Here is a 288,358-nt window from a genome sequence, read left to right on the forward strand (position 1 = left end):
TTTGGTGCTGCCACTTTCAAGTTCAAATATGGTATATAATGACTAGTTCATGTTCAAGTCCAATATGAGGGAAAAAGCAAATAATGTTTCAGACTTGAGGACAGATGTCTTATTCAACTGGAGGCAAAAGGATAGTTCACAAAACAAACACAGAGGTATTTCCATGAGAACATTTCTATTTTTTCCTCTAGGATGTTAAATTCAACTGTTAAGAAATTTTTGCTAACTTTAGGATATTTTTTTAAGGTGACAGCCAAGTAATTTCTCTTAATTCCCTCTTCTTACTCAGTTAAGGATAAGAGCTTTGTTCTACAAAAACCGAGTGTTATTCATGATATTTTAATGTAGGGATTCTTTTACTTATTTGTTTTTTGGAGTGGGGAAGGCTGGGCAATTGGGGTTGACTTTCCCAAGGTCACACAGCTAGTAAGTGTATCAAGTGTGTGAGGTCAAATTTGAACTCTGGTTTTCCTGACTCTAGGTCTAGTGCTTTACTCACTGTGCCACCTAGCTGCCCCTAGTGCAGGGATTCTTAACCTTCTTTTTGTGTGTGTCATGGATCCCTCTGGGAGTCTGGTGAAGCCTGTGGATTCCTCAGAACTTTAAAAAAAATCATAATTGAATGAAAAGCTAAATTTCAGTCAAAAGCTAGTGAAAATGAAGATATCATTCCCCCCTCCACCCCAAGTTCATGGACCTCCTGAAATTTATCTACAAACCTGTGGATGGACCCCAGGTTTAGAACTCCTATTTTAGTTCATCAACCAATCAGTGGGGGGTTATTGTTATTCAGTCATGTCAGACTCTTTGTGATTCCATTTGAGGTCTTCTTGGCAAAGATACTGGCTTGGTTTGCCATCTCCTTCTCTAGCTCATTTTACAGATGAGGAAACTGAGGCAAGCAGGATAAAGTGACTTGTCCAGGGTCCCACAGCTAGTAAGTGTCTGAGGCTCAACTCAGGTCTTCCTTACTTCAGGTCCTGGGGCTCTATCCACTGAGTCACCTAGCAGCCCACTATCTGTTTTGCCAGTGGTGATAAATGACCGTGCTCCAAATACCACAGTGAGGCAGTTCCTACCAATAAGGAATTTACTCAGAGCTCCAGACTGTCGTCAAGGGAAACAAAGTACATTAAAAAAATAAAGAAAAGGTAACCTTGGCAGGGAGAGAGGCACTGGTAGTTGTGGGGAATCAAGGAAGACCTCTTATGGAACATAGCATTGGCACTGAATTTTGAAAGAAATTAGGGATTCTAGATTATGTCCTTTTGCACTATTTTTGCTAGAAAAATGTGGTATCATATGTTACTGAGTATAAGAAGCCTCATTACACTGTTTACTGTTTTCCGATTTAGAATAACAATATAATTCAGATTTGTAGAATAGTTTAAGGTTTAATAATAACAGTGACTGCCCCTCTGCTGTACAAAATGGGAAGGCATTAAGATTTCCATTTTGCAAATAGCCTAAGGGACACTCAGAAAGATTAAAGAATTTACCCTCAGGCAGCAAGGTACGAAGTGTAAGAGCCAAGAGTAGAACCTAGATGGTGTCTACTGTGTTTCCCACTCTCCCTTCTCCCAACCAAGCTGCTCTCCTTCAGTCCTCTCTCTGACTCCAAATCCAGTGTTCTTTGTTGCCCAGCCAGGCAAACTGGCTACATATGTAGCGCTATTTGTGGGGTGTATGTAGTAGAATATTGCTCCCTCTGCCAGTCCTAGGATTGAAGGGTGCATCATAAACAAAGCCTTCTTTGCTTCTTGAGAGCGTCTGAATATCTCCTGTAGGTCCAATGACTTAATACTCTTTCTTAATGTCTGAGGGTACAATGCTGCTTGTAGGCTAAATGCTGCCCACCAGGCCCAAGGGTATAGGCCACCTGAGGTTTTAATTGAGAACCTGTTATGTCTAATTAGCTAACTCTCATGAACAAGCCAATGTTGTGTACCAGATGTCATAGCTTGCATCAATCACTAATTATAACTGTAAAAATTCAGGCAATTACACATACATAGATTTCTGATACAATAATCCACCACTGAAAAAACTTTGATGTGTTAAGCCATTATTAATATTTTATAAGAGATTAAGTTTCTTCAAGCTCAGAGAAAGCAAAGGCCTGAAAGATATACCTGGAGTAAGGTATTGGAACAGAAAGCCAGGCAATGGAATGGAAGGATGGGGACAAGAGAAGATGGCAAAGCTCTTTCTTGACAATTTTGCCTAGGTCTGGTCTTGTTGTTCTAGTCTATTTTTCTATTTTTAAACTGTCTCCCTCCTAACAAAATAAATCTCTCTCTCTCTGAAAGTAATGGTGTTGTCAGTTACAATTGAAGTTTAAAATTTATGGTCTAATTGAAGTGCATTGTGCATCGTGGAAGTCATATGTCCATCAGTGAGGTGGATTACTTTCATAAGCTGTGTAAGGACATTACAGAACCAGGCTGAGAGTTGCCACAACTATTTTTGTACCAGGTCTTTTGGATAAAAAAGTACATGTGTGTAGAATTTTATCATTTCACTGTATTCTCCTGTTACAGTTATTTTGTTTCACAATTATTTAATGCATGCTAATCCTATCTCAATTAGATTGGAAACTCCTTGGGAAAAGAGATTGTACTGTACAGTTGCCTTAAAATTATTAGGTACATCCAGGTGCTCATTAGATATATTTGTTGATTGATCTATATTTCTGAGGACTTAGAGTTGGAACACCTTAGAGATCATCTAGCTAGACCTTCTCATTTTATGAATGAAGAAATTTAGCCCCACAGAGGAAAGGGGACTTACCTAAAGTTCATACAGCTACTTAATGTCAGAACTGGGATTTCAAGCCAGTTCTTTTGATTCCAGAGTCCTTTCTACTCTATTTCTTGATTCTTTATCAGACTAAAATATCTCCCTAGTGCCAGAAAGTTACTTTATTCATTGACACTACATTTTGCTCTGATATTTGACCTGATTTGGATTTTTACCTTTACTATTTTTCACTGATATTTCTGCTTTTTAAAAACTGGATTTCTACATTGCTTGCTATCTAGTGCTGCCACTTTCCCCGTTTTCCTGTTCTTTCCCAATGAACCGACATTCATTCTTCCTTTGTGCTTCAGCTGCCTTGAAATGTCTACTTGAGAGCCATTTTTTGATTTCCTCCCTCATTCAAACTTTTCTCTTCCCTGACATTAGGTCAGCAGGTGATGTCTCTTGAAAAGCTTTTTCTGCCTTGCTTTTGACTCTGGTATGTCTCACAGAGAGCAAATCATTCGGTTGTAATCATGACTGGTTGATCTCAGCTGAGTGGAGTATCCCATGTAGGGGTGGAGAGAGAGGGAAAAAAATTGAGGAAAGGAACTACAGAGAAGATTTTCAAAAGTATATGTGCTAGGAGAAATGGAAGGCGAAGAGGGAAAGAGAGGGGCTCTGTAGGTTTAGCTAGGAAGAGAGAAGCAGAGCTGGGGGATGGGGTTGGTGGAAAGTTGGATTAATCCTGTGTAGCCAGGAAGGAAGAAGAGGGGAGGGGAAGAAGATAGAGAAGCACCTCTCTGCTAAAAAACAAACTGCTTACTGCTGCCAGCTTCCTCCAGCCCTGGCCTTTCGTCTGAGAGTAAGGCATTCAACCTAGGGGACTCGGGGGAGGGTGAGAGGGTGGACATTAAAGAGAAGCTTAGGGGCCATTGTCCAGTGGAGAGAACACTCAGTGAAGAGAAATATAAGGGACTTGGCTTTTAGCCTGGCTTAGTCACTAATTTGGGTGAGTCTGAACCAGTCACCTATTCTCTCTGTACTTCGCTTCTAAAAAACCAGAAGGCTGGTCTGGATGATTTCCAAGGCCCCTTCTGACACTATATGTACTTTCCCTGCCCTCAAACCTATCTCTACAAGGCACTAAAAAAGCTTATGTTCCCCTTTCCTAGAGATGGGGTGAAAGAGATAGGGGATTGGTGAAAGGCAGCCCCAAAAGGAGGGGTGGTGTTGTTGGATTGAGTATAAGGATATAGGGCAAGAGGATGAGGGTCTGCTGAGGAATACTGATAGGGAAAATGTCACCACCACCAGACCAGTCCAGACTTGATATACAGACAGGCTTTCATGGTGAGGTAGCACAAAATTTGGAAATAGGACTAGAAAAGATTTGATTGGAAGCTCAAATACCAAACCTGAGCTTGAAGTGGGCCGACAGTCCCAGTTCTGTTCACTTGTAGGGAGGGATAAAACTGTGGACATTGGGTACACAGGTATTGGCTTTTACAGATTGCCAAACCGGGCTCCTCTTCCCATCTCTTTGGAGGATACTGTTACTAAAATTTCCTAGGAACCAATAGCGTTGGTCATTCACTCATTTCCCAGTGGCTGCTGAATGAGCAGGAGAAAAGGCCAGAACTGAGTAACCTTAGAACAGATCATTGGATTTAGAGATCATTTCATCCAGCCCCAAACCCCCTCATTTTATGAAGAAAACAGTCACAGAATCGTTAAGCTGCTTGCTGAAGATCACACAGGTAGTTAGCTGGGATTTGAATCTACTTCCTCTGATTTCAAATCCAGGGTTCTTTACACTCACCATCCCACCTCCTTTGATTCCCCAAACCCTCATACTTTCTCCCCAAACCCTCATGCTGCCTTGAATATCCATCATCCCTGATCCTACTCATCTTGATCCAAATTTCTGAGCTTCTTCATTTTTCCTTGACTCTAACTAGTTTCAGTTGCTTTCTACAAAAAGTGGCCCCAGGATGGGAGCCACACCACAATATTCACCCACTCGGACCAGGGATTGGCCCACTCCATCCTCAATGCACTAGTTTGGGGATGCGGGATAAAACGTTTCCGTGTGGGTCCTACTTTCCCTGTGGCCTCCCCACCTTTTCCCTTCATCACCTACTGCCTCCCCTGCACTCCCCAGACCCCTTTTCACGGTCAAACCCTGGTTTGAACCTGATGATTTGCCCATCTCTCAGGGACCTCCTTCCTCCCTGCTCAGCAACGATTAAGACCCGGAGAAGTGGACTCTTGCAGGGCGGGAGGATGTAAGGGGTACCACTCCTCCAACTTGGCTTTAGGAACTCCGGGCTTTCGAGGATTCCCCCCACCCCCTCAACTCAGGCTCTAACCCGAAGAATTATTGGTTTAACCCACAGCCGGGAGATTATTCTTGAAAACCCGACTGCAGGTCAAGCCCTGAGAGGTGGTAACCCCAGGGAGAGGACAAAGAGGGTCTTTGAGGTAAGATTTTTTTCCCCTTCTAGCCAACTTGTCTACAGCATGAGGTCCTTCTTCAAGACTAAGAACAGTGTTGTCAGTAAATGGGGATCCTTATGTCAGCATCTCCCAAGCTGTGTGGGGATGCAGCTGGGGCTATTTAGAAGGCTGGGTGCTGGGCTGGGGAGCAATGGGAGGAGGCAGCCAGAGAGTGGAACACATTTATGCTTGAAAAGTCAGGACTAAATGGGAGCAGAGCCCCAGCTTCAAAGTGGGTCTGGTCTGCAAGGAAGTAGCAGGGCTAGGGTGTCTGAGGATGCTAGGGAGCCTGGGAACGGCTGAGTGTGGACTGGAACCTAATTGAGGGAGTCCTGGAAAGCAGTAATGATGATATTGTAGTCTCGCAGCAAGTTTATGGAAGGGCTTCCGACTGTCTTAAAATGCTCTTCAGAGTAGAGTCTCTCTGAAATTCTGGAGCCCCAAGACCTTAACCCTAAAATAAACTAGGCTTATGGGAAATAGTTCTTTCTTCCCTCCACCCCAGCTTTGAAATGCAGAGATGGCAAATACTTTTTTAAAAGGGGGAAATTGGGGAGAACCTTCTCCATTTCCATGTTAACCTCCATGTGCATACATATTGTTGATTTAAGATACCGCTGCCCCCATTGGTTTTGTCTTTTCTTTTCAAAAAGAATGCATAGGAGAGCAGGCAGGAAGGAGGTTTGTGGTCCCCCTGAGCAGGGAATTAGGACACTGGGGGAAACAGGCTGTCTGCAATTTTAACTAAATTCTTACTTGATTTTTGTGGTTTGTGGCTTCAGGAGCGAATTGTAGGGTGGTATTTTCAGTAGGAATCAGTGTCCAGGGAGCTAGCTAAAGGACAGAAGTTCCAAGAGGGAAGTTTCCCATTAAAAGTTTTAGAGGAAACTTTGCACAACCCTGGGGGTGAGACTGGGCTGAGTGGGGGCGGTGCAATTGTGCAGGTTAGCGAGTTTAGGCTGGGAGAGCCATTCTTTCCCTGAGTTGTGGAAGGATGTTGGGCCATTTTGCTGTCAAACCCTTTTATCGTGGGTTAACAGGACCCTAAGCGAAGAGGAACTACTTAATTTGTACAATGAAGCCTTTCTTTAATCAACTTTTATTGTGCAGGTACTTGTTATTTCTGGGCTGGAAGGTTTTATTGTCCCTTTAAAACAATAAATGTGTGAATTTAACTTGGGAAAAACCCCCCACTACTTTCTTTTATTCTCAGATCTTTAATTTTCTGATCCTAAAGGTAGGTTTTAGAAGTTGGCCTCAGAAATTGGTGGTAGTTCTGAGCTCATGCTTATTATTTTAAAAACTTCCATGACAATGATGACACTGTATAGGAAAATATGAGGCTTTCACAGCTATGTGCCTCTTTAATAAACTTCAAAAAATTCAGTCCCTGTTAAGTTTATAGATTTTGAAGACCACTTGTTTAGCAAACTGAGAGAGAGAGAGAGAGAGAGATAGCATGCTTGCCATTCTGCCTGGGAAATCACTACATAAAAAGAACTAAATGGGAGAAAAGCTAAAGCCAAACTTAATTTTCTGAAGTAAACAATCGATATAAGATTGATGTAAGACAATTGACCTTTCATCAGAATTTGGTTGCATTGAGGTTTTCAGAGAAATCTTTTGACTCAACAGAACTCTAAATAGATGGTGGTTAATTTCATGAATGCATGAACAGTAAGATGAATTCTTTTAAAATATATTTTTAGTTGGCTATTTAAAGTTTTATTGATGACTTGTTCATTGCACTTCTGATATGCCTCTCCCTTTTAACCTTCCCTTTTAACAACAACAAATAAACCAGTTAAGCGAAATCAACAAAGTGGCTTCTGACTGCACATACAACATTCTGCCACCAAAGTTCCCCACCTAAGTGTTTCATTATCTGTTTTCTGGGAGCAGGATTTAGTTCTTGCAATTAATTTGAATTCATCTGAAGAGAGAGTTAAAAAAAAACCAACCCTAAGTAACTCTCAAGTCAGAGATTCAGACCTCACTCTTACCTTTCAGAACATTGTCTGATGGCAACCTATTTATGAGTTACATTAAAAATTTTTAATTTTTATCAGGAAAAGTGACCATTGTACTTTTTTTTTTTTAGCAGTTCTTGAGACTATTTGTAGTGGTACATTTTTTTTATGCAAGCTACTTTAAAACAGTAGGTAGGTTATATCTACTTCTGAAGTCATTTTCCCATCTTAGCATTAAATGCTGCTTTCTGCATAGGTTTGAATGGAGAACTAAATGCTTGCTTTGTGAGAGCTTACTATAACACAGCATGTTGAAGCAAGATTTTAATTTTTTCATAGTGTTGTAGGAGGAGGAACTTGCATTGTAACCTTTTGATTTTGTCTTGAATTGATCAGACTCTCTAGCCAGTTTGGAGCTCCAGAGTTTAAAAGGTGACCTCAGTGACACTAGCTAAGTTATTTTATGATATCAGACAGTGAGAACTGAGTGGACCTTTAGAAACAGAGGAGGAAACAATACCGAAGAGACTTAGTCGGTCAAGGTCATAGACAAGATATTAGAGCCTGGGTCTGGGTCACCTAACTTCCAACCTAGTGCTGGTCTTATTCTACCTCAAGTCTCTGAATCTATTTCCTCATCTGCAAAATCAGAAGGCTGGATCATTGGCTTTTTAAAGTCACTGCTATATCTCAAAATTTCTCTTAATTATTTGAAGGTTATGGAATCAGGACTATTGTGAAACAAACTGGGTGGCTACTATAATTGAAAATAATATACATTAAATACAAGGAAGGTTTTGGGTCCTTTTTGTTTGTTTTTTCTTTTTATGATGTAGATCATTTTCCCCCAAGAGAGTGAGGTTGTACAGTTTCCTTTATACAAGCCTTTCAGAATAGTATGTGCAATACCTCTCAAACATGCAAAAAAATGTCTCCGTGGTGAGATGTAAGTAACCTGCTTTGGAGAAGGGATATGGGCTATAGAGAACTCTACACTAATAAAACCTTTAAAACTGGAAGGAATATTAGAGATCATTTCAGCATGTCCTTATTTAAGGGTAGGGAGGTCTTGACATTCTTCAATAATCTCCTACATCCTCATTCAAAATCTGATTTTGGAGGGACTTCCTGTTTCTACCTCTCTTGACTCCCTTTTCTCATTTCCCATCTCTCCTCTTCGTCCCTTTTCTTTCCTCTTCTCTCTATCCTCTCTCTTCTCCCTCCCTTCTACCTCTTCCCTGACTTCTCAGTCTCTCTTTCAACATAGGTATAGATATATATATATATAGATATGGTAACTATGTAGCACAGTACTGGGCTTGGAGTCAGGAAGACCTAAGTTCAAATCTAGCCTCACACAATTACTAGCTGTGTGACCCTTTGCAGGTCATTTAACCTGGTTTGCCTCAGTTCCCTTATTTGTAAAACAAACTGGAGAAGGAAATGGCAAACCACTGCAGTATCTGCCGAGGAGACCCCAAATGGAGTCATTGGACTCAATTGAAACAACTCAACAGTAACAGATATCTCATTGCATTAGCGTGTAGAAACTCAGATCTGAAGTGATACAGCTTTTAAATCTTTGTAATTCACGCACAAAGTACCAATTCACTGTGTCCATGGTAAAAAGGGATGTATAAACACATCCTTGTGTAAATTTGTAAGTGACACTTTGTCTTTACAAGAAAGAATTGCCCCAATACAAAAGGCAACTAAAAAACGAACGTGTATTTTTTTTCCCCACTCAGAGAAAGGTGTCAAGAAAGATAGATGAGCTCTATGTGAGAGGGGAGATTTCATGGAGCTGACTTAGATACCCTGAAAAGGGGGTTTGCTGCAGTGGGCATGATGGAAAAGTCCCCTCTCTGTGTGTTGAAGAGGCTGGCATTTCTAGAAGAGAAAGGGTGACAATTTACTAGGGGCACAAAGGAACATTTGTGACCTCTAAAAATCATCTCCTCATGTTCTTTGGAGACTGAAATAATAATTGTAGGAGCTTTATTCCTTTATTTTAAAGCTTTAATCCTTGTTCAAATGCAGATCCCTTTGGGAGAGACATCAGTCATTTGTTCCTTAGTGTAAATTAACATTCCATTTGGTCCAATATTTATAAACTGAGAGGATAAGTTGTGAGTTGAGCTAGGCAAAAAGTATAATAGCAGGGGTAGGGTGGAAGGAAGAAGGGCATAGAATTTTGAGAGAGACACTAGAAGACATATTTCCAAGCCAATTTCTTGTATTTTTCAGTGTTGGCTAGAAATTAAAGGCTGATCATACAGATATAGTCCTATTACAAATAGTAACAACTGAGTAAAAAAAAATCTGAATGAATAAAAATCTATTAAGCTAGAACACTTATACTGAGTGGTGTTTTGTGGCAAACCAAGAATTAAAATACTCTTAGAGTTTACTGTTGGGAAATTATAGCAGCATGTCATATAGAAGATTCTTTTAATTTTTTTATATTTGAAAATACCTTTTTTCTTATATCTCTCTTGCAAACTTTAAGTTCCATAAAGTTAGTAATCTTATTTTATAGAAACTTTGTGTTTTCTTCAGAATAGGCTCTAAACACAGCAGTTATTTAAATATTTATTGAATTCAAGACACACAAAGTTAAATAGAAAGGATAAAATTTATAAGGAATAAATGCCCCTTTAGTTGGTAATTTGTTTCATAAAATTTAGGATTTGAGGTACCTTAAAGATCTAGTTCAACCCCATTTTTTTTAGATTTGGAAACTGAGACCCAAAGAGAGTCTGAGAAGTGAATTGCAGCATTTTTCATCAAATTCTGACCCACTATTTTCACAAAATACCATTCAGTGGCAGGAGTGTGGATTTTTTTAACTTGAATTATATTAAGAAGTGACATATTTATGTTTATGAAGACAGAAAAATCTGAGACTTGGTTTATCTTAATTCTTGGTAATATTTGATAGTTTTAAAAATGCTGAATCTTAGGAGTGATCTATTAAACAAAACGTTGTTTTCTTTAATTTTTCAAGTGATAAGTATTTTAGATTTCCAGCTAATTTGTGGTCATCTTCACTGAGAAATATTGAAGGGGGAAAATCCACAATTGAGAGTTAGAGGGATTAAATTTTGGTCAAAATAATTCCAGATGTTGTTGATGATATGGGTGGTTAAGAATTTGATGAGGAGGACATTTCAATGACTAACTAGTGTATTCAACTCATCAGAAGATTGTGTAAGGGGAGTAGTACCACATGTGCTGTAGAGTGGCCAGTTTGTCATACAAAAGATTCTTGTTAGCTTTGACATTGTGGAGTGAGTTCAAGGACAAGGAACTGAACTTGGTAGACCAAGTGTCTAGAAGAAAAAGAATGAACTGGCAAGCCTCTCTTCCACATAATGCTTTCCCAATGAACTTTTTGGAAAAGTAGGATTGAAGACTTCTCCATTGGAGGAGTGGCAGGAATCAGTTGTGGAAAAATAAGAAACCCAAGATCTACCTTCAAAAGGAAAAAAAATAGTTTTTTTCCTCTTCCTAAGTTCATAATTATAAAAGAAGTCTTCCCGATTTCTCTGAATTCCTTATTTAGAGATCCTCACAGCACAGTAGTATTCTATTACATGCATATAATGCAATTCATTAAGCCACTCCCCAGTCAGTGACCACTGATTTTGTTTCCTTTTTTTGTACTACAAAAGTTTTTCTCTGAAGATTTTGGTGTACCTGGGATCTTTTCTTGTGTTTTTAACCTTCTTGGAAGTATAGAGGTATTGCTTTTCAATCAGTTCTTGAAGAGTTGTATGAAGCATGGAAGTGGAAAAAATGAACTTGTATGCTAATATAAGGTAAAAAAAAATTCAGTCAGGCCTGTATCCTTTACTTTATGGAACTTAGTAGGAAGTTCTCTGGAGGAAAGAATTTAGTATTCATCTGAAGACCTAGATTTTAGTCCTCACTGACTGACTCTTCAGGGCTTCCTAACTTTTTATATGTTTCGGACTCCTTTGGCAGTCTGGTAAAGTCTATTGGACTCCTCAGCATAATGTTTTTAAATGCAGAAAAAATACATAGTACCAGAAAGGAAGGCAATTATAATAATTATGTATTTTTTGCCATCCAAATTCATAGACCCCCTGGAATAACCCCAGATCCAAGATGTGTGGCTCAAGAAAAATCATTTGCTCTTTTAAAATGGCTGAAAAAATATTTTGTAGCACATCAAAATATTGACAAATTGTTTTCAAAGCCTGATAATTTGGTGGGTGAATTGAATTGTTGAACAGATGACAGCTAAGTGTTGGATTTATTTAAGGGCAAAGGACTGATATTAGTTCATCCTTTCATCTTTCTATTCATTCAGTTCATAGGCTCATAAATCTATTTAATTTGATATCCTTTTTTGAATGAAAAGAAATCGATTTTCTCTCCTTTTCTCGCATTGGAAAAAACAAACCCCAAACCCTTAAAACAAATATGTATTCAAGCAATACAAATTCTTCATTGGCATGGGTTCATAAATTCATGACCTTGGGCAAATCACTCTGTTTTCTGGGCCTCAGTTTACCCTACTGTAAAATTAGGTGGGACTCTGTCTCTTAGGTCCTTTTCAGCTCTCCTGAGAGGTGATCATAAAGTCAAACTGCCTCATTTTGTGATGAGGAAATTGAGGCTAACAGAGAGCAGGAGGTCATCCAGTTTTTACTTGGTTGTATCCAGAACTCATAAGTCTCACACCATTTCATTGTTGGACACGTCTAAATATTAGAAAGACCTTCCCTACATCTAGCCAAAACTTGCTGTCTCTCAACTTCCACTCATTGTTCTGACATCTGGAGCCACTATTACAACCCTTGAAATATTGGAAGCCACCTCTTACGTTCTACATTAAGTCTTTTCCGTGCTGAATACTCCAGGGTCCTTTGGCTATACTCAGTTGGTTTTTGAGACCCTTTGCTGCCATTTTCTGCTGGTTGTACTCAAGCTTTACAGTGTCTTTCAAAAAATGTGAATATTCTGTGGAGGCTGGGACTGCACAGAGCCACAGATGGGTCCTGGTCCTTATAGAAGACAGAGGCACAGTCACCGTACTTGTTGCTTTAGCTTTGGGGCAGCTACTCCTGGCACCCTTTCATGCTAATCTTTATAATAAAGAAAGATTAGGAGTCTAGAAGAGACTTAGAGGGGAGGGACGCACTGATGTATCATCAAACCAAATTCAGGAAGTTAATGCTGCTGTCAATGTGTTCAAGACAACAGTGATGTTCTGAAATAAGTTTGGAGAGATGTTGCTAATACTTTGTTTTTCTGTCATTGTAGCTTAAAAACCTTATATGATCATTGCTTTAGAAGTGAAAGGGATTCCAGAGACCAGTTAATTCACCATCCCTACCTCATTTTACAGCTAAGGAAATTGAAGACTGGGCTGATTAGATGATTTGCCCAACATCTTGCACCAAGTTATAAATTGTCAGAGGCGGCATGTGAACCCTGGTCCCATTACCTGAGAACCAGTGCTCTTTCTACTTGCCACACTGCAGCAAATGCTGGATAAGAATTTAAGATTATAGACCATTGGGGGTGGAAAGGCTTCTCAGACATCTTCAGTTTTCATACCTTCATTTTATAAAAGAGAGAACAGGTCCATAGATAGAGAAATGGTTTACTTTAGGTCGCATAAGTAATAAGCAGCATCTTTAATTGTCTATTAGGAACTGTAATTAGTTGTATTCTCTTTCTGAAGGTCTTATATGCTATGTAAAGGTAGATAAATCTTATTTTCCTTTATCATCCTCCAAATATCTATCCCTACTCCCCAAAAAGTATCATATTGTCCACATCTCATTTTTGAGACTCCTGAGGCTACATTCATGCGTTCTATTTGTAGATGAGAACCTCTGATTTCTTTCAAAGATGGTCTTTAAGAAGATCAGGTTCCAGATGCTTAACACCAGACTTGTATTAAGAGAGGAATGAGGCTAATAGCTCATCAACATTCCTATGTCTTTCTGCTGGAAGGACATGGTTCAGTTCTGTATAATATCAAAGAATAATAAATCAGAGAACCAAAAGTATCAGAGACAAAAGGTAACTTAGAGATTGTTCTTCATGAACATTTTTTTAAAGTTAGGGATGGCCAGGGAAGAATTGGGCATTTAGGATTGCTGCTGGCTGCAGCTTCCATTTAGGTGATTGATGTCGTCAAATCAACAGTGAGTTAGTAAGCACTTAACTACGTGCCAGGCACAGTAAGAAACATAAGATACAAACACAAACAGAAAGACAGACAAGCCGTGCCCTCCATGGACTTTCTTTCTTTTTTTTTTTTTGGAGGGGGGAAGGTAGGGCAATTGGGGTTAAGCGACTTGCCCAAGGTCACACAGCTAGTAAGTGTGTCAAGTATCTAAGGCTGGATTTGAACACAGGTTCTCCTGCCTCTAGGGCCGGTGCTCTACTCACTGCGCCATCTATTTGCCCCCAATGGACTTACTTTCTAATAGGACAAGACTACATAAAAGAAAGCTGAAAGGGATGGGGGAAGAGGTGACCATATTCTGAATGGGGGCTAATGTAGGAAAAATTCAGAGTGCAGCCCAGATTGGCTGACCTGGGCATCCATCTTAAATGGAGGTTCTGGGAGTGGCTGCAGGAGCACCTCCAAGGTGTGACTTCCGGGGCTAGTGTGAACTTTCAGGGGAAGAAGTTTCTGGGAGTGTGGTAGAGAAAGTCTGGAGCCTATGAGATTTACAACCACGTAATTTAAGACCAGTTCTTAACCACCCTTCAAGACCCAGTCCAAATGCCAACTAGTTGTTAAAGCGTTCCTGAGTGGATATTAGATATGATTTTATAGAAGGGAGTCAGTACAGAAAAGCCATGTTTTAGTACACTGTCTTACACCAAGCTGTGTCTGTCACCTTGAGGTCACTTGACTACTGTACCAGACTGCAGTTTCCTCATCTGCAGAATTCACTAGTAGGATTAGATAATCATCGCTGTCTCCTTCCAGTTCTAACATTCTGGGTCTAAATTTTAAAAATCTTAACCATTTAGTTATAAAGGTTCAGGTGTTGCTCAGAGAATTTCCATTTGCCATCAGTCTTACAGTGCCTTGAAGATAATCTTTTTTTTTTTTTGAGATTGGTAGACAATAGGGAAAATAAAACTTTTTCTCCCTTGCATCTGGCCTCAGACACTTACTAGCTGTGTGTCCTTAGGTGATTACTTAACCTCTCTACCCTAGTTGCTGGGGCAGCTAGGTGGTGCAATGATAGATAAAGTTGTGGAGCCTGAAGACTTGAGTTCAAATTTGGCCTCAGACACTTACTAGCTGCGTGACCCTGGGCAGATCACTTAACCTTATTTGCCTCAGTTTCCTCATCTGCCAAATGAGCTGGAGAAGAAAATGGCAAACTACTGCAGTATTTTTGCCAAGCAAACCCCAAATGGGATCTGACTCATGAAGAGTCAGACATAACTGAACAACATGTGAAATGAGGGTAATACTCAGAGTTGTTGCAAGGATCAAGTGAGATAATATTTATAAAGTGCTAAGCACAGTGTCTAGCACATACTAAGGGTTTTATAAAAATGGTAGCTATTGCAATCATTGCTTTTCTTTTTCACTGTCTATTGGTCCTTTCTGTGCATGCTGATGGTTTACCTCATTTATAAGTCTTGGTTATTTTACTCATATCTGCACAATTGGTGTACACATATCTTATGTCAATGGAAATGGTCAGGTTAACATATCCCATAGAAAACTTTTCAGCCTTTCTATTGCCTGTCCCTGTCCAGTAGATATACTTTTTCAAGATTATTTGGGAGACTTGAGTAAAAAAAAAAAATTCTCTTTAGGGCCTTCCCTCTGGTAACATGTGCTCACTGGCCTTGCTTTGGGGATTTGATGTTCTGGGTTTTTTGTGTGTGTATTTTTTTTCTCATTGTTATGGCAGAATCAGCAAATTCTTTTCTATGCAGTTATTTATTCTTGACAAATTAACTTTATTTAACCCTTTTGCCTCTAATTGAATCAGCATTTTCCTGTGTAATAGTCACATTGGGCATCTTGCATGTGCAAGGCACTGCTAGGTACTGAAACGGAATAAGGAGATGAATTATGTGACTTATGTTGTAAAATCACTTAAGTTTTTGTGAAACCTTCTCCTCCCCAAACTTTGAGGTAACTAGTACAAGTATTATTGTTCAAATTTCACAGTGGAGAAAATCGAAGCTTTTGTGAGTTTAAGTGACTTGCTCAGAGTCACACAGCTATTCATTTTCTGAACTGGGACTTAAGAGCATTCCCCCTGACCACTACATGCCATGCTGACTGTCTAGACCGGGGGTGGAGATCCTGGGGCCTTGAAGGCCACATGTGACCCTCTAGGTCCTCAAGTGTGGCCCTTTGACTGAATTCAGACTTCACAGAACAAATCCAAAGGGATTTGTTATGTGAAACTTGGACTTAGTCACAAGGTGGTACCCAAGGACCTAGAAGGTCACATGTGGCCTTGAGGTTGTGTGAGATAACTCAAGTAATATTCAGAGACTTCTCATAGAAGCAAAAAGGAGAAAAAGGAGGCTTTATTTATGATCTCTGGAAAAAGGGGGGTCTCCCAACCAATAGACAATCAGAGGCGGTGCCCAGAGGGTAGAACCCAGCTATATACTGCTAACATAAACAACCCCCACCCACCACTCACCTTTACTGTCATTGGGGGAGTTCAGGCTCACAATCTAAATGCAGAAATCTACTCTAGGTACAAGGGACAAGGAAACACTAATTTAGCCAAAGCCAACTCTTAAGAACACTGTTATCCTTATTTGGCGAGGCTTGTGCTGAGGGGGGTCAGGCTGCTCTAAGTTTTGGATTCCTACCGGTCAGGCGATTTGAAACTTAGGCCTAGCTGTCAATCAGAAGCCCTGAGCCATGTTGAAAAGTCATCCTCTCCATTTATCCCACTCAATTCACAGAAAGGCTGAGACCCAGATTCCATGAGAGGGTTTCACTATCCCACTCAAGGCTATAGGTTCCCTACCACTAGTCTAGACCCTGCCCACAAGGAGATTACCATTTAGTACAAAGAAATAAAACATGCCAAGTCCAGTACCTTAGTTAGAACTATTTGAGTAAGTTAAAAAATAATAGAAGAGAGATGCAAACAAAGTGTCATCAGAGTTGAAAGCGTGGAGAGATTAGTTCTGGATAATGGGTAGGAAATTAAGGAAGACTTGAAGGATAGGTAGGATTTACTCATACAAGAATTTGGTGGAGGGAGAATGGTAAGAGATAGACATGGCTTCCCCATTAGAATATAAAGCTCCCTGAGGGCAGGGACTGTTTCTTGGCCTTTCTTTAAAGCTCTAATGCTTAAATAGAGGTTCTGGGAATGCCTGGAACTCGTATTAGGAATTTAAAGTGTGCTTGTCCACTGACATCCCAGGTGGAGGGAACGACATGAACAAAAAACTTGGATTATGCCGTAGTTGATATAAGATTGTTCTATTGTACAGAAGGGAGTTAGATGACTTAGGCTCAAATCCAAATTACAGCATTTACTTACTCCTTTTGTAACCTTAGGCAATTCTTCTTTGTGGGTGGGCCTTAGTTTCCTCATATGTAAAAAGGGGTAGATTATCGATCAATAAGCATTTATTAACCACTTTCTTAAGTGTGTTAGGCACTGTGCTGGGACTGCAAAGACAAAAAGGTAAACAGTTCTTGCTTTCAAGAAGGTTCTCCTAGCACAGAAGCGTACAACATTTGCATGTGTGAGTACATACAAAAAAGATAACCAGGTATTTTGGGGAGGAATTTAGTGTATGGGGCAGGGGTGGGGAAGTAGCTCAGGACTAATCCCCACTAGATCATAAAGTTTTAGTGATTTCCTTAATAATATAATTTATTTCTGGACATTGATCTATTTTTGTATTCTGTATACTGTTAAATATGTAAGTTTCCCTATAATTCAATTTCATCACTTTGTTTGGGGAATTCCTCTGTAGGAGCTCTACTCTGAAATTGCCAGCATTTTTTCTTTCTTAACCTGATTGCCTTTTTTCTTGTTTTCTATGAAATTCCCTTGAGCTTGCTGTTTACTACATTTTAATTATTTCTTAAATTCTTGTTTCTCTTTTTTCAAACCCAAACTCTTTGAAAACTTTCACTTTTTATGCTATTTTTACATCATTTGTAATGACTTAACTGGTTTTAAGTACTCATTATTCTATTTAAGTATTAACTAATCAATGCTATGGGAAAGCTCTGTAGCTGGAATTGAGGATTCTTTTCAATTGTGGATTTTTAAAAGAAATGTTTATAGGGTCATACATTTGGAGGTAGGAGGGCCATCTAATCCCACTCTTTATTTTTACAGAGGAGGAAATTGAGGCCTTGGCAGGTTCAGTAATTTGCCCAAAATCACATAGTGATAGAGAGGATTTTTTTCCTTCAGAGTGCTTAGGTTTTCTAGGAAACTATAACTGATAAACCTCCTCCCTTTACATTTTTCATTATTTCCTTTGATATTCTTGACTTTTTGTTATTCCAAATGAATTTTGTTATTATTTTTCTAATTCAATAAAATATATTTTTTGGTAACTTAATTGGGATGGTGTTTAATATATAAATTAGTTTGGGCAAGATTGTTATTTTTATATTGGCCCTGCCCACCCATGAACAATTACCATTTTTCCAATTATTTAAATCTGACTTTATTTGTATAACATTTTTAAAAATAATTTTTAATATAGTTTCTGGGTTTGTTTTGGCAAGTGTACTCCCAGGTAATTTATATTGTTGAGAGTTATTTTAAATGGGGTATTTTTTACTGTCTCTTCTTGCAGAATTTTGTTTGTTATGTATGTATAGGAATGCTGATGATTTATGTGGATTTACTTTATATCCTGCCACTTTGCTAAAATTTTTAAATGTTTTAACTAACTTTTTGGTAAAGAAATTTACATGATAATTTTGTTATATATTTGAAAGGAATAGCAAGTTGTGCATAGTAGATTTGCAGTTTCATGTGTAATCATCTTTTTTATTGTACTATGTTATGGAAATGCTTCTAAAAGAAACTAGTGAAAATGAAGCCCATTTTAAAATCAAATCAAATTTTTATTGATACCTGTATTTATATCATCTACGTTTCCTAATTTATCTCTTTTCCTTTATCCATCGCCCTCTCCTCACAGGGAGCTATTCTTTATAGCAAGGAACAAAAAAGAGGAAATTCAGCAAAACTAAACAACATCTTAAAGTCTGATGTTACTTTTAATATTCTATACTCATGTCCCCTGCACTCTGTAAAGAAGGTGGGAGGAAAGAGATACATTCTCATATCTCTTTCTTGAGATCAGGCTTGGCTATTATCATTTTGAAGTTTTAATTATTTTGATACAAAAATATTCAAGGATTTATTGATCATACTGCTGCCAATCATACTTACCAATACAATATAATATAGTAATACAACACAGTAAACATTTATTAAATACCTTCTATGTGCCAGGCACTGTGCAAAGCCATGGGGACACAAACAAGAGAGAAAGATGGTCCCTGCCCTCAAGGAGCTTACAATGGAATGGGGGAAGAATGCCTGCAAAAAGGTACCCATCACAGGGGCATCATATTCCATGTGGTTCAAACCAAACAGAGCTGCAGTTGGAAAGTGCAGGGTTAGCTGGAAAGTCTAGAACATGAAGAGATATTTCAGTAGCTGATTTATCATACTGTGCAGCTTAGCCTCATGGTATGCAAAAACCAATGGGTCCTGAATACATTTTCAAAAATTTTCCATAGGACAAGACAGGATGAATATATTTGCAATTTTTACAGAGTGCAAAAAGGGGAAGGTAAAGATTTACAAATCAAAGAACCCATAGCAGAAGGGAAAAATCTTTATCAGGTAATGTAATAAATAAACTAATCAGTAAACCCTGGAGTTAATTGTGACATCTCAAATTGGACTTTTGTAAACATAGAACAGGAATTAACCAGTTTATGCCAGAGCTATGGTTGATGACTCAGCTTAAGCAAATACGGGCAATAAAGCGGAGCCAAAAATTCTTCTATCACTAGCCATTTGGTTATCTGAGCCGCAAGTTCCAAACCCCATCTTTGGAAGCTTGTCCCCACCTCCCTCAATTCTAGTGCCTTTCCTTTTGTATTCAGCTTGTTTGTATACAGTTGCTTGGATGTTGTCTTCCCTGGATGGTGAGATCCTGGAGAGTACAGACTGTCTTTTGCTTCTTTTTCGCATCCCTTGGTTAGCGCTTAGCACAGTGCCTAGCATATAGTAGGTACTTAATAAATATTTGTTGCTTGATTAATTGATTGTTGTACTTCTTTTCCCATTATGATTTCGTTAGCTGCTTCATCAGAGTGGGAATCCTGTGTTGGGGGAGGAGGGAAAGGAGGTGCTTCTGAAAATTTTGCCAAGGTTGTAGCCAGAACGATGGTGACTGAAAGTAAAGCTAAAATCAAGAACTTGACGCATGGATTTCATATTATTGAGAGGATGAGAAGCATTTCTGAAATAGAAATGAAGATTGATAAGGTGTAGGAGGGGCCTAGCAAGAAATGAGATATATAGGATTCAGGCTGCAGAGAACTGTGCAGTTAATTGAGTACCAAGCTAGAGAAGTAATCTTGATTGAGAGCATTTTGTTTATCTTGGTGTATGCACTTAAAAAAAAAACCGCATCTATCTCACCGCACCTGGAAATGTACATGGCCAGATCACACCGATTTGCCCAAATGCTACATTTCTGACTTAGGCCAGTTCAGTCCTTCTTAGGCAGTCTGGTGGCTCCCACTCTTCAGGGATTACCATGTTAACGCTGAATTTTAGTTTTGGGACCCAATAGGCTTAGCCTGTTGCAGCTCAGAATTCCCAAGAGATCTTCTAGCCTTAGCTTCCCTGATTGCAGGTCTGGCTACCTGTGCATTTTATAAAGTTTAGTTGTCCTTCAGGCCTTACCTTTGAGTTTCTTCTTCATCTGGAGAATTGCTACTACTGCCTTCTTTGTTCACTATTGAAACACGCGGGTCCACATGGTGTTAGGTAATTCATTCTGTTGCATTTTTTTTCTTCTCTGTTGCTTCTAGTGACTATGGTATCATAGATAGAACAAGAAGGTACTTTGGAGATCACTATTCCCTTTTTCTTTTTTTGGGGGGGCAGGGCAGTTGGGGTTAAGTGACTTGCCCAAGGTCACACAGCTAGTACAAGTGTCAAGTGTCTGAGGCCAGATTTGAACTCAGGTCCTCGTGACTCCAGGTCCTGTGCTCTACTCACTGCTCCATCTAGCTGCCTCTCGATTCCCTTTTCTAATGAAACAATGGGCAATGACATACACTACCTCCTTATTTTATAGATAGATGCTGAAGTCCAGGGAAATTAAATGACTTGCCTGTGGTCACATGAGTTGTAAGCAGGGAATTGGGATTTGAACCTAGCTTCTCCGGTTCTAAATTCATTATTTTTTTCATTATGAAGTGCTGGATGTTTTTACCTTGTTTGCCATTTTTCATTTCAATAATGCCTCCCTTCCTTATTTCCTAACTGCACTTAGACTTTTACTTTAGTTGTTCCTGAGATTTTATTTTTGGGCAGTTAGGATTTTTTAAAATTTCTTGAGGGTATTTATTATCCAACTGAGTACATTTCTTACATGGTTTCTGGTGCTGCTCCATTGTATGATAATAGCTAGTATTTATAGAGAGCTTTGGGCCATCCAGGTGGTACAGTGGATAGAGTACCAGGCTTGGAGATAGAAGATTTGTTTTTAAATCCATACTGAGACACTTATTAGCTGTGTGACCCTGGACAAATCACTTAACCCTTATTTGCCTCAGTTCCTCATCTTTAAAATGGGGGCCCACTGGAGAAGGAAATGACCACTCCAGTATCTTTGCCAAGAAAACCCTAAATGGGGTCATGCAAATTCAAACATGACTGAACCATAATAACAACAATAGAGAGCTTTAAGGTTCTTACAGTTTTACATATGTTATCTCATTTCATTCTCACAATTCTGTGAGGTAGGTATTATTTTCTCATATAACCAGTGAGGAAACAGGCTGATAATGATTAAGTGACTCCAACCTTTCTGATTCTTCCAGCATTTTACTCACTGTACCACCTAGTGGCCCCATATTTAATTGCATGTTTCTTCCAGTTAATTTCTTTTGTTTCCAGTAAAACACCTTAAAAAACAAAACAAAATAAACAAACAAAAAACCCCAGAGCTTTACTTCAGGTTGCTCGTTGTCATTCTGATGAATTTTGTTTTTCTTTATTTCTAGAAATTTAATTTCCTTTGGTTATTTCACTGTGTTAGTGGGCAACTTCGAGAGGTCTGTCTAGATAGTTCATTCCTGATTAAATGAACTGACTTCTTTCTTGGACAACATATTATGACTACCTATTATGTATGCCAATATGAAGATGCTATGGGGAGATATGGAGGAAATGATAATTAAGAAACTTTACTAAGTGGCAAAAAGGCAAAAGAAATTCATTGACCTTAGGGAGTTCACAATCTAATGGGAGAGACAACATACAAACAAATATATGCAAACACTGTATTAAATAGGAAACAACTAAAAGAGGAAAAGTATTAGAATTAAGAGGTATTGGGAAAGGCTTCCTGTAGAAGATTAGTTGGGACTTAAAGAAGCCAGGAAATATATATAAATGGTTTCAGCTTTTAGGAAGCTTATGATCAAATGGAGGTAGAATAACTAAAGCATTTCTGTAGTGCTTGGAGTTCTATAAATTGTTTTCCTCACAACAAATCCATGCAGTAAAAGTTATATAGGTATTATCTCCATTTTATAGATGGAGAAGACGGAGGCTGAGAAACGACTAACCCAGACTCAAAGATGGGATTCAAAGACAAGTCTCTTCTGTCTAGTATTCTTTCCTTTACTTAGGCAGCTTCATAAATATACGGGAAACAGATGTAAATATAAAATATAAACATAAATTAGTTTTAGTTGTACAGAGAACTGAACAATTTTAGGAAAATAGTTTACCCTTGGGTGATTGACCAAACCTGTGTGTGCTTCCACTGGATTTTAGTACCAGTAATAATGGCATAAATAAAGATGATAGTACTGTTCTAGTGTATTTAGAATCATCACTTTAGGTTATTTTTATGATGATATTGACAAGTTTGTACCAAACTGTCATACCTTTTTGTCTGGTCCCTTTGGTAATCACCCTGTGACTGGTTGGAGTTATGGAGACAGCCCGTGATCTTTTTTTTTCCCCCCTGTGGGAGGTTAATTGGCCTGCATCAGGGTTGAAACTATGACCTTGTCCTCATTAGTTCTATTCTCTAACCAACCAAGCTAATTTATTAATACTAATCCCTTTATTCATTAAGAGATGTTGATATGTCACATAATTCTTCAAGGGCTAAGACAGAGCCTGTTACTATGGTGGCTTAAAGCTCATTTATCTTTGAAATGGTTCTTTTTTAATAGACCAAAGAACAAATTCATATCTAAGTGCAGAGTTACTTGGAAGGATGCTTATTTTTAGTTACTTAAGATAATATGACTACTGGACAATTCCCAATTGGATTGGCTGAGATGCTTTTTCCTTAATTATGAATTGTATGATCATCTATTTTTCCCCCCACAGTTGAAGTATACATTAAAAGAGAGATATTTGTCCCTTCTTTATCAGAACAATGGTAGAGTCACTCCCAGGCTTGCTCTCAGGGACCAGTTCTTAATCTCTATGACACCATGACCCAATAGACCCTGTCAACCTCTCCTTTATCTCTCCCATAACCTCTCAACCCCTTACCTTCTGCTCTGCTGATGAGGAGGCACCACTAGAATTAATAGAGCCCCATCCCCCATACTTATTTACACAAAAGTGCAAATGCTTTCAAATTTGGGCTGGGTTCCTGGTCAATGAATTTTTCTTGACTTCATTTCTATCAATGTGAACATTTCTCAGCTTAGTTTTTAGCCTTGTTGGCATTTATCAGAAGTCATGCATGTGGCCTACAGAGTACTAGTGGGTATTCAGTCTCTGTGTGGCCATTGGTAATCCCCATTAATGCATAAGCCCATTGTCTATGCTTTCTATAACATAGACAATGACTATGGGTTGACTTTTTTCAGAAGACGCTATCTCTGTGGTATCTTTTTGGGTCACATAAGAAATAATGGCTTCTAATTTGTCCTGCAAATAGGGCTGTTTTTTTTTTAATACCAAGATTACAGATAACCTCTTAAATAAATGAGTTTATCTGTATCAGTGGTTCCCAACCTGTAGGCTTCATGATTACAAAGGATCCATTTTATTTAATAGTCTATAAAAAGACATGCTTTTTGTAGACTGAATAAATGTCATGCACATACATGTATTATTATTGCACGTGCACATCACTAACATTTTCCAATGTATATAGATGTTGTTTTGATAAATTAATGCATGCTCATTTAAAAGCATTACTTAACTCAGGGTAGCGTTTTGTCATCGTGTGTTTTTTCTCTTAGTGTTGAAATGAATAATGCAACTACTTCATGGTAATACTCCAATAAGGTTTTTGTTTGGTTTTGTTTTTTTAACTTCGAGGGGCCATCATACTCAAAAAAGTTGGGAGTAACTGCTCCCTACTAAAGGATTCCTTGCTGTCTAGGATGGAGTTTGGTGGAGTGTCACTAATAAGGCAGTACTTTATTTTACAAGGTTGTTTTTAAAAGAATATTTTTAAAGAATTGGTAAATCTTTTTTTAAATTAAAAACTGCCAAATATACTGGGAGATTTGTATTTCTGAAATTTCATAGGTAAAAATTGGGACGTATTCTAAAAATAGCTACCATTTATATAAGTTTCAGGTTTGCAAAGTGCTTTGTAAACATTATCTCACTTTATCTTCACAACAACCCTGGGAGGTAGATGCTATTACCATTCTCATTTTACAGATGAGGAAATCAAGGCTGAGGGGTCGTGACTTGCTCAGGGTCACAGAGCGAATACGTGTCTGAGACAGAATTTGAGCATGAGTCTTCCACATTCTAGGCCTCTATCTGTTGTGCCAACCAGATGGATTAATGGTTTCAGGAAGACATAAAACAATCTGATTTCATATCCAGATGTGAGAGGTAGGGGTCTATGGAAGGTGGGAATGGTTTGGGGGGCTTCTGAGCCATTAGAATGTTATTTTCTTGAAAATAGGGATTGTTTTTTGCCTTTTTATCCTCAGTGCTTATACAGCGTCTAGCATGGTAAGTACTTAATAAAAGCTTCTTGATTGACAGAGCCAATAGTGGGAACTCTTTGTTGATCATTTCCAATTTATCCTGTATATAGCTTGCTTGTACATAGTTGTTTACATGTTGTCTCCCCCATTAGACGGTGAGCTCCATGAGAGCAGGGACCTTTTGCCTTTTTTGTCTCCCCAGTGCTTGGCACAATGCGTAGTATGTAGTAGATGTTTAACGTTTATTGCCTCACAATTGGTGTGGTCGTTCAATAGGATACTCGGTAGCATGAGGGTAATTAATAGCCCTGAAGATAGCCTTAGAGTTAGGATGGAGTAACCTAAGGTTCCAGGAATATTTGGACAGCTAGGGTAAAGCTAGAGGGAAATACCGGGTGAGTAGAAGTATCATTGTACTTATACTGGGCACAGATATAACTGGCATATGACCTTCCTCTATTCTTTGCCATGACATAGAGGTGACCCTGGGATCTCCAAGGGTATATGCCAGTGGAGGGTAAACTTTGTCTGATCCTACCAAGTTGGAAAGACTTTGCATGTGGGCCCATGGTAAATTATACTTTCGTGGTTTGAGAAGTGCATAGTTAACTTGGTCAGGCTCATAACTGGGTTGGCCTACAGTAAGGCAGTATGACAGAGGAGTCAGTGAACCTGGATTCAAATTCCATCTCTGCTCCCTGTATGATCTTGGACAAGTCACCCAACATTTCTGGGCTTCAGTTTTTTCATTTGTAAAACAGAATGAGCTGAGTTTTCTTTTACTGCTAAATATCTTTTTGTTCAGCGTAGATGTAATTAAGCCGTGCTTTTGGAAATATATTTCCCCCCACCCCCTCTTTTTTGGAAGGCCATTCATTGAAATCCAGCTTTTTTTTTTTTAAATCTTCTTCTTTCAGAACAATTCCATTCTCACTCCAGTTGGTACATGAGACACAAAGCCAGCCTGGAGAAAGAAAGAACCCCCTTGCTCACTGGCTACATTTAGAGAGAATTTTTGACACCACTGACCATCCTTCAAATGAGATCTTTGTTTGCATGGTGCAGAGGTCAGGGCATAGAGACCTTGGGATATAAAAAGATGTAAAGAATAATAGCTCCCAGTTCCCCCAGCCCAAGAGTAGTCTTTTGTTTCTAGCAGTCCCTTGTCTAGGATGATGGCTGTGGACATCAAAGTAATGTCTAAAGAGTGTTATCTGGCTCTCTCCTTTGCTCCCTGCTGGGTAATGGGCCTTTATATAGGGAAATACTGGGAGAGCTTGGGGAAGAATTGCAATAGCACTATTAATTCTGGGAAAGGGCTGATCAATGACATTTGCATTTGATGGTTAAATAGACCTCTCCTGTTGTTGGAGGGATTTTATTTACTGGTGTAGAAAATTAAAAATGGTAAATTTACCTGATGCCTTCTTCAGAGGTGTAGCCAAACTGCTCTATTGGTGGAAGGAGACCTCATATTGAAGAAATTGCTGATGTTTTGAAATATTGAAGAATCAGTTTACCTGCTAGGCATGCAGCAGATGTTCAGCCACACCCATCTTTGAAGACATGACTGTTTTATTAAATGAGAGCTGCTTCCAGTTTCTTGATCCAGCGAAACAGAGGCCTTGGGTACTAGAAAATTAGTAGTAATTCACAGCTTTATGCTGATGTTAATATCAGAAGATGGCTCTTTGCAGTATCTTGTTACTGCAGTAGAGTAGGGACTTTTGCATGGTGTGTGTGTATCAAGAGCATGGATAATACTTCTGCTGTGTTCTTTTTGGAGGCCTGAAGTTGCTTTGGTTACTGAGAACATGAAGATGTTTCTGTAAAACTATGGCTTGATTAAATTAAAAGGCTGATTAAATTAAAAGTTAACACTCTGTATGTGGAAAAACTGGTTCTTCTGAAAACAGCATACCAATATTATGGAAAAAGAACAAGTTGTCTTCCCTTCCCCATGTTTTCAAGGGACCATTTTCATATTTTGAAAGTACTCAGAACATATTGCTGATGAGTATACGTGCTGTGCAGATAGATCTATGATGAGATAGCTATGTCTATTAGAATTGAGTTCTTACTTGGCAAATGACATATACCTTGTCATTTATCCTTTAGGTAAAGTTGGCTCATTCTAGTAATTCTGGTAATTGTGTTTGAAGCTCAGTTTTAAGCTAGTGTAAGTGATCTAAAAGTAGCTCTTAGATAACTTAGTGTTCTTTCATGTTTGTTTTTTTACCATTGAGTTACGATATTATATGCAAGGAGAGTGGAAAATATGACACATGACATTAAAGATAGGAAGCATTTTCTATTCCATTTTGTACAATGCTTAATTTTAGAAATGTGGCAAAGCAGATAGAGCTCTGGGCCTGGAGTCAGGAAGACCTGAGTTCAAATGCAGCCTCACATACTTACCAGCTGTGTGACCCTGTTTGCCTCAGTTTCCTCATCTGTAAAATGAGCTGGATAAGGAAATGGTAAATCACTCCAATATCCTGGCCAAGAAAACCCTAAATGTGGTCATGAAGAGTTGAACAAGACTGAAACAAACCAATAACAATTTATAATAGGATCATGAAGTCATAGATCGAGAGATGGGAGGCACCGTATATATCCTGTTGTCCACTTTTTATATGTCTTTTTATAGATGAGGAAATTGAGGCTCAGAGAGGCCAAATGCTTTGCCCAGGGACACAGTAAAAGGTGGAGTCAATATTTGAATCCAGGTCCTGTCGACTCCAAATCTAGTGCTTTCCACTGTGCTTCAGCTGCTTCCTTTTTTGATGTTCTATGTCAAATTAAATCAAGTCTTAATTAAGTGCTTGTTGTATGCTAAGTACTACATTAAGCACCAAGAATACAAATACAGACAAAAAGAGAATCCCAGCCCTCAAGGAGTTCATATTTTAATGGAGAGAAGCAGTGCATACAAGGGAGCTGAAAAGGTTATGTGGTTGAGGTTGCAGTGGTAAAGTCCAGAGAATGAATAATAGCTTCTGGGCTCTTCCTCAAAATGGAGGTTTCTTGAGGAAATCAGTGATGGGAGAAGGTTTGCAGAGCACTTTATTGATCTCATTTGACCATACTACATGCGTGACCGTAAGCAAATAACTTATCGTCTCAGTGGATTGCAGAGGAATCATCCTTCTCCATTAGAAGAGAGAGTTTCCATAGCAGGAATTCCCCGAAGTCTACATTTTAATTCAACTTCTTGGGTTACTTTTTTGTTATTGTTCTATTAGGACTTTTTAGGGAGTTGAATAATATTGATAAATTTGATGACACAGCTTAAGTCTGATATATGGTTTAGGCATAGGGGTGGGGTGTTGGATTAGATCAAGAATTCTAAACCTTTTGTTAAACTCTTGTTGCCTGGTGAAACTCATGGACCCATATGTGTAATCTATTTGTTCATTGCCAGGTATCAAATTCAAAGCAGTGGGCTTTAATTTGTTCTTGGGGATTGTTGGCTTCAATTGATCAGAGAGATAATTTTCTTTTTACGACCCTCTAGGATCATGGTTTACTGTAGAGCGCTAAGGGACCCTTGTAGTCATACCAAGCACCCTGATTTTGTAGATAATCATAATAATTGATAAGAAGTTACGTGTTTTACCCCAGGGTCAGAGCTACGCATTTGAGGTAGATTCAAAACCAGATGTTCTGACTCAAATCCGTATCGGATTATATTGGACTAAATGATTGCTAAGGTTCCTTACAGCAATATATTCTGTGAATGCAATAACAGTTTACTACCGTTTAAAAGTTTATTTGTAATAGTCCACATAGCACAATTTACCTTTCTTAATTGATTTATAATTGGATGGGTGTTCTTTCTAGCTAGATTCTATACTCTGAGGGAAAGGATTGTATTTTAATATTTGGTATCCCACAACACAGTGCTATTCATGGTGTTTTGTACATTATCGTTGGCTCGAATGGAACATATTCAATAAATATTCATTGAGGGAGATGAGTTCGATGGTCTTTAAATTGCTTCACTAAAAACAGGATTGAGATTTTTGTGACTTAAAATCCAACATGAAATCAGTTTCTTCCGGTCCTCAGCTCCATTAACCTCTTTAAAATGAGGAGGCCGAACTAGATTATCTCTGATGTTCTTCTTAGCTCAAAATCCTATGATCCTTAGTTTCCAAGTTACATAATGCTCCATTTTCCCCTTCATTTTTCTCCAATCTAGCGTTGCTTACCAAAAGAAACCTGCAGGGCAATTAAAAAGAGGAAATACATTGTTTCCTTCCATTAGATTGAATGAATGGAGCTGTAGGTGGAGCTATGCCCCAGTCAGGTATTGAAAGCCTGTGTTTCCTGGTGAGTTACAGAAGCTTGATCTTAGAACACAAGCATGTTCTCAAGCCTGTCAAGTAGATGCATAATTAAGAAGATAGATGTATGTACCCATGGGGTCAGTTCATAGGTTGAATTCATTTCAAAATGAAAAGGTCAAGTAGGAGAGGAATATATTTGCATGTATGTTTCATTTTTTGCTATACAGCTAGGTTCTAATTAGTGCAAATAATGAATCCCCTGAAGGGGATTGGAATTTGTACTATTTGAATTATATAATTATATAGAATAGAGTAATTAGTTCCAGTCCAATGGTGATATGCCTTGTGAATATGAATTATAGAACTGCTTCAGGGGCTTCATTATTTGCACTAATTGGAACCTAGCTGTAACTGTTTGGAGATATGTGTATAAAAATTATGTTTTACATATATCCTTATTATTCTTAGTAGGTGGCATTAGTATTACTACATCGATGTTTTATAGATGAAGAAACTGAGGCTCAGAAATATTAAGTAAGAGGAAAAGTAGAGTAGTTGAAAGAGTATTGGATTAGCAGTCAGAGGTCCCAGGTTCTAATCCTGGGTCTGCTAACTATTATTAATATGTGTACATATTTATTTATAGGTTACACACCTATATTTGTAAATAGAGGAATGGAATCTTAGATTTGGACCATAGTGGTCAGTCAGTATAACCACCTCCCTAATGCATGAATATCCAGTCACTATGAAAAGTGATCATGTGGTCATTACTGGGATATCCGTTGTGATTTAAAACTTGGTGCAAACTGGTGGAGCCCAAAATGAGTTCTGGGGGATGTTTTATATCACAAGCACCTAGATTTTCTCATGGAAACCATATTCCCTCCTCATGGAATTTAGTTAATTCAATTCACTGACCATTCAGTAAGGAGGTATCATGCTGAAAGTACTGAAAGTAAGCACTGTTCTAGGTGCTGGGGATATAAGTACAGAGGATGAAGCATTTACTATTCACCTCAAGTCTTGAAAAAGTTTCATGTTTATTTTGAATTTGTTTTTCTTATTTCTTTTTAAAAAAGGAGCAAGATATTTATTTTACAAATTCCTTTTGTTGGTGGTGATGGTTTGACCTGTGATATTGGGGAGGAGGCTCCCTTTACTAATTCAGGCCAACAACTCTTCTTTTGCAACTTAGCCTTAGGAACTTCCAGGGTCACTGAGAAGTTTAATGACTTGCCCAGAGTTCCACTGCCGGTACGTGTCCAGAGACTAGACTTGAACCTCTGTCCTCTTGACTCTGAGGCTGGTTCTTTAATCACACACTGCCTCTCCAAGTCCAGCGTTCTTTCTAAATGGACACCTTGATCTTCTCTTGAGGGCCACACTTTACCTTGTAGTATAGATATCCTCTGAGAGAAACACATCTAATTATGGTGGGCCAATCTTGACTCCATTAATTTCAGATGATGGGGAGAAAAGAGGAATTAACACTTTCAACTATGGAAAGTCACTACCATTGTTTTGGGCTTAAAAGGGAGAATTTAGCAGATGTATATGTAATCAATTGTGTAACTGGGGTCCTGAGGAAAATGAGGCATATTTTTACCAGCTTATCCAGGATCAGGGCCACAACAATTTGGAGATATATACATTGTTCTCTAAATCTTCCTTGCCTCTTATTCCTCTCCCATTTTTGCTTAGGTCACCCATCTGCCACCTCCTATTCCGATCTTTCTTTTCGGGTCCTCATGGTATAGATAAATAGATAATTCTGCATGCCACAAAAGCAAAAGCCTAGCTATGGACAAAAATCTCCATGAAAACTTAAGCCAAATGGAAAAAGTACCAGCTTTATTTGAATGAGGAAAGTTAGCTAATGTTTGTGTGGCATTTTAGGAATGAAAAGGCAAGGCAAAAGGATGAAAAGGAGGAAATGGGCATGGTTGTATAGTGGTTAGGTTATGGATTTAATTGAAAGAGAGACAGGATTCAGGGAACTAACTCCAATTTATTGGCAACAAAACAATGCTAATTTGCAGTGGCAGAGAGTTTTCTCACCAGGGGGCTCCCTACACCAATGAAACCCTAGGTCCACACCTGCCCCCCCCCCCCCCCCGCAAAAAACAACAAAAAAAGAAAAATGGCTTTGTAACTATACAAATCTCAGCTATTACTCTTGTAATTATATCAAGGGTATATATATATATATATATATATATATATATATATAGATATATAGATATATAGATATATGTGTGTGTGTGTGTGTGTGTGTGTATGTATATACACACACACATATATACATACTTTTACGATTTCTGTATTGTAGACACATTGGTCTTTTCCTCTTCAGTTAACAAATATTTATTAAATGTATCCCTTATTTTAGGTAACTTCAACATACATTTAAAATTTTTCTTTTTTTTCTACCAAACTTTTATTTATATTTCTTTCCCTTTTAAAAATTATTTATTTTGAGCATTAAATTTTTTTTGAGTTCCAAATTCTCTTCCTTCCAGACCCTCCCCAACCCATTGAGAAGACAAGCAATATATCAATTCTGCATGTGAAATCATGCAAAACATTTTCATGTTAGCCATGTTGCATTAAAAAGGCATTTCAGTTTGCATCCCAATTTCATCAGTTCTTTCTCTCTGGGGATGGATAGCTTTTTTCATCATGAGCCTTTCTTCAATGTACATTTTAACATTCCCTTGTACACTCTAACTTACCAGTTTCCTAATTGACTCAGTCCCCTCATCGTGTTCCTTAATTCCATGTCAACCACACGTTGAAAGGTCATAATCTTGGTCTTGTTATCACCCACAGGTGTTCTGCTTCCATGTTCAAAAACACTGAATTCTCTTTATCTGATCATAGTTTTTATCTTTCCATTTATCCCTATGCTTCATTACTCCTAAACTTAGGAGTCCTAAACGTTCCTTCTTGGGACTTCCAGTTTCTCTATCCCTCATATGTCATTGGCCCTTACTCCTGCACTGTCTTCTCTCCTCCTTTCCCAATCTTGACTCCTTTGTGAATGAGTAAACTCCACACCATTCTCTACTCTTGAATTTCTGGATCTCTTGTCCTATTACTGATTATACTTTTAGAACTCCCAATTCCAGATTACTCCTTTGTATCTACTCTAATCTTGCTGAATGGAGCTGGAGGAAATCATGAACTCTACTGACTTGTTGTATTATAAATGTATGTTGGGAAATCTCGAGTTGACCCTTATTAGAGGAAGGCAATCCTACTACATCTTCCTAATTGATTTCCTTCAAACTATAGCAGCTCTTTAGGTCTTTTCTTCTCTCCTAAAGCTTCTTATGCCACTCCCTCCCTTCATCTTCTTTTAAGAAGACAGAACCTCAACTTCACTGAAAAAATTGAAGTTATTTCGTGAGAACTCCTTCCCCCCTCCCTTTATCTTATATCCCTCTGATGTTATTTTCCACTGTCTTCTCGACTGTACTCTGATGATGAGATGACCCTTGTGCTTGCCAAAGCAAACTACAACCCCGCTCCCTTCCATTCCATCCCCTCCCATCTTCTTCAGGAGGCCTTTCCCAGTCTCCCCTAGCTGCTAATGCTTCTCCTTTCAGATGAGCATCCATAAATTTATATATATGTATATATTGTATATTGTAATTACCTAATTATTTTTATATTTTCTTTCTCATTAGGATGTATACTCCTTGAGGGCAGGGATTGATTTGTGCCATTCTTTGCATCTTCAGCACTTAGCACAGTGCCTAGCAGACAGTAAGTGCTTAATAAATGCTTGTTGACTAATAGTAGTGAGGGGAGGGAGAGAAAAGGTGGAGAAATGATTTATATATAAACAGTTTTGATATAAGGGAGAGTGAGAATTTTAAGAAAATGTGTAAGGAAATGTTTTAAGGAAAATTCTCAAATGCTTTGAGAAATTTAAGGAAAAGATCCCTTTCAAATATGAGGAAGAGGGGAATGGGCATTTGATATAGGCCTTCAAGGAAGTGGGGTAACTTCAAAGATGGAGATTTGTGGAAATCCAATCTAAGCATGGGACAGGGTGAAGAAAGGCTCTCTCTCTCCCCCTCTCTCCCTCTATCTCTCCTTCACACACAGACAGAGAAAGAAAGAGGGTAGGACAAGAACAGGTAATAGGGAATAATTCAGTTTGTCTATGCCAGTGAGAACAAAAAAGGAGTAGTATGAGGTAAAGCTGGAAAGATATATTGGAGCCATATTTTGGATGGAAATTTGTATGCTAGAGTCAGGAGAGGGGTATTTGCTTCAAAGAAATACTTTAGAAGGATTCTCAGTCAAGTGTGAATAATGAACTGGAGAGAGGAGAGAACGGAGGCAGGCAGACAACTCAGGAAATCATCACAAACATACAAGATATCTCAAAACTCAGTGCAGTTTTAAGCTTTAGTACCTTAAAACTGCACTAAGAATTTCGGGACACTCTGTATAGTCTTTGTAGGGAGTGATGAGGTAGTTTCATCAGGAGTGGCAAGGAGAGGAACCTAATGAGCAAGAGATTGTCAAGGTAGAATCAACAGGACTTGGGAGTTAATTGAAGAGAGGGAAGAGTCAGCAGTGACTTTGAAAATGTCATCTTTTGCGATTGAGGGGGTAATAGTGGCCTTAAGAGATACAGTGAAGTTGGGAGGTGAGGATATATTTTAGGGAAAAGGTGACTTCAGTTTTAGACACATATAGTTTGAAGTACCATCCAAAGAATGTGCATATGGAGTTGACCAGTGGACCGTTGGACATATCATGGGAAAAAAATCATGGCGGGACTACATATTCCTGGTATTATCTTTGTAGAGGTAAGAGTTGAAGCCACAGGAGTGTTTGAGATCACCAAGGGAGTAAATGGAAAAAAAAAGACTCCCAAGATTTTTGGCAGCTAGGCGGTACAGTGGGTAAAATGCTGGGCCTGGAATAAGGAAGACTCATCTCTGAATTCAAATCTGCCCTCAGACACTTACTAGCTTTGTGACCCTGGGCAAGTCACTTATCCTTGTTTGCCTCAGTTTCCTCATCTGTTAAACGAGCTGGAGAAGAAAATGGCAAAGCACTCCAGGGTCTTTCTCAAGAAAACCCCAAATGGGGTCATGAAGAGTCAGACACGATTGAAAAATGACTGAATCTCTCTTTAGGGACGCAGGCTTTTGTCAATATTTCCTTTTTGATGAGGTCACAATCCTTTTGTTTTCTCTTTGTTCTGTCTTCTCTTCAATGAAGTAAAAATGACAAAGTGAACAGATTGTGTCTAGGAACTTTGCTCTCAGTCCAAAGGATTTTTGGAAGCAGAAACTGAGTCTATTAATGTGAGTTTGAACAGATGGGATGCAAACTGAGGGAGTTAGATTAGACAGCTTCTGAGGTCCCTTCTGCCTCCAGAACTGTGATCCTATCATCCTAAGAACAGCTTCCTTCCAATTAGCAATAGTTCTCTAGCACTTTTCATCATTACTTTCCCATCTTTTCAGAATACCCTGGTTTAATCAACACTCTTCTAACCTACTACTAGAAGGGGTAATCTTGATGGCCATTTACTGGTTTTTTTTTTCTTTTCTTTCTGTCTGGTTGAATCTGAAGTGTTGGAGGAAGCTGGGTGGCTCAGTGGATAAAGTTCTGGGCCCAGGAATGAGAGAACTGAATTCACATCTGGACTGAGATACTTATTAGCTGTGTGACCCTCGTCAAGTCATTTAACCTTTGTTTGCTTCAGTTTCCTTGACTGTAAGAATTATAATACCATCTATCTCTTGGGTTGTTGTGAGGATAGAATGAGATCATATTTGTAAAAAGTATGTAGTAAGTACTGTATAAATCCTTATTCCCTTCACCTTTCTTTCCTTTTTCCTCTTCCCTGTTGGGAGATTAAATAGGGAAGCCAAGGAAACATTTTTATTTATTCAAATATTTGAAAGAAGCTGCCTCAAAAGAACTCTGGATTTGGAATCAGGAAGAAACTTGGGCTTCAACCCTTATTAACTGTCTCACTTTGGGCAAGTCACTTGTCCTATCTGAACCTCAGTTTTCCTCATCTGTAAAATATGGTTAATATTACTTGCACAACATACCTTATACCGTTGTTTCAAGTAAAGTATTCTGTTAATCCTAAAGCACTATAGAAATCTGATGTTAACACTTAGATTGAGTCTCTGCTGTGTATAATTACGCTCCTGCCTGCCTTCTGTGGTCCCGCCAAACTGACTCTCTTGCTCTGCTCCTTACACACAATATTCCATCTCTTTTTACTGGGCCTCATGCCCAGTACCTATGCCTCATGCCTAAAGTACCATTTCTCCTCACTTCCTCTTTTTAGCATCCCTGACTTTCTTCAAATGCTACCTCCAGGGAATGTCTTTTTCTGATTCTCATTCCCACTCACTCCCCACCCTCCATTCCTCATACTTGTTATTAAGCGTACATGTTGTTTCCTCTAACAGAATGTAAGCTTTTGGTGGGCAGGGACTGGTACACTTTTGTCTTTTTATTTCTAGCACCTAGCACAAAGCCTTGGTACCTGGTAGGTGATTAATAAATAATTAATAAATAACCATTGACCTTAAATGTAGGGGGAGAATACAAAGGAATGAACTATTAAAGCCATGTTTTCCTTTGTGTGTACATTAGGAGGAAAACATGCCCCTAAAATTGGTTGGGAATTTTTGAATTCTACAGCGATTTCCCATTTGTACTTTGGGAATATGGCAGAGTGGTTTTAGATAAATGAAGCTTTTCTCCCTTCTTGTACACATGGGTGAAAGTTGATTTGCTTGAAGGCATAACTGTAGTGTTTTGTATTGTTGGGTAGTATCTACACTAGCCAACTAAAATTTTCTTTTTGTCAGTAGGAAGGATTGTTTGACTCCTTTCCAGGTGGCCATTTATTCTTTTAGGAAATGAACAATAAATATGTGGCAGGTTTTTCTTGGCCCCTGTGGGTCCAAGGGTGGATTTTCATGGGTTTGGGAGTTCTGACAAAGGTGTTAGGCTTTAAAAGTCAAGTCCTAAGGATATGCAGGGGATTCTCTTGGTGTGGAAGAATGAAGGAAGGAAGCACCCCCCTCAGATTCAGGGAATAGCCTTCTCAGCTAAGTTGTTTTCATGTTTTACTAAGTTACTTTGATTTAAAATTCATAGGCAGAGATAATCAGGTCAAAATGACCGTCCTTCAGCTGCTGTAGGCAACAAAGGGGCTTAATAAAAGATAGTCGTGAATTATTTTGTCAGGCTCCGAAAGGGAATGGGGGAAGAGTCTGCCAAAGATACAGCCTAGCCTCTCTGGAGCTAAATAGAAATGTTTATCAACAAGAAGTGGATTTGCTCCTGATGGTTCGATTTGTTATTCATAAATTAGTCTGAGCAAAAGCTTTCTGGAATTGGCTCGAGAGAGCTTTGTGGATAATTTGGTCTACTTTGTTTTCTTTTGAAAAGAAACATTTTAATATGATGATGGAAAGGCCTGCAGAAGTACAGTTTTATGTTCTGACAGGTCTGATGGAGAAAAGAGTTGCTAGTCTCTACCTTCTAGTGTATTGACTGTTTGGGTGAAGAGAGGGCTATGTCAGGTTTTGAGTTCCAATCCCCTTTGGTCTATTAGAAATTTGAAAGATAGGGCACTTTGTGAATGAAGCCCCAGAGCAGAGCCTTGACATGCATGGTGATGAAGAAAAAAACTCAAGTTCTTAAGCTTCAAATGGGATATTTTTGGTTCATGGCATGATGCTGAACACCCAATAGGAGCCTAGGATGTGGAGGAATGAATGTGCACTGGTTTTGGATGCAGGGCATCTGAATTTGAATCCCCTCTTTGACATTTATCTAGCTGTGTGAGCTAGTCAGGGCAAACTACTTAACCTCTGTGAGACACAGTTTCCTGTTTTGCAAACAGGGCAATAAATTTGTGCAGGACCTGTCTTACGTAGTTGTGAGGAGACTGTTCACAAATCTTAAAGATGTCAATAAATAGGAATTATTATGAGTCCCTAAGATACAGAGATGAGAGGAGCTGGTCAATCAAAACACATTTACTAAGCTTCTACTATATACCAGGCAACTAAAGAGGTGTTGGGGGTACAATGACAGATTGGGAAGGATGATGTGTATACATACATATATAAAAATACACATACATATACAAAAATAAATACAAGAGGTGTGCGTGTGTGTGTGTGTGTGTGTGTGTGTGTGTGTGTGTAAAGTGATAGCAGTTGGTTGGGGGTGAAGGAGGTCAGGAAGTGTTTTAAGTAGAAGATAGTGTCTGAGTTGAAATATGAAGGATACTAAGGTTTTTAAGAGGTTGACGCAAGTTGGGGGTGCATTCCAGATAAAGGTATCGAGATGTAAGGTCATCGTATGTGAAAAGCATCAAGACCAATTTGGCTGGATAATAGAGTGCATTAAGGAAGTAATTCAATGTGTGTGTGTTGTATGTAACATATATAAACACATACATATTAGAGAGAGAGAGAGAGAGAGAGAGAGAGAGAGAGCGCTAGAGTTAGCTGGAAAATTAGGTGCCAGGTTGCGAAGGGCTTTATGTGCCAGAGTAGTATATATTTGATTTTAGAGGTAATAGGGAGACATGTAGTTTATTGAATTAAGAAGGGAGTGTGATGTAGTTAGACCTGTGTTTTAGGAAAATCACCTTGACAGTTGTGTGAAGGAAGGATGTGAGAGAGGAGGAACTTGGGATAGGGAGATTAAGTAGAAGGCTATTCTATGGTCCAGGAGAAAGGTGATAAAGACCTGAACTAGAGTGGTAGCTGTGTGAGTAGAAAGAAGGAAGCAGCTGTGAGAGATGCTGCGGAGGTGGCATTGACAAGACTTAGCAATCGACTGGCTGTCTGGGGTGAGGGAGAGTTTGGAGTCAAAGAGGACCCTGAGGTTGTCAGCCTGAGGGACTGGAAGGAAACAAGGACATTCTGAGAAGGGATGGGTTTTGGGGAGAAGGCTCTGAGTTCTGTTGCCTTAGGCAACTCTCTGGAGCTTATTTTTTTATAAGTCATAGACCATTTGAAATCTGTGTGGGTGGGGGGAGAGAATTACAGATGCCAGTTGATTGGCATCTGGTCAGGTCACTGTGTAAGGCCACTGGGGGAGATTTAAAAAAAAAGGCAGTGTCTTTCTTTAGGGAGTTTACAGTCTAATAACTATAATACAAAGTAGGATAGAAGTGCAGAGGATAGGTACAGAGTGCTGTGTGATGTCTGATGAATGACGGGTCATTTCTGGTAGGAATGGGAAAGGTTCACAGAGGATTGGCATCTGAGCTGCATCTGGGGTGGATGGGTACAATTCCAAAAAGGGGAAGCCATGAGAGGGGGTAGAACAAAAGCATGAGCTGAAAGGTGGAAGACTAGTAGAAGGGATGACGATTAGGAGGCAATTACAGATGTTTAAGTGGGAGATAATGAAGACTTTGCTGTGGAAGAGCGGCCATGGAATGGAGAAAATGAGATAGGAGAAATATTATGGAGAAAGAATTGACATAACTTGGCACTTGATTAGATATGGGGGTAAGGGCAGAGTAGTGTCAGAGAATACTGAAAAGGCAGATTGTGGTAGGCCTTAAAGGCTAGGATCAGGAGTTTATTATTCTATAGGCAAAGGGGAAAGGTCCTTAAAGATTTTCTAGTAGAGGAGTGTTGGAAACTTTTCTGGGCCTCATTTGTATAATTGTGGGGGTGGAGGTGAGGGAGTGGGAGGGGACAGATTAGACTAATGATCTCTAAGGTGCCGTCTAGTTCTAACATCGAATGGTTTTAATCTCCATTCATATAAAGAATTGATATTAAAAATAGCTTGACATCTAAGGGTTTGCATAGGTTCACATGCATTCTCATTTGATCAAGACAAACCTGTAAGGGGGTGGTGGTGGTACAGGCTGTATTCTTGTTTTGAGGAAATTGAGCTTGAAAGAGGTAAAATAATAATAATAATAATAATAATAATAATAACAAATAGCAATTATAATAGCTAACATTTATATAGTGCTTACTGTGTGCCAGGCACTGTGCTAAACACTTTGTAATTGTTATCTCATTTGATCATCACAACAACTCCGAGAGGTAAGTGCTATCATTATCCCCATTTTACAGACAAAGAAACTGAGGCAAACAGTGACTTGCCTAGGGTCACCCACCTAGTAAGTGTCTGAGGCTGAATTTTTAAAGTCTGGTCTTCCTGACTCCTGGACCAATCCTCTATCCATCGTGCCACCTAGCTGACTTACCTAGCGTCACACAATGTGTGACAGAACCAGCACTCAAACTCAAGTCTTTTGACTCCAAATCCAGGGACTTTCCACTTTTTTTGTGCTTATTGTCAGAGGTGTAACTAGGGTGGGGACAATAGAGCTTTGTTCCAGGGTGCTAAAACATAGAGGCTGTTGACAGCACTCATAGTCCTGCAGTAGGTAGAAACAACTGATTGTTCATAGGGGTAACTGACACCCTAGGTGTGTGCTTTTTTCTCTGGGTGATCCTCCTGCCGGCTTGTTGTTGCAACCACTCTCAGTCTTCAGCCAGCCCTGCCCGTATATCGCCAGTTTGGCAAGCCTTACCCACTCCCTTGGCTGAACTGCTGCAACCCAATTCTGGCATATTCTCACCTGATTCCAGGATTGAGGAATAGCTGCCACCCCTTCCCGCCTTCCCATCTGTTACCTCCTCCTCCCTGCCTCTATCTCCTCCTGGGAGTCGGGGGTATCCGAAAGCTATCGGCTGTGCTATGGGAGTGAAGGTCATACTTTATAGGGAATGTGGGAGTCAGGAGTAAGGAACAATGTTATCCTCAAACAGCGACCAAGAAGTGTGACATGTGCCTGAGAGCCACCCATGGAGCATTGAAGGATGCTGAAACCTTCCTGCCCCCCAAGTGAGTTTGTCCTTGGTTAGGCCTACCTTGCTCCGTTTTCCCAGTGGTGCCTTCACTAGTAGTAGCCTTGGGGTCTCTGGGGGGGGTCTTTTTTTTTCCTCTTCCCCTATGATCCTGGCCTTGGGGGCCAGAATTGCTAATAGAGATCTGCTTATGTTAAACTTATTGTTCTTATCATCATTATTATTATTCTGACATCATATTAGGAGCAATGACTTGGAAGCAATGAAACATCCTCAGTTAACTAAGAAAGAATCATATTCATTAAAGCATATTAAATAAGGTAGCAAAAGAAGACATTTGAGGGGAAACCATTTCTATAAGGAAAGAAAGGATTGACGAGCCCTCAGTTAATCAGAAAACTAAGTTAACTAGAATATACCATTTCCTGAGCATTTTAGGCTTCTCCTGAGGTTTTTCAGTCACTGGTGAAGTAACAACCGTGCCTACCCAGACAACCCAGATGATGTACAATGCACCTAGTGTGAGAGGCAGTGGCAGTGTGTGTGTGTGTGTGTGTGTGTGTGTGTGTGTGTGTGTGTGTGTATGTGTAGAATCATTTTCATTATCAGAATTGTCATCACTTGGCACATAAAGCACATTAGTATTTTCAGTCTCCTTCACTGAGCTCTAGTTTTGTTAGCCATATAACCCTTCACAGTTTAGGAAACATTTCCCTTCAGTTATCTCACTTGGTCCTTACAAAGGCCCTGGGAGATAGGCAGGACAGAAGTTCTTAGCCTCATTTTACTCACCTCAGTTTAAGGATGGATTTCAAAGTTAGCTAAGTGGTAAAGTGAGAGTTGGGACTTGAAGCTGTATTCTACTTCAGCACCCTCTTCTTGGGTTTGTGCGTCAAGAAGACCTGAATTCAAATGCAGCCTCAGACACTTACTAGCTGTGTGACCCTAAGCAAGTCACTTAACTTCTGTTTGCCTCAGTTTCCTTATCTGTAAAGTGGAGATAATAATAGCACCTGTTTCACAGATTATTGTGAGGATCAAGTGAAATAGCGTTTGCATAGTGTCTGGCACATAGTAGTTGCTTAATAAATGCTTGTTTCCTTCTTTTTGGCTACATCATGATGAATCATTAATAATAGAAGGCATTAGGAGATAAATAACCTCCAAACTTGAAATGATAACATCCCTACCCTCAGAAGTAATTTTTCATATGCAGGTGTTCAGTTGTACTGGTTAGGAAGAAAAAGTGTGGTTTTTGAGGACTGAACAAGAAGAAATGACTTAGAATTAAATAAAGCAGGATAGATATCAGTTGGGTGAAAGGAAAACCTTGATGATGGAGGAGTTCAAATCTTGAATCTGGGAAGATACGGAGTCCCCATCCCTGGTGTTCTCCAAGGCATGATAAGACAGGTCTTTTCTCCTGGAGAATGTTGATATTTTATCATAGTCCTTTGCGACTTTCCCTAGCACCATCTGGCTTGATTCTTCTTTGAGAAATCAGGGTTTCATCTCAGAAGGGCGTTAAGGGTCAAGAATGCTGATCTGACAACTTCTAGATGGTCATATTTCTGCGTCTTTCCATCCCTGAGTGACTTCCTTAGCATTCTCTTGCCTGAAAGGGCTAGAACAGATGTTTTCGGGCTGAAAGTGATTATCCATAATCCTTTTCCTATAAGGAACAGAAGATGAGAGGAAAACCATTTGAGATCTGGAACCAAATCCTTTAACAAGATCCTTTACTCAGTTGTTTGTGTTTACTGACACATTACAGACCTTAAGGGGCAAAATAAATCCACATGGCCTCTTGGAACTTTGTGAAGGAAAGGTCACTATGGAAATTCTTAATTAGGGAAGTAGACTACACAGACTGTAGTAACCACTGGGAGTCTCAAAAAATGACCAAAGAAAAAGAAAGCATTTTTGGAGTTCTGTTTTATTTTCAAATAGGATGTTAAAATGCTTTGTGTATTTTTGAGTAATATGTCAAGATGACCGATTTTTTTTTTTAACACCAAGGGATATTGTATGAGGGACAGAGAGCAGCTGGTTTTTTTTGTCATCGTTGCTGTTCCCAGTGAGGATTGACCAAGAGTGAAGAGGCTTGAACTGAAGAGGATAATTTTTTGTGTGCTTGAGTTATTCAACATGAACATTTATCAAAAAAGACTGTAGTGGCATCCTTCAGGATTGTTTGAATGGATACCACTTTGGGGGAAGGAGATGGAGGAAGTGAGCTTTTAAGGGCTTTTAGTCTTGTGCTTATATGATCTCTGTATTTAGGGGAGGATAGAAAAGGCGGAATTAAATGCAAAGAGAAATCTTGTTGTGTAGTAGAAGGAACCTTGGATTTGAAGTTGGAAGACCTGGGTTTAAAACTAACCAGTCACATAGCTAGGCTGGGTTTGAAATTGTTGGAGCTATAATTCAAACCCCAGTCAAGTAAGTGATTTTTTTGATCACAACATTTCTATTATCCTGAGAATGGATGCTTCTTACATAGGCATATTAGGATATATCTATATCTATATGATAGTTCTTGATTTATGTAAATTTGACTCCACACAGTCTGGAGCTCTAGCTCCTGGCTCTCTTCAGGTGATGTAGGGGGGGAACAGGGCAGGGGCAGAAAGGGTAGCTATGGTGGTAGTGACAGCAGCGCCTGTGCAGCCTTGTGTACCAAGGGTCCTCTGCTCCAAGCTTTGAGATCCCCTGGCTGTGTTAAGTGAGAACTGTGCGTCTGTGCATGTGTGAGTAGACAAGCACACATACATACATATCTATACATACATACATAATTTATGCATATATATTTTTATATCACGGTAATTTGGGGAATCATCTCTCCCCTATCCCTCTTCTTTTCGCTCTCACCTGAATCCAGGGGTCATAGCATCAACAAGAACAAAAGACCTCAAAAGCTCACTTATTCTATCCCTTCCAGATTGGCCCCTCAAACTGAATGAGCAATAACCTCTAATCCAGTGAATGTCTCTAACAATGTATACAGTATTCAGCCCAGGTAGTTCCTGACCTTTCTGCTATGAGTAGGGAGGTACATTTCATTATCTGTTCTCTTCTCATTTACTTAGACATTGATTTCCTTTTTAAAATCTTTCCTTGTACATTATCGTACTTACACTGTATGTTCTTTGGCTTGTATTTATTCTGCATCAGTTCATACGAATCTTTCCTATTCTTCCTGTTTATCATTTCTTAGTGTTTATTGCATTGAATTAATATACAGTAGTTTTTTCAGTCATTCTCTGGTTAATGGATACCCATTTAGTTTCTAGTTCTTTACTAACACAGAAAAGGCTGCTATGAATATTTTGGGATATAATGGACCTTTGTTTTTGACTTTGATTTCCTTGGAGTCATATGTGTCCAGTAGCAGAATTGTGAGATCAAAGGATATGGACAACTTAGTTTTTTTCTTGCATAGTTTCAAATTACCAGCTATTTTACAATTCCAACAATAGTATGTTAGGGTGCCTGTCTTTGCATAGCACCTCCAACAAAGGTCCTAGTTTTTGTCATCTTTGCCAATGTACATGTTGTAAGAAGAAATCCCAGAGCTGCTTTAATTTGCATTTCTTTTTTTTTATTAGTGATTTGGAGCATATTCTCATGCTTTATAAATGTAGCTATTTATAATTTTTATTTCTTTCTAAAATTGTTCATATGCATTGACGACTGTAGCTAGGTAACACACTGGGTAGAACATTAGGCCTGGAGTCAGGAAGACCTGAGATCCGATTTGGCTTCAGACACTTTCTAGTTGTGTGACCTTAGGCAAATCACTTAACCTCTTTTGACCTCAGTTTCCTTATCTATAAAATGGGGATTAATAATAGCATTTACCTCCCCAGGCATTTTTTGAGGATGAAATGAGAGCACATTTGTAAAGCACTTAGTACAGTGCCTGGCAGTGCCTATTGGCTGTAGTATTGAATGCTTGTCCTCTTCCCTTTTATCAAATTGAAAATGACTCTGGGTGTCATATTGTTTTTATTTAATCAGTTCCCTATATAAATTTGGCAAATATGGAGGATAGATTGGAGAAGGGAGAGCAAGGGGGACCAGAATCAGCCAATCAGTAAACATTTATTAAGCATCTGCTATGTGCCAGCACTGTGCTAAGGGTTTTACAAATGTGATTGGCTCCTACCAGATAAAGTCTAAGCACTTGCCTTTACAATCGGGTATCACCTTGCTTTCCTGTCTCGGTTCTGACTCTTTGCCCTTGCTATGTGGACTTCAAGTCAGTAGGATCGCTCATTGTCTCCTGTACACATTCTATACTTTCTTGTCTCTGTACCATTGTTTATTTGATTCCATATGCCTGCGGTACCATTTTGTTGTTGTCAGTCGTGTCCAGCTCATTGTGACCCCTTTTGGGGTTTTCTTGGCAAAGGTACTGGAATGGTTTGCCATTTCCTTCTCCATAATAACATAAAATTTATTAAAGATAGGGAAACTGAGACTCATAGCAGTAAAGAAACTTGCCCCAAGTCGTGCCAGTAGTAAAAATACAGATCCTTCGACATCAAATCTAGTGTTGTTTTGGCTATACTACCCTTCTCCCTACTTTGTCTCTCCCTTTTGAAAACCTACTCATTCTGAGACCCAGCTCAGATGCCACCTCTTCTGCTTGGAAATATCTGCCGTCGTAATGGAAGCTCATTTAGCTTCAGCTTTTCAGACCTTGAAAAGAATTTTGTCTATATCTCATTTTTGTACCTATTGAATTCTGTTTTGGATTACACAGTTATTTATGAATATCTATTCTTGTCTTCTCCTCCCTGCTAGAATATGTGCTCTGTGAGGACAAGAGACAGGCTTTATTTACCTGTGCATCTCCTTCAGTGCCCTGCCCCAGGCAATTAATACAATTTGATATAAAAGAAGGCTCTGCTGAATACCCAAGTGCTTTGATCTTCAGAGTTATGGTGCTTCTAAAAAATGCTCTTCGTGTCCCTGTGGCAAGGTTACAGAACTGCTTGAATCCAGTGTTGGGTAGGGAGGCATAATTTGAACGCTGCTCTTAGTGTGATTTCACTCAGCTCACCTTGTACTCAGAATGGCCCAACCTTGTTTCCGTCATTCTATGTTCGTTGCAGCATTGAAGGGTACTAAATGCAAAGTGATTATTAAATTAGGCTTCAAGTACCTTGAAATGCCCTAGCAGTTCAGATGGGATTGTGCCCGGTTGAATAATTTTATTAGGAGGCTTGCCACCGGTAGATGAACTTTTTTGGCCATCGCCACTCATGGAGACAAATCTACTCAGATATGGAAAGATTGCCGGCTGTGCTGGTCGCAGGATTGCCCATACCTCCCATACCTAGGAAATCACATCTCTCAAAGTGTCAAAATAAGGTCATTTATTGAATTTCAATATTATATGCAGTTTTGTTTTTTAAAGCTGATGTTTGCCAGTGGGATAGATAGCTAGAGTGATGTATTAACATGAACTTATAGCTGATAGAGAAAGGGCAGTGAGAGAATTAGGTGTCATTTGGAACTTTGGGGTATTTAGAGGTGACAGAGGAAACTGGTTTTTATTAATCTTAGTATGTTGTTATTCCCTTTTTCCTCTTCTAGGAGGAGAGGAGAATGGATTGGTGACATAAATCTTGGTGAGATTCTGATAACCTTGATGGAGTAAACTCAGGGCAGGAGGAATCAGGGAAGGTTGGAGGAAGAGAAGCCAGGTTGTATTTCATGGGTTGGGGATTGGGCCTAGGTTTAGATCAGAAGAGAACTAATAAATTAATAAGTTTGGCAGCTACCTGATTAAGTGAAGTCAACAAGCATTTATTATATGCCAGACTTGGAATATAAATCCAAGCAGAAAGTTAATTTACACAATTTGACTAAAAAGATTTGTATATATTAATTTTGAATGTATTCTTTCTCCGTGTAATTTAACCCTGTAAATTGCATCTTTGGTTTTGAGGATGTACGACAAGATAGAAAAGTGATAAAGTAGGCTGTTTTTTATGGGAGTATCTGCTGCTGACCTGATGGTGTCCTGGCCTTGGGACAAGGGCAGGTACAAATAAAACCTAGAGCTCAAGGCTTTGATGGTCTACAATAGTGTCAAACTCAAATAGAAACAGGGGTCACTAACCTGTACCTCCGGGTATGCATATTGACTTAGAAAACCACAAGTTGACATTATCTGTGTTTTATTGTGTTTTTATTTATTTTGTTAAATATTTCCCAATTACATCTAGTGAGTGGTACTCAGGAGGGATGCAAGGGATGATGCAGGTGGATACAGTGGGATGTATGTTTGACCCTGCTGGTCTAGAGAATGGTTGCAAGAGCCTGCAAATTTTCTGAATGGATTGTAGGGTCATAGGATTTAGAAAGCGATTCTCAAGTCCAACCCTGTAAATCCAAAGTCAATAGGTGGTAAGTAGCACATCTGGCATTTGAACTAAAATCTTAAATCTAAATCCAAGGCTCTTTCTACTTAATACCAAATCTGTTTTATGTGCATCACATCCATGTTCAAAAGCCCTTCAGTGACTTTCTATTGAATGCATTGTCCAGTGGTGAAAACAAACAAAACCCCAAATCCAAACCTGTGGCTTTGGAGTTAGAAGCCCTGATTCAAACTTCAGCTTTGCCCTTTGGTACTTTTGTTGAGTCTCAGGTACCTCCTCTGTAAAATGATGGAGTTGGACGACATGACCGCTAAGATACTTTACAGCTCTAAATCTCTGAGCCTAGGAGAATAAAGTCCAAATTCCTTAGCTGTCATTCATGTGTCTAACAGCAAGTCAGTGCTTGGCATGTAATGGGTGATAAGTTCGTGTCAAGTGAATATCATTAATTTTAGGCCCACCACAATCCGACCTTGGGGCAGGTAGGTGGTGCAGTGGATAGAGTGCTGGGCCTGGAGTCAAATCCAGCCTCAGACGCTTATTAGCTGTGTGACCTTGGGCAAGTCACTTAACTCTTTTCTTCCCAGTTTCTTCATCTATAAAATGAGCTGGAGACAGAAATCAAAAACCACTCCAGTATTTTTGCCACGAAGACCCTAAATGGAGTCATAAATAGTCGGACAGGACTGAAACAATATAACAGTAAGAGTAAACCAATCTGACCTTTGTCTACCTCTCTGACCTTAGCTTCTACTGCTTCCTAACAGGAACTATTATTCTGTCTAGACTTAGGCTTTTCTAGTTTGCCTCACACTTTCCTGCTTCTGACCCTTTTTCATGATAGACCCTCTCCTCCCAAGAACTATAGGTCAAGTCCTACCTCCTCCAAGAAGCCCTCCCTGATTTAGCCCATTTAAACTTTATATACTTCATTTTACATTATATAATAGATCTCATGGCTATTCAGTAGGGGATAGTAAATTATTTTGGCCCTGGAGTCAGGAGACCTGGGTTCTAATCCTTCCTCAGACACTAATAGAAGTATCTGTGTGATCCTTGGTAGATTGTTTAATATCTCCGAATCTAGGATTCTCATCAGTAAGGTGGGGCATGGGTATTTACACTATCTACCTCACATATGGGCAATATGGAAAGTAATTGGCTAATGTTAGAACTCTAAATGTGCGTTATTACTGTCCTTTGGGAGTTTATATTACCTAACTAGACAGTAAGTTCCTTGTGCACTGCCAGGACCCTTCTAAATATCTGGTTCCTTTTTGGACCTGGTGGTTAAAATCTGAGGGATGAAGTCAACGTTCTTAGCAGGAATTTGAAAAATCCCAGTTACGAATTACTTGTAACCTCAATATTATGACAGAGGCAACACAGGATCCCACAGCGGGGGAGGAAAGCAACACAGGATCTGTTTACATCTCAAAAGAAATGGGGAGAAGGAAAAACAAAATATTTTCTTTGGAAGAGGAAAGGGTTAAATGGAGATTGCCACCTAGCATAGTTTTTATTTACAAACATAAACTAAAGCTTTGGTCAGAGACGAGTACTAAACATTTTGTTCAGTTTTTGACACATAAGATGTTACGAAAATTAGAAACATTTGTCAAGGACACACCTTTAGTCCCACCGGACCAAGCATATTGGAGTCTCCAGTTAATAGTTTGGGTAAGTGTGTGCCACCTTTCTTGACAGTGTCTTCATTCCTTGAGCTGATCTGGGCATGGGACGAACAGGCCAAGAGGTCCTGGCTGTTGTTAGATCAGACCTAGGGCCACCATAAGTGATCAGGTGAGCCTTAGGGGATTCCACATTTATAGGAACTGGCTCCCTTAATGATTTTCAGCTTGATGGCAGAACTGAAGACTGGATCTGGTCTTCCCCAGAATGAGTAGACAAGGGGGAAGAGATGTGAATTAGTGAGTTAGTGAAGAAAGAAAACAAGCATTTACTATGTGCCTATTCCAGACACTCTGCTACATTTATGTAACACTATGTTCCAAACACTTTACAAATATGATCTTATTTGATCCTCATAACAACCCTGGGAGATAGGTGCCATTACTGTCTACATTTTACAGTTGAGGAAACTGAGGCAGACAGGTTAAGTGACTTGCCTAGGGTCACAAAGCTAGTAAGTGTCTGAGGCTGGGTTTGACCTCAGGTATTCCTGACTCCAGGTCCAGCATTCCATCCACTATATCACCTAGCTGCCTGAAGAGGTAGGAGGTATTCAGATAGGTTTTGGATGAATACCTTTTTTTTTTTTGTTGCAACTGAATATTCTTGATCACTTCCTACCAGGGTATTGGATTGCTGAGGAGTTTTTTCCTCTCTAAATTGCATGGGGATGACCCCCAACTTCTGAGTTCTAAGACGGGGAGAATGGGCTGTGCTTCCTGAGTGCTAAGAAGGGCTGCACATCTCTAGGTTCCAGTTTTAACATTGTCACTTACCCTTAGGCAAGTTGCTCAGGCTTTGTGGACTGAAACACTGAAGGTGTTTATAGGATTTTAAAGCTGAAAGAGGATTTAGAGATAATACAATCTCGTCCTCTCATTTGGATTTGGAATAAAAAAAAACTCAAGTTCAACACTATACTATGCAATGAATTAAATGGTCTGGAAAACTATTCTCCTCTTTCTAATGTTCTATGATTATATAATCATTTACAAGAAGGTTTAAAAAAAGGCAAAGAGTAGGAAACTTGACACTTAATGGTCCACTTTCTGGTGAATTAGTTATATTATTTTCCTTACTTTTCTGCTTCCCTACCTCCCCTCCCATGCCTCTCTTAGATTCGTTATGAATATGTAGATTATTTTCCATAGTGGTGCTGCACAAGAGTATGTCAAAAATTGTGAGTTTCTGCACCTTCTCCACTCTTATAGAATTTAACACATTTGAACAAACATTTTTTTATTTTGCTTTAAAACAATAATTCTGATTAATAATGCACACTACTGGAAAGGAATGGGAGGTTTGCTTGGGTATGATTCATCATTGTCTCTGCTACAGTAATTATAAGTCTTTTGGCTGGTTCTAGGTCAGAATGACCCAGTTTGTTGCATTTTTCCCCTTTTTCAATGTTGGTTAACATTTGAAAAAAAAAAAAAGAGGTGGAGGGGATGCTTAGCAAAAGATAGATAGCTTATTGCTGTCAACCAGGACAGCTGGGTGGTGCAGTGGATAGAGTGCTGGGCCTGGAGTCTCCCTGAGTTCAAATCTGGCCTCAGCTACTTACTAGCCGTGTGACCCTGGGCAAGTCACTTAACCCTGTTTGCCTCAGTTTCCTCATCTGCAAAATGAACTGGAGGAAATGGCAAACCACTCCAGTATCTTTGCCAAGAAAACCCCCGGGTGGAGTCATGAAGAGTTGAAGATGACTGAACAACAACAAATTACTGCTTTCAATCAGATCAAGGAATAAAACAGTTTTGCTTTTAGGAAACATAATCAGTGAGCATTTATTTATTGTTTTCTGTATGCTAAGCACTGGGAATACAAATGTAGTGAAGTGAATGAAATAATTCCTACTTTCAAAAACCTTATATTCTAACAAGAGAGATAAGGGATTCCATAAATCTATGAAGTATATATATAAAAAGAATAAATAAAATAATTACAAAGTAGTTCAACACAAGGTAGTTTGAGAGGGAGAATATTAGCATTTTTTTGGGGGGGAGGGAATCAGTAACGGATTCATCTAGAAGGGAGTTCTTGAGTTGCATTCTACAAGAAAAAAGGAAATCTTTGTGGTAGAAGTGATGAGGGTGTGCATTCCAGGCATGAAAGACTTTCAGAGCCATGACATTAAGTGGGAAGATGGAGTGTCCAGGTGTGAGGAATAGAAAGAAGGCTAGTTTGGTGGGAAGAGGAGGAATAACGTGCAATGAGGCTGGAAGGATCGATTGGGGCAAGGTTGGAAAGCTAAGCTGGAGTTTATATTTGATCCAAGTGGCCTCTGGAGTTGATTGAATAGGAGGGTGACATGATTAGATCTGTGCTTGAGGAAAGTCATTTTGGTAGCTGAGTGGAGGATGGATTGGAGTAGGGAGAGACTTGAGGCACAGAGACCGTTTAGGAAGCCTTTGCAATAATTTAGGTGAGAGATGATAAACTAGTTCCTCATAGGCTGCGTATTGTCTTCTTTCCTGATGGCTCTGTTTCCCACTATAACTTCTGACATGTCAATCAATAAGAACTTATTGCAACTTTACCTTTTTATTTTATTAGGAGCAAGTGAAATCTATAGACGACCTAAAAGGCAGGTGTTTCATTTTGTTTTGTTTTTTTTTTCCCCAGTAGCAAGAGAAATAGTGATTTAACTGCTGAGTCTGGCCTTTTTCTGGATGGACAGCAGGCATGATTTTAAAGTAACGTCTTCCTCATTGTTCTTGTAGCTGAATCACCATTATCACTGAGCTGAATCACTATGTTACTAACTAGGCTACTTATTTAAAAGCTTACACATTTATATGACAGCGTGAAATCTCATTATAAAGGAATTTTCATAGAATTAAAAAAAATCTCAGATCTGGAAGTGAGCTTAAAGCTGATCCATAACTGAACGAGAATCTCCTTTTCAATCATGGAGCAGTTAATTATTATTTTTTTTGGAGGGGGGAAGGCAGGGCAATTGGGGTTTAAGTGTCTTGCTCAAGGTCATACAGCTAGTAAGTGTGTCAAGTGTCTGATGCCGTATTTGAACTCAGGTTCTCCTGACTCCAGGGCTGGTGCTCTACTCACTGCACCACCTAGCTGCACCAAGGAGCAGTTACTAAGCTGTAATAAAGTACTGGAATTATCTAGCCATGTCTTAAAGCCCTGCTGTGACGGGCAAACCCACTAATTCTTGAAGCACGTCTCTTCAGTTTTGAACTATCATAGTCCTTAGAAGGTCTTCCCTCTACAGTTGTCAAAATCTGCTTCTCTGTTATCTCCTCCTCTAATTGCTCTAGTTTTATCCTCTGGGGTCCAGCATGACTAAGTCTGACCCTGTTCTATGGGATAGCCCTTTAGATACTAGAAGAGACCAATTACATTTCCACTTTGTCTCAAGTGTTCTCTACCCTTACAGCACACATCACTAGCTCCTTCAGCACATTTGAGGCTCTCATGGTTTGGGCTTCTCTCAGTATTCTAGATCCTCTTCTCTGGATAAACCAATGGAGAGGCACGTGAGCTAGGTGACGGGAGTACAAAGACAAAAAACTACGATCTCTGTGCTCAAGAAGCTTATGTTCTACTGGGGGAATGGGAACTATTTACTGATAAGTATAGATACAAGGCATATACAAAATAGGGACAGTGATTTTTTTGGGGGGGTGCAGCTAACAACTAGGGAAATAAATGACTCTTGAAAGAGATGGAACTGTACCTGATCCTTGAATGGAAGTGTAGGAGTTGCAAGGGGCAGAGAGTTAGAAGCCTTTCTCACTCCCTCTTTTGAAAACTTAAACAATTTTTTTAATTTAATTTTTAATTTCCCCCCCCTTAATAGTATTTTATTTTTTTCTAGTTCTGTGTAAAGATAGTTTTCAACATTCACTTTTATAAGATTTTGAGTTCAAATTTTTTTCCCTCTCCGTCTCCCCCTCAGAAGGCAAACAATCTGATATAGGTTATACATGTACAATCATATTAAAAATATTTCCACATTAGTCATGTTGCGAAAGAAGAAGCAGAACAAAAGGAAAAACCACAAGAAAGAAAAAACAACAAAGAAAGTGAAAATAGAATGCTTCGATCTTCATTCAGACTCCATAGTTCTTTCTCTCTATGTGGATAGCATTTTCCATCATGAGTCTTTTGGAATTGTCTTAGATGACGCAATCCCTCTTAATGCTAGTGCCTTCCCTCTGTTGATTATATCCCATTTCCTCTGAATATAGCTTGTTTGTACATTGCCGTTTGCATGTTCTCTGCTCCATTAGACTTTGAGCTCCTTGAGAACTGGGACAGTCTTACCTTTTTTTGTATCCCTAGGGCTTAGTACAGTGCTTGACAGGTGATTAATAAATGCTCGGTGACTGATTGATAGAGGTGAGAAATGGGAGCCTTCCAGGCATTGGAGACACATTCAAAGGCAAAGAATGTCATGATCAAGGAACAGGAAGCAGGCCAGCTTGGCTTGGCTTGTAGAGTCTTAAGGGGAGAAGTATGTAATCAGCCTAGAAAAATAGGCTCCTAGCCTCTAGGTCCTTTGGCTTTGAATCCAGCATACTTTTCACTGTCCATGTTGTATGCTGCTTGTTTCACTCAGTAGAATGCAAACTCCATGAAGGCCAGGTTCTATTTTTGTCTTTTTATCTTTGGTGTGTATAAAAGGGCCCATCTCAGAATAAATACCTAGTGAGTTGTATCTCCAGATTTTAGCACACAGGTCCTGGCACATAGTAAGCACCTAGTAAATGCTTGTTAACTGACTGACTGATTGACTGATAGCAGTCAAGTTGACAAGTAGCTGCTTCAATATTCCTTAGCCAAGGAATCAATGGCCATCAGTATTGGTTATTTTTCCCTCTTGCCCTTTCTGGATGATCTCTCGTCCAACTGAAACCGTGGATCTTCGTTGTCGTTTCTCTAGGACTAATAGCTGCTCCCTCTTTAAAGCATACAGATCCTTTTTCTTCAGGAACTTTTGATTTCTGTTGTCCTCTTTTCCCCCTACCCCTAACAACATGCACACCTTGCACAGAGAGGTTTGGGGCTCAGAGACCCTCATGACTCAGGGTGCTTAGGACTATGATTCCTACCATTTTGGCTAAAGAATTTTCTATATTGATGTTTGGGCGTGGCATAAGATCTAACTAGAATTATAGATAAGCACTTTTCTTGGGGACAAAACTGAGGAAGGCAAAAAAAAAGTATCATATAAATCTACTGTCCCAATATACCTTGCTGTTGGGATGAAGGGGGGCACAATTTTATATTCTTGTGTCATAAAAATTAGTTATAGAGTTGACCCTAGGTATCATTCATCACGTCTCTGTGAAGAAATGAGTTTTAAGATCAGACATGAGAACAATTTTTTGAACACAGCTCATTTATTGGTTGGGATCTTCCTTCGTTTGGAAATGCTAGTGTACACCTTAAGTTTTAAGTAACTAGAGGTAAAAGGTAGGATTTAGTTTAGGTTAAGAGTCTCTTCAGTGGGTTGGGATGACGAGGGCCAAGTGGAGCTCATCCAAATAGGATCAGAGGAGGAGATTAAGATGATCACACTATGGAAGGAGAGGAATAGGATGTTCCAGGATCCAGGACAGAGAAAACACAAAAAGAATAATAAATATGATTGATTTAGAGCTAAAATCATGTAAAGTTCCGACTGCCTCATTGTAAAAATGAAGAAACTCACGCATCCCATTTCTTCGCAAAGAAGTGATGGATTCAAGATGCAAAATGATTTATGCTTTTTTTGGACATAGCCACTATGGGAATTTGTTTCGTTTGATTATGAATATTTGCCACAAGGGCTTTGTTTTTCTTTTTTTCTTTTTCCTTCAGGGGTGTGGGAAGGCAAAGTGGAGATAGGGATAGGGTTCCGAGGGGAAAAAGAGGAAGAAAAGTAAAAGAAAGAAAAAAAAAAGAGACATTGCGACATGTTTAAAAAATAATACAGAGAAGGGAATTGAAGGAAGGCCAGGAAAAAAATACAGATGAGGAGGGTAACTTTGAAAACTATGATCTGTTACTATATATACTTAAAGAAAATCAAACTGTATATAATAGGGATTTGAAGTGTCTTGTATAATCCTCTTTTTCTGTCTTTGTATGTGGAAATGAATATTTTATAAATACTTCAGAATAAAAACACTTTTAAAAATGAGGAAAATGTGAGGATAAGGAGCTTTGCTTGTCATTGGGGCACATAGGGAGTAGAGTTGGGATTCATTTGTAGCTCTTCTAACTCCAGATTCAGTCAGAACTCTTTCCATTACACTAAGCTGCTTCTCGGCATATGGGCCATGTGGGGAATGAAGGCAGGCCAGGGAGAAAGTTGTTTATCGTGTTCTCCTGAGATGCCTGTCTGCAGAAAATGAGTTAGAGGAGAGTGGGAACTAGGTGTTCTTGTCAACTCTGTAAGAGTGCACTAGCAGGTTCTGTTCTAAAGGAAGGAGAGATAAATTGTAAATAGGCTGTGTGTGTGTGTGTGTGTGTGTGTGTCTGTGTGTGTCTATTAGGGGTTCTTAATGTGGGGTCCAAATGGAACATGGTGTCCATGGATAGATTTTTAAGGGTTCTGGGATGGGACCTTTGGGATGAGTCTTAGATGGGGAAAATTACCTCTTTATTTTATCACTAACATTTGGTTTCCTTTGTAATCCTAGGTATTTTATTTTATATATTTAAAAAAATTATTTTGAAAAGGGCTTTCTGGGCTTTACCAGCCTGTTGGGAGGGGTCCATGACATTAAGAAAAGGTTAAGAACGCCTGCATGTGCTTGATAAGGTACCTTCCATTTCCATTTCTAACAATTTGTCACTCTATTTTTAGTTATTTAAATCACTTCACTGCACAAGGATATTAGCTCACTTGCAGGCCTATTTTTATTTAAGTAATTTCAAGCTGTTTAGGAAAAAATGTTTCCTAAAAGTGGTGACTGATAAGTACCTGAGTTATCAAGTCTTCCATTTTGAAATGCCACATGATCAGAGCAGACCACTGGGCACAGTTTGTCCTTTGGTTTTTCAGACTTCCTTTTCAATATTCCTCTTTATCCTAATTTTCAAGTATTTTGGTCCCACTTTAGGTTTTAAAAAAACACCTTTGTAAAGTTCAGCCTAGCTTTTTCTTCTTTGCCAAGTCGTACTGAATTGTGTTCCAGAAGGATTTCAACCTTTGCACCTCTTCTCAGGGCTGACCCTGCCTAAGATTGTTAAGCAGGGAAAATTTATCTTCAGTACCCCCTAACTCACATGCAGTGACATGTCCCTTACCTCCCTAGTGCCTGAAAAAATGCCTTCCTGCCCAATTTCCCACTATTGAACCCTGCTTTGTGGAAAGGCTCTGAAAACTTATGAAAATCAATAACATCCTTTTTCTTTCCCCTACAAGACACAGAGTTGACTCAAAGGAATGAATGTCTGATTATGCAGTTTCAGTCTTTTGATGGAGGGTAGAAACAGTTCTGCTCGTGGTTGTGCCTGTGGGTTGTGGTTGTAGTTTAGATTTTGGTGGCTGCGTTTTCTCTTTGTTCCTCAGATCACATGGGCAGCCTTCCTTATAAGGTCAGTCCTGTCCTTTTAAGCTCCAGAGACACCATCAACATTCAGAGTTCTATTGGAGTTTTATGGACAAGAGAATGTAGTGAGAAACTGAATTATTGGGGAATGAAATGGGGAAGACTTTTAAGAGGAAAGAGCATTCGAGTCACCATGTCAGAAGGTTTGTTTTTAAATCCTAGTTTTGCCATCTTAACTGTGAGATCTTGGGCAAGTCTCTTAGCCATTCTGGGCCCTCAGGTTTCTCATTGGTAAAATGAAAGTGGTGATTGAGATGACTTCCAAGGGTCCTTTCCAGGAATTCTTGTGAGCCTATGATATGACTCTTTCCCCCCTTTTGGAATGAGCCTACTTTTCTTAGTGGTGGCTTTCCCTATCCCCACTCTCTTCCCTTGTTTCCAATGGATCTGAATTTCCATCAAAGTCAATCACAATCTGTTTGATTTAGTAGATAAGATGAAGGGAATCAACTGAGGCACTGGTTTTTAATGTGAATCTTTGTGTTTCTAAGCCCAGCAGTCTTTCCATTTCTCTACACTACTGCTGTGCCTGTGCTGTTTCAGTGGTAAGGAAAGGTAATTAATTGAAAGAGCTGTTTTTGCTTTCTAGGGATTACTTGATCCCTAGAGGCCTAGAAAATATCACGTTTCTAGAGGGGAGGCTGTAAAAATCAAGCTTCTTAGTGCTTATTAGCATTAACATAAATAACAGCAATATTGTCTTATTTGCACAGGCCCATAGTGCTAACTATATAATAGATGTGTAATGAGAAATACTAATGGAAAGTCATTTCATCTCTCTAGATCTCATGCCATGGCCCTTAATTTTTCTTCAGGCATGTTTTAGAAACCCTACCAAAATTTCATCTGTTTTATTGCTAACTTGTCAACTGACTCACTGAGTGACTTAAACTCCTTAACTTTTCCATTCATAAAATGGGAGTCAGCCTTGCCAGGAAGATGGGAGAATTCCTATTTTTGAAAGTTTTATGCTTGTTTCTATATTACATTCATTTCATCACACTAGTCCATTGGACCATAGACAAAAACTATTTGTATTATCCATTGATCTTTTTATTTGATAGGTAGCAGATCTGTCTGTCTGTCTGTCTGTCTCTCTCCCCCTGTATACCTACCAACCAAATTAGATGCTATTATAGCAAGGTTTCTTAACTTGGGGTCAATAAAACTTTAAAAAATATTTTGATAACTATATTTCAATATAGTTGGTTCCCTTTGTAATCTTATGTATTATAGTTCATGCATTTAACAACATTATTCTGAGAAGGAGCTCATAGGTCACTGGACTGCTGCAGGGAGGGTCCTATGACACGAGAAAGGTTAAGAACCCCATGGTGTAGAGCAAGGCTGTCCAAAATATGGATGTGGCCCGCAGTGCAATTTTATGCAGCCCACCTGTGGGTTTTAATTTTCACGAGTGAAAAAATAAAATAATAATTTGCATGGAATGCATATTAGATTTTTTAATTCCATCACTAATAAATAATCTTGATGTTAATTTTCTTTGGTGTTTTTAAGCAGTATTACGGATGGAACATATAGCATGGAATTTTTAATTGATCTGTGGGATGTGTTCTGTCTGTACAATGAAGACCAGTCAGTATGCACTTACCTTTATACTGTTGTGTTGTCACTTTGTTGTTTTGTGTTTGCTTTTGCTCTTCGCGCCTTCACCTGTTGTATTGATGACTCGTGTTCCCCCACTTTCTATTAGTGTACGGTACTTTTTTATTCTGGATGCAGGCCTTGAATAATTATTTTATTTTAATGCAGCCCTAAGATAACCTAAGGTTGGACAGCCCTGGTGTAGAGAGTAGCTACAGTGGAGGAAGAATAATAGTCGACATACAGAGATAAAGGATCTCATTCTCTTCTTAGAGAAAATATAGATAAGTGAGGAGTAGATGATAGTAAAATTAGATAGATTCAGAACTGGTTGAGTAGCCTGACTCAAGAAGTTTTTCTTAGGATAATAGATTTATAGCTATAGGGTACATCAGAAGCCATCTAGTGCAGCCCCTTTATTTTATGAATGAGGAAGCTGAGGCCCAGAGAAGTTAAATGACTTGACCAAGGTTAGTAAGTTTTAGAGTCAGGAGATGGTCTTTACATGGTTGGTAGAGGCCTCCAGTAGAGCACCCTAGGTATCTGTGGAACCTTGGTCAGACAATATCTGTACTGTTGTATTTTTTTCTAGGTACTATTTTATAAGGGTAGCTAAATGGTTCAGTGGATAGAGTGCTGGACTTGGAATCAGGAAGACTCATCTTTGTGAGTTCAAATCTGGCCCCAGACACTTCCTAGCTGTGTGACTCTGGGCAAGTCACTTAACCTTGTTTGTCTCAGTGTCCTCATCTGTAAAATGAGCTGGAGAAGGAAATGGCAAAGCACGCCGGTATCTTTGCCAGGGAAACCTCAAATGGGGTCATGAAGAGTTGGAAAGACCTGAAAAAATGACTGAATACTATAAGTAGGGAGAAGGGGGAACAAGTGTTTATTAATTGTCCACTATATACCAGGCCCTGTCCTTGGTGCTTTGCAAATATAATCTCATTTGATCCTCACAGCAGTCTTGTGAGTAGGTGCTGGTATGATCCCATAGATGGGAAAACCGAGGCAGACAGAGGTTAAGTGACTTACCACAAAGCTAGTAAATATCTGAAGCTGGATTTGAACTCGCTGAGTGTTCTAGCTTAATATTCTGGAGAACATCTAGAGGAGGGAAACCAGGGTGGCAAAGGGCCTTCAGTCCATGTCATAAGAGGATCAGTTGAAAGAACCAGGGACATTTAACCTGAATAAGGGAAGAGAGGGAGGAGTGGACTGTGAAAGCTCTCTTCAAGTACTTGAAGACTTTTCAAGAGATATCATGTGAAAAAGGGATTGGATTAGAGATTAGAGCAGAACCTGGAGCATTGGGTGAAACTTGGCCAGGAAGTTAATTAAGGCTTGGTGTGAGCAAAAATTTTCTCCAAATTAGAGCTATCCCAAAGCAGAATTGCTTGCTTCAAGTGGGCACTTTCAGTTTGGTCAAGTGTATTATTCTTTTTCAGGTTTCTTTTTCAAGTATGAGTTGGACTAAAACGTTCTCTAAAGTCTCTTACAATTCTGTGATTCTTGAATATACCCTTTTAAACAAAGAAAACAAGTTAAGGAAAACCAACCATCAAATTAACCACACCTCACAACGTGGACTGCATTCCGTGTCCATATTTCCATATCTCTTCAGTGAAAGGAAGAAAAAGGTTTTTTTCCCTCTCCTCTCCAGGGCCAAGATTGGGCATTATAATTACATTGTTGATTTATATTTTTAATTGTTGATATATTTTTGCTTTTACATCACCTTTATTTTAGAATATATCGTTCCCCCTCCACTAACTGTAGTCCCTTGCAACAGATGATAAAAAATAGAACAAGCAGTTCAGCTCTAACCAACACATCAGCTGTGTCTGAAATATTCCCAATACGCATAGTGGGTCCCCCACCCCACCACCAGCAATGAAGAGAGTGAGGCAATTTTCTCCTTTCTTATTTGGCCAGTATAATTATACAGCATTGTGGGATGTTGGGTTTTTTGGTCCATTTCCATTGTTGTAGTTATTGTGTATATTTTTACCTGATTCTTCGTTTTACACTAGTTCATACAAGTCTGACCATATTTCTCTAAATTCATTGTTTCTTCTAAATGTTTTAAAACTAAGTTTTATCTTATTTTCAAATGAAAATCTGCTGTCTCTCCCTTTTACTTCTCTTTCCCACCTGAAGAAAGCATGTATCTAGTATTGATTAGAATTCCCTAATGTTCCATTACATTTGTGCACCACAGTGAATTTATTCATACCCCAGTTGATGAACATCTACTTTGTTTCCAGCTTTTTGCTACGACAAAAGGTACTACTAATAAATACTTTTATTTCATATACCATCTCTCTTTGACTTTCTGGCTGTATATGCCCAATGGTCAGATCTCTGGGTCAAAGGGTATGAATAATTTAACCAAGCGGTCTTAATTTTTCTTAAATTATCTGAATACCTTATAAGAAAGATATCTTAATAAAAAGCAAAGTCATTAATTTAGTGATGATGCTCAGTAGAATCACCAAAGTACTGTGGCACCATGGTTTCGTAAATCAACATTTATTAAGCACCTATCAATGTACTACGGAGCAGGAACACAGAGACAAAAATTAATCAGTCCCTGACCTTGGAGTCAGGTTGTAATCACAACCCAGGGCTACAAAATATTCTGTTAACAGAGCCTGTTACAGCCCCATTAAAAAAAATTTGTTAGGTTAGATGCAGAAATACGGCATTTTGAATACAGTAAAGTTTGAATGTGTCCACAGTCATCCTCCCTAATGTGGAGTGGACTTATTAGGGGTTAGTAGGAAAGGACTTTTTGAAGCAGATTGGAATAGTGACTTATGGTAAGTGTAACATCTATAAATAGCTAGACTGGCACTGGACCAGAAATGGATAAATTAATCTTACAGTCAGGGGATTCACACAAAAACATGTGCAGTCAAGTGAAAATTGCCATGATTTGGTTTTGAATAGAACCCATATCTCCTCACGTAGTAGGATCAGGGTATAGGATCTCTGACTCCAAATGTGGTGCTTTTATAGAAATGTATTTAGTGCTTTGAACTTTTATTATCTTTAAATCCTAGGAGATCAGAGCTGGGAGGGGTCTTAGAACATTAAATATGGAATGTTATAATGTGAAGACACCTCAGAACAGGGGATGTTAGAGTCAGAAGGCGTTTGGAGATCTATCTGGCTCAGCTCCCTCATTTTATAGAAGAGGAATTGAGGTCCAGAGAATGGAAGTAACTGATCAAAGATCACTGAGATAGTGAAAGTACTAAGACTCAGTCCCCAGGTCTCTTGGACTGCCCCCCCCCTTCCTGGATTCTCATTCCTTTTTTATAAACAAATTATTTATTTTTAGTTTTTAACATTCACTTCCATAAGTTTTAAATTTTCTCTGCCTCCCTCCCTTCCCTCTTCCCCAAGACAGTGTGCAGTCCAATATAGGCTGCATTCTCATTCTTGAAAAGTAAGAGACAACTTCCATAACTTCTAGGCTGACTTGGTCAGTGATCAAATCCACCTGTCCCTGTTAGTTCAGGTTGCTGCTCCCTCCATACCCCAAGTGCTCTAGAATTGGGTGGTTAAATATCCGATTTTGCCCTAGGATTGTGCCTAAATACACTGTTATGTCTTCTGTGAGATTTCCTACAGCCAATGCAAATGTCAGGGGTCTCCCCAGAAAGATCCCTTGGTGGATTCGTACAACTATAATAAGCCTTAGTCTTTCTATTCTGTCTTTTCAGTGGTAGAAGCAGGTGCAGAGTTTCTTGGCAGGTTCCACAGGAGTAAGAACAGCAAGATCAGTGAGACTACTAGGTTGTCATTCCGGACATTACCCTGGTTGCTTGATTTAGCTGGTGAGGAGAGGAGGATTAAGTCATTTCTGGAAAACACATTCTCATTAGCTGGATCAGTAGAAACTTTCAGATATATGTCTATAAATTGACACTGCATTATTAACTGCAGCTATAATATTCTTAATGTATTTTATATTTCTAATAAAGCTCTAGTTTTGGGTCCAGAATTTAAAAGCCTGTCTTTAGTTCTGTATTATTGTTTGGTTTGAACAAACTATTCTTTGAATACTTAAATATGTTAACTAGTCAAGGAGGCAAAGAGCCAAAAAGTCAGGACCTGTTTGTTGCCAGTACTCCTAAGAAGGCCAGTAACCTCTCACTCCTCTGAGGCTGCCCAGTAATAGATAAAAGCGGGGAGAGCCCAGGCCTCTTGGGTTGGTATTAGCTAATAACCTTTATTCTGTGGTAGTTGACTTGTGTGTTTTTGGAAGGAAATAGAGCAAAGGAGCCAGGTGAGACCTCTTTGTGGCAGAGCAGTGCAGTTTTGATGAATCCGATTGGGAGTGGGGCTGAGGAGGGTTGGGTTTTCTCTCTGCATCAGTGTTCCTTGGCCAGGTGCATTGGGTTGTGCTGTAGATTGCCTGAGGTCTTAGACACAGAGTACATGTGAAAAAGGATTAGGCAGTGGTGACTATGTTACCAGGTCAGTAAGAGATGCAATCATGAGAGCCCCTTGGTGTGACATAGTAGAAGGAGTTTTGGATTTAGGGTTAGGCGATATGGATCTGAATCCTCTCAGAGGTGGCTGTTTATTACCTGTGCAGTTTTAGGCAGGACACGTCACCTCTCAAGGTTTCAGTTTCCTGATCCTGATGTTCGGATTTAGATGATCCTTGAGGTTTCTACTAGTCCTAAATCCAATAATCTTCCTGAGCCTGCTTTTATTTTCTTTGGCATCCCTGTGTTGGAATTTAGAGGACTCTGACAATAAGGAAGTAGCTAAAAATTACATTCATATTAAATCTATTCTACATTGCTGTTCTTAGCTTCAGACATAAACATATATACTCCGACTCCCTCTTATGACACTATATTTTGATGAAAATTCCTGAAGTAACTAAAATTTTTTAGATTAAATTTCAACATGTGTGTCAAGAAAACTTAAAAACACAATTGACTCCAAGTAGGCTGCCTTATTAGCATAAATAATCTTAAAGTAACATAGTTGAAATCAGTTAACATTTTGCATTGTATATTAACTAGTTTTTTTTGATGGAGAGCATATTTTGGTAATGTACAAAAAATTTTTGTCAGTCATTTTACCCTTTTAAGGAAATGAATGATTTAGAAGACAAGGATGGGGAGGAGGGGTTCATTGTTTTAATTTCATCTTCTCCTTGGCAGTTACTTGTCCTTAGGAATGGAACCACTTTGCTCAGCTCACCTTTCTTTATGATTACATCTCCTCCTTTTTCTATAACACTGAGTTCTGCAGAGTTGTATTTCTGTCTACTTGAAGAAAAAAAAAACCCCACAAAACTTTCATGTTCCTTTAAAAAAAACTAAGTTGAAGTTGATGGTGGTTTAGACTGACAGATTGGTATGTACCTGATTAAGAGCAACCTGACCCAGAAAAACACTTCAGTGTTAATAAGACATAAAACTGGGCCATTTATCATTCCACACAGCAGGGACCTAAGACTGAAAGAACAGCTTGCTAGGCTATATTGTGAAATTATTATTATTATTAGTATTACTATTTTGTTTTTGTTGTAGCTCCAGAATAGATAGCTTTGAAACCTTCCTCTTTTCCTCCTATGACAGAAGGCTCTGTGTCACGCCGACCTGGTGCTGAGTTGTGTGTTGGGCTGAGTGAGGGGCATTAAGTGCTCCTTCCCAATCCTCGAAACAAGACTCCACTAAATCAAATCAAAGGGGAAACCCCGCAGAGAGACAGTCCCTACTGCTTAACACGGGTTTAGCTCTCCAGTGCCAAATTTGAAACCTTTGAGGACATTCTCAGTCTTAACCTGGTCTCGCAGATGGTCTGCGAGTGTTCTTGAAGGGCTCAGCTGTCTTTAAGGTATGATGGATTTTACTTTAAGTAGATACTGTCATCTTGCAATATATAAACTATGTATGAGTTGAGCATGTTCCTCCCATGTTTCAGAGGCTCTCAGCCTTTATATATAAGGTCTGTATTTTGATGTATTTTAAATAGTCTTAGTGCATGTTATGAAGCTTTTAGCACAGTTCAGGTGATAAATGACCAGGGTGAGGTCTACTGAATTGAATTTATTTCTCTTGCTTTTATTGTTTTAATGAAACAAGTGACTTAATTATACCATTAGTTAAATTAATAACTGTAATCCTTAGCCTGTCTTAAAAAATCAGAAATCCTTCTGTTTCATCGAGTCTAGTTGGTGAAGTTTTGAAATCCCTTTCCCCCCAAAGTAATAACTTTCTCCACTAACCTTACCATTCAGCTGTTCTTTTGTCATTCAGCTGTGCAGCTCAAAAAAGTCTTATTAAGTGGTAGTTATGTGCTAAGCTTTTGTTGAAAAGGGAATGAACTTAGTCCATTGTTGGCAATTTAGTTTTAAGAGTGTCTAAAGGTGTTTATTTTCTAAAATAATTTTTTACATACTCTGAACCAGACTTCTGAACAGTATTCAAGGTTCAACAGTGGTCAGCTGGGGGCTTTAGCATGTAGAGGGAATTGAGTGCCTGTGGAAATCTCAGTTGGGAAGAGAAGTAGCTCGGATACATGTTGAATCTCAATACAGCCTGTGGAAAATGGCCTTCTTTTCTCCCTTGAGTACCACCTGTGAAGTTTATGAGATCCTGGAGGAAAATCCAAAAAATCTACATTAGAATGTGTGGTTTCCTGCAGAGGATGCTGCCAAAGAATTTACAGGATGCAGTTATAGGGGCTTAATCCATTTATTGCCATATCATATATTTGTTTAGGGCATTATTACCTTACTAAGTTGATCCAGTGCCACATCTTCTCAAGGTGTGGTCTACAGTGTGGTTCAGGGAAACTTAAAAAAGTGAAACCTTAAGACATAGTTCTTGATGTGAGAGAGGACTGAGTTTTCCTATTTTAGTGTTAATCAGTGCTAAACAGTCACAAGTACTGATTTTGGATCTTATTCCTTTGTTGTCTGATTCTCTGGCTTTGACTTTTGCTTGGAGAGTGAAGAAAACAAAGGTACAGGGGCCACTGTAAGGCTAACTGAGACTCAGTGTGGAAAATGAGGGATATTTTGGTAAGGCAGACTGTGTGTGTGTGTGTGGTGTGTTTCTTTAAAAATTCCTGGTTTAGAATAGATATTGAGTTTGGTTCTTTCCCCTATAAAATATCCTGACAGGCCCAGGCCCCAGGGGTGCATGGGAGGGACACAAAAGATTATCATTTGTTCCAGCATAAGGAACAGGAAGAACAGAGATTACATTATGTCCAGAATTGAGAGTTAAAGCAAAGTAAACTTAGAAATTGGGGTCAGGGGAAAGTGGGTTCCAAATATAGAGAAGTTGTGAAAGCTTTGGTATGAAATAGAGCAATATAGAGAGGAAAGAAATATTTATTTAACAAATATTTCTTGAGCTTCTATTTGGCACAAGAAAGGCTCTGTGCTTGTTAATATTAAGATGGGAGAAAGACACAGAGTTAGACAGGAGGTTGAGGAGGGAAAGGATAAGGGAAAAAAAGAAAGAAAAGGCAGTGATGAAGAAATCCATGGAGAAATAAAGTGTACCTGGGAAACTTAGAGAGACCAACCACATATTAGTTTGGCATCCTTCATGCTAAGAGTAGAGACATCTCATCTGAATATCTTAACAGGTCTTGATTCTCCATGTCTACGAATGAAAATGGAAGAACAGAATAGACAGACCAGTAGTTTATATTTTCAGTTCAATTCAATAAACATTTATTAAATGCCTACTATGTACCAGGCACTGTGCTAAGCTGTTTGACTTTGGAATATAGTCAGAGGCACATAGAAATAGAGAGATTCCAACTTAGATCCTCCTGTGTTTATTCAGAGGGGGAAAAAGTCTTGGGTAGGGAGAGGGATATGCTAGTTATCTTCAGGTATTTGGAAGTTTGGCATATCAAAGAGGGATTAGCCTCGATCTGCTTAGTTCCAAAAGCAGAACTAGGTTGAATTGGTAGGAATTGCAGGGAGGCAGATCTTGGATCAATATAAAATCAGAACTTTTCAACAAGAGTTTTGTTGCAGCAGAATAAGCTTCTTTGGTAGGTAGCGGGTTCCTTGTCACCGTTGTTCTTCAAGTTTATGATCATGGTCAGGAATATTATGGAGAAGGTTCATATTTAAGATAGGAGTTGGAATAAATGATATTTGAGATTCTATCAGTCACATATACCTCAGTGTGAATTTGAAACTCTTGGGGAGAGGTGGTTATTTGCTTTTTAAACTTTCCAAGTGTGAGGTTCTGTGGTTCTGAGGTGTTACCTTAATATTTTATTTCGTACTAGGTGTCGTTGTGTGCACTGGTGCATGAAATCTCTTTGGTTAGGGAAGGAACCCTAGGCTAACCAATTCTTGAATAATCATTTATCCACTACTTGTCTCACATTTGCACTTTCATATTCATTATATTGATCATTATCTGTTATATCCTATAGCATCCATTATTTGATCACCACAATTACCCTTGAACCTAAGCCAGTCAGATAATTTAAGCAAGCATTTGTTTCTTTCCCACAACGTCACTATTTTGCAGGTGATAAAACTAAGCCTTAAAGAGCTATGGTAGCTTGCCCATGATCACCCAGCTAGTGAATGGTAGAATCCAGGTCTTCTAGTTGATAACCTAGTTCTCATCTCAAAGGATGACTTTATAAGAGGAGAAGTATAAAATTATGTCTTCTTGCTCCCTCTTCCTCACCACCAAATATTTTTTCTTTAGTGCTTATAGAAGGTGATAAATTGATAGCTCTCAAAGGTCATATGAAGAGTTATTTGTATTCACATGATACTATTATATTCTGGGGTATATGCTTACATGAACTTTGTCCTTTGCAGTTCTTTTGATATGGAGTTTGAAAACAGGAATGTAAGGGACTAGGTTTGACTATTTGGAAACCTCTGCCATTCAGCCTGTTCCTAACCTCTCCTCTCCTTTATTTGCCTTCTCCTTTTAGCTTCCTCACACTCCCTGCAAGGCCGTTGAATGTATGTATCTTAAATATTTCTGGTATCTGATGTTAGTCATTTGGCCATCAGTGTGAATTCAAACCCAGAGGGTGGGGTATTTGCCATTTAAACCTGATCTCTAATTGTGGAATGAAATGTTTTATCCCTTGTTTGTGAAATTTCAGTGTTTAGCAGTATGGGAGAAGTTATGGGGAGGGGAGGGCAGTCCTTAAAATTAATTTATTCTACAAACATTTATGAGCAGGCTTACAATGTGAAAAGCCCTGGGCTTGAGTCTGGGGGATATGCAAGGATGAATAAGAAACATGCCGGGTTGTCGAGGCATTTACATGATATAAAGATAGGGACAGGAATTGGATCTATAATTTCATTGGTATAGGGAGCTTCCAGGTGAAAAAACTGTCTCTAACAATGCAACTTGTCACCCTTGCTGCAACTTCTAGTCTTAGAGATTTGCTTAGAGCAGAGGTGGGGTACCTGCAGCCTCGAGGCCACATGTGGCTCTCTAGGTCCTCAAGTGCAACCCTTTGACAAAATCCAAAATTCACAGAACCCTTAGGATTTGTTCTGTGAAGTTTGGATTCAGTCAAAGGGTCGCATTTGAGGATCTAGAGGGCCACATGTGGCCTCAAGCCCACCCCTGGCTTAGAGTTTATGTGGCTTTCCTAGTTTTCTACAGCCAATGCATATGTCAGAAGTGGGATCTAAACCTGAAGCTCAAGGTTTCAGGGCTCATGTTGCCTCTCATAATAAAGATAAAAGAGTATAAGATGCTTCCTTTGAAACAAAACAAAACACCAAATGCCAAACAACCAGAAAGTCTAGTTTAATTTGCTTTCAAAATAATAGATCAAATGTTGAGAGAAGACTGTAGCAGCAGCTAGAATACAACAGAACTATGAGTTCAACTGTGATGTTACTTCTAAGTATTTTGTAAGAAATAAAGGTTGATGAGAATAATTATTTTGATTATACTCAGAAGTCTCGCTTATTACCATCTCCATCTACATAATCAAGTCATAAGACTGGGAGGGAACTGGGGGGTCATCTCCATGGCTTGTGCTTGTCCTAATCTTTTAAATATCTTCACGGAGAAATAAGGAGGTTTGGTGCTTGGTGCACAGCAGGCATCAATAAATGGGTTCATTGGGCCAGGGTGGTGTTTCATTTAGATAAAGTTTGCAGGAAAAAAAATGCACTACAGTTTTGCAAGAGACAAATGACTGTCATGAACTCTTGGTTTGGGATGGGAATGAATGGATAAGATTTATCCTGTAATGTACACTCAGGTAAAGGGATTAGCAAAGTATATTTAAATAGAGCATTTATTAAGCACTTACTGTGTGCTGGGGGTTGAGGCTATAAGCAAAAGGAAAGAGAAGCTTTGCCCTGACAGAAGTATATAAGTTAGAAAAGCAAAAATCATCAGCAGCTCCTTTTACAGGTCTCCTTCAGCCCCAGACCAGGCTGGGAATTTACTACAAGCTTTGACTGATGGAACTCCTGTCTTTGCTTTGCTCTGCCCAGTTGCAAGAGTGATGAAAAGCAAAGTGAAAGGAAGTGAAAAAAGATACAACAAAGATGCCATACTGAATTTGGGTTGGAAAGACAGTCTTTAAGCTTCTGGCAAAATGTCTGTGAGCCTGTGCATTTTCTGCCCATTGAATCAGTCGTCAGATATTTTTCTCTTCTTTTTTAAAGGGTAACTTAATGAGAAGCAGAGGTCAGGGAGCCAGTAGGATTAGCTAGGGTACAGTTCTCTTCTGATTTATTCTTAAAGCGAATTATACATTTATTCCACTAGAGAATGACATTGTTACAATTCCTGAATTTTAGAAGTGTTATTAAGAAAGCCAATCTGGAAATGATTGGCTTTCGGTTTGATTGCTTTGCCTGTCTCATTCACCAGTAAATGCCCTGTTGATTTCAGAATGCTTTGGAGGGAGTTGTTCTGCCTCTCAATAAATGGAAGGTTATTTTCAGAGTGCTATGATTACCCTTGGATATTTAGAGATGTTAAAGTAGTTAGCAATAAAACCGATGTAGTGTTTCTTATTCTTTTTTATTTCTTCTAGTTGAAGACACTTTCTTTTTTCTTTTAAATACGTTTTTATTGATGCCTTTTGTTTTTTTTTTACATCACCACAATTTCCTCTTCTTTTTCCTTCCTCCTTTCAAGAGAGCCATTCTATATAATATTTTTAAAGACCAAAAGAAAAGAGAAAGTCAGCACAACTGATCAATATATTGAAAAAGTCTGAAAGTATATGCAATGTATAACACTTGTGTACTTTCCATCTCTATAAAGAGGTGGGGGATGTGCCTTATCTTCAACACCATTGGACAAGTTACTTATGGCTTCCTCCTTTTAAATCAGATAGTTTTAAACTAATAAGGATAATAGCTGACATTTATATAGTATTTTAAAGTTTAGAGATTTTATTGTATTCCTTTACAATTAAGTTAAATATTTTTTAAGTCCTAACTATGTGCATGACACTTTGCTAGGTAGTAGGGCTACCATATGTGTGTATGTATGTGTATGTGTATGTGTGTGTGTATATATATATATGTGTATATATATAAATGTATGTTGTATATATACATGTGCTTATGTATATATACATATACACATACACACATACATATGTATACATACACCCTGTAGTCATAGAATCATAGGTTTAAAGCTGGAAGGAGTCTTAGAGGCCAGCCTTCTCATTTTTAAAAAATTAGCAATTCCAAATTTATCCAAGTTTACTGTCTCACAAGACTATTGGAAGGAACAAATGCCTTTGAGACTCTTTGTGACCGTGAAGCACCATATAAGATTGAACTGTTTTCATTTTTTCATTATCTGGCCATCTATATCTATCTGTCTGTCTGTCCATATGTCTGTTTATCCATCTCTCTCTCTCTCTCTCTCTCTGGGCCTCAGTTCCTCTGTAAAGTCAAGGGAGTTAGACTGGGTGAACTCTAAAACCCCTTTCAATATTAATATTCTTAGTTCATTGATATATAGATTTTAAGCCTTCTAGACTAATTCAGAAAATATATAATTTAGAATATAAAACTAATATAGAAATCTATTTTGAAAGAAAAGAACGTTTGGTACCAAGTGTTACTTCCTTTGTATAAGAGTTTAAGACTTTCTTTTTGTCTAGCTTATTGTCTTTCTTTTTTTTTTGAAGGGGGGGAAGGCAGGGCAATTGGGGTTAAGTGACTTGCCCAAGGTCACACAGCTAGTAAATGTGTCAAGTGTCTGAGGCTGGATTTGAACTCAGGTCCTCCTGACTCTACCGCCTGTGCTCTACTTACTGTGCCACCTAGCTGCTCCTAGCTTATTGTCTACAGCTGCTTTTGCCTACCTCATTTTTTTCACTGATACGGAATATTAGAACTGAAGGGGAACTTAGAAATAAATCGATCAAACCCCCAGCTCTCGCCGCTATCCCTTTCTCTCTATTTTACAGATGAAGATACTAAAGCCCAGAGAGGGGAAGTGACTTACCCAGGTTTACATAGCTAGTTATCTTGTGTGATAGGCGATCTGAAGCCTAGTTAGTGTGCACATGGGTATTTTGGCTAAGCCTTAGGTCATCATCTATAGTTAAGGACATGCTAAGTTATTGTAGGTGCTAATTCTGGGGCTTGTGTCTGTGGTTTTTGATTTCGCATGATTCTATATTCAAGAGTCAGGGGAATTGTCTTAAACCATTCAGTCGAACAGGCAGCTGCCATTGAACCTGGCCCAGACAATCATCAGATGCATTGCTTGAATGCCATGAATATGGTGAGACTGGAGTAGGGAGCAATCTGAACCCTAGGCAAATGTGACACTTGGAGAGACACATGTACCACTTGTTCTCTTAGTTGCCTTCGTAGGAGGATCGATTGACCAACAGAGCACACGAACATTGATAGTTAAGAAACATTCAGTGGCCCTAGATTACTGTAGCTGAAGTGCTCTGTGGGACCACTGGAGTCCTACATGACTACCTCTCATTATCTCTTTGTAGTTTCAGTACTGCTTGGGGGGTATAGTAATCTACAGCCTTGTGGCCGTTTGACTCATGCCAACCAGCTCTGAATTTCTGATTGAAGTTTTAATTCTGGGCTGATGGTCTGCAATCTGGACATGATTCCCTCCTCCAGCTTTGTTGTTTATTATTTTGTCCTCTGCTTTGTTACATCTTCATCTTGTTGTTCTTCTTTCCATGTTGTGCCAAAAGGTACGTATGTCACTTGTGGGAGTAAAAGTATGAACAAGCCCCAGGGCCCTTTCTAATGCAGATTTGTTATTCATACTAGTGGTGTGATTTATTGTTGTTGCTTCATGGAATCACAGAATATAAGAATTGATTGGCTCTGGTCCAGCCATTTCTTGAACAGGAATAAAGGCTCTACGATGCCTTCAACCAGTAAACAAGCATTTATTAAGTGCTTACTGTGTGCCAGGCCCTGTGTTTAAGCGTTGGTTATACAGAGAAAGGCAAAAAAGTCTCTACTCCAAAGGTGTCCTCTGTTTGTTGCTTTGAACACGTTAGTTCTGGGCAGCTAGGTGGCACGGTAGATAGGGTGCTGGGCCTGGAGTCAGGAATACTCACTTATCTTCCTGAGTTCAAATCTGTGTGACCCTGGGAAAGTCACTTAACCCTGTTTACCTCAGTTCTTCATCTGTAAAATGAGCTGGAGAAGGAGATGGGTCACTCTATGATCATTGCCAAGAATACCTCAAATGGGGTCATGGAGAGTCAGATACAACTGAACAACAACAGCCACAGAACAAGTTTTGGATTACTCATTGATCTCATGAGGCAGACCTATCTGATTTTTGAACAGCTGTAGTTGTTAGGAAGTTTTTCTTTATATCAATATGCAGTCATCCTCTCTGCTTCTAATATAGTTTTGCCCTCTGAGGCTGAGAAAATTAATATCTATCATAATCCATTCTTCCCCCCTTCTTCTTAGCCTTCTCTTGGTTAAACACTCCTAATTCCCAGAAATGACACTCGTATAGCATGGTTTGGAGTCCACAATTCTGGTAACCCTCCCCTGTGTGCTGTTTGTCTTACCAATATTCTTCCCGTAATGGGATGTCTTCTGATCATGATATTCCAGCTGTGGAATATATCTCAGAGCACAGTGGGAAGATTACCTCCTGTGTTCAGGACACTGTGCTTCTAAATACAGCCTGACATCATCTTAAACTTTTTCACTGCTATGTCATATTCTCTTTTATATTGAACATGCTGTGCTATTGCCTAAACCTTACAAATCTTCTTTACATCAATTGTTGTCTAGCTGCGCTTTGCTTGTCCTCCCTCTCTCACTCTTTTTCCCTTTCTTTTTTCTCTCTCTCTTGTATATATAGTTGATTATTTGAGCACAACTGTAAGACTTCACATTATTATTTAATGTGAATAAGTAATTATTAAATTAGAATGACAAATTATTAAATTATTACATGTCATTTTATTAGATGTGGCCCAGTGTTTGTAGCCTATTGAAATCTCTTAGCTTCTGAGTCCGTCATTCAATTAAACAGTTATTGACTTTTAAAGTGATTGTGTGTAGATGATGAAGGTGAGGGAAAAAGCTCTAGGCTGACTGTGAGGTTCTGAACTGTAGTGACTGAGGATATGGAGTGGGGGGCAGAGTTCGTTCAATAGAAGGAGGTTTGGAGGAAGGTTAGGTTTAGGGGGAAAATGAGTTCTAATTTTGAATATGCCGAATTCGAAGTGCATATCCAGCATCTAGACAGCTGGAAATCCAAACTAGAATTGAAGGAGAGAGATTAGGGCTGGGTGTATAAATCTAGATTAGAAGTTAGCTATGTAGAGAAGATATCCGTGGGAGAAAGTAGGATTACCAAATGAGAAAGAAACACATATAGAGAAGAGGGCACAGTATAGTGCATGGAGGTGACGGAAGAATGTTGAAATGGGCACTTTAATTTGTTTGATGAAGTTAGAAACTAGAATGGTGATGTTTCGGAAGAAAGTGAGGGGAGAAATGTGAAGACAATGAGTGTCAAGGGAAGTTAAGGTTGAGACCTAGGTAAAGACCATGTGGAAATTAAGAGACCTTTTGAGAGCAGTTTGGTAGAGTAGAGGGGTCAGAAAGCCAGAAAGCATGGGTAGAGAAGTAGGCAGTGAGGCCGGAAGTGTAGGGAATAGGCAAGAGTGCTGAATTTGGGAGTCAGGAGAGACCTGTGTTAAAATCCTTCCCCTGACATTTGTATGCTATGGGCAGTTCTGAGCCTTCATTTCCTTGTCTGTAAAATGGGAATAATGATACTTATATTTCTTCACGGTTTTGTTGTGATGAGGAAAACTTAAAAAAAAAAACCTCAACCTTAACGTGGATATAGATATTGTCAGCTATTATTCTTATTAATGGTCTTGGCCTTTCCAATATTATTGTCTATATCTTCTCTTTTTTTTGATGACAGATTGAAATAGTACTAGGACAAGTCAGTATCCTATTATTACTGTTTTTACTATTCTATAGATTCTTTGCATGGGTGGATTATATAAATGCTGTATGTAGTTGAATAGAAGCATAGGATACAAACTTATTTTCTGTAGGCCCTACTCAAAACATCCTCAGTATAATTCCGGTAGTAGATGGGAAAACAGGAATGATAGATGCCTCATTCTTTGCAAGCTACATGATTTTGGAGTTTCCTTATATTGGAATCCATTCATTCTATGTAGTTTGGAGACTGAGTGGTTGGCAGGGTGACATCTATTTAAATGTTGTTCTAAAGTTTTAATGAATCAATTTTTTTGTCCAGGTAATTGCGGGCAAAAGTTTGGTCTGTGAATAATGGTTTGATTCATTGAGTTCTGTAGGATGTTTTGAAGTCTATATTTGTAATTCAGGGATTTGTTGTCCATCAGTCCATGAAAGGTAGGAAGCTTCTGATGAATAACTTTGGTCATCAGGTCATGTCTTGCAGGGCATCGAGTAGATGCTAAATTTTTATTTACGCATTGATGTGTATTGCAGTTTTTACTGTTTCCTAGTTATCATCTACAATGATCATTAAGCTTGAGCTCCTGAAGGATAACCCTTCTGTAATTTCTGGTGGTGAAGTTTGATTTACACATCGGATTCAAGTAGGGAAATAACTGGGGAGCTGATGTGTTATGAAGGATGATTGTTGCTGCTGTTGTTTGTCCTTCGTTCTCAAAGAGGACCATGACATTAGGACTGGGGATGGAATGGTCACAAGTAAAACAAACTTCTCCTCTTGCAGAGGAGGTTTGAAGGGAGGATAAAATAGGGGGAAAACCCATTCTACAATCTAAGGAGATACCTTAGGTTGCCTCTTAGATAATTGGAGGGTTATCTGAACTCCAAAACCTCTTTTTAAGGAGGGAGATCAGGACAGATATTTCCTCATTTCTCACCTGACTACACTATTTTGGGACCTGACTTTTCAGCTTTTCTTGGTACTTCTATTCCCCTTCCACATCCCATCAACTACCTCTCCTTGCTCACCCCTTTTCAGCTTCCTTTTGTGTTATCTTCCTTCATTAGATTGTAAACTCCTTGAAGACAAGAGGGCGTGGGGGTAGTTATACCCTCAGCACAGTGCCTGGCACATAGTTGATGCTTAATAAATGTTTATCAACTATTGAATAAAGAAAAACAGCTTTTTTTTTTTTTTTGCAGGGGAGAAGGCAGGCAATTGGGGTTAAGTGACTTGCCCAAGGTCACACAGCTAGTAAATGTGTTGAGTGTCTGAGGCCGAATGTGAACCCAGGTACTCCTGACTCCAGGGTCGGTGTTCTACTCACAGTGCCACCTAGCTGCCCCTGAAAAACACCTTTGAAAGATTTAGGAACTCTGACCAAAGCAAAGCCAACCTTTTCTCCAGAGAACCTATGGTGAAGTGCTTTACCTACCTTCTCAGAGAGAAGATTGAAGTAAAAGTCAGAAATACACATTTTTTTTTGGACATGACCACCATGTTGATTTGTTTTGCTTCTCTATGTTCATCTATTATAAAGGGCTTGTTTGCTGCACCGTCATCCCCTCCACATTGTGACTTTCCTCATAGTAGTTTTAACATATCGCAGGTCAGCATACAAAATTAAATGGGAATTTTTTGGGACTTTTGCAGAAGCAACAGACAACACGTGAAGGCCAGCAGATGATATAGAAAAAGTTTAGAAACTCAGAAATGAATAAATAGTCTTATATAATATTGTATAGTATTGTATAATAGTATTGTATCATATCAACATATTTTATCTTTTAACACCATAATAATTCACACTTCTAATCTGGTATGAAGGGAGGGCCAAAAAAATTTTTACGCAGGTTTTCTAGATTTTGAGGGTGCCACACCCCTGGGAAGGGATAACTATTTTTTTTTCTTTTGGTTTTGTTTCAGGAGGTTGGTGGGCAGTGATGTCAAAAAAGAGGGCCATAAAAATGCTTTTTGTTTCCCCTCCAGTTCACTGAAGAGAACAGAAAGAAGTTCAGAGGTTATCTGTTTATTCCCCAAAGATTTTTTGTAGGTTAAAAAAAAAATCTGTCATGTGGTCCAAGTATGCCTATCAATTCTTTTCAGTGAGGAAATGGTAATTTTTTTAAATGGCTGCTTTTTGGAAATGCACCCTATTTTTAATTTTTATAAGCTATATTTTAAAGCTATTATTATATATGAAAGTGTCATATTAAATATACCATGTATTTGTATATATAATATGTAATGTTATATACATATATTATGGTTACTGTAATTGTTATCACTATTTTATCAGTGAAAGGACAGAGTGATAGGACAATAGCCTGAGAAAATGGTAGAGTCAAATAAGGGTTAAGAAGGTGGTAGGATGTCGGTAGTAGGGGAAGGAGTCCCTAGATAAGGAGAAACAGAGAATGAGAGAAGGAAGGTATGATCAGTGGGGCAAACTTCCAGAGGAGGTGGGAATGGGATAACGTAGATAACAAGAGGAGAGCTTAGAGGAGAAGTGAGCAAGTGGTGAGAAAATTGAGACAAGGATTGGGAATTGGCAACTTGACCTTGAGTAAGGAAAGACCTTCATTGTCATGCTTCCTCTGACATTTACTATGGTATTGGCAAGTCACTTCAAACTATCTGAGCCACAGTTCCTTTAACTATAAAATGGGAATGATAATACCTTTATTGCTTAACTTATAAGATTATCATTTAAAATTTTTTAAAATTTATTTTAATTTTTAAATTAAAGGATCTATTTTCTTTCCCTCCTACATTCTTTTTCCACCTCCAGAAGACAAGGAAAAACAAAATCCTATTAACAGATATGCATAGTTGAGCAAAACAAATTCATTGCCTGTGTTCAAAAATGCTGGAGGTTCGATCAGCTGGTCAGTAAGCATTTTTAGCACCTACCATATGCCAGGCACTGGGCTAAGCCCTGGGGAGGCAAAAGAGGCAAAAGACAGTTCCTGCCCTCGTAGAATTCACATTCTAATAGAATTAGGAGAGATTGAATTACAGAAGAATAATAGGATTGCTATAGATAAGAAGCATGGGATAATTATGGGATAATTAGAATTTGTAGTAGACCTCATCAGCAGGAATGATGAAGGGCATTTGTAATGGTGGTTGACAAGATCATGGGCAAAAGAGGTCAAGAGTTCTGGACAATATATGACTGCCGCTTGACTGTTTTCTTGTCCATCACAGTCCTGTAGAGGGACTTGTGCTGAGGTAAGGAGGGTCAGTGGTAGTAGTGCAAGGAGAGTCATGTGGAACATCAGATGGCAGAAGAGAAAAGTCAAGGGTGTCTAGATATGATGGCCACTAAGTAAGCAAAGAAAAAAAAAACAGGTAAAAGAGTGGAAGAAACAGGAGCTGAAGTAAGGTAAGGAACAGCAGAAGGGATCAATGACAGACCTGTGTTTAGAAGAGGAAAAGTGAAGAGCCTGGGAGAAGCAGAGGGAGAGACATGCCAAAAGAGGTGATAGAATCTTTTCTGTTTACTTATATGTGTTCAACTTCTTAAAGCTCTAGATGGACCAGAACAATAGAAACCTGAAATATCAGGATTGGAAGTGGCCTTAGAGGTCATATGCACATTCATCACTTTGCAGTTGAGAAATTATAGTCCAGAGTGATTTTTCTTTAGTGTTACGAAGAACAGAGCTACAAGGAGAAAACCCAGTTTTCCTGATTCTTAGTGATGTGCCATTTCTACTACCACATCACCTAGGCTCGTAAGTTCTAAATTCATTTTGCCGAGAACCTCTATGATAATGGCACATTTTTTTAAATTTCTTTTTTTTTTTGCAGGGGGGAAGGCAGTGCAGTTGGGGTTAAGTGACTTGCCCAAGGTCAAACAGCTGGTAAATGGGTTAAATGTCTGAGGTCATGAGTCAGGTACTCCTGACTCCAGGGCTGGTGCTCTACTCACTGCACCACCTAGCTGCCCCGATACTGGCACATTTTTGCAGTAGGTCTTTTGGTGTTTACATTTCATGTCATGGCTTTGTTTTCGTTCTGTCCTCATTGTGATGCTTCCTTGATTGCTAAAGATCGTAATGATCTCTACTGTCCTTGAACTCTTGTGATACTGGCATATTTTTCTCTCATCCCTCATACGCTGACTTATATTATTGTTTATTTTTTATACAGATCTGACCAACTAGACTGTAAGGTAGCATGTTATGTTATGGAGGAAAGGGTTCAATTTGAAATCTGGCTCTGCTGTCTTAATAATTGTGTGAACTTGGGCAGATGGCCGCCTCTCTGAGCTTCAGTTTCTCCAGCTGTAAAAATGAGGATTGGGCTAGATGGTCTTGAAGGTCCCTTCTCCTTCTAAATTCTATGAATTACCTAGCTTATTGAGGGTAAAGGACTTGTTTTCCAAATTTTGTTTCTAGCACAGAACACTATATGATAGCAGGCACTCAGTCCATGTTAGCATCTATTGACAGAGCTGATGATGATAGCTTGAATTTGTATATAATTTTAAAGTTTGTAAGGTAATTTCCTTAAAACAACAAATTATATATGAGACAGGTTACATAGGTATAGATTTTACATTTAAAGAAACTCTTGTTGGTTGTGGTAAAGTGACTAACTCAGTCACTTAGCAAAGTGTATATTGGAGTCAGGTTTCCAGGTCTTTCTAGTTCATTTTTTTCCCCACTGTACTATACAACTTCATAAGGATGATGGGTCTTTACAATCAATGTATTTCTTTCCAAAATTCACTGTAGTTTTGTGGAGCTTTTTGAAAGTAGATTGAGTTTTTAGGCATTTTTGTGAAATTCTTGTTGTTCCCCTCCCCCCCATATTTTAATTTTGGTAGGACAAATAGAAGAAAAATGGAAAAGATCTGGAAAGATTTTTTAAAATAATAAATTATGTTTACTTTCAAGGATAGTAGAACTACCACACCCAAGTGTTTACTTCCCTATCCATAGAAAAATTCTCACTAAATGTCCATCTATTGAGGGCATCCTCAGTGAGAGTGTGAGTGGAGACAGGCAGGTTTTTGCAAATGATATTCTGGAATAGACCACATTTTTACCATCTTATATCTGATCAAAGGATATAGAGAGAACAAGATCCTCCTATGTTTTTTGTATATTGATAATGGAGAAAGCATTTGAATCTGTAGAGTAAAATGCTGCCTTAAAGATTCTGTTCCAACAAGGTAGCTCCCATCCATATGTCAAAATATAGTTTCCTTGAAAGATATAACAACAGAAATAATCTTTTTAAACAACTTTTGATCATAAACATCAGGTCAGGCATAAAACAGGGAGATGTATGTATGTCAGAGGTGTTTGTCATTTGTGATGGAGGACACCCGATTCTGAGTCTTCAGAAGAAGAGGGATTCCTTATGGAAAGTGAAGTCTTCTAAATGCTCCTATTGGAAGATAGTGCTGGTTGCATCAAACCCTAGAGCTCTTCAGGGCCTCCAGGAAGAGAGTGATAAATACTCAAGAGTTTGGTCTTACTGTCCACATAGGAAAGGCCATGAAGATGAAGAACAGCTGTTGCCTAGATTGTGGCATTCAGTTGGATGAATAGCCTATAAAACTTGTCCATCAGTAGGTTTTTTAGGGACAGTGAAAGTGGTTAGCAAATTGGGTCCAGAATTAAAGAGAAGAGTGGGTTGGACTGCCTTCAGGAAATTGCAAGGCTCCATTAATGAACCCAAGCCTCTTTTGGAAACAAAGACTCACATTTTTAATACCAGTATCCTACTGGTGGTGGTGTTTGGCTGTGAGACGTAGGGTCCAACAATCTCAATAGAATTGAAAATAATTATTAGACAGAGGGCAGTGGAAAGGGACATGGTAGATGTGAGGGAGAGAACTTCAAAGAAGAATAAGAGTAAAGGGTATAAACGGAGAAATGTATGAGAGAAAAGATGATTTGTTCACATGGTGAGGGAATGATAGGTTGACAGCCTGGTTACTCCACTGGTGCCCCTGTAATGCCAGGGCATAAGAAGAAAGGCCTCCAGAATGTTGGTTAGGGCCTTTGTGGGGAACTTTAGGGAGGGTATGGATGAAAGTCTCTCACAGGTTAGGTAGGCAAGGTTGTATCACAGTCGGTTTCATTGGAGGGAACATCTAGTTGGATGAAATCACAGATCTGCTTGAGTAAGTCTAAAGGTATCCTTTTTAAAAAAAATCTATGCCTCTTCTTTTGTCTCCCAGTTATCACAAGGCCTACCAGAGAATGGATGTCTTAGGCATAAAAATAAACAAAACCAAATAAAAACCATGCAGGCACATCCTGCATGTTTCCTTATGCAGATATCATTTTAGAGTGATGATATTAATACATTATAGTCACACTTACTCTTCCCTCCTCCTGCCCCATTTCCCACATGGTAAATGAGGGACTTAGATGCCCTTTTTGTTTTTTCCCAGGTTATTCCCTTTAAAGTCAGGCCACTTAAGAGTGCTGAAAAATTCATGGAATTCTAAAACATAAAAGGTACTCTAGAGTCAGAGGTATCAAACTCAACTCACAAAACTTTCAGGTAGGGCAGAACCAGATTAAAATGTAATTAGGGAAGATTTAACAAAATAAAAATACAATAAAACATAGATAATATTAATTTATGGTTTTCCAAGTCAATATGCAACCAACAAGTTTGCGTTTGACACTATTACTTTAAACATTGTCAGGTATTGTTGTTAATTAAAGGCAGTTTTAGAGATCATCCTGTACTGAGAGTGGAAACAGTGCCCACAAATGGTGGATCAATCCTAGTAGATATTAAAATGTGCAACAAGTGAAGAAAAAGGCTCCGAAGTGGACTCTGGGGTTCTATGGCTAACAGGTTGCTTGCTTAAGCTGACCTCATTCATTCAAGAGAAATCTCCTTTTGTTTGGGGCTAATTTCTGAAGTTCTTCCCAGATAGCTCATTTCCCCAGGCTGTAACCAGGAGTTGAAAAGGGGGGCCCTGTGGTCAGGAGTTATTACAGCAAGCAGGAAGTGTTTAATGGGGTCCATTTACTTTTAGTTAGAAGAGGAAAGGGCAAAACTTTCTTTATGAGGCGGGGAGAAAGTTAATGTGATTTTACACCAGTTCATTTTACCACTTAAGAGAAACCAGATCTAAACGGGGCATGACCATGATTGCCTTCTTAAGGGTTCACTTGGGCAAAGAACTCCTTAATGACAAATATTTATTATAAACAATGCTGTAGAGAACTAAGATTTTTTTTTCACTTGTAGAATCAGTTTAATTGCTGTATAGTTTATGTCGTAAGGCTTTTGATTCCAGGTTAGGAGATTGCGTATTTCCATCCATTCATGGTGGTTTTGATGCATGACTGAACAACATGCTGATATGGTAGTTAGACTGCAGGGTTTGGAGTGAGAAGTCCTCTGTTAGAGTCCTTCCTCTGCTACTTTCTACATGCATCTTGTGGATGTTACTTCGTGAACAAGTCCGTTTAACTTCAGTTGTCCTATTTATAAAATAAGGTGGTTGAACTAGATCATCTCTAAGATACTGTACTGCCCTTAAATCTGCAATTTATCCTTATTCATTCATTCAGAGCATTCTGGGCCTCAGTTTCCATATCTATAAAAATGAAGATGCAGGGATAATTGCTAAGGGTCTTTAGAGTATCAGATCCTATGATCTTCTGTAGAGTGTTAACCTCTGCAAAACACTTTGTTTGCAACAGCCTAGCAGTGCAGGTATTGGGTAGTAATATTATTTCCATTTTGCAGACAAGGAATATAAAGCTTGATGAGGTTAAATGACTTGCCCAGGTCACACAGGGGAAGAGAAGGGCATAAGCAATTTATTAAGCCCCTACAATATGCCAGGCATTGTGCTAAATAAGAGCTTTACAAATATTATCTAATTTGATCCTTACAACAATCCTGAGAGGTATGTGGTATTATCATCTTCATTTTATAGTTGAAAAAACAGAGGCAATCAGAAGTTAAGTGATTGCTTCAGGGTCACACTAAGTATCTGAGGCTGAATTGGAACTTGGGTGTTTCTGATTCCAGGCCAAGCAGTTTATCCTCTTCACAGACAGCTGGCTCCAAGCCAGGAGTAGTTGGAGGTAGGACACGAACCCAGAGCTTTGGAGTACAGATCCTGTGTTCTTCCCATCATAAAACACTGCCTTTGTACATCAGACATGCCATGAGTATACAAACTGTATTTTAATTTCAAAATTCTGAACTTACAAAAAAAGCATTTAAGATTGTCAGTCTCCATTTCATACTGTTTGCTTTTTTAAAAAAGCATGTTAAAAATTCTGCTTGTCTGCACTTTCTTCCGTATGTCTTTCTGTTCTCTTTTGTGAATTAAAAAAAATGTTTTGATGACTTCTTTTTTTTGGCAGCATAATTGTTTCCTCCACCCTTCCTCTTCCCTCAACCAAACCTTGTAACAAATAAGACTAGTTATGCAAAAGGACCTATGTAGTGGCCTCGATCAAAAAGTTTTGAGTTTCTATTAAACCATTCTATAGAACCATTTGAAACTATGCCCAAAGGGCTATAAAGCATGCATACCCTTTGACCTAACAATACTACTACTAGGTCCGTATCCCAAAGAGATAAAAAACAAAAAGGAAAGGGACCTGTATGTACAAAGAATAGCAGCTCTTTTCTGTGGGTAAAGAATTAGAGGTTGAGGGGATGCCCATCAATTGGGGAATGGCTAAACAAATTGTGGTATATGATTATGATGGAATACTATTGTACTATAAGAAACGAGCAGGATGCTCTCAGAAAAACCTAGAAAGACTTACATGGGTTGATGCAAAGTGAAATGTGCTGTGTACAAAGTAACAGCAATACTGTAGGATGATGAGTTGTGAATGGCTTAGCTATTCCCAGCAATACGACGACCCATGACAACTCTGAAGGACTTAGGATGAAAAATGCTCTCCATCCCCTGGTGGTGTCTGAATACAGATTGATGCATACTTTTTAAACTTTATTTTTCTTGAGTTTTTTCCTATGTTTTCTTTTACAACGTGACTATTATGAATATGTTTTGAATTACTACACATATATAAACTATATGGCATTGCTTGCCTTCTCAATGAACAGGGGTGGAGAGGGAGGAAGGGAGAGAATTTGGAACTCAAAATTAAAAAAAAATGTTAAAAATTGTTTTCACATGTAACTGGGGAAAAATAAAACAAAAACTTTAAAAATGTACATCTCTGCGTCTTGTGTTCATTGCGGTTGTCTGGGAACATTTGGGAGTTTCTTTAGAATGCCATTCTCCTGGTTCTTCTTACTTCCCTTTGCAGTAGTTCACATCTATCAGGATTCTCTGAAATCATCTCATTTCTTATGGTACAATGTATTCCACCACATTCATATGCCACAATTAAACACAGACATTTCTACATTTATTTCTTCACATGAGAGGCAAAGAAGAGATAGTGCGGCTTTATTAGTAGGAAGATAGCTGGCCGTAGAGATAGAAGACCTGGGTTCAAATTCCACCTCCCGTAGGTACTGTGAGATCCTGGGCAAGTCTCTAGGTAATTCTTGGAAGGTAGTAGCTGTCTTGGTAGAACTCTTAATATCCAAGGGCTCCCTATAGCAGTGAAATCACAGGCTCAGTCCCTATCCCTATGTATTCAACATCTTGTTTTTCCCCATATGATATTAAAAGTTAACAGTCTGTTTTGTTTTGTTTTATTTTTTGGCAGAAGATGTGTTCGTAGATTATCTGTTCCCTAGTTGGAGACTCCTTTTAAAGCAATATGGGAGAGCAGATGGTTCTCTGAATTGCTAATTGCCTGCTACTCCCATGCAAAAAGTATCTTTCCTTCAGAATGCTTAAAGAGTGTCTTGTTTTAGGTTATGGAAATTTTTTTTTAAAAAAAGGTTATTGGGTAGTGATGTTCTTCTGTACAGGAATGCATCTTTGGGAAACGTCATGAAGCATGTTAAACTCGGGAATTACAAGAACCCAGTTTCTAGTAAAATATTTTTAAAAGTGTCAGACTCCTCTTTGCCTCCATTGAATAATGGAAAGCTGTTACTTATATAACTTCCTGTAATTTACCAAGCTGAGGGTTTGGGGGCGGAGGGGAGTCTGCTGGGTGAAGACTGTCAGTTTTCCTTTTCTTACCATTGGAGACAATGTAGCTCTTGCCCCTTCTTCAGGAGCAGGATTGCTTTCTATATTTTTAGCTCAATAGATATCATCCCTTCTGGAAACTGAAATTGAATGTAAATTTTCTTTCATTCATCCTCTTTTCAGAAGATGGGAAATTCTTATGCTGGCCAGCTGAAGACCACCCGTTTTGAAGAAGTCTTACATAATTCCATTGAGGCCTCACTGCGGTCCAACAACTTGGTTCCCAGGCCAATTTTTTCTCAGTTATACTTGGAAGCTGAACAACAGCTTTCATCCCTAGAAGGTAGGAGAATATGATATATGTTTTATATGCATATGCATGTATTTTAAATTTGAATAATTAGTAAAAAATGGAAAGGCACCAGTGATATAGTCTCAACTTTTCCTTTTCTACTTTGCATAGAACATGTCCAAAAATTGGTAAAAACAAAACAAAACAAAACCAAACAACCCACTTCTATATTAGGAATGTTTTGAAGCTATTGAAATATTAGAAGGAAAAGTGATATAAGCATTATCATACCATTTTTCCTAGATGAGAAAAATTGGAAGACCAGATGATTACTATAAATTTAAAAGAGGAAACATACCTTTTTGACTAGTATAGTTTATAGAGGCAGAATATGTTAGTTATATTGTTTTAAAGCTGTATTCTATATCTTTTTTTGGGGGAGCTTTGAACATTTTCATCTGGATGTGTCAGAAATGTTAACACTTCTTCTGTCTCAAAGTGACTTCTGTTTATTTTTTTCTCAGTGATTGACAGCAAAACTTTGCCAAATACCTGAAGTGGTTTCTGTTTGTGATAAGTAGTGCTGAGGTCATCTAGAAATTACCTAGAAAAAACAAGAAGCCTCTAGCTACTGAAAAACTATCCAAATTAGAATTAAATTGCTCTTAATGCCTGTGGAAAGCTTCAGGATTTACATAATTACTGAAGGAATTAAGCTTAATCGCATGAAGAAATACTGTTTTTATTGTTCTTGTCTTGTAGCTGTGCCTAGAATTTATGATGTTGGGTTTTTATGTCAAACATAATTCCATAGACTGCCATTGGAAGAGACAGTTAATGTTTAATCAAGGCTTTCCTTTTGGCTTATGTTTTTGATTGGTGTGGTCTAAGAATGTTCTTGGATGTGAATATTACAGAGATATATTGCTACCAAAATATGTGGGTCCAATGGAGTAGAACTCCAAAAAATTTTTTAAAAAGTGTAGTTTGTTAAAATGCCTTATTTGACAATTTTAGGATTTTTTGAACAGTTTTGTTATGATAATAAATGAAACCTGATATTCATTAGTTTGGGGAGCTTAGTGGGTAGCATATAGTTGGATTTGAGCAATGTAGCAGTGAGCACTCCTCCCCTCCGCAAAACATAGACCTGAATTTACATCAACATTGAACCTTTCTGGACCTTGGATTTCACCTATCAGCTTTTTCTTACACCAACAAAAGAGCTTTCATTGTGTAATAACTGAGAATATCCCTAATTAAATTACCCTTGCAAATTTATAAAAATGCAGTCTTTGAAAGGAAACTGAACTCAGAAATACTGATTTTGTGCTTATATGAATAACTAATAATACTTATAGTTACTATTGCCCTAAGAATCAGAAGATCTGTACTTAAGTCTTGGCTTGTCTATATGGTAAGCTAAGTGACCTTGGGTACCCTCTGTGGGCCTCTCTCTGTAGGGACCTACTGTAGTTATATATCCTCTCTGGGTCTTAGTAGCTCTTTACCTGTAAAATGAGAAGGTTGACCTTTGAGGTCTCTGTGATCCTATCATTCCCTGATGTCCATTCCTAAATTTTTTGTTTTAAGGTAACTTCCCGCTTTTACATTTTATGATTTTGTCATGCCTGGCCTTGACAGGATCTGGATGCAATTGGTGGATCTCTCTACAATGCTTAAGACTTGGCTACAAAGTAATGAGATACAGTACTGGTTAATGTTGGCAACTAAACCTTGGAACCATTTTCAGCTAGCTAAAAATCTTTCAGAAATCATTTGACAAGATTTCACTAATAAAAGTGTATGACCATTATTTTTTCTAGTAGTGGGAATACATCCCAAATACTAGCCAGCTTTTGGATAGGCTAGATCAGAAGCTTAGATGAAGTTCTTGCTCAATAAGAAAATAGTACTATTGGTGCTTCAGTACTCCAGTGGTCTGTAGTTTTTGTTAGTGTGGGTATTCCCTTTGTTGATGCTATCAGAACCTGTCTACAAATTAGTAGGTAGTCTTTAGAAGTTGCCATGACTGAAAAATTTATCAACATGGGGCCAGGCTGTTGAAGAGAGACTCTTTGAGCTTGCCAGAGTGGTCCTCATATAACAAACATTCTGCCATCAAGACCAAGCTTGAAATTTTTTCATTTGGTAAGACCTTCATTGGTAGAACCTTTATGAACTTAGAGCCTTTTACACCATGATGAGGCATTAAAGAAGGATTTTATTTTTAATTTTATTTTTTTCTATTTAAAAATTTTAGTCTTCCTGTACCCTCATTGCTGTGATTCCCAGTGATTCTCCCCATCCTCCCTTTTAACAAACAAGTGCAAGTAAACATGTCATATCTGACAATATATGCCTTATTTCATACCTATATTCTATCACTTGTCTATTGAGAGGTAGGAGTTATACTCATCTTTAGTTCAATGAAGTCTTAGTCGGCTCTGCACTGATCAGAGTTCTCATGTCTTTCAGTGTTTTTTTTTTCCTCTTTACATTATTTTGGGCCTTCTGTAAGTTCTCTTGGTTCTTCTTACTTTGTTCAGTATCATTTTATAAGAGTCTTCCTAAGTTTCTCTAAATTATTCATTTTTTTCTTTTTGGCTTTATAATATTCTATTAATTTATACACCACAATTTATTTGACCATTCCCTAATCAATAGGAATCTACTTTTTCTTCTAATTCTGTCACTACAAAAAATATCTATAATTTTTTTGATCTCCATTAGATATTTCCATTTGTCTTTGACCTCCTCAAAGTATACATAAAAGAAGACTTAAGTGAAAGAAACTATTATTATTTTTAGTTATAGCATTAGTATGGTATTTTGTAGTATTTTAATTATAGTAACACATTTAAATGGCATTTTGTAGTTTACACAATGACAACTCAGTGATGTAGGCCATGCGAGTAATAATAATTACTATTTACTGGTGATAAAACGGAAGATCTGAGAACATAAAGCAAATTGACTTTGGTTACATGACCAGTAAGTGGGAGAGCTCAGACTCAAACCCAGGCCTTCTGAATCCAAGCCCAGTTCTCTATCTACTATGCCACATTGCATGATTATTTTCTTAGCTTTGAGAAGTAGTGGAACAGATTGGTATCTGAGAAGTAGATTTTATTATAATCACAACTCACAGTGGGGGGGGGGAGAGTAGGAAGGAGAGCTTTTTAGGATCTCTGATCTGTATGTTATTTTTACAATGTAGGAGGAGACTAACTTTCCCCCATCACTAGGAGGGTGTCTGCATTCTTGACAGTTCTAACCCCACAGGATGCCCATATCTGGTTTGAGTACTTTGGGACTGAGTAGCTTTTCAAGGTCAGCTTTTGGGGCTTACAATTTACATTCCTCTGGGTTGAGTGTCAACAGTTTGCTTCCAGATGTCAGGAGATTGTTCAGTGGTTCACTTTGGTTTTAAAGCCAGAGGCAGGCTCTCTCTTATTTCTCATCTTCCCATTTGTTCGTGGCACCGAACTGGCTTCTTTGTTTTTTCAGTGTCTTCAAGGGGGGGGAGGAAGAAACAAAAAAGAATTAGAAGAGGCAATCCTTATGTTTTGTTAAATGTCACAGTAAGCCAAAGCACTCAACTCCGAGCCACTGTTTGCCACATCATAAAACCTTGTGGAGACTGGTTTGTTTAAGCTACATCTTGTTTTGTCTGTCTCTGTCTGTGCCTCTTATCTCCCCACTCTCCCTCCTTCAAGATTATTTTTATTGCTGGGGATACTTGTGTTCTAAATACCCCTTTGCCCTATTAACACTCTCTTTATTTTTTAGGATAATTTCAGTCTGGTCTTATTGCCCAGTTCAAAAAAACCATTTTCTCCCTTTTTGTCCTGGGCTCTTAATTCACCCTTCAGTTCCCATTCCTTTTTCTCTTCTCAGGGAAAAAACCAAACAAACCTAAACTGCTCACATTTTATTTATTTCTAAACCCATCCCTCAAACTCACAAAATCACTCTCACAATTTTGAAGTATATATTTTGTAGGCAAAGATGAGGAAAAGTGTCATTTGGTAATGGAAATGGGTTCACTATTACATCAACTGGTTCAGTTTGTGTTTCTCAGCCCTATATACAGCAAGTGATTAATCAGTGTTTGCCAAATTGAATTTGAATGATGGAATCAAAACAGCATATAATTGGAAGGACATTGTGGCATATATAGTTAATCAGAAGGATGCTAGATTTGCAGACAAGAGACCTGGGTTTGAATCCTCCTTCTGACACACTTGAGAGAATATCTGCTAATCATTTTGTTTCTGAGGCTCAGTTTCCTCGTCTGTAAAGTGGGAATGATGGTCCTTACACTACCTTTTTGAAATACATACCCCTTTCATCTATAGAATAGGACACTGTGGCTCTGGAAAGGGAAGTGATTTTGCGTAAGTTCACGTTGTTGATGAGTGGCATGGAATTGTTTCAAGCCAAGTGTTTTATAGAGCTCAAGACAATATTGTATATGTAGGTGAGAGATAGTGGCTGGACTGGGAATTATATAGCTATAGGGAACTCCTGGGTAAAAGATCCCTTTTTACTAGTGAGTGCAGGGAAACCCCTTCTGTGCAATTTGTAGTCTCAGACAGTTGTCCAGAACTTTGTGAGGTTAAATGTCTTCTTGTTCAAGGTCCTACAGCCAATATGTCAGAGGCCAGTCTTAAGCCAGCCTTCCTGGCTCTACGGCCAGCGCTCTGTCCACCTCACCAGATTGCTTCACATAGAAATGTAAGTTATTGTTACTATCTACACGGAAAACAAAATTGTCCATTCACAGTTAGCAGTAATATGCAGCTGCTAATCTCTTGGAATCCTGGGTTTGTGAGATGAGGGGAACAAGATAAGGATAATCTGGTTTATAACATTAATGTTTTAAAGCTTCAGTCTTGCCACTGGAACTTTAGTAAGTAATTCTACTCTTAGTTGGCTCCTGGTTTTTGAAAAAGAAGAAGGGGGAGAAAAGAAGCTGAGCCACTTAACTACTCTCTTAACTGCTTCAACCAAAGGTCCTGGAATGTCTTATGTGGACCTTTGACCTTTAATCTTGCTTTCTTGCTGATGGGCTTTCAAGTTCTTTCTCTGTCTTTAGGGGCCTTAAGTAAGGTCAGTCTTTCATTTACTTGTGAGCCTGAATTCCTGTTATTTTCAGCTTTGCAGAACAATGTGTTTCCATTGGGTGCTACAAGAGACTACAACTGTGTAAGGCTGTGTGGGGTTTCATTCTCTGAGGATTTCTCCTCCTTGTGTTGCCTTCTCTCAAATTTGTAGCCAGCTTCTCTATCTTAGAACCATTCTCTGCTGACCCCTGTATTGTCTTTATAGTGCCAACTTAAAAAAAAGGCTGTGATTTTATTGAGGATGCCTTCTCTGACACCAACCTAATACCAGGCAAATAGGGAGACAATATGTAGATGCATTTTTAAATACTTATGTAGATATGCATGTAGAAAAGTATTAAATACTTACTATGTAGTCACTGTGCTAATTGTTGGGGATAGAAATACAAAGAGAGGGAGTCTGCCCTCAAGGAATTTATATTCAAGTAGAAGAAGCCAACATGTGCAGTGGTGGCCTGGGAGAGGCTTTTTGAACTGAGAACTCTTAGAGGTGGTCTGTAATGGTGAGTGGAGCTGGAGGGCAATTGGTTTGCATATCTTTTTCAGGAATGGTTGTACGGATTTGATTAATATTTCCAAAGCTAGAGGCAGAAAGTAGGGAGGGTATATACATATAGCAGCATGGCACGGAGATCTCCAGATAGGATGGTGGGTCTCTGTTTAGTTGTAGAAAGCTCTTACTAATCAGGATTTCATTCCCCCATCACCCTTAGCCTAGACTATTGCAATAGCATTTTTCTACTTTTCTTGCCTCACTTCTCTTCCCCTCCCTCTTCTATCCTCCTCATAGCTGCCAAATTGATTTTCTTAGAGCAGAGATCTGATGAGTAAACTCCATAAAACCCTGTGGCTCCCTATTACTTGAAGGTTCAAATAAACTCCATTCATATATTTATTTTTCACAACCTCATCCCAACCTACTTTTTAAAGCTGTATCATGCATTACTCCTCTTCATGCATTCTTTGGTCCAGCCAAACTGGTCTCCATTTGCTGTATATGTGCCTGTGCACTGGCTCTCTTCTATACCTGGAATGCACTGTTTTCTCACTTCTTCCTTTAGTGATCCCTTGAATCCTTTAAAACAACTTAAGTGTTACCCTTGCGTGAAGCCCTTCTTGCCCCTCCTTTCACCTTAGTTGTTAAGTGCTGTCACCACCAAAATTATAATATATTTATTTTGTATAGATTTATGTATTCACATGTTGTCTCATCCTGATAGAATTTAAGTTCCTTGAGGGCAGGAACCGTTTTGGTTTCTGTCTTTGTATCTCTAGTGTCCAGACAATATCTAACAAATTATAGTACTTAATAAATACTTATTGATTATCCGAATTTTTCTAGCACTTAGGAACCCAGTCTCTAATCATGAAGGAAGCAACTTCCATATAATTGTAAGAAAGCCACTGAGCTAAAGCTGTGCATATTATTTCTTATAGGCCCTCCCTTGTAGCTTTATTTATTCTCTGAAGGATGGTATAGTAGAAAGAACATTGGTGCAGAACTGAGGCAATTTGCCACTAATTCACTTTCTGATCATGCACAAGTCACCAACCTCTGTGCCTCAGTTTCCTCCTGTTTAAGTGAGGATTAGATGAAATGATCTCTAAAGCCACCCTCGGCTCTAAAAGTTTCTGATTCATTTTATCAGACAATTACAAATAAACTTATTTATCTGGCAGAAAACTAGAAAGGGAAATAGCGTTGTGTGGTGTTAGAGGTAGGTGTGATGGCGAAAAATGATAACTCACAGCTTGGCACCATGGGAAAGAAAGAAAAACCATGGAGTAGTTGTAGAATTATATTGTCATGTAATATGGGGGAGGATGTTCATAAGAGATAACATTTGAGATGAGAGGGGAAAGGCTACTGAAGTTATTGAGAAAAAATTAAATGTTTTAAATTCTGGTCATTATCAAATAATATGTTTTGTGGTTTGAAGAATCAAAAGTACAGGTTATGCAAAGGGCGGGAGAGACACATCCCAGATATAAGCAGGCTGTGTCAAACTACCGTGGATGAACTGTATAAGAATCAGTCAACAAGCATTTATTAATCACAAAAACGAAAACTGAAAACAATTCCCTACTCTTAATGAACTTACATTTTAATAAGGAGTATAAGGGATATTATCTAGGAAATGTTGTACCTGGCATTTTAAGATAGTTTTAAGGTTTGCAAAGTGTTTTACCTACATTATTTCTAGCTATCTCACACAGTAAGAATGAATGATAATAGCAGATAGGCAGCTCAAGTGTTCTGTTAGCACCAACCTTTGCATCAGGTGGCTTCCACTGAGACTCTTGGAACCCAGACATGGATCGCATAGAATGGGAAGGCATGGAAGGGTTTTCCTATATACTATTTAAAAGAGGAGATACATTGATTGATATTTGAAGTATATCCAGTGGGGACAAATAACAATTTTTTGAAAGATTTCTATCTAAAATAATGTCCATCTTTCAGTATATAGTTGAATCTGCATGTATGTATACAATGTATATATCTGTATATGTATATGTGTACATGTATACGTATATACCACATTATGCATATATGTAAGCATGCCTGTCCACACATGTATACACACAGGTAAATGTATAACTATGTATATGTATAAATACGTATATATATGTATGTACACATAGATAGTATATGTATGTGTGTATAATTATAGGAATTTTTTATTCTTTTTCAAATGTTGACAGTTACAGCAAAAACAAAATTCTATATACACCTGGAAAAATACTGAATACTTTCCTTAAGTCTATCATGCTAAGGGAAGAAAACAAAGTTAAAGTCTGTAAACTACAAAGGCCAAAACGCATAGCTGGTACTAATCTATTATGCTGCATTTTTTGCTGTAATTTTTTTTTAAGTTTCCTGGCCATCTTATTTTTTTAATCTAAATTTTTTTTTACCTCTGTTAGGTAATATTGAGTAATTATAAGACCTTCTAAAAGGCATTCCAACCTTAAACACAAAATCCAGAAAGCTTCGTGTACAAGTGCAATATGGAGGTTTTTTTTTAAATAGCTAATATTAAAAAAAGTTTTGGCTCATGAGGAGATAAACTTCATTTAGCTGTGAAACTCCCTGATGTCATACTGTATTCATTTCCTGATGGTGCCAGATAAATGAGGCGTGACCCATCTAGGCCCAGATGCTAGAGATAATTTGTTTTATCTGGACATTGTTTGGCATACAAATTTGTCATAGCTTTTCTAATCAAGCAGAAGTAGTTATATCATTAATGTTCCACTGTTTTAGTCATTTATAAAATAGCCAGCTATTGATTGTCTCATATAATGTTTGTATCCTAGTACAACTTGAAGTGCTTGCTTTTAAATTAATTTTTTGGTTTGTATTTAAAAGTTCTGTGTCTGCTCTTTAGTTAAGACCTCATTAGAGGTATGATGCTGGTCATATTTTTATGCATTATGTAGTTGTTTTTCAGTCATTTCAGTCATGTCCAATTATTCATGACTCCATTCGGGGTTTTCTTGGCAAAGATACTACAGTGGTTTGCCATTTACTTTTCCAGCTCATTTTACAACTGAGGTGAGGAAGGCCAGATTTGAACTCAGGAATTCCTGACTCCAGGCTCTGTGCACTATCCTCTGTGCACTATCCACTGTGCCACCTAGCTGCCCTTTTATGCATGTAGACAGATGATAATAATAGTGAACACTTCTAGTACTTTGAAGTTTATTAAATTCTTTGCCCACAGCCCTGTAAGCTTGACAGCACAGGTATTGCTATCTTCATTTTAGAGAAAGGAAAGCTGAGACTGAGGGAGGTGAGGTGACGTGAGGTGATGAGGCCAAGGTCATGTGACAAGTAAGGAGTAAATACAGAATTTGAACCCAGGTCTTGTGATGCCAAACTCTTCACTATATTGGTGCTGCCTCTTATTTGAGGTTGTATATCCTCTCCATTTTAAAATATTATTAGGTACCTTATAACATAAGCAGAGTAGATAGAATTCTGGAATTTGGGAGTCAGGATAACTTGAACCTGAGAGGCTTACTAAGCAGTATGACCCTGGGCAAGTCCCTTCCCTTGGTTCAGCTTCTGTTTGCTCGTTTGTATAAGTAGGATAATAGAACCTACCTCTCAGGGTTATGGTAAGAATCAAATGAGATAATGTAATTAAAGTGCTTTGTAAACATTAAAGTGCTATATAATGGTAGCAATTAGTATTACAATAATTTTCTTAATATTGTGTTTTTATAATTTAGTGGCAAGCATGTCATAATAGTATTTTTCCCATTAATTAAATATTTAATAAGTACCTAACTTTAAGACCTAATAACCATCTTGCCATAGTTGGCAGCTTATAGGACCTCAGACTCTCAAATAATAGTACCTTTCTTTGTGTCTACAATACTTAGCACAGCTAAGTATGTAATAGGTATTTAATAAATGTTTGCTGACTACTATTTGAAGTGCTGTTACACAGAAAAGGCATTCAGTGTGTTCTGCTTGTCACTAGAGGCTGTAAATTACCAAGAGGTAAATCACAGCTTACATAAGACTTGACTTTGCATCTGGAAGTAATGTGTTCCCCTTCATTAGAGATACCTTCTAGCAAAGCCTGGCTGACCACTTGTTGGGTGTGTTGTACAGTAGGCAGAGGTGTGCTGATAAATGTTTTTAACAACTGGCCCTCTGGAGGGAAAAGTATGCAGGACCACTTCTAAGTTTGATCTGAATCGTTAACCATTTCCCACTATTTTCTCAAGTCTAGACAGCCAAGAAAACCACAAATCAAGCCCTGGTTTGTAGAACTTACCAATTTCTGAGGTGTAAATACTCACGTTGAAAACTTGACAGTCAGAGAGAGCCAGTTTGAGTTGGCTCCTGCATAACCCTATGTAGAGGGGGATTCTTGGTCAGGTATTGGATGAATTGGATGGATTCTGATGACTCTCCCAACTCTGAGATTCTGTGTTATTATGTGCAGAGGCTAGGTGCTGGGGGAGATAGAAAATTTGGATAAGATATTATCCTTGAACTCGTGAACCTTGGCTCTATTGGCCAAGTATGTCATAATCATCTATTGTTGGGGTAGATATATATATATATATATGTAAACATATATATTTATACATATCTATATAATCCAAACATATAATATACAATATATATAAATATTTAATATTGGATATATTAATGTATAGTATAATTATATATAAATATAATTTTTGGTATAACTCTGTTCCTGTGTTGACCACTGTTAAATAATGGTTGAATTCAATTGACTCTTATAAGTAGATGGGGAGAGAATATAGAGATCATTTGGCAATACAAGGATATATGGATATGCATATATATATAATATGTATTATATATACACACATATATAATCCATATGAATAAAAATTTCTGGTATGAATTTATCCCCATGTTCGTTCCTGTAAAAATAATGGTTGAATTCAGTTGACTCTTGGAAGCAGTTGAGAAGAGAATGTGATGGTGGCCACCATACCACGTGGTTTTTTTAGTATTCAAGTTTCTCATTGTCAGTGTAACATTGTATAAGGGAGGGAGAACTGGGCTAAAAGTTTCAGGATTTGGATTTAAGAGAAGCTTTGTGACCCTTGCAAAATTATTTAACCTCTTGGAATTTTGCTTTCCTCAGATGTAAAATGGGAATCGTACTATGCACATTGCACGCTCACAGGGTTGTTGGGATAAAACCACTTGGTAAATCTTTTAAGTGCTATACAAATTTGAGTCATTCTGAGAAAACAAAATGAGCTAAAAATGGTAGAGGTGAAAACCAACACCTAATACAGCTCTGAATCATTTTCCAAATTAGGTTAATTCCTCATTGTCATTTGTAAAATGAAGAGGTTTCAATAAATGATCTCCAAGGTCCTTTCCGGCTCTAAACCAGTGACCACATAATAGTGATTTTGCAGTATTTAGGATGAGTGTCCAAAAAACCAATCTGCTTGTTGAAACAATACATGGCTTTACTTTTTTTTGATGGTCTTCAGATCATAGGATTGTAGCATGCTAGAGCTGGAAGGGGCCTTAGGTCATCTAGTAAAGGAGTCCTTAATCTTTCTTCTATCATGGACTCCTTTGGCAGTCTGGTAAAGACTATCAACTCTTTTTTTAGAATAATGTTTTTAAATGCATAATATAAAATATATGGGATTACCAAGGAAACCAATTATACAGTTATCAAAATATTTAAAAAAATAAATTCATGGACTCCAGGTTAAGAACCCATGATCTAGTTCAACCTTCTCTTTAACAGAGGAGAAAATTGAGTCTCCAAGAGCTCAGGTGATTGCCCAGGTTCATGTAGCTAGGAAGTATCAGAGCCAGGATTCTGAGACAGACTGTCTGCCTCCAAGTGCAGTGGAAGCTTCCACCCTAGCATCAGTTTCTCTGATAAGAGTACCATCATTATTTTTCTACTTGGTCAGTGTAGGTTTTTGTAATGTTACTTCCAAGTGGGATAGAGAGGTTAGTAAATTCATCTCCTTGGAGTTTGAATCTCCCTCAAATAGAGACTAAAACAAGGCTTTGCCTCTTGCTTCAGGGCCTGGTGAATTTCTACTCACAATTCGGCAGAGGACAATTGGTTTTTATGATTTGCTTCTGTGAATTTAGAGGAGAGCATTCATCTGTTCACATTCCAATGGGAACTCATCCTCCATCTTCCCTGGGTATTTATGGAGATTGTTAGAGTCCCCTTGGCAGTCGTAACTCAGATATTTTTATTTAACAGCAAGAGATGTGTAGGCTAAATTAAAGAACATTTCTTTTTCATTAAATGAAGCCCTCAAGGAGCTTACTATTTAGTGGGGGAGGACAATACACAAAAGAAAGCTGAGAAGGGGTGAGGGACACAGATGTACCCAGTTCAAAGTAGTTGAACTGGACGGGAAATGAAGAGATGGCTGGCCTGGGGCTTTCCTTAAACAGAGCTTCTCACCTCTCTTCAGAGGGGTAGAAGTTATTGATGAGGTATGAGTATCAAGCCTGATTTGATGATTCATAATGGTGAGGCATGATGAGGTCCAAAAGTGTGCAACCAGGTGAGAAATGAAGACATGGCTGGCCTGGAGGCCCTCTTTAAATGAAGTTCTTCACTCTCCATTCATATGAGTCCAACAGGCACAGGCAGCTGATGAGGTGTGTGTACCAAGGCTGATTTGATCAAAGTGGGGCCACTGTGAAAATTTTTCTTTATCTCTCAGGAAGCCCTGATACCAGTTTTTCAAGACTACAAAGATAGTCTTCAGGTCCAGGTAATATGACATCAGAACTGAAGGGAAATCTGAGAGATCAGTTAAGCCAACTTCCTCAGTGTAAGCAAATTAGTGGCAAGGTCTCCTGATAACTAGTTCCGAGATTTTTTTCCCCCACCATCCCAACTGGCAAATACTGCAGTAGGTGCTTAACAAATGCTTGTTGATTGATTTCTCATATTTGGCGACCAGGCCTTCCCTTTCTGTAGATAACTGGGAGATGAATTAGGATCTGGGAAACTGAGAAATATGGTGCTACTTCTTCCCAAGGAAGAATTGATTCAGTCTTTTTTTTTAAGCTTAGAGGCTAAACTTTAGTTCTTTTAATAAGAAAAGCAAATCTCAGAGGGCAGTAAGGTTGTGGTCTTTTCTTCGTAAAGACCTGGATCTGTCAGCTCCCTGAAGCTTAGCTTTTAGGGGCCAGTCCTTTTCCTTTCCTTTCCCTTTCCCTTTCCCTTTCCCTTTCCCTTTCCCTGCTTTTCTTTTCTCCTTCCTTGCTTCTTCCCTCCCTCTCTTCTTTCTTTCTCTTTCTCTCTCTCTTTCTCTCTTTCTTTCCCTTTCTTTCTCTTTCTCTCTCTATCTCTTTCTCTCTTTCTTTCTCTCTCTCTCTCTCTCTCTCTTTCTCCCTTCCTTCCTTTCTTTCTTCACATGATTACAACCTGCAGGCATTTGATCTGACTTTGAACCCACTTCTTTCCAACAGGATCAGTGTGTCTGCCTCAATCATATGACTTAGGGCTAGGAAGGCCTTTTAGCCCCTCTTTATACACTTAAGCGAATCTTGTGCTCCTGACGCCCATTTTTCATACCAAATCTGCTTTTGCTTACACATAGGAACTGTGTGAGTCTGAAATACCCTGCAGTTACCATTTGCCCATCAGCCCTTCCTGTTAACAGGTAGAGAAAAGTCAAGAACAAAAGATGTCCAGCAGGGCCACTATGAGGCTACCACTATACCTCATTTCTTTTATTTGGAAAGGCAGGAATTCCTTTCCTGTGAAGGTGTGGTTGGTCACAGACCTCCTAGTCCTATGTTTGCCAGATGACTGGCCAGTGTAGTAAAGTTTAATCAACACCCTTGATCAACACAGAACTAATGAACTCATGAGGCTCAAACTGTGACCTTGGCCTAGTGTTCTTTTTAGTGGTTTAGTAGAAAGAGCATTGGATTTAGAGTCTTAAAATAATGATTAGGACATATGCTTATTTCGAAGATCTGTGAGTTTTGTATGCATGTGAGTTTTTTACTCATGAAAACAGAAAGCAGCCCCTTTGTGCCTTAGTATATGGTCATCTTGTGTGGCTGTGGCTTAATAAATTTTGTGTCATGGCTAACTTTTTGGTGATGAACCTCTCTGCACCTAACTAGGCTAGTCATTGAATGGCGTACATAGTGTCTTGCCTCAACATGATTCTTCCAGATCTTGTGCTCTTCTGGCCCAACCTGGGAGAAACCAGGGTCAACTCCAGGCCATGATGGGGGACCAGGGTGTTTTTTTTTGGTGGAGGCAGAGAATATATGCCACTTGTAAATGACAATCTGCATGTAGAAATTGGTCTATTTGGTGACACAGAGTTAAGGTAAATTCTAGGAAAACAAAACAAAACCTTCTATCATAGGTTTTGAACCAATTTTAGTTAAAACGTTTAAAAAAGGTACATTGATGCATGAAGCTGTAATACATAATTTAAAGTGCAAGTAAAAAAATCAGTCAGAAGTGCTTCTTGAGCGTCTACAATGTAATAGAACTGTGTACAAACATATGTAAGAATGGATTTCTGAGTGTGAAATAAAGTAAGAAGGGAGATGGAATTTTCAGTGGCTACCTGTCGCCTGTGGGATAAAATGTAAACTCCTTAGCCTGGCATTTATGGCCCTCCACAATCCTTTGTCAGCTTTTTTCTTTTTCTTGCCTCCGTCTGATTCCATAGACTTCCATACAGATCCTCTTCCTTTCCAGCTGTTGAAATACTCCAGTTTCTTCAGAGGCCCATCCCAGATACCATCACCTCCATGACACCTTCCCTGATTACTCCAGCCGAAAGTATCTGCAGCTTGCCTCACATTTTCCTGGAGTATTGTCTGGATATCTCCTTGTCCTATCACATTCCACCTTTGTATTATACTTATTATTTGTATTATACTTAATTATGTATCATATCTCTTACCCTTACTAGAGTGTAAGGTTCTTGAGGACAGAGAAAATGTCAGTTTTCATCTTCATATCCCCAGAACCTCATGTAGGGCTTCTCACATAGTTCATATTGAATAAATATTTGTTCAGTTAATTCTACTACTTTTTTGAGCCTGTGATTTCTCAGTAATGGACTGGAAGCTCATGAGGCCAGGGCCTATTCTGTCTAAATTTTGTAAATCACCCAGCACCTACCATACTCCTATACGTCTATCAGGCACTTCATAAATAATCATTAAGTAGATTTATTTTCAAGTGTAGCTCTGATTTTACCATTGGGTCTGTTGAAAACAAAGGAAAGGCCAAGGGAAAAAGCCTATTTTCACAACATTGCAAAATGTCAACTATCTCCTACCATGCTCATTTCTTTCCTTTTAGCAGGCAGCAGAGGAGACAATGAAGATGAAGACGAAGAGGAAGAGGAAGGACTGGAGTCAAGCAGCCCCCTTAACCTTTATCAGATGCACCCTCCTCCTGAAGGATGCTGTACCACAGATGGTAAGAATTTTGCTAGACCACAAGGAGAAGGGCTATTTTTGCTATTAAGTTAATAGAGCTTAGATCTGGAAATGATTTTTAGAGAACACTGGGTTCAAATCCCCCGATTTTTTAATAATAGTAAAAATAATAGGAGACATTTATGTAGTGCTTTAAAGTTTGTGGAAGTGTATAATGCACATGAGCTTATTTGAGTCTAAAAAACCCTCTGAGGTTGTAGGTCTTAATAGGTGTTATTTCCTCTCATTTTACAGATGAAGAAACTGAGACTCAAGAAGATTTGCCCAAGGTTATACACTTAAGACAGGCAAAGACAGGATGCATATCCAGGTCCTCTGACTCAAAGTTGAGGGTTGTTGTTGTTCTTGCTAAACCAAACTGTGAAAAAAAAGTGGCCGAACCCTTTTGTCTTGGGCTTTCATATGATTTTGAGAGCAGTGCCATTGCCATTGGGGCCTGTGGAAAAATACCCTGTGACAAAGATGTGGCATATGATAGAAACACGGAGAGGTGGGATAGTATATAGTGGAAAGAAAGTCATACTTAGGAGCCAAAAGTTTGGGGGTTTGAGTCCGGGGTCTGCCATTTGCTGGCTTTGTGACTTTGGCTGAGTCTCTTCATGAGCCTCAGTTTTTTTCACCTGTGTATTGGGGGATGGGATGAATAGTTTCTGCCCTGGCTACCTCACAGCCCTATTCTGAAGATTAAATAAGATCATTTATGTGAAAATCGAGAAATGATAAATAAATTTAAGAGATTTCTATGATTTTCCTCCTCTTTTGTGTTCTTTGCTATCCTTTATATCTCACTTCCCATAATGAAGGCATGCCTTTGAACTCAACCTAACAGGAGATAGGCGGCCTCTTGGCCTGTGTGATAGAAGGACCACAGATGGGTCACAGCTTTACAGATAGAAAGACCCTTAGAGATCAGGTAGTCCAGTGTCTCCATTGGATAGATAAGGAAACTGAGGACAGGACTAGCACGTAGCATAGGTATCATCTGAGCCCAGGAACCCAGAAGAAGCAACGAGTGCTCTTTCTACTGAAGTTCAGTGAAGAGGGGGGAGGGGCGAAGGTGTGAGGTGTGAGGACCATGTCTCATGAAATCAGCTGTGTTGGGTGTCTAGATTGCTTCCTGTGGCAAACAGAATCATATCTTCCTTAGCAGATCCACAAATAGTTAAACTTCAGAATGGGTAGTATGCCAGAAGTTTGTGCTTTGGAACTTTTCTGAATTCCGGTGTCTTCCGTCTGTTACGTATCTCCTATTTAACCGGTACATAGCTTGCTCTGTGTGTGTGTGTGTGTGTGTGTGTGTATGTGTATACGTGTGTATATATATATATATATGTATGTGTATATATATGTATGTGTGTATATGTGTGTGTGTGTGTGTGTGTGTGTGTGTGTATATGTATGTATGTATGTATATATTTGTTTGTATGTTGTCTCCCCCACTGGACTGCAAGCTCCTCTAGGGCAAGGACTGTCTTTTGCCTCTTTTTGTATCCCTACTACTTAGCATAGGGACTGCTACACGGTACTCACTTCACAAATGTTTATTGATTGATCGATTAATAACAACCAATTCCCAGGGTTGTTGTGAGGCTCGAATGAGATATTTGTAAAGCATATAGCACAATGCCTGGCATACAACTGGTACACTGTAAATGCTAGCTATTACTGCTATCATTTGTCGTCATCGTCGTTATCTTGCCATCTCAAGTTTTGCATGTCTTGGCCATCTGGAAGGGCTCTGAAATTGGGCTCCGTGACAGATTGTGTGTGTCCTCTGAAGAGCACACTAGCAAGATGCAGAGAGCTCTATTACCAGAAGTTTGGCTACCAGGTGATCAACTCACGAATCTCTCTGCTAAGCCTGGAGGAGCTCTGGTCTGCAACAGTGGAACTCATACCCATAGCAATGAAATTGTGAATCCCTGATAGAAATATCGGTAGTGTCAATAGGTGATATGTGCAGATTGTAAGCAGGGCTTTTGTTTGTTTACTATAAAACAAGTTTGGTCTGATATCTTTGCGAATGCTTGGTTTATGAAAGTCGCTTAGAGATGCATATTAATCATGTTCCTTTTTTTTCCCCTAAGGCTTTTGTCAGGCTGGAAAAGACTTGCGGCTTGTATCTATTTCTAATGAACCCATTGAAGTACCATCGGGTTTTCTCCTCGTTGGGGCAAAGTCTCCCAATCTGCCAGACCACCTTCTAGTTTGTGCTGTTGATAAGAGATTCTTACCAGATGATAATGGGCACAATGCTCTCCTGGGTAAGTAAAATGTATGCAGAGGCAGATTTAGAGCAGCTCTTTTGTGTAGATGTATGTATGGGGCGGGGAGTGGTATAAATATCCACAAAACAAAACTTTTTTTTTGGCAAGGGATCCATTACCTATATCAGTGGTTCTTGACCTTTTTTTGTGCGTCTTGCACCCCTTTGGCAGTCTGATGGCAACTATGGATCACTTAGAATAGTTTTTAAAAATAATCGAAGGAAATGCTAAATTTCAGTTAGAGTTGAGAAAAATAAAGATGTATTTTCTTTTTCATCTAAGTTCATAGATCACTTGAAAACCACATGGATCCCTTGGGGAGTCTATGAAATCTATGATTGTTTTTCAGATCCATCAGTAGTAAGTCATTCCTAAATGTTTACTTTCTATATAAGAGACAACTAGGATTTAAATACTGTGGGTGTGATGGAAAGGCTGCTGAACTTAGGGGATGTGAGTATGCTGATAGCTGTGTGTCCATTGGCTAATCATTTTACCCCTCTGAATCTCCGTTTCCTTCCCTGTTAAATAGGTATAAATACATATTTACCTCACAAGGGTATGCACTTTCTAAATCTGAAATTGTTACTCAAATTAGTTATTATTATAGACTTTTAGGACTTAAAGCTAAAAGGGAGCTTAGTTTATGTCTAACTCCTTTATTTTATGGATGAGGAAATGAGACCTAGGCAGATGAATTGCCCAAGGTCATATAGCAGCTTTAAAAAAAATTAAACTTCTATTAAAGTTCTGCTGATACCTCCTTTTGGCACAAAGGTGAACTTGTGTCCTTGAAGAGCTGTGCCAATAGACAACAAACCCTGGCAAGGCTTGCCTGGGTGCGAAGGGTTTGAGTATGAACCTAGAGATGGGTTAAATGGCCAGCCTGAGTAAGTTTAAAAAGGCTTATCACCAGATGAGCTGCGGAATAACTCATTTTTCAGCCACAGCGACTCTCAGAATCTCTAGTAAGGCTAGTGAGAGGCATTCAGGTGGCACAGTAGATAAGTGCTGAACTTGAAACCAGGAAGACCTCAATCCTGCCTCAGATAGTAGCTGTGTGAATCTTAGAAAGTCACTTAACCTCTTTCAACCTCAATTTCCTCATATATAAAATGGGGATAATAATAGCACCTACTTCACTGGGCTGTTGTGAAGATAAGATGAGATAATTTGTAAACCACTTTGTAAACTTTAAAGTGTTACATAAATTCTTATATATATATATATATATATATATATATATATACATATATATATATGTGTGTGTGTGTGTGTGTGTGTGTGTATACACACACACACACACACACACACATAAATGTTGTCATGAAGTAGTGGTGACTTTGTCAAAGAAGTGTGTTCCCACACTGGCAAAGTCACCTACCCTTGAAGTACTAAAGATACGTGTAGTAGGCTTCTTTCAGGAGATGGCTAAAATTACATTATTGCGTTTGTGAAATAGTTACCAGCAAGAAGAATGAGCCAAATGGAATAAAATTGTTTAATAATGATACTATAGAGTACATGTGGATTTTAAAAACTCAGTTTCACCATTAACAAGTGGGGAAGACGTGGCTAGGTGGTAGTTTCTGTGGGAAAAAATATTTGTCTAGTGAACTGACAGCTCGAGATGAGGCAATAAGAAAGCATACCATCCAGAATGAGGGAGAAGAGAATTCTAATGTATTCTGCCTTGGCTGGGCTACCTCTGGGATACTGAATTCAGGGCACCTTTTATGAAAGCTCTAGCTGGAGCACATCCAGAAGCAAGTGACTATGATAGTTAGAGTCAAGTCAACAAACCTTAAACACCTACTATCTGATGTACACTGTGCTAAGCACTGGGGATACAGAGAAAGGCAAAAGTCAGTCAATAAATATTTGTGAAGCACCTACTGTGTGCTAGGTACTGTGAAAGTCTTTGTTCTCAAGAACTCACAGTCTAATAGGGGAGACAGTATGAAAATAACTTATGTACAAACAAGCTATATACAGGAAAAGTTGGGGAAAGAAGCAACAGTGGAAAGACAATAGAATTAAGGGAGATCAGGAAAGATTTTCTTTACAAGATGAGGTTTTAGTTGGAACTTCAGGGAAGCTAGGAAATGAAGATGAGGAAGGAGAGAACCACAGGTATGGAATTCTCTCCATATCCACTGAAAATGGGAGTCAGGAGCAGTGTCTCATTTGAGGAATGGCAAGGCCAGTCTTACTAGATCAAACAGTATGTGGATGAGAGTAAGGTGTTAGAAGTCTGGAAAGGTAGGAGGGGGCCATATTATGAAGGACTTTATATTTGATACTGGACATAGTTGAGAGCCACTAAAGAGGGCTGGAAAACCTGCCATTTGTAGATTAGCTGAAGGATGGAGATAATTAAGCCTGTAGAATGGAAAATGCAGGCACATGACAAATTTCTTCAAGTGTCTGAAGAACTGTTACCTGGAAGAGGAATTAATTGCTTATTCTATTTGGCACCAGAGAATGAATGTGGCAGCAGTGTGTGGATGCTGTAGAGAGCCAGATTTTGGCTCACCATAAAGAAGATTTTTCTTAAGAATTACAGCTATTGCTGGGTGTGACAATGAATGCCTATTACGATCCCTGCTACTGGGGAGACTAAGGCTGGTGGATCCTTTGAGCTTGGGAGTTCTGAGTTGAAGTAGGGCTGAGCCAATTGGATGTCTGCACGAAGTTTGGCGCCAATATTTTTCTAGTCTCCTGAGAGATGGGGGCATCCAGCCTGCCTAAGGAGGGATCCAGGTTAGAAATGGAGCAGGTCAAAGTTTTTTGTGCGTATCAGAGATCAGTACAGGGAATAGGCCAGAGAGTGGCAGTCTCTGTACTTCCAGTCTGGGTGAGACAGGGAGAGCCAATTTCAAAAAAAAACAAAACCAATCCCTCCCCTTCTCCCCCACAAATAAGAGCTATCCCAAAGTAGAAAAAGATGCTTTGGGAGGTAGTGAGTACCTTCTCTTTGGAAGTAATCAAGCATCGACTCCCCGAGACCAGTTTTGGGGATGTTACGGAAGGATTTCTTAATCAGTCTCAGGTCAGACTAGCTAGGTTCTGAGATTTCTAGTAGCTCTTAGCTTCTTGGTGATTTTTTGAGACTCACCCTCACTCTCACCTCCCTTTAATTCACCAGTGGGTTTCTCTTGCTGATCCTTGCTTTAAGAGGGATTTTCCAGCTGTTAGCATTATTCCTCTCTGCTTTTCAGGATATCCAACCTTATGAAACCGTTAGAGAAGGTCCAAAACCAAACCCAAGATTGGGTGGTGGGCTCCTTTGTGCCAGTGAGAGGAGACCTGTTGTTCTGGGCTTGGAAGCCAGGTGGCCCAGGTCCTAGTCAAAATTCTGTCATGAATTCGCTCTGACTTTCAGAAAGTGACAAACCTCCCTCTGCCTTGATTTCTTCACCTATAAAACTGAGGGACTGGATTAAGTCTCTTTCAGCTCTCATTCCTGTCATCATTGAGCATAGTTTGTGAGTTTATGGATAAAATGTCTTTAAGTTTGGCTGTTTTAGCAGAGTAACATAATGTAATAAGGGAGAGGGGGAAAGCATAGAACTGGAGGATACCAGAGGTGGAATTGGACTTAGACATCAGGGCTACTCTAACCTTTTCTTTTGATTGATGAAGTAACTAGACCCAGCCATGAAAAGTGACTTGTTCAAGGTCGCTCAGCTGCTCTCCCACACATCTTTGTGCACAAAAATTTCAGCCTCCTGCTGTTTTGAGGCAATCTGTGGACTCCGGTGGCAAGCATGGAAATGAGAACAGAGAAGGGTTTTTAGCTAGCCTTGAGATAAAATTCTCCTTTTGTAAACAACTTGGTAAATTAGGAAGGACCCCAGAAATATCCCTTTTAACTGCACAAAGATTAGAAGAGGAATAAGGATTTTGGTATTAACTTGAGTATGATACCAGCGACTGGTGGGTAGATATGCTTTGGAGGAGCCAGGTATGGTAGCTTGATCTCGTGGCAGTAGATGGGTCAGAATGCCATTGAGCGTGACTATAAAGGAATTGAGAGGGTAGTAAATCAAGCCAGGGTTGTGGCCTTTGAGACAGGAATCTTTCAATTCACTCAGTACCCAGCCCTGTTAACAACTCCTTAGGCAGTTGCACAGAGGAAGTAGTATCTTTCTTAATTGCCTGCTAAACAGGCTCCTGCAACAGGCAATAAGGGACAGTTGGTAATAACTGATGCTTTTTTCTTTTAGAATAATGCTTTATGTTCCAGGCTTGCCCATTTGACAACTGTTTGGGCTTCCTGCCATTAACCCTCCTCAGGCTCCTCAGGGGGAAGGTTATCTCCCTACAACATACCAGTGACCAAAGCTGAGTGCCTTTTAGTGGCCTATAAAACCGAGGCTGGGATATATCTTAGGGAAATAGTGATTTTTTTTACTTCTCATTTTGAACTGAGTTTTGTTGCAGTGACTTCACAGAGGGTCCTGCAAGGAGCTTTGTAAAGAGAAAAGGTCAAAGAATTAAAAGTCAGGTGTGTGCCCAAGCTTTGTTCTACCTAGAACTGAAAGCAAGGCATAGAGGGAGAAATGAAAATCTTGTAAAAATCCTTCCTACCTGGATCTGGAGTCAGAGGATGTGGCTTTGGATCCCAGATCTGCTGTTTACTGCTTGGGTGACTGAGAGTGGTCCTTTTGCCTCTTTAGGCCCTCGGTTCCTCATCTGTAAAATAAATAAGAGGATCTGAATGACCTCTAGCGTCCTTTCTAGCTCTAAATCCCATTCACTGATAATTTTTAGATTAGAGAGAAGTCTCCATTCATCCTTCTTGGTGGTGGTGGTGGGAGAGCAGGGCTTTTTACTCTGGAGGTGAAAAAAAGAGACTGGCGAGGGGGTTTTGAAATTTTCTGGTTCTTTGGCAAGTAGATTCTGGGGCTCTGCTCTTCAGATGGTGAGAGTTCACTTGGAGGGAATTTTTTGTCACTCTGGAAGTGATAATGAAATGTGCTATAAATTCTTAGAAAATAGAGACTGTTTTATTCTTTGTATCTGTATCTCCAGAGTCTGGTACATAGTAGGCACTTTAAAAAAGTGCTTGAACCTGGTTGATTGATTTTTAACTTCTTAATCAGCTTTTGTGATTCTTAGGTCATCATGAGGATTATTATTCTAGCCTACAGTCTCTCATATTTCTTATGCCTACTTTTTGAAAAATTTTAGCAGTTTGCATAAGGCATCAGTCTTACTTGCTTCCATTTTGCATTTTAATCTCATTGTCATTAGAATTCTTTGCTGATATTCTTGGAATGAGGTCCCAGTGTTCCAATAATACCACTAGTTTGTAATGCGTAATCATGTGTCTTCCTATTGTTTAATGCCCGCTTTTGTTGTTGAGTTATTTCAGTTGTGTCCTACTCTTTGTGACCCCATTTGGGGTTTGCTTGGCAAAGATATTGGAATGGTTTACCATTTCCTTCTCTAGTTCATTTTTTTACAGATGAAGAAACTGAGGCAAACAGGGTTAAGTGACTTGTCTAGGATTATACAACTAGTAAGTGTCTGAGGCCAGATTTTTTTCTTTTCTTTCTTTTTTTTGAGGCCAGATTTGAACTTGGGAAGATGAGTCTTTCTGACTTGAGACACGACACTCTGTCTATTGTGCCATCTTAACGCCTACTAGTATAACCCAAAATGTTATCTAGACCAGAGTTGTCAAACTCATGCCCAGCAAACTCAGGAGTGGGGAGGGAACCATATTAAAATGTAATTGGGAAGTGTTTAACAAAATAAAAATACAGTACAACATTAATCATGTTAATTTATGATTTTCTAAGTCAAAATGCAGCTTTATAGGGAATGGTTTCTCTTTGAGTTTGACACTACTGCTCAGACTCTAATCTGCCTGAAAGAAAATTCTGTCTTCCTATAAATACATCACCAAGTTCATCCGTTTACCTACTATGGTAAGAATGGCATAGGAACTGTTTTGCACTGTGATATGGGGGTGCCTTCCTTTTTCATCTGTCCAATGAAAACCCTAAAATCTTTTGTCAAGACTTTTATAATTCAGTTCAATTGAACAAATATTTAGTGTTTGTGTGAAAAGCTCTGTGATAGGTGCTCAGTATTTAGAGATGAAAATGAAACAATTACTGCTCTTGGTCAGTTAACAAATATTCATTAAATGCCTGTTATGTGCCAGACATATTGAACTTATATTCTAATAGGGGCAAGGTGGGGTTCAGTATGTGCATAGATGAGCCTATTCCAGTTAATTTGAGAGCATTATCAGGAAAGCTTTGTATACGATGAGTCAATTTACCTGAGATGTGAAGAAAACTAGTAAAGTGAAAACATCATCACAGAAGAATGAAAACAAGGTATCATCACTTCCTTTAGAAACAAATAGCCACCCAGCTGTCTTGTTACGTTTCCTCTCGTGAATCATATACATTTGGCTGTCTTTTATATAAATACAAGCATCAGGTGGCATGGGAGAAAGGGCACAGGATTTGGAGTCAAAAAACCTGCATTTAAATCCTGGTTTTGCCACTCGCTAGCTATGTGACTAAGCAAAGATCTTCAGGTCCTTGGGCTTCATTCAGTTTTTTAATCTGTAAAGTATGGATAATGCTGTCTTCCTTATTTCAGTACATTATTGAGAGTAACATGCTTTGTAGAATGTATATTTCTTGAACACAAGGACTGTCTAATTTTTGTCCTCGTGTTCCTGGTTCCTAGTAGAAAGCTTTACACATAAAGGCTCATTGGGGGGAAAATCACTTGAGCTGAATCAAATTAGAAAACTATAAAATACTGTAATATATGATAAGGAGGACTTTGAAGATGAAGGGACTTAATTATACTGAGTTGGTGGAGTGGTCTTGGTCAAGAAAGAAACAACTTGATTCAGGGCTTAAAAATGAAATAAATAATGACAATAAAGATATTTTGAGTTTAAAATTGCTGCTATAAGGAGATTGAAATTTTTGCTTATAGCAACTCTCAAAGAGAATTTGGGAAGACACAGAGTGAATCTGATCTCTATCCTCAAAGGGATTCGTTCATTCATTCATACTGATGAGTTATAGATAATATGTGTATTGATATCAGAAACAAGTTAATATGTATCTGGTTTTAAAGTGACAAAAAATTGGACTGTCGCTGGAGATTTAGTATTGCCTAAAGTGCTGAACATGGATTCAGGAATCTTTGCATTCAGATCATGCCTCTAACATATAATAAATAGCTGTGTGATTGGGGGCAAGTCATTCAATCTCTCTGAGGCTTGGGCACCAAAGACTGTCTTTTATAGGTGGGTTGCAGTCTGTGTTGGTGGAGGGATTTTCCAACTGATTCTTTCCACACATTCAATATACTGATATTATTTTTTGCTAATGACAACACATTTTTAAGGTTTTCAAAAACAGCTAGTTGGTGCAGTGGATAGAGCACTGGAGATTGGAGTTCAAACTGTGCCTCAGATACTTCCTACTTCTGTGACCCTGGGCAAATTACTTAACCTTTTTTTGCCTCAGTTTCTTAAATTGGAAAATGGGGTTAATCATAACATGTAGTATAATAGCATCTAGTTTTGAGGATCAAATGAGGTATTTTTAAAGTACTTAGCGCTGTTCCTGGCACATAGTAGGCACTTATGAAATGATTGTTTTTTTCCACCTTTCCTTTTTTGCAAACATAAGATCATAAGTTTAGAGCTGGATAAGGATATAGAGAGCAGATAGTCCAATGCCCACATTTTCAGATGAGGAAATTAGTGTCTAGAGAAATGAAGTAATTTGCCCAGTGGTCTCACAGGGGGTAAATAGGTGGGTCTTGAACCCATGTTTCTTGACTCTTGATCCAGTGGGGTTTTTTCCCTGTGTCATGTTAACTCCACAGTTCAGCATGCTAACTTTGTATTTTAAAGTTAGTTTCCCTGGTTTTTAAACTCTTGGGATTTTTTTTTTTGCATAGTTCATCAAAAACGACAAACAAAAAACCTCACTTAATTGCTTTTGATCCCTAAAACAAGTCTTTGTGTATCTGGGCAGGCTCTACCTGATAATTTGTTCACCTGGTCTATATACATACACTAGTTTTCTGCACATAAATTTTAGATAATATACATATTCAAACATGTAGTTGTTTCATTGGCTGCTTTGTTCACAACCACTCTAGATTTGGAGTCTGAAAGATATGAGTTAGACCCTTACCTCTGAAACTTTCTAGCTATGTCACCATGGGCATCTTAGAAGCACAGTCCCTCATTTGTTAAGTGAGAATAATAATATTTGTACTTGAGAGGCAGCATGGCAAAGTAGATATAGACAATCTCTAGAGCCAGAAAGGCTTGGGTTCGAGTCTTGCCTCTGACATATACTAGCTGTGTGACCCTGAGAGAATCACATTCCCTGGCTGTGCCCCAGGCAACTCTATAAGCTTATAAATTGCAGTCAGATTTGTGTTAGTAGTGAACATTTCCTCACCTGATGCTTGCTTCCTTGATGAAATCATACCCCATAAAGTACCTGTTTAATAGGGTTGTTACTGTCTTAATATCTATTCTTCAAGGATCTCTGATTTCCTTGGTATGAACTCTTTCTTTGCTGAGATAGATTGTAACTCTAATATGATTTTATGTGCAACCTTCAAGAGTTTCTGTGGCTGAAAAATTCATCACTCTGTGTCCAACCAGATAAGAGTGGTTCTGGGCAATGGGCATATAGGTGGTCATTAGTTTGTACCCCAAATCTTTCTAGCTTGCTAAAACCTATCAACACATGCCCAATTGACATTGTCTCTGAGAATCGCATATTACCTCCATGCCACAATGTGATATCAGAAGGACTCATAATCTCTCAACTACACAAATAGATCTATGCTGTCATCTATATGAATATTCCCTTCACTGATGCACCTTACAGCCCACCTATGTCTGTACACCCTGTAACACTCCAATCCATGTTCTTCCAGAAGACTCGACGACTCTTCCTCTTCCTCCTCCTCCTCCTCCTCCTCTTCCTCCGACTCCTTCTCCTCCTCCTCCACCTCCTCTTCCCCCCCACCCTTTTCCTTTTTCTCCTCCTCCTCTCCCTCCCTCCCTTCCTTATCTCATCCAGGCTGGAAGTGCTGCCACCACTCATGGACCTCATCTCGCTGCTGATTGGCATGAGAGCATGTCTAACCAGCACTAATTTGTCCTTCTTTATGCAGCCTGGGATTCCTCCCTCTTGCCTTGACAGCTGTTCCTTGGGGTGCACCATGTTGGTCCTGGGCTTAGTGTAAACCCACATTTGGCTTTAGCCCTGCCACAGCTCAGAACTCCTGAGTATGAAGCAATGCACCAGCTTCAGCCTCCCCAGTTGCAGGGATTTTAGGCATGCACCATTCCCTCCCCCAGCTTCTTTTTCTTGTGTACATTCTCTGATAGTGTCTTTTACACAGCTTTCTTTTTGTAATTCCTTGCCTATAATATAGTCCGTTCTGTTCACAACTACCGTGTACCTTCCCATTGCCTTTCAGGTAGTACTCAGCCTCAGCTCTTCAAAGAATGTAATTATTTAATAACTCTCAGTCATTTAGCAACACCAGAAGAATGTTGTTAAGAAGTAGGTGAACCTTTCCTTCAGGGACAAACTTGGGAACATTCAATAATTTTTCAGTTTCCTAAAGGCAATTCTACTTCTTTTGCTTCAATTCTGTATTCAATTCATTGTTCATTTGCAGTGTTGATGAGCTCTATGTTCCCCTCCCCCAACCAACTGCACATTTTACTGTGGATAGTAGGCATTCCTTTATCCAGTTTTTTTGGATATAGTAAGATAGCTCCAACTCTAAAGAGACATGAATTTTATTTAGGTTCTGTAGTATCCTAGGGCTTTATTTGATCAGCACAGTGTCACCTACAGCTGGCTGGCACACATCTACAATTAAGGCTACCAGGCATGCCAGTGCTAGGGAGAGTTCTGAGCTGTAGTAAGCTAAGCTGACTGGGTGGCCACACTAAATTAGGCATGAATATGATGAGCCCTAGGGAGCGAAGGACACCTGGATGTCTAAGGAGGGATGAATCAGCGAAGTCATTGGATTCTTGTATTCTCTACATCTTTAACTCAGTTGTCTAATAGTAAAGATATGTTTTGTTGTTTGCAAAAGCCTGCCTTTTCTACTTCCCATACACTCATCAAGGATGCCATGTGTATATGTGTGTGTGTATAGATTATGCTTATAAAATTTTTTATAGATGGAAAGTAGGTATATAGTTTGGTAGCTCCCTTTCTGTTGCTTTAAAAAAATGTCTGAAGATTTTCCCATGCCTTTTGGTATCTTTTTCTTTTCTTCCAGTGCCTTGAGAATAAATCTCTGAAAATCCTTAAATTTATGTCTTTTCCAGGACAAAACCTCCTCGGTTTATGTTTGGCCTTGTTTTATCTTCTTTTCTACATTTTAGTTTTCTTCATTGCTATTTTTACTTTCTCTGGTACATTGGGTACTGTGGGTAAGAGTTCACACGTAGCACTGTCTTTGAACTTGATGGGGGGAAAACAAATTTGTTAAAAAAAATCTTGGTAGATGTTTTCCACATTTCTTCTGTTTTTTCTCTTATTTCACTCTTTAATACCTTTTGGATGACTTTGCTTAGTTGGGTCTGTCAGTAGTCTTTGTTTAAATTAGTTTTCCCTTTCATTTCTTCTTGATGTTTTATGAAGCAATTATTAGAATACTGCTCACAATCTTCCACTGCCCTTCTTTGAGATTTTATAAATTTGTGTTTTAAAACACAGTTGCCTTTGGTTGACATGTTTCTCTTCTTGGTAAGTCAGTGAAGTGAGTGCTAAGTGAGGTAGTTTTTAGGCTTTAAAAAATCTCATTTTGATAATTGATTCATGTCAGCTTAATTACCATATAAAATTATTATAATCAGTATTGACATCCTTTCTTTCCTCCATCCACTTCTCATTGTTGGTGTCAATTTTATTTTTTAAAAATAGGTCAAGTTGGAATTGTCTTAATTGGATGCCATTCTTTTTCTCATTTTTATTCTAGCTTTGTATTTATTTTGATTTTCATTCTAATATAACAGTGGTTCGACTGTACATGGGCAGCTGATTCTGGAATGACTCCCAGTCAATAATGAGTCTTTTCCTGTCTCCTAAAATATAATCAGCAGCGTTTGTGGTGATGTTTTTCATTTGCTCACCATGTCCATAGCTTCCTGGTTGTTTTATTGAAGAGAAAATATCACAATGTACAGGTGTCAAGCTTCAGTATATTCTATGAGGCTTTAGCCTTCCTCATTCCTTTATGCTGAATCATATTTTCCTACACATTTTTGCCCATCTCCATATCCTCACCCTTGCATTAAAGTTTAAAAAAAATAAAAGTATATATTGACTTCATTTGAAGGGCCCATTTCTTTATAGACGTTCTCTTTCATCTGCTGCAATGGATATGGGCATACTTCCTGCAATTACTTTCATGGTGGCCTTTTTGCTGATAACTTGTCATGAGCATTACAACATGAGATGAAGAAATGATGTATCTTCTTGCTTTGCGATGCATAACAATGCCTACTCTACCAATTTCCTCTCCAAGGAGAGTTTGTGAGTCATCAGTCCATTTAGCTGCAATTTTCTTCTATCTTCTGGGTTTAGTTATATGGAAAATATCAAAATTGATACAATTTATTTCCTCCAGGAGTATTTCTATTTGTTGGTCATCAGCCCAGGATTTTACACTTAGAGTACCAATAACTGAACCTACAATCTACAAACCATGTTATTCTTTGTACTCTCACTCCCATTTCTAATATTTTAAAAAATTTGTCACCATTACTGCAGAAGTAGAAGGGTACTCCGTGTGTTCAAGAATCATTTTGTATTCTTCTTTGTTTAATAGGTTTCAGTAGCCAAAATGATCAGTCAGCAAATGAACATTTTACTTAATCATTCAGTTGTCAGATGTTTATTAAGCACCTACTATGTGTTGTTAGGTTCTGGGGATACAAGTACAAAGATGAAACAAACCTTGCTCACAATGAGATGATAATCTAATGGCTCCTGAGCCTCTCCATGTTAAACAAAGCTAGTCAAAAGGAGACAGTCTGCTTTAGGAACCTGCTGTCACCTTTACACCACAATGAGGCATTGGAATAGGATTTAGAGTAGTAGTGGTATGCAAGTTAATTTGTATATTTATTTGATTCAGTCTTTAAATTTACCCTTGGGATTTACTAACCACAGAAGTTAGAACTTGGATTTCATTTTCATCTGAATCAGATCCATGATTCTTGCCTTCATGAAGCTTCGAATAATGAAAACTAACCTTTCTGACTGGTAGTCAGTGAGACAATGCTGCTAGGGCCGGGAGTTCAGTGTCTGTATTTATGTAGATCTTCAAAGGTTCCTGGCATGTAGAACTATTAGGAAGCTCTTTGATGTTATCTATCTCAGTCTCACATTTTACCGAGGAGAAAGCTAAGGCTTAAAGTGCTGGAATGAGTTTCCTAAAGTGACACATGTACTAAATACAGGCTGGATTAGAATCCAGGTCCTTTGACTTTAACTTTTCTTCTATTATACCATGTTGCCAGTTAACTTCCATGGAATAATACTGTTAGATTGCCACAAGGGTACTGGTAGCTCCTCTCACTAACAAGTTACTTATTCCAGAAGGAGAGAATGGGATGGTATAGGACAGGTGTGGGCAACCTGTGGCATTTGGATTCAGTTAGAGGGCCACACTTGAGGACCTAGAGGGCCACACGGGGACTTAAGGCTCTGCATGTATAGGACAACTGATCTCCACTGCTGAAATGGCAACTCAGAGTTCCTGCTTACTTGACAATGAGACACGAAGATGGAGGATCCCATACTATTCTTAGCTAGCCATTCAGTCTTTCACAGAGTCCTGAACGGGGAGCAAGAGAGTGATGCCAGCATGCTGGTTTATAGTCACTTGCAGCTAACAAGAGGAGCTGTTAGGTCAGATATTAGCTAAATGGAGTGAAGGAGGAAGAAAGCCAAAAGGGCCAGCTACTGAGTTGAGAGAAGTCGTGCTTTATATTTTTATGCCTCCCTGAGATGCAAGGTTGGGAGAAAACTGGCTTCCTGCTCACATGAAAGAACCTTAGTAATAAACCGAAGCTATTCTTTCCAAACAAGGAGGGCAGCCAGACTGCTACAAACGGCTGCTTCCACAGCGATGGAAGCATATAGACCACCCAGGAAGCCTGAAAGAAGCTACTTGAGAAGGCAGCCATTTAAAATACGATTATGAAGATGAAAAAGACTTTAAGACATAGAATACTGAAGCTCAAGGGGACTTGAGATACCATCAAGTACAACCCTTTCATTTTCCAGGTGAGGAAATTGTATCTAAGAGAGATTAAATGACTTGTGGAAGGTCGAGCAGCTAGAGTCAGAACCAGGTCTAGACTCCCAGGCCAGGATATTTTCCACTCTGCCATGTTATGGCTAAGGAGAATGGATAATTGACAATGTAGAAGTGGACAAATGCTACTCCCCAACCAAAACTGAAGCTAGGATTAAATAAAATGAGGTAGTAAATTTTGCCTTGTAAGAATGACCAAAATACAGGGTAACTACTAGGTGTAGATCAGGCACATGTTAAGGTGTAAGAGTATATGAGAAATTTTCTTTAATGGAGGAGGGTCTGAACAGAATTCTCTTTTGAGGAAATATTTGTGTTGCTATTGTGGTGGTGGCACCATTTGGAATAGTCACCCAAGAGCCTCATAGGAAATTGTTGCTACTGAAAGCTTTGTTCCTTTCACAATTTTAGGATGTGATGGGAAGTGCAGAGTAACGTGTCTTAAAAATAACAACATGATATTAATGTTTTATAACATAACATAGTTATAACAATATTTATGATGATAAATACTTCATAATTTTAAGCTGTGATTTTCTTCTGGTGAGATGAAAATAACTCACCTGTGCTATTTCCATCTTCCAATCTCTAAGTTACTGCTCTGTGTGTAAAGTTGGCACTGTGGCTGCTTTTAAGAGGCATCATGACAATGAATAGAATCTTATGCTTGAAGTCAGGAAGATTAGCTACCAAATCCCACCCCGTGGCACCAGTTAATGAAATACTCAGTTTTCTCATCTGCATAATACAGATAATCCCTATAGTACCCAGTTCTTAGAATTGTTGTGATACTCAAACGAAATAATATGTGGGAAGCTTTAAGGTTTAAGGCAAACCCTAAAGCATTACATGAATGTCATCATCATTATTAGCTTCATGATTCAGAGATTTTGTCTTAGCTAAACTTATCTTCTCTAGTGTCCAGAATGGTGCTTTGCATATAGTAAGTATCTAATGCATGTTTGTAAAATTGAATTAAATTTAATCTTTTCAGGTCATTTATAGAACTAGAATATGCAGGGACCTTAGATGCCATCTAGTTTAACTCCCTCATTTTACAGATGAGGAAACTGAGGCCCAAGGAGATTGAATTACTCAGGATCCTACAGGTGGTAAATGTCAGAGCTGGGGTTTGAACCCACATCCTCCACCTTTCTGAGCCAGTGCTCTTTCTTGTCTATCTGGAGACATCTTGAGCAGTAAGCATTGTGCTTATTACTTCTAAACACCAGAAATTTTGCTTGCCTTGCAAAGAATTTATTTGAGAAGTTAGAGCGAATCCATTTTTAAACTTGGTATTTAAGATTGGATGGTTATGATCATTTGGCAGATTTTTAATCAAACCCCATGGCAGATTTATAAACAAACTGGCAGGGTTAGCAGTTTTACCTCCTGTTTCCAATCTATTCAGTGTTGCTTTCTCCAAAAGAACAGCTTTTCCTGGAGAAAAAGCCCTTATTGGAGAAGATTGATTGTTCAATGGCCTCTTCCTAATCCCTCCCTAAATATTTACAGTGCAGAGGAGACAAGTAGTTTCCCTCCTGTGGTGGTTTTCCACTATCAGCTTCTGATCTACAAAGAGAGCTCCTTAATGGTCGGCATTTCCCCTCCCCCATTGTTGTTTTATGGCTCCGTGTTGCGTGGTGAACTCTTTTGAGACAGAATCTTACTCTGACGGCCCCATCTTCTCCAAGGACAGGGCTAGCATGGGCTGCCTGTTAGCAGATGTGGTTTTCAGCTGCAGCCCATGCAAATGATTGGTAACACCCTTGGCCTTGTTCTTCTGGGTCATATTCTTGAATCTTTTAAACATTCAGGGTCACATTCAAATTCAGCCAGCTCTGGGGGAGGCTTCCTACATATTGTCATGGATGACACTGTACTGTTCTTGTGAATATTCAGTTTGGAGAGTATTGAATAAATAGATATTTCACTCCAGCATAGTGCAGTGGAATGATACAGCAGAAACCAAAATTAGACTTCGAGTCTGAAGACCTGGTTAGCATCCTATACCTGATGCTTGATGGGCAAGCATCCCAAAGATTCCCTAAAATGCAAGTTCTTCATTTGTAAAATGGGGATCTTAATACTTGTACTGATGTCTAGTAAGTCCTTTGTAAACCTAAAACTGTTGCTATCACAAGACTGGAACTGTTTTCCTCCTAGGGTGATTTTGTGGTAACTATTTTCTAAACATTAAAGTACTATTTAAATGTTGAGCTTCTATTATTACTATTGAAAATAATACCAAATCTCTATGTCTGATAACAATAATAGATAATATTCACAGAGTTCTTTAAGATTTGCAAAGGGACTAACATCATCTTACTTGCTATGATTTTCATTAACAACCCTGTGAGGCTGGTGCTGTTATGATCTCCAATTTACAGATGAGGAAACTGAGGCTGAGAGGGGTTAAATGATTTGTCCAGGGTCACATAGCTAGTAAGTGTCTAAAGCAGGATTTGAACTTGTAACTTTCAGACTCTAAGCCAAGTGCTTTGGTTTTCAGCTGTAGCCTATGCAAATGATTGGTAGCATCCTTGGCTTGTTTTCTGTCATGTTCTTGAATCTTTTGCCAACTTAGGGTCAGATTCAAATACAGCCAGCTCTGGAGGAGGCTTCCCAGATACTGTCATCTGAATTCTTGAAATAATACAATAGTTGGAATAAAAATGAAATCCTGCACTTAGCATTCCAGTGAGATTTCCTATAAACAGATCGATTTGATTTTTTTCTGATAGCTGAATATTAGTGCAGAGGAACTTGGGTCCTGGAAGTTCCACTCATCCTATACATAATTATTCCATGAATATGTCAATATTTTTTCACTAATGATTAGGATCTTTGATAAATTTTAAAGAGGTGGCATCAGGAGAATTTAAGAATTACTTAAGGGAAAATGCATCTAAGCTTTCAGTAAGTTTTTAATAATGGTGACTTTCTTTTTATTTCTTCATCTTTCTCTTGAAGAAATGAAATTGAAATTTCTTTTTTGTGTACAACTGGTTATTTTTTATAGACATCAGCTAGACCTCTGAGATACTCAGTTTAAAAGCAGAGCTTGTGGAGATAGCTATGTTGTCCTTCTCTCCCAAGTCATAATGACCTTTACAAACTTTCCCTGCAAAGAATGTGATAAAAACAGTTTACTTTCTGTGTCCTTTAGCTCCAGTGTCTCTTTGGCTCAAAGGACTTTGTGCTCATAAAAACTAGACAGACCACAGGATGAAGCAAGCTTTTGAGGAAGGTCTTGTGTAGGCACAGTGAATTTAAACAAGGAGGCTAAGCAGACCAAAAAGCCAAATGATAAAACTGGACTTGGAATGTTTTGTATGAATAGATCAAAGGATACAAAGACTGCAATATAAATTAGACAGTGGAATATCAGAGCTGGTATTGAGCTGAGTACATGGGTCCTAGGCTGGGATCTTGGCCATCGTCTAGTCTAGGGGTTCTTAACTGTGTGTGTGTATGTGTGTGTGTGTGAGATGGACTCCATTGGCAATCTAGTGAACCTATGGCCCCCTTCTCAGAAAAATATTATTTAATCTATAAAATAAAATGTGTAGCATTATCAAGGGCACAGAGTATATCAAAATATAGTTAAGAAAATGTATTTTAAAAACCTAGGTTTACTGATGCCATATTAAGAACCCCTGATATAGATTATTCTTAGGGGACCATGCCATCAACTTATTTCATTTTAGCATATTTTTGTTTGTCTCTCTCGAGAAGACATAGTGAGATCCCCCCTTTTTTGTGTCGTGTCCTGTTGTTTTGTTTTTTATTTTCTGAAATTCCATAAGGTTCATTTGGAACTTGGAGACTGTATCTGTCCAACACAATTTGGAAATGGAAATGTGGCTGTGACAGATTACTTTACTAATTTAAGTAGTGTAGTGATTTGAATGGGATAAAAGCCCCTAACTTGGATTTTTCCTTTCTTCAACTTGAACTTACAAATTATCTTTGAAAATTAGAATTGTAAAAATTACCTTTTTATTCTGCCAAATTTGCCTCATTCCTGCCCTCTTTACTAAAACCAAACATCCTTTTTACTTACAGCAGATGTGCTTCCTCCCAGTTCTCTTACCAAAACTAATTAATGGCATTTAGAGCTAAAAAGATCTTAGGAATCATTTAGTTTAATGGTTACATTTTATAAAAGAGTTAGCTGAGGCCCTTGAAGGTGAAAGGACTTATCCAAGGTCACCTAGGTTGTAAGTAGCAAATTTAGGATTCGGATGTGGGTCTATTTCTTTTATTCCTTGTATTCACATTTCTTTTGTTGTCTCCTTTTTTAAACTTTTATTTGTTTCAATTATCCGGCATTTATTTTCTCTCCCTCAGACCTCCCACCAAACTGGGGGAAAAAAAAAAAGAAAAAGAAAAGCTTTCTAAAAAATTTGCATAGTCAAGCAAAACAAATTCCCATGTTGACCATGTCTTTTGAATTCATCGCCTCTCTCCCAGGAAGTGGCTAGCATGTTTCATCCTCAGTCTTCTGATATCATAGCTGTCCATTGCATTGATCAGAATTGTTAAATCTTTCAAAGTTTTGTCATCATACTGTGGATGATACTATATAAATTGTTCTGTTCTGTTACTGTAGAAATTGTTCTATAAATACAACTCTTCACAGGTTTCCTTGAAAACATATCTTCATCTCTTCTTATGGTACAATAATATTTAATTTGTAGCTTGGTCCTGATTAGTGTGAATAATTAATCCTGTGAATTGGTTATATTATTCAAATTTGCATTGCATATTTCTACTGGGTCCGACAAAATGATTGTATTTTACATAATTATAACTTCCAATAGTGTGAATTATGTGGGACCTCTTCATGGGCTTCATATGTCATAATTTGTTCACCCATTCACAACTCATGGGCACCACATTAGTTTCCAGGTCTTTGCCACTACAAAAAGTGATAATATAAATTTTTTTTTGTACATATGGATCCCTGCTTTGCTCCTTTTAAAAACATTCTTTGTTGTTTCCCTTTGACTGCTACTTTGATAGCTATGGCATACATATAACTTATAAACGTATGTGGGGGGAATAATATTTTTCCCACCTTTATCTCGGGGTTATTTTGAGAACCAACGAGCTGAAAATATGTAGTACAGAGTAGACATTTAATAAATGTTTGAATTGATCATAGATCTGAAAGCATTTTGGGAAAAAGCACTAAAAATGAACGTCTACAGTGAATTTTCATGACTTCCAATCAATGATGTGATGGGCTAAAGGGGTTTGGGAACTTCAGTAAATTATTTCACGTATGTAAAGTGCTTTGAGGGGAAAAAAATCTTTGCAGTTGGACAACCAAATGCACGGCCTTTCATGTTGTGTTTCTCTTCCTAGGTTTCTCTGGGAATTGCGTTGGCTGTGGAAAGAAAGGATTCTGTTACTTCACTGAATTTTCCAATCACATCAATCTTAAATTGACCACCCAGCCGAAGAAACAGAAACACTTAAAGTATTATCTGGTTCGGAATGCTCACGGGACTCTCATGAAAGGCCCTTTAATCTGCTGGAGGGGCTCCGGTTAGTTAGCCCAGTTGGCTTGGCAGGATTTTGCCTTTCACTAACTTTGAGGGGGGTCTGAGTTAATGGCAAAAGGGTCTACTTAAGTAAACAAAGAGCCCCCAGGCCCTGAGGACAGCCTTTATAGTAGGTTTAAATTTTGAGATACTAGGACAATTTGATGTTAATTGCTTCTTCTTGTTAGAGATAACTACTTTGCAATAGAAGAATTTAACCAGCTTTAAAATGAGAGTGGAAGTGATGTTGGAGACCATCCCACCCATTCCTTTCATTTTATTTATGAGGACTTACTTAAAAATCAGCCAGGTAGTAGAAAGGATCAGGATTTTAACCCAAAGCTTCTGATTTCAAATCCAGATCTGTTTTCACTTTGGGAGGGGAAACAAGGGTTTATTAAGTGTCTATTATTCTCCAGGCACTGTTCTAAGTACTTTAAAAATATTATTTCATTTGATCCTGACAACAATATTTTGCCTTTTTAAAAAAAAAACAAAAACAAAAACAAAAAACCCAGTGCTTAGAACACTTAATAAATGCTTATTGACTGACTTAAGTCAGGAATTGAGGGTAGTTTCCTATGATCCCCTTTTCCTTTCTTCCAAGTGTCTAGTTCTCTTATCATTTACCATCTTTCACAGTGACAGTGTGGTTTTTACTTTCATTAGGGAAGTTAAAAACAAACTCTTTGGGATCCAAGGGTGAAGTTTGTTATTGGTTGTGGCTGACAGACAGAGCTTTGTGCAAGAGGTGGCAGTGGAATTGGTCTGTAAAGAATGGGTAGGAATGTAGTAGATGAAGAGCTGGGGAAGGAAGATATTCCACGAATGGTGAATTATGTGAGCAAAGACAGGAAGGTGAGAAAGGTTGCATTCTCCCTCCTCTGTTCCCCATTTTTCTACCTTTACCACACATATCATTTACCAGTGGGACCAATACTACACTGGCATTTTCTCTAGTAAATAACTTTAATAGCTTGGCCTGATGTGACTGACACCAGACCAGGCAAACTTTCACCTCCACTAGAGGATAATGTAATCATTGCCTTCTTACTAACTTTCTTTCAGTAGAGCTCCGGAGCAGGCAGATGTCCTCAAGCACTTGTTCCAATTCACTGTTCCAAGCTCCAGAGAGTTCAGCCCCCCCAGCTGCCTTCACAAGTGAGCCAGTTCTAGTAGCAAACCCAAATGTTCTGATGGGAGCTCAACTGACAGGTAAATGGTTGTAGAGAATCATTTAGAGATGTTAAATCATTTCTACACACTTATTATTGCTTACAGGATGAACTGACATGTACTTCTCTTCTGTGACAGAATTTTAGTTGAAAAGAAATGATATCTGATTTATATAGTATAAGATTTTGATGTCTAGATCCATAGCCAGTCTTCATTTTCATAACAGCCAGGTAGAAAAAAATTAGAATGTTTTCTTCCTAGGAAGTGGAGGAGGACAGGATGATCTAGGGGGAAAGGATGCTAGATTTGCATTCAGACCATCTGGGTTCAAATTCAAACTCTTGCTGTATTTAATTCAGGTCTTGCTAAGTGAATTGAGGATATCACTTATCCTTTTTGGGGCCTCAGTTTCCTTATCTGTAAAATGAAAAGACTGGACTGGGTGGCTTTTGAGGTCTCTTCCAGCTTTCAAGCTGTGATCCTGCAACTTTTATTTAAATTTTCCCCCAGAATTTACAAAGTCCTTCAAATAAAAGTTACTTACTCTATCAATTTTGTATGTCTTCATGAACTTTAGGAAGAGGGTAGACTGACTGCTGGACAAGAACCCAGGGAGTACAGTGGACTCAGCATCAGGCGGAGAGCTAGCTTGATACTTAGAATCGGAACAACCAATCTTTTCTGTTGGGGGTGGGGTAGGGGGAAAGCTGTACAACAGAGTTGTCCAGAATTCCCTCCCATTTGTAGCCATGAGCCTGTGGGATAGAGGTTCTTAACCTTTTTTTGTCATGGAGGAAGACATTTAGTCAGCTACATGACTTTAGGCAAGTCATTTAACTTTTGTTTGCCTCAATTTTCTCATCCATAAAATGGAAAAAAAATAGCATCTACCTCTCAGGGTTGTTGTGAGGTTAAAATGAGGTAATAATTTGTAAAGCACTTTGCAAACTTTAAAGTCTATGTGAACACTAGCTATTATCATTACTACTGCTGTTGTCATCCTCTTTGGTAATTTGGTAAAAGCCTATGGACCTCTTCTTAGCATAAAGATTTTAAATGTGTGTGGAAAAATACATAGGATCATAGAGGAAACAATTATCGTGAAATATAGTTATCAAAATATATCAGAAAACAAGTTCACAGACACCAGGTTAATATTTTCTGCTAACTTCTTTGCATTGGGGGTTATGGTAATCCGAATTATTTCTGACTTACTTGTTTTTTCCTGCCATGGGTTGCTATAAGAAAAATAACAAAAGGTTGACTGTCTCCCTCCTTCCTCATCAGAAGGGCTCAGCCAACCCTTTTCCCCTTGTGACTGAGTTGGGGAAAGGGCAAAGGTAACCACAAACACCCCAACAAACAAATAAAAAGTTACCTTCATTAGAGATGTTAAGAAGTGTGCTGAGAGGGGCAGCTAGGTGGTGCAGTGAGTAGGGCGCCAGCCCTCGAGTCAGGAGGACCTGAGTTCAAATGTGACCTCAGACACTTGACACACTTACTAGCTGTGTGACCTTGGGCAAGTCACTTAACCCCAATTGCCCTGCCCTGCTTTCCCCCCTCCAAAAAACAAACAAATAAAAAAGAAAGAAGTGTGCTGAGAGTATCTATGATTTCTAACCTGTAGGAGGAGTGTTATCATGAGTAATACAACTGGCATGAGAGCTTTCAGGGTTATATTCTTAAATGATTTTTAGATCATTCCTTTCTTGTCTGTTTCTAGAGTTTGTGATGGGTGTATTCCCAGTAAAAGAGCAATATTAATAAGCGGCTGTCAAATACTGGAGTATGGTACTGGTGTGTGATACCTTTTTCAGTTGACTGATGAACCAAATCATTAACAAATATGCCTAGGCTAATTTTGAAAAGGGCCTTTGGCGGACACTATATTACCTACCATTTTCTCAGTGGAAAAATTGCTGTATTTGAAAGCATCTTGGGGTACTTTGTGAGGCCCTAAATTTTGGTATGAACATCAGCTGGTACCATGTGGCCTTAGAGCTGAGTGAGCACTATTCCCTTGACCACAAGGTGACTCAGTAGTCTCCAGAGTAAGTCCCTTGGAAACTTCTAGTCTCTTAGGTAGTTCAGTGAGTCTGGGTAAACTCAAACCCCACAGGCGGCTTCTTGATCCTGTCTGTGTGTCGGGTTGTCCTCAGATCCTGTGGCCAGTTCAGGGATAGAGAAAATCAGATAGCTGAAATCATTAGCAGTTTTTTGCAAGTCTTATCCTGGTTCCAGTCTGTGCTCTTCATAGGCAGGTCTAGGGAATCACCGTGGAGTTGTGGGTCACAAGCTCTGGGGCATCCCACAGTGGCTTTGTGTGACCTTCAGACTTGTAGGTCGACTCAATTTGTAGCCCTTGAAGCACATAGGGGAATTTGTACATGTCCTTTCAGAGGAGATGAAATATTAGACTGTGTGCACTCTAACCTCAAGGGTGGGTTTAATCGATGAACAACCTATGGTAAAACGGGAAAAATAGTCTTGGATCCGATAATATCATAGTGACCTTCTCTTTTTTTTTTTGGTTTCAGGCACTGTATCTGATCATCCTCTTCAAATGTCAGCAATGAGTCCAGCTGTTTTCAATGGGAAAGATTCACCCAAGCATCAACAGTTAGTGAAAACCAATTTGTCAGTCCCAACAAGACCCTCGGTATTAGGTAGCTTTGCGTTTCTGTGTTTACCCACAAAGCAGGTCATATTCAGATCCCAGCCTGTGGGGTTAGATGTATTTATTGCCTCCTGTTCCCGTGGAGCAGAATTCAACCTTGGGAGCTGATATTGGTGGGACTGATAAATGTTCCTTTGTTAAAGCATTTTATGTTTGGGGTTGCATCAAGGTAAGTACGGAGGCAGAAAGGTATGGTGGTCAGAGCACTAGATTGTGAGGTATTGGATCATAGAGTTGGAGAAGTCCTCAGAGGGCGCTGAGCCCAAACACTTCATTTTGCATTTGGGGAAACAGAGGTCCAGGGTAGATGAAGTGACTTGCCCCAGACCATTCAGGTAGTAAGCATCAAAGCTGGGATTTGAGTCGGGGTCCTCTGGCTCCAGTGCTCTTTTCACTGTGCCACACTTTACTGGCCATGCAAATTTGGTGATGCTGCTCCCTCAATCTCTGCCTCAGTTTCCCCAGAGGCCGCATGGTATGCTGGTTAGAGGACCCTTCTTGGAGTCAGGAAAAAAGGGGCTCATGTCTTTCCTCTAACACATAGTAACTATGTGGCCAGGGTCAAATCACTTAACCTTTTACTGACCAGACAACTCTGGGAGATCGTAAGTTACAGCTGAGCTGAGTTTCCAGTCCCCCTCGTTGATGAAATTACAGGGGTGTATGTGTGTGTGCGCGCTCATGTTTACATGTCCCTGCCTTATGTAGCATTGTAATGAGGATTAAATGAGAAAATGTATCTGTTGTTGATATTATTATCATTGTGTTTCTGATAAGATGCAGCCCCTAAGGAACTTGTCTCATCAGAGAATACAGCCACATGCCCACAAAACCACTGCTGAATAATACAAGACAATGTAAATGATGATAAAACCATATATTAAATTGGATGAAACACACTTTAGGTGGTATAATAAGGGTTAGGAGGAGCCTAGATGAATGTGAGCTGGAGGAGGTGGGACTGAAGCTTAGTCCTGAAGAATGGGTTAGCTGTGGAGAGGAGTCAGCTGAGCATCTTATTCAGGGGATCACCATGGGCAAGGTATGACTGAGGGGACCAGTGTGCCTAGACTAGAAGAAGGTATCTGTTGTGGGACAAGTGGGAGATAAAATTGGATACTGCTATTAGGCGCTATTCATGAGCAAAGTACTTTAAATTTTGTAAATTCTTAGGCCTTTTGTGATTTTTAATGCAACAGTGCCAAAGGGAACTAGTTGGCAAATTTAATTGCTGAATCGCAAGGGTAGCTAGGTAGCAGAGTGCATAGAGGACTGGGGTTGGAATCAGGAAGACTCATCTTCATGAGTTCAAATCTGGCTTCAGACACTTACTAGGTGTGTGAACCTGGGCACATTAATCAACCCTTTTTGCCTCAGTTCCTCTTCAATAAAATTAGCTGGAGAAGGAAATGGGAAACCACTCCAGTACCCTTGACAAGAAAACCCCAAATGGGGTAACAGAGTCAGACACAACAGAAATGAATCACTGTAACTCATTCTCAAATCCCAGATTTTTTTCTTTAGAACCTGAAATAAATTTTCTGTTCCTCTGACATAGGATGAATATTGTATTAGTCTAGATATACGCTGTATTTCCTCACTCCCCCAATATATGCTGCCCCCTCCAATGTGATCTTTTTGAAAGGAAAAAAAGAATATAGCTATGTATGGATTGATGTAGTTCCTTAACATCCATGCATCTTCTTCCAGCTTCACCTCACCCTCTTCATCTTGGATTTTGCAATCAACTCAATTGAGGGGATGAATACAGACCTCACCTCCTGGCTGGGGCCTAGCTTGGATTGAGAACAAGGTTATCAGGGCACTCTAATATAATGTAATCTTTCTTCTGCATCTTGACTAATGAAAAGTTCCATAACTTTCCTTTTCTAGAGACCGAGAAGCCGTCAAGTTCTCGACAAGCTTGAATGCCAGAGTGAATCTAATAAAATGAGATTTAAAAGGGATGGGTATAAAGTCTTATGCTTGAGTTAAAAAAACCCTTCATATATGCAAAATGGAGGAGTAGCTACTCTGCTATAACACTTCATGACTGTAAACTCCGTGTGAATGTATGACATGGCATCTAGAAAAGCATTAATGAGAACCTAGGCTACATCAGCAGAGTCATAGTGTCCATGTTTAAGGAAGTAGTGATCTCACTGTCCTTTGTCTTGATCAGTGAGAGCTATCTAAAATGAAATGGGCTGTTTGAAGAAATAGTGGGTTCCCTATGGCTAGTAGTCATTGAAGAAAGGCTGGATGATCTCTTCTTGGGTATGTTTATAGAATTTATAGCTGGGTTGGACTGGATGGTGTCTGAGATGCCTTCCAACTTTGAGATTTTGGGATCTCTACTCAAGCTCTAGGACATCAATGAGCTTTTTTGGGGGGAGGGTGTGATGAGCAGGTTGACACATTTCATCATATTTTTTTCTTTGTCCTCCTGGTGCAGCCTCTTACTTCGCTATAATGCTATGCCACAAGCCATACTGATGATGGGCTACTGAGCTTAATAGCTAGGCTCGTCCTTCACAGTTGATACGTAGTCTGTCCTTGACACTGTATTTGAAGCTTATGGAGTTTGTGTGAGACCTACCAGAACTTGTGCTCTGCTGGCATATGTTGTTGTAGTAGTAGTAGTAGTAGTAGTAGTAGTAGTAGTAGTAGTAGTAGTAGTAGTAGTAGTAGTAGTGGTAGTGGTAGTAGAAGGAACAGTAACAACAGCTAGCATTTACATAGCGCCTTAAAGTTTACAGAGGTCTTTGCATGAACACTATGAGGTAGGTGCTATTTTTAATCTCCTATTTGACAGACAAAAGAAATGAGAAGTGAGAGGTTTTATTTTTTAACTTGTCCTTGACCATAGTCACACATCTAGTAAGTGTCCTGGGAAAGATTTGAGCTCAAGTCTTCCTGATTTCAAGTTCAGCATTCTATCCATTGTTAGATCTAGTTGCCCAGGCTCACTTTCTCACCAGGATAAGGCATCAACGCAGGACTTTGGTGGAAGATATGAGATGTATAGTCCCATGCATCTAGATAGCAAATAGGTAGAGGGCTAGGTTTGGAGTTAGGAAGAACGAAGTTCAAATCCTGCCTCAAATGCTTCATAGCTGTATGAGCCCAGGCTGGTCATGAAACTTCTCTTAGCTTCATTTTCCTTAATTGTAAAATGGAGATAATGCTAGAACCTGTGCCATAGGGTTATTTGCGAGGAACAAACTGAGATAACATGTAAAGCTCTTCGCAAACCGTAACACACTACGTAAAAACTACCTGTTCTGTTTACAAGTACATATTGGCTCACCTGCTCCTTGATGCTTTGAATAATTCACTCGTTTCCCTCCTTTACAAATATCCTGCAAATCTCTCGTTGAGGCATGGAGGTGATCCTAGGCTGGTAAAGGCTGCACCAGTGGAGTAAAAACTCTGGCAGATTATATGAAGTTGGTAAGACTTGGCTACTGATTATTTCTCCGAGGACCAGCCTAGTTAAATATGGAGAAAGTAATCACCAGCAGAGTGACTGCTTTATGATGAATTCTGTGGCAGCAGTAACCCACAGCTTGAGAAATGAACATTAAGTAACTTAAGAGATGACATTATTTACAAATGACTCAGTCACAAGGGTACTGATATTGCCATCCCTCATGGATTTCCTCCTTGAAACATTATTTGATGGGAAGCACACATGGAAAAGTACTGCCACCTTATGGTGAAAACTGGTTGAGTATAAACTTATGAGCCAGATCTATTTATGTCGAGGAACAGTTTGAAGCACCAAAAGCTCTAGACACAAATCTATAAAATGGATAGAATAGTTTAAAAAAAATGTGGGAAGAAGGGGATTTTAAAAAAAATGGCATTTTTGTGATTTGAAAATGTACCAGATGCTTAAAATTCAAATCAAAGTCATTTGTGCGAAGCCAAACATCTCTAGAGCCTTCAATCAGATCAGACTTGTAATGCTAGCAGTCCCAAATGTTTGATTGCTTATTTAAGGCCTGCTAACAGGAAAACAAAACAAAGCAAAATAAAACAAACAACCCCCCCCCCCCAAAAAAAAAAACCCTGTAGAAATGCTGAAAAGGTTTGATTGAAGCTTGTTTCAAGTACTAATGTTGTTAACTCCGTATGTCTTTTAGGCACTTTAACAAACTCAGGCCCTCCCAAGAAACGCCACAAAGGGTGGTCCCCAGAGTCTCCATCAGTTATAGACCCCTGCTATACACAAACAAGTACACACAGGATGAAAAATGGTAAGTGATAACAGGGTGATTTTACAACAGTGGCTTTGGTCTGGATGAGGGGAGGGAAGGAAGAGGAGGACTCTTATGTACTATTTTACTAGATTACCAGTGAATGTTGGGGGCTGGTGCATTCCCCAAATGGAATTCTCATCAGAACTCATATTGTTCATAAGCTTGCTCATGGAAAACAAACCACTTAATATTAAAAATAATTTATATAAAATTGTTTACTTTATAAATTGCTGAATAATAATTCATGAATTACAATTGCTATAGAATAATAGTTACATTATAATTTATGTATTATGGATTTATGAATTTGAATTGTTAAATAATTTATGAATGATTTAGAAATTGTTAAATAATTTATGTCAAAGTGTTTGAGCTCCCTGCAAGAAAAAAGGACTACAGAATCATGTTTTATATAATTACATATTGATTCATTAATTATTATATTAATCTCTCTCTCTCTCTCTCTCTCTCTCTCTCTCTCTATATATATATATATATATATATATATATATATATATATATGAAAATGAGACACTAGGACAGTGGAAGCTGTGGTGTGGTAGAATTGGCCTTGAGGTTAGAAAGATCTGGGTTCAAATTTTCCTCTGTCATGTATTTACTTTGTAACCTTGGCAGTCCACTTATCAGTGCCCCAGCAACTCTCTAAGACCAAGTTACATTGTAATTATAAGTTACACAAGTTTCCATTTTGCATTTATGAAGGGAATTTACACACTGGGAGTTTTTTACATTCATGAAATTGGGTCAGTGGATCTAGCACTAGCCCTGGAGTCAGGAAGACCTGAGTTCAAATGTGACCATAGACACTTATTAGCAAGTAACTAACCCTGATTGCTTCCCCCCTACCCAAAAATACATGCATAAAATTGCAGGTTTTGACCCCCTTCTCCCCAAATGATGATAATTAAGACAGAACAGCAGTGTGAGAGTCAAGAGATGAAGGTTTGAGTTCTGACTGTAACACTGTGCAGCCTGGGGAAAATCACTCCAGCTATCTCAGCCTCAGTTTTAAAAATCTTTGTTTATGATCCTGTGATCTAGAAGATGAGGATGAAAATGATTGCTCTTTTAACCTCACAGGATCTTGTGGAGGAAAACCCTTTTTAAACACTGAAATGTTTTTTTAAAAATGTGATTCTTATGAGCCCTCATGCTAAGAGAATAAACAAAGCTGGCTTTAAAAAATTAGTGCTAGATTATGCTATCTATGTCTGACTCACTATATGAATAAGAGGCCTATTTTAGATGGCAGAAAGGGTCAAGTTGTTGATATGTGGGTTGTTGTTCTTTATCTCTTGCAAATGCCCTTTTGAGTGTGTTTGACCCTTTCATTTTGGTGACTGCATTCTTAGACAGTGCAGGAGCATCCTGTCTGCCCCAGCCGGGTTTGGTGGGACCAGCTACAATCTCGTCTCCTGTGGTAGCAGCTGGAGAACCCGTTTCTGTTCCTGATAACTTACTGAAAATATGCAAGGCCAAGCCTGTTATATTTAAAGGTAAATACACCAGCAGACTCACTTGGGAGCTGCTTTGAAGAGACATGAATGTGTTCTTACAGCTGTTACAGAACAATACAGTGTCAGAGTGGAAAGGAACTTTAGCACATAGGTGACTACAAGCTAAGTATTAATAGACAGTAGTGATAAGCAGTATGATATGATTCTGAAAAAAACCAATAGCATCTCAGGATACATTAATAGCATTAGTAAGTATAAAGTCCAAAACAGGGGAGGTGATAGGCCCACCGTACTCTATACTGGTTAAAACACATGTGAAGCATTGGATGTTAAGATGTTAGGATGTTGGGAATCAAATTATCTCTAGTCGTCCCTTCCAGTGTCAGCAGGCAAGGTAGATGATTACCTAGGGAAGAGGGGAGAATTTGGGGGAGTAGGGAAACATCTTTGCTAATAAATTCTAAACATAGTGCCTGGAACATATTATGTATTTAATAAATGCTTGTTAATCAATTGGGGATCTAAGGCAATCTAATCAATTAAGGATCTAAGGCAAATCTTAGCATCACTTATTCCTATCCGGAAAGGATAGTGATTCCCAGGTGTTCCTTTCTTGCCAATAGGCATGTGGTTCCTTTAGTGCTAAATTCTTTTTAGCCAGAATTGGCTTGGGTGTTATCAGTTATCCCTCCACTAAGCACTCTTTAGAGGAGCTTGCCCACTTTGAGGGTCCATGATGGAGGGAGAAAACTTGTGTGAGCATGGTGTTACTGATTTTGCTTTGTTAGCAGGGTAATTCCTTCCCAGGAAACAACTCTCTTTTTTCCCAAACCCAGAAAGAATTAATGGAAACTGCTTAATTTCATACCCTATGGAGTCTTCTGATCCTGCTTAGCAGTATTCTAAGATCCCTCTAAGGTTATACTCTTTCTAAGAAGAAGGTAGAAAATAATTGAAATGCAAAAATTATACTATTCTTGTCCTAAAGTAGCATTTCTTTTCTCTGATAATCTATCAGAATTTCTTCCTTAGAAGTAAAAGGCTAAGGTTCAGAATTAGTTTAGCTCAGGATGAAAAACCAGGATGGAATTCATCAGAGTAGAAGGATGAAATGGAATTCAGGAACAAGAGTGGCAACCTGGATCATGAAGAGTCAACCTAGGTGTTGGTAATCTCTGGACTTTCAGCTTCTTTATTCGGTAGTCCCTCTATTCCATCCCCAGATCTCAAGACATGATCCGGGAGAGAGTCCTCTTTGTCTGGATCAGGTGTGCACAATTAGTCAAGGGTGAAGAACCTGAATCTCAGGGCAGGTAATACATTTCTTTCTGATCTGATGAAGGATGAGTAAGAGCCAAGGAGACACTGTTCGATTAATTCCTTTTCTGGGAAAGCTAGGCAATCAGTTTAGAGTAGAGAAGTCTATACTCTTCAGGTGATCTTTGGGCTTGTAAACTGAGTAAAGGCTCCTGTTTTATTAACTCATCAAAGATTGTTGTGGCTAAGTGCCTATTATATGCAAGTTGCTTTTCTGGGTGCTGTGCAAGATACAAACAAGAGTGGGGTAGGCTTTATGTAAACTTGCATCAGCCCCTATGTTAAATGCAGTAGATGCTGAATAAATGTTGAGTGAGTGGAGAAACATTGCCTGCCCTTAGGGGATTTTTAATCTAGCTTTCAGCAATAAGACTCATTCACGTATCTTAAAAGTTAGATACTAAATACACTAGATATTATAGGATAGTATATGGTTATGTTACAAACGACCGATCCAGACAATTGCTATGTGACCTCGAGCAGGTTGCTTTACCTCTCTGAGTCTGTTTCCTATAAAATGGGGGCAGATTGGGGTTAGATAATATTATTTGTGGGGTCAAGGTCTCATAGAAGGCATTTATTAACAGCCTACTGTGTGCTAAGCACTAGGGATACAAAGAAGGACAAAAGTCCCTGCGCTCAAGAAGCTCACAGTCTAATGGGAGGAGACAACATGCAAATGATTATGTCCAAGAAAAAATATATATAGGATAAATTGGACATAATTACAGTAGAGAAAACACTAGTCAATAAACAGTGCCTACTAATGTGCCAGGCATTGTTCCAAGTGCTGCCACGAAAAGGCTTCTTGTAGATGATGGGATTTTAGGTCCCTTCTACCTTGGATATCCCATGACCCCAAGTCCTGTAGAGGTCTGGAGAACAGAGAATTAGTTCCCTATGGACTGTTGTGACTTCATGAAGAAAGTGGGATTTGATATGGACTTCCTATAACTGCTCTCTAGACTCTCAACTCCTGGAAGTCAGGGATGGTTTGTACAGGGTGTATGTGAAACAAGATTTTGTACAAATTATAGTAAATGATCTTGCTTCTTTTCTAGGTCATGGGAACTTCCCTTACCTCTGTGGCAACCTTAGCGATGTCGTAGTAAGCTCCCTTTTGTATACCTGCTACCAGAATTCTCAGTCCATATCTCGAGCTTATGAACAATATGGTGCCTCAACAATACAACCCATATCAGAGGAAATGCAGCTTTTGCTGACAGTCTATTATCTCGTTCAGCTTGGTGGGTATCATTTTTGGGGGGCTTGTGGGATTGTGGAATATGATAAATATCATGTAATGTAATTAGGCTGATGTAAATTAATAATGGCAATTTGAGAAATATATATACATATATATTTTTAAAAATATTTTTAAAGTGTTTGTAAAAGCTTTTAGGACATTATGAAGTCATGACACCTATCATCTTTTTGTTATAGAATGTGGAAAAAATGTTTATAGTGATGAATGAAATCAAATGATACAGAGTTGAGTAAAACTGAGTTTACTTTGCAGTTATTTCAAGTATTTAAATATTCCTTTTTTTCTTCCTTTAAAGATGATATTATTTGAATTTATTTTCAGTTTGATTAAGGATTCTTCTGTATGTTTGTACTATGTATTGAAAGCACATTATTAACAGAGTTGTAGTACATGGCTTTCTCCTAGGCTTTCTGCCCATGTAGTTCCAAGGCCTTGCCCTCTACATTTGGTCAAGTTGTCTAAGACACACAGCTAGTGCTAAGACTGAAAAAAGACTAGTCTGAAAGCGATGGGGGAGAAATGGGGGCATCTCTGGTGGCCTAGAAGATAGATGATATCTAAGCAGGTTATGCTCTGTGGGAAGAAATTTTGAAATCGTTGGGTTGCAAATCTAATCAACTTTTCTATGGGTGGTTTGAGCGGACTCATTTAACTTGTATACCTAATTTCAATTATCTATTCAATTATCTATTTCACACTGGACAAGCGTGTCAGAGAGGCATCATCTTTACTCACATAGCCTGTCTTCCTGGGCTGTTTGGGTGGATCCCAGCTAGCACCTGAGTGCTTACATGGTGATTTTTTTTTTTTACTTATTTCTATGTGGCACAGATATTTGCTAAGCCCAGTATTTCGATTTCTTCTGTAGCTGCAACCTGCTTTAAGTCAACCTGATATAGTAATAACAGCTAGCCTTTGTATGGCACTCTAAGGTTTTGCATTTTATCCTCACAACAACCCTGGGAGTTTGGTGCTGTTATTATTCCTATTTTTACAGATAAGGAAACTGAGTCAGATAGAAGGTAAGGGACTTGCCCAGATTCACAAAGCTAGTGGGTATGTGAGGAAGGATTTGAACTTGGAGAAGGAGGTGGTAAACCACTTAAGTATTTTTTTTCCAAGAAAACCCCAAATTGGGATCATGAAGAGTTGGATTACTACTGAAAAATGACTGAACTTCCTGACTCCAGGTACAGGACTCTATCCACTGTGCCACCCAGCCGATCTTTCTCTAAGAAAACCTTTATTCATAAAACAGTGTGGCAACATGAAAAGAGCACTGGATTTGGATTCAGAAGGCCTGGGTTTGACAACTGGCTCTGCTGCTGACTACCAGGGTGGTTTGCCCCCTAATCTCTCTGGGACTCAGGTTCCTTGTCTGTAAAATGAGGAGGTTGGGCTAGATGACTTCTTAGATCATTTTCTGCTCCAAGTTTATTATCCTTTGATGCTAAAACAAATAAGTCAAAGACTTAATATTTGCTTTATAAAAGGAGTTTTTGGTTCTCAGAAGGATCGTCCACAAGGTGCCTGGAAATATTTGTGCATTTTGTAAACTTTACATATACAAACTCCAAAGGTGAATTGTTGTGTTTATAAATCTACCTGTTCTATAAAAAATCATTTTGTGGATATTTTCCCCCCAAAACAAAAACTCATTGTTTAAAACAATTTTGGTAGTTTTAGTCTCAAGTGGATTTTGGTTTGTTTGGTAGTTTTGGTCTTTATTTTGGTACTTTTTGTCTTCAATGGATCAATCATGTCAGGAAAGCAGATATTCTATTTTTTTTCCTTCAAAATAAACAAACTTTAAATTGAAAGTCAAACTTTAAAAAATCAAACTTTGTCTTTGTTAGCTTCAGACCAAGTTCCTCTGATTGAAGATCTGGAGCAGATATTTATGCGTTCCTGGAGAGAGTCCCATTTGACCGAGATCCGCCAGTATCAACAAGCTACGCAACAGCCCTTCCCTCAAGTTCCTAGTCACATTGCCCCTGTAACATCAGCCCAGCTCCCCTGGCTGGCTGGCTTGGCAGCCAGTTCTTGCAATGACAGTGTTCATATCATTGAATGTAGTTACTCCCTGGCTGAGGGACTTTCAGAGATGTTCAAGTTACTCATTGAAGGGAAACTTGTGAAAACTAACTATGTTGTTATCATATGTGCGTGTAGGAATACACCAATTGACTCTTGCATTGCAGTTACAGGTGAGTCTCATTTTTTCCCTTCCTTTTTTTTTCTCTGCAGACTGTTCTCTAGAATGCTTTCCCTTCTCCTTTTTGCCTGCTGAAGTCTATTTTAAAGCCCAACATAAACACCACATCCACCAGGAAGGCTTTTCTAGTCATTCAGTATTGAGCGTTTTTGTTTGATTACCTTAATAGAATGTAGACATCATAAAGTCAGGGATGGCTATAAACGTTTTAGAACACCTAGATTTAGAGCAGCCCCTGACTTTATGATGTTTATATTCTGTTGCAGCAGGTCTGCACAACATATGACCCATGGGCCAAAGGATTTTGGGAGGCCCGAGAAAAATGTAGGGTTGCCACTGCGCACTCTCCTGCTTGTCACATGTCCTGCGGCAGCTAACTATTGCCAGTCTGTCTCTAGTCTAACCTATCTGTGGTGCTAAGAAGCCTATTTTAATTTTGGCCCCTACCTACTGCCTAGTTGTGCGGGTAATAAGGTAATAAGAATACACATACACCTATTTGTTTCTAGTCATAGCCCTCTCTAGGGCAGCAGTGGGGAAGGAAGAAAAAAAAAGGGGAAAAAAGGAATTTGCATGATAACTTCATCATATATTTAAAAGGAATAGCAAGTTATACATAATAGATTTATAGTTTCCTGTGTAATTATCTTTTTAAATTATACTATGTTGTGGAATTCCTTGTTTTATCCCATAAATTAAAATAAATTAAAAAAATAAAGTCAGGGACTATATATTATCCACATTCTGTATTTCCCTAGAACATCATGTTATTAATTTATGTAGAGCTTAATGTTGCTGCTTCTATTTATCAATGTAAATAATGCTCTGTTTTTGCCTATATTTACTCTCTTTTATATTCTGCCTCTGGCATATGCACAGGAGTTGATCAGGTCAGAGTTGTAGGAAGGTAGAATTCTCTAAACACCTTTTTAAGGGTAAAACACATGTAAGATGAAGAGAGATATCATTAGTAAGATGCTTCTAAAATATTTTGAGTTGAAAGGTTCACAAGGGTAAAAATAAGTCATAGGCTTTAGAGATGCAAGGGAAATTGGAGCTCCCTTTTATTGAGGATAAAGTGATATGATAGAACTGATATAATTAAGTGAAGTGTCTTCTCTCTTGTCTGCCCGTTGAATCTCTACCTAAACTTTAACGACCAACTCCAATTCTAGCTGGTCTCCATTAGTTGGTAACGAGGAGTTAAGTGACTTGCCCAAATAAAGAACAGAACCGGGATGTCCTTAAACTCCAAATCTGGGACTTTTCCCATTAAGTCATGCTGTCTGCCACTTACCATGCTACCAGTTCATAGGATGGGCAATAGTTTAGCACTTTAAAAATACTTTATAGTTTTGCATAGTATGAAAATGAGCATTATTATCATTCAACTTTGATATGGAAGACTCAAAGAAACAGATCACTACAATAGAAGATTGACTCCATGGGACATCATATATGCGCATATGTGTGTGCCTAAGTATATATACACATAGATGCAGATATACATGCATATGCACGCATGTGATTAGTGCTTGACAAACACTGAGAACATAAAAATTGGGGAAAGGATTGAGTAATACTTAACAAATATACTTGATAAGATTGTCTATTGGCAAAAAAGAAATTTGGATTCACATCTTTTACCATGTACCCTGTGAATTGTAGCTGGATGAGAGAATTTAATTTAATTAGAATTAATTCAAGTAAAATTGAGGCTTGACTGGAGCTAAGAATCCCAAGAAGTGGAAGTGAGAGCAGCTTCCAGGCATGGTGAAGAACCTCTGCAAAGGTGTGAAAGTGGGAGATGAAAAGTCTCATGTGGAAACAGCAAGTTGGATGATTTGTACTCTAGAGTACACGAGGATAAAGTAATTTGGAATCAATCTAGAAAAACTGGGTGGAGCAATATGGTGAAAGACTTGAAATGGTAAATACTGGGCTTTTACTGGGGTGTCCTAAAGTCTTAGTGAAGTTTTAAGCCATTAAAGTTTAAAGCTTAAAACTGAACTAAGACTTTTTGGGACACTCAGAATTGTTCTAGAGGCAATAGGGAGCCACTGAAGTTTTTGGAATAGGGAAGGACATGGTCAGACCTGTGTTGTAGGAATATCGATTTGGCAGCACTGTGGATAAAGGAGAGAATGGAGGAAGGGAAACCACGTAGGAGGCTATTCTAGGAGATGGGAGATGATGATGGCCTCCAGTAGGGCTCTGTGTGTGACTGGAGAGGAGAGGATGGATGGGAGGGATGTTCCAGAGGTAGATTCATCAAGACTAGGTGACTGATTAAATATACTGGGTGAGGGAAAGTGAGGAGTTGAGGCTTACTCTGAGCTTGTGAACATACAAGGAAGTTAGGAAGAGGATTCTCCATATCAAGAGCCCCCTTGAGCTCACAAGTCTGGATCTCATTTTCCCCATAAAAAATTAGAATCAATTCACAACTCCCCCAAGGGAAGAGGAAGGGGAGGGAGGGAGCGAGGAATAGAATTTGGAACTCAAAACTTTTTTTTAAATTTTATTTAGTTTTTAATTCTCTCCCAGTTACATGTAAGCAACAATTTTTAACATTTGTTTTTTAAAACTTTGAGTTCCAAATTCTCTACCTTCCTCTCTCCCCACCCTGCCCCATTGAGAAAGCATGCAATTCCATATAGGTTATATATGTGTAATCATGCAGAACATATCCATAATAGTGAAAAAGATTCAAGAAAAATAAAGAAAGTGAAAAAAAGTTGCTTCAATCTGTATTCAAACACCATCAGTTCTTTCTCTGGGGATGGATAGTATTTTTCATCCTAAGTCCTTCAGAGTTGTCTTGGATTGCTGAGAATAGCTAAGTCATTCACAGCTGATCATCCTATAATATTGCTGTTACTTTGTACCTATTACATTTCACTTTACGTCAACCCACGTAAGTCTTTCTGGATTTTTCTGAGAGCATCCTGCTCATCATTTCCTATAGTATAATAGTATTACATCACAATTACATACCTCAACTTATTCAGCCTCCCTAAATGATGTGCATCCCATCCATTTCTAATTTCTTATCCCCAGAAAAGAGCTGCTATAAATAATTTTGTACATTTAGGTCCTTTTCCTTTCTTTTTTTTATTTCTTTTGGGATACAGACCTAGTAGTGATACTGCTATGTCAAAGGGTATGCATGGTTTTATAGTCCTTTGGGCATAGTTCTAAATTGTTCTATAAAATGGTTTAATCGGAACTCAAAATGTTTAAAAATGTTAAAAATTGTTTTAACATGTAATTGGGGGAAAATAAAACAAAATATTAGAAGGATCGATAAACATCCTTTTTGTGGGATTTTGTATGTGTATTGGGGGTGGGTTAGGTGTTTTCTAGTAATTGCTTTAAAACCCTGGATTTCCAAGCAAGACAGAAGAGAAATTATTGGTTCCTTTTGAAAAATTCTTTACTAGATTTTACTGGGCCAATGTGGTTTAAACATTTTGAGGATGGAGGGGATATAAGAGAGTGAGAGTTAGTTATGTGTCCAGGGATCTGGGGAAGTATAAAGAGCCATAGAATACTGGAGTTTGAAGAAACCTCTGAAAAGAAAATATTAAAGCTGGAAGAAACACAGAACACAAAATTGTCAGAGCTATAACTGGGCTTCTTAATCTTTCCTATATCATGGACCCATTTGGCATTTTGGTAAAGCCTATGAACCCCTTCTCAGGATAGTTTTTAAATGCATAAAATAAAATATGTAGGACTGTGATGGAAACCAATTATTATATTGAAATACAGTTATCAGCATATTTAAAAAGCAAGTTCCTGTACTCCAGATTAAGGATTGCTATTTTAGGTTACCTAATCTAAACTTAAAAAAAGTTTTTTTAAACAGATCAGTAATTCAAAATTCTTCACTAGACAGGTGAAAAAACTTACCTAGGGTCATATGAGTTTTACCACCTTGAGCATATTCATTTTAGGCTTATGCAAATTGTATTCAAAATAATAATAATGATAGCTAACATTTATGTAGAGCTTATTATTACTGGTACTATGGAAATATGCAATGACTTTCTCTATTTTCTAGGAAAATACCAGGCCCGAATTCTCTCTGAAAGCCTCCTCAGCCCAGCAGATTACCAGAAAGAAGTAAATTATGAGCTTGTGACTGGAAAAGTGGAATCTTTAGGTGCCTTTTTTAGCACTCTTTGTCCAGGTAAGAAGTCCAGTGAATTATCTTCATCTTCTCAAATCTATGTGATAGGAAGAAACCAAAAAAGATTAGCCAGAAACACGTATTTGTCTCTTTCTAGATGTTTTATGGAGAAAGACATTGTGGAATAGAAATATGTGACCTACTAAAGCTTTGTCTAATGTCAGGGGCATTGTATAATGGCCCAGGCATTTCATCTTGTATTGACCCACGTTCCTTCCTTTGCATGATAAAAGTAGGTCTGGGTGGTAGGCTGTTTTGACTCTGGGTGTAGGTCTCTTGGAGCTTTATTGTGTCTACTCACAAAAGATTTTAAACGTGCTTCTATTTCTCTTCTCCGCATCTGATAGAGGGCGACATTGATATTTTGCTGGACAAGTTTTATCAAGAAAACCAAAGCCACATTTCTTCTTCACTTAATATATCAGCAAATAAACCAGCAGCCCTGGATGCCGGTGGGACACCTTTGTGTACAAGTAAGTAAAGGGAGGATAGGCAGATGGGATGATCTGGAATTCGAAGGTAGCTTTAGATTTGTCCACTGTCGGTTAAGACTTCAGCTTCTCATTATTTTCACTATCTGAAGTCCCTGTCCTCTGGCCTCCTGAATAAGGAATTACAAAGAAGTCTGTTTATTTCAGTGGGCTACGTTTTTCTTACCAGTCTTTCTTTGGGTTGCCTTCTGGCTTCTAACAGAAACTCCTGGATTATTTACTGCCTTTACTCTCTGGGCCTGGGGGTTCTGTTTAGAAAGAGGGAAGGATGAGACGTTATACCTTTGGGTGGTCTCAGCTTTTCATCCTTTTTTTTTCCTCACTGTGACTATGTCCTTAGCTTTCTTAAGTTCTCAAAAGAGGCAGCAACCTTGAGTTTTGTTTGAGTCCACACAGAGGAAGGTGATCAGAATGGGAGGCAGTACCATGTAGGGTAAGGAGCATTGAATGTGGCAGGAAACCAGGTTTTGAATCTGGGCTTTTTTTACTTGCTACTGATACATCCTTTGGTCAAGTCACTTCAGCTTTGTGGGCTTTAATTGCTTCATCAAGAAAGAAAGGGGTTGGCTCTATGTGACCTGGTTGTTAAGGCCCTTTCTTTGCCTTAGGAAACCCTATCCTGTGAAGATCTTTTGAAAGACGTAGTTATTTAATTTGGAGAAAAACAGATTTCGGTAATGGTGGGGGAAGTATTATCTCAGAGTTCAAACATCTGAAAGACTATTATCTATAGGAGAGAATATTTTCTCAATCAAATAATTTCTTTTTCTTTGTTTTAAATACATTTCTAACTTTTATTATTCTGAACGTGACAAATTCCAGAACATAGGAGCATTTCCAGCTACAGAGATCAGAAAAAGAAAATTTTACATGAAACTACTAATTTCCATTGTGTCCTGCTTATCTGTTTCCCTCTGAATTACCTTCTGTTCTATTTAGCTAGATGGTGCAGCGGATAAATCTCTGGGCCTGGTATTAGAAAGACCTCAGTTCAAATCTGCCCTCTGATACTAGCTGTGTGACCCTAGACAAGTCACTTAACCTTTGTTTGCTTCAATTTCCTCAGTTTTAAGTGAGGATAATAATAGCATCTACTTTCCAAGGTTGTTATAAGGATCAAATAAGAAGACAGTTGAAAAGTGCTTAACCCAGTGCCTGGCACACTTAAATTCCTTCCTTCCTTCTTCCTTGCTCTATACACTTTAAAAATACTGCGTTGATGCTCTTAATTTTTATATCATTGTAATTACTCCTATCCCCACTGCCTTCTAATAAGCTCTTCCATCAAAAATAATCCCACATTTCTCTTATAGTCAATGAGTATAGTTAAAACAGATCTACACACAAGCCATATATAAATAAGCATGTCTCATTCCTTCACTCTAGTCTGTCGCCTCTCTGTCAAGGCAGGAACAGGGAACACATTTCCTCCTTGGTCCTCTGGATTAGCGGCTGGATTAGTGATCATTGCATTGATCAGAGAGCATCCTTAAGACTTTCAAAGTTTCAGTAAATCAAATTCTGTTTAACTCTAGGCAGAAGCAAGGTTAATAGTTAGATCTTAGGGGGAGGTAGATTTTGGCTCATAAAGAATTTCCCAAACAGAGCTGCCCAGAAACAGAATGGATTACCTCATAGGGTATTAAGTTTCTTGTCACTGGATTTCAGGTGGAGACTGGGTGGCCCATTTGTTGGGCATGCCATAAAGCCAATTCTTTTGTTGGGTAGGGAGTTTGAATAGGGGAACCCTAGTGTTCCTTTCCACCTTAAAGATTCTGAGACTATAGTCTAGAGAAAGCAGTCCCTTGTTTCACTCTCATTCTCATGGCAGAAGATAGTAGAATGATAGTAACTCAAGCCATTTAGCCATATAGGGCTTTAAGAAGCCCAAGACATAGACAGCCCAATCTGGAATATAACAAGTTCTAGTCTGGGACCTCATTGAAATTCCTAAGGGGAGTGCTAACAGTAAGAGTTATGGGTAGTAAAAGGCTTGGCGATTTACATTTCAGTGTTTGCTAGAATAAAAAAAGATAAATATAAATTATAGGTATATATTATGTATATAGCATAAGTATATATAAATGTATATATACTGTCTATGTACATACATACTTCTTATATACACATACCTACATGTACATGTATATATGTATGTGTAAAATGCATGTGTGTATTTATAAGATGTATGCATATGTGTGTGTATATAGGTGTGCATATATATACACACGTATATACATAGTGTGTGTATGTGTATATGTATGTATGCATGTATGCATGTATGTATGTATGTATATAAAAATCTCCTGGTGAAAGGGCTATCTGGCAATATCTATCTTACTAGGATGAGGCTTTGTAAAGGAGAGAGAAAGCCTGGGGAGGTGCTGTAGAAAAGGCATCATTTAAATCTCGATTCAGTAAGCAAGCAGAATAGCAGTCAGTTGGTGGTCAAGCTTAAGAGTTCACTGGTGTCAGTAAATCCAAGGGGCTCAGCAGGAGCCATGAAACTGAGGCCAGAACAGTGGTCAAGCTTGGGGGGAGGGCAGGAGGTGGAAGAGTATCAGCATGACATTAGTTACACTATTGGAGAAAAGACGATGACATGTTGGTGAAGACTCTCTCATCCGGTGCCTCTGTTGCAGAGAGATTCTTTCATGGTGCTGGCATGCTAACTGTGCCCCATTCTTCCTCAGCTCTGCTGGTGCCACCGTGGATCTAAACATTATACCATTAAAGGAATCATACTGAGTTTTTTATTGGAACCATCCCACAGAATAATAAAGGCCGAGTCAGGCTTGAAGGAATGCTTGCGTCAGAAGTAAAGCTCCTGTTTCACATGTTTTAATGACTGGAATTATTTCTCTCAGTATCAAACCCTTCACACCCCATTCATTCCTACAATTTCACCTGTCCAGAGAGCCCATACAATAATTGGATATAGAGGAAAGACTCCAGGTCTGGGACCCGGACTTAGTTTTGCCATTTACTAATTCTATGTTATTGGACAAGTCGCAATCTTCTTGTATGTCAGTTTCCTCATTTGCAACATGGGAATGATGTTACTTGTACCACCTGCCTCGCAAGTTTATTGTAAGGAAAGCACCTTGTAAACAAACCACAGAGAGCTAAATAAATGTGACCTATTATCATCACTGATCAGGGATATTGTAGCAGGGATTCCTGTTTAGGTATGGAAGTCCCTCCAGCCCTGAGGTTTTATGATTCCTGAAAATTAAAAAGAGATTGTTCTGACTCAGTGGAATGCTATTGGTAGAATACTTTCTAAGTATCTTCTTCTGGGTCAGGGTCTTTTTATGTTTTTTTGGTGCCATGGACGCCTTTGTCAGTCTAGTGAAGCCTGTGGACCCCTTCTTAGTGTTTTTAAATGCATAAAATAAAATAGAGTATTGTAAAGGAACCAAATTCTATCAAAATTCAGTTATCAAAATATTAACAAAATGAATTCACAGGTCCCAGGTTAAGAATCCTTGACCTAGGTGCTAGAGAAAATTGTTTTATTGATAATTTTTTTTATTTTGGGACCAAACCTGTCATTCATTGGCACAGACAGGTGGAATTTCCTCTACCAATGAATATTGACACCAGCTCTGAAATTTGTATTTTTTTAAAAATAATGCTTGATATTTATATCTTCTACTGATGCTCCATCAAGGGATGGAGATGTCCTTGAGTCTGCAAAGGCTGAGTCATTGGAGCATAGGCTGTGGTAGGCCTCACCAAACTGGAGAGGCTTTACACATGGGCCCTGTGGAATGTAATCTGAGTCCTCATCACCAATTTGACCTTAGAGTGATGTGTTTTTCTGCATCATCACTTCTCAAAGACCTACTACTGTCTTATAGATAGGTTTCAGTCTACACTGGTGACATTGATGAAATTCTAGCTTTACCATTCGTGTGTTGCATATTTTTATGCTACTTTTATATACATTAGCATGTGTATAGAACCTCATAGTTGGCAGAGGTGTGAGCACATTGACTTCAACATGGGCTGAATAGAAATTTCCTTTACAACATTTCCTGACATAACGATCATTCAGTCTTTGCTTTGAAAAGTGCCGTTGATAGGGAAATCTCTCTCTTGAGGCAGTTTTAACTGTTATGAAGTTCTTCCATATATGAAACTGAAATCAGGTTTTCTATAAATTCCAATCTTCTCAATAGTCTGGTGAGGTTACGGGTCTAGAACGCAGGTTCAGGCTGGGAAGCAGTGGGACTGGGATTGTCCGTAATTCTTTTCCATTACACCCCATTTCCTCTCAGTAGGGAATGGTTCTCCTTTCAACATCGTGACTTGAAAGTCTCTTTGAAATAATTTGATGTAGTTCAGGCCCCAGGCTTGCCAGGAAATACAGGTGTGCCTTTGAAGTATGTCTTTCATCTATTCTCCATGCACCACTGAAGTGCATGCTCTTAATACCTTGGCTTGAACTTCTGACTCTCCTTCCTGCTTCCAGTCTTTTCCCTCTTTAATTTGCCCTATACCTACGCCTGAGCTACCTCTCTGCTCATGTTATGGATGTCTTTACTCAAAAACTGTCAGTTGGCTGCCCATTGTAAGCTGAATTAAGTACAAACTCTCTAGCTTGCCGTTCAAGCCCCTCTGCAGCCTGGCCTTGTGGAGGCCAGATTTGTAGTTCTATTTCTCATCTATGTTCTCCTTCCTTCCCTTTACGTTCTAAGCAAGCTTAACTATTAATAATTCCCTAATCCTGTTCTGCCTCTTTTTGCCCCTGCATTAATTCAGTCTATTCTCCATTCCATTCTCTTCTCTTCCTGATGAAGGCTTTTCCTTGCATCTAGGCCCTCTTCTTCATGAATCTTCCCTGCTAGAAATAATCCCTCCTTTCCTGATTTTATTTTACCTCTCTGCTCAGCCCATTCCTCATTTTAACTTCTTTAACCATTCTTGTCACCGTCTCATTTCCTCAACTAGATTGTAAGCTTCTTGAGGGCGGGTCCATCCTTATATTCGTTGCACCACATATAGCAGTTGGTATTTAATAAATGTTCATCAGATTGAACTGAGTTGGAGTGACTTAAACAGAATTGCCTCTATTCCCAGGCTATGGTCTTGAACGGCATCAGATTCGTCCCTTGCAGTTAGCCGTGGCCCAGAAGCTCCTCTCCCATGTGTGTTCCATTGCTGACTCCAGCACTCAGAATCTGGATTTAGGCTCCTTTGAAAAAGTGGATTTTCTCATCTGTGTACCACCATCGGAAGTGACTTATCAACAGACTTTGTTTCATCTCTGGCATTCAGGTATGTGGGGCCTTCAAGGTTGAGACTTGTTGGACGTGTTGAATTTTTTTACTCTGTTTTATCTTTCAGACTACATAAGAATCCACTCTCAAGCTAACTTTATTATAAGCTTGAGATTTTTGTTTTTTTGAATATGAGAGACTTTAGGAATGCTTGTATTGGCTATCTGACCCAGGCAGAGCAACTACAATTCACTGAATGTCATCATTTCTCTCCATTTTATTTTGTCCTCTCTTAGAACTGGAAATGGTTTTTTAAAAAAAAATTATTCTGCCATTAGAAAACACTTTGTAGCTTACAGTTTCTTTTGGCTATTCTCAGGATAAGTAGACATGATCATTGGATTTAGAGCTAGAGGGAATTTTAGAGGTCTCCTTGTCTAGCAGTCCTCAAACTATTTCGTTTCAGGACCCTTTTAGACTAATTCTTGAGGACTGTACTCCCACTCCCAAGAACTTTTGTTTATGTGGGTTATATCTATAGACATTTATTATCTTAGTGTGAACCATAAAAATAATTTTGACCTCATGGACCCCTGAAAGGGTTTTGGGGACCGTAATATCTTCTGAGAACCACTGATCTAGTCCAGCCCCGACATTTTGCTTTTGAGCAACCTGAGGCCTAGAATGATGATTGGATTTAACCATGATCATAGAGGTGTAGTACTAAGTGGCAGAGCCAGAATTCAAAGGAGACCTTCAGACTGCGGATTTCCTTTTGAACTCCCTAATGCAGTTTTATTTTCTTCTAGGAGTTTTGCTAGAACTTGGCTTGGAAAAGGAGCATGTGACTAAGCAGAGAGTAGAGCAGTACGTAGTGAAGCTGGATGCAGAGGCCCAGACCAAATTTAAGGTTTTTCTGCAAAACTCTCTTCAAAACCCTCACACGCTGTTTGTCCTAATCCATGACCATGCACATTGGGATCTTGTGAGGTAAGACGGGTTACTTTTCTTGTGGGGTTAAAATTTTCTTTCTTTGGGACTTGCATTTGAAGCAGTGGATATAGTTGCTAAAATAGATGATCATGGTTTTAATGATTATTATTAATTTATGTTTATATAGAGCTTTGCAATTTGCAAGGTTCTTTTCTTCCAGAAACCCTGTGAAGTAATGTAGGTAGGATCATTCCCATTTTTAAGAGGGGACAACTGAGGCTCATAGAGGTCGCTTTTCAAAGATGAGAGCTTGGATTTGAACCCAGGTGCCTTTGAATAAGTCCTTTGCTCTTTACTATACCATGCTTATGTTTGCAAGTAAATTCATGAGAGAGAGAGATAGTAAGGTGTGGTCATATCAATATGGGCTGAGGCAGCAGCAGAAGTTTTGTTACTTCCTAGCTGTGTGACTTGAGCATGTAACTTAACCTCTCTGTGCCTCAGTTTCTTCATCTGCAAAATGGGAATTTTAGTACATAGTTAGCCTACCTCTTCAGTTTTTTTTGTGAGGCAATGGATGTCAGAACACAGATTTAATGTGTTATCCTGAAATAGCATATAAATGTCCTTTTTTAACTAGAGAGAGACAGTCACTGTCCTTAAAGAGTTCATGGTTTAGTTGAAAGAATGTTAACACAAACAGACAAGATTAGGTGTTTTTTGCATTCTATGTAATCTATAGATTACAGCTAGGTGGTGCAGTCCTGGGCCTATATAATGTGCTAAACAAATGACAGGTATATTTTGTAGGAAAAAGTAGAGTTAAATGTGCCTGTGCCGTAGCATAACTCATTTCTGTGACGTCTTGAAGTTCACAAAGTACTTTTTTTTTTGCAGCTATCTGTCTTAATGTGCTATGAAAGCTATAACAAAACAGGCGCTTAAAACAAAAACATTTTTGTTTAGTAGGAATGCTAAGGTCATTGCTTAAAAATGTTGAACCGAATTAAATTAAATTTAAACTACTTGGTCTTGTTAGGTACTAGCTATATATATATTGTTATACTACTAGTTAGGTATTATTATTTCTGACTAGGTGCCTAACTCCCAACAGTGCCTGTTTGGAGGTAGCTGGTTTAAGTGACTTGCACATGGTCCCGGGGCTAGTAAATAGCAAAGCTGTGGCTAGAAGATAGAAATCTTGACTTGTGGTCCAGGACTCTCCACTAGAGGATGCTGTAGCATCTCAAAATACAGTGATCACTTTTATTTTCTTAGCCCCATTCCAAAAATCTGGGTTTTCAGTGGTGTAAGTATTCCATCCACTCCACAGTTGTAGGATAGGAACAGGGATTAGACCGGTGATTTCCTTGTTATAGGGAACTCCCAGGTCAAGAAACTCTCTATCGATGCAGACTAAAGCCTTCTCTGTAATTTATTGTATAACAGAGTCACTGAGAAGTTAACTGACTTACTTGGGGTCATTGAGAGTATGCGCCAGAGGCAAGACGTTTAGCCAGCTCTTCCTGGCTTTGTGCCTGGCTTTCTATGTACCCTACCATGCTCCATCCATTTGTCATATCCCCTAGAAACAAACCAAAACATCTGTTGGGCAGTGCTCTGGCAATAAGCCTTTTTGTATTCAGATCAAGTATTTTCTTTGATGATGAGAGTCGAGTCTCCAGGCTCATACTTGGAACATTCTCGCTTTCCAAGACCTGCCAAAGTTCACACTCTGCTTTGGGTAGCTTTTGGAATCTAGCATTGCCTCTGTGCTGTGTCCAGATGTCAGAGGAGTGCTTTGGTGGAGCACCTGTTTTTATAAAGCAAGGTCAAGTCGAAGACACCATTTTGGAATTCCCTCTGTCTGTGTTACATTGACCCCTGATTTGATGCATGTCTAGAATACTTGAGGTCTGAACACAGAAGAGAGAGCTTGTGGCTGGGATTTATGAATCTCTCTTAGAACTGACTTGTGTTATGACCTTGGGCAATTCATTTAAGGTGTATGGGTCTGTGTTTATTTGTGAAATGACCCTCCTCAAAGGGTTTAATTTAAAATCTGTGATGTTGACTTGATAATACATTCTCTAATCATTTTGCTTGTTAATGAAAATTTTTTAAGCCCAAGGTGTGTGAAGGATACTCATACTCTCTCACTAAGAATTTTTTAAAAATTATCTTCTGTAAATATTTATTTTGAAAAAATAAAAAAGACCTGCTCATCTGTGATCACAAAATACCACTCTGATGGGGGAATATATAGTCTATGACCTCATGGGATTCTCAATAGAATAGGAAAAACAAAGCCCCTGCCTTTGAGCTTCTAATTTAATGGGAGAGATAGTCCTTGCCTTCAGGGAGCTTCTAGTTTAACAGTGTTGTAAAAAGAGGGTTGAATTTGAAATCAAGGGACCTCAAGTTCTTCTTCTTACATTAGATATATGACCATGGAGTAGTCCCTTAAATGCTAGGTGTTTGGGATTTTGGCTTCCTTATCTGTAAACTGGGAATAATGTCTGGAGTACCTCTCTCATAGGATAGTTGTGAGAGGATCAGATGAGATAATTGATCTGCAGTGTTTTATAAATCTTGAAACAGAATATAAATGTCATCTTTTAACTACAGAGAGACAGTCGAGTCCTTATTGAGTTCACAGTTTAGTTGGGAAGAATATTAATAAAAATAGAAAAAATTAGGTGTTTTTTGCATTTTATGCAATCCATAGACAGCAGCTTGGTGGTGTAGCCCTGGGCCTGCACTCAGGAAGACCTGAGTTCAAATCCAGCCTCAGATACTTGCTAGCTGTGTGACTCTGGACAAATCACTTAACCCCATTTACCTCAGTTTTCTCATCTGTAAAATGAGCTAGAGAAGGAAATGGCAAATTACTTCAGTGTCTTTGCCAAGAAAATCCCAAATGGGGTCACTAAGAGTCAGACATGACTGAAACAACTACCACCACTACAGCACATCTGTGGATAAGAGTATTCATTAGTGGTCCAGTGGCTCTGGTCTTTGAAGCATATCTGTTTTCCTTTCCCTTCTGTCTAAGGCAAGCCTCTCCATACTCTTCCATAGGATTTCTTCCCGGTTTGCCTTTAAAATAGTTATCAGGTTTTTAATTACATACCTTTAAGACAGCTATACCTTTACAAATACGTGGAGCTTACAAATACGTACGTTTTTAAAACAGTTCCTGCCTTCTAAAAGGTTACAATCTATCCTCCAAACATAGTCAACTCAGTTTTTCTTACTAATAGAGTGGAGTGGTAGAGTCCAAAAATATATTTTATATCAGACATATTAATGCATTATATAATTAATTCTGGTTTTGGCAGCAGATTTACCTACCTTTTGCTTAGATGGACTCATTCACATTACTTTGTATTCCCTTTTTACACGTTCATGCATATTACGGGATCAGAGAGAATTTAGCCTGAGATTATACCTTCACTATAGGTGCTCTCCAGTGCAGGTAATTGAGAGCATATTTTAATGTTGGTTTTACATTTTAGGGAAATGTGAGATTAGCTAAACAGTAGACTGAATCAATGGCACATAATAGGTACCTCCTTAATAAATGTTTATTGACTGATGGAGTGACTCAAGATTTTTTTCTAAGCCCAGCCTCTCAGATGCTTAGGGATCTGCTCCTCTGGTTCTGTCAGCATTCCGTCACTTCTCATTCCTGCAACCAGAGAGTCATAAAGTCAAATTCATAAACCTTAGAGCTGCCGTGGCCTTTTTAGAGATTCCCTTCTTACAATCCCAGCCTTCTGTGCCAGGACAAATGAATGGACTTTCCTTTTTGGTTCACAGGGACTGAGGAACCATTCCACAATCACCCTCTTTGGTAAACTGTCCCAGCATTTTATTCCTTGATGGGCAGAAGTCCATTCATATATATAACCCAAATCCCTTCTCTTTTAAGCCTCACTGTCATGTTGTTTTCTCAGCATACATGGAGAACAACTATTCAACATCCTATTCAATCAGATTTGTTATAGACTTCCTAATCGGTAGAGTGAGCCATAGTAGAATGGGCTGCCTCAGGAGGTATAAATGGATTCTTTTTCAGTGGAAGTCTTAAAGGAAAGCATGAATGTCCACTTTTTAGGGATAATTGTAGAAATTGGGCTAGTGCAGGCATCTTTAACCTTTTTTTTTAAAGCAAGAAGACAGTCTTGTAAGGCCTATGGACCCCTTTGAAGAATGACGTTTGTTGCCTATATTTGTAATGCAAGGAAAGGCTAAATTTCAGCTAGAGGTTACTGAAAATAAAAATGTCACACATATACACATATACATATAAGCACATACATACATGTGCAAGTTTATATGTATATCACAGATGTGTGCTTTGTAAATTTCAAAATGCTATTTTAACATGACCTTTTGTGTGTGTGCGTGCCTCAAAGGTAATCTGGTTCATTTCTCACCTTTAGCTTCTCCAATTAGTGGCCATTTTACCTTTGTTTGAATGCTTTTACTTATAGGGATCACAGACAACTAGTCTTTGTTAAGTGCCTGAGGAAGCTGGGTGAGGTAGCAGAGTACTGAGCTTGGAAGCATTTGAGTTCTGATCTTGCCTCAGGTGCTTACTACCGGTGTGACCTGGACAAGGCAGTTTAAGGTTTTCTCACCCTCATTTTCACCAGGAATAATTACGGTACATACCTTGACGGGTTGTTATGAAGCTCAAATGAGATAATATTTGTAAAGTTCTTTGCAAACCTTAAAGCGCTATATAAATGTGAGGTGTTTATTGTTATTATTTTTGTCATTGTTATCATTCATGTTATACTGTGCCAGATACTATGCCAAGTTCTGGAGATGCAAAACCAAAATGAAACTGTCCTTAGCCTCACAGAACTTCCATTCTGTCAGAGGAAACAGCATTTGCACCTAAAGTAAATACAACACATGTGCAAAGAAATAGAAGGTAATTGCAGGTGTGAGTGAGGGCTGAGTGGCTGTGGGCAGTCTGGGAGGCTCCATGTATGAGGTGATCTGACCTTGAGGAAGGCTGCCTTACCTATTCCAGTTTTGGAAGCTCCGAATTATTCTCTTAGATTGAGCTGAAATATGCTACTCCTTGGTTCCAGTTCTGTCTTTTAGAACTATGGGGAAAAAAATCTATTCCTTTCGTATAGCAATCCTTCAGCTACTTGGTGATAGCTATTATGTCCCAGTAAGCCTTCTTTTTTCAGGCTAACCTCCCTCAGTTTCTTCAATGTGATATGATTTCAACAACTCTTAGCCTCCTGGTCACCTTCCTTTAGACATACTCCAGTTTATTAATGCCCCTCAGAGAGTGATACCCAGAAATGAACACTTATGTGGTCTGCTTAATTTAGTGGGATTATCATCAGCTTTTTTTTTGTGAAATAAGACCATTTCCAAATTAATAAACGTATTAAGCATATTATAGATGGATCCACAGGAGGTACAGAGCAATGTAAAGCTGACCAGACATCTTGGACTTTATGTCTTGTCATTAACTCAAATTTCTGTTGCCCGTTGGATCAGGATTCAGAAGACCATTTAGTCAAGTTGGATCAACAAGACTTTATTTAGCACTTTCTACGTACCAGGCATGTGCTAAGTGCTGGTGATACTAGTATAAGCAAAAGACAGTTCTTGACTTCAAGGAGCTTACATTCCAATGGAAGAGGACAAAACATGAAAGGGAGCAGAAAATTGGGAGTTGAGGATGGGGAAGATCTGAGCACATGATGGTGAAAACTGGAGAGTAAAGGATGGCTGGTCTGGGAACTTCCTCAAAATGGAGGTTCTGAGAGTAACCCAGCGGTGGGAGAAGTGGGTGGGGGGGAACAGGGGAGGGAGAAGGCAGCTGACACATGGTGGCAAAATCTAGAGAGTAAAGGAGGGCCCAATACAGACTAGTAAATGACCTACTTCTACCCAGAAGTAGAGGGAACTGGATGGATGAAAACTGAATAAGAAAAGTAGTCTCAATATTTTTAAGGATTAGCTTTTGAGAAATAGCAATATAATTTTAAGCTTGTTGTTTCTCTTCTCTCTGGCTCTGCATGTCTCTGCAGCTTTGTCTCTCTCCTTTTTCTTTCCCCCCTTTTCCCCCCTTTCTCTCCATTTATCCCCTTTCTTTTAAATTATTCCTCAGTAAAAGTAGAATATTAGACAATCAGTCAACAGGTATTTGTCAAGACTTATTTTGTGCTAAGTGTTGACCTCGATTGACTCTGGCAGCCTTGGCCTGGAGAAGGGTGCTTGCTGAATAGCCTCATTCTCAGACCTGGGAGGTGATCAGTGGGAAGGAGGGTCCCAAGCCATTGACCTAAGCACTTGTCAGTGTTTCTGTCATTGTTCATGTTGATGTCAACCTATTAGTCTGGAAGTATCCTCTCCCATTTCTCTACGTGTCCCTTTTCCTACACTGTACTCTCCTTCTTACCTCTCATTTACGCCTGTTTATGAATGACCTCAATGAGAAATTGGATGGTTCTTGTTTCACTAATAGACTTTATGTAATAAATATAATTAACAGATTTTTGCAGCAATCTTTTTAGTGCCCGAACTACTGGATAGGGTTTTCCCGACTTTCTTCAATACTCTGCTTAAATGACACTTTCTATAGGAGGCTTCCCTTCCCCCCACTCCCCACCCTCCCAATTCCCCTCTGGGTTTCTTCCCATTTTCACTGCAGATCTCTTGTATGTACATACTCATTTGCATGTTGTCTTCCCCATGTGAATTCCTTGAGGGCAGGAACCTTGTTTTTGCTTTTGTTTGTATCCTTGGAACTTGGCACAGTGTCCAGTACAAAGTGCTTAAATGCTTGTTGATTGAGTGATTGGTTGCATGCATAAGTCTGCTTTTGATTGAAGAGAAGGGACTCAGAGTTTCCTGTTATCGGGAGTATATGGCGGCAGTACTTATTGTTTATTTCTCCCTTCGTGTGTTCCTGAACAACAACAATACAGGTGCCCCCATTTTACAGCTGGTTGACAAGTAGTTTGCCTGGATAACTCAACTTAGTCAAAATGACCTCACTGTGCAGATGTAATTTTTGACTTATTTGAGGAAGGGGGCATAATTTTGAGGCAGAGAGAACCTTTTAGATCGTTGACTAGGGTACAGGGTTTTAATTTTGCCTCAATTTAGAGTAAGTACTTTTACTTTGTCATTGAGTTGGCTCCTCCTAGCTCTTTTGGGACTTCTTAAAGGAGACTTTGAAAAAGTAAATGAGTGGGATTTGAGACCAATGGGGAAAATCTCGCTGTATTTTTCAGCGACCAAGTACCTCGCCATTCTTGTTTGGTAATATTAAAAATGTACCTATTGTTTTTTCTTTCCCTGTTTGCTCTTCTCTCCCAATACCAGTGGTGCTGTTCAGAACCTGTATCCTCAAACTGAGCCCTCAGTAGGACTTGTTGATCGACTACTCAACTGCAGAGAGGTGAAGGAAGCACCCAACATTGTGACCCTCCATGTGACCTCCTTCCCATATGCTCTACAGACTCAGCACACCCTGATCAGTCCTTACAATGAGATCCACTGGCCTGCTTCCTACAGTAATGTAAGAGATACGTTTCTGGGGTAATTTTATGGTTCTTAAAGTATTTATACTAGAGTCTGGAGAAAGTATATAGTACAACAGGAAGTAACCAGAACACTTCAGGAGTAGCATGGTTATGGTAGTGGTAATTAATTGGATTTCCTAAAACTCATGGAATATTCATTTATTCATTCATTCAAACAATGGCCTTTTTTGGGTGGAGGTATGGCATAGTATTCAGAACACTGACTTTGGATTCAGAAGACCTGGGTTCACATCTCCACTCTAGTACATACTGCTTCTGAAATATTAAGGAAATCACTTAATCTGTTGAGGTTTAATTTTCCTTACATGTAAGGGGAGGGGATTGGCCTTAGGTGCTAGGGTCCTTTCCAATTCTAAATTTTTTTTTATATTGCTCTATATAAAGCAGAATATTAGGTGCAGAGGGGCATATATGGTCTCTGGCCTCAGGGAGCTTATGGTCCTGTGGAATTTACCTTCCACCCAGTCTTTTTCAACTTTTTGAAAACCTTCCCAAATTTTTTTTTGTCATAGTAAGTTGACTAATAGAATTGGTTTATTGAATATCTGATGATCTAGTGTCTTGCCATGGCCTTAGGTCATCTTGGTATAAACTTTAGTTCTCATTGTACAGGATTATAGATAGAAGGTATAGGAGATCACAAAATAATAATAATACGACTCACATTTCTATGTCACTTTATTGTTTGAAAAGTGCCTTGCATCCATTGTTGTGTCTGAGTATTGCAATAGCCCTGTTATTTCATATTATTACCCTTTAGTTTTACAGATGAGGACATTATGGATCAAAAAAGTTAAATTGCCTGCCCAGTGTTTATACAGCTAGTACATCTTTGAACGGGGATTCAAACTCAAGCCTCTTGAATCCAAGCCCAGGGCTGTATTGCTCTGTCATGAATGACATGATTGTTGATCTTAGAAAAATTTTGAAGCCTTGATATCAGCCTGTTTACTTGTCATTATCTGCATTCTTTTCTTTAAAATAGAATACAGAAATATTTCTGATTACTTAAGAGCTCTAGTTGAGTTCTGGAAATTAGGTTTTTGTTGTAAGAGTATGTATTTTGGTAAAGTTGTAGATGTAGGTTATTTTTGGGACTGATGTTAAAATGAGTAAATTGTTCAGAACATGTTAGTTGTTCTATAGGGAAATTTCTTCATCATAAATTTAGATTTCTTTTTAAAATTAATTTTCTTTTCTCATTTGGTAATTTTATATTTTCTTTTCCTCCTTTCTAACCCATTGGGGAAAAAAGGAAAAATCCTTTGTAACAAACATGTAACAAATTCCCACATTGACGATGTGTAAAAAATATACATATATTTTGAGTCCCTCACATCTATGTATCATTGGACCACTGGAATTGTAATGAACTTAGATTTCAATAGCATCTTAAAGCAATGTAGTTAATTGACATATTTCTAAAAGCAGTTTAAAACTGTCTAAGCAAAATGAATGATTGTGGAAAGGCCTTTTTATTTTATTTTGTGTATTTAGTATTTTATTTTCCCCTAGTTACATGTAAAAACAATTTTTAACATTCATTTTTAAAACTTTGAATTCCAAATTCTCTCCCTTCCTCCCTCCCCAGTCCCCCTTCTTCCCTGCGACATTGAGAAGGCAAGCAATTCGATATAGGTTATACATATGTGGCCATATAAAACATATCCATAATAGTCATGTTTGAAAGAAAACAGACCAAAAAAAACTCGAGAAAAATAAAGTAAAAGAAAAGTATGCTTCAGTCTGCATTCAGACACCATCAGTTCTTTGTCTGGGGTTGGATAGCATTTGGAAAGGCCTTTCTTAAAACAAATTGCGTGATTAAAAATATACACTTTTCATGCAGGAGTCTGGTGATCCTAATGGGTACCAAAGAATAAGAATAGCCTTAATTTTGTTGCCACTCAGTGGCGATAGTCTCAGGAAAACGGTATGAGAACATTTCCCTGTAACTTCAGGTATAGAAGCTATTTGCTAATTGAGTTATCATCATAAAATCTTGTTCTTTTCTCTTTTACCCAGTTGTAGAGTTAATAATTCCCATGTGGTTGACTTATCTGTTAGTCTTTCCTGCCATAGCACTGCTATAAAATGCTCCTGCTTTCCCCTTATTATTCCTCTCACCCTCTGCATTTTCTGTTCCCCATACCACCCTGACTCTCCATACTGTAGCCATTCTATAAAAGTCATAATATGGTTGTATCATACCACACTGGCCCTATACTCCATTTGAAATTCTCCTTGCTTTCATGTTTATTGCAGAAAGGGGGTGGTGAAAATGTGTATTGGGAACTCTGTAGCTGGTATTTATTGGGCAGACATCCATCTCAATAATTTCATGACAAATGATAGTCCAGTCAAGATCCGCTGTTTCCATAAATGATGTGTCTCAATTACTAATGATTTGGTTTTTTTCAGGGAATGGACTTATATCAGGAAAATAAAAAATACTTTGGACTCTCAGAATTTATTGAATCTACTCTTTCTGGACACAGCCTCCCTCTGCTCCGATATGATAGCTCTTTTGAAGCAATGGTCATGGCATTAGGAAAACGGTACTTAAAAAATCTTGGATGATAATTAGAAATTGTATAAATGATATTGGGAACTATATCTAACAATTATAAATAAAATTATAAATATATATCTAACAATTATAAAAAATAGTCATTCTTTGGGGAAGAATTTTGATTAAAAGACTTTTAAGGTATGGAGCAGTGTGCTGTAATGGAAAGAATACTGGATTTTGACTTTAGAAGACTTGATTTTGAATCTAGTCTTTCTTATACACTACCTGATTGACCTTGGTAAAGTCACTTAACCTCTGGACCTCATTTTTGATAACAGTGACTCAGACGTTTTTGATAACAGTGACTCAGATTTTTTAATAACAGTAACTCAGACATTCACAAGTACTATATGTACAACACTGTGCTAGGTGTTGGGGATGCAGAAAAACAAACAACAAAACATGTAACAGTTATGGTATGAAAGGACTTTATATTCTACTTAGGGCATATGTTAGGTAAACAAGTCTTATTTTGGTTCAAAGCTGTGGTTTTATTGGTATCAGTAACTCCTGGAATGGAAATTTCCTTCACTGATGAGCATTGCAACTCATAAGGAACTAACCGTCTTAGAGAGTAGCTTGGGCACTGGGATATTAAGTGATTTACCCATGTTCACACAGTTAGTATGTGTCAGAGGCATGACTTGTAGTCAGGACTTTCTGACTTGGAGTCAGCTGGCCCTCTGTTCGCTGGGTAAATTGCCTCTCGAGTACACAAGTAATTAAATACAAAGCAAAAGTAATAAAAAGCAGTTTCAAAGGGCTGAGAGTCCTAATAACTGGGGGGTGGAAGGGATCAAGAAGGTGAGTTGGCACCCAAATTGTGCTTTGAGGGAAGCTAAGAATTTAATAATGTGGAGATGAATAGGAAGTGGTACATTCCAGATGTCAAAGGTGTGGAGTTGAGATATGGGATGACATATACAGGGAAAAATTAGCTAGAGAGTTTGTCTGGAGAGTATTTGAAGAGGAATAATATGAAATAATTTTAGAAAGGTAAGTGGGAGCCTGACTGTGGAGGGCTTTAAATACCAGGCTCCTAAAGGCAATAAAGGGATTAGAAGATTTTTGAGTCAGGAGATAATTTGATCACATTTGTGTGACATGTTAGATGTTAAACCAAATGTTCTTAAAAGTGCCTTCCATTTCTAAATCTTATGCTCCTGTGTCCCTTCTAACTCTAAAAGGGCAAAAGCTAAAATTTGAATAGGTTACTAATTGATTTCTTAGAACATTCCCTTCAGTTGTTTTATTGTAGATAACACTTGTGTGGATGTTAAAGGAGCTTCCTGGTTATGTGTTATGTATGTTCCTATGATATTGAAGGCTCAAAGCTTTGTCACTTGAACATTCAATGTTTATGTAACACTCAAAAATTTTTTATCATTTAAAAAATTATGTATTTGACACACATTAACAAACTAGGACATTTTCTTACAAAAGAATAAAAGAGGATCGCATCCTTGAATCTATTATGGTGTAGACTTTTAAACATATATGTACCTATACACACATATTTGTATACTTGGTATAACATTGATTTTGTAATATTTCTTGTCTTTATATTCCTGTAATTTTTCTTCTGCTCCCTTCTCTGTACTTTTGCTTTTAATGTTTCATTGACCCTTTTTTCTTTCTGCCTTTTTTGGTGTCACTGTAATTAACCTCCCCTCTTTTCCTTATTCTAACAACTCCCCTCCCCTCAAGAAAGCTCATCTTTGTAACAAATAAGTGTAGTCAAGCAATATAAGTTACACATTGGCCATGTCTGAAAACTTGCGTCTCCTTCATGAACCTCATCCATCACCTCTTTGCCATGACTCATCTTGAGTCTTCTGGAATGGTGTTGGTCATTGCGTTTTTCATAGTTCTTAAGTCTTTCATAGTTTTCTTTTATAATGAATGAACATTTATTTAGGACCTACTATTTGTAAAGACTTGTACTTAAGACTTAGTGAGAAAAGACGATGAATAACGCCTAGTCATTGACTGTAGTTTTTGCTAGTCTAGTATGAGATAAAGCCATGCACATGCTTAAATAATAAGTATACCATAGAGCATGTTTAGTGGCAGCTATGTGATGCAGTAGATAGAGCGCTGGGCCTGGAGTCAGAAAGACTTAAGTTCAGATCTTGTCTCAGACACTTCCTGGCTGTGTGACCCTGGGCAAGTCACTTAAGTGCTGTGTGCCTCAGTTCCCTCAATTGTAAAATGGGGATAACCATAACACCTACTTCCTAGAGGAATAAATAAGGAAATATTTGTAAGTCACTTAGCAGAATGCCTAGCTCATAGTCAGTACTTGATAAATGCTTGGTTCCTTTGTCCATTCCGTAGTGCTCTTATAGTTTTTATGGAATCACTAAACATTCTAGAAGGAATCTTACAAACAATCAAGTCCCAGCCTCCATTTTACAGATGAGGACACCAAAATCCAGAAATGAAGTGACTTGCCCAAGGTCATATGGCTAGTGAGTGGCAGAACGAGGAGTCTTCCATTAAGGTACTCCCTGAGAATGAGGGAAAGATCCTGACTGGGGAAGGTTGGAGAAAGTCATGCACAGGAAGTAGCATTGTTGGTTGGTCTGGAAGGATGGGAAGGATTTCAGTAGCCGGAGAGAGAGAGAGATTAGGTTGGGGTGGGGGCAGGGAATCATTTCAGGCCTGGGGTGCAGTTTAATCAAAGATATAGGATGGTATTTTGTGAACAGTAAGTAGTGCAGTATGTGACCCTTTGTGGCCTTGGATCTAATGCAGTTTCCCAGAAACCAGAATGATGTTTTATGGTTGTAGGGGTAAGTTGTGGAAGGAGGGAGCTTTAGTGCAAGAGGCAATATGGTGGAGGGGAAAGAGCACTGGACTTGGAGCTAGGAAACCTGAGTTTGAATCATGACTTGACCTTGTTCTAGCTGTGTGATCTGTGATAAATCACTTAATCTCCCTTAGTCTTCGTTTCTTTATCTATAAAAATAAGACTAACAGTGCCTATCACTTTACAGCAGGGGTTCTTAATCTTCTTTAGGTCATGGCCCACTTTGGCAGTCTGGTGAAGCCTATGGACCCTTTCTCAGTGAATTTCAAAAAATAATTGAAAGAAGTGCTCAGTTTCAGCTGGAGGCTAGTGGAAATAAAGATGTAAATTTTTTTTCCCATTCAAGTTCACAGATCTCCTGAGATCCATCCATGGACCCCAGGTTAAGAATTTTCTCCTTACAACAGTTTGTAAATTTTAAAGGGCTATAGAAATGGAAGTTATTAATAATAAGGATAAAAAGAAGGTTACGGGGAGGGGTCTTGGTACTTGTAGAGTGAGAGATGTAGAAGAATAATCCACTCTCTATAGGGAAAGGTAATGGCGTGCAGGAAGTTCATGGTAGTCATTCTACTTTCCGCTTTCAAGATAATGAGCAGTGGGAAGAAATCCATGAATGTCCTCTTTTGGCTAATATTTAGCTAGAACTTGGGGTGGAGTCTGGGGAAGTAGAGAGGAGAAGGGAGCTATAATGGCTGCCTCCTTGAAAATTTAGTACCACCTCCCACCGTTCCTCACCCATCCCCCATCCCCAGTCAGGACTGGCTCTTGCTATAACTGTAAAGAATGGGAACTTCCAACCCATATCCTGGAGGAATTCTTACTACAGCATATCCAACCAGTGGCTGTCCAGCACTGCCTGCAGACTTCCAACGAAGGAGACTTTCACCTCTCAGGACAGCCTGTACTGCTTTTGGACAGCTCTAGTTAAGATGTTTTTCGTAACATCAAATCTAAATTTTCCTGTTTGCAACTTTCATGCATTGCTCCTGCTACATCTAGACAGAGTAAATCTAATCACTTATCTGCCCAATGTCCCTTCAAATACCTGAAAACAACACAAATTCCTCCTGAATCTTCTCATTAGTCTAATCTTCCTTATTTTATTTGTTGTTCAGTCATGCCTGACTCTGTGACCCCATTTTGGGGCTTTATTGGCAAAGATGCTGAAGTGGTTTGTCATTTCCTTCTCCAGCTTATTTTACTTTTATTTTATTTTATTTTATTTGAGGCAAACAGGGTTAAATCACTTGCCCAGGGTCTTACAACTAGGAAGTGTCTGAGGGTGGATTTCAACTCATGGAAATGAATCTTCCTGATTCCAAGCCCACTTCACTGTACCCCCTAGCTGCCCCCTTATTCTATAGAAATGGAAATAGAAAGTCAGAAATGGAAAGTGAATTCATGAGGATCTGTTTAATGGGGCAACTGGGTGGGACAATGGCTAGAGTGCTGGGCCTGGAATCAGGAACACCTGAGTTCAGATCTCACCTCAGACACTTACCAATTTATGTGTGACCTTAACCCATTTAACCCATTTGCCTCAGTTTCTTCATCTATAAAATGGGATAATAGCCTTGTTGTAAAGAACAAATAAGATAATAATAATTAAAAAGTGTTTAGCACAACGTCTGGCACGTCATAAGTGCTATATAAGTGTCATGATGATGATGATGGTGATGACGAAGATGAACTCAGCAGTCCTGAGTTTCCAGCCTGCTTCAGGACACTGCCTTATTGGATCCCTGGTCATAAGGTCCTAGCTATTCATCTGGAATGGACCTTAATAGTCATCTAGTCAACCCTGTTCATTTCACAGATGAGAAAACTGAAGCCTTTAAGGAGACTAAGTGACTGGCTACAGGTCATATAAATAGTAAATATTAGAGATAATATTTGAGCCCAGGACCTGTGAGTAGAGAGCCTGTTCTCTTCCCACTGTACCACATCAGCTTCCTTTACTGTAGAGAGCCCTGGGTACAGGTTATTCTCTGGAATAACTTCATTAAAGAATTTTGTTTATTAATATTAGGATCCCTACACACAGTAATATCAGTTCAACAAACATTTATTATCTTTGTGGGGGAATGGCAAGATGAAAAACAAAGCTAAGATGAACTGTGTCTGTAATATCCTTTCCTGGTTGTAATGAGTACATTGATAATGCATGAGCTACTCACGATTTGGAAAGTTCTTGACATTTCTCAGGTTACCACGTTAGATTCTGAATCATAAATAGTCTTTGTAAAGCACTGCCCTCTTAGCAAGCTCTCCAGAAACGCTAATTGATTTATCCTTGTTAAGGAGCAGGGCCTTTAAGCCTCACTATTACACGGGCAAACAAGATCACCATGTCCCCCTTAATCTTTATTAAAGCTCACAGCGTTAGTGAATCTCTGAAGGGTACCCTCAGTCTTGGTCAGAGGATCATAGAATTTAGAGCTTGAAAGGGCTTTGAAGAGCATTCAGTCCAACCCGCTCATTTAAAAAGCGAGAATTGTGGTTCAAATGACTTGCCTGTGGGTCATGGGTACTAAGATTCTGGATTTGCGTTACCCATGGCTTCTCCTGCTATAAAGGAAACATTTTTTAAGTGCCTACAGTGTGTCAGGCACTATGCTAAGCACTTTACAAATATTGATTGTCAAAGCAACCTTGGGTTGGGGTGATGGTAAATGCTTTTAAGATCCCCATTTTTCATCTGAGGAAACTGAGGAAAACAGAGGCTAAGTGACTTTCCCAGGATCACATAGCCAGCAGTGATCTGAAGCTGGATTTGAACTTGGGTGTTCCTGACTCCAAGCCCTGCGCTCTATCCACTATGCCACCTAGTTGCCTCATGAAGGAAAAATGCTCTTGGTAATTGACACTGAGGTGTTATTGATTTGATATTTATTCTGAGCATTTGGTCTTTTGAGGAAATATACCTGCCATCTCCTTGTTAGTATTAAGTTATGGGTATGAGTCCTCAAGTGCTGGTGATGAAAGGCTAATTAAGAGGATTAAAGGGGAGAAAAGCTTTCTTAGGAAGACAAGAACAAAGTTCATGTCATCAGATGTGGTGCAGAAGCAAACCAGGGTGCACAGCAAAAACCCAAAACCAAGCACAGGGACAGGGGTGGACAAAGGAACTTGTAACAATAGTGTAAAACCAAGAGAGTCATCAGGGAATTGGGGAGAACATTGAGAGGTAGGTACTGGTGAAACTCGTTTTGTCTTACATAACTTCTTCCTAAGACATTATTCTTTCATTGTTTTGGTGTCTGAACCATGTCCCTTCTTTGCTCCATGGAGCTGGTTTTGCTGTAGTCCAGGATGGTTGTAGATGAACAAACAGCAACATCTGTCATTGACATAATGCTTTATAGTTTATAAAGCACTTTGTATTTGTGATTGCCTCTAATCCTTACAACAAGCCTGTGAGGTAGTCAGGGTTATCAGAAACATACTGATGGACATCTGTGAGTATGATTGCGTTGGCAGACTGCTTTCATCCTGCTTTGCTTCTCCCTTAGTAAACATGGAGGTAGGAGAGGGAGGTTTTCTCCCAGTTTCCTCCGCATGACTATAATTTGTGTATTTCATAGCCAGAAGGGATGAACCATTTACAAAAAAATTGACCAACAAATGTTTATTAAGCAGCACTGTTTATAGAGCTCTGCTGGCTGCTAGAGGAGAGTACAAAGTTAAGATAAAACACAGTCCCTGTTCTCATGGAGTTTATAGTCTAGCATGTATAGTGCCTTAGAGTAAGGTGAGATCACCTGGCCCAACCCTTTCATCTTATATACCTTTTTCTTCTATGCTCAATGTCAGGCTACTGTGACCCTAACATAGACATGCTGAATGGCTAGGCAAGGGCTCAGAAGGATACTTAGAAGTCATCACTATGGCCACCCATTTGGTGATCTACGTGTAAGTCTTCTAGCAGCTTACAGTATGGGCCGTAGCATAAGACACACTAGTGCAACGGAGAACAAAGTCACATGGGAAAAGAAACCCAAGTAAATCAACTTACTAAAGCTTCAAGGCTTTGCCACAGGAAAGACTGTCTTCTCTCTCCTTCTGAAGCATATTTCAACAACCAAAGTGTAAGAAGCCAGTTTAATACCAGCCCAGAGACTCTGGCTCTTTGTGCTTTCAGGTATGGCCTATAGACAGGCTCAGAGTGGAAGTGAAGCACACTTGTTATAACTTTGGGCAGCCTTTTTTGCCTTTTTACCCCACAGACAGGATTATCTTGCCTTCCTGTTTATGTGAACACTCCCTTTTTCAGAAATGTGTTAAATGAATTGCAGATTGTTTAGTAAAATCATAGCCGAGGAAGGGGTTGGGGTGCTGTGCCTTTGGCCTCTCTGTTCCTTAGGTCACTGTATTCTCATCCTGTCCTCAGGTTTCCCAGATTGCATAGTGCAGTGATAAGGACGTTTGTCCTTGTGCAGCATTATTCTGCGGCAATGATGGCCGTCAGTGGCCTGTCGCAGATGAAGAACTACACATCTGTGGAGACTCTGGAGATCACCCAGAACCTCATCAACTCCTCTAAGCAGTGCGCCTGTGGGCACGGGCTCATGGTTGTGCTCCGTATTCCTTGCATCCCCCTGGCTGCTGTGGCATATGAGCGGCTCTATCACGTGAGGGAAAGACTAGCCCTAGAAGATCACTTTGAGATCATCTTGGGGAACCCCAATTCCGCCATCACTATCGGGAAACACTTTGTGGAACAGCTAAAGGTAAGTCAACGTTAGCTCTTTTCCCACTTCCACAAGGAGATATATGTGGATGCAGTACCGTTAGCATGGGTCCATAGCACGTTGTCTAGCCCCCTTCCTTTTATCTCCTGTGCACATGGCTTTCTGTGTATTTGATAAGAATTCTCTTTCTGCCTGGAGCCATCTTTGGGATGGTCAGCATGCGGCTGAAGAAACTGTAAGAGATTCGTTTAGAAGACCTGGGGTTGCGCCACGGCCCTGCTGTTTACTGCTTGTGTGTCCTCGGACGACTGATTCACTCTCTGTGGCCCTTGGTTTTCTTCTTTGTAACAGTGAAAGGTTGGACTATAGTCTTATCTGAGGTCCTTAACTATTATACTCAATCCTATGAACCATTCCTGTGTTCCTATGATCCAGAGCTTCCTTAAGGCGGGGGGCAGATGCTCACAGAAGGATTATGCCTTCCATTTAAGAGATGGAAGGTCCATCTAGTAAATCAGGCCCTGACCAGGAATGTGTTAATGTAGTATGTATTTTGTATTTACTTCTTTGCAAACATATTGTTTCCTCTATTAAAATGTAAGCTATTTGAGGGCAGAGACTGCCTTTGTTTTTATTTCTGCATCCCCAGTATCAAGCACAGTGTACACTGCTGTTCAGTTGTGTCCAACTTTTCATGACCCTCTGGACCGTACCGTCCATGGAGTTTTCTTGGAAAATTTATATTGGAGAGATTTGCCGTTTCCTTCTCCAGTGGATTAAGGCAAACAGAGGTTAAGTGATTCGCCCAGGGTCACATAGCTAATAATTGTCAGAGGCTGGATTTGAACTCGGGTCTTCTTGACTCCAGGCCCAGCACTCTATCTACTGAGCTGTCTAGCTGCCCACAGTTTATGTAGCAGGTGCTTAATAAATGCTTATTTATTAAATGGATGAATGGATTGTCCCTTACCTCCAGATACTCACAGTCAAACCCTCATTTTGCAGATGAAACTGGGAAATGGGGAGGAGTCCATGAATATACTTTCATTGGGAAGAACTTGGGGTGGAAGTTGGGGCACAAGAACTCAGATGTGTCTCTAGAATAGGAAAGGGGTCACCTCAAACTTTCAACACAAAACCTGGGAAAGGGAGCAGTGTTTATGATGTTGTCATGAAATGTTCTCTATATACTGCTAAACCATATATGAGAATTCCGTTTCTTATATATGAGAATGCATACTGCTCCAGAAAGCCAGGGTTATCCATGACTAGAATTGTTTAGATGTACTCTGAAGTGGTATCCTCATCTGCCAAGTGGCAGCAGGGTTGTAAGCAAAGCCCTAATATTAATCTGTGAAAAATGTGCCAAAAATTAAAATGTAACAAAAATAAAATTGGAGCTGTTGATCAAAGGAATTGGTGAAGTACTAAAGCAAAGGTTAAACTTGCTAATTTATTACTTATTTCAGTAATTTAAGTATCCTTGATGTTCTACAAGGGGGACTCTCCCTGAACTAGTGAAAGTCATAATCTACAAATGTTTATTGATTGATTGGTTATCTGTGTGGATGTAACTCCCTCCATACGTCTCTCGCTACCAATGTCAGTCCTTAATACCTCCCATGCCTTATTATTTTTGTTAATAATATTATGTTAATAATACTAATAGCTTTACCATTTATAGAAAGCTTTAAGATCTGGAAAGTACTTTACAGATATTATCTCATTTGTTCCTCACTGTAGCCCTGAGGTAGGTGATATTGTTATCCCTGTTTATAGATGAAGAAACTGAGGCTAGGAGCATTTAAGTGAATTGCCCTGGGTCACAAACTAGATTTTGGTAGATGATTTCATGTATTTCTGTGGTCAAATTCATCACTTTGTCATCAACCTGTTGGTGATAAATTTCATTGTATTTTACTGGCCTTGATCAGTGACTGTATCCATGCTAGAAACCTTATTGATAGGACCTTCCAGAGTGTGCTGTAATGAGATACCAGAGATGAACTTGAATAGAAATTGATTCATCCCTTCCTTCCTTCCTTCCTTCCTTCCTTCCTTCCTTCCTTCCTTCCTTCCTTCCTTCCTTCCTCCCTTCATCTATGTGTTTATGTATATGTACATTTTAGAAAATGTTAAAGAACCCAGCCCAAGTATAAATCCCTGGAGCATTTTATTTGAGACTTCTATATTGGCTTGACTTTGTAATGACTACCCATTGCCCCAGTGAATCCACTAACCATATACATATCTATGCGTATCAGTACATCAGCTCAGTCTCCAGCATGACATAGTAGGTAGTAGAACTGTGTTGAATTCCTTCCTGTCTGTCATATATATTAGCTGTGTGCTCGCTCATAAGCAGACCACCTAACACCTCAGTGCCTTAGATGATTGTCTGAGAAGTTGTGTCTAAGACACTGGTATATTGTGGTACGTTGGTATGTCGTATCTAAGACGTTACCATACTGGAAATTCCTTTGTTCAGTGAAATCATGGGCTCATTATTTCCTTTCCCTGCTCCTGCCCTCCACCCCAAAAAAACCCCATACAAGAAAATAAAATCATGAGACATCCAGGGCAAGATACATATTTGCAGGCATGCCAGGATTCCCTGAAATGTTTTACTTGGCCCAAGTATTTTTTCTTAGCTTCAGTCTGATTTCATTTAAGTTTTGGATTTGTAGGTGGCTGCTAATTTGAATAACGTTATTATCCATGGGATGAGGTATGTACATGTCTCCCTTTTTATGAAAAAAAATATTAACTTCAGGCTTGGGGAGTGAAAAATAAAAAAATAGAGTGTATATTTTAAATATGTGTAGCAAGAACTTTCTTATTACTCCAGAAGTAGATACTATCTGTTCTTTATAGTTGTTTTTTAAAGTTTAAAAACTGTATTGTGCCTACTTCTGAATGAACTTGAGATTTCATACGGATTAAAACTTGCTAAGAAAGGACACCTAAGATATGACAGAAAAGAGATTTTCTGAAGGAAGTCAGAGTGGTAGATGCTTTTTAGATAATAAGCTTATTCTAACGGTTGGGATATAACTTTCTAGCAGTGAAGGCAAAACATGTTGGGTCATATAGTTTTCATATTATTACAATTAAAAGACAAATTAATCTGGAGACTTTCCCTCCCTAGAATCAGACACAATCATGGCTTTAACTCATAAGCCTTTGAATAACAGATAGAATGACAAAGCTGATAATATAATAAATCTAGAAATTTGTAACTACAGATGAACCAGTCGTTTATCATGGTTTCATTCAAATCAGCAAATACTTATTGGTGGAAAGAAGATTATATTTGGAGTCAAAGGACCTGGGTTCAAATCCTAGCTGAGCCACTTATATGGCTTTGGGCAAGTCAGTTAACCAATCTGGGCCTCATTTTCCTCATTTTCCTCATTTATAAAATGAGGATAATAACATTTATTTTACCTGCCTCACCAGGTTACTGTGGGACCTGTGTTTGTAATTGTAAATCACTGTAGAAATATAGGTTGTTACAACCAGTTCAAAGCATTGACAACTGGCTTTTTCTTATGCGACAGATATGGCAGAAAATTGAAGATGCAGAATGGAGGCCTCAGACTTACCTCGAGTTAGAGGGGCTGCCTTGCATATTAATATTTAGTGGAATGGATCCTCATGGAGAATCCTTGCCAAGGTGAGCACATGAGTACAACCTATATTTCTACAATAACAGTGTCTTACATTTATTTGGTTCTTTATAGTTACAAAGTGTTGTTCTACATAGTATCTGCCCTGGAGATGCAATGCTGTAAAGTGGTTAAGGCACTGAACTTGAAGGTAGGAAGATCTGAGTTCGAATCCTGATTCAGACATTCAGCAGCTGTGCTGCTTTGGTCGAGAAACTTAAATCTCTCTCTGTCTGTTTTTTCATCTGTAAGATGATCATTTGGACAATGGCTTCTCATGTCCTTTTCAGCCCTAAATCTATGCACCGACGATTTCTTTTCATCCTCGCAACAAACAACAAACAATACAGTTTGTGCTGGTACCCCAGATATAGACGAGGACACTGAGTCTCACGAAGATGAAGTGACTTGCCCAAAGTCACGCTGATAGCAAGTTGAAGAACAGAGACTCAAACCCGTGTTTTCTGATGCCAGGTCTGGTGCTCACCGTGTTGCTAGGAAGTGTGTGCTGTTTGAGAGATGATGATGATGATGATGGTGGTGGTGATGATGATAGCAACAGCAATAATAAGTTAACATTTGTATAGAACTTACTGTGTGGCAGGTACTGTGATCAGCGACTTGCAGGTATCTCATCTGATCCTCACAACAACTCTGAGGTAGGTGTTGCTGCTACCCCTACTTTACAGACGAGTAAAATGAGGCAAGCAGAAGTTAAGAGACTTGCGTAGGATCACATAGCTAGTAAGTGTCTAAGGTCAGATTTGAACTCAGGGCTTCCCGACTTCAGGCCTGATGCTCTGTCTAGTGTGCCGCTTAGCTGTTCCTTTTTGTGTTCTTTTTCTTTTTAAAACTAGATGGGAGCAGTGTAATGTAGTGGAAACAGGTATCCCATTTGCAGTCAGAAGAGGTGGTTATGATGTGGTGCAGCAGATAGAGCACTGGGCCTGGAGTCAAGAAGACCCATGTTAAATTCTGCCTCAGATATTTACTAGCTGTGTGGCCCCGGACAAGTCACTTAACCTCTGCCTGCCTCAGTTTCTTCCTTTGTAAAATGAGGATCATAACAGCGCCTAACTCCCAGAGCTGTTGTGAAGATTAAACGAGTTAATATTTGTGAACCATTACACAAATGCTAACTATTATTACGATCTAAGCTTCACCACTTATTATACTCTCTTTTTTAAAATCAGGATAATATTTGCCCATCTCTAGACCTGTGGTACCTCTCCAGTTCTCAGAGATCTTTCAGATATATCTAATACTGGCTTAGCAATTCCATTGATTTTAGTCAGCACCTGGAGACATAGGTCATCTGGGTCAGGTGATTTGGATTCCCTAGGTCTTCTCTTACTGTCCTTGACTTAGGTATCATCTCCCTGTTCTCCACCTTTGCTCTGTCCTTCTAGTTTAGTGTTCGTTCTTTTTGGTAAAGGCAGAAGCAGCATAAGAAACTAGCTATTCTGTTCTCTCTGTTACCAATTGTCATCATCCCTTCTACCCTAATAGTGGTCTTTATCTCTTCTTTAGGTCTCCTATTTCCCTTGATATAACTTTTTTTTTGTCATTGTTGCTTAGCTTTCAACACCAGCCGCATCGTTCTGAGCCTTAATATTCTTGATACTATTCTTGTGGTACCAAATTTTTATATTTTTCCTCTTTTCTCTAAGAGTGTGTGTGTGTGTGTGTGTGTGTGTGTGTAGACATATGTCTTTCTGAAGTTAGTTGCTGAGTTTTCTGGAGGTACATGTTGGTTTCTTCAGACAATTCCTCTTTTTATTACTCATTAGAATTATTTTTAATTATGAAGCTCTTTAGACAAACATATCTAGTGTCTCCTTTTCCATTCTTGTACTTAGGTTGAATTTTTGAACCTGTATTGAAGTTTCACGAAGGTAAATTTATTTGATTAGATACTGTCCATTGTTCTAGCCTGTAGGGATCTTTTAGGAACCTGACTGTGTCCTGCTCATACATTGTTCTAGCTATCCCTGTCAGCTCTGTGTCTTCTGCAGATCGACAATCATGCTCTTTAGGCATTTATCCCAATCAGTAATAAATAATAAAGCAGCACTGAGCCAAGGAGAGTGTAGACTGTTGCCTCCGTAAGAGTAGGTAGGGGTCATGTCTTATTCAGTCTTGTGCCTCCCATAATAGTTGTGGACAGCAGGGTCTCAGTGAAGATATGTTGATGGGTTGATTTTTGTGACTAAAAGCATATAAGATCGCATATTCTGCCTGTTTTCCTTCCTTCTGTTCCTTTTTCTGGTCTATCCAGAATTCAACATTTTGGGGAAACATTTCGGGTGATAGTGGTAATGGCTGGGGAATAACTAGAGCCGTTTATCTCCTTCTCTTATCTATTCTTAGGTCTTTAAGGTACTGTGACCTGCGTTTAATAAACTCATCCTCCTTGGTGAGAACAACCTTGGAGCAAGAACTTGGCTTGGCAGCCTATTTTGTGAGTTCTGAAGTCCCCATGGAGAAAGTGACCGTAGGGGAGGTCTTGGAAAGTGACCCGGAGAAGCTGAGCAGTACAGATAACGAAGATGAAGAGATAGTGACGGAAGGTGTGTGGGCATGTATGGAGTGAGTGACTCTGGCAGGCCCTGCGGTCGGCAGGTTGACTTCTTCCCAACTGAACTCCTTAATAGAAATGGTAGACTTTGCAAGTTAGTATTGTACACATTATAAAATGGAGTCCTGAAGATACTTTTAATGTAGGTCACTATGTGCCATTGATGGTGTAGATGGTTCAAATTCTGGTTTGTTTTGACCTAGTTCTACAACCTGGTTTTGCCCCACATTTCAGACTTATTTTGTATTGGTCTCTGCTATAAATTCTGTGTTGTAGCCCAACTGCATTGCTGACCGTGCCCTAAATTTACCGTGTTTTTCGACTTCTTTGTCTATGTTCAACTTCCCTCTACATGGAGCCTCTTCTGTTTCCTTCTCCCATGGACGTCCAACAAGTCCCCATCAGGTGTCAGCACCTCCCTCGTTACTCCAGCGGTAACTGAGTTGTTTGTACCCCTCCAACATACTTACCCTGTAATACTGTGTTTTTATTTTCATAGTGTCCTCTTATTAAGTTGTAGGCTCCACTGGGATCAGGGAACTGTTATGTCTCATCTGAACTTTGTAGCTGTTGTGTAATTGAGAACAGGGCTCATACAAAGCAGGTATTTGATAACTTTGGGGGGAATTGAAATGCTAGGGAGGATACTACATAGTTTATTAGGTGAAAGTAATATCAATAACTTGTTTTGTTTTGGAGATTGAGAAGAACGGAACAATTCTGGAAAGGCTCTAAAATCCCACCTTATATTTAAAGAACAAAGAGACAAATGGAAATCATCAAAGCACAAAGTAAATTGGTCATGTTGTAGCAGTGAGTCTGAGGAAGAAGAACTCCCTGTGCAGAAAGACAAGTTTCATTTGAATTTTCTTTGTGTGCATGTGTGTGTTTTTTTAATAGGTTCTGTGTCAGAGAAAAGAAGTCCTGTCAAAAGGGAGAGATCATGCTCCCACGATTCTGTGTCTTCGTCTCTTTCCTCAAAAACTTCAAGTAAGGATTTTCAAATGGGAAAGATCATAGCAGTAGATGCTTTTATTACAGCATTTTAGAGAGGAGCTCAAGGGGCAGTACAGCTTGGTGAGAAGAGCAGTGGGTTAGGAGTCAGAGGACCCAAGTTCAAATCCTCCCTCTGCCATTTACTAACCTCTATGCTTCAGTTTCCTCATTAGGTTGATTCATGTAGCTCTAAATCTGTGATTACAAAGGATCCATTTTTTGAAATATGTTTATTATCATTTTCATGGGGATGGCGATATTATTGCTTCAAAAGAAACAATACTTGTAATAATGATAGCTAACATTTATATAGTGCTTGCTATGTGCCAGGCACTGTGCTGAGTGCTTTATTCTTATTGTCTCATTAGATGCTCACAACATCCCTGGGAGGTAAGGGCACTTATTATTCCCATTTTACAGATGAGGAAACTGAGGCAAACAGAGGTTAAGTGACTTGCCCAGCGTCATGTAGTGTCTGAAGCTGGAGTTGAACTCGGGTCTTTCTGACTCCAGGCTCAAGGCTCTACTTACTATGTCATTTAGTTGTCTACCATACAAATTATATCTCCTCTCTATACTTACGTAGTTAGAATTCACCATCTAAATATCTTGCTACCAGGAATATTCAGGTGGGTCCTGAGACCTTGAGTAATTCCTGTTTTTGATATGACTTTGGTAGTTCTTCTCATTGTGCTCTCTTGTTCTGAACACTATGCTTCTATTCATGAAGGCTAGCCTAGCTTAGTTTTTTTTGACTATCATGCCATATTATCAATTTATGTTGAGCCTATAGTCCATTAATCCCCTCAGATCTTTATTTTAAAATCATGTTATCTGTTGTTTAGCCACATATTCTTCAGGCTATATGTAGTAGGATACTTGATTTTTTTTGAACCCAAGTGTAGGACTAGGACTTTATATTTATTATATTCATCATTCCATTGCCCCAAAATTCTAACCACTAGTTGGTTGGTTATGCCACCTTTGCACGATCCTTTCATAGGTTATCAGCTAAAGCTATTTTAAGTTTAGAGTATAAAACTTTTCTTACAAAAAGCAGTGTTTCAAGGTAATACCCCCCTCATCTCTGTCTCCTAGAATCCTTTTGAAATTTCCTTCAAAACTCAGCCCAAGAACCACCTCCTACATAAAGCCTTTCTTGATTCCCCCCAACTGTTAGTACCTCTCCACCAGTTATTGGATATATATTTTGTATATGCCTATAAATATATGTATATATTTTACTATGTGTGTATAAATACATACACACACACCCATACCCATGCCCATGTAAGGTCCTTGAATGGAGAGATTATTTCATTCTTTGTATACCCAGAGCCTGGCTTATGGTAGATGCTTGTTCATTGATTAATCTATCCATTATAGTTTTCCATTGAGGAAAAAGAAACTCAGTGACTATCATCCAAGAGTTAGTACAAGTGCTGGCCTGAAACACAGCCTTTCTTTTCAGGTATGGCCTTTGGCAATGAGTCATCTCCACCGGTAATGGCATTGGGTGAGGGGGCCAGATCCCCGCATCCTTCCCTCAACAGTGTGATGGAAGATGGCCCAGCTACCTGTGAGAAGCAGGGACAGAAAGTAAGTCAAGGTGTTCAGACTACCATCAGCAGGCACTGCCCTGGGCCAGGAGAACAAGACATGTGCCCGAATCCAAAACCCAACTTTAAAAGTGTCCAGGTTTCAGTCACCTCCTCATCTTCACCATATTCTTCCTCTTCCTCCTCTTCCTCTTCTGCACCGACTTCAAATGCTTTCATCTTGCAGAACTCCCAGTGCTCCATGACCAAAGGATTGAAGCAACCCCCTGTAGTTTTCCTGCCCAAGTTGGTGTATGACATGGTTACTTCCACAGACAGCAGCGGCCTTCCTAAGGCATCTTCCCTCCTGCCCTACCATTCGGTCATGTGGGCCAGTTCTTTTCGCCCTCTCTTGAGTAAGATGATGACCTGCACGGAACAGTCTCTTTATTACCGGCAGTGGACTGTCCCCAAACCCAGCCACATGGACTACAATAATAGAAATGAGGGCAGAATGGACAACTTTCACCCCAGGAGACTGCTTTTGAGTGGTCCCCCTCAGGTACGTAATCACAAGCTTAGGGTATGTTTAGTGTTCTTGATCTTGGCTCTTTCTTATTCCTATCCAGCAGTAGGTTCTTAGGCCAGGAAAATAATTCTCTATTTGGGATTTAAAAAAAGAACCAAAAGTGTTTGCTCTAGTTAGAGCATCTACTTAATCAGTCAGCAAGCATTTATTATGCATTTATTTTGGGCCAGGAACTGTGATTAGTTACAAGACTTAAATGGGACATTACTAATGAAAGGGGAAAAATATGGTCCCTGATCTCTAAGAGCTCATATTCTGGTAGGGGAAAATAAAATGGAGAAAATTGTTCATGCAAGTTTTATACTGTGGAAATGGAAGGTCATCTCCAAGGGATTGCAGTAGGAGTGTGTGTGTAATTGAAGAAAAGATGTCCTACAAAAGGTGGAATTATAACATTTCTCAGAATGTAGTAGATGTAGTGGAATTGGAGTCAGAAGACCAGAGTCTGTGTTTTCTTGACTCTGTCCCTAAGCAACTGTAGAATTTTGATCTGGCAATTTCACTTATTGCTTCAGTTTCCTCTATAAGTGAAGCACTAGATGATCGCTAATGTCTGTTCTGGTTCTGAAATTCTGTTACCATGGAGTCTGTGGTTTTACTCTTTCTTCACTATATGTGAACCATATGATGGTGCAATTCACCTGACATCTCCAAGATTCAGCTCCTTTATCTGCAAAATGGGGGTTGTATTCTTTGCCCTCTATACCTCACAGGATGGATGTCATGTGAACAAAAACTCTAAGGTGTTATACAAATGGAAGAGATGATCACCACCAGTGGAGCTGCAGTGATGTCTTCCTGTATTTTAAAAATAAACTCATGATTTTGATTTGGGTCAAGCTCTATAGTTGGTTGTAAGAGAGGATGCTAAAGTTGCTGTATCTTGCTTATGGACTACCTCTGTAAGCCTTCTTGGGTGAAACATACATATTGGCAGATGGAAATCATCTGGATGAAGAGACAAATCTTAAATTGAGGTTTACAAACAGTAGTTGTGATTCTCTGGTGGTTTATATTTATCAGATCACTTTCTCATCAGTTATCTCAATCATGTCCATAACAGTCCTGTGAAATGGGAAGTTATTTTCATGTTACAGATGAAGAAACCCAGGGTTAGGGAAGGATTGCCCTAAATGCTAGTGTCCTAACCTAGAATTTGCCACTTGGATGAATGAATGAAGCAATTATTAAGCAGTTAATATGGGTGCCAGGGTTATAAACAGAAAATTTAGACAGTCCCTGCTCTCTAGGAGCTCACATATTAATGAGAGAGACAACACAAATGGAGGGTTTCAGCTGTAAGTCAGGTGGAAAGGTCCCATGGCCCTTAAGGTGCAGTGATGAAGTAGATGTTCATGTCTTTTCTTTAATGCCATTTCTACTGATAAAATCCTTTCAGCTTCTGATGCTGAACCATTTGACTGAGTGTGACAAGAACTTTCTTTTCTTAGTCTTCCATAAATGTTGTGGTAGCAACGACAGGAGCCATTACCAGGTTGCATTTCCATAGGGATTGCTTCTGAGGATAATTTTGTGAGCACTGGATGAGTTTTGGGCTGTCTCTATCTAAGGGAAGATGCTGGTCAAGGTGTGGAGGTGGTTTGACTTGCCTGGCATGTGCCGTCTCCCGTCTCTCCTTGAGGAGGGCTTGCTGCTTTAGCTAGGTTGGCTTATTTATTAGTTATGTGAACTTGGGTAAATCCCTTCCCCTCTTCAAATTTTAATTTCTTCATGTAGAAAACAAGATTTTGCAACTATGTGCTCTCTCTAAGGTCTCTTCCCACTCTGTGATCCTCTGATTTAGTACATGCCTCACAGCTGGCAGATGGGGTATTTGGATCTTAGAGAGGGAAGGTGACTTGATGAATTCCACAGAGTACCTGAGTAGTGACTCAAACCCTAGGTAAGTCTTTTGACTACCAAAGCCACAACTCTTTCCATGATACTCTGCTTTACAAAGCTAATAGTAGACAGAACCAGGGCTGACATATCATTCTTCTGTTTTTCATTTTAGTACTTTCCACTTCAGCAAAAATGAGTATATAAATGCTAATATAGGCATGTACCATGTTGCTGTATTGATTGGTCATTTAACTAAAGATTTTCATACTACTTTTATCACTTAAACACTCTGGTCTTCATTAATTGTCCAATGTTTTATTGTTAAATGTTTTCTACAAATGTAATTGATTAAAACATTTAATATAGCCCAGGCTTGTTTTTTCTTTCTTTTAATTCCCAGTGATGGAAATTTTATGGTTATCTCCAAGGAACTTAAGTTCATAGTGTAGTGGGAAGAACCCTGGACAAGCAGCCATACGACCTCATTGTTATTTCCAGTCCTGCCACTAACTAGTTACATGACCTTGGTTAAATCCTTTTCCTTTTTTGATCCTTTTCCCCCACACTAGATAAAAAGAGGAGTCAGATTAAATCATCTCTAAGGGCTGTTCCAGTTATGCTTTTGTGAAAGTCCTTTTTGTTTTCAAAATTCTCATACCATTCTTCTCATTGGGACAGAAATGTCATTCTATGTCATTAGTACTAGGGAAAGCAAGAATAATTATGATTTATATAGAAAATCTCTGGCCAACCAAGACACTGACTCACTTCATCTAACATTTGGCTCAAAGAAATCAAACCCAACTGTTTGTAATTTTTTTTCTAAATCAACAATGCAGCAAACATTTTTAAGGGCCTGCTATGTACAGGACACCTTTCTAGTCACTGGGAATACAAAGACATACTGAAATAGTACCTGTCCTCAAGAAGCTTATGTTCTATTGGGGAGTCACAACATGTACCCAGGTCAGAAAATAATAGCTAAAGTGCTACCTAGCACTTTTAAAGTTTGCAGTGTATGTAAGTGTGTGTACATAACACTCTATACACATATGCACACATATACATACATATATACATGTGTGTGTGTGTGTGCACGTGTGCATGTGTGAGCACACAGGCAGCTAAATGGCGCAGTGGATAGAGTACTGGGTCAGACTCATCTTCCTGAGTTCAAATCTGGACTCAGACACTTACTAGCTGTGTGACCCTGGGTACTTAACCCTGTTTGCCTCAGTTTCCTTATCTGTAAAATGAACTGGTGAAGGAAATGGCAAACCACTCTAGTATCTTTTCCAAGAAAATCCCAAATGGGGTTACAAAGTGTCAGACACAACTGAAACTACTGAACAAATGTACGTATATATACATATGTGTATGTATTTATATGTATACACACATATATGATTTAATCCTCACAACAATTCTGTGAAGTGGGTGTTAGCCCCATTTTACTAATGAGGAAACTGAGTCTGAAGAGAGGCCACAGGATTTGCCCATAGTCACATTACTAGAAATTAACTGAGGTGCTCTACTTTGCCAGCAAGCTGCAAAATATATATACAATAGTTCAAAGTTATTTCTAAATATAACTTTATATGATATCAAATAAGTTGACAACAAAGAAAATTAAACTCAGTTTTTTCTAAAAAGCCTGTTCTCCACCTCCCCTCCCCCACTCTCTACTATCTTTCTGAAAGCATAATATAGAAATATTCCCATTCTTTTCCAACTTTATTCATTTAAAAACAACTTACTTTGACCTTTTTTGTTTCTTGACTTCTATATAAATGCTTGCATCCTAAAAAAAAGGGTGAGAAGTTTGTCTCACTTCCCAGGATTAGTGTTCTCTGCCATCCCTCATTTTCTGGGAATGAATTTCATTCACTTTTCATTTGCTAGCTAGTCTAGGAATACCAGAAAATGCTACGCAGAGAGCAGATTGCTTCATTTACACTCATTTGATAATCAGTTTTATTTTGATTAGCCCTGAAGCAAAGAGACACTGTTCTGTTGATCTGCAACTACACACATATTGATGTCTCCTTACCACGCCAGCTGTCTCAAAGACTTCGTTTAAGCTGTTTCCAATTTGATATATTGCCTTAAAATTCCTCTCCCAAGGCTTTTCATGAGCTCTTTGAAATATTTTCAGAAACTCATTTGCCATGGGAAAAGCTCTCTCAGATGGTCACTTGTATAAGGGAATTTAATGCGAATATAGTCAAGATTCCTCCACAGGCTCCAATGTGAATACAAGCTGATGAGTTAATAGGCAAGGATATTACTTCTGGGTGAAATGAGAACACCTCAGGTTTCCAGGCTGTTGATTTAGAGGAACCTTCCCCTAATTATAACCTTAGCTTCTCTTCTTTCCATAATCAGGTGACCAACATCTCACCCTCCTGTCAGTGCTGCTGAGGTGAAGTCATCAGGGAGGGTAGCAGTATGTTGGCCATAATCTTGTGAAAGCATTGTCCAATGATAATGCCAGCACAGTGCCTGGCACCTACGAAATGCTTAATAGATACTTGTTAGCTTGATTGAACTTTGTAGATTCAGAGAACGTGTGAACTCACTTGTTTGTCTACATAGCATTCCTTGAGTTACTCACTTCCCCATATTGTTTATCCTTGACAGATTTACCTAGTTGCTGTTTCTCCTACAAGACATTCCATTCATCTCTGTGCCTGGAATGAATGCCTTCCTCATTCCTACCTCTTAGAATCGAATCAGAAGCTTTCTTCAAAGCTTAGCTGAAGTGTTATCTCTATAGGAACCCTATGATGATTTTCATCAGATGCTACCTACTCTCAAATTACTGTGTGTGCGTGTGTGTGTGTGTGTGTGTGTAAGAGGTAAATTTATATGTCTGCATGTTCTTGTAATGGCATGTATTTTCCTTGACAGTAGTCTTTTCTTTTTGTCTTCTGTCCCCAATGCCTAGCACTGTAGGTATTGAATGCTTCTTGAATGAATAATTCCAATTTAGCAAATGTTTTAAAAGTACCTACTATGTACTTAGCACTGTCCTTTTTGCAGGGAAACAAAGATGAAAAACAATGCAGTTCCTGCCCTTAAGGAACTTACTGTCAAGTTGGAGTATGCAGTACGGTCACATAGGGTACAAATCAGAATCTGTTAAAGACAAAGCAACAGTCCAGACTTGGTGTTCCTGAAAAACATGAAGCAGAAATAATTACTTTTAGTTGTTAGGATCAGGAAAGAGAAACCTTAGTTGGGCCTTGAAGTAAGAGGAGTATTTCAGCAGGCAGCTATAGGTAGTGAGTGGAGGGGAACGATTCTGGAGGCAGCCAGTGGTCTGATTTGACTAGAATGTAAAGAATGGAGTAATATTTACTAAGCTTAGAAAGGTAAATTAAAGTTTTATTGTAGAGATATTCTTGGATGCTAGATTAATGAGTTTCCAGGGCACGTGGCCACTAGACCTACTAGCATAAAAGACAAAGGACTGAGGAGATCTTGCTTCCACCAGATATGGGGAACAAGAATAATTCTGCAAAGACTTGCACAGACCGTGTGATGTGTATCTTCCTCCTATGGCAAGGCAAGTGCTACCTATGTTCAGAAGTACAGGCTCATTACTCCCTCAAAAGACAAGGTAATAGAACTTGAAGAATACCTCTCCATTTTCTAGGTTATCAGGGAGAACGAACTGTTCCTTTAAAAAAAAGTATAAAAAACTTTTCAGTGTAAAACAAAGAAGAAAAAAGATATTTGCATTTGTTCTGTTTTGTATTTATATTTATTCTGAATATACTTATGTGCACTTCCAATGTAAAGCTCTGCTTGAATGGGCATCATTTGTTTTTTCATTGTTTACATTCTCAGTACTTAGCGCAGTAGACCTGTCCCTGACATATAGTCACTTAATAAATACTTGATTGATTGATCTGAAAAGAGAGGGCAGTCTTGACATGTGCTGTGAGGTCAGAGGGTGAAAGAATGTGGCAAAGAGGAGAAAGGAGAACCGTGGATTGCTCATTCAGTCAATCCTTCAACAAACATTTTAGTGAATGTCTATTATCTGTCAGTCACTATGTTTAGGTGGTGGGCATACCAACGCAAAAATAAAAGTCTTGATTCAGGGAGCTTGGGTTCAGTTGGGGGAGGCAACATGTACTCATACAAGCATATACAAAATAAAGACAGGCTAACTTGGGGGTTGAGAGAGATACTAGAAGCTAGGTGGATCAGGAAAGGTTTTATGTAGGTGACAGTATTAGAGCCAAGCTTTGCAGGAAGGTAGGCATCCTCAGAGATGGAGGTGAGGAGGGAGCACATTCCAGGCATGTGCAGTAGCCCATGTTGTCACAGAGTCAGGAGATGAGATGCCGTATGTTAGGAATAGCAAGAAAGCCAGTTTGATGACCCATGGTATATTTTAAGGTAATAATATATACAATAGTCCTTCATCTTGAGAAGCTCACCTTCTAAAAGGCAGGCATGATTTGGACAGGGAAGTCTGAGGAAATGGTGACTGGAACAAAAGAACAGATGATTTACATGTCTTTTTCAGGAATGGAAATGTCGATTTGATTGCTATTCTCAGAACTAGATTTGGAAACTTTAAGGGGGTGGGAGGTGTGGAAGGGACAGGATATCTCAGAAGTGGTGTGGTGGGCCTCAGAACCAGCAAGGTGAGTTCTCATCAATCAGGGCTCAAGGACTTGGGTAGAAGTCTGAGGTCTGGTTGGAGATGGAGGATCAAGAACATGTGGCATGTCATGGAAATGCTTAGAAAGATGTCTGTTTGAGCCTCATAAGAACCTTCTAATGTAAGGACTAAAAATTAATACTTGCAGATTACTGATGATGAACTAGGCTCAGAAAGGGGAAGGGCCCATGGTCACATAGCTAGTAAATATGGGCTCTTTGAACCCTGGACTTTGTGACTCTAAATTCAGTGTTCTAACCACTATTCCAGGCTCCTTCTCTGGCTAGTTAGTATCAGAAGAAGAAGAGACAAGTAATCTGCTGAAGAGTACCTAAGTAGCTCCTTATTTTCCTCGCACTAACAGTAGAGATTATGATGTCTTCTTGGGTTATGTAGCTAGGATGGGGTAGAAAAGGTCTTGAGAATTTTCCAACCTAATGACGACTACCTATCTCATACAATTCTAGATTTCAAAGTGGAAGGCAACTTAAAAGTCATCTTGTGCAACATTCTCATTTTTCAGATGAAGAAATTAAAGCTGAGAGCTCATCCAGTCATAAGCCATTAAATGGCAGTCAGTTTTCAAACCCAGGCCCTTGGATTCCAAATTCAGTTCCCCCTCCCCCCCATCATTCTTTGCCTCGATTCACATGGGCACAGATGATATTGCCAGAAAGAGCAGCCTTGCTAGTGATTGTGAAGCCTTAGACAAGAAACTGATGAATAAGATAATGTACTTTAATTATGAATGCTTGAACATCATGACAGTGTTTAATTGGGATCACTTATAAATTGCACAATGGGTGAAATTTCATTAAAATCAAATAAATTATTATGTACTGATTAGCATGAATAAGTTTAATGAAGGTATCTGATTGAGAGGAAAGAAATGACTACCTTCAAACATAGAAAAATGAAACAGGACCAAGCTAAATGAATTAGATAACTGTTTTTCTTTGTTGTGGGCTTTCTACCCCAATTCTCCCCCTCCCTCTGCCAAAGCTATAAGTTATTTGTCATAGTCTCAAGAAAAATTCACTAATACTTAATCTTTTTTACTCTGTTTTCCTTCTAGTTTATAGGCCCTTTGGTGTGAATTATTGTATTATGTATTTATTTTGGTCTGAGAGGTATGGAAGGGAAAGTATCAAAGAAGGACCCTGAAAAGTACCTAGGTGAAGAAATAGTCACCTTTTTATAAGAGTGGCACCAAGTAACTAGTTCCTGTTTTTTGGCATGTAGTATGAAGGGAGGAAACTGAGGCAGATTGTCCACAGTCACATGGCTAGTAAGTGTGTAAGGCTAGATTGAACTCAGGTCTTTCTGGCTCCAGGTGCAGAGTTCTATTCACTGAGTCCCCTGGTAAAATATGAGTTCCTTGAGTGCAGAGTTTGTTTCATTTTTGTCTTCATATTCCTAAAGCTTAGGAAAATACCTTATACATAGTAGGTGCTTAATACAATTGAAGGTATTTAATTGGATCTATCTCAACATTTTTTTTAGGTTGAGGACAAATGCCCTTAAGTGCTTGTGTAGGCCTGTTATGAGTGGTCTCCCCAACTATCCCTTCAGGATAGAGAGGATAGAATTGTAATTTTTCAGTCCATTCAGGATTTCATGGGATTAGAGATGAAACTATTAACATAGATAACCTCTTTTTCTATTTTAATGAATTTTCATATCTCAGACATTATATGTTATACATTACGTGTATATCATTATATCTGAGAGACAATATTACTTTTATCTTGTTTAATCAGTTTTTTATTGTTTGTTTTTTGGGGGCAGGGCAATTGGGGTTAAGTGACTTGCCCAAGGTCACAGAGCTAGTACATGTGTCAAGTGTCTGAGGCTGGATTTGAACTCAGGTCTTCCTGACTCCAGGGCTGGTGCTCTACTCACTGTGGCCACTTAGTTGCCCCAATCAGTTTTTTTTTAAAAAGCTAAATAAAACTTAAAAAAAACCCCTTGTTGCTGTATTAGTGTGGTAGTTTAGTATGCCTGCCTAATCTAGAATGAGTGTGGTATGGTTGGAAAGAGTATGAAAGGACCTGGAATCAGGAAATGCAGTCCTGAATCCTGGGTGTGACATGGCTTGTGTGACCCTGGGAGATCACTTAGTCTTGTTCTTCAGGCTCAGTTTACTCATTTAAAAATTTAGGGTAAGAATGCTTATGATCCCTGACTCACATATTTATGAGAGCAAAGCACTTTGCAAACCTTTAACGTTCTTTAAAGATAACTACCTAAAATGTTGGCAGTTTAACATGTAGAAAAAAACTTTTTAAATGATTTCTGGTCTAACAAAATGGTTTTCCTTGTTTAAGCCCTTCCTTACTTCCTTCCTTCCTTCCTTCCTTCCTTCCTTCCTTCCTTCCTTCCTTCCTTCCTTCCTTCCTCCCTTCCTTCCTCCTCCCTCCCTCCTTCCCTTCCTTCCTTCCTTCTTTCCCTTCCCTTCCCCTTCCCTTCCCCTTCCCTTCCCCTTCCCTTCCCTTCCCTTCCCTTCCCTTCCCTTCCCCTTCCTTCCCTTCCCCTTTCCCCTCCCCCTTCCCTTCCCCTTCCCCTTCCCCTTCCCCTCTCCCTTCTCTTCCCCTTCCCTTCCCCTTCCCTTCCCCTCCCCTTTCCCCTTCCCCTTCTCCTCCCCTTCCGCTTCCCCTTCCCCCTCCCTTCCCTTCCCCTTCCCTTCCCCTTCCTTCCCTTCCCTTCCCCTTCCCTTCCCCTTCCCTTCCCCTTCCCCTTCCCTTCCCCTTCCCTTCCCTTCCTCCCTCCCTTCCTTCCTACCTTCCTTCCTTCCTTCCTCTCTCTGTCTCTCTGCCCCCCCCCTCTCTCTCTCTTTCTTGTTTGGGTTAATCTAAGCCTTTTAGGACCAAGTGTTTAAAAACCAAAGTGTTGGGGTTTGTTGCCGCCTCTTTGTTCAAGTGTCCTCAGCCTTTCTCTTGTGTATTTACAGATAGGAAAGACAGGCGCCTATCTTCAGTTCCTCAGCATCTTGTCTAGGATGCTAATCCGTCTGACAGAAGTTGATGTCTATGATGAAGAAGAGATCAACATCAGTAAGTCATCTTCTGGCCACAGTTGTAATCAGGGACTTCATTTATCAGATCATCAGTTGGAGTTTCTTTATGTCCTTTAAATCCTGAGGGATCTGTAAATTCCTTAAGTTCAAGGAATGTGCCCTATTCCTCTCTGTATCCCTAGGGATTAGTTTTGAGTAAAAGATCTTATGCATGGTAGATGCTCAGCGACTATTTTCCAATAAATTGCTTGACAGGCAAATATTAGATAACGGTGTTAGTAGATCTACTCCCATGATACTTTCTTTGCCTCTCATAAAATTTATTACATTCTGTCTTCTATTACAGTTCTTTTATTTCTTATGTACTTTACCAGACTACAGTCTTCACAAGGGCAAGAGGTATATTATTTCAATCAGTCAACAACCATTTATTAACCTGTGCTGTGGGCCAGACACTGTGTAAAATGCTGCAGCCATGAGAGTAGAAGAATATAGTCTCTGACCTTAGGGAGCTTAAGTGTTAATGAGGGATACAACATGCACATCTCTAAATATGAATGAAATATATACAAAAAAGATAGGAAATAACCTTTGGAGGATGGGAGCTAGGGGTTGAGGAGAGGAAAGCATACTAGCTACTAAAGGAATCAGGAGAGTCCTTGAGCAGGAGATACCACTTGAGCTGAGTCTTCAAGGAAACTAGGCCTTATGGGGGGTAGGGATATGGGCAGGGAGTACATATATGGTCCAGATAGGAGCAATGGTTAATGCTGTCAAAAGGCAGAAGGAAAGGATATATAATGATCTAGGTGAAGAAAGACAAGGCCACAAAGGAGTCAGAGTATATGAAAGAGGGGAAAATATAATGTGACTGGAAAGGTAGGATAGGGCCAGTTTGTGAAAGGGCTTTAAATGCCAAATTACAAAGGGCCATGGCTATTCTAAGTTAAAATTCAGTCTTCTTTCTCTTATTCTGTAAGGTTATCACCACAAACTAGCTCTTCTCCCCAAGGTTAAAGTCTGGGTGGGAAATGGGCATATGGTGTAGCTGGGCAAGTCCTATGGTGATGGTTGAAGCCTTCTTAGTTTGGGAGCATCTACATCATGCTCCCAGTCTTTGAGTGTCCCCAAGGCTCTGTCCTGGGACCTTTTTCTCTTCCTTTTCTACACTTGCTTACTTGAAGACCTCAGCAGCATCCATGGGTTCAACTATCTCTATGCAGGCAACTCCTAGTTTATGTATGCATGTACATATCCACATATTTATATACGTACAAATATATGACTATATGTCTGCTTGTGTATGTGTATATAGCTGTATAGGTCCATTGTATATATGTATAAATGTACATGTATATATACATACATGTGTGTGTATACTACATGTACTGAAGAAGGAAATGGCAAACCACTCCAATATCTTTGCCAAGAAAACCCCCACATGGGGTCACAAAGAGTTGGACAGGATGGAAAAAAGATAACTATTATATGCACAATGTACTATATACACAAATGCACTATACATTAGATGTATATATAATATATGCAGCATGTGTTGCATGCATGTGTGCATATACACACAAATGCACACACATGCAGCTATACACAGGCATCTGTAGATGTATGTAACATGTGTGCATATGTGTATATACATATGCATATATACACATACATATACATACATACGCATATGAATGAAAAATGAAAGGATGTTGACCTTAACAAAAAAATAGAGAAGTTCAGAACTTGGAAGGTGTGGGGTGGGGGATGAGATAATGAATTTTGTTTCAGACATATTGACTTTGAATTGTCTATGGGACATCCAATTATATGTGCGTGTGAGTGTATGTATACACACATATGTATTTGTGTGTATGTATATATATCTGTATCTCTCCCAGTCCTAGTCTCTCCTGAGTTGCAGTCCCGTATCAACAACTGCCCACTGAACATTTCAAACAAGATAACATATGGGCAAATGTTAATATGCTATATAAATGCTAGCCATTATATAAATACTAGCTATTAAAATGACATTTCAAATTCAGTATGTCTAAAACAAAATTCATTATCTCTTTTCCCCCTACCCCCCTTCTGAACTTCTTTATTTTTCTTAATGGCAATATTCCTTCATTTTCCTAAGTTCCTCTATATCACACTAAACTACACACTGTTCCCCAGTGCACCTATTCATTCAGCTGCCACATCATGTCCTGACTACCTCCATAGTGTCCTTCTGACCCCTTTGCTTGGCCTACCTGAGTACCACCCTGATTCAGGCCTTCATCTCCTTGTGCCCTGACTACTGTAGCAGCATCTTGATTTTGCTTCCTGCTTACAAATTGTCCCTTCTATAATCTGTCCTTTGTACAAGTGCCAAAGTGACCTTCCTAAACTGCAAGTCTGACTCTGTCACTACTCATTACTCTACTTAGTAAATTCCAGTGCTTGCCTATTACTTCTAAGATAAAATAGAAATTCCTCTGTTAGGAAAATCCAGCCCTTCTCCACTTTGTCCTAACCTACTTTTCTTGCATTATACATTACTTCTCTTTCTGCTTCTCTATCACTCCTCTGTTCCTATTCTGTGGTTCATCCAAACTGGCTTTCTTGCTGTTCCTCATGCACAATGTGTCATCTCCCATCTCTGTGCTTTTGTACTGGCTATCCTCCATACTTGAAATATACTCCCTACTTGACTCCGTCTCATACCAGCTATTGTTTCTTTTAAGATTTGGCACAAGTCCTGTTTTCTTCACGAAGCCCTTCCTGTCCACTTCCCTTTCCCAACCCCAAACTAGTAGTTTTTCCTCTCCTAAACCTACCTGGTATTTCATAAGATTATAGATCATAGGATCATAGACTTGGAGTTTGGCAGGGACTTTAGAGGTTATAGAGTCTGGAAACTGAGTCAGACAGATTAGTAAATGTCTGAGGCAGGATTAAAACCCAAGTATTTCTGACTCTTAAGTCCAATACTATGTCCCTATACTATTTATTTTATATATATTCTGTATATATTTATTTAGTTGCATATATCCTCTGTCAGGTAGGCTCTTTGAAAATGCAGGATTTTTTCATTCTTGTCTCTGTATTAACAGTATCTAGTACACTGCCTGACAAATAGTAGGGACTTGAAAAAAGTTTGCTGGTCAGTTGATTGATTGGGCATAAAGTATTTCCAGGCAGTACCTGTACAAGTTGAGTCCAAAAGCATCATACCAAGGCTTTGGGTTATGGAGCTAATGGGTCATAGAGTTATTGCACTTGAGAACAGAAGCAAGGTCAGAATCAGGATCAATTAAGTTAAAAATCAAGGTCTGCAGGAGGGTGACGGGGACTGGATATCAAGGTAGACAACAGGAGCTTGGATTCACCAAAAGGTCCGGTTTACTAGTCTCAATGTTCTGTGGGCATGTGAATGTTTCTATATAGTTGGCTCCACCTTCTAGTTTTCTTAGAACTTACTTTAGCTGGAGAAAATAGCCAATGTAGTCATGGACTGCATTAAGAGGAGAAAACCTTCTAGGAATAGGGAAGTGAGAGCCCTACTGCACTCAGACTCCCAGAAATCATCTGAAGTATTGTACTCAGTTCTGGGCATCCTGGATTAAAAAAGATACTGATAAGCCAGTAAATATCTGTTGAAAAGTGACTATTGAAGGGCTGACACGTGAAGGAACTGGGCATACTTAGCTTGGAAAAGAGAAATCCAGCAGGGAGGGCATGATTGGTGTTCTTCAGTGTTTGAAGGGATATCACATGGAAGAAGGGATAGTCTTGTTCTCTTTGGCCTCAGAGAGCCAGTAGGTGCAATGGATGGATGTTGCAAAGAGGTAAATTTAGCTTGATGTCAGGAAAACCTTCCTAATAATTAGAGCTGTCCAGAAGTTGGTTGTCTTGATAGGTAGTGGCTAGGGAGATCTTCAGTCAGGGGCTGGCTGACTACTTATCAAGTATGTCACAGTGGGGATCGATTGACCTAGATGTATTGGTTGAACTAGATGGCTACTACGTCCGTTCCAACTCTCAAATTCTGTGATTTTGAGAGCCCCCAACCAGACAACCTCCATTTTTCTCAGTGGAAATGATTGCATCTGAGTGTTGGTGGATAAGTATTCCTTCTCTCACCTTATTAGAATAGTCTTCAACATTGGCTATAGCCCAATAACCTGAGAGGAACAGCAGAGGAATATATAGCATTGTATGTAGTTCTTAAAAACCTTGGTGCATTTGCAATAAAAACATCATGATACTTGAACTTTTCTGTTACATCTTAATTTCCGTCCATTTTAGACTTGAGAGAAGAATCCGGGGGCCATTATCCTCAGCACAGTGATGCCTGGCCTGACTTAGAGGTCTTTAAGAAAATGTCTTTTGACTACATTATTCACGATCCCAAATATGATGATGCCAGTATGATTTGTTCACGCCACCAGAATGTAAAGAGTGAAGGTAAGATTTTGAAAACTCATGTCTTCTTCCAATGTATTGCTTTCCAAACAGTGGAGTTGAATTTTTATTCTCTTGTCTTTAATTGTAGAGTGGAATTTAATTAACCAGCAGTGCCTTCTGCGTTGAGAAACAAAGGAAAAAAATTAAATTGGAACCCATCCTATTGTGTCTCTTCAGCTTTTCTAGTATCTGCTGGTTAGTTCTGTGTCCCCCTGTGATCATAAATAGGAGGGGGAGGGAATGAACCATTGTAGCAGCTATTTTGAAAGTGCATAGCATCAGAGTTTTATAGCTAGAAGAGACTTCATAGATTGTTTTGTCCTGCCCCCACATTTTACAGAAGGGGGAGCTGAGGTTCTGAGAGGAGAAGTGACTTACCCCAAAAGTGACAGAGCTGAGATTTGAGCCCAGATCGTCTGATTCCAAACCCAGTGTTATTTCCACTGCATCATGAGCTGAGCGGAAGTTCAGCAATTGTTGAGTAATAGTAGTGAAGTGTTTGGCTATCCAACATGGTGAGGGAATAAGTATATTAGTATTCTGGTTAATAGAAACTCCTGCTAACTGTGAAGAATTTGGAAAATTTTTTTATTTCATTTACTTAAGAATTAGTAAAATGAAATACAATTTTGAAAGATTTAGATTTTTTGCAGTGCCCCTGGGTCATTATGATTTGTTGTTGTTTAGTCATGACCAATTCTTCAGAAACCCATTTGGCAAAGATACTGGATTAGTTTGCAGTTTCCTTCTCCAACCAATTTTCCAGATGAGGAAACTGAGGCAAACAAGGTTAAGTGACTTGCCCAGTGTCATACAGCTAGTAAGTGTCTGAGGCCAGAATTTGAACTTAGGAAGAGGAGTCTTCCCAATTCTAAGCCCAGAGCTCTGTGCACTGCACCAATCATTATTAAAGGCCTCATCATTGTGTTGCATATGTGCAGAAATTACTGTTTAAAAGAGCTCTCATGTTTTTATAATAACAATTCATTGTAACGTGAACCCGTCTACCCCCCCGAGGATGCAGTGAATAGTGTGGCCTTTAGGGTCTGAGGACCTTCCTTCTCTCCTGCTTGTTACTGGCCGTAAGCAAATCTCTCAATCTTTGGGGCCTCAGAATACTCATCTACAAAAAGGCGACTGCACTAGGTAACCCCTGAGATTTCTTCTAGGTCTGCATCTCTGATCCACATTTCCCCCCAACAATTATCTCTTTATCATTGCCAGGAAGAGTTTTTCTTTGAAGTTGTGGGCTACTTAACTCTCTGAAGGGATGAAGCCAGCAAGTGCCATTGATTAGGACTGCTGATCAGGGCCTAAAGGAAAAAAAAAAACCCTCTTGGGTATGAAAGTCATGAGTTAAAAGAATATTCATTAAAAAATAGAACTCACATGTTTTAATATTGCTGTAAGGTCCACAAAGCACTTGTCTCGCAGCAGCTCTGTGAGACAGACAGCGTGAGTGTTGGCTGTTCCATTTTATAGGTGAGAAAGCTGAGGCTTACAGTAGTGAAGTAATTTGTGCTCGTGTGAGGTCCAGCCAGAATTTGCTATTTCAGTGAATCTTGTGATGGGCAGGATTTGTCAAAAAGTTCGTAGCAGCCAGGACTGCGGTAGGTAAGGATGAGGGAGGTCTTGGAAAATCCGTATGAGGTGCTTTTAAAGTGACCGTCTTACATGATACCTCTGCTGAAAGCAGTGTTCTTCATGCTAATCCATCCTTTTCTTACCACACTGTTTCAATATCATTGTGTACCTAATTAAAAACCACCAAATCTTAAATTGAGGTGTAATGTTAGTTTTCATCGAGGGCAAACATAAAAAAGAAAAACAAATAAGCAAACGAACGCCACCTAAGTTACCCAAAAGTAAAGATTAAATTGGGGATTTCTTTGCATTGGCCCAATAGTGCAGCATCTTCATAGTGAATCATTCAGAAGAATGAACAGATTCTAAAGTGTGTGATTAGAGAACATTGTAAAATCATAAAGGGAAAGGATAGATTTGATTTTGTCATATAAATAGATTCCATTTATTTATTAATAAGGCGATAGCCCGTGTCACCGAAAACCCATCTCTTGTCTAAATGAACTTTGAATTAATTGACTTAGAAAACAACACCAAAAAAACTCTCCAACTAGTTTTGACCCAGTAGCCCTCAGGGAGATAAACATTTAGGAGAGAATGTGTGTGTTCTATGACCTACTTCAACCTAACACTCTAAGGGATTTTGTACAGACAAATCAGCAACCAGGAAACATGAGGATTCGTACGTGCGGCGCCAGACAACCCGGATGAGATTGTCCAAATATGCAGCCTATAACACCTACCACCACTGTGAGCAGTGCCATCAGTACCTGGGCTTTAATCCGCGCTACCAGGTAGGTCAGCTTTGAGTCCTAACTCTGGAAAACTAGCAGCTTGTTATTATCTCCTGCCATATGCCTGCTGTATTTATGTATTGAACTACTTTTTTTGCCTCTGATATTTTTATTCCAGAATAGTGAGGTCATAGGTTTTTGAGCTCAAAAGCGATCCTTAGAAGTGTCTAGTCTGACCCCTAATTTTACAGTGGAGGCGCCTACAGCAGAGAAGTGATTTACCCAAGGTTACAAAGGAGTGATAGATAACAGAGCTTGGGTTTTGATTTCAGATCCCCTGAGGCTAAATGCCACTATGCCTTTGTCACTGTTAATAGTTTATATTTCATTAAAGTTATGCATGTGTCTAATTCCTGGTCTGCTTGTCACTTTTGTCAACCTTCAGTAAATTTTTGTTGTTATTCTGTTGTTTCAGTCGAGTCCAATTCTTCGTGACTACATTTGGAGTTTTCTTGGCAAAGATAGTGGAGTGGTTTGCCTTCTCCAGCTCATTTTATAGATGAGAAAACTGAGGCAAACAGGCTTTAAGTGACTTGCCCAGGGTCACATAGCTAGTAAGTGTCTGAGGCTGGATTTGAATGTGGGTCTTCCTGACTCTAGGTCTGGGGCTCTAACCACTCTACCACTTAGCTGACCTTTTGATTCAGATACCACATTTAATAAAGAATAGTAACTAACTCAAAATTACCGCTAGCCAAAGTTTAATGGAATCTAGTTCTTCTGACTTATAGACTTTCTAATTTTTAATCCATTCTTCCGTCCAGTAAGTCCTTGTTGCTTACAGTGGAAGGATTGTTTTAAGCTCTGCTTCTGAATTTGTGAGATGGACAAGTCAAAGATTTGCAGTATTTCCTTGGTTTGTAAGATTGAGATCTGGAAGGGATCTTAGAGACCAACTAGTCTTATTCCTTCTTTCCCCTGCAGATTTTTAGAGATAAGGAAACTGAAGCCCACAATCACACAGGTAGTAGCTGCAGATTCATAGCCTCTAATTCCAAATGTATATTCTCTTTAATATATCACGTTTGGTAGACAGTTGGAATCTGGTGTTTTTTTTATTTAGGATTTCCTTTCTTTTTCATTAAACTCCACCGCAGCAAAGATATGAAAGAGAAAGATGGAGATGGATGGAGAGAGTCAGAAAGGCATTTGGTCTTCCTTGCTTTCATTTTAATCAATATCAAACAGCAGCCTGCACTTTTAATTTAATTCTTTGTCCCTGGCATGGAAACAATGCATTTAGTTGCCGTGGCTGGTGATGAGATTTCTATTTTGAGGCAGAAAGAAAAAAAACATAACCCATGCACTAAAAATGTTTTTCTTCATTTCCTGCTCAAAGGCTATGTATTATTTAGTGGGAGAATTATATGATCTATAGTAATATAGGGCCATGTAGCACTTTATTACTTTACAAATAAGTATAGTAATTATTTTTAGGACAGTGATTCTTCTTCTCACCAAAAGACATCTTCTAACCCACCACAGAACTGCTAGGAGGTAGGTACCATGGATAGAATACTGGGCCCTGGAATCAGGAAGACTCATCTTCCTGAGATCAAATCAGGCCTCTGATACTTACCAGCTGTGTGACCCTGAGCAGGTCAGTTAACTGTTTGCCTCAGTTTCCTCATCTGTAAAATGGGCTCAAGAAGGAAAAAGCAAACCACTCCAGTATCTTTGCCAAGAAAACCCCAAACAGGGTCACGAAGAGTCAGACATGACTAAACATACAAGATACTAAACTTTAGTGTGTACTAACAAAGGGTACCTTTGTTATTCCTGCTCAAAATATCACAGTCATAGTCAGTCAAAGGGACATGGGAGTTGCTGTTATTAATAAAAATTCAACCTGATATTTCCCAGGCTCTGTGCTGCTTTTTACAGTGTCTCCCAGGAAATCTACCCTTTTTGAGGGGGGATGCTTTGAAGGTTTGAATTTGGGGTTCTTAGAATTAGCCTTGTCTGATTCACTGTCTAATCTTGGAAGTAAAACTATTCTTGTGGCTTGTCGCTTACAGACCTTATCTTTCAACTGGGAAGGTCACCAGAGATGAGTAGAGAAAGCACTGATAAGAACAGGATATGTTTAAAAGATGAACATTTTATTGATAAAGAAAAGAGTTGGTTCTTAAAGTTATCTTTGTATATTTGTAAGTGGCAGCCTGGAATAGTTGATAGAGACCTGGGCTTGGAGTTAGGAATCATGGGGTTATGGGATTCTGGATTCAGTGCCAGAATGGAAAGTAGAGTTCCTTTATTCATCTCCTTCACAAGTGAGGTGTGGAGAAGTTGTAACTTCCTGAAGGCCACATAGGTAATAAGTGCTAGACTTCCAAACTCAAGTGACCTGGGTTCACATGCAGCCTCTGATAATTATTTAAAAGCTGCTTGACAAATCAATTATCCTTTGTCCATCCCTGTCCACTCCTATCTACTGTGTCATAGATGGGTTGTTGGTGGATGGCATTCCCATGCCAGGAGTTCCCCAGAACTCTGAAATCACAGAACCTTCTTATATGCCTCAGATGTATATTCATAGGGATTATGTCTAGACAGTGAAATGTCGTAAGTTATCATAGGATCCACAGCTAAAAAGTCCTGAGAGATGGTCTAGTTATAGGTCCTTAGGAACATAGATTTAGAATTAGAAGGGTCCTCAGGGGCTATGTAGTCCAGCCTCTTCATTATATAGATGAAGAAATTAAGGCCCATGGAGATTGAGTTACTTGAACAAGGTCACACATGCAGTAAACATCAGAGGGGAGGTTTGAATGCAGGCCCTCTGACTCCAGAGCCAGTCTTTACATTATGCCATGCTGTATTTTTCACTCTTCGTTTTGTAGTTGATGAAATCAAGGGCCCAGGAGATTAAATAATTTGACTGAGGTTGAATAGGTAGTAAATCTGAGCTGTTACTTAGGTCCTTTGATTCCAAATCTAGTGTTTTGATATTTTTTTTTGCGAGGCAGTCGGGGTTAGGTGACTTGCCCAGGGTCATATAGCTAGTAAGTATCAAGTTTCTGAGTCTGGATTTGAACTCAGGTCCTCCTGACTCTAGAGGTAGTGCTCTATCTACTGCACCACCTAGTTGCCCCTCTTGTGTACTTTCCATCCCCCCTTTGTGCATCACACCTGCCTTCTGGCATAGTGAGGCTGATGACTCCCCGATGATGAAGCGACTCTGCCTCACTTAAATCCAGTTCATGCATTGAGACATTACCCTGTGATGTCATTGGTCTTCTCTGAAAGGAAGGTTGAACAACATACACACATATACACACATATATAGAACTGTGTAGGAATTTTCAGAGAAAGAAGAAAATAGTGTTGAAAGTTTCTATGTAATAGATAAGTAAGTAAGTAAATCAAGCAGAATTCCCAACAATGGCCTTATTCTTTGGTCTTGACTTAGAGGAGGGAGAAGGGAATAGTGAATGCTGGCCACCTAAACCTATTATATTTTCTCCAGTTAATCATATACTCCCTCTTATAATTTGTTCACTCAGCAATCATTCATTAAATGCCTACTTTATGTAGAACACTGTGCTAGGTGCTGGGGTAGATGGACTATGTAAAGTAAGACCTAGTTCTTGCCTTGAGGGAACACTATTGTCTGATAGTGGCAAAATCTTAATATTAAATCATTGATGATTATTCTTTAATTTATCTTTCTTTTCTTTTTTTTAAAGGGGAATTTGATACTACGTGTCCTCGATTTCATCCAGAAGTTTTTTTAATCAATGCATGCACTTTTAATCTGAATTGGCCAATAGATGTTTATAGTAATTTATAAGACAAAGAAAGGCACAAGGCTATTCTTTTTTTGGAGGGAGGAAGGCAGGGCAATGGGTTAAGTGACTTGTCCAAGGTCACACAGCTAGTAATTGTGTCAAGTGTTTGAGGCCAAATTTGGACTCAGGTCCTCCTGACTCCAGGGCTGGAGTCAGAGCACTACCTCACTGCACCACCTAGCTGCCCTAGGATATTCTTTTGAAAGACATAATTGAACACTTCAAGAATTACATTGTGTGAATCTTCTTTCCTCTGACAGATCACAACTACTTGCACATCTTAAACTGGTGGTTATATGAGTTGCTTTGGTCAACAATTTCATATCTGCAGATGTCAGATATATAGCTCATCTCCAGCCTTGTATTAAGGCCTTTTTACCTTGTGTTCTGCTGGCATAGATTTTACAAACCCAGATGAGGCACTGAAGAAAGAAATTGGTGGAGTGATTAAAAAAAAAGTCAGGCTTAAATTTCAGCAAGTGAGTTCATAGATCATGGATTCAGTGCAGAACAGGGTGTTGAGTCTAATCCTCCTCAATCATTCCCTATTTCTGATACATCCTAGTTGTATAAACTCAGCAACTCTCTAAGGCAGAGAAGAAGCATTTGCATCTGTAGAAGGAATTTCTTTACCCAGAACTCTTAATACCAGTGAAATCACTGGTCTAGTAAAAAACCAAAAATGACAGTTCATAGAATTGTTGATTCTTAGGGGTGAAAGTTGCTTTGGAGGTTCTCTAGTCTAAGCCCTGGTGGAAGCATGAATCCGCTGTACAGTATCCCAAAGACATTTTCTTTTGATCTCTGTTAGAACACTTCTAGTGATGACAAACATACTACCTGCCGTGAAAGGCCATTTTTGGATAGCTCTAATTATTCAGAAGTTCTTCCTTCTATTGATCTAGGGTTATATCCCTGGCACTGCCATCCGTCGATCTTGGTTCTATTATCTTGTGCCAAGTAAAATAAAATTATTTCCCCTTTGATGTGATAGTGTTTTCAATATTTGAAGACAACTTCTCCTGCCAAGTCTTCTCTTTCTCAGTTTACATTTTCCAAATTTCAGTGAATCCTTTTATGACATGATTCCCAGTACCATCACCATCCTTATTACCCTGTTATACTCGAACTCCTAAAATGCAGTTCCTAGAAAGGAACAGAATACTCTATGTGGGGTCTGACCAGGGCAAAGTAGAGTGAGAGCATTGTCTCCTTTGCTGTGGATACTGGTTTTGTTCTGTTTCACATAAGAAAGTATTTCTTTCCTATAGAGGCAATTAACCTCTTCTAAGGTCCTTTTTTGATGCTTCCTTATGACATGGAAGTGATATTAATTTCTTGAAAGCTAGAAAGGATACAGGTGGAAACCAGGTAACAGATAGTGTGATTGTCATCTGAGGAGCAGCCTCGCTGTGGTCTAAGATGCTCCTCACTTGGTTATGTGCAGGTAATGGAATTGGGGACCAGAGCAAGTAATAAGAAAATGTACTAAGTTGCAGAGAGGTTATGATTTGTCTTAGTAAAGGGAAAATGTACATCTGTAAAATCACAATTCCTTGAATCATTAAAGAAAGGGTAGTTATATACTTAGAATAAACTATCACAAGCTAGGTTGTCCATTTGGTGCATAAATACAATAGACAACATTGTGTCTAGTTGGTTTAGGTGTGGAGATTCATGGAGGCATGGGGCTGGATGTAAGTCCTTGAGGTCGGTGCCTGTGTCTTAAAAATCTTTGGTTTCCTACCTCAAGCATCATGCTCATGGCAGAAGCTTAATAAATATTTATTGATTGAGGTCCCTTTATGCTTTAACACATTATTTAGTAAATAATATCATTTTGGTTTATGATGAATCCCCTTTTCTATTAAAATGTGTCTTCTAATATGAGGTTTGTAAAATAAATCCAACATTGCTAAAACAGCAAATATAGGTGAGAGATGGTTCTGGCTCATATCTAGAAGAGATGAGAGACTTCTTGACGTCAATAGTGAAAATATGTTATTAAAATTGAATTTGTCTTTTGCTAGATATATGTAATGGGGTAAGTTGATTTTGACATGGTGATTAGAAGATGGAGTGTCTATATGTTGCACTGATCATCTGGTGGTTTCTTCCATAGGTTATCTTGGTGTGAATATCATGATAATCTGGGATAGTGATGGCCATATATGGCCATATATGTTCTGTTGATAAGTAAGGTTGGGTTCTGATGATAAGACCTGTCCTTTCTTCCCCTTACACTGCAGCTGTATGAGTCCAGCCTGCACGCCTTTGCCTTCTCTTACTCCATGCTGGGAGAGGAAATCCAGCTTCACTTTATCATTCCGAAATCAAAGGAGCACCATTTTGTCTTCAGCCAACCAGGAGGCCAACTGGAAAGCATGAGGTTACCACTCGTCACTGATAAGGTAAGTGGATGTTCTGATATATAGTTATATAAAGGTAGAGACCAATGCTTCTCTCTGGACTTGTGACAAAATGTATTTTATTGTCTAATAAGAAAAGGCTTTCTTAGGTCAAAGGAATATGGCCCGAGGTACGCTTTTAAGCAGGGAGGCTTAGGGTGCAAATAATGTGATGGAGATAATTGGTTTTGAGGGAGGAGGAAGAGGACTGCATATTTCATATTCAATTTAATTGAACCAGCGTTGAACATTTACTATGTAAAGAGCAGTATGAGTGATACAAAGATTAGTTGAGGTATAGCCATTGCCATCATGCCAAATAGAAGAAATAAAAGAGCGATAAAGATATCCAGATATAATAAAAGATGTAACATTTTTCAATGATAGATTTTTGTAAAAGTAGTTAACTTCTTCTGATGTCTCTCCATAGCACCCAGGTGGCACTGAGTGCTTGAGAGCTACACCAGCAGAGTACAAGATTCTTTTAAGCTGGAAAATCTTCAGATGAGGTGGTGCGTTGCTGGACCTGGAATCAGAAAGACTTGAATTTAAATCTGGCCTCAAACATTTTCTAGCTGTGTGACTGTGGGCATAGTCCTTTAACATCTGTCTGCCTCAGTTTACTCACTAGTAAAATGGGGATAATAACAGCATCCATCTCCCAGTGGTATTGTAAGGCTCCAATGAGATAACACAAATAAAGCACATAGTAAATCTTTAAACTCCTGTGTAAGTGCCAGCTGTTAAATGTCAGTCTGGTCTCTGGTTGTGGTCAGCAATCCAAAAATCAGCCTAGCCCTTTCAGGGAACCTCATCATCAAAAAGCTGACTACTAGGTGAGGCATTTTTTTCCCCTTCGGCCATGGTTACTCATTAAAACCATCTAGTCAGGTGCAGAGTGTCTGGGATGTGAATTGGTGCAAAGAGAATGAAGTTTTGTACCAGTGAAATCTTTGAAGCGTTAGAGTAAATACTGTTATGTATCTCAGAAAAAAAGAACCTTATTTGCTCCCTTCTCTGTTGTGTTATTCTTCATCTTTGTATGCCCAGTGCCTGAAATATAGAAAATACTTCGTAAATGTATATTGTTTGGTTATTTTTATCATTTCCTCTTTCTTTTTCATTGTCCCTCCCCAATATTTTTGAAGGCTTTCTCATGATGGGGGAAGTGATACAGGATTCTTAAAAATCTATGTCAGTAGAGTAGATCTCCCAAGCTCAAAAATGGTTTGTCTATGTGTGTGTCCCCTAAGGACCAGCCTAGCTAAGTTCGGGTGGACTTATCCCTAGAAAGCTGCTGGTTTTTTTTCTGTTAGCACCTCACGAAATATCTGCCAAGGCAGGGAGGAGTTATGATCAGCATCAGTGAGGGAAATAATCTACAAGGTGGAAGTTCAGATCTTTGATGAATTCAGCTGTATTCTTGTGGATATTTTGAGATTGGGCCGTGAGAATTTGACCTTTACTAGTCTTCCAAATCAGTATCATGAGGATTGTTTACTTGCAGAGTTGGTCAGCTCTTTGGTTTCTTTAGAAAGTAGCTTGTAATATTCCATGTGAGAAGTCACAAAAGAAGCCTCCATATGATCATCAGCGTTACTGTGTGCCCAGAGTTTGGCTTACAGATTATGAAGTAGATGCAGCTCTTGTTCATAATGGAATGGAAAAGCATTTTTAGGAATCTCTGTGGGCCAAATGCGGAAAAGCAAAAACAGTCCCTGATTTTAAGGTACTTATATTCTAACTGGAGAAGACAATGTATATAGAAGGGAATGAATGAGTGGGATATGAGTTCTGAAGAAGAGAATACTAATGAAAGGTGTAATGAGCAGAACCAAGAGAATGTTGTATACAGTAATAGCAATATTGTTTTAAGAACAGCTTTGAGTGAATAAGTCATTTTGACTATTACAAATACCCAAATTAGCTGCAAAGGACATATGAAGGAAGACATTATTTGCATCCAGAGAAAGAACTGATGAATCGACATACGTATAAAATGATTTTACATACATATATATGTACATATACATAATACACATGTACATACATATTTGTGTCTAATCGTAGCCATCTCAAGGGTGGGGGAGGGAAGAAAAAAGGAAAAAAAGAAATTTACCTAACTTTACTACTTAAATGGAATGGCAAGTTGTACATAATAGATTTGCAGTTTTCATATGCAATCTTTTTTACAATCATACTATGTTATGGAAAAGCTTGTTTTGTCCCATAAATTAAACATACATTATTTTAAAAAAGAAGTGAATACTAACAGCAACCACTGAGGCTCTCTATAACACTGTTGACTGTGGAGCAGAATTTGGTATAAATTCAGTTCATCTGGGTCCTAATCTTATTACCTATGTGACCTTAGGCAAGTCACCTTGTCCCTCTGAGCCTCAGTTTCTTCATTCTTAAAATAGGAGAGTTGAGAGAAATGACTTCTAATGTTCCTGCTAGCCTGTGGTCCAATCTGCCATGTGCCTTCTTAGCTATGCACCTCACATCCACCCTTGAAACTCCTCAGTCTTATTATCTGTATCACACATTTGGTACAGATATATACAAATATTATGATAATTTTTGCATTTGTTTTCTTGAATTGTTATTTAACTCTTGTATCACGTATCATGACAAGAAGGGCAGCATGGAATAGTGGATAGGTAATGGACGTTAGAGTCATGGCCACTGGATTCGAGTCCCACTTTTGACGTATACTCCCTGTGTGACCCTGGTAGGTCACTTAACTTCTCAGCTCCCCAGGCTCCTGTCTGTCTCCTGGATATCGTCTACTGCATTGGTAGAAGTTTCCTTATGGAAGCCCTCCCTACCCAAAATTAATCATGGACCTGGCCCCAGGTTGTGTACTTTATGTTTTGTTTATCCTCCTTTATTGGAAGCACCTTGAGGCCAGGGGTGGTGGCTTATCTTCCTTCACCCTCAGTGCCAGTTATAGCCATGTTTATACAGTAGGTGCTCAAGAGACATTTGTGGAGTGTTTTACTGAAGTGCCCAAGAGGACTTCCTTGTGAGCCATCGTGATGTATTGAAAAAGCACTGGATTTAAAGTTTGACAGGATGCCTTGTGTATTGTAAATACCTATTGATTTTAAAGTCAAAACCTGGGCTTAAATCTCAAGTCTGACACTTATTGCTGATATGATATTAGGCAAATTACTTAACTTCTCTGGGCCTCAGTTTTCTTATCTGTAAAATGAAGTAGTTGGATTAAATGAACTATAAGATCCCTCCCAACTCTACAGCCTGTGAGCCTCTATTCTCCAGTTCTGGTTGCTTGCTTTTTAGTTGTTTTAAACTTTGGACAGTTAAGAGTGGGGCTTCCTTCAGAAAGATAAAGCTTAAAGTTTCTGTAACCTATACCATCTCTCACACTATCCCCCACCCCCCTTATTCTCCATCTGATGCATTATATAGAGAGTGTGGGCCTGACCATTCAGTAGAGTACATTGGTTACTTCTTGATCACTTCCCTGCAGAATGGACCGTGGACCGGTTGGTTCTTACCCTGCTTTGAGATAGAATTTTTAGGTAAGCAGGCATCCTTCAATGGGGTGCTTGTCTTCTGGATGTTTTGGTTAATTATTAGCCAAGTAAAGTGATTTACTGAAGTAAACAAACAAAAAAACACTTGGCCTGGTAGCATAGGACTTAAGATGTATTTTGAAGATTCATAATATTTGTGGTATTTACATAAGAAATGAGCATTCATTCAAAAATGTTTTTATTAATAACCTATGCACAGCACTACAGCAGGTGCTATGTGGAATGAGAAGGAAATAGCAGACAAATCCCCACACTTAAGGACCTTCCTTCCAGTCTAGCTACAGATACAAGATACAAATGGAAGTAGAAAAGAATATATGCTTAAGTACTTACATGAAGGAAATAGTACTTAAGGAAACTTAGCAATCAGCTCATCGAACCACATTTTATAGCTGCAGAAACTGAGGTCCAGAGATTTTGTGTGACTTATCCAAGGTCTCACAAACTAGTTAGCAGCACAGATGGAATAGAATCTATCGCTCTCAACTTCTTGGTCAGTGCTCTTTCACTGTGCCATGTTGTCTCGGACACGTAATGAGTGAATATGTTTATACATGTTTAATATGCATTTAAGAGAGTGAGGAGGTATAGCATACATCTATGAGATTCCAAGTCAAATGGGACCAATTAGTGCCTAGGACATATTAAGCTTCTATTTTAGGTTTGAATAATCTCTTAAAAATCATTCCTATACTTTACAGAGCCATGAATTTATAAAAAGTCCTACTTTCACTCCAACCACGGGTCGTCATGAACATGGGCTCTTTAACTTATATCATGCAATGGATGGTGCTAATCATTTGCATGTGTTAGTTGTCAAAGAATATGAAATGGCAATATACAAGAAGTATTGGCCCAACCACATTATGCTGGTTCTCCCAAGTATCTTCAACAGTGCTGGAGTTGGTAAGTAGAACGAGAGTAATGTTTTATATGCAGTAAAATTCCATGGAAAGAAGAGGGAGACTTAAAAGAATAGGGTCAGGAGAGAGTAGTTGGAAGTTTCATACCCAGCCATTTACCCTTGGCTTTTGGAACTCTCTGTCTATTCCCTAGCTCTTTGTTTCCTTATGGATGTTCCAGGTTTTGATGTTGGTAATGATAATAGTAATAATAATAATTGATCCCTATAAGTAATAATAAACATTTAACATATTACACACATGTATATATGTATATATATATGTATATATACACATGTATATATGTAGAGGGGCAACTAGGTGATGCAGTGGATAGAGTGCTAGTCTGGAGTCAGGAAGACTTGAATTCAAATCCAGCCTCAGACACTTACTAGCAGTATGATCCTGGACAAGTCACTTTATCCTCTTTACCTCAGTTTCCTCATCTGTAAAATCATCTGGAGAAGGAAATAGCAAACCATTCTAGAATCTTTGCCAAGAAAACCCCAAATGGAATCTTTAAGAGTCAAACACAACTGAAATGAACAACAAACATACATATATATATATATGTGTGTGTGTGTGTGTGTGTATATGTATATATATATACACACACACACATATATATAAATAAAACATACATACATATACACACATGTATTGTATGTATATGTGTATATATCTATATCTAGCATTCTTTAAGGGTTACCAAGTACTTTTCTTAGAACATCCATGTAAGGGAAATGGTACAAGTATTATCCCCATTAAAAAGTGAAAAAAAATCAGGGTAAGAGAGTTAAGTGACTTCCCTAAGTTCATTTAAGTGATGCCTCGAGCTTGGTAATTGTCACCTGAGACAGAAGGAAATCAGAGTGTAATCAGCTTTTCCCACCAACTGTCTTGTAGAATACTAGAAATCAGTCGCAGAACCTTGAAAGGAGCACCAGCAGCTGTCCAGTCCAAGCCATACCTGAAAGGAATCCCCGATATCAGATATCTAAAACATAGTCTTCCAGCCTCTTCTTGAAAGCCTCTGGTTGAGAACTCCTCACCTCCTGAGGCAGCCCATCCTACTTTTGGATAGCTCTAGTAGATAGGAAGATTTTTTTGACATCTAGCTGAAATTTGCCCATTGCCAGCCTGTACTGGTAAAGGCATCAAGAGCTATCTAGTCCACTTCGTAAGCAATCAAAAATCCCCTCTAAGACATCTTAAATGCTTAGTCACTTTATCTTTGCTTGAAGGCTTCCAGTGAAGGGGAAGTCACTGTGAAGCAGCCCATTTTGGGTTTGCTGTGTTAGAAATTTTTTTTTATTGTACGTGCCTCTCCCAAGGAAATAACAGATCAATTAAGAAGTCACTGTACAGGGTCAGATAGGTGGTGCAGTGGATAGGACAATGTGACCTGGAGTCAGGAAGACTTATGTGTGAATGTGGCCTCAGACACTTACTAGCTGGGTGACCTTGGGCAAGTGACTTAACCCTGTATGCCTTCCCCCACCCTCCCAAAAAAGAATTAGCTGTACATATGGGAGAATGGTATAGTACAGGAGAACTTAGAAGAGGGGTGGGTTTTTTTTTCCATGAGAAGGTGCTTCAGATCAGAGGAACCACTGGGAGGTGATTATCATATGTAAAGATATGTAAATGATGATGTGTATCTGACATGAATTCTAAATCTTGTGAATTTTGATTTTAGGTGCAGCCCATTTCCTAATAAAGGAGCTATCTTACCATAACCTGGAACTGGAACGGAACAGGCAAGAAGAGTTGGGCATAAAACCTCAAGATATCTGGCCTTTCATCGTCATTTCCGATGACTCTTGCGTTATGTGGAATATGGTGGACATCGATAGTGGGGGAGAAAGGCGGAGGTAAAAACAGTCAGCACCATTTTAGTTACTCTTCCATAATTTAAAGTACAAATTTAGAGAAATTAATTTTTGTTTGTTTTCTGGAAAAATTCTTGTCTACACTTTGAAGAAGGTAGATGCTTTTTTGTTTTTGGAACTTTCCCTTTTATAATATTAAGATGTTAGTGTCTTAAAGCAGGGTCTGCGTATTAATTTCTGATGTATATTTATATCTAGAGAGATAAATAGATAGACATAGATATATAGATTTAGTCCCCGGTAGACAATAGATGTTAGCCTCTTTGTATAGTCTTAATTTATACAGTTAAGCTCCATTGGCAGTGAATACTATTAAAAAGAGTAGTTCTGAGTAACAAAGTTTTTTCCATGTTCCTGTTGACCGTTATCTCCCAAAATAATACTTTTCCAGTTTGGTTTCAGTTAGCTTTGACACTGTCAGCTTCCAAAGAATAATTCATATTTCAGCCACTTTAGGGTTTACAAAGTATTTAAAAGTGGGATATAAGCATTGGTATTTATCATCATTACTCCCATTTTACAGAGGAGGAAACCTGATACTCAGAGAACTTAAATGATTGACCAAGGTTGCATAGCTACTAAGTGGCAGAGCAAGGATTCAGAGTCTGGTTCCAAGTTCAATATTTTTACCAAACACCTGGACTTAATGATGGTTTACTGTTTACATTAGAGAAAAAGACAGCTAAGCTTTAGTCCAGCCATCAGGTATTAATTTAAATAATAGAATTTCCCATCTCAAGAGGCAGTGTGGTATCAGCAGTAGAAAGCCTAGCCTTGGAATGAGGGAAACCTGAGTTCAAGTCCCCCTTTGACATATAGTGGCCCCAGGACTCTGAGCAGGTCACGACCCCTCTGTGCTCTAGCCAGCTCCTGGAGAGTGGCAGAGAAGTGGCATTGGTAGAGAGAGTTTCTCATCTGAGAATTTCCTAAACCTGTAAAATCACAGTCTGTAGTCCCTGTTCCTATTGCAGAGCTAGACAGGAATGTAAAGATCACAGAGTCCAAAATTCCCATTTGACTGATGAGAGAAACAGAGGCCCAGAGACTGGACATAACTTACTCAAGGTCACAGGGATGGTGAATGGTAGAGTCTAGCCTAGAAGCTGTCTCCACCTTCTGTCCAGTTGTTTTACCCATCATGAAATCAGTTTGGTATAGGGTCATGGACCCTGAATTTAGAGTCAGAAGACCTGAGTTTGAAATTCAGCTCTCCTGGTATGAGCTTTATAATTTTGGGCAAGTCCCTTCACCTTGCTGATTTTCAGTTTCCTTGTAGGCAAAACAGGGCTAATAATATTTATACTACTCATTTTGTGAAGATGCTTTAAGGAAATGCTTTGGTAAACCCTAAAGAACCATAGTAAGTTTAAGCAATTTTATCAGACCAAGATACCTCCACTTGGATTTCTTTACTATATCTTACCCAGATTTTCAAACCAATCAAATTGAAGTACTTTCTGCTCTGTATATACTCCCTAAGCTCTGTACCATTTCCTATGTCTGTAAAGTCTTCACTATCAGCTAGATGGCTCAGAGTGCTGGACCTCAGGTCAAAAAGACCTACGTTCAAATTCAACCTCAGATGCTTGCTAGCTGAGTTGTGTGACCCTGTGTAAATCACTTAACTGGTGTCTGTCTCAGTTTCCCCATATATATAATATAATATATAATATAATAATAAAAACCAACCTCAAAGGATTGTTGTGAAGATGGAATGAAATACTGTTTGTAAAGCACTTAGTCTAGTGCCTGGCATGTAGCAGATGCTCTATAAATGCTGACTCTTTATTGTTTTTATTATCCTTTGAAGCTTGTCTCAAAGGCCACCTTCTCCATGAAATCCTGAGTGATCTCACAGTCAGGAATGACTTTCCCCTGAGATATCATGGAACTCTTTTTTCTCTTCCTCTCCAGGTCACTGACCAAGCAGTATTGAATTATTGTGTTTACATTTTATCCCCCTACTAGATTGTGAGCTCTACACTAGATTGTATGTTCCTTGAGAATAGGGGCTATTTCATCCCTTTAATTTCTATCTCCCGCAGCTAGCCAGTGCCTGGCACATAGTAGGTACTTAACAAATGCTTGTTGATCAAGAACAGAGATCATATCTCGTCAAAACTTTATGTCTCCCCCGGTGCCCAGCACGATGCTTTTGTGTGTAAGATACTTAATACGTGTTAGTTTGATTTGGTTTCAGTAAGGCCAACAGTGAATCCATTTTAGTAAAGTTTCATGATTATAAAAAAGTGAAAGTCCTGTGGACAATGTCATAATCAGATTTGATCCATGTTTGTTTGAAATGGAAGATCTTTAGCCTTCTGGGCTATTTTGGTCCATAATAATTTATAATAATAAGAATAAAAAGGATTATGCTTTTGTTTGCATGTTGGTCCAAAGAAAGTTTTTTCTTCTTTTCCTTCTTTGCAGTGATTACACCTGGTCTGAAAGGAATGTTTCTTTGAAACACATTCTGCAGCACATTGAGGCAGCCCCAAACATCACTCATTATGCTCTCATTGGGATGCGGAAATGGTCGAGTAAAACTCAGAGAGAACAGGTCCAAGAACCTTTCTCCCGCTGTCATATCCACGACTTTATCATCCTCAACGTGGATCTGACACAGAATGTACAATATAACCAAAATCGGTGAGTTACAGACCCAAGAGGAAGCCAGATATCAGCTTCAGCCTGTCCTTGATGGTCATCCTGACAGTCTGCTTTTCTCTTATTGGTACCTACCTGTTGATTCACTGATAATGGTACCAATGACCTGAAGCATATGTGCTTGGCCTCAGGGATGGAGGAATCCATAGGATTCTGAGCAGGAAGGTGTTTTAGAGATTATCTGATTCAGTTCTCTTGTTTTAGAGATGAGGACATTAGGGCCAAAAGGTACATGTAACGTGGCATCTCTGGACTCTGAACCATGAACTAGTCTTTTCTAACACTGAATCCATTGCTCTTTTGATAACATCTGTCTTCTTTTTTCTTTCAATCTCTAGAACCAATTTAACGTAAGAGATAGTTTTATTTAATCCCATAAATCTGCTGTTAGATTAAAAACTGAACGAAAAAAAACCCATTTACTAAGCCTCTACTATGTAAAAGGTACTATGTTAAGCTCTTGGGACACTCTGGGATCACTCCAGTTCTCTGATCATTTTAACGGCTCCCTACTGCTTACCAGATAAAGCCCAAACTTCTCAGGGATTTATTCAAGCCCTTCCACAAGGGCTTGTCTTCCTGCTTTTCCAGTCTCCACTATTTTCAGCCATGTACCCTATGCTACAGGGCAACTAGACTCAGAATTGTCCTTGGAATATGAGCCAGGTTTTCCCATCCCTGCGCCTTTGCTGGCACTGTTTCTTATGCATGGAATACTGCCACCCTTCCCATCTCTGCCTTTTGGTGTGCTCTTTCCTTTGAGGCACCATTGTAGTGGAAAGAGTGCTGGGTTTGGAGTCAGAAGACCTGGTTTGAATCTTGACTTTGAGATTTATGAGCTGTGTAAGACACTTCTCTCTTTAAGCTTTAGTTTCCTCATTGATAAATGGAAATGGTTGAGCTAGATACTTTATAAGGTACCTTCTAGCCCTGAATAATGTCATCCTGTGATGTTAAGGTCCAAGTCAAGTGCCAGCTTCTCCTGGAGTCCTTCCCACATTTCTTTCTCCACAATGATCCCTGCCTCCAATGATGGCATTTGGAGTTGGTCTGGAAGCAGGTCTGGTGGTCTAGGGTGGCGCTTCTTAAACTGTGGGTCCCAACCCAAAAATTTGGCAACAGTAAAAACTTTCTGAATGCACAACGACCAAAAATTAATTAAAAATCACATGCATGATGAATCCGAGGTGTTTCTTGCTGATGTTGCCTTGGTTCTGAACACAAAGCATATGCACTTTGCACTGTGCATGCCCTAAGGCTATGCACCACCAATGGCAAATGCAAAAAGAGGTCAGAAAATTTAAGAAGCCCTGGTCTAGAGGACACTGCTATTCCCAGGGCTCTTGGCTTCAGCATCTTGGGCTGTCTCTATCAAGGTCTGGGAGGAGATAATGGACAGTGTGGTTGTGGTGGTTGGGCCTGGCATGTGCTGCTTCTCTCTCTTTTAGGGTGCCTTGCTGCTTTAGGTAGGCCGGCTCACCTGTCCTGCAAGTGGCAGTTGGTGGGGATGGCTGACCACTTCTCCAAGGAGTTGCCATGTGGGATGATGGCTGAGGGCTGGATTGGAAGCAGGACTGGTAGTTGAGGGGGGTGGGGATGCTGCCATCCTCAGTAGGACCCTTGTACTTATCTGCCATTAAAATATGAGCCCCTTGAAAGCAAGGTCTGCCCTTTCTATTTGTATCTCTATAGTAGTTTTATATCCTATACAAATCTTTCCATGCTGACTTCAATCTTAATTGATTTCCTTTTTCTATGGTCTCAGTTCTACATGATTTAGCACCAAATGATGTGGTCTTATTTTTATTTTTTGACCTGGATCTATAATTTTAATGGTTTGGGAAACTCCAAGTGGAAATTCCCTCTTGCTAAAAGACTTGCTTGGAGCATTGAGATATTAAGTCACTTGTCCATGGTCCCGCAGATATTACATGAAAGAGGCAGGACTTAAAAACAAGATCCACCGTGATGATGCCTCTCACTGTAGTCTCATATTGTTATTGAACCGTTTCATTTATACTAGTCCTTTCTCTTCATCTTGTTAGTAGAGGGAATGATTCCTGCCTCTAAGAAGCTCGAAGTTCAGCACATACTACCTGGACGACAAGGCTGCTTAGCCTTTCATCACTGACTTTATCATCTGTCAGATAGTGTTAATAATATTTATACTACCTTCCTCATAGAATTGTAGTGAGGAAAGTACTGCATAGGTCTAAAAATGATATAAAAATGAGTTGTTATGTCTTGTCTCTCTTTGTGCCTAGCACAATGCTGAGCACAAAATAAATTCCCCATAAATAAATATTTATGTACATATACATGTATATGTGTGTATATATGTATGTATATGTATGTGTATACATATGTATACACACATACACACGTCTATCTATAGCTATATCAATGTCGATGTCTATGTCTATGTCTGTGTCTATATCTATGTCATTGATCGAATGCTATTTAATTATAAGTGTCCTGATTGAATTTTCTTCCCTTTCTGATTAGATTCACCTGTGATGATGTCGACTTCAACCTGCGAGTGCACAGTGCTGGCCTTCTTTTGTGTCGATTTAATCACTTCAGCGTCATGAAGAAGCAGATTGCTGTTGGTGGCCACAGGTCCTTCCACATCAAATCCAAGGTGACTGAGGAAACAGCTGCTGTATGGTTATTTCTGCTTCCCTGTGTTGGTTGGGGTGCATTGGGAAGAGCCCTGCACGTGAGGTCTAGCTTAGCAGCTTATTTCATGTGTCACTTAAACTCTTGGAGTCTCATTGTCCTCTTTTGTAATATGGTGATTATAATATGAACTCTGCCTATCTCACGGAGCTGTTAGGATCATATGGATGATACATGTGATGGCGCTGAAACAATACTAAGTTGTTAGAGAAATGTAAATTATTTATATAGAAATATAACATAATGTTATATATTATTGTATAGAAACAATAATCACGTTCCAGTAAGTATCAGGTGCCTTCTTATGTGCCTCACAATTGGGAAACTATCCTGGCAGGGAAGAAGCTTTGGTATATATTGCCACATTGGAGAAGCTTCAAGGATTTCAAAGGTGGTTAACTTAAAGACCTTCAGTCTTTTGTCTGTGGGCAGCCTAGCTAAGTTCAGACAGAACCATTGCCAGAAGGCTGGCCGCTGAGGAATGAATTGTTTTAGCTACGAAAGTTGGCCAAGACCATCTAGATGCTAAGGCATAAAGTGTTTATGGTCCACATCACTGAAAGGAGTCCTTACCAATGATTTAATGGATCTTTCAAAATAATAATAATAATGATGATGGTGATGAATAATGCACCCTGAGGCTTGCATAGCCTTTAACAATGGATAGCATTGGTCTTTACTTCCTTGTCAGATGGAAAGAAGAGTAGATATCATCATTTAACTGTAGATACGGTTTGATTTTGGTATCGAGTAAACACAGTGTTCTGATGTACACAATTATTTTAAGCCTTGTGAGTTTAGAGTTTCCATTGGCTTCTGGAGAAAGATGCTTGGTCCATGGGTTTTCAAATATACCTTTTTGCGTTTATTCTCAGGTAGTAGATATGTCAGTCTGCAGAAGGACTCTAGTTGTGACAGTATTAATAGTATGCAAAGAGATGTCAATTCAATTCAGCCAGCATTTATTAACCAAGAGACTGAGCTGGGTACTAGAGATACAAAGATGAAAAACAGAAGTCATTGGCTTCAGTGAGCTTACAGGCCAATAGTGGGGATATACTTAGTAAGAAACACCAAAAAAGCTAAGAAAATTTAAGGATTCAGAGAATCACATTCTTCTGCAGATGGGGGAAATTGAGGAAAATTTCAATCAATAAGCATTTTAGAAGCACCTACTATATACGCCAGGCATTGTGCTAGGCACAAAGGCAAAAATGAATCAGTGTCTGCCTTCAAGGAATACATTCTATCCAGGGAGACGGTATGTATTATTTATGGACTATACATACACGTATATATACCAATATATGTATGTATATTAGAATTACATATATCAATATCTATAAAACAAATACAAGATAGTTTTGGGAGGTAGGTACCATCACCTGGGGGAATCAGGAGAGGTTTCATGGAGAAAGTAGGTTGGGCCTAGTTTGGGCCATTTTGTTACTGTTCAGTTGTTTTAGTCATGTCTGACTCCTTGTGACCCAATTTAGGTTGTCTTGGCAGTGGTTTGCCATTTCCTCCTCTCATTTTACAGCTGAGGAAACTGAAGCAAACAGAGTTAAGTCACTTGCCCAGGGTCACACAGCTAGTAAATGTCTTAGGTCAGATTTGAAGTCAGATCTTCCTGCCTCCAGGCCCAGTGATCTATCCACTGTGCTATCTAGATGCCCCAGGTTGGGCCTTAGAGGAAGAGAAAAATGTCAACTGGCAGAAATTTGATGGGACTGTTTTTTTAACTATAGGGAATGAGCTGAGCATGTGAATAGGGAAGAGGCAAGAGAGGGCAGGATGAGACTAGGGAACAGTGACCAGTTTAGTTTGTCTGGTGTCAGTAATAAAAGAAGCAATGCAAAAGCAAGGTGAGCTTTTAATAGGGCGAATCTTCTGAATTTAAAAAGTTCTTTGTAAATATTGTTCCTAGTGTTTTAGTCACTATTTCTATATCGAATAATGCTACTCAACCATTATTATCAATACTAATTTTCAGAGACTCGCTGCTTTCACATGGTGGTGAAGACATTTTTAACTATGTTGTATTCCTCATGCAAAGTCACTTTTCAAAACACTATTTGGGCCATGGGATTAAGCCTAGTATTATGAAGATTATAGGAATATAAATGGAGCTTTCTGCTGCATTTCTTTGTAGCGAGTTCTCATTTCAGTGTATTGTTCACAGTGATGAAGAAACGCAGAACTATGGGGAGGGTCAGTGGATATATAGCTTCAATTAATTCACAAAATATTCCCAAGCAAGGTCTTTCCATGGATTCATTATTACCTTCTTAGTGATAGAAATTAAATGGATTTTCTCTGAAAAGTGAAACTCAGAAGCACTGGAATCTAGGCAATCCAGACCTTTTCTTCTCTGATAGCAAGATGACCAGCATGGGTCCACACTCTAAATAACCAAAGGCATTATGTATTATTCTGAAAGCCATCATTCTTTCATAGTTAAGGGAGAACAGGAAGACAAAAATACAACATATGATTCTAAATGTAGGCCATGACTCCTAGGCCTAAAACTGGCTGGTGTCAAACCTGAGTGTGGTCCACATTTCCTGCCTTTCAAATCCAGTGGGTGGTAGTGAAGATTTGCTGTGGGAAAGTTGGGACAAAGGGAATAGTAACGTGTTGAAGTTAGAGAGCAGTAATAGTATAAATGAATACAACAAAACATCTCACATAACTTGCGTTAAATGGTAATTTTGCATAACAATTTTTCAGCAGATAAATATACTCCATGGTAGCTTAAATAATTTTTATATAGATAAATAATATAGACGACACTTATATTGATTTAATTTTATAGTATATCTAACATATAATTTACATGTCATAGCTAACTTGTATATAATATTTCTCTACATGAATAATGTATGCAATAAAATAAATAATTTATAAGGGAACCTAGAAACTATTTTAGCTAGCCAATATTTTATCTCCTTGGCAAGAAAAGAGATGTGACAGTCAAAATCAACACCATAGGAAACAGACATAATTGTAAAATACTGGAGAACAAGGCATATATCTACTTTGTCATCTTTGTAAAAGTTTTGAAAATGATACTTGCATCAAGGATATACTTGATGGAAATGAGAGAAACATGTTTTGGTCTGGGTTTCTGGCCAAGATGGCTTCCTTGATTTCAGCAAGGCATATTATACTCTAGGTGTTTCCCTAATCTATTAATATAGTCTGTAGTCTTTCCCTATTTGGTCAGAAATGGAAATGAGGTTCATTTGACATATTTTCTTTTTTCCCTATGACTTGTTTTTGCTGGTTCGTTATGATCTTTGCTTCTCTTTCTAAGGGCCCTCAAAGTATCTCTTCTAACCCATTTTCTAAAATTTTTACTAGATGTCACACTCTCAAGTCAGATGCTTTACTCAGAAGATAGAGGCCATTAGACCTGGCCTAGCTCTTTTTCTTTACTCTACATTTCAAAATCCTTTGGCAACATGCCCCTTTTCCTCCTCATTTCTATTTGTCTCTGACGAGGAGGTAACCATTCTCCTTACCAAGGCCAACCCCTCTTCACATACTATTAATTCCATTCTCTCCCATCTTCTCTGGCTGATTTCCCCGATGATCACTCCATTTATCTCTCAATCTTTAATCCCTCCTTTTCTACTGCTTCTTTCCCTGTTGTCTACAAACATACTCCAGTCTTCAGTTCTTCATAAACTATTTGACTCTATTGGATAATCCAATCAAGTTATTGTTCTCTATTTTTCTTCCCTTTCCCTAAGCAAGCTCCTAGAAAAAGCTGTCTGTTCTTCCTTCTTTCCTTTTACTCCCTTCTCAGTTTTTTTTAGTGTAGCTTCTGATCTCATCTGTCAACTGAAACTGTTTTCTTCAAAATTAGCAGTGATTTCTTAATTGCTGAAACAGAGGCCTTGTCTTAATCTTGATCCTTCTTGTCCTCTCTACATATATTTTTGACTACTTTTTCCTTCTAGATACTTTCTTCTCTCTGGGTTTTCATGACACTGCTCTCTTGGTTCTCTTCCTGTCTATCTGATCACTCCTCACTCTCTTTTGCAGGATCATCTGTAACATTTCCCTCCACTCTGAGTATATCCTAAAACGGTCTTCTCTCTTTACTCTCACTCACTTGATGACCTCATCAGATGACGTAGGTTTAAATGTTTCCTCTATGCTGATGACTCCCAGATCTTTACTTTCATCCCTGGTCTTTGGTCCTGAGCTTTAGCACTGTATCACCAATGGCCCCCTGGATAGTTTGAAATACTGACTATCCCATAGACATCTCAAACTCAAGATGTCCAAAACTGAACTCATCTTGTCTCCCAAACCTGCTCCTTTTCTGAATTTAACATAATTCTGTCTGATCCTCTTAATCACCTGCTTTTGTAAGGTTGGCACCATCTTCCACTCTACATTCCCCTTTGCCCCCTGTGTATCCACTTAGTGGCCAAATCTTGCCATTTCTACCTCCAAAGCATCTCCCGCATCTGTCCCACTCTTTCCATCCACTTTCTCAACACCCTGATTTAGTTCCTTTTTTTTCCCAAGCTTACTCCATTGCCTGGAACATCCCTTGGCACATCCATCTCTTAGAATCATTAGCTTTATTCAGAGCTCAGCTTCCATGCCATGCCATGAAGCCTATTCCTAGTCCCCCAGTGGCTAGTGCCTTTCCCCTATAATTACCTTGTATTTGTTCTGCGTGTATTTTATTTATGCATATATAACAACAGTAACTAACATTGAGCTTTAAGGTTTGCAAAGCACTTTACATGTATGATCTCATATGATTCTTACAAGACCCCTTTAAGTTAGGTGTCATTATTATCATCCCCATTTTACATATAAGAAAACTGAGGCCAATAGAAATTAAATCACTTACCCTGAGTCACACATCTAGTAAGTGTCTGAGGCTAAATTAAAACTCAGGGCTTTTGACTCCAGGTCTAGCACTTTATCTACTGTACCACCTGTCTTCCTACATTATATGTATAGGTTGTCTGCTCACTAAATGTTAGTTCCTCTGCAGCCAAAAGCGTTTCATTATTTTCTTTTTGTCTCCAGCCTTTAGTATAAGTGCCTGGTGTATAGTGGGTGCTTAATAAGTGCTTGTGGATTGTTTGATTGCTTCTGGTTTCCTTTATGGGAAGAAGGCAAAAATGTATGTGATTCAGTTCCTCATTAGTAGGTTTATTGCACAAGTATCTCAAATTTAAGATACCAGTAGTTAAGTGAGTTTGTAGATTGTCTTTAAAAAAGTTCTTTTCCAGTCCTCTTTTCCCCATCAAGAATCCAAAGGGGATCATAAAGGCCTGAGCCACTTAGTATTTCTTCTCTATTTCATGGCCATGACAACCCATGAAACAAAGAAAGCCCTTCATTGTCCTCACATAGCAAACCTAACCACTAAAGCTACTAGTAAACCTTCTACGAACCTCCTACCTTCATTTCCTGAAAACTTAAGCCAAACAGTATAGAAGAATGATTTTGATCCATAATACATGCATCCTCACAATCATATAGTTTACTGTTTGCTAAAATAAAAGGATACATCTTTAAATTTAATATGTTATTACTTAACTCTATTGTTTTTCAACTGTTTTGTTGCTGTTTGATGTTGTTTTCATTTAAATAAGAGTTAGTATCTCATTCTTTTGCCTCCTTTCCTCATCATTTCATACAAGTTTCTGCATATTTCTTTGACATCTCCATATCTCCATATTGTTCTTAAATAATATTCCTCTAGGGGCAGCTAGGTGGCGCAGTGAGTAGAGCACTGGCCCTGGAGTCAGGAGGACCTGAGTTCAAATGCGGCCTCAGACACTTGACACATGTACTAGCTGTGTGACCTTGGGCAAGTCACTTAACCCCAATTGCCCTGCCAGAAAAAAGCAAAAAAAAATAATATTCCTCTATATTCATATTTTACAATTTGTGTGCCCATTCTTTCATTTGGCACATAATTTGTTTCTAACTTTTGTTATTACAAATGATGCTACTGTGAATATTTTTGCACAGATGGATCTTTTCTTGCTGCCAGTAAAGTCCTTGGGGATATAAACCCAGTAGTGAGATTGCTGGACCAAAGCGTATGAGCAATTTTGACTTTTTCCATAATTCTAAGTTTATTTCCATAACAGATCAATTCATATTCCCACTAGCAATGGATAGATAGGAGTGCCTGTTTTCACACCACTCCCCAACATCAAATATTTTTGTCTTTGCCATGTATCTTTCTTTTTCAAGATGACACACTCTCTTGTACTATTAACTTCTGTGAGTTCTTCTCCCTTTCCTCCTCCCCACGGCAAGATTCTAAGCTTAAAACCAAGAACCGTATCTTATTAATCTCTTTATCCCTGACATCTAGTAGTCTTGGTTTTCCCCATGTCTAAAATGAGGGGATTGGATTAGATAATATCTAAATGCACTATCACTCTAAATCCTATGATCCTTATGTTAACGGATATGCAAAAAACCAATTTTTAACTTGCCGGTTGCTTCTTTTGTGTTTGTGTAGGTGTCTGATAACCCAGTGTCCATTGCACCTTCTCAGTACATCTGCGCCCCGGATAGCAAGCACACTTTCCTTGCAGCTCCTGCTCAGCTGCTACTTGAAAAGTTCCTACAATATCACAGCCATCGCTTCTTCCCTCTGTCACTGAAGAATTATGGCCACCCCGTGCTGTCTGTTGATTGTTACCTTAATCTGGGACCTCAGGTAATTTATAAACAAGTGTCCAGTACTCAGTTCATAGGAGGTTCAACAATAGGCAAATGAATTTCTTTGAACGATTTTTAGGATGTAGCTTTGGAAGGAGCACTTAAATTTTCCACTTGAGGGAGGATAGGTGGTTAAATAAGATATTTATTAAGAGCTTATTGTGTTCCAGAAACTGCTAGATACTCTCAATGAGCTTGTATTATAATGAGGGAAGACAGTCTCTAATGGGGAGGTGAGAAGGGGTCTAGGCTATTCCTGTACTGACATGGCTTAGAAATAGCCTGGAAGTATAATAGAGACCTAGATCCCTAGCATGATAAGGCTGGAGATGGCTTATCAGAGCCCAGGATGGCTCTAGAGATGGAGTCCAAGGTTCTGGTGGGGATGAGGCGGAGAAGATGATGAGTAGAATTGGCATGGTGTAGAAAGAGCCAGGAATTGTGATGGAGGCCTTGTTATGAGAAAGGTAAGGCCAAAGCTGGCTTATTAGATTCCAGAATGGTTCAAGGGGTAGAGTCTAAGGTTCCAGTAAAACTAAAGACTATGGTTTTACTTCATGTAATATCCTGAAAAATTAATGTGGTTCCACAAAAGGAACATGACACAGTTAGAAGAACATTGGACTGGGAGTCAGCCTAACTTTAAATTCTGGCTTTTTTACTGTTGTAATCTTGGGTAAGTCATTTAATCTCTCAGAGACTCAGTTTCCTCATCTGTAAAAAGAGGATAAATATACTTGACCTATCTGCTTCACAGGGTTGTGGGAAAATATGCTTTTAAAATCTTTAAAGCCCTTAAAATGATATATAAATGTGAGATATTGTTATTCTGATCACACGTGTGTGTGTGTGTGTGTGTGTGCGCGCGCGCGCGCGCGTGTGCTTGCTAGATTCATGATTATCCTACGGGAAGTATTTTTTTTGCCACCCTCTGCTTCTTCCTTTTTCAGGTTGCTGTTTGTTACGTGAGCTCCAGGCCTCATTCTTTAAACATCAGCTGCTCAGATCTGCTGTTTAGTGGGCTCCTGTTATACCTCTGTGATTCCTTTGTGGTTGCTAGCTTTTTGAAAAAGTTTCATTTTCTCAAAGGTAAGTTACCTGAATGGTCTCGCAAGCATAGAGGTGCAAAAAAAGACTTTAGAGATCAATTTGTGTAGTTCGTCGTTAAATGTCTGCTTTGCTAAGTACCGGTGAAGTTAGAAATAGAAATCATCTGTGGCCTCTTTTTGCAAGGCTCTGACAGTCTGCAAGTGGGGATCTATACATGTGGTACAACAATCTTGCTAGCAGCTACTGTGGCTGTGTAAAACCAATACCCAGCATACAGAAAGCTGCCAGCACAGGTTCTTTTGAACTGCTTTACTAAGGAAAGCAACATTAAGGGGTTAACAGTCTTACTTTAATCTAGCATACAAATATCATTCACTTAGTTCAGGGGAAAAAGCCAGCATCCTGAACTTCAGAGCAAATTCAAACAAATTATAAATATCATCTCAATGCATAGTTACCAGGGTTTAACAAAGTCCAAACGTCTGGGTTTACAAGCTGACACTCAGAGAGAAAAAAGAGAGAGCGAGCACCAAAGAGTGAACATGATAGTGTAGGCACCCAGGAAGAGTTGGGTTCAAGTCCTGCCTTTGACACACATGGGCTGTGTGGACCTGGGCAAGGTACTTAATCTGTTAGAGCTTTAGGCAGTGCTCTAAGATTACATGTTTCAGAGAAGTTTCCAACCTGCATTGGTAGAGGGAGTATCCTATCATGGGAGTTCTTTATACTAATGAACTCACAGGTCCAGTCTGTATTCCTCTATCTGTCTTGTGGCTATATATGGTCAGGTGGGCTGGGGTATTGTGTAGACTTCTCCGCTTTGTTCTCTCTTTCTCTTCCTAGTTCCCTTTCTACCTGCTTCTTTTCTGCTTTCACGCTATCTCCTGTATCCAATCATTAGCATTTCTCTTACTACCATAAGTTTGCAAAGGATTTAAAAATGTTATCATACGGGTTTGGGCTTTTGACTCTTTCCATCTTGGCTGAATGATCATTTTTAGTGGTGGAAAACAAATGGGTTAAACTATAATTGTCATTTTCACACAAACTTGTTTCTCAAGGTATAAGAAAAAGAATGGTGGGCTTGGAGTCGGGAGACCTGGGTATTTTAAGTCCTGGCTGTGAGCCTTACTAGCCATGTGACCGAGAGCAAGCAACTCAAACTCGTGTTAGTAATATTGGCACTATATACCTCCATGGGGTTTTAAGGAAACAGTTTTTAATAAATCACATGTAACCTCCTGTTACAACAGTACGATAGGATTATTTTAAGCCTAATCTCTCTAGTGCTTTAATAAGTTTATTTCAGAAAAAAATGTTAGAAGTGCAATCATAGTTGTGCTGAGCTCCCATTTGGGAAAATTTCCAACATTTAAGCAGAAGCATGGTTTTCTATATTAATTTACATTCATATAGATATAGATACATAGTTGGCCCCTGACATCTTTATGGTTGAAGCAAAATTTAGGTTACCAGAAACTTTTGGGTGATAAAGCAACAGATTATATTATAGTATGTGTTGCTAGGCAAGGTGGGGTATGGTAAGGGAGTGGGGGGAAGTAGGAAGGGGAGTTGGAGAAAGAGTAGACATTTTCTTGGAATTTTCCCTCAGTCCTTGAGAAAGTGTATCCAAATGGTAGGACAGGTTCCAGATTTCTGCCCTGAAGTGCCTGTGGAGCTGATCACCCTCCTTGTTAATTTCCTTCCCTGGCAAAGCTTAATCTTCTCCTCTCTTTCTTCTTTCACTGGTTGCCCCTAAGCTGCTGCTTCTTTCCAGCTAAGCTCTGGATGTCCCCTTTCCTTCCTCTCTGCTGTCCCACCCTCAGAATCTCTCTGGTTCTGAGACAGATACTTCTTTTTTAACCCTTATATTTATTTTATTTTTTATTTATGAAATAAAACAAACATTTCCATAACATAATAGAATTTAAAAAAGATGATTGTACATGAAACTGTAAATCCGTTATGTACAATTTACTATTCCTTTTAAATATATAATAAAGTTATCATGTAAATTTCTTTTTTTTCTCTCCCCTCCTGCCCCAGAGTTGTTACCATTAGACACAGATATGTGTGTGTGTGAGAAATCATTCTATACGTCTGTTTGTTAATTCTTTCTCTGTATGCACATAGTGTCTTCTTTCATATGTCCTTTGTAGTTAATTTGGGTATTTATAATAGAATGACTTGGTTGCTCAAAGTTGTTCCTAAAACAATATTACTGTTACTGTACACAATGTTCTCTTGGTTCTGCTCATTTCGCTTTTCGTTATTTCATGCAAGTCTATCCTTATTTTTTTAAAGTCATTGAGCTCATCATTTCTACAGCACGGCAGTATTCTATCACCATCACATACCCCATTGTTCAGCCATTCCCCAATTGATGGGCATGCCTAAAATGTCAGCTGCTGTAGATATTTTAGAATTGATCAATGGTGAAAGGATATGAACTGGCAGTTTTCCGATGAAGAAATCAAAACAATTTATAGTCATATTAAAAATGGTCTCAATCATTATGGATTAGAGAAATGCAAATTAATACAACTTAGAGATAACTTTTATACCAATCAGATGGGCTAAAACTATTGAAGGGGAAAGCAACAAATGTTGTAGGAGATATGGAAAAATTGGGACATTAATTCACTGTTGGTGGAGCTATGAACTGCTCCAACCATATTGGAGAGCAATCTGGAATTATACCCAAAGAGTTATTAAACTGCATATACCCTTTGACCTGGCAATTTTACTACTACTACTACTACTACTACAAAAATGATTAGGGAAAAAGAAAAAGAACCTATATGGTCTAAAATTATAGCAGCTCTCTTTGTGGTGACATATACTTCTTTTTACACAAGCTTCTTGGGACATGACCAAATTCCCTCATCCTATGTCTTTTATTGATTTGAGGAGAGTAGAGGCCTTGTTCATACTTAGTTCAAACTGACTTAATCATAAAATGTCCTTATTTAACAAAGCTTACAATCTAATGAGTGAAGACAACACACGAAAGGAAGCTGAGAAGAGGGAGGGGTGGAGATGATGGAGTTCAGTCCATGGGAGTGTAGCCCAATAGGAAATGCACAACTGCCTGGCTGTGGAGCCCCCTTTAATTGGATTCTTTGGGACGAGTTATTTGTTCCTCTCTCTACCCCACCAATAAGAGGAGCAAAGTGTGCTGTTGGGGTGTGAGTACCAAGGCTAAAACAATCTTGCAGGATAATGAGCTTCTTGATAATGAGGTTCTTGGGAGCTAGGGGGTCCATTCAAAACAGAAACAGTGTACATATGTGAGGCGGTTTTCTTATTTTTTGTTGTTGGTATTCTTTCTTTTTCTCATTTGTGTAGGCGCCACCTTGTGCGTCATCTGTCAGGATCGAAACTCGCTCCGTCAGACCGTTGTGCGCCTGGAGTTGGAAGATGAGTGGCAGTTCAGGCTTCGGGATGAGTTCCAGACAGCCAATGCCAAGGAAGACAGGCCACTTTTCTTCCTGACTGGGCGGCACATTTGAAAGAAACAATGGCCCCATTTTCTGAAAGAGCAGATACTTCAGAGAGCCCTCCTGCCAAGGTGACTGAAAGAAACCACAGCACAACCTTAGAGCTTATCAAGTCCGCTCCACCTGTTTTGTAGGTGGTAAGAATGGCAGCCTAGAGGAATTCATTGATTTGCCCTTGATCACACAGTGAATTACTGGCTGAGCTGGAAACCCAGGTCTTCAGAATACCTACTTCACAGGGAAGCTTTCTGCAAAGACAAGATCACCATCAACAGCGCCATACCCATAGACCTACATAGAGAGCTCCAAAGCTGGAAGGGATCTTTGGAACCCAGACCATACCCCTCATTTTTATAGAGAGGTAAAGTGAGGCCCAGAGAGTAGAGGTTAAGGGAAGAGCCAGGGACGTACGAGCCAGTTATCTGGACTCTCATTCCCTAGTGCCCTTTCTATCACAATTTATTGCTGAGACTTCTGGGACATTTTGGAACCGTTTCTTTAAGAACAAAGTTTTGACAGTTCACCATGTTATCTATATGCTTCCATGACAGAAACTTGTAGTCACTTTTGGGTGACATTGTACATTATTGGATACTTGTTTTTGAATTGGAAACATCTTTACATGTGTAGAAGTACCAGTTAGGAAGTATTCTTTTTCTGCCCATGATACCCTACAGGAACTATTTAGAAACAGTGTTGAAAATCACAAATCCCAGAGATATAGGATACATCTAAAAAGAGGTCATTGGAATAAATATTACACAATCCTAGAATTTTGATAGTAGAAGGAACTCACTACTATTTAGATCAATCAATCAATTGGTCAACAAGCATTTATTAAGGGCTTTCTATGTGCCAGGCACTGTGCTAAGCACCGAAGATACAAGGAAAGACAAAAACGTGTCCTCTCCCTTCAAGGAACTCAAATTCTAGAGACAACATCAAGCAACTATGTACATATTAGATACATACAGTGCTGATGGGAGGTAATCCCAGAGGGGAAGGCACTGGCAATGGGGAGAGGGGAGGAAAAAGGATAATATTAGATTGTCTTAAGTTTTTCACACTTTAGAAACCAGGATGAGGTGTCAAATTAGCCACGTATTGAGTACACTCAAGCACATGATTTATAATTTCTTTTAAAAAGGTTTTATTAATGGCTTTTCGTTCTTTGTGCCAACCATTTCCCAGTACACCAACACCCCCCCACTCCCATCAAATTCTTCCTTTTAACAAAGAAAAACAATTATGCAAAACCAATGGTCATCAGATAGTAAGATACACCATTTTGCCTCTTTGGTCCCCCACCTCTCTCCTGAGAGGAGAGAAGTAAGTTTTATCATTTGTCATGTGGTTTAATTTCCTAAATAAGTCTATACTCTGGTTGGCATTAGATTTTCTGTATGAGAATAACTTAGAGGACTTGCCAAGAGTGAAAATGAAAGAATATGTCCTTTAAATGCTGTTAAGTAAAATTTGTTCTAGTGAGGAAATTATATGGTGGTTCTCTGAGGGTCCTTTAAAAACAAGAATTGATTTACAGAGAAGTGAAAATGGAATTCTTTAGAGTGCTCAAAAAACAACCACTCAGAAATGATGGATTAGAACAGGGCCTGTGACCATTTGTTTACTAAAAGCTTATTTTCCAACCCTTCATTAAGGCTTGGCTTTGCTGCAGGTAAAGTGTATCACTTGAAGTATTTGCATAAATTAAGGACTTCCAGGAACCTAAGTACAGGATGAGTGGGAGCAAATGGGTGCAAGGGACAACCAGATTCTGGAAGGGACTGATGCTTGAGGAAGCATCTGAGTCAAAGGGTATTTTTCCAAACATGCCCTTTTAGATGGCATTGAAACATGCTAATGGGCAGCAGTCACTTTTGCCTGGCCTGAACTTGAAGACATTGCATAAGATAAGTAACGGAACCAAGAAGAAATAGCTTTGAAATATGGTGCCAAAGATTGTATGTTGATTTTTCTTTTTCCTCTTAAGAAAAAAAAAAACCTCAAAACTTGTGAGTATGGCAGATTTGGGTTGATGTTTACAAAATTATTTTACTAGTAAATGGTAACCTTGTATATTTCATTATTCCTATTTTGGAATGAAGCTTTACTTTCTGTAGTTTTATTTGTCTTTTGTAAATAGTACCTCCTGTGCAGCTTTCTCTTATGTTGTATTAGTTAATTTAAACTTTTAAAAGGTCTTAATATTCATGTTGGTTCCAACCTTTATAAATAAAACTTGCAATGTACTTACTGGTTTCTGATTATTTTCACAGTTATGAAATTCCAGGCATCCTGACTTACTATTGATGTAAAAATATTCCTTACAGACTTCAGCAGCTTGACCTTTTAATATAAATGAGAAAGTTTTTCATCAGGAGTTTGGTTACTTGTGGCACCCAACTTAAAAAGATGTGGGGGCATTTTAATCTAGTGAACTAGCTATAACCAAAGGCTTTCTTGGTATGGGATTCAGAACCCATCTTCTGATGCTCTAGGCCCTTTGTCACTTTCTTCCTGCCCTATCTCTTTTCTTATTTTCGTTTGTTTTCTTATGTTTTTCCTGTACGTGAGACCAGAGGAGACAGCTGTGATATGGTGAAGGAGAAATAAATTTGGAGTCAAGACTTATCTATATCTTTATCAAGGTGGTTATATCTGACAGGTTATACAACACTTTTCTCCCGTGGTCATGTATCTTTTTGTAGTGGGGACATAGTGAATGTGTTGTCAGGAACTACATTTGTTCATTAGTTACTGGGAATTTGGCTTCTTTGTACTGTCCTTTTCATTTACAATACTGTAGCTGTTGTATGCATTGTTCTTTTGGTTGTGCTTACTCTGTCCCACATATAGGGCTCATTGTTTCCATGCCAGAGTTTTATTCCTGGGAAGTATCCAGAATCCTAGATTTAGCTTTCCATGGTTTCCCCAAATATGAGTTCCCAACTGCTGTATTGTCTTGTAGAGGTGGCTAGGTGGATAGAGCACCGTGGATAGAGTTCTGGGTTTATAATTAGGAGGACTCAAGTGCAAATGCAGCCTCAGGTACTTTACTAGCTGTGAGACCCAGGGTAAGTCACTCAATCTCTCTGGGCTTCATTTTCCTTATTTGTAAAATGAGGGTGTTGGAATCAATGGCTATTAAGGCCCTTTCCTGCTTTAACTCTATGATGATAGATGATATAGATATTGGGGAGAACACAAATTGATTTTATCCACCCCTGAAAATGTATAAGATGTAAAAAAGTGTTCATTCATGCTCTTACATAACATGCAGGGGTTTGGGGATTATATTTTTATTTATTTTGTTAAATACTTCTCAGTTATATTAAACATTTTTTAACATTCATTTAAAAATTTCTTGAGTTCCAAATTCTCTCCCACCCTTCTACCCTTCCTGCACCTATTGAGAAGGGAATTTGATGTGTTATGCATTTGAAATCATGCAAAACATATTTCCATATTAGCTATGTTGCAAAACCCCCATCCAAAAATGCAAGAAAAATAAAGTAAAAATGTTTCTAGAGGTGGATAGCCTTTTTTATCATGAGTTGCTTGGAATTGTCTTAGATCATTGTCTCGATCAATGCTAAATCTTTCACAGTTGATCAGCATTACAATATTACTGTTACCGTGCACAGTGTTCTGGTTCTGTTCACTTCACTTTGCACCAATTCACATACGTTTTCCCACATTTTTTTCTGAAAGCATCCTGCTCATTATTTCTTATAGCACAATAGTATTCCATCACAATCGTATACTGTTACTTGTTCAGTTATTTCCCAATTGATGGGCATCTTCTCAATTTTCAGTTCTTTTGTTACCACAAAAAGTTGCTATAAATATTTTCACACTAATAAGTCCTTTTCCCTTTTCTTTAATCTCTTTGGTTTTATATTTTTTTACAGACATAAATGGAGATTTATTAATGACATTATGAATATTGAGTGGGTCAAAGAACAAATAGAAAAAACCAACAACTATGCAAAAGAGAATGATAATGGTGAGATGGCACATCAGAATTTCTGATATGTAGCTAAAACAGTCCTTAGAGGAAAACTTAAATCCCTGAGAACATACATGACCAGAGTATATAAAAAAGAATTAGTGAATTGTATAAGCAATTAGAATGAAAAAAATCAACAAATGTATAAACCTCGAATACACACAAAATAGAAAATTTTGAAAACTATAGTAGAAATAGATGAAAACCAAAAGAAGTAGATAGCCAAAGAACAAAACTAAAATCTAGTTTTTTGAAAAAAGAATAGCAAAATTTGACAAACTTGTAGATAATTTCAGAAGAGGCAGAAAATTAAATTACAAAATAAAGAATGAATTTGGTGAAATTGTATCAAAAAATAAAAGTAATTATCAGGACCATTTTTTTTGGTTTCCATGTAAGAAATCGGGTCTAAGTTTCTTAAGTGAAAGCGGTCCATTTTGCCTAATCCTTTACTTTGGGTCTCTCCAGAAATTTCCCTCTGCTAACTGCCAACTTGTCTTTAAGCTACTACTGACATTCCATGCCCCAATGGCTCTTAGGATACAGTTTTTTAGCTATCTTGCCTGAATACATCTCAATTTTTGAGACTTGTCTGGTGCTAATTTACTCAGGTCTGGGCAATAATCAGTAGCAGCTGACTACTGTAAATACTAGTCAGAATCAGCAAAAAGAAAAAAATGAAAGAGTACTTTAAAAAATCTCCACTTTATGCCACAGGTGAAACTCCGAACTATTTGAGATATACTAGTTCAACAGAGGCTCTCAGAGTTGAAGCAGCTTGTTCACTTCAGGGACTCAAAACACCAACTCTGAAAATAATCCTTAAATCATTATCTGATGCTATCTACCATCTTGGTGATGCCAATTTTCCTCTCATGAAGAGGTCATAAAATTAGCAAAAGAAAATTTTATTGTGAGGTAGAAGGAAACAAAATAGAACCTCAAAGGAGGTCTTAGAAAATAACATTATTTGATGAAAAACCCCTTCCCAAGGATCTATAGGAAGTCTTAGTGATTTACAACCACTCAACGTCCAGCAGGCATTGCCTCATGTGATGTCTGGGATCAGCTCTGCAACCTCTGCTCTGGTGCTTCCTGCAAATCCATATTGTTTATAGCAGTCAGTGTCAGGCATAGCAGCCTACTGAGGCTTCTCTAAGAACAGTTCCAGGCAGGAAACTGCAGAATGTTTCTCAGCTGGTGGGTGGCACAGATCTTCTAGCTTTAAACTTCTGGTGATGCATCATACTATGGTTCTCTCCTTAAGAGAACTTCCCTGCATTATTATTTCTGCCCAGCCTGGTCAGGAAACAAGAATTAGATGTTTCATCTCCAAAGGAGCCCTGTTTACCAATTCCAGGTTGAGATAACGTTGTTCCTTTTCTATATCATCATGCCTACTGCCTTGTAGGCAAGAGAAAAAACATTGGAATTTGGTGATTACAAATCCCAATATTTTTTCTTATATTCCTATACCAGAGATGTACTTTGCATAAGTAAACACTCCTTACTGAGTCAGGAACTAGCAAAGCATCCTAGTTTCTCCTAGGTTATTTTCCAAAGTTCCAAAGATTCATTCTGGAGCAATCGCATTGTTGTTAAGTTGTTTCAGTTGTGTCTGACTCTTCATGACCCCATTTAGCGTTTTCTTGGCAAAGATACTGGAGTGGTTTGTCATTTCCTTCTCCATCTCGTTTTATAGCTGAGAAAACTGAGGCAAACAGGGTTAAGTGACTTGCTCCAAGTCACGCAGCTATATCTGAGGCCAGATTTGAACTCAGGTCTTCCTGACACCAGTCCTGGTACTCTACTCACTGCACCACTTAGCTGCCCAACATGGTACATAAAACTAATTGTCCCTTTTTGGTACCATCTACTTGGCCAGCTATTTATTTCCTTTCTTCCTGTGTGACCCTGGGCACAATTTCCTCATCTATAAAATGAGCTGGAGAAGGAAATGTCAAAACACTGCAGTATCTTTGTCAAGAAAACCCCCAAAAGGGTCATAAAGAGTGAGACATAACTTAAATGACTGAACAACAGCTACCACCATGGTTAAGTATAATAGGCAGCTGATCAGAGTGGATTGCAATCAGCAAGGACCAGAGAGGGTATATTTTCCCATTAGCTTGCTGGTATGATCAAAGGATTGACGTGTGTGTGTGTGTGTGTGGTGATATGTAGAATAGAATTAGATATAACTTAAGCTGGATTTAATTTAATAAGTTCATGAATAAACAAATGCTTATTAAGCACTTATGTGTCAGACACTATTTTAAACATGGGCAATACAAATGTAAGCAAGCCTTCGAGGATTTAGAATAACATTTTAATAGGGGAAGACAACACAGAAAAGAAAGTTTAATTACAGGACAGGTAGAAAGGCTTGAAAGTAATACAGATGCAGTGGTGGGGTGCATGAAAAGGCCCCAGGGGTCCTTAGGTTACAGTACTTGGTCAGATGACAGTGCTGAGAGACTGGAGGGTTATGGAGGTAGAGGATATGGTAAGACCTGGTGATCCTCAACTTCATTGGAAACTATAGAGATATTGATTCTGCCATCATCCAAAAAGCCAGGCAAATAGAGAAAGGCAGAAGTGAGGACATCCTTAGTGGTAGCAAGTATTCCTGCCTCCCGGCATCCTGGTTGGGTTTGGGGATACCCCAGGGAAAAGAGAGAGGATGACATCTTATTAGTGGTGGAGGTATCCAGTATTTCATAGGAGAAAAAAACTGGGAAGAGGAAAGAAAGCCATTTATGTGGCTTAGTCATCTATGAGAAATTTATGTACTTGTACTGTAAGTTATGACTTGCTCAAGGTCATGTAGGTGTTTGTAGCAGATCTTCTACGAGCACTAGCACCTGACTCCTCAAAGGTCAAAGGCTCCCTTCCATGTAACATTTGCAGAAAAGTATGGTCTGCAGCTGGGAGATAGCCCCAGGAACAGATGGAGCAGAGAGCTGGCCTTCTGGCTAAATACCCTGGAGGAAGACAGAAAGGTAAATGTTACTGGAGTTCACCTTGTATTCTTTCTGATGTTTTAGGTTGAGCCAAACCATGGTCAGCAAAAAGAGCTGAAGAATTCACCAATTGCATTCTCTTTGCTAGCTGCTTTATAGAAGTTCAGAGATCATTATAGCTGCAAGTGACTAAAGAGATCATTTAGTTCCCAAATGCTCATTGTATACTCTGCTCCTCAGTTCTCCCTGGTGTTTGGAGGCAAAATGGATACTTTTCCCCATTCAGAGCAGCATTAAAAAAATCTGGATTTGCATTTTAATTGGTATAAGGAGCTCCTGGTGAGTAACTTCTACCAATGCATGTTGGCACCTTGTCAGCAATTTATAGTCTTAGAGTGTTGCCAGGTGCATCAAGAGGTTGAGGCCTGGCCACACAGGTGGTATGAAGGATCTTCCCCAAAGTCGTAGTGTGGTTTTAAACTACTAAAGTTTACAAACCACACTAAGACTTTAGGGACACCCTGTTTATCAGAGGCAGAACTTGACTCCCTTTCTGACCCCAATTCTTTGTGCACTCCTCCCATGCTGTATATTGCACCATGTTAAACCATGTTAACCAGTCTCATTTGGTGGAAGTGGGGCAGGATGGTACTTCCCTCTAAGGGTAAGGCCAGTTTGGAATCAAAGATAACAGCTCATCCTTGCCCACTGTCTCTAGAATCTCATACAAGTTAGTGAGGGTATGTGTGTGTGTGCACTGTGAAAACTGATTCATTTGGACCCCAGCTCTATTCCAATGAATATTAATCAGTTTGCTATGATTCTGTAGGGGTATAAGTTTATAAGATTATAAATTCTGTATATTAGGCCCCAGATCTGTGAACTGCAGATTGCAAGTTCACTTGCTTAATCATAGGAAGCTAACTAGAGGCCCTCTACCCTTGTTTTTCCTTGTCATGGTGACCAGCCCAGAGTGGTGGAGGTGACTCAATAACATAGAAAGTCCCCCAACTTATTTTTCTCTCTCTGGACCAAGCTCTTTTGCCCACCTGATCAGGTGACCATCTTATGACCATCTTGTGACCACTTGGTTACTGGTCACTCTCACCTTGCCCATTTTGATTTTTGACTCTCGAAGCAGGGTCTATCAACCAGTGAGAGTCTGTATTTTGTGTAGCCACTCTAGAGTGTTCAAGCATCAAACCTAGTATCAAAAATTATAAAAATAAAGCCCTGGAAGAAGGGGGCACCTCAGATAGTGAGGAAGGTCTGAGATCTGCTTCACTGGAAGGGATTGGGGACTCACTAATGAAGTGCTATTGGCTCAGAGCTCTGCCTCGGTGGGTTTTCTTGCAGATCGGGCAATTATGATCCTCACAGCACACATACATGTACGTGTACATGCTTTGGATGGGAGGAGGAGGATACCTTATTAATATACCCATTTCATATAGCTGTAAAGCAACAAATAAGTAATGATGATACTAAGAGGCTGTTAACACACTTGAGAAATTAAATAATCTGTAACTTTTGATTGAGTCCACCCCACCATGAAAAGATCAATTAGAAATAAATCCCGATGTCTCCAGGAGTCCTTTTTTGGTGAAAACTGAATCCCATTATAAAACACAGGAACTAGATGGACCTTAGCACCTAAGTAATCCAGCCTCTTGCTCAATTTTTATATATTTTCTGTCATCTCCCAGAGAAGACATTGTCTACCCTTTAACTGAACCTCTCTAGTGATGGGAAGCTGAGTTGGAAGTAGATGCCATTTTGAATAGCTTTGATTGTTAGGAAATTCTTCCATACGTTTGAATCAATATTTGACTCCCTGTAACTTCCATTTATCAATCTTGGTCCTGCTCTCTGAGGCCAAGCAGAACAAATCTAGTCTGTTTTCCACATGACAATAATAGCTGGCATAATAGCTATTTAAGGTAAAGCACCTTACAAATATCATATCATTTTATCCTCATAACCACCCTGGGAAGTAGGTGCTATATGATCTTCATTTTACAGATGAGGAAACTGAGGCAGCCAGAAGTTCAATGACTTGCCCAGAGTCATACAGCTGGTCAGTGTCTCAGGCAGGATTTGAATTCAGATCTTCCAGGTTCCAAGTTCTTCCTTTAGCCACTGCTCCACCAAGCTGCATATATATTTGTAGACTGTTACCATCTTGTGCCTAAATCTTGTTCAGACAAAACATCATAGTCCAGCTGATTTCTTTAAGGCATAGCTATTGTTAAGTTGTCAAGTTTTGTAGATTTTATCTGTACGATATCTCTCACATTTTCCATTCACGTAACTACCACTCTAGTTCAGGTTTTCATTATGTCTTATCTGGACTATTGCATTAGTTTTCCAATTAGTCTCCCTACCTTCAGTCTCTCACCTCTCCAATCTACCATCCATATAACTGCCAAATTGGTATTCCCAAAGCACAGGTCTAACTGTTCCACTACCGTACTCAAAAAGTTCCATTGGCTTCTTGCCTTTAGGATCACATGCAAACTCCTTTGTTTCTCAGTCCTTTTCTCTTTCCTCTCTATACTATTTCCTTTGGTGCTTTCATTAGCTCCCATAGGTTCAATTATCATCAAATTATAATGATTTTCAAATCTACTTATCTAGCCCTAACCACTCTACTGACTCCCAGTCTCCCATTTTTAGCTTCCTATTAAATATCTCAAACTTAATACCCCATAGACATCTTAAGCTGAACAAAACTTACTTCATTATCTTTCTCCCCAAACTCTACCCTGTTCCCAACTTCCCTATTACCCTTGAGGGCACCATCATCCTCCCAGTCACCCAGGCTTGCAACCCAGATGTCATCCTTAGCTTCTTGTTATTTGTCCCTCTCACTGCTCCACCCTCCTTGCTGTGTCTCAAACAAGACACTCCGCCTCTCTACTTCGGGCATTTTCTCTGGCTGTCCTCCATTCACAGAATGGTCTCCCTTCTCAGCTCTGCTGCCTGGCTTCCTTGGCTACCTTCAAGTGCCAGCAAAAATCTTACCTTTTATAGGAAGCCTTTTCCTTTACCCTTAATTCTAATACCCTCCCCTCTGAAATTATAATTTATTCTTTCTATAGTTTGTATATGGTTGTTTGAATGTTGTATGAGAGCAGGGGCTGTTTTTGCCTCTGTTTATATCCCTAGCATTTGGCACAGTGCATAGCCTATAGTAGGTGTTCAGTAAATCTTCATCAACTGACTATTTTGAAAGCCCTTCACAATTTTGCTCCTGTCCACCTTTCCAGGTGTTTTGTAGATCACTCTCCTTCCTGCTTTCCTTGTTCCCGCCCAATGAACCTTCTTGCTGTTCCCTGTACAGAACACTTCATCTTCTACCTCCATGCCTTTGCAAAAGCTTTCCTCCCTGTCTGGAATGCACTCCCACCTCACCACTGCCTTGGAGCATCATTGGCTTTCTATATAGCACAACTCAAGGGCCACCTTTTGTGGGAAGTCTATCTGAACCTTCCCAATTATTAGTGCCACCCCCCTAATTATTTTGCATTGATTTTGTGTTTACTCTTATGGGTACCTCTTGATGCCCCCAAGAAGCTCCTCCAAGACAGGGATCCTTTTTCCTGTTTATATTTCTAGTGCCAAGCATAGCACCTGACTGATAGCAGATACTTACTAAATGTTAGTTGAGTTGAATTGAGCCGTCTTCAGTCCCTTTATACTTCTGGCTATTTTCCTCTGGTTATGTCCGCTTTATCAGAGCTAAGCACTCTATTCTGTATATCACCTTACCAGTGTAGAAGACAGAGGGACTATCACCACTCTTTGTGGACACCTTTTCTTCTATTCATTTAGCCCAAGATGAAACGAGCTTTTATTGCAGCCCAAATCACATGGCTTAGTCAGTGTTGAATTTCTACTCTACCAATGTCTCACTTGATTTGCTATTGAGCTCTATCTCCCAACTAGGCATGTTTCTACATTTTTTTTTATTTAAATAGATTTCTCAGTCCAGGGATCTCAGTCCTTAGGGCTCTTTACTCATTCAGGTGGTTTGTGAAGGACCAAGGGCCTCAGTAAATGGATCCTACACACATTAAGTATTCAATGTTGGTTGTTGGTAATGGTAATGCATACATGACATTTTAAGCTTAAGGGTAATATAATGGAAACTTAACTTCATATATAACAACTCTTACCTTTTGCGAAAATGTTCCTTTTTCTCAATACTGGAGAAAGAGACAAAGCCAGAAAAAGGGAAGATAATTTAGAGTTGGTTAACAATGTGGCCAACAAGTTAGTGGTCATATTAAAATGTAAGCAAAGTTATGTCTTAAAGATTTTGTAAAAAAAAATCTGAATATTTGTTATTAAAAATCAGATTATTGATACCTTATTTTATAATCATTTTCTGATTACCACCCTCCTTTGTGTCAAAGAAAACTAGTTAAGCAAAAACAGTTAATACAATGACTATGTGGCAGGATATGTACCTTTCTGCCCTACCTTTCTACCTATCTTTCACCCACTTCTTTGTAGAGAGGAGGGAGGTATATATTTTCCTGGACCAAGACTAGTCATCATAGTTACTCAGAGTTTGGCTTCCTTTTTAAATTTATTTTACTGAAAATATTGTATGTATTGTCCTCCAGCTTGGGTTCATACTAGCCTTCTCATGTTTCTCTGAATTCATCATGTTTTTTATTTCTTATAGCACAATGGTATTCTATTACATTCTATACTAGTTATTTTAAAATTTTAAAATCCATTCCCTCATCAATGAGTCTTAAAAATATTGACTTCTTGAAACAATTGGCCACTTCTCTATTTCTAGGAGAGATATGTAAAATCCCCAGTGCCCACAAGATGGTGGTAAACCCATACTGTTTTCTATCCAGAGTCTCCCCAATCATAGGATTTAGGAAGTGGAAGAGGTCATCACAGTCCACAGTTCTCATTTTACAGATGAGAATTTTCAGGCCCGGTGAAGCTGTGTCTTACCCTGGTTCATCCGACTAATAAGTAAGTGGAAGACTCCAAATGTAGCTCCCATCCCTTTGTACCATATATGGCCTATTTAAGTTTATGTAGAGAGAATAAAGTTTCTGAATTGGCTTGTCTCTACTAGAGGGAAACAAAGGAAGAGACGTGTTATAATGGAAGAACTGGATGGAGTCTGGAGACCTGGATTTGGATCCTGCCTCTGACACTAGCTGGATGACTTTAAAATGTCACTTTCGCTTTTTAGTGATAGTTTCTTCCTCTGTAAAATGAAAATAATAATATTTAGACTACCTGGAGGAAATCTCTTTGTATAGCTTAAAGTGCTATGTAAATGTGTGTTGTTATCTCTGTTTCTGCACAGTGGCTACCATGATAAAAGAGGCTGCAGACTGAAAGTATAGGGGCTGAGTTGTGGATACATATAATCTTGAAGAAATAATGTGTCCTATGTGGGGGAAAGGTAATGGACATATTGCAAAGGAAATCTACTCAATTTGGAGTTTGAAGACCTGGGTTTGAACATTGGCTCTGTTATTTACAAATTGGACCTCAGACAGGTCACTCAAGGTTTCTGAATGTCAGTTTTCTAAAATAACATAGGAGATTGAACTAGACTTTCAAAGGGACCTTTCAGCTCCAAATCATATGAGCCTATGATTAATTGATGATATTTCATCTTCCTAATAGATGAGAAGAATGTCCTTCATCTGTAAAATGGAGGCTAATTGCATTACACAGAACCTCATTCATTTAGAATAATTGGAGAAAGACGGAGGGAAGAGTTATTTGAATCAGTGAAAGGTCTGAGGGATAGAACAATTTTAAAGAAATGCAGTTTTAACCTTCAGTTTAAACACTATCATTGAGACCAATAATATATTTACTTGCGGTAGAAAAATGTTGATGGAGAAGTCTAAAATAACCCCAAACAATGCTTTCTCTTGTAAGTTAAACAATCCCTTTCTAATAAATGAAAGAATAAAAAAGCATTTTAAAGTGTTTCCTATGTGCCAACCATTGAGTAATCTCGTCTATGCCATTGACTTACTTAACAAACTCCCTTTTTCATAGGCAGGGCAGAAGTAATCTTTTGTTAAATGAATGACAAATACCAAATGGGTGATATTTGAATTAATACCTTTTTGCCCTTCCTCATAGTACTACCTTTTTGACTTTTCAGTAAAAAAGAATGTGGCGTATTGGAAAGAAGGGTGGCATAAAGGGTTCAGTAGGTATTCAAACACTTGGAAATCACTTAACGCCCCCCCCCCTCCCCCCCGAGCCTCGGATCTTTAATCTGTAGGATGGGTAAAATAGTACTTATACTCCCTACTCTCAGGCTAGTTTTGAGCTTTTGGCTCCATAAAAAATATGAGTCATTATTTCTGGTTAAAAGCCCCAATGACCCAGATGTTATTAGCTGGCAGCACAAATTCAGTCTACCAATCAGCTTGATCATAGTGATTTTAATCAGCCATCTTTTCAAATACACTTCATAACAGAAAGCCTAGCCAAATGCTCCTCGTGTGAGTTATAGGGTTTGCAATAATGATTGGCTCTGAAGTGTGCAGACAACAACAAGAAGAAATCCAGCTTATAAGATAACTGTTGTTTAACGAGGGAATTTTCTTTAGGGAATTTCCAAGGAACATGAAGGGGTCAATTGATGGTTAAGTGGCAAGGGTGGTATTTAAAGCTGGAAGACCTGGGTTGGAATCCCAGCTCTGTTACTTGCTCTCTCTTTGACCTTAAGCAAGTTACTAATTCTTTTTTGGGGGGCGGGGCTCAGTTTCCTAAGAGGGACTAGATCACCTCCAAATTCATTTCTAGCCCTAAGTCATAAAGTCCTATGTAGTTCATAGACTTTCAGAACAAGGAAGGACTTTAAAGGCCAAACCTGTCATTTTATAGATAATAAAACTAAGGAGAGTACAATATGGTACCATGGTAAGAGTGATGAACTTGGAGTCAAAGGATGTGAGCTAGAATCATTTTCCTGCTTCTTATTACTTGTATGACCTTGTTCAAATTACTTACCTTGTCTGGGCCTTAGTGTCCTCGTCTGTTAAATGAGAATGTTGGACTAAATGGCCTTCAAGGTCCATTTCAGCCTTCGTGTAATATCCTTTGATCTGTGGGATAGGATATGGGTTGTTCAGTATGTTTAAGAGAGAGACAGTGTTACACTCTTTGTTAAACTTCTATTTTTTTAGCTTCTGAAAGTTTTCAGAATTATTAATTATTAACAGGTTTAATAATCCATCTCAGATGGAACATCTATTTAGTTTGCTGATGACCAGCATTTTGGCATCCGTTGTTGAAAACCGTACCTCATTTCAACTCCTTGGGGACCAGAGTATCTCTTTCTTTATTTTCTAACCAGAGGTAAGTGTTTACGTGCTTTAGAATCCTTGATGATAGCCCAGTTGTGGGAATTAGTCTCCAAAAAACCTAGCTAGATTTGACTGTGATTTGCTCCTATGAAGACCCACCAGCTCTATCTTGACATCAGGATTATTATGGTGACAGTGGCTGCTCCACCTCAGTAATTTTACTCCTTGTGGAAAGGACAGAAAAGGGTGAAGTTAGATCTGGGAGCTTCACGATAAGGGGAGATCATTAGCTCCCTTAGCAAATGGGACCCATCTATACACCACTGAGAAAGGAGAAAAACTAACATGAGTGAGATTTTGTAAATCATTTCTAGGTCCCATGTTGGTGTGATGTAGCAGAGAGAGGAGAAGAGCTGATCGGAGAGGGAGAAGATCTGAGATCAGGCTCTAATGCTTGCTAGCTGCATGACCTTGGAGAAAATATTTACTTCTTTAAACCTCATTCATAAAATAATAAGACCACTTATTTAACTGGTGTGTTGTGAGCAAAGTCTTTTGTAGACCTAAAAGTCCTATATAAATGTGAGAATATTAATAGACTAATAGTAATAACTAATATTTATATTATAAACTTTAAAGTTTGCAAAGCACTTTCCAAATATTATCTTATTTGTTCCTCACAGCAACCGTGAGATGCAGGGTCTTTTATTACCCCCTTTTTACAGATGAGGACACTGAGGCATAGGGAGGTTAAGCGATTTTGCCCAGGGTCACATAGCTAGGAAGTGCCTGAGGGAGGATTTGAACTCAAGTCTTCCTGACTCTTGAGTTTGCCTTTCTTCACTGTGGCATCTATTAGTAATATAAGTAATAAGCGGTGTGTCCTTTTCTAGGGGAGAGATGTTTAGACTTGAAGAATAAGAAGGGTTTCAGCATTCAGTGAGAGAAAAGCATGTTCCAGGTATGGACAACACCCTGTGTATGTGGAAATAGAAGATGCCCTGTTAAGTTATAGCTAAAGTGGCCTCAAACATGGAATGCATGAATGGAAAGAGAAATAATGTGAAAGAAGACTATTGTAGGCGGGTTGTGGAGGCAGAATACCAAGGGCCTAAATTCTAGGCTCAGGAGTTTTGTCTTCTTGACAAGGGGAAGTCATTGAAGATTTTTGAGAAGGGGAATGAAATGTCTGGTCCCACGCATTAGAAGAGATTCAGAGATAATGTGCAGGTAGATTTGACCTGTAAAGGGAGCCACCAGGGACCCCTGTGCAGCACAGCAATGAAACTTTGGGGATCCTAGATGCCTGGAAGGGTCTCCCTGTCTCTGTCTGTATTGGTATTCTCCTCTTGTATGTATTCTTCAAGAATGCCTTGTGTAATGAGGTGTGCTGTAAGCTGCTTAAAGTCTGAGACACAGAATGTGCCAGAGGGCTAAGCAGTGATGCCCTGTCCTGCCAAATGGGACTGCTTTGAAAGTTACATTTTGAGTTTATTATGTACTTTTAAAAAAGCAAACTCTAATAGAAATGTGCAGTTTCCCATGTAATAAATTCAGAAAAAATTAAAGATTTTAAAAAAGTAGTTCTGTTTAGGCTGGAGCTTTGTATCATTGTGAGAGGTGATAGTGTTTTGGTCCCTAGATTTGTCCACATATTTGCTTAAATCCAGGCTTTATTGACTTAGCCCAACAGATCGATTATGACAGCTATAATCTTCCTGTCTCTCCTTTAAAAAATAATATATACTCATACATATGTAGATATGTACATATCTATATCTATATATGATGTAACTATATATTACTAAGAACTCAATTCCTTCTTTCTTCTTTCTGGAATCTTACAGGGAAGAATGTTCCTGAGTTCCTTGAGATGAAGGGAGAATCCGTATGATACAGTGGAAATTATATTGGCTTCGGAATCAAAAGACCTTGGTTCAAATTCTGCCTATGACACTGATAGGCATGTAGCCCTGGCAAATCACTTCACCTTTTCTGTGCTTCTGTTTCCTCATCTGTAAAATGAGCCATTTGTACTCAATGACCTCCAAGATTCCTTCTGTCTCTAGATTTATGATCCTATGACCTAAGTAAGGAAAAGTACACAGATTGGTTTCTGGGGGTTAACATAGCTCTTTTATGTAAGACTTGGCTGATAGTGGCCCATGCTAGCTTTGGAGAGGATTAGGTTTACATGCTCTGTGTGTGTGTGTGTGTGTGTGTGTGTGTGTGTATGTGTGTGTGTGTGTGTGTGTGTGTATCTTTCTGTCTCTATCTCTCTTTGTCTATGTTTCTATCTGTTCTTTTATAAGACTGGTTCTCCTCATCTCACCCAGTGCTACTCATGAGCTCACTCCCACTACTGATCCTCATGGGAGCTTTGACCTGCTCCATTTCTGATCTGGGCCTGATGGCTCTCCTACGACTGAGGCCTCACCGTACTGATACTGAGCTTATAGTACAGACACTCTGTCAGCATAGCCTACTGCAGCTTAGAACTCTTTAAGCTCAATAGTCTCCCTGGTAGTTAGGATTAGGCCTGTACCACCATTTCTGGCAAGCCTAGTTAGTTGAAAGATTCATCAATTTGAAAAGCATAGTTAAAAACATATGGAGATAAACTGATTATTGGAGTGATAGCTTCTCTGGTGTATTACTCATTTATAGAGAAGCTTCTCAGAAACCACTGGGGAAAGGAGAAAAAAGGCATGAAGCTCTCTCCACTCTACCCCCTCCCTCGCTGCATGAACTCAAGCCTGGTTTACAAATTACTCTACTCTGCCCTGGTCAGAAGACTTCTTGTATTCATTTCTGGTCACCCCATTTCACAATACATATTGGCAATCTGTGGGGCACCCAAGATGGTTAGGACACTGAGGATTTGTTGAAGAAACTGAGAATGCTTTACCAGAGAAGTACAGGTCTATGTGATTCCATTGTCACCGTGTTAGTTTATTAGCACAGCTATATAAGGAAGGGGACAAAACTGGTGTAATAGTTTGTGTAATGGACAGAAGTTTAGAGGATGTTGGAGCCTCTCAGAACTAGAGTGAAGAAGCCTTAGGGTCTGCAGTGGGATGCACGAAATGGAAATAATGTGAAAGAAGACTATATACAGCAAGGGAGGTTGTTGAGGCAGAATATGGACGGCCTTAAACTCTAGGGTAAGGAGTTTCATCCTAGCCCATCCTAGGGTCTGCAAATTACCACTATACTGATGCCTAAAAGTTTAACATCAGCATGCTGGGGTGTGTGTGTGTGTGTGTGTGTGTATAAAGCTAACCTACGTTTTAGTGGCAGGAGTTAAAAGCAGTTGTGGGATAGTCTCGGCTTTATTTTTATTTTTTTCTCTCTCCTTTTGTTTCTCACTCTGGGTCTTTCTTTCATCTCCTCTTATTGAATTTTGCCACATCTCATCAGCTTTTGCTCATGAGACTTTTTCGCAGCTTTATTTTTCAAACTTTGATTGATGCTAAGCCAGCGTACAGCCAAGGAAGCACCATGGAGTAGTGGATGGGACACTGAAAAGATCTGGGTTCGAATTCCCCCTCACTTACTCACCAGCTGTGCGACCCTTCTCTATAAAATGAGGAACTTGAACTCAATGGTCTCTCAGCTCCCTTCTAGCCCTATATCTAGTATTTTATGAACATTTTGAAATAGCAAGTTCAAAGGCTCTTACTCAATGAGTGAGGTACTCTTGGAACCTAGAGCATTGTGGTAGTATGGAAGTCTTCTGGAAAGGTCCCTTATGTAACATTGAACAATAAATACAACAAATGTTTATTGAGTGCCTACTATGTGTTAAGATACTTCAAGAAAGGCATTGAAGACATGTGTGACTAGAAGAAGAGATGAGCCAGATATTTAGTGAGGGCAAGGCATAACAAATGAATAACCCAAGTGTCACATTGGTATTAGCCAAATATTAAAAGAACCAAAGAAAGGTGTTTGGCAGGTTGGATAGATCTCCTATGGAGGATTCATGGAAAAACCCGGACAAGAACTGAGCAGGATGAGAAGGCATTGCAATCAGTACTGGTGGAGAGATCACCCACATTGATGATCCTGGTCATGGCTCCATTGAAATATTCAAAAAGATAGTGCTGCAAATTGAGAACATTTGTAGTAAGACACAAAGTCCTTATCTTTATGAATAATTTAGTAGCAACATGAGATCTCTCTGTCGCCAGAGAAAGAGGCTTTTGTTGCCATGAGAAAGCCCTAAAGACGACTAGCATAGGATTTCACAAAATGTAATATTAAATAATAAAGGCAGTCTTGGAAGTTGGTTGTTGAATGTGTTATAAGAAAGAAGACTATTACGGGAAATGTCAGAGCAGTACTCAAAAAACTGCCCCAGGAATTGCAAGACAGAAAATCTAACCCACAGCAAATAGGAGACACAGGAGAAGCCTTTGCTTCTGTGAAATGAAAGAGCTCGACTTTGAAAGAAAGGAAAGGGATATGTGATGAATTTATTATGGCAAATATTTATTACAGTTGTTTAGATTTAATAATGCCTAACAGAATATTTGGCACATAGTAAGGGAATAGAAGGGAAGGGGAAGGAATGCATATTTATACAGTAGGTACTTGATAACAGTTTGTTGATAATTGGGATTTGGTTTATGCAAGATACCTAAATAGGTAAGATGAAGAAAGTCTAAATGAGAAATTTTTAGCCATTTTTGTCTCTTACACATCTTTGACAGTCTCTAGTAAAAGCTATGGACCCTTTCTCAGAGTAATGTTTTTGAACAAATTAATGTTAAATTTTAATTAGAGGGTAATGAAAATAAAAATGTATTTTTGTTCCAATCCAAGTTCACAGATCCCCTGAAATGTACCCCTGGGTTCCTCGGGTGGGGGAGGTCTGAGGACCGCAGGTTAAAAACCTCTGGTCTAGATCTTTTAAGAGAAATCACTTTAGAATTCAACTCCATTTTAGGGAGGTCAAGTACAGAGACTGGGAGAGGATGTTGATGGAAGGATATTAAAAGTTGTCTGTGTGCAAGGCAGGATTGAAAATTAGTAAAGAAACGCATATCTCTAAAGGTTAATTGGGATATAAAAAGAAACATATTTAATCCAATGGCAGCAAAGGATCCCTAATTAATTTAAGGGAAAAATTAATCTTAATCAATGAATTTATAGATGTAGATTGACAATGAATCAATAAACATTTCATAAACACCTAATGTATATGCCAGGAACTCTGCTGGGCACTGGTGATACAAAAACAAAGAACAACCCAATCGCTATTCACAAGGGACTTACATTTTAACAGTCAAAGTCTTTAATTGCCTATTTAAATATTTTGCATATACAAAATTATAATCACTCAACAAATATTTAATAAGCTCCTGCTATGTGCTAGTCATCGTGTTATGCATTATCAGTTCCAAACATTTGAAACAGATGATAATAATGAGAGCTAACATTAATACAGAGATTACTGTGCACCAGGCGCTATACTGAGTGCTTTACAACTGTTATCTCACTTTGTCCTCACAACAATCCTGAGAGGTAGGTGCTATTGTTATCCCTATTTTATAGTTGAGGAAACTGAGGCAGAGAGAGATTAAGTAATTTGGCTGGGGCCACACAGCCAGTAAGTGTCTGAGGCTGGGTTTGAACTTAGGACTTCCTGACTCCAGGCCCAGTGATCCATCCGCTGATATTTCATACAGTGTGATTTTATCACTTCCTCATTCTTTAAACAGAAAGAATTCCTGGACTCTTATCTGTTTCTGGTCAATAAAAGAGTAGCGGTGGTGGTGGTGGTGGTGGTGGTGGTGGAGGTGGTGGTGGTATGAGATTGTGACTGCCAGAGAATGATAGCATCAGTAGTTCTGATAGAAACTAGCAAAGAAGTAATAATAAGGCTTTTTGGCAGCATTTTATCATTCCATTTATTTAGTTTTTTCATGTTGAAACAAGTTCTTTACATTTCTTCCGTAATGAGCTCATTTGTTTATCAATTCATGCATTATTCATTTATTGGTCCATATGTTGAAAAGTCCTTTAATAAAGTTCTGACTTTTCATTTTGATGAAGAATTGACCCTGAGCCCTCAAAGCCTGGGCCAGTGAAAGGCGAGCTCTGGTTTGTCCAACCAAGCCTTGCACAATATTCATTGTCCAAGGACCAGCCTAGTTAAGTGTGGACAGGCTCGCTTTCAGAAGGTGTAAGTCATCAGGTGAAATTTTTTGGGTACTGCAGATTATGAAACTATCTACTGAGGTGTGGAGAGGTTGGGGTTGCTTTGTTGGGGAGGCAGTGGCCAAAACAATGAAATTTGGGATCTTTTGAAATATTAAGTATGTTTAAAGATTGTTTTGATGTTATAAATTAATTTCCATCTATATGCTAACAGTAAGTAACCTGTCTTTAATTTGGATTCTCTCTCAGGTATCCTGCTGCTCCTAAATTCCCTGATGCCCAAACTACTCTGTCATAGCTGCTTAAGACTCCAGCTGCCACATTTCCCTATGGGTTAGGTAGCAGGATTTGAGTTCAAGATGGGGATGAAGTCAAACAAATGTTAGGAGGCAGAGTGGTAAGGTTTTGCAGGCAGTTGCTTGCACTTGACCCTTCTCTCTGATCTGTTTGTTGACTTTACTTGAAAAAAAATCTCAGGCTACCATTCCATTTGACTTCTTGACGATGCTGGTGAGACCCTTTATCTACTGCCATTTTGCAGCTGCAGCTATCTAATTAGTTCCAGTTTATACCTCTAGATCTATATGGAGTCAGCCCCACTGTTAAAGAGCTTGGGAGAGCTCAAGACTGAGGGAAGGAAGAGTCTTTATTCATGTAGCTATTGGGGAAATCTCAACCATGCGTCCTGAATAATCTTTGATATTGTTCCCATGGGTAGCACCACCTGGTGGAAAAGAACTACACTACACTCTCTAGCTGGTTGATCATTTTGTGACCTAAGTAGGTTGCAGGATGTAGGGGAACAAGACAGGTGTGGATGATTAGAGTTTTGTCAGTCCACAATTTACCACTTTGCGAATTTACTGGGTGGGCAGTAAGAACACACACCTTTCATAGCAGTGCTGCTGTAAAGGACTTGGTTAATATTTATAGTCATGTTAATAAGCTGGTTGAGAATATCTGCAAAACGCAGTTTAAGACAACAAGGCTCAAAGCCTACCTGCTGGGGACCCTCCTTATTGGTGGAGATTGATAACTCAGTGCTCTGCACCTGTGGGAAGGGAAGAATTGGTAAGAGTTTAAGAGAAGAGAGATTCTAGTCTTCTGGCTTCCAACTTCAAGAGAGAAAACACATGCTTCCAGACTCTCTTCGGGCCCATGAAGGGAGAGAAAGACTTTGGGAAGAAGCTGATGTGCAGAGGAGTCGATGCCTAGATCATGTCTCTATTCCCAGCTTGCAGCACTAAAGACTTCAGGGAATTTTCTCTTGGATGGGATTTAGGATGCTCTCTCTTGGTTGAGGTAAGATAAATTTTCTCCCAATGGGAGAGTCCATTCACTCTGTGTATTGTCTGGTGTATATTCTCATATGTATCCTTTGTCTGACTTCTTTTTGCTATTGGTTTGCATAACTAGGTTTATTTACTATTTCCGACAAGACTTCATTGTGTAACTGGCCTTTGGTGGGAATGGAGTCAAACCTTGGGCATTCCTCCCCCATTGAACAAAGTGATCAGGAGTTCATCTTGCATCTTCATTTTATTTTCCCCAGGCTAACAACATTTAAGGGTGAAGATAGATATAATCCTAGCCTGGTACCCCTCTATGAGGGGAGCAGGGTGGCCAGTCTCTGGCCTCAACCTTCTACCTCCCCACCTGGCAGGAATCAAAGTCACTCTTAGAGAAGGAGATATAGAGATATCTATTATTTCTTCCCTGTGAGCCATATTTAGAAACACCCATGTGGACACACACAACCTACACAGGCAAAACAGGGCACCCATAACCCTTATACTAGCGTTGACGTCCGACATTAAAGTTTGCAAAGTGCCTTACATCTATTATCTCATTTGGCTCTCACAAGAACCCTACGAAGCCGGTGCTGTTTTTTATCTCTATTTTACAGCAAAGGAAGGTTGAGAGGATTAAAAGACTTGTTCAAGTTTATACAGCTAGGAAGTGTCAGAGGCAAGATTGGAACTCAGGCCTTCCTGACTTGAGTCCCACACACTATCCATTGTCCCAACTAGCTCCCAAATGTCAAAAATATCAAAATAATTGTCATCAGTGGGTCCAGAGCTGAAATCCCTGAGGCGAATGTCTCACAAAGGAATCCCCACTGTTATGAACTCTCTTCAGGTTCCCAAGACTTTGGAAAGAAGCTGACATGTAGAGAAGTTGGTACCTTGATCAAGGCCCTGTTCCCAACTTACTACACAAGAGACTTTGGAGAATTTCCCATTGGGTGAGATCTGGGATTCTCTGTCCTGTTTGAGGTGAGATAATCTCACTCCCAATGGGAGAGTTCATTCACTCTATGTATTGTTTGGTATATATTCTCATATGCATATTTTTTCTGATTCCTGTTTGCAATTGGTTTGGATAACAAGGTTTATTCACTATTTGCTACGTGAGTTCTTGTGGAATTGTCATTTGGTTCTCAGGTATAGTGACTACACGTAATGAAAAGTCACATCTTCTGGTTAACAGTTTCATATTCTGACCCTTGAATTCCTGTTGAAGAGCTTTAGTTGTTTTACTAAGATGCCATAGCAGTCCCAGTGATTTATCTGCATCTAGTTTATTAACTAGGTCTAGAGCATCCTGCCCACCTACTGCTACGAAATAGATTTGCACTTCCACCTGATGCTTTATTGGTGGGCATCTCCTCTGAGCTCTTTCATAACAAAGGCTAAGACAAGGATTCATTTAGTTCTTTGCACTAAGGGGATAACTGGATCTAACCCATTCTGACTGTAGTTTTGTTCACATGAATTAAGCCACATTGTAGAGTTTCCACATCCTGATCATCCCTGACAGATTTCTGGCTACGTCAGGGATAAGGCAGATCAGGAAATTCTGGGCTCCCCTTTCCTGGCTTCTTGGCAATTTTCTTCATGGATATGAAAGATTATTGAGAGATAGTGTTGTGTAGTGGGTAGAGAGCCTGCCTCAGAATGAGGAAAATCTAGGCTAAGTATTGCTTCTGACACATGTTGGTGATGCGATCTGGACAAGCTGCGTAATCTCAGGTAACTCTTTAAAAACTCTAAATTATAGGACATCTGTTGATCTGCATCAGTGGAAAAAGTTTCCTTGCTGGGAGTTCCCTACACCAATAAAATTACGAGTCCAGATAGAAAGTTAAAACTTGTTAGCTTATTACTTCAATTCCCCTGCCTAGATGATTTGGGGCAAAACACTTTACCTTTATGGGCCCTGCTTTCCTCCTCTTTTGGAGTAAATGACCTTTGACATCCTTTCTAGTTCTAACTGTGATCCATCCTATCATCATCATTGTGACTGTGCCCATCTATGGGTATAGATAAAAACCTGCCCATAATTTGTCATCCCGTATAGTTCTTGTCCATGACCTCCATAAATCCATCAAAGAGGAGCTAGCCAACCTTCTGGAGGCCTTGCTTTATGTCTTTTGACAGTCCATGGGTAGCATGGCAATACCCAGGCTATCTATTAAATCTCTCATTACATGATTAGCCCACTTCTTTTAATCATATATTTGCCTTATGATATTTTTATGCCATTTCCCACAAGTAAGTAATAAGATCAAAGAGTCATCATTCACCAGTGGTAGTATGTTGCAGTCTATTCACAGCCACTAGAAGGACTCTCCTTTGCCCTTTGAGCCACCCAAAATTTCAATTCTTGTGATGCATTTGGATTTGTAGCCAGAAAGCATCTTTGGAAGAATATCTTGGCTAGATAGCTGGGGTTTTATTTCAGGGAGTATTTTGGGATCTTTGAAAGCATCACACAATTTCTAAATAAAACCCAGCCAATCATCTTTTTCCCATTCAATCCAAGCACTGGCTGCAGAGCTTGCCCTGCCTCCTTCCTTTATATATCTGTGTAAACATGTACTCATATGTATGTATCAATGAATGAAAGAACATTTAAGTACTTACTGTGTGAAAAACACTTATAATTAGAAAAGAGGAAACAGTGTCTGCTTTGAAGGAGCTCATTCTCTAATAAGGGAAGATGATTCGCATAGGAAACTTTAGCTGTAAGTCAGATGGAGGGGTCCTTGGGGGTGCATGGACAAAGTAGATAATAATGTAGCTTTTAAAATGTCACCTCCAGTGATAAAACCACATTTGTTTCTGATGTTGAACCATGTTATAGCCTCAAGGACTTGGGTATTAAAAACTTCCTTTTCCAGGTCCTTAGTAGCTGAAGCATTTGTAGAGGCAGCTGCCATGTCTCCTAAATGATGGCTACAGGGGCTAAACTGGAGGCCGGACTAGTGGCCTGTAGGGCATTGCTATTCCCAGGGTTCTCTGGTCTCAGGGTCCTGAACTATCTTCCCTGGGGTCTGAGTGGAGGTGGAGGTGGTGGTTTGATTTGCTTTGGCACATGCTGCTTTCTATCTCTCCTTTAGGGTGCTTTGCTGTATCAATGAGGCTGACTTGCTTGCCTATAGGTAATAGTTGGTCAGCAGTTGGTGGGAATGGCTGGTCCCTTCTCCACAGGGTTTGCTTCCTTGGATGATGACTAGGGTGAGGGGAACTAGGCCAGGTGTTGATATTCTGGGGCTCCTGGGCTTACCTACCTGTTGGTGTCAGTTGGTGCTAATTGGAGGATGTATATATACTGATGAATGAACTGAATAGGCCGCCCATGTAACTATGTGTCATAGTCTGGATAGTAAACATCCTTCAACTGTAGTTTTTTTTCTTGTGTGGATTATTAGGCCAAGATTGGCTCTCTTAGCTTATTGCTCCAGGAGCATCATTAGGGTCTTTTCTTTGGGTTGGGTTCCATGGAAAATCTATTTTCCTATGAGAGTTTTCATTCTTTCTAGGTGGTGCCTGGTTACCTCATAAAGAAAAAGACAAGGTAGCTAGGCTATTGGGTTAGGAAAAAAGCATCTATGGGCAATTGCCCTGAGGAGGGCACCGTATTCTCTCTCTTATTCTCAATTTACCTGCCAATAATAGCTAAAAGCAGACAGAATCTCTGGGCTAGTTTTCTAAGCTAGCATTACACTACTGATTCCTGAGTTAGTTGTCTTCATTTTTTCACTCTTTTTAATGTTTCAAGTTTTTATACTTTAAAAAAATAATGTCTCTCCCACTACTCCCTATCCTCACTGAGCAAAAGCACCAATCTCTCAAGATATATATATATATATCTACATATATATATGTATATATCTACATATATATATATGTAGATATATATATATATATATTATATATATATCTACATAGTCAGGCAAAGCAAGTTCCAATGTTAGAGATGTTCAAAATGTATCTTTATGCATTTTAGGTTCATCACTTCTCTACTAGGAGGTGAGTGATGTTTCATCTTCATTCTTTTGGATTCTTAGTTTATCATTGTGTTTATCATAATTCTAAAGTCTTTCGAAGTTGTTTTTCTCTATAATGTTGTAAAATTCTTCTAGTTCTGCTCATTTCACTCTGTATCAGTTCATAAAGGTCTTCCTAGTTTCCTCAGAAATTGCCTATTTTGTTATTTCATATGGTATAATAATATTCCATTGCATTCATGTACCATTATTTGTTTAGCTATTTCCTAACAAGAAAATGGCCTATTAGTTTCCATTTTGGAGCTAAAATGAATAGCACTGTGCTATATATACATATATTTATAAATATAGGTTCTTTTTCTCTTTCTTTCTTTTCTTTGGGGGAATAGGCCTAGTAGTGACGTAGCTGGATCAAAGATTTGGTAACTTTCTGGATATAGGTTTTGTTGTTTAGTCATTTCAGTTGTGTCTGACTATAACCCCATTTGGGGTAATAGAGTGGTTTGTAATTTCCTTCTCCAGCTCATTTTACAGATGAGGAAACTGAGGCAAACAGGGTTAAGTGACTTGCCCAAGGTCACACAGATAGTAAGTGTCTGAGGCTGGATTTGAACTCCAGTCTTCCTGATTCCAGGCCAAGCACTCTATCCACTGTGTCCCTCCCTCCAAACATATACAATATGTATACAGGTATACATACACGTACGCAGTCAACTGACTGTTCCAATAGATATACACACATACATCTGTATATGCATACATATATGTACATATGAATGTGTGTATGTATACAGACATACATATGCTCATTCAATCTGTTCTTAACAGCTTTTCCTTTGGGAAAACAATTAGGAACTAGAAATTCTGGCAAATGGGTCAAATTCAATTGAGCAGTAGTGGTGATGCAGTCTATTCAAGATATGGCCACATCTCTTAATGGTTGACTGGAGTCAGAGGTTGTGGAACTAAAGGACAAGAATTTTGAAAGTCAGATTTTAGAATGGAAAAAGAAGACTGTGAACCACGTGCTGAACTTACCGAAGAGGAAGGAGAGTGGAAATCCAAGGATTTGGCTAGAATGGAGTGAACTTCAAGGGTAGAGGGGCAGTTACTGTCACTGAGTGATGGTGGCTGACAGAGGGTATGGAAATAGCAGAGAAGAGGCTAAGGAATATGTCCACTTCGCTTGGCCCTGTGTGTCAGGGGGTTAGGGCAGCCAATTTTGGAGAAAGTTAGTTTGTTTAAATATAGTGCCAGGACATGAAAGAATTCTGAAAAGAAGAGATCTCAAATGGAGAGTTTAACAATAGCATGGGGACCAGAGAGTAGAGTAGAAAAAGAAGGGAGAGGGAAGCTAGAACTAAGATGGTTAGAAATGAGAGTCTAGGGAAGAGGTAGCAGGGGAAAGGGAAGTGGAAGGCAGAAAGCCCAACAAGAGAGATATAGTCCAATGCTGGGTGGAATTGTGGGGACCGTTTATCTTCTTTCCTTCATTCCCTTTCACTGCCAGAAGGCTTTGCTTTCTTTTTTTTCATTTTATTCTTTTTTATTGTTTCCTTTTTTGATTGTTTTTAAAAATTTATTTATTTAATTAATTTAATATATTTAGTTTTCAGCATTGATTTTCACAAGAGTTTGAATTACAAATTTTCTCCCCATTTCTACCCTCCCACCCACTCCAGGATGGCATATATTCTGATTGCCCCGTTCCTCAGTCAGTCCTCCCATCTGTCATCCCACTCCCATCCCATCCCCTTTTCACTTAATTTCTTGTAGGGCAAGATAAATTTCTATGCCCCAATGCCTGTGTATCTTAAGGCTTTGCTTTCTAAAGGATCCACCTTGTCTATGAACCCCCAACGGGGGCTGGGGCTGATTCTCTAGCACGGGGAAGGGGCAATCTGTAACCTTCTTTTCTTTCCTCGTCTTCTATTGCCAGAAATACATTGCCCTCAACTTCTTCACATCTCACCTTTTACCCCACTTTCCACAATGAAGGGTAAGAGAGGTGCCAAAGACCTGTGGACTGGGAGAGATGAGGCAGAAGTCTGTGTCTGGATCATAGTGTAGATAAAGCAGCACTTCTCTGAAGTAGAAAATAGCAATTCCTCCAAGATTTTGGAGACAAAGTCCTAGATGCCCTACCCTAGTTACAGTGTGGCGAGCAGACATTCATTGTGTAAACTAGTAGTTCTCATGGCATGGCTTGGTTTTCCAACGTCATTTGTGGATTATTATTTCATGATAAAGTTTATAATGAGACAAACCAATATTTTTATATATCATTTTCTCCATGTTATTCTCATTAAAAAACCAGAAAACAGCAATACAGACCTTATAAAAAACAGCCCTAGTCTTTCTGTTGATCTGATAAAATTCTGCTTTTTTGCAGGGCCACATGGGAGCAAGCTGTGTGAAAGGCTTGTGGGAACTTCTGTTCCTTGAATCATTGTCTGAACCATTCATAGTGTATTGCCTTCTGATATCTCTCATCAGTATGAAACGTGGATTTCCTCACTGATATCTTCCAGTTCCTCATCACAACATGGACCATAGGATCATGGCTTTAGGGCTGGAAAGGACCACTGAGGTCATCAAGTCCGATTCCTTTTTCCAGATGAGGAAACAGATGCCCAGGGAGGTTATTTAACTTAGGAACTGTCACATAGTTAGGAAGTGGTGGACAGGATTTAAACCTAGGTCCTCTGACCCCAAAGCAAATGCTTTTTCCCTCAGCTCACATTGCCCCCCTCCTTTTTATTCATAAAAGATTGGCTCCCATGTGATATTTTTTAAAAGCTACAGCAACTCATGATAATAATAATAATAATAATGTAATAGCTAGCATTTATAAAGCACTTTAAGATTTGCTAAGTGCTTGACATATGATATGTAATTTGATCCTCACAATAGCCTGGTGACGTAGGTGCCGTTATTATCTTCATTTCACAGATGAAGAAACCAAAGCAGAGAGTAGTTAAATAATTTGCCCAGGATCACACAGAAAAACCATTTGCTGAGATGTGAAGTTCTTTATCCCCTGATGGAATTTAAGCTCCTTGAGGGGGAGGAACCATATAATTTTTTTTGTCTTTACATCTCCAGTACTTAGACTGGCACATAAAAGATGCTTTTGGCATTTCCCCCCTTTTCTTTTTTTTCTTTTCTCTTTCGGTTTCCATGTTGTCTTGTGGCATACCTAAATGGACTATCCCTCCAATTAGCAAATAAAAGTTCTGGGTTAAAAAAGGGGGGAAGCTAAGTGATGCAGTAAATTAGAGCACTGGCCCTGGAGTCAGGAAGACCTGAGTTTGAATCTGGCCTCAAACACTTGACACTTACTAGCTAAGTGACCTTGGGCAAGTCATTTAATTCCAATTGCCTTGCCTTCCATCCTCAAAAAAAAGGGCAGCCAGGTGGTACAGTGGATAGAGCACTGGCCCTGGAGTCAGGAGGACTTCAGCTCAAAATCTGGCCTCGTTGGTTCATTGATTGATTGATCTGAATTGGTGGGAGAAGTACCTATATCAACGAAATCACAGATTTTTTTTGGAAGAGTGAAGTGTACACATGTGCACGCGCACAGACACACACACACACACACACACACACACACACACACACACACACTCCCACCAATATACCCAATTAAATATAGGCAGCTAGGTGGTACTAGGTGGTAGAACACTGTGCCTAGTCTCAGGAAGACCTAAGTTCAAATCTAGGCTCAGATAGTTACTAGCTGTGTGATCTTGAGCAAGTCATTTAACCTCCGTTTGCTTCATTTTCCTGAACTGTAAAATGGGTATTTTCCCAGTATTGTCATAAGGATCAAATGAGAAAATATTTGTAAAGTGCTTAGCCCACTGCCTGGCATAGAATAAGTGATTTGTAAATGCTAGCTATCAATATGTTAAAATAGTTCATATATATGTATATTTGCATATATGGTCTTTTCTATATATATGTATGTATGTATGTAAATACATAGACATAAATTTATATCCACTTGACTTCTAAGAGTTTTTTATATAAAATCTTCTGCTGTACTGGTTAATACTTTGATGTCTTGAAATAGAACACATTTACATGTTGTTTCATTTATCAATTAATTTGTTGTTTCTGGAAGGTTCTTGTTATGACGAATTCAGGGAATAGGAACTGGAGAGAGGGCCCTGAGGAGTTCCTACAGCCTTCTCCCATTAGCACATTAGTATGAAGCTTTCATTAGATTAACTAATTATCTTCTTGAATGAGTTGGGGGCCTGAGGGGAGCAGAGGTGAGGATAATGGAAGCTTGGCAATGGTAAATCCTTGTAGTAGTGAGGTGCCAGTGGAGACAGTGACTTAGGAGAGGAAGCTCTAATGGAAATCTGTGCTTTAGGCAATTTGTGTGGAAGAAAGCCCTGGACCTGAGCTCTGCTTGCCTCCAAATCTCATGATTCATTGTTTGAAATTCTATTATGCATGTTAATAGGATGAATCAACACACAGGTCTACTCATTCATTTGTTTTTGCTAAAAAAGCAGCAAGAGTAAGATGGGCCATGGAGGAAAATGTCCTAGGAGGCATGAACTTAGTAGTTACCATGTAGTAATACTGAAGGAAGCTTCAGGGAAAGGTAGGTGTGGCTTCATGAGCCATATTCCTGAAGGAGCTTTAATCATGTATAGTGAAGGGGTTGACTGATATCTGTCATAATCTCCCTTTGTCCAAGATGTCATTGTTCAGTTGTTCAGTCATGTCTGGCTCTTCACCACCCCATTTGAGTTTTTTTGTGGCAAAGATATTGGAGTAGTTTATCATTTCTTTCTCCAACTCATTTTACATATGAAAAAACCAAGGCAAACAGGGTTAAGTGACTTGCCCAGGGTCATACAATTAAGTGTCTAAGGTTTGATTTGAACTCAGGTCTTCCTGACCCCAGACCTGGCACTCTATTTACTATGCCACCTGGCTGCCTAAGGATATTCTGTGGCAAAAAGATAATAATTGATAGTTATAAGACAGAAAGACTGGGGGAAAAGATAATGAAATGAAATCAAGCATGTTGCAAAGAATTTCTCCCTCATTCTCGGAGCTCAAAGACCACAAAGTGATTTCAAAGTTTGGTCTTTGTATAATCTGATCAAACACTGCCAAACCTTCAGCCCTCAGAGATTTTAAGCAGCCTTGTTCCACATGAACCATTCTGGGTTATAGGTGATTTCTGTCAAATTACTTATCAGTTTAAAAAATTCTGCGTGAATTAACTTTGCAGATGGCTGAATTCTTACCCAGAAGCTGCCAAGAATGTGAGTTAATAAATTCAAATGGATTATAATTTTTTTTTAGAAAAAAGGATTAGGCCAATTGCACACAGCTGGGCATAAGCACACAGGCACACACAAACACAGGCACACACAGACACATAGACACACACAGACACAGACACACAGACACACATAGACACACAAGACACACAGACACACATAGACACACAGACATGTACACACAGAGAGAGACACAGATGCACACAGACACATAGACACACACAGACACATAGACACACACAGACACATAGACACATACAGACATATAGACACACACACAGGCACAGACACAGACGCACACACAGACACATGCAGACACAGATGCACACACACACACACACACACACACCCCAGCCTAATACAATTAAACTAAGATTGCTCCATGTGTGACCTGATACCCTATCACTTTCAGGTTTCAGAACTATTGCTGCTTGAACTTCTGACTTTGACTCTTACCACGTCCTTATCATGAGTACTCGTTTTAATCCTGCTTTGCCTCTTTTTCATCTACCTCCTCCTCCTTTTGGTTCTTTCAGCTCTATGATCAGTCTACCTGGTTGCTAATTTTTGTTCATGACCGCAATTCTGTCTTACCACCTGCAGGAACTTCTGCCCTATTTCTTCTACTGGGTTGGATACAGTCAGTACCATGGACAGATCCCATTCTCGTTCTTGTGGTTGAGATGGGGGAGAGGTGGATCAGCCGGGGGAATAATACAGAAAAGTTCACTGAGTACTGTTCAAATCCTGCCTCTGATATTTACTAGCTCTGTGAATAAGTCACTTAATTCATTAAAAACAATATTTAATTATGCTCCTACTCTGTGCAAGGGATGTTGCTAGATTTCAGCAATAAAGGACAAAAAAATGAAGTAGTTGTTGTTGTCAAGGATCCTATGTTCAACTAGGGTATATAATACAAATACAGAGAAGTGTATCTAGTATAGTTTGGGAGAGAATATTAATAACTGGGGGAAACATTTTACATAGGAAGTAGTACTCAAGATATGCTTTGATTGAAGCCAAGGATACTGTGAGGTAGAGAGGAGTGCAGTCCATACACCAGTGACCATGTTTTCAAAGGCACTGAAATGAGACATGGAATATCACATATGAGGTACAAGTAACAGGTTAATTTGACTGGAAACTGCATGAAAAGAAGTTATATGAAATTATTGGAAAGGAAGGCAGGAGGCAAATTGGAGAGATCTTTACATTCTGTGCTGAGGATTTGTATTTTTTCCTAAAGGCAATAGGGAGCTATTGAAGACTTTTAAAAAGGTGGTAGTGGTGGGAACGGTCCAGTCAGATCTGTTTTTAGCACTATCATTCTGGAAGTTTGTGGAGGATGGACTGTGAAGGAAGAGCCAATGAGGACTCCAAGAGTGTGAATCAGTGACTGGACTCTGGCACAATTATCAGAAATGGCAGGGTTTGGGGGAAAGATGTGGTTGGGGAAAATATGAGTTCTGTTTCAGACATATTGAGCTGGAGTTACCCGTGGGACAGCAAGATGGAGAATTCTGGCAGCCAGTAAGTTCAAGAGGGCAAGGAAAGGGGAAAGAAAGGGAATAAGCATTTATGTAGGGCTTATGTGCCAAGCACTGTGCTAACTGCTTTATAAATATTTTGTTCCTCACAACCCTGAGAGTTGGGTACTATTATTATCCCAATTTTACAGTAGAAGAAACTGAGACAATCAGAGTCAGTATATGACAGTATATGACAGGCCAGATTTGAATTCAGGTCTTGCTGACTCCAGGTCTGGTACTCTGTGTATTGTACCACATAGCTTTCTAAGGGCAGGGACTATTTTGTTTTCTCTTTTTATCTGCAGTGGCTAGCACCATTCTTGGGATGTAATAGGTTCTTTTCAAATACTTATTAAATTGAATTTATTGGTGGACTGGAGTTTGAGAGAGAGAGAGAGAGATTAGGGCTATATCTGTAGGTTTGAATCAACTAATAGGGAAAATTGAATCCATGGGAGCTAATGAGATCACCAAGGGAGAGATATAGAGAGAATAGAAGAGGACCAGGGAAAGATTCTTATCCTCTGTGATGTTCAATGGGGATAATAATATCTATAATACCTATTAGACATGATTGTTATATGACTCCAATGGCATAATATATGTAAAGTGCTTTGCAAAGTTAAAGTGCTTAGTAAGCACAGTAATTACTGAGGTGGCTGGGTGGTATAGTAGATACGGTTTCAGAGTTGACATTAAGAAGACCTGAGTTCAAATTCTGCCTTAGACATTTGCTAGCTGTGTGAACCTGGGCGAGTCATCTGACTTTATCAGCTTTAGTTTCTTTTCTGTAAATTAGGCATAATAATAACACCTACTTCACAGAGTTATTGTGAAGATCAAATGAAATAACATATGTACAGCATTTTGCAAAACTTAAGATATGCAAATATTGTTTATTTGTTATTTTATTGTTGTCTCCCGCTTGCTCTTATGGTGGATTGCAGCTCCCTAGGCAGCATTTAGAGACATCACATTGTTAGGAGAAGGTTGAGTGAATTTGGTAGGATGCTGTCTAGAAGCTGGAATGGATGTGGTCAACATTAGAGCCTTGAAGGAGAGGCAGAGGTCAGGAAGATTGTGCATTTCTTGTGAAAGCTGAGAGGGAAAGTGTAGGAGAGTGAGGGAGCCTACTGCTTCCATTGCATGCATGAGGAAACAGAAGCTCAGGAAGCTGAAATAAATTGTGGATGCTCACATAGCTTGTAAATGCTAAGGTTGGACTTCAACCTAGGTATCTCCTGACTTTTACTCTTTCTACTACTCCATGCTGAGTGCACCTCAAGAATTAGCTACTTATTGTGTTATAAGGACGTGTGTAAATGTGGCAGGGCTTGTGATCTGACTGGTAACATCTCCCCTTTTCCCATAATGTATATAGCACTATAGAGCAAGAGATGATAACTGTAACATTATATTCCTTCTAGTGCAGTTTATCTAAGGCACAGGCAGCTGTTTCTGTGGGATAGTATCTGGAGGCCAGGTAGGGATAAGGGAGAAACCAGCTAGCTTGAGCCAGAAGACAGTAGCACATTGTAGACTTCTCTAGAAACTGCTATTCTTTTTTTTCTGATTGTGAAGCATGACTCCTATTTCTTTTCTTTTATAAAAAATTAATTGATTTCTTTTTAGTTAGTAATATTTAGATCCATAAGCTTTTGAGTTCCAAATTTTCTCCCCCTCCTTCCTTTCCCCCCTCCCCAAGATGGTGTGCAATCTGATATAGGCTCTACATCTACATTCACATTAAACATATTTTCACATTAGACATGTTGCAAAGAAGAATTATAGCCAATGGAATGAACCACGAGAATGAAGAAACAAACGAAAAAAAGAGAGAAAGCAAATAGTATGCTTCGATCTTCATTCAGACTCCATAGTTCTTTCTTTGGATGTGGATAGCATTTTCCATCATGAGTCTTTTGGAGTTGTTTTAGAACCTAGTATTGCTGAGAAGAGCCAAGTCTATCAAAGTTAGTCATCACACAATGTGGCTGTAACTATGTACAATGTTCTCCTGGTTCTGCTTCCCTCACTCAGCATCAGTTCATGTAAGTCTTTCCAGGTTTTTCTAAAGTCTGCCTGCTCATCATTTTTATAGCACAATTATATTCCATTACATTCGTATACCACAACTTGTTCAGCCATTCCCCAATTGATGGGCATCCCCTCAATTTCCAGGTCTTTGCCACCACAAAAAAGAGCTGCTATAAATATTTTTGTACATGTGGGTCCTTTTCCCGTTTGTATGATCCCTTTGGGATACAGCCCTAGAAGTGGTATTGCTGGGTCAAAGCATAGGCACATTTTTATAGCCCTTTGGATATAGTTCCAAATTGCTCTCCAAAATGGTTGGATCAGTTCACAACTCCACCAACAATGCATTAGTGTTCCAATTTTCCCACATCTTCTCCTGCATTTATCATTTTCCCGTTTTGTCATGTTAGCAAATCTGACAGGTATGACGTGGTACCTCAGAATTGTTTTGATTTGCATTTCTCTAATCAATAGTGATTTAGAGCATTTTTTTGTATGACTACAGATATCTTTAATTTTTTCCTCTGAAAACTGCTGTTCATATTTTGACCATTTATCAATTGGAGAATGACTTGTAGTCTTATAAATTTGACTCAGTTCTCTATGTATTTTAGAAATAAGGCCTTTATCAGGAACACTGGTTGTAAAAATTGTTTCCCAGCTTTCTGCTTTCCTCCTAATATTGGTTGCATTGGCTTCGTTTGTACAAAACCTTCTTAATTTAATGTAATCAGAATTATCCATTTTGCATTCCATAATGTTCTCTATCTCATTTGGTCATCAATTCTTCTGTTCTCCATAAATCTGACAGGTAAACTATTCCTTGCTCTCCCAATTTGCTTATAGTATCAGCCTTTATATCTAAATCGTGTGCCCATTTTGACTTTATTTTGGTATATGGTGTAACATATTGGTCTATGCCTAGTTTCCGCCATACTTTTTTTTTTCCAGTTTTCCCAGCAGTTTTTGTCAAATAGTGAGTTCTTATCCCAGAAGCTGGAGTCTTTGTGTTTACCAAACAGTAGATTAGTATAGTCATTGACTACTGTGTCTTGTGTACCTAACCTATTCCACTGATCCACCACTCTATTTCTTAGCCAGTACCAAGTAGTTTTGATGATTGCTTTTTTATAATGCAATTTAAGATCTGGTATGGCTATGTCACCTTCCCTAGCATTAGAAACTGTTATTCTTACCAGGTTTTGGGGCCAAAAGATGCCATGCCTGCCTCAGGAGAGTGTGTGTGGACAAGCAATGTCATGGGCATGAGCATGAGGCAGCGCTGGATTTGGAGTGATGAAGCCATGGGTTCACATCCTGACTCAAACACTTCCCTTGCTGTGTGACCTAGAGTAAGTCATTTAACTTCTTGGTGCTTCAGTTTCCTTATTTAAAATAGGGGGATTGCCTTCAGTGAACTCTAAGGTCCCCTTTAACTCTGACTCTGTGATCCCATGACCTCTGATTTGGGAGTTTGGAAAAGAAGGAAGTAAGGGGAAGAATAGTAGCAGGATCTTATTTCAGTTTGTAGCCATTGGGATTTCACCTTCCCCTCCTGTGATATTAGATTTTAGACTCAATAAGGTTCCACATTGCCAGCCCTGGGGCAGACCTGCACACTAGAGTTCTGACAGTAGGTACTTAAAGATTCAGCATTTTTATAGCAAGCAGATCTTAAGGATTCAGCATTTTGTGATGAGCAAATTCCTGCAGACTCAATACTTCTGTGATGAGCAGCAAAGGTGACATGGATATCAAGACACAATAGCTTTTGTGGACACCTAAGTTAGTGATCTACCATGTCCTGTTTGCTAGAGTGAGTAATATTTTAAAAACAGCATGATGGTACCAGGACTGGCTGTGCTGAACTGGTAACCTTCCATTTTCCATGGGAGAGGGGAAAGGGAAGAATTAGGGGGTGGTTTGGAGGTGGTTTTGAGGGTATTTTTTATGGTTAGGGATATGATTAGGAGAATTCCCTCATCAACTTGATGGCCTTACAATGTGGTAAGCCTTTGTCTGAGATTTTGAATCTCTCTTATTTTTGTTTTAATTCTTTTGTATTATGAACTTAACCATGAGCAAAAATGAACAATTAATTATAAAAAGAAAAAAAGAGGATTATATGTGAAACTGGAAACGATATATACAGCTTGTTTTTCAAAAGCACATATTAAATTCAGCATGGTAGTAACAAAATTGCCCTGTTTTTGTCTCCTTCTGAAAGTTTTTATTCTATGTGCTTTTAATAATGTTTTATTGATGTTCTTTTATTCATTTGTATCACCTTCCACACCTTGCCCCAACATGGGAGCAAGTCCTCCTTTGTAATAAGTATAGTCAAATGAAACAAATCAATAATTTGGTCTCTAGTTCATCACCTCTCTCTCCCAGGAGGCCAGAGGTATGTTTCACCTCACGCTTTGATTACTGCAATAGTCTGCTGGTAGGTCCCTCAAGTCTCTCCCTACTCCAATCCTCCCTCCATTCAGTCACTAAAGTGATTTTTCTAAAATGCAAGTCCAATCATGTAATGCCCCTCCTGTCTACCCAATGAACTCCAGTGGATTCTTCCCTCCCCTCCCCTTCCTTCTCCCTGTTCTCCATGCCTGGAATGCTCTTCTTTCTCTGTTCTGTCTGCTGACCACCCTGGCTTTCTTTAAATCCCAACTAAAAATCCCACCTTCTATAGGAAGCTTTTTGCAACCCCTCTTAATTGTAGTGTCTTCCCTCTGTTAATTATCTCCTATTTATCCTGTATATAGCTTGCTTTGTATATATTTGTTTGCATGTTATCTTCTCCATTAGATTATATGCTCCTCAGGGGCAAAGACTTTCTTTTGCCTCTTTTTGTATCCCCAGTACTTAGCACAGTGCCTGGTGCATAGTAGGATCTTTTTTTTTTTGAGTGGGAAGGCAGGGCAATTGGGGTTAAGTAACTTGCCCAAGGTCACACAGCTAGTAAGTGTGTCAAGTGTCTGAGACAGGATTTGAAACCCAGGTCCTCCTGACCCTAGGGCCTGTGCTCTACTCACTGCACCACCTAGCTGCCCTGAATAGTAGATCTTAACAAATGTTTATTTATTGATTGACTGATTAATTCAAGTAACTATGTGCTCCTAACAGCTTGTACCTGAATGTAACATCGAATTATTACCAAAAAATGTTAGCTCTGCCTTGTGCCATCTAAAACCCTGACCCCAGGTCTTATCTTTGTCTGCTTTCCCTACAGTAATTTCAGCTTATTGATCAAGCTTCGTCCCACCTTGAGCTTTGTGAGCACATTTCTGGCATGTAATGCTTATTTAAAGCATCTATGAGTTTAAAGAGGTGATTTCCCTTCTTTGGTCTTTACATTTCTCATCTATAAAATGAGGAGCTTGGACTAATTTTCACTGTTTGCTCTAGTGCAAAATCAATATATATATATGTGTAGTGGAGACAGATGTAGATGATATAGCCTAGCCTTATTTTTGCATATTAACATTGTAATCTCTGATCATCCTTTTTTTGTTTGTTCTTACCTTTGTCAGACCCTTTTTTCCCAAGTAAAAAGTTGGTCTTAATTCTAATGGGATTTAATGATTTGTGAGAAGTGGGCTAAAGGTATTGCTTCTCTTGAATCTCAGAAAAGTCAGGGAGAGGATTGGTTGGAGGAAATGGAGATATTTTATCTGGAGAAAGGAAGAGAAGAACAACTTTAGGAGGTACATAAAAACAGTCCTCAAGTACTTAAAGGATTCTCACCTCTAAGGGGAATTAGACTTGTTCTGCTTTGCTCCGGGGGATAATGGATATATTGGAAAAAATACTGAACTTGGAATAACAGAAGCTGAGTGTGAATCTTGGCTCCTATTACTTATATGATGTTGAGAAATCACTCAGTCTCTTTGGGCCCCATTTTTGTCATCTGTAAAATGAGAAGATTAGAGTAGCTGGCCTCCAAGACCACTTTTAGCTCTAGCTCTAGCTCTATGATCCTATGAAATGTCAGAAAGACAAAATTTCGTTCTATGCATATCAAAACTTGATAACACTTTCTGTTGTCCCAAAGAGGTTGTTGTTGGTCCTTCATTCTCAAAGAGGACCATGACATCAGGTAGGTGATGCCATGACATGTAAGCGAATTGGATTTAAGCGAATGGGCAAAGTCACTGGCCTCATTTTTTCCTCCAGAGCCATCTGGATCTAGTGGCAAGATATAGATTGATTGGCCAACCATAGGTCCCAGACCAAGTCCCACTTGGTCATCATTCGGGCCCTGACTGGCTCAGAGTGAATGTAAATTCTGTTGTCCCAAAATGGAATAGGCTTCCCTGAGATGTGGAGGATGAATAGCTAAATGATCGCTTGTTGGGAATGTGGTATAACTGTGGTGTTAAACTCCAACAGGAATGGGGCGCTCTAAACTTCACTTTCTCAAGTATTGCATTCCACCTCAGGTACATGCTGACGTTGATACCCCTCCTTCAAGATCCTGAGTTTCAAAATTTCATTCTCCGAGCGTAGTGTATGAGGGTTGAAATCTTTGGATTTGGGCCATTCTTAAAAATTTGGAGGACTCTTGGGTAGGACTTGAGAGAGGGACAGGATAGATCAATTCTTAAACTCTAATTTTCACTGGCAACTTTTCCTACCCAGAATCACTGAAGCTCAATTCATTGATCTCGATGGTGGTGAAATAGGTTGTTATGGTGACAGCTTATGTTGTGGTCTCCATGGCAATACCTATGGATAATCATACTAACAATGATAACAATCATCCCTCAAATTTCGATTGGCCTCTCATAGGAGTAGCTCCAAGTGTTAGCTAGCATTTTCTCTTTTGTCTCTGGAAGTGGTTCTCAGGGACCAATCACTTTGTATTTTGTAAATGAGAAGTACAGCTGGAGGTCAAATGGCTCGTTCGTTGGGGGTTGGGGAGAAGAGATAGGATAGGGATGCTGGTAGTGATAATCAGGCAAGCGAACAATAAGATTTAGCTAGCTCCAGCTGTGCCTGTATTCAGGCCAGTGCTGGTACTGCCACACAATAGGGTGCGCCTTTTGACTTATGTTCAATTTAATGATAGCAAACCTTTTCTTGCTTGCCAGGAGAGATGGGAAGGTAGATGATGTCAATTTTGCAGCTGGTGTTTGCAAAGCACTACAAATTCCTTAGAGCCAGGATGTTCCATAAATGGAAGCTCATTACTATCTCCCTTGTTTTTATTTAACAAAGGAAGCTTTCATTTAGCTGCACAAGCCTCTCAGGTGAGTGCTTTCCTTCATGAACAAATGGGCATACTGCCCCCTCCTCCTTTTTCTGTAAGGCATTTCTTGCCTATCCTTGTGAGTTGGTTTTTATGAAAATGTGGCATTAAGTGAATCAGGGTTATCCAGAGCAGAAAGCTTCCATCAGAACAGGACTAGGCAAAGTGGAGCTGGAGCTTCTCAGATGAGTAGGTAGGGGCAGGGGACACAGCAGCTGCCCTGGGTTGAGAACCAGCTGGATTGGTGACAGCTGCCCAGGGATGATGGGCAGAGACTGTACTTGTGGTGGGGATGTGTATAGGAAGAAGTCATGCCTGACAAAAGCTGGGTAGAAACTGGAGCTATGATATCGCACCTTTCTGCCTTCCAAGTGCATAAAACTAAGTTCCACACCTAGCACTTAGATAACAGTGGTTTCTAGTTTCTCAAACTCCTGGGTTTGCTGCCAACCCTAGAAACATCCATTTTAGAATTGGTTTTTGGTCACCTGTACTTGAGAGAAGAAAGCATAGGAGGTGGCAGCCCTCTGAAACTTGAGAGGTTCAGACACAGGCTCATCTTGACTTAGGCCAACATCACTGGGGCTGGGGATGGGAGAGTAGATTTTGCCTTTTAGCCCCACTAGAAATCTTAGGGAGAATGAGGAGCCCCAACCTTATGCCAGATGAGAAGAGAAAGTGATAGAAGAATCTGTATTTCTTTTAAAAGTATGTCAAGTGGGCAGCTCTTTTTGCTCATTGGCTAATCTAAATGAGGGAAAGTGATTTTTCCTAGGTCACACAGCAAGTAAGTAACCAAGCCAGGATTTTAATACATGTCATCTGACACCAGGTCAAGCACTTGTTCCATTGTACCACCATATCTCCTCTAAACTCTATGCTGAGATCCTCTCTATTCTCTATGCTCTTTTGATAATTTAATCTAGGTCCTTGGGTTCAGTGGTCACTTCTATGCAAATTTACAAATCCATAGCCTTACACCTCTATTTGAACTCCAGTCCCACATTTCCAGCTTTTTGATGGATATTTCCACTGGTAGCCTTGCTAACACCTCAAACTCAGTCCAAAACTGAACTCATCATCTTTTCCGCTTTACCCCAAATATTCCCCTCTCATCATATTCCTTATCTGGTACCGTAGTCACCCAGATGTGAAACCTTGACATCATCTTTTACTCTTCCCTTTTCCTTACTTGGTGGTTAATAGATGCTTGTTGATCGATTGATTTAAATCAGATACCAAGTCCTGTTGATTCTCCTTCTATATCATGTCACATATATCCCTTTCTACTAATCTTGCTACCACTGGCAATTACCTCTGGCCTGGACTGTTATAATATTTCTTTGCTCTTCTTCCTGTTACCACTCCCTTGTTTAATTATCTTTCACTCAACTATTAAGGTAATTTTTTCCTAAGGCCTGGCAATAGTAATAATTAAAAATTAACATCTATATCATTCTTTGAGATTTCCAAATGATTTAAATACATTATTTCTTTTGATCCTCACAACAGCACTGTTTGATACCACAAATAATATTGTCCATACTTCACAGAGGAGGAAACTGAGCCTTAGAGAGAGATTAAGTTAGTTGCCCATGGTGTTGTAGCTAATTAAAATTAAAGGCTGAATTCAAATCTGTGTTTTCTGAACTCTTAAGTCCAGAACTTGATTCACTGTATATGATGCTGCCACTCACGTCTTCTCTCCTGCTCAAAAATTGTCAGAAGCTCTCTGTTGTCTCTAGGATAAAATATAAACTGCTTAGCCTGGCATATAAGACCCTCCACAACCTGGCTCCAACCTATTTATCCAGACTAATTGTACATTAACCCCATTTATATACTCTATGCTTCAGCTAAACTGGATCACTAACTTTTGCATAAACTTGACATATCATCTTCCGCTTTCAAGCAATTGCACATGCTATCTTCTCCTCTACAAATCCATGCAGCATCCCCACCTCCCAAGTTTGAAATGTGTTTCCTCCTCATTTCCATCTTTTAGAATCTTTCTCTTCCTTCAAGCTTCAGTTCAGGTGCCACTCCCTCCATGGAGCCTTTCCTGGTCCTTCCTAGTGAAATTTTTTTCTCACTCCTCTAATTTTCCTAGAGCACTTTGGATTTCTTCTTTGCCCTCATCACTATTAACTTGTATATTTCTATGCCTATACTTTTGTCTGACCCATTCTTTTCCCTGAGGGGATTTATTAATTAAATACTAAATACAATAATCTCTTTAAAGGCCAGAAGTATATAATAATTTTTCTTTGTATTGCCAGTACCTAGGACAATATTAAGTGACTACTGTATGCAAGATAAATAAGTTTATCATATGAATGAATGTTTCCACTCATGCCACTCTCTGTGCCTGAAATAGCCCTCCTCATTGTTATGTCCCTAAATACTTCAAATGTTTATCTCTGTTCCACAACCACCTTCATCCAGTTTGGGGGAAAGCCATTGAATACCTGAAGTAAGATTGTAAATAAAGGACTCAGGTGCTCTGATTTAAAATGGTCTGTCCAGGAAGCCCTGTGCATAGTGAACCTAGTACTTACACATGCTTCTGGTCATTTTGCTTTGATGAGGTCCAAGTAGATGGTGGTTCAGGCAACCACAGAGCAAATGATTCATTTGTGTAGCAATGATGCAGAAAGCAACATGTTTAAAAATGATGTATCTTCTCTGTTTCTGAGAGTGGTCCATTCATCTCTGACAGTGTAATTCTTACTACTATAAATCATGAGATAACCAGGACAGCAAGAACATTTACTGAATAACCACTGGAGGAAAATGTGGCAGAACTTAATGTAGTCCATTAGTCCATGCCTTTATTATTTAAAAAAAGGTTACCAACACCCATACATTTCAAAATCCCTTTCTCTTTGCCCATATTAATTCTCTTATCCTTGTTGCCAGATGCAACTGAAAACCTTGCCCTAGCTTTAAAACCTTACTTACAGACCAGTGGTCTCTTTGTTCCCTTGACAATTGGTTAATGGCCAAACTGGTCTTGTTAAAGAATCAAAGAGACAACTGTGTCAATCATTCTGGTCCTTCCTGACACCTGGTTCTTGACTTGCATCTGAATCACAACCTGATGATTATGATAATGACAAATGCTCTTATCCATGGCATTCAATCCCACTCTCATCTGGTGAAACCTTGTTTTACTCATTATTTCTACTACAAACTTGAATTTTACAAATTCTATCCTCAATTTCCCCCCAGTAGAAGCATGGTATAGAGAAAAGAGTGATAGATTTGGAGTCAGATGACCTGAGTTCAAACTAAGACTTAATGATTTGTTATTTGTGGGGGAGGGGGATGGATACTGGGAGAAATTTATGTGATGTAAAAAACCAAAAGATATCAATAAAACTGTTTTTAAAAAAGGTTAAGAGATTCTAAAGTAGGAATTCTTAAGCTTTTTTGTGTTATGGACCCCTTTGGGGGTCAAGCTTATGGACTCCTCAGAATAATATTTCCAAATGTACAAAATAAAATACATAGGATTACAAAGGGGAAAATGTTATTTGTATGACCTTGGGCAAGTCCCTCAACCTCTCCGGGACTCAGTTTCCTCATCTGTAAAATGAAAGGGTGAGACTAGATGACCTCTAATGTTCCTTTCAGCTCCAGATCTATTATGTTCATTAAGTAAAGCTGCTCGCTCCCCAGATTTTCATCCAGTAAACAGCCTTTTAAATGGGGATAATAATATAGCATCTTCCTTACAGCGTTATTGTGAGGAGTAAATGAGATAACATGTAAAGTGCTTTTTCGCATATTCGTACAGTTTTTGCTTCCATATGATTAAAAGAGAAAACCAAACTCCTGTGATCTAGATCAAACTCCATAGACCTAGAGCTAGACAGATAGTCAAAAGCCATTTAGTACAACCCCCTCATTTTCCTCCAATGAGAAAAGTGAGGCACAGGGAAGTTACACAAATTGACTCCTCCCAAGCTGACATTATCAGAGATGGGATTCCAACCCAGGTCCCCTGGCTTCAGAGACAGCACTCTTCCCACTGTACAATGTTGCTTCCAATAGCTCTAATAATAAACTCATACAACATACATTTTGCTTTATTGGTGTATTGATATATATTCGTGCTGCATTTACTAGCATCATTTTAATATTCCAATCTAGAATTGTCCTGAGGTTTCACATCAAGCTCGCTGGTCTATAGTTTGCAGAAATCACCATCTTTCAAAGATGAGGCCCCCTATCTCGCTGAAGCTAGAAGTGAAAAAGGTAGTTCCTCATAGACCTAGCCCTCCTTTGATTTAGCATTTTGACTTCCTTAGTTTTCTAACCTGTCCTGATTTGCCCCTTCTTAGGTAACCTGGGGACATTCCCACTCCTAGGAGCTCACCATATTAACGTCCACTTTAGTGCTAACATGGGATCAGTTAAGTGCATCATAACATAGAATTTCCAGATAGGGATTACAGGATGCCACCACACCTAGAATTTTTCTTTTATTTGGAAAACAAGGACAACTTTTCCAATCTTCGGTCCAAATGTAATCTTTACTGTCCTCTATGACTTTTCTAAAATCGTGGACAGCAACTCAGAAATCACACCCACAAGGTCCTTCAGCCGCTGGGATAGAATTCATCCAATCCAGAAGTCTTTTCCAAGAATGTTTTTCAGGATAACAAAGATATAATACAAGACTGACCACTTCTTTCTGCATGGGAAGGAATGATCCTGGTTTTGAGAATGTGGCCCCAGTCCCGCAGAACTGCTAAATATGTGGAGAACTTGTTCCTGGACCTCTGATATCTTCATGTTCTTCTGCCCAATGTGCCCATATTATCAGCCACCACTAAAAATCCCTGACCTTTCAGTCTTTCTCATTTTGAAAGAATAAAATTAAAATACATTACCTAGAAGAGACAATAACATTTGCTTTCATTACCCAAAGTCATTCAGGTTCTAGTTTATCATAAATGTGCTTCAGTCTAAGAATGGTCTTTCATAGGGCCTCTGGGAGAACTTAGTCTATAATTATTGATAGCTAAATCCACAATCCTTGATGGATGAAGTCCCCTTCATTAGATTAGAAGCAGAATAAATTTGAAATTATTTGAGCCATATTTTATCTAACATAGTTTAACCTTAGCTATTTGCTTTCAATTAAGGAGATTTGGGAAGACGGGATATGTATTCAATTGTGGTAAAGGTTCTCATAAAATAAATTGAGTATATATCATTATGTTACCAACTAGATTTAGTTTCTCTTTGTAAAGTATCATTTCACTTTTACAAATAGACTTCTTGCCCAGTGACAACAATTCGACATTCAACAGTGTGTTTTTTGGAACTCATGTAGCGATGGGTTATGATAGGCCCTGTGGCGAATATTAGAAAAAGGGCTTAGCCCTTTCCATGAATGAGCTTGCAGTCTAGTAGGAGAAAAAAGTCAAGTGTACAAATAAACATAGTATTATATACAAATAAGCAGGCTAATTTCCACAGTAAACATATGAAGAAAATGCTGCAGGACTTAGAAAAGTCTACTTCCATGTAGGTAAAATCAGAGAAATCTTGAAGGAGAAGGTAGGACACTGGAGGATGGGCAGGCTTATAACAGGAAGAGATGCTATGGAAGGGCACTTTAAGAGGAGGTAATGACATGAACAGATGCATGGCTGGGGGAAATCTTGGGCTATGTTGAGGGGAAATCTGCCTCAGTTTGGTTAGACTATAAAATATGTATAGGGAATTAATAGGATAACCTTGGCTTCTAGGCTAAAGAACCTCTCCTTGTTTACATTCCCAGCCTTTTATTAATCTTCAATACTTTCTAGTCCTACTACCTGAAATTCAGAGGAAAAAATATCAAAGGTGTCTTCTTAAGAATACATAGGCTATGCCTGCTTTTAGCACAGTACATTTCTGGGGACTGATTCTTAAAGGAGATCCTCCCAATTTAGCTTCTTCAGTATTTATATAAGCTTTGCAAAGTCACTTCTCTATGAACTTTAGTTCCCTCATGTATAAAATTAGATGGTTGGACTAGATGAATTGCCCACATGAAGTTCAGTTTAGGGTACTGGAAATTGATTAGCTGGACAAGAGAACACTTGGATTGGATGTGATCATAACAGATTAAAATGTAATTAGGAAATATTTAATAATATAAATAAAAATACAATAAAACATAGATAATATTAATATGTGGTTTAATACATAGTCAATTCATGGTTTACCAGCCTTAGTCTCTGCTCCTTATGTGAATTCTGGGAGGACCGAACTGGGCCTAGCTCAGTGCTGGGCTTTTTCAGGCTCAATGGAATTTCTCTCTGTCTGTCTGTCTGTCTCTGTCTCTTTTTCTCTGTCTCTCTGTTTCTCTCTCTCTCACATACACACACATGTATCTTTCCCCAGTTCCTTCTGTTCTTTGCTGAGCTATGAGTGCCATAGAGAAATAATCATCCTACTGCTCATAGAAGGTGGAGAAGAGAGTGTAGAGGTAAATTCTTTTGCAAATGGACTGGGTCAGCTTGTGCAGCCCTACTGTCTATGGGGGAGGAGATGCTGAGTAATCATTTTAGTATTAGACATAATTGCATTAGTTCATCAGGTTTTTACCTTATTTAATAGGTTCTTGGTGTCCTAGACAATGGACAAAGCTGAAACTGATTTCTCTCTGGAGCATGATTCCTATTTTGGAGAGGCTTGAGAGGTTGTGAGGATCAGAGATGTGTAGTCTTCCATCTTGTTGGTCATGCACCCCTGAAGTCCCTCTTCACTGTCATTTCAAACTCAATATGTCCAAAGCAGAATTCAGTCTTCATTTCTGCCCCTCCTCCAAATTGTGCTCCTCCTCTAAACTTCCTTATTTCTATTAAGGACTTCACAATCCTTTGTCATCCAGGTTTGCAGCCTCAGAATCATCCTTATCTCTAACCTCTTCCTCACCCTCCATTGTCTCCAATTAATTGATAAGTCTTGTTTGGGCAGATTCTATCTGCTTCATATCTTTATCATCCTTTATTTACATTTACAGGGCCACTACCCAACTTCAGGACCTTCTTAACTCATAATTGGACTTTGTAGGCAAAAAAAACTAATTATGTTGAATTAATAGTAAATTACAGACCTACTGTAATTTTCTTTTGTCTAATCTTATCTGAAGTACTGTATTTAGTTCTGGGCAATGTACTTTAAAAGGGTAATTGATAAGCTAGAGTGAGTTCAAAGAAGAATGGTTAGGAGGATAATGAAACTCAAGATGAAATTATATAAGTATCGCTTGAAAGAAATGGGAATATTTAGCCTGATAAGAGAACACTTAATGGAGATATAACTTTTATTTCGTATGTACTTATTGATTGCACGTTGCTTTCCTTTAATATACTAAAAGTTCCTTGATGGCAAGGTCTATTTTGTTTTTGTCATTGTATTCCTTATCTCATCAATTAATCAGTCAACAAGCATTTATTAAGGACCTACTATGTGCCAGCCACCATGGTAAGAGCTGGCACCAAGCATAGTACCTGGTGTATGTTGTTGTTGTTCAGTCTTTTCAGTCATGTCTGATTCTTCATGACCCCATTTAGGGTTTTCTTGGCAGAGATATTGGAGTAGTTTGTCATTTCCTTTCCCAGATTATTTTATAGTGGAAGAAACTGAGGTAAACAGAATTAAATGACTTGCCCAAGGTCACACAGGTAGTAAGTATCTGAGGCCAGATTTGAACTAAAAAAGATGAATCTCCCTGACTCTAGTTTTGTTGCCTTTCAGTGTGGTCTGTAGTCAAGACTTCCCTTGGTTGTCTCCATCAATCCTTAGCTGAGGATTTACATGATGAAACAAGAACATTCCAAGTACTACTCTGCAGTTACTTTGCTTATTATTACTGGAAGAATTAATCTTTGCTGAGAAACATGGAACCGAACCAAGTTTGTTTCAGGATAGATGGACACCATAATTGAGGTCATGGGGCCTATGGGATTACAAAGTATTGTTTAGATGAATTAGTGTGACATTGCTTTGTTAATCAGCTGTGACAAGTTCCTCCCATAAGTGACTTGACCACAGCAGATCATTATAAGCATTCTCTCTATACCCTGGTTTCAGACTCTTGACTATACCTCCTGTGGATTTCTTAGAGGCATGAAATATTAGAAGGGTATTATTAAGAGTATTCACTCACAGAGGCAGCTAGGAGGTACAGTGGATACAGTGTCAAGCCTGGAGTCAGGAAGACCTGAGTTCAAATCTAGCCTCATATACTTCCTAGCTACACAATGTAAAGTTATAATAGCTAAGTATATGCACTTACTTTTCATCATCACCCTCTAATGCTGAGACAGGCTTTCCAAAGGTCATTCTCCCTTCCTCAACCCTCTGGCTGTTTTAAAAAATGTTAGTTGTCATAAGGTAGAGGAGAAGATATGGTGCTTCTCTTGGAGGTAAGAGATCTGAGTTTGAATTCAGTTTCTGACACTTAATTGTGTTACTATGGCAAGATATATAAACTCTTTGAACCTCAATTTCATCATTTCAAAAAGTATCTATAGCACTTGTAATATTTCCATGAGGATCAAATGAAAATATATGTAAAGGGCTTTGTCAAAGTTAAAGTACTATACAATTATGATCTCAGATGAAGCAAAACCAAAAATAGACCTAATTAAAAGGGAAAATCAGTGAAACTGTGTCTTGCTAAAAGGCACAACAATGAAGTAATCTCAGTATTAAGCATATATGCACCAAATGGCAGAGTATCCAAAATTTTAAAGGAAAAGTTAAATGAGTTACAGGAGGAACAAGACAGTAAAAGTATACTAGTGGAGGACCTCAACTTTCCCCTCTCAAAACTTGATAAATCTAACCACAAAATAAGAAAGAATTTAAGGAGATTAATGGAATTTTAGAAAAGTTAAGGATGAATTCACCACCAATGAAAATGAAATTAAAGCAATTATTAGAAACAATTTTGCCCAATTATTTGTCAATAAAAATGACAATTTAAGTGAGATTGATGAATATTTAGAAAAATATAAATTGCGCAGATCAACAGAAGAGGAAATAGAACACTTAAGTTACCTTATCTTAGAAAAAGAAATTGAGCAAGTCATCAATGATCTCCCTAAGAAAATTACTAGGGCTAGATTTATTTACAAGTGAATTCTACCAAAGATTTAAAGAACAATTAATTCCAATACTATGTAAACTATTTGAAAAAAATAGCTAAAGGAATTCTGCCAAATTCTTTCTATGACACAAATATAAATTTTTTTGCTTATATTTTATTATTTATTTAATATTTTTAGTTTAAGCATTGATTTCCACAAGATTTTGAATTACAAATTTTCTCCCCATTTCTACCCTCCTCCCACTCCAAGATGGCATACCTTTTGATTGCCCCATTCCCCAGGCAGCCCTCCCTTCTGTCACCCCACTCACCCCAACCCCTTTTCCCTTACTTTCTTGTAGGGTAAGATAGATCTCTATGCACCATTGCTTGTATGTTTTATTTCCCAGTTGCATGCAAAAGCAACTTTTTTTTGAATATCTGCTTTTAAAACTTTGAGTTCCAAATTCTCTCCCCTCTTCCCTCCCCACCCACCCTCCCTAAGAATGCAGGCAATTCAACATAGCCCACACATGTGTCATTATGCAAAACCCTTCCACAATACTCATGTTGTGAAAGACTAACTATATTTTGCTCCATCCTATCCTGTTCCCCTTTATTCAGTTTTCTCCCTTGACCCTGTCCCTTTTTGAAAGTGTTTGCTTTTAATTATCTCCTCCCCCTATCTGCCCTCCCTTCTATCATCCCCCCTTTTTTATCCCCTTCCTCCTTCTTTCCTGTGTGGTAAGATACCCAATTGAGTGTGTATGTTATTCCCTCCTTAAGTCAAATCTGATGAGAGCAAGATTCACTCATTCCCCCTCACCTGCCCCTTCATCCCTTCCAAGGCATTGCTTTTTCTTGCCATTTTTTTGTGAGATAATGTACCCCATTCTATCTCTCCCTTTCTCCCTCTCTCAATATATTCCTCTCTCATCCCTTAATTTAATTTTATTTTTTAGATATCTTCCCTTCATATTCAACTCACCCTGTGCCCTTGGTCTGTCTCTGTCTCTGTCTCTCTCTGTCTCCCCCCCACCCTCTCTCTCTCTCTCTATATATATATGTATATATATACATATATATATATATACACACACATATATGTATGTATGTATATTCCCTTCAGCTACCCTAATACTGAGGTCTCACAAATTACACACATCATCTTTCCATGTAGGAATGTAAACAAAAGAGTTCAACTTTAGTAAGTCCCTTATGATTTCTCTTTCTTGTTTACCTTTTCATGCTTCTCTTGATTCTAATGTTTGAAAGTCAAATTTTCTATTCAGCTCTGGTCTTTTCACTGAGAAAGCTTGAAAGTCCTCCATTTTATTGAAAATCCATATTTTGCCTTGGAGCATGATACTCAGTTTTGCTGGGTAGGTGATTCTTGGTTTTAATCCTAGCTCCATTCACCTCTGGAATATCATACTCCAAGCCCTTAGATCCCTTAATGTAGAAGCTGCTAGATCTTGTGTTATCCTGATTGTGTTTCCACAGTACTTAAACTGTTTCCTTCTGGCTGTTTGCAGTATTTTCTCCTTGATCTGGGAGTTCTGGAATTTGGTGACAATATTCCTAGGAGTTTTCTTTTTGGGATCTTTGTCAGGAGGCAATCTGTGGATTCTTTCAATTTCTATTTTACCCTCTGGTTCTAGAATATCAAGGCAGTTCTCCTTTATAATTTCTTGGAAGATGATGTCTAGGCTGTTTTTTGATCATGGCTTTCAGGTAGTCCAATAATTTTTAAATTATCTCTCCTGGATCTATTCTCCAGGTCAGTGATTTTTCCAATGAGATATTTCACATTATCTTCCATTTTTCATTCTTTTGGATCTGTTTTATAATATCTTGATTTCTCATCAAGTCACTAGCTTCCACTTGCTCCAATCTCATTTTTAAGGTAGTATTTTCTTCAGTGGTCTTTTGGACCTCCTTTTCCATTTGGGTAATTCTGCCTTTCAAGGCATTCTTCTCCTCATTGGCTTTTTGGAGCTCTTTTGCCATTTGAGTTAGTCTATTTTTAAGGTGTTATTTTCTTCAGCATTTTTTGGGTCTCCTTTAGCAAGTCATTGACTTGTTTTTCATGGTTTTCTCGCATCACTCTCATTTCTCTTCCCAATTTTTCCTCTACTTCTCTTACTTGCTTTTCCAAATTCTTTTTGAGCTCTTCCATGGTCTGAGCCCAATTCATATTTTTCTTGGAGGCTTTTGATGTAGGCTCTTTGACTTTGTTGACTTCTTCTGGCTGTATGTTTTGGTCTTCTTTGTCACCAAAAAAGGAATCTAGAGTTTGAGTTTGAGTCTGAGTTCATTTTCGCTGCCTGTTCATGTTCCCAGCCAACTACTTGACCCTTGAGCTTTTTGTCAGGATATGACTGCTTATAGAGTACAGAGTACTTTGTCCCAACTTGAGGGGCTATGCTGTTTTCAGAGCTACTTCTACCCTGAAAGCTCTGCCACACCAGCACTTCTTCTCCCCTAAGAACAGCCAACCAGGATTGTGGCCCAGATCCAGGCAGGGCAAAGCAGGCTTTGCACTCCTGCTCTAATCCACCACTTAATTCCTCCCACCAGGTGGGCCTGGGGCCAGGAGCAACTGCAGCTGTAGCTCTGGAAGCAGCCTTAGAGCTGCACCACCTCCACCATCCGTGGAGCAGTAGCCTACCGCAACTCCTTTCACTCTGTCCCAGCAGCTTTTCCCACTAACCTTCTCTGTTGTCTTTGGCATTTGTCGTTTGAGAAGTCTGGTAACTGCCACAGCTCACTGATTCAGGGTGCTATGCCTGTTCTGCCTGGCTCTTGTTCTGGATGGTCCTGGCATGGCCCACACTGGGCTGTGCTCTGCTCTGCTCCCAGCTCTGTGAGATAGACTCTTCCTAGTGACCATCCAGGATATCCTGAGGTGGAGCCCTGCTTCCCTCTGCTATTTCATGGGTTCTGTAGCTCTGGAATTTGTTCACAGCCATTTTTAATAGATGTTTGGAGGGACCTGGGGGAGAGCTTAAACAAGTCGCTGCTTTCCAGCTGCCATCTACAAATATAATTTTAATACCTAAATCAGAAAGAGCAAAAACAGAGAAAGAAAACTATAGGCCAATGTCCCTAATGAATATTGATCTAACATTTTAAATAAAATACTAGAAAGGAGATTGCAGCAATATAGCACAAAGGTTATATACTGGGACCAGGTGTGATTTATCAAGGCTAATTCAATATTAAGAAAACTATAAGCATAATTGACCATATCAGTACCAAAACCAGCAAAAATCATACTATTATCTCAATATATGCAGAATAAGCTTTTGACTAAATGCAATACCTATTCCTATTAAAAACACTAGAAACACAGGAATAAATGGAGCTTTCCCTGAAATGATCAGTATCTATCTGAAACCAAGAGCAAGTATTATTAGAAATGGGGATAAACTAGAAACTTTCCCAATAAGATCAGTGATGAAGGAAGGATGTCTGTTATCACCACTGTTGTTCAGTATTGTACTAGAAATGCCAGCTGTATCAATAAGACAAGAAAAAAATGGAAGGAATAATAATAGGCAATGCAGAAACAAAACTATCTCTATTTGCATATGACATGATGGCATACTTAGAGAATCCTAGAGAATCAACTGAAAAACTAGTTGAAATAATTAACAACTTTAGCAAAGCTGCAAGATATAAAATAAACTCACATAAATGATCAACATTTTCATATATCACCAACAAAACCCACCAAGAAGAGATAGAAAGAATAATTTCTTTTAAAATAATTGCAGACAATATAAAATACTTGGGTGTTTACCTGCTAAGACATATCCAGGAAGTATATGGACACAATTACAAAACACTTTTCACACAAATAGAGTCTAAATAACTGGAGAAATATTATTGCTGGTCTGAGCCAATATAGTAAAATATAGGTAGACTGAGCCAATATAATAAAAATTAAAATTCTACCTAAATTAATTTATCTATTCAGTGCCACACCAAACAAACTACCAATGAATTATCTTGTAGATCTAGAAAAATAATAACAAAATTCATTTGGAAGAACAAAAGGTCAGGATTATAAAGCAAAGTGATGGGAAAAAAGTGAAGGAAGGTGGCTTAGCAATACCAGATTTTAATCTATATTGAAAAGTGGTAATCATCAAAACAATCTGGTACTGGATAAGAAATAGAGTGGTGGATCAGTGGAATAGATTAAGTAATCAAGTGTGTGATAAACCAAAGGATCCAAGCAGTAACTCAGCATTTGAGAAAAATTTCTGGGAAATCTAGAAAGCAATTTGGCAGAAACTAGGCATAGAACAGTATTTCACACTGTATACCAAGATAACATCAAAATGGGTACATGATTTAGACACAAAGGATGATATCATAAATAAATCAGGGAAGTATGGAAAAATTTATCTGTCAGATCTATGGATAAGGGAGGAATTTATGATGAAATAAGAGACAAAGAGGATCATGGGAAATATAATGAATAATTCTGATTATGTGAAATTAAAAAGCTTTTGCACAAACAAAACCAATGCGGCCAAAATTAGAAGGAAAGCAGGAAATGGAGAGAATTTTTATAGCAAGTTTCTCTGATAAAGATCTCATTTCTCACACATATAGGCACTATATTGCCAAATATATAATACAGCCAAATTTATAAAAATAAGAGTCATCCCCCAGTTTGTAAATGGTTAAAGGAGATAAACTGGTAGTTTCAGAAAAACCAAAGCTATCCATAGTCATATGAAAAAATGCTCTAAATCACTATTGATGGGAGAAATGCAAATTAAAACAATTATCACTTCGCATTTATTAGATTGGATAACATGACATAAAAAGTAGATGACAATTGCTGGAGGGAATATGGAAAAGCAGGGATACTAATGCTCTGTTGATGGAGTTATGAATTGGCCCAACCTTTCTGGAGAACAATTTCTAACTATGCTCAAAGGACTACAAAACTATGCATATACTTTTGCCCAAACAATGCTACTGCTAGGTCTATATCCCAAAGAGATCAAAGAAAAAGAATCTATATGTACAAAAATATTTATAGTAACTCTTTTTTGTGGTGGAGAAGAAATGGAAATTGAAGGGATATCCATCAATTGCAGAATGGCTGAACAAGTTGTCGTATTCAGTTGTGATGGAATACTATTTATTGTGCTATAAGAAATGACAGAAAGACCTATATGAATTCATGCAGAGTGAAGTGAATAGAAATAGGAGATCATTGACAGCAGTATTTTAATAATGATCAACTATGAAAGATTTAGCTGCTCTGATCAAGACAATGATCCAAGACATTCCAAAGGATTCATGATGAAAAGTGCTGTCTGCCTCTAGAGAGAGAACTGATGAACTCTGAGTGCATATTGAAGTGTAATTTTCCACTCTTTTATTTTTCTTGTTTTTTTTTTGCAACAGGGCTAATATGGAAATATGTTTTGCATGATTTCCACATGTATACTTTTTTGGTTTTGTTTTGTTCTGTTTTTTGGAGGTATTCAGTGTTAAGTGACTTGCCCAGAGTCACATAGCTAGCTAGTGAGTGTCTGAGGCCAGATTTGAAACTCAGGTCCTCCTAACTGCAGGCTGGTGCTCTATCCACTGTGCCACCTAGCTGCCCTGTTCCACATATATACTTGATATCATATTGCTTGCCTTCTCAATGGGTGTGGAAAAGATGGGAGGGAAGAAGAGAATTTGGAACTCAAAGTTTAAAAAAAAGTTAAAAATAAATAATAAAAAAATTTAAAAAACATAAATCAAAAAATTTAATGTGATATATATATATGTATACATATATAAAATATATATAAAGGTCAAGGTCATTATTATTCATTTAAAAGTGAGCACTGTTCTATCTCTTCTGTAGGCAGCTAGGTGCCTCAGTACATGGAATACTGGACTTGGAAACAGGAAGACCCAAGTTCAAATCCTGACTTATATACTTACTAGCTGTGTGACCTTGGACAAGGCATTGAATCTCAGCTTCAGTTTCCCCATCTGTGAAATGGGGATAATAATAGCACTTCCTTTACGATGTTACTGTGATAATAAAATAGGATGACACATGTAATCTGCTTTTTATAATCTTTAAAAGTCTATTCTTCTTATTCTTATTAATTGCCAGGAATATTGTATTGAACTATGGTGGTTATATTTTGTACTCTTTGAGTGCCTTCATGTTTTATAACTTTTACAGGTTCTTGTATTTATTTCCGAAGCTATAAACAATCAGGCAAAGTTCTGCTCATTCCTTTCTGACCTATTACGTATGAACAAAAGGAGTTGGCTGTCACCTGAGTAAGAACTTACATTTATGTTGCTCTTGAAGGTTTATAAAACCTCATCCCCAACAATAGCCCTGTGAGGGAGATCATGCAAGTTTTGTTTGGCTCATTGTGAAGATGAAACTGAGGTTCAAGCGGAGTGGCCATTACACAGCTAGCAGATGTGCCAGATCCTAGAGTTAAACCAAGAGATTCTGAATCTGAACTAATGATCTTCCCATTATGCCATCCATGAAGTTCTATCTAAAGGAACACTGTAGTCAATGATTTGGGCAGGCTAATAATTAGTCCCTCATTTAGATATTTTATGTGCTTAGATGTTTAAATAGTTTTTTTTAGAAGAGATCATCTATGCTTCAGTGAGAGTTGGAAAATTGACTGAAAAATGTTCTTGTTAACAGGGCAGTAGGAGAATCAGTTATTTTCCGTTCCTATCTATTTTATATTTAAACAACTTTTTTTCCCTCGCAGCACAATCTTGGAAATAAAACATTTTTTCCCCAACAAGAAGAAAAATGGTCTGTGTGGGATAACCTAATAAAAACATCATTCTTCCTTAGAGGCATTTGTGTGACTTAGGTGGCTGTCATTATTTACAGATAAGCCACTGCCTAGATAATAACTTTGTAATGAGAGTTGATGAAGTAGGTGACCTTTTAGTTTTTGCTATAGTTACTGACATTCCCATCATGATCTTTAAGCCTTGTAGACTCTTGGGAATATCTGTCACAAAGTATCCCTTGCACCTCTACAGATCCCCTAGCTGTAGGGGGAAAAATGATCACATTTATCCCAATCTGGCCTATACTACATGATTCAGCTCAAGGCTCCTTCCCACCCCTTTTCCTAAAGTCTTTCCCAACCAAATTACAAATTACTACATATTTATTGAACATGAGTATTCAGTAAGCATCTATTTTTGGACAATGTTGAACTGAATTTGCATGAACATGGATTCAGTTAAATGTGATTTAAAACTTTCCAGCAGTCAAGGCTGTCTGAGGGTGGAATGGGATGCTTCGGGAGATGTCTTGTTGGTGTGGCTACTCTTTGGGTGGCATTGTACCGGGCTCTGGGGATACATCAATAGCAACAACAAGAAGAAAAATCTATGTTTGCACTCAATGAGCTTACACTCTCCTGCAGGGATATAATATATACACAGGTAAGTAAATACAAGGTAAAGTTTAGGAGGAAGAAGGTACTAGCATCTGGATGGTGGGTGGAAGGGAATCTGGCAAGAATCTGGAGGAGGTGGCATCTGGACTGAGTCATTCTGAGTCTGAGAAGTGTGAGAGAAGTAGAAGAGGGATGGAGGCATGAGGGCCAGCTTATGAAAATGTTCAGAGGCAAGGAATGGATATCAAGTAGCTAGTACTTCACTGTGAATGGAAGATAGGATATATGTGAAGGTGAACAAAGCAAAATAAAAGTAGAATGGTAGGTTGGAGTTAGGTATAGGAGGAACTTAAATTCCAGGTTATGAAGCGTTTGCATTTAATTTTAATTTAAATAATTTAATATAATAAATTTAGTATAAATAGATTTAAATAATAAATAATACATAAGAAATTTAAATAAATTTATTTGATGAGCTACTAAAGGTTTTAAGCAAGGAAGGGATATTGGTCAGACTTACACTTTAAGCTCGTTTTGGTAACTTGTGGAGAATGGGTTGGAAATAGGAGAGAGTGGAGATAGAAAGACCAAGTGCTAGAATGTGCTAGAATAGTCCGGACAAGAGATGATACCTGAACTAGGGATTCTGAATTGCAAGCTGAGGGTTAGAAAGCAGATGTGAAACATGTTGAGATAAAAATCAATGAGACTTTTCAATTAATTGGATATGGGAGAGAGAAAAGGAGGCAAGAATCAAAGATGGCATTGAAGTTCTGAACTTGAGTGCCTGGGAAGATCAGTAACAATAAGGATATTTGCATTTAGCACAGTGCCTGGCATATAGTAGGTACTTAATAAATGTTTATTGATTGATTGGAGGACTTGTAGGTTTATTGAGGAAATTCTTGAGTTCCATTTTGAATGCTGTAGAATAATCAATTTAGAACCAAGAGGAATTTTAGGGATCACTAAGCCCCACCTAGTCATTTTACAAATGAGGAAACTATTAAGTTACGGCTGCTAATGGAACATCCAGATGGAGGTATCTGGCAGACAGAATATAGAGTCTAGGGTTAGAAATGTAGACTTGAGAGTCAGAGATACAGATGATAACTGAACCCTAGAACCTCGTAACAAAATCCAGGGAGAGAATGTAGAAAATGCACTCTCCTAAGGATGAGAATCCCCTAGGCCCTTGGAAGCTTTAGACTGTAGTGACCGATACAGGTCAGGTGAAGAAGAGATCTTGGTTCTATTCTAATTAAACATTTTTTATCCACAGTTTGCAAGGAGGCCCAGATGGTGTGCTCATCAAATTTGCAGATGCCACAAAGCTGAGATAACACATTTAGGATCCAAAAAGATCATAATGGGCTAGAACAATGGACCTGATAGACTGATGATATAGTCTCTCTCTTTCATTTTATAAACTAGAAAACTGAATCCCACAGGTGATCAAGATCATAGTTAGTAAGCATAACTGGTGCCCATGCCATGTTCCAAATATCCACCAATTAGCATTACTTTACTTCAGGGACCTGGGGTGATAATTTGAGAGACAGACAGACAGAAAGAGGGAGACTCTCTCTCTCTCTCTCATCCTCTCTCTCTCTCTCTCTCTCTCTCTCTCTCTCTCTCTCTCTCTCTCTCTCTCTCTCTCTCTCTGAGGACCAAGTTGGTTGGTTGTTGTCCTTCATGATTGAAGAAGACCAAAATTACATCACTGTATTGGGATGCTAACTGTGGCTGATCAGACCAATAGGAACTTGGAAGGCTCTACCACAGGTTAGGTACAAATACTACATATGAACATTTGGAGTGGAGATATCTCTAAATTTACACATCTCATGTTTTTTTTCTAGCTACTGCAATTCTGCTTTGCTCCTAGAGCACGGCACCTTCTTTGATGCAGCCACAGGGTGGTCCTGTGCCAGGACTTCCCATGTCTCACAATTGATTCCAAAGTTCTTCAGAGAGACTTTGAGAATGTTCTTGTATTGCTTCTTCTGATCTCCATGTGAGTGCTTGCCTTGTGTGAGTTTTCTATAAAACAATCTTTTAGGCAAAAGTACATCTGGCATTCAAACAATGTGACCAACCCGTGGGAATTGTGCTCTCTGCAACAGAGTTTGAATGTTTGGCACTTCAGCTTGAGAAAGTATCTCCGTGTCTAGTATCTTATCCTGCCAGATGATTTTTAGAATCTTGCTAAGACAATTCAAATGGAAGTGATTCAGTTTCCTGGCATGGCACTGGTATACTGTCCAGGTTTCACAGGCATACAATAATAAGGTCAGCACAATAGCTCTGTAGACCTTCAGTTTGGTAGGCATCTCTTCTCTCACACACTTTCCTTCAGAGCCTCCCAAAAACTAAGCAAGCTCTGGCAATGTGTGCATCAACCTCATCATCTATGTGGACTTCCCTGGAAAGTATACTGCCAGGGTAAGTAAACTTATCCACAGCATACAAAATTTCTCCATTTGCTGTAACCAATGATCCACATATGGATGGTGCAATGCTGGGTGGTGGAGGACCTGTTTTCTTTGTGTTACTTGTCTAAAATTAGTACAAGCAGCAGAGAATCAATCCATACTCTATTGTACCTCAGCCTCAGAGGCTGCATTGAGTGCACAAACACCTGCAAACAAAAAGTCCTCCATTTTAGTTTTGGCTTGTAGCCTTTCCAAGTCAATTTACTATCAGTGTGGTAGCCGACCTACATCTGACATCACTGGAAACATCATGCTAAAAAACATGGGAGCAAGCACACACCCCGATTTACTCCATTGGTGACCAGCAAAGTGATAGAGCATCATTTATTATCCAGAACCTATGCAAGTACACCATCATGAAACTGACATACAGTACTGATCAACTTCTCCAGGCAAATTTTGCCACGATTTTCCACAAACCCTCATGACTGATAGTATAAAATGCCTTGGTCAGATCGATGAACTTTGTGTATAGATCTCTCTACGCAAATGCCTCCTGGCATTTCTTCTGGAGTTACCAGGAAGCAAACATCATATTGACCATTCCTCACCCTTTTCTGAAAACACACTGGCTCTCAGGTAGAGCACCATCTTCCAGATGAAGGATAGCCTATTAAGGAGGACTCTGGCAAGAATCTTGCCAGCAATGGCTAAGAGAGAGTTCACCTTGTGATTGTCACAGGACAACTTCTTTCCTTTTTTTCACAGAGATGCACAATGGAGGCATTTTTAAACACCTGGAGGATAATCTCCTCTTGCCACATAAACCAGAAGATTTTAGTCAGTTTTTGTATGAGCAGTAGGCCCCTTGTCTTGTAAATCTCTGCTGGAATAGAATCAGTACCAGGTGATTTGCCACATGAGAAGAGTCTAATGGCATTTAAAACCTCTTTTTCAGTTGGAAGTTCAGCTAGAGAGGGATTGATTTCTAGTGGAGGTATATGGTCAGAGGCTTTAGCATTGGTTGATGACAGTCTGTTGAGAACATTATGGAAGTATTCAGCCCATCTCTCCAAGATCACGTCCTTACGATTAATCAAGGTTACTCCATGAGCATTTAGAGGTTGAGATGCACCATAGGTCTTTGGTTCATAGATAGCCTGAAGGGCATCATATAAAAGTGCATTGGATTGTTACTATGAGCATAAAGCTGAATTTCATCTGCCTTCCTACTGAGCCAAGAATCCTGAATCTCTCTAACCCTCTCTTGCACTTTACTTTTGTTGGAGTTAAACACTGCCTTCTTAGAGACAGACAAACTATCTTGCTGGTAAATCCAGTGGAGTTCTTGTTTTTTGTTTATCAGTTTCTGAATTTCCCCATATTTTTTGTCACACCAATTTTGCTGTTTTTGAGTGTTCTGGCTCAGATGAGTAAATGCATTTCTGTATATAAAATCTCTGAAAGCTGCCCACTCTTTTTCTGCTCTACTATTGCCCGCCTCCAAGTTAGCAACAGACTATAGTAGAAGAAGTGCTCTAATCTGCTGACTCTAAATCCTCTGGTAGTCATCTTGCCTTGGGGTTGCTGCTTTCACTGAATGTGAATGTTTAGCTTGGAGAGGAAAAGTCTGTGATCAGTCTAGCACTCTGCTCCACATGTAGCTTTTATTATTCTCACATCTTGTCTGTCTCTTATCCTTGCAACAACATTATCTAATAGGCCCATAGGTTACCCTCAACTTGTTTTAGCCCATCTGGTGAAATGGTTTACCATTTGGAGCCACAGCTGAGAGTTAGGTAACAGTTGGACACTAAAGGTAGGAAGCAGTTCTGAAAAGGGTTTGACATCCCTCATGACACAGGTAGTAGTCTTCCCTTGCAACAACATTATCTAATAAATGCCAATGTTTGCTGTAAGGGCACATTAATGAAATTTTAATGCATTTAGGTAAATGGAAGACAGTGTTGGTGAGGAGAAGGCTATGAGACACCCAGTAGTAAGTGACTGTTGCTATTTCTGACTCCATTCCTTTCAAGGACTCCCTGCCATGTCTGATAGTCTATGCCTGCTCTGGCATTAAAGTCATCCAGAATTACAAGCTTGTCCTTTTTCAGTACACTGATGAAGAGGATCTCTAGGTTTTTATAAAGTTTTTTTGACCTCATCAGGATTTGCCATGGTGGGATGGCATGGCACTTTCCTACAAGTGGCAATCACATTGTTGTGAACTTGTTGTTCACTCCTTTGACTAGATCAGTCTTGATTGTGAAACCTATGTCAGCTTCATGGTGCTCCCCATCACTGTGGTCACTCCTGAAAAAACATGTATACAGCTCCCATTTTGGTAAGCTGGCCTTCATTTGCCAACCTTGTTTCATTCAAGGCTGCTATTTAGATGTAACACCTGCTGAGTTCTCTTGCAACAAGACCTGTTTGTATTTAAGGCCTACTGGATTTCTTGTCTATAAGTGTGCACACATTCCATGTACCAATGGTGAGTGGAATCATCTTCACAAAAGTTTTTGTACGTTTTTTTTGGCTTCAACCACAGGTTAGGATCCCCACCTGTTGCAGTAAGCAGGCCACGGTAAGGTAAAGCAGACAATTTTTAGGGCCCCTTTTTTAGCTCCTTCTTCACTCCAGGAGGTGAACAGTGTGATCCTCTAAAGGCTGCTCAGACACCCAGGGGGCTGCCAAATCCCACTGCTTGTTCAGTTCATGAGAAGACAATCCTATGGCGTGGGCTGCCTGGATTCAGGGTTGTGAATGCAGCTCCCAGTGTATCCATACCTACTGCATTGTCATTTGCCCATTGCCACAAGACTTTAAGCTAGGCAAAAATGGTAAAATGGTGTGGGTGAGGTTTTTTGACTCACACATAAATTGGATTTAAATGAGGGAGAATTCTATGAAGTTGTTGACCTCACCTTCTCTTCCAGAGTCATTGGAGTCCAGTGGCAAGACAAAAGTCAAGATGACTGCAAATGCTCAGGATGCAGTGGATGATCTTGGTGTCTTTGATGTCTGACCAACTTCTAAGTGCTCCACAGCACCTACTTCTGCCATGTTCATGGCCCGTATTCACATCTGCCCATTCCACCAGGGAAGTCTTCACATGCTTGAGGTAGACACTCCCCCCAGCCAATTCACAGATAGATTTGAGGCCCATAGGTTACCCTCAACTTGTTTTAGCCCATCTGGTGAAATGGTTTACCATTTGGAGCCACAGCGGAGAGTTAGGTAACAGTTGGATGCTAAAGGTAGAAAGCAGTTCTGAAAAGGGTTTGACATCCCTCATGACACAGGTAGTAGTCTTCCCTGGGCATTTGTACACCCCCAGGACTGAGAGTACTGATGACATAGATTCTGTATTTACGCCACCATCTGTTCTCCCCTAATCTGAGAAAGTGTTTTTACTTTGTGGAAAGATACCTGACAATAGGAGGAGTGAAATGAGATCTGGACAATGGCATATACAATTTTTTTCCATCTTCTGCTTTTTTCCATTGAGAGTGACTTTATGCTAATCATCTTTGGGTAGGGAACTGAGAAAAACACTACAGACTTTTTGATATTTAGCTCTTCAAACTCATGATTGAAATAGACAGGGCCTTGCTGGCAGTGATCTCTGCTTGTTGCTGCCATGTCTCTTGGAGCTAGAAGTGGGATAGCAGGGATAGACCCTGGAGATGAGTGTTTTCAGGGTGGGGACTGGGGTAGAGATGATACATAGTCATTTTGGAGGCAAGACTGACCCTGAGCAGAAGCCTAGCCAAGAACCAGAGCAAGGACCAGTGTCCAGGGCACCCCAGTCTTAGAGAGTAGCTAGATGGGGACTAGGGGGTAGGAAGTTGAGTGCAGAGGTTGTTGGGAAGTTTCTAAAACCCTCAGTGACTGATTCGAAGGCCATGTGTCAAATTTACTTCTTGGCCTTTCTCAATTTCTCTCTTACTTTCACTGAACTAATCCAGGTCCCTGAGTCTGAGCCCTGAAAAGCTGTAGCACCTCCATCATTCTCTTTTCACGACCTGTGGATGCAGGAAGAGGTCCAGGGATACGGTTGGGTAGAGTGCCCATGTAGGCCCAGTGAAATTTTTTCAGTGCACTTTGGATATGTTAAATAAATTATATGGCTTTAAAAATTGATTTCTTACATAATACAGGTATACAGTGTTACTATTGAGCTAGGACACTTTCCAGATTCAGGTTTAGAGGCCTTAACCTCTACCAATAGATATTCCCATTTTGTGATCCTGAACTATTGTTCAAAAATTCAACAATATTTTTTTGAGTAAACCATCATTTTAGAATTAAGAACCTGGCCGGTGAGGGTTGATGTCTTGCCCAGCCGTTGAAGCCACTTGATCAGAGTAGGAGGTTTGCAAGTGCATCCTAGAAGAGATCTTCTGGGCATTAATGAGACCACTTGGGTGGTGGCCTTAGTATTATAAATTATTATTATTATTGTAAACATTATTATTTATTATTGTAAATTATTCATTGTAAAGTGATATCTTGTCTTCCTATTAGCCCTACTACTACAGCGTGGCTTCAAATATCACTTGAGATAGATTGAAACCTACCGAGGATTTGGAGGTGGTTGTATTTCCATCATATATGGGAGCTCAGCATGAAACTCTAAACCCCTGCACCCTTGCTGAAGAGTTATCAGTGAGGTGTATGGAGGTATTCATGTCTTTGGTGAGATTGAACCTATGACTTCTCTTCTATTTGTAAGAGAATATTTTATGATTCATGGTTTCTTTTCTACCATGTGTTCTTGGTAACTACAGCATCCACTGAAGTTACCAATCTAACATCCTGTCCTTGTCATTTCTCAACTTCATCCCAAAAGCCTTCATCCTAACTCCCTTTAGCCAGTCAACATCAATGGTCACACACAGCCAGGACCATGTCATTATTATTACCAAGACTCCTCTCCCAACTCCTTCAGCTGAAAGAATCATCCATCTCCTGTTACCAAGCCTTTGAAAGACTATCTCCCTTAACAGGAATGCATTTCCTCCTCACCTTTGTCTCTGAGGTTTTCTTTAGCACAGCTCAGTTGGCACCTTCTTCACAGGAGCTTTCTCAATCCTCACAATTCCTAGTGCTTTCCTCTCTAAATTTGTATCAATTGTGTATATACATACACATACACATTGTCGACATGCATATGCGCTGGCACCTTCGATGGCATGTAAGCTTCTTGAAGGCAAGGACTCACATTTTTGTCTTTGCATCTCCAGCAACTAGTACAGCACATGCCACATAGCAGAAGCTTGATAAATACTTGATTAAATCTCTTCCCTGCATTTCTAAAAACCATGAGAACTAGTGCCCTTCAGGGGATGATACCAATAATTCTCTTTTACACATACACCCATGAGGCCTTGAAAACAGAAACACATTGATCAAACATTTAAGTTAAATGTACGTTTTTGGGGGGGGAGATTTTTGCTCAAAAACAAATACCAGTCTATCAGATGATTGATTACCCAGGGAACTTTCACTACCTACTTCATAGGATCTCTTTGAAGAAAGTGCTTTGAGTCCTTTACAGTAGAGTGCATTTTAGTATTGTACAATAGAGCACGGTATATAGTATAGATAGTACAGTAAGTCTAACATGGGAGAGAATAATATAACTGAGTACAGTATGGGACATTATGATATGGCATTTATTAAACCATTTAATTTATTAAATGACATATAACTACAGTATGGTAAATCATTTTTATACTGGAATAAGTCATGTATCATACTATACTATACTGAATTACAGAAACCATAGTACACGACACTATTCTATTCTATACTGTGCTATACTGTACTGTCCTGTACTACAGGATACGTATATCATATTATCCGATACTGGACTATACTGTATTGTGCTGTGTGCCGCATAATGTGCTGTCGTTGTTCTTGTTTAGTCATATTATACTGTAAAGGATTTCGAAGCTCTTTCTTCAAAAACACCCAATGAGGCAGACAGTGAAAGTATTATCATCCCTGTTTTGTTGTTGTTGAGTTGTATCTGACTCTTTGTGACCCTATTGGGGATTTTTTTAAAACAAAGATACTGGAGCGGTTTGTCCTTTCCTTTTCTAGCTCATTTTACAGATGAGGAAACTGAGGTAAACTGGGTTAAGTGACTTGCCCAGGGTCATGTGGCTAGTAAGTGTCTTAGATTGTATTTGAACTCAAGAAGATGAGTCTTGCTGACTCCAGGCCCTGCGCTCCATCCACTGCACCACCTAGCTGCCCTATAACATACAACACCATGTAGAATACACTATGGTATACTACATTACATTTTACTATACTGTACCATATCTACTTTGCTGCACTATGTTGCACTATCCTGTGATGTAGGTTAATGTGCTAAGCTATACTGTGCTATGCAAGGCATTCCATTAGTAATGCACGGTAAATGTGCTAGTAAAGCATACATTAACGGATGCTGCATTACTGTATACTACATTGCATTAAGATGTGCTATACTACACTTTACTATGTTACTCTGTCTGCCTTCCTATTCCATCACCTGCCATGCTGTGTCCTGCTTTGCTGTGTTATGCTTCACTCCACGATGCAACGCCATGTTCCAGGTTAGGCTGCACCTTATTATGATATACTGTTATACTACAGAGTACATACGCTTTACTATATACTGTGTTCTACTACATGCTGTATTACATCCTCTACTATACTGTGCTGTCCTATCCTCTATAACATGCTATGTTATAGTAACACGGTCTAGCATGCTATGGTATGGTATAGTAAGCTGTCCTGTGGTCTTCTAGACTATGTTACACTACACTTTATTATGTTGTGTGATGTGATACTAACTATATATTATATATACTCTACTGCAGTACTGTCAAACTCAAATAGAAAGGGATCCCTATGGACTACCTATCGACTTAGAAAACCACAAATTAATGAGACATTGTGCTGTTTTTACTTTTTTAAAAAAGATGTATTTCCCAATTATATTTTAATCTGGTTTGGGAGTTTTGGGTGCCAAAAATTTGGTGCCTGTGCTATGCTTTGCTCTGGCGTGCTATTCCAGACTCTCCTACACCCCACTCTCCTTCATTCTACTCAACAATGTGACACTATACTGTATTATTCTTTGTTATACTAAAATATGTTCTACATTATTATGCCACTCCATCTCAATGGTACATAGCATGCTTTACTATACAAGATTATACTATGTATTATGCTATATTTTATGATGCTATGCTATTCTACACTGCACTGTGATGTACTTTGCTATATTGTGCTATGCAATGCCATTCTAGGCAAAGCCATGTTTTGCAATCCATGCTCTATCATGTCATGCCATGCTATCCGACAGTATGCTATATTTCACTGTACTGCACCGTATGCATGGGACTAGATGGCCATTAAGATCCCTCCCAACTCTCATATTCTACAATTCTAGGATCCTTCTTTATCGTACCATATTGTCAATAATGTCTTTTGTGAGCTTGCTTTTAAGGTATGACTTCTTCCCTACTCAAAATAGAGAAAGCTTTGAATTGGGCTTGGCCTATGAACTGCATCCCTGAGACCATTAATTCCTTTTGCTTATCCTACTCCTCTGGAAAATCTATGACACAGTTGAAATTCAGTAAGATACGAACTTATTCATTTTATTGGTGTTTGGAGTCACAAAGCAGGTGAGGATGTATGGCGGCCATGGTCTGGTTACAAAATTAGCATGCATAAGAATAAGGATCTTGATTCCTGGCAAAAAGCCTTCCAGAAGTCTCCCTGAAGTTAATTAGATAGAAGATATAGAATACATGTTCTAGCAGTGGTATTATGTGTGGTTAAGATTTGCCATTGAGATTCTATAAAAACAAAATATGTTTCTTTTAGGTTTTGTGTTCTAGTAACTATGAAAAGTATGTATTTCACAAGGGTATCATATGTTTGCAGCTACTACTACTACTGTGTGAATTTCTGTGGCCTCCAAAAATTTTGGTTGGCTTAATCAGACACACGATGGGGATAAGTTAACTTTTTTGGGTGATTTTGGGATAGTGGGCTCTTGAGAATTCCTCCCGCTTTTTTATTGCTGGCTTGAGAAGAGGTCAGCAGCTGTATTTTCATCAGGGAAATTTCCATAATGATAAAGAGATGCTAGTCAGGCTCAGGTAGCCCCCACGTATCTAAAGGAATCTTGTCCTTTGGTCCATCTCTCCTTCTGACTAGAGAGCTCCTCCCAGATTTCCATTCAATGGAGAATGTCCAGGCCATGTTCCCCATCATTTCCCATCTGGGTGCCAAACATCATCGTTTCAGCCCTCTCTCTGCCCCATGTCTGGTACTGTCCCTCCAGGCTCCCTTCTCTCCAGCTTATTTTTATGTCCTTATTGTTTTCTTCCACTAGATTGTAAGCTCCTTAAGGCCAGAGACTGTCTTTTGCTTTTCTTTGTATTTCCAGTGTTTATCGCAGTGCTTGGCCCATATCAGGAGCTTAATGTGGGGACCGCAGGTGATTTAGACTTGGAACTGAGATTCTATAGAGACAGAGTATGGTATGGATTATTCAGGTGTTGTGTTCTAATAATCTATGAGACGTATCTGATTTTGGTATTGGATACTTCTATATCCTAGTACTATGTGAATTTCTGTGGACTGTGGAAATTTTGTTTCTAATAAAATAATAATAAGAATATTATGATTGTTGTTACCATTTTGTAGCTGGAGAAATGAAGGCTTAATCACACATGCACCAGGGAAGTGATGTTTTGGGTATCTTTGGGAGAGTGGGATCTTGGGAGTTCTCTAGTCTTTTCAGAGACTATATCCTTGGCTCTGGTGGAGGTGAACAACCAAATTTTCACTGGAGAAATTTCTGTGATGATAAAGAGACACTCCTCAGGCTCAGATAACATCCACACATCTGAAGTAACCTTGCTGAATTGTTTTTGTCTCTGCTACACTAAGAAGTGAATACAAACACAGGGGAGGTAAAGCGTCTGTCACATGGATATGTTAGACATTTAACAAGCTGCCCAATATCTCTTTTTACAAAGGAAGAAACTCAGTTGCAGAGAACCTAAATGGTTTGCCCAATGTTACTCAGCTAAGTAATGGCATAGCGGGCATATCTAGGTGATTGACTAAACTGCAGGACTGCTGGTTTATAGCCTAGGTCAAGGGTGGGGAACCTGTGGAGGCCACATGTGGCCCTCTAGGTCCTCAAGCATGGCCCTTTGACTGAATCAAAACAAATCCCCTTAATAAAAGGATTTGTTCTGTAAAACTTGGACTTAGCCAAAAGTCTGCTCCCAAGGACCTAGGGCTGCAGGTCTCCCTCCTCCTCCAGCCCCAGGACTAGGTGAACTGAAAATGCTGCTGGGAAAATACTGAATTCAGAAAAGTTTGTCTTTCATGCCCGACTACTTCCCTTCTTTGCACCTTTTACCTCATTCCTGCTGCCCAGATCCCCCTTCCCTCTAGATGCCTATTATTTTCATGCTTTCAAATGCATTCTATCCTTGGCAAGCCATCCAGTACAGTGTACCATGCTCTAAAATTATTGTTCCCTTCTTCCTTCTAAATTGCAATTCCCTGTTCTCATTGTCACAGAGGAATACAGATCTTAAAAAATTAATTTAACTTAGAGAACATATATTTTGATTGATCAACGTTGAATGCATTAGCTCTCCCAGCTATGTTTGCATTCCTAAAGAGAACATTTATCAACCTAAAATAATTAATCTCTAAGGGTGAAATTTCAGGCAGTGTGACAGTTAGGTGGGGGAGTAATTTTACGTAGAGGAGGCCACAATATTCCTATTAAATCCAACACACATTTATTTATTGAGAAACTACAGTTTTGTTTCTATCCCCACATCTCTTACATATGTCCCCTTTTCTCTACTCACACAACCACCACCCTAGTCCAGACCCTCGTTACCTTTTGCCTAAACAATTTCTATAGCTTCCTCTTTGGGTTTCCCACTTAAAGTTCTCCTCGCTCTAATACACCTTTTGCCCAGGAGTCAAAATAATTTTCCTCAAGAATAGATGTGAACACTTCATCCCCCACTATGTAATAAAATCCAGTAAGAACAAATGTAAACTCCTGTTTGGCATTTAAATCTCTCCACCACCTGGCCCCTTCCTACTTTTCCATTCTTCTTATACATTCCTCTCTTACAGGTACTTTGCAGTCTAGCCATTTTGGCTGTTATTTTCCTTTATACTCTCTTCATCCTTACTTCTACTTCTTAGAAATCTGGCTTTCTTCAGGATACATCTCACAGGCTACCTGATATTCCCCAACTACTAATACATTCCCCTCCCCAAACGATCATGGTCATTTTACTCATATTATGCATATACTCACTATGTATGCAAATATTCTTTGAGGGCAAAGATTGTCTCATTCTTGTCTTTGTATTCCCAGCACTTAGCATAGTGCCTGGCACACAAAAAGCATTTAATAAGTGCTTGTTGATCAAAAGGTCCTGTGCATTTTTAATAAGTTGCTACAAAAGCATATTCACTGTCCTCTGTCTAGATTCTGCCAATAAGTACCATATTTAATGTTTGTGAAGGACTTATTCATGTATTTCTCATCTGACACAACTCTGTGGTGTAGGGGATATTGTTTACATTCTCATTTTATTGATGGAAAAATGGAGACTTGGAAACTTTAAAGTGGAAATATCTGCGATGCAGAAAGAACAAGTTTTAGCATTAGAGGATTCACCCCCATGGAGAACAGGGAAAGAGGGCTATTCAGCATGTCTCCAATGCTGCGTGTAAGAATGGGCATCAAGATTGCCTAATAAGTCTATTGGTCCATGTAAATGGACCAATTAAATGTAAAATATGGGCTAACCTTATCTTCCCACACCTTTGAGATCTCTACTTTTGTCTTCTTCCTTTATGACTGGCGTCCCCTTCTCCACCCTGCTGCCTGTTGCATATACCTGATTGAAAAAAATAATTAAAATGAAAATATAAAAAACATAAATCTAAAGTTAATGAATACAAATGTAGACAAGACAGTTCAATGCAAGGTAGTTTAGGAGGGAGGCACTAGTAGTTGGGAGGATTAAGAAAGGCTTTATGCAGAAGATGGCGTCTGCTATATAAAGGAAGAGATGCTATATAGCCAAAGTAAGGAATAAATTCATTGCAGGGTCAGGAAACAGCCATTGCAATGGCACAGGTAGACGAGGAGTTTCTTGAATGAAGAAGCAAGAGACCAGTTTGGCTGGATTGGAGAGTATAGAGGGTAATAATGTTTAATGACTATTAAGGAAGAGCTACAACCTACATCATGGAATAAGCTGCCATGTGGCATCTAATTGGCCTAGTGGATGGGGTGCTGGATTTGGGGTCATGAAGATTTGAGTTCAAATCCTGTCTTAGACACTTACTAGCTTTACCTCTGTCTTCATCATTTTCCTCATGTGTAAAATGGAGATAAAAATGGCATTGCCCTCCTGTGGTTGTTGTGAGGCTCAAATGAGATAATAAAGATGTAAAGTGCTTTGGTAACCTTAAAGTGCTATACACATAAATATTATTGTTGTTGTTGTTGTTATAATTATTGAAATCCTGGTTCTGTAGAACTACTGAAGAACAGATATACCTCATTCTTGAAGGAAGAACCATCCCCGTCTCCTGCTGCTCGATGCTTTTTGTATATTCATAATTATAACTAGATAAAAAGCAAAGCACAATCAATTCACTGATTAAAAACAACACTGAAAGAGAAGCTGGGAAACAGATTTCCATCTTTTTGAAACATTGGCACTGACTGAAAGGAAACTATTTCTATTTGGTTCTGGGGAATAGCTATCCTGAGCCTTCCCTCCCTACAGGTGAGCCAAGAGAGGGTGAATGAGCTTTATATCTTGCCAGGAAAAAAATTTAAAAACCCCAAATTTCTAAGTCCATCAGAAGGCTTCTCTACAGGCTCTTTCCTGTGTGTGTGTGTGCGTGTGTGTGTGTGCGTGCGCACGTGCGTGTGTGTGTGTGTGTGTGTGTTTCAGAATTCTGCTTGCCTGGTGTCAATGCAGCCAGTGCAGAATTTCGCATATCAATATAAATGGAATTATCTCTTTAGTTCTTTTGGTCGCCTTGCCCCAGCTGACGTAAAAAAAGCCTAAGGATATTGAGCTGCACATTATACTTTTGTAGCATAAATAAACTCTGGTAGAATAAGCCTCAGTTTAATCAAAGAAGTAGATGCTATGATGTAACTGAAGATCACACAGGAAATAAGCAGTCTTCTTAGCCTGAGTCAGTGGAAAGCTACTGGTATGAATGAGCTCTAGCGAAAGAGACAGATCATTTGTTAAAAGCAAACCAGCTATGGGAAGCAAGGATGTTCTTCCCAGAACAATAAGACATAGGTAAATCACTATTTTTATTTTTAAGGATTCACCTTTGTAGAGTGCTCAAGGTTTTACGAAGTACTTTACTCACAGTCTCCACAAAAGCCTACTCCTGATGTTTTTCATTGTCTTGTTGTGTTATCTCTAGGTTCTTGAAGCACTTTGAGAGCAGAGTAGAAGCTCTAGCAGGTTCTACTATGCTGGAAAAAGCTTTGAGTATGATCCGGGCAGCACATTATTTGTGACTTTACAACTGCAAGCCTAGCTAAGTAAGATGGCTAAGTAAGACTTGGGTACTAAATAATGAATTCCTTGACCATGGCAACCCACGAAGAAAAGAAAATTACGAACTGGCCTTCAGTGTTCTGTGACCTCTTTCC

General features: G+C 39.0%; 1 protein-coding gene across 1 annotated transcript; it reads left to right on the plus strand.

Annotated features, from left to right (window-relative positions):
* Positions 1–82,541: 82,541 nt before the first annotated feature.
* On the plus strand, positions 82,542–216,773 carry GREB1 (growth regulating estrogen receptor binding 1). The gene is made up of 32 exons (XM_036751873.1): positions 82,542–82,698; positions 97,619–97,738; positions 99,846–100,022; positions 118,770–118,952; positions 120,020–120,163; positions 122,662–122,790; positions 126,950–127,063; positions 128,440–128,583; positions 130,923–131,108; positions 132,985–133,335; positions 137,410–137,538; positions 137,886–138,011; positions 143,115–143,312; positions 144,064–144,244; positions 151,556–151,751; positions 154,198–154,334; positions 161,554–161,893; positions 165,415–165,530; positions 167,893–168,092; positions 169,001–169,090; positions 170,568–171,196; positions 180,694–180,796; positions 185,056–185,214; positions 187,450–187,592; positions 193,633–193,794; positions 198,056–198,260; positions 199,956–200,130; positions 202,579–202,797; positions 205,321–205,456; positions 212,009–212,209; positions 213,162–213,300; positions 216,610–216,773. The coding sequence occupies exons 1-32, from the start codon at positions 82,542–82,544 to the stop codon at positions 216,771–216,773; spliced, it is 5,853 nt and encodes a 1,950-aa protein (XP_036607768.1).
* The last annotated feature ends 71,585 nt before the right edge of the window (positions 216,774–288,358 follow it).

The sequence above is a fragment of the Trichosurus vulpecula genome, chromosome 3 (genome assembly GCF_011100635.1).
Source record: "Trichosurus vulpecula isolate mTriVul1 chromosome 3, mTriVul1.pri, whole genome shotgun sequence".
Taxonomy (NCBI): domain Eukaryota; kingdom Metazoa; phylum Chordata; class Mammalia; order Diprotodontia; family Phalangeridae; genus Trichosurus; species Trichosurus vulpecula.

Coding starts and splice junctions, on each gene's coding strand:
- GREB1 (XM_036751873.1), top strand. CDS start 82,542: ATGGGAAATTCTTATGCTGGCCAGCTGAAGACCACCCGTTTTGAAGAA. Junction 97,739..99,845: donor AGGATGCTGTACCACAGATG/GTAAGAATTTTG, acceptor TTTTCCCCTAAG/GCTTTTGTCAGGCTGGAAAA. Junction 202,798..205,320: donor GTACAATATAACCAAAATCG/GTGAGTTACAGA, acceptor CTTTCTGATTAG/ATTCACCTGTGATGATGTCG.